General features: G+C 31.7%; 1 protein-coding gene, 1 long non-coding RNA gene, 2 other non-coding genes and 1 pseudogene across 4 annotated transcripts; 2 read left to right on the top strand and 3 right to left on the bottom strand.

Moving 5' to 3' along the window:
• Window positions 1–36814: 36814 nt before the first annotated feature.
• Window positions 36815–219854, bottom strand: LOC135193309 (uncharacterized). Its single transcript, XR_010309154.1, has 2 exons — window positions 219760–219854; window positions 36815–36959 (listed from the first exon to the last, which is right to left on the bottom strand). It is a non-coding gene; the product is annotated as an uncharacterized LOC135193309 (long non-coding RNA).
• LOC113399777 (larval cuticle protein LCP-22-like) lies at window positions 124499–127826 on the top strand. The gene is made up of 4 exons (XM_026639013.2): window positions 124499–124677; window positions 124907–124995; window positions 125690–125950; window positions 127176–127826. Exons 1-4 carry the CDS (start codon window positions 124663–124665, stop codon window positions 127396–127398), a joined length of 588 nt encoding a protein of 195 aa, XP_026494798.1. The 5' UTR covers window positions 124499–124662; the 3' UTR covers window positions 127399–127826.
• A 7664-nt stretch (window positions 219855–227518) lies between the features above and the next one.
• Window positions 227519–227591, bottom strand: Trnav-aac (transfer RNA valine (anticodon AAC)). The gene has a single exon. It is a non-coding gene; the product is annotated as a tRNA-Val (tRNA).
• A 2161-nt stretch (window positions 227592–229752) lies between these two features.
• On the bottom strand, window positions 229753–231549 carry LOC135193486 (uncharacterized; annotated as a pseudogene).
• A 3674-nt stretch (window positions 231550–235223) lies between these two features.
• Window positions 235224–235296, top strand: Trnav-aac (transfer RNA valine (anticodon AAC)). Its single transcript has one exon. It is a non-coding gene; the product is annotated as a tRNA-Val (tRNA).
• The last annotated feature ends 36892 nt before the right edge of the window (window positions 235297–272188 follow it).

A 272188-nucleotide genomic window follows, 5' to 3' on the forward strand; every position in this document is an offset into this window, starting at 1 on the left:
TTAACAAAAATCAATTTATAATAATGTTACTAATTACTCTTTTAAAAGTTATAGATTACTGTTTGAAAGTAAAGTATTGAAATTAATTTATAATATAATTAGTTATTAGGGTTTGTTGCTCAAGGGCCTTGACTCCTTTGCGGCCCCAGTGCCAGACCAGACCAGTCCAGACAGTTCAGACCTTTTAATCCGTATAAATAGTATAGATTAGACAAGTTAGGTAGCACTGTGATCGGGTTCTAAGATATTTTCTCAACATAAAATATAAAATAAATAAATTTTGACATAAAGTCGGGACGACCTAGTACTTTATATAAAGAAGTTATTTATTCAATTACTTTATTCATACAAAAATATTTCAGTTAGCTTTTAGTACTAAATGGATACGAAAAGTAATTTCCAAATAGATTTCATGTATAATTTGGGTTAAAGTTTGTCCTTAAAAGATAAGTAATGCTAGACATGTTTCTATTTATATCAAAAAGTCGTATATTAGAACTAGAGTAGAATATTATATGACCTTTTTAGTTGTTGCAGTTGTACATTTTTGCGAAACGATTCACGCAAACATACGTCATAGGCCTGTCTTTAGTATTTGCCTAATGCATATCGAACTTATTATTATAATTATGTTCACACGCCAGCTAAATATATGTGTTTAATTATAAGTAAACTCTCCGAGAGCATTTTACGGCTTTGTGAATTGACTGCGCACGAATCTACTTTCAATTATTCCACCGCTAAGAGGTCATGCTTTGTATTTCTGGTTTGAATTAATAAGTCAGTGTATGTAACACTAATGACAGAATATCTTTTATTAGTTTAGTAGCGCATTGATGTTGAAAGAATTGGCTTATATTTCTTATAGCATCACGGTCTATAAGTATAGGTTTATTTTCAAGGGACGCAGTGGCTTCCTGCTTTCCTAAAATACATTAATAATAAGATGATATAAAGTATTCTGTGTTCTCGATTTTTGCCTACACATAATTGCAACAATAAAAAATGTTGTTAAGATTTTAGACTAATTATAATTATAATAAATCAATGATCAGAAAATATTTCGTGCACAGTTATGGTATTGATATATTGGTTTTGAGTCATTGTGACTGTGTGTGGAATATAGTTGAAATGTGATAGATTTTAATGATTTAATATTCATGTTGTATTCAGAGGAAATCCATATAAAATTAGCTCGCGCGCTGTGCAGTGTACCGCGTACACGCGATTACCTCCCCGCGTTGCAACGTCCGCGAGGATCATCCACGCCCTGATACCGGATTACACGATTATTCACATCGGTGCCGATTTGTTTCATTCGTTCGTTATTCCAGTTTAATATTTACATTCATTCACAATACATTCACGATCAGAAGCGTTAAATGCTTCGAATCGAATTGAGGAACGAACGTTTGATTTACGATTGATAATATAATAAATTGATAATATTCGATAGGAATTATATTTGACTAATATTATGTACGGTCTGGAAATGTACTGTGTTTTTGGTGAATGGTGAATGAATGAATATTTGTGGGGATATCTTGAATAATGGCTACGTCATGACGTTCATATATTTCGAGAAAATAAACAAAATCACATATTGGGTAGAACGTCGCTCGCGGATTATTTTCGTCATTGATGAATTATTCATAGTTTCATATTACGATGCCATATTTTAACACCCCATATTATTGCCAGGGGATGGAAATATTTCTATTAGCCTGAAAGCCTATTCCGCTAAGATAATTTGACGGACGATCACGAGTGTGTAGTTTTTTATCCTTGATATGACTTCTATATAAAACTTGAATATAAAATAAGGATTAAAACAGACTGGACATAAGTTTAACTTAGGCTAGACTTAGCCGATTTTAATACCAATCCTCCGGCGGATTTGAACGGTGACGTACATTTAAGTCGTTTTATTAAAGCAGAATTATTATTTATTATCCACAACAGCGCGATTTTTAAGACATTTTCTGCCTCGCACAACCACTCTGTGGAACCAGCTTTCGCCGACGGTTTTTCCGAACCGATACGACTTGGGAACCTTCAAGAAAAGAGCGTACTCTTTCCTGAAAGGCCGGCAACGCACCTGCAAGCCCCCCGGTGTTGCAGATGTCCATGGGCGGTGGTAGTCACTTTCCATCAGGTGAGCCTCCTGCTCGTTTGCCAACTATGACATAAAAAAAAAAAAGCAGAATTTTAAGCATTTTCCTGCCAAATGTACTATGAAAAGCTAAGTTGATGTTATATCCGTCGTGTCTTTCATTTAGACATATACACATATATGGGAAGTGGAGTTCATTATGAAGTATTACTTATCGGATATTTGATGTAAAATATTAATTACCATATATATTTACATAAGAATTATTTAAATTGAGAATTCAAATGTTCTGTAAAAATCAAGACCGCATGGAATGCTGGCGAGGATACCACTATTTCCCAGTCGAATCTCGATTTCGTTTGTTGAAAATTAACCAGCCTGTCTGTAACCAGTGGCCGCAATAAGACGGCTGTATATTTTTAATGCTTTGCACAACTGCTCCAAGGTCGAAGTTCAGCAAACGGAACAATATTATAACATTTTGTATGAGCTAGTTTGAACAAATTAATGTATGCGATATACGTATGCATGCTTAGCGTAAACATAGAGTGGACGGTATACTAATAAAGAAAACAACTACAAACTCATATTAAGATTTCAAAAACATTTTAGCACGTCATGGTGATTATATATTTCTTTTACACATCGCTCGTGGGCAAACTTCTATGCATTTAATGAGAATTTAGCGTGCTCTGTAGCAGCGTATTAATTGCTCTGAACATTATTAAATAAAGGTGTTCATTGATCGTCGGAATACTTACATAACATAAAACATAATCAGCCTGTAAATTTCCCACTGCTGGGCTAAGGCCTCCTCTCCCGTTGAGGAGAAGGTATGGAGCATATTCCACCACGCTGCTCCAATGCGGGTTGGTGGAATACACGTGTGGCAGAATTTCGTTGAAATTAGACACATGTAGGTTTCCTCACGATGTTTTACTTCATCGCCGAGCACGAGATGAATTATAAACACAAATTAAGCACATGAAAACTCAGTGGTGCCTGCCTGGGTTTGAACCCGAAATCATCGATTAAGATGCACGCGTTCTAACCACTGGGCCATCTCGGCTTATTATACTTAGGTTTCCTTTAATTTACTTATCTAATAAACTAATATTATACTTGAGAAAGTAACTCTGTCTGCTGATATTTAACGGCCAAATCACTGGAACGAATTTGATGAAACTTTGTTTGAAATTAAGCAAGCTTGAACTCAAAGGAAAGACATAAGCTAGTTTTTTAAATGATGACCAACCCCTAAAACGAGAGCAAAACCGTGGGCGACAACCAGCCTGTTATCATTACAGGTTTATTATTTTAATGTCAACGGGTTACTTGTCTATGTTTAATGTTCCAGTACTTTGATTATTTGCACCTTCGATGATAACTGTTAATTTTATTTTAAAACAATATCATTCTCATTGCTCAACATTTTAATTTAAATCGTTCTGCTGATTGAGTTAGGAATGGGTCGAATTTATACAGCTAATTTTAACGCAATAGTCATAAAACGCATTTAGTTAAGTAAAATTAAGTTTTATTTTGAATAATTTAATATATTTATTTTGTAAAGTCGTGGTAAGTGGTCATCTCTGTTTATGTATATTTCTTGTTGCTGTTCCACCAGCCGCTACTAACTGCAAACAACAGACATTCTAATCATTATAATTTTGGTGGTAGAACAATAATTATATAAATATAAGGTATTGTATGTATAAATGTGTTGTATAAAGATGGCTGTTTATAATGAGTTCTATTCCAATTTCTCCGCAACATTACATACGACGTTCTGGAATGGCAGCAGATTGCTATTAAAAAACCTACTAGAATAATATTCTTATATTTATATATTTTTTTTTGTTTTACGAATGGAACGTATATTAAATGGAGAAACGAATTCAATTTACAGTAATACGATATTCTTTATAAATTATATCCATTAAAAAATTTCATTCGCACAAACAAAATGATTATTAGATTGTCAGAGATTCTCACTTTTGATTTGTCATTGAAATTGTATTACGAAAAAATCTAAACATTATGTTTCCAAACAGATGTAAGTCCTAGATAATAAAATAACACCGCAACAAAGGGAGTCTATTTGGAGACAATGACATTTGGACATCGTGTGGCTAAACTCACTTACCAACTGACAAATTGTTATTCTTTATCTCGACTCTTATAAAAGAAAAAAAAAACTTTTTATTTAATCTATGTAAGTATTTTTTCAATAAGACAATTCGAAATCAAAGAGCACCGATACGATTTGATAAGATTTTCTATTTAGATGAAAATATTTTCAGAACAAAGAATTCAGAACAGAACAAACACTTTATTGATATAATCTGAGGGTGTTGACCTCTTAGTCAAACTTCATTTAAAGTCAGTTCAAGCAAATATTATCACATGAGTTATTATAAAACTAAAATTATTATATAGCTAGTAACAGCCTGTAAATTTCCCACTGCTGGGCTAAGGCCTCCTCTCCCTTTTTGAGGAGAAGGTTAGGAGCATATTCCACCAGGCTGCTCCAATGCGAGTAGGTGGATTCACATGTGGCAGAATTTCGTTGAAATTACGAAATTAATTATCGCCGAGCACGAAATGAATTATAAACACAAATTAAGCACATGAAAATTCAGTGGTGCTTGCCTGGGTTTGCACCCGCAATCATCGGTTAAGATGTCCGTATTTTAACCACTGGGCCACCTCGGTTCTGAAATTAATATATACTTTATTCAAAGTAAAGTAAAGGTACGGTCTGTTAATGTCTCACTGATGGACAGAAGAAGGGCCTTCTTCGAAGAAAAATTTCAGAGCTTTTTCCGCCACGCTGTTAGGTTTCCTCGAGATATTTTATATTACTTCGCCGCCATATTTAAAACACTAATTAAGCACATGAAAATTTAGTGGTTCTTGCCCAAGTTCGAACTCGCAATGAACGCTTACTTAAGTAGGCTAAATTAATTCTGAATCAGTTAACTTACTCTTAATTAATTACAAGCAAATAAAAGTATCGATGAATTTTATTATGGATTCGAATTCATTTCTCCAGTAAAGGCATTTACACATATGTATAACATTAGTAAGGTTTAATTTATTTGAGAGCATTTGCTTTTAACAGTGCTCGAGTATTGCGTGACCCTTAATGAAAATCCATATAATTGGATAATATGTACCTACATCATTAAATTGAATTCCAACGAAGGAAGGCAATCGTTGTTACCATTTAAATAATATCAGATTATTCACGCATGTTTAATGATAAGTAATTGCCATAATCATAAACGTTGGGAATGAATTGGCGACGAAAAATACACGCGACGAGTCATTACTTTTACAAATCGTGTTGTCTTGAAGGTAAAATTGCATTGCAGTATTTTTAATTTCCTGCAATTTAATCGTCTTGTTTGTGTAAATAAACGTTAGTCGTTCTTTGGTATTTTCATTCTGGCTTTTATGTTCTTTGCTGATAATGTGATCTTGACCGATTTTGGTCACGGCCCTTCTCAAAGGGTAACAGAGAAACGCGATATATTATCAAGTGATCAAGAGTGCCTAAACACAGGAGTATTCTCCACTGGCATGTTTATTGATCAGTACCCATCGGCACGACTGAAGAGAGATCAGGCGCATAACCGATGGCTTGACATGCTTTCAGAAGCAGGAACTATTCCCAACATTCTAGCTCAAGAGTCATTATTGTCCTACTTTTATCCCAATTTTACTTGGGTTCGGCGCAGCATGTCTTCTTCTTCCATACTTCTCTGTCGGACGTCATCTCACAAGTAACATTCTTTCTAAGCATATCGTCTTTCACACAATCCATCCATCGTTTCTTTGGTCGTCCCCTACCTCTATATCCATCCACATCCATGCTCAAGACCTTCCTCATTCCTCCGCATAACATGCCCATACCATGACAGCCGGTTTCCACATAGCTTCTCGGTTACCGGTGCCATTTTAAAACTTCCTCTTATATACTCATTCCTTACTCTATCCACTCGCGTAACACCACTTGACCTTACCTTGACCGGTAAACTCAATGACATTTTAGAAGCTCGACCAACGTTATCGGGACCTCATAATTTGCACTTTACCAACGAGCCATTTAACATTTATTTATATAATTTCTTGTATAGCATAATCTGTTTTTGGATCGAAGTTCCTTTATGCGGCTTACAGTAGATTCAACTGGCAGATCGTTACGAACGAAAAAGCGTTACTGGGTAGTAACGCTTGTTTGGGAAAGGTGAGACCTGGAGACCCCTCCAGGCGACCTTTCCCTCTCTTTCTCTTTCTACTGTATACTGTTTAATATGAATTTGTTTTTGTAATAATTCCCATGTGCATTATTACAAAATTAACATTTAACAAAATTTTTATTTACAATTTTGTCATTTTCATTTAATCATTTTCAAACGTTGTTAGTTTTTTTTAATGTTTCTGTTATTGCATACATAATATATAAGAACAACTTCGTTTCAACCCATTCCCACGAAATCTATCGTTTTTATAAATTTATCTTACATTGTATAATATTTTTATTAACTTACTTGTATTTTGAAATGTTAAAGTGTGACGCTCATTAAATAATTTCCTTTTATTCACTTTCGTTTTGCTGGCAAAAAAGATTGTATCAATTTTCTAACAAATCAATAATCAGTTCAGTTCAACAAAGATACAATCGTCCGTTTTCAGTAATTACAACAGATTAAATATCACAATTAATAACGTACCACCGAAAATGTGCAGCACGCGAGACATGACTTATCAATTTTTTCATTAAACTTTTATAACATATTAAAACGCTATCCCTACTCGTGTGCATTCGGCTTTACCTGTTAAAGTTGTTAAGGGGGTTATTAATTAAGCAAATCAGCCAAACGATATCATTTAAATTACTTATATGAAGGCGGACAAACGCACACGAACACTTTTAAATACAAAAATCAGGTAATATAATGGGTTCCAAGTGCAAAGTAACATATTTTTAGTCATTTATCGTCTAGCCAGCGCGGTGTAACTCCATAAGAAGAGCTAAGCCGACTATTACGATATTGCCATTTTTTGGGAATGTTTTCGATAGTAGATGGATTCTTATCAACTATACAGGGTGATCGAAACGTTGACATAGTCAATTGATCCATACAGCTCTTCTCTACGGCTCTCTTTTACTATGCCGAAACTACACGACAATCTATGTATAAATTAGGGAAGATGCATCAGTAGTGGTATTCTGTAAGAAGAAAATCGAATCTTACTGCAGAGAACACAAGCGAGAAACGTCAGAATGTAATATACGAGTGAATATGGACATTGACTTTGGTAATTATAAATATTCGTATCAAAATGGCGTATCACCAGTAAGTAAATCGATAGTCAATAGCTCACGAGTGAGATACGAGATGAATTATTTAATTACCCTTTTCTTTGACATCAATTTTCTATTATTTGTTGTTAATGATAAATCTTCGTGATGCGACAGTCCGTAAAAAATTATTGAAGCATTAAAAAAAAAAATAAGTAACATGCAAACTCATATACTTTTTCATAATTATATTAAAATTAGAATATTAGAATAAAATGTTTAACAAAATCTTGATATAAATTTATAATCAAAAAATTAAAAAGTTTCGAATGCTTCTATTATCCTTAACTCTTAACACCATATTCTACGCTGAATATATCCTGGAGTCTATCAACCCTCAATTATATTCTGTGTATGCAAATGACTTCATTATTATAAGCCGAGTTTGGATAATGATGCCCATAAAACTTAACTTACTGGGAAACGTTATAGTCTAGGTTTTTATGTATTATTATGTTATGTATTAATTAGTTTTAAAATCAGAATATATTTTTATATTATAATATTAAATAAATTAATGCTCTCAAATCAAATATATTTGATTAATTATATTCGTTATATCAAATGATTGAAAAGAATAAAAACAGCGCGTTGAAAAGACGACCTCCGTGGTCGAGTAGTGTGTACACCAGTTTTCATGGGTACGCTACTCCGAGGTCCCGGGTTCGATTCCCGGCCGAGTCGATGTAGAAAAAGTTCATTAGTTTTCTATGTTGTCTTGGGTCTGGGTGTTTGTGGTACCGTCATTGCTTCTGATTTTCCATAACACAAGTGCTTTAGCTACTTACATTGGGATCAGAGTAATGTATGTGATGTTGTCGAATATTTATTTATATTTATATTTATTTATAATGTCATTCTTCTGAGTATGCACTCGTCTTCTTTTAAAAGAAGAGCGGAACGAAGAACGAAGGAACGGGTCTTGAGATTTTATCCACCATTCAGCTCTACTGCAAGTGGATTGAGTAATGTGTCTGAATTCATTTCTACGCATGCGTGAAAATTTAGTAGTGCTTAACTCTATTTGGTTTTAGTCAAGATGTGTTCGTATTGGGTAGTCCTTCATCTTTCCTATAATGTCCTTCCACTGATGTTATTATATAAAAATTAGTAAGGTTTAGTTGTTCTCACTGACTTTGTAATGCACGAATCTGAACTGTTACAATACAGATCAATGCTCCCGGCGAGGAACTACACCAATAGGTTGTTATCTTGAAGACGTTTAATTAATACCAATAATTTATCATTTATAGAACTTCAGACTATACAAGAATTTATATCAATATAATATGTATTAGAGGTACAAATTATATTTGACATTTCTCGTGTTTGAACTTGAACTTTAATGGAATTTTCTAGCCAGAGCTGATATCTCAAAATATTTGAATTGAAAATAGCTCGTCGTGCAGAACAGAAAATATTTTGTTTATTAAATATACTGTGGAAATTTTAAAGACAAATAAAATCTAAGTGTGTTCCGTATAAAATGTTAAATTTACGCAACATGAATGTTATAAAGAATTTTCACCATATTTAATGAATATCAAAAGTTTCGAAATCGCACTTACATAGTACACTCATAATTTTTTTATTTCTTTATAATTAAAGCGCCTGACAGAAAAAGCGGCGCAATCTATACATACAAATAAATTGCTATACAAGATAGTATAATTAATACGAAATCGTATCGAACTTTGAAATTGGTATCAAAACATTGAAACGATTCAATTTAATGATTTTCATTAACCACACAACTGCGGTTACTATGTGTTTCGTATAGCGTAGTCAGCTTGTATAATTACACAGTTTGTTATCGGGCTTTGTTGGCGTTTGTGTAAACAAAATATTGCGAAATTTGCATTACACTAGCTCAAGGAAAGGCGGGGCAAGGGCTTGTCATTAATAATAGAGAGTAAAGTTGGAGGGCGTTTCCCGCCCTATAGACGGGGTTAATGACCCTCGTTAAAACTGTTGCTACAAACTATTTTTACTTATAATTACTGTGATTATAATTTTAAATACATTATGGAATTTTTGAAGTTTTTTACCTTAAAATATCGCCGAATACGATACATTCGAAATTATTTTTAAACAATAGTTATGTTTGTAAGTATGTATGTCATAAAAAAAACATGGTGACTTAATGAAAGACCGTCTGGATAGATACTACCCACTCATGAGATATTCTAACGCCAATCTATAATAGGTACTTAGTATCATTGTAGTCCAGTTTGAAGGATGAGTGAGCAAGTTTAACTACAGACATAAGGGGTACAAGTTCCCAACATTGGTGGCGCGTTGACAATGTAAGGAATGAATTACTTACAGCATGTCTATGGGCAATGGTGACACCTTTCCATCAGGTGGCCCATTTTTCAGTCCACCTACGTATATAAAAAAATACACAATACGTATAGCGGGCGCGTAAAAAAATAATAGCGGTCTTAAGAAAATTCACTATACTGTATGTGAACAATGATTTTATAAATAATATATATATAAATATAAATAAATATTCGACAACATCACATACATTACTCTGATCCCAATGTAAGTAGCTAAAGCACTTGTGTTATGGAAAATCAGAAGCAATGACGGTAACACAAACACCCAGACCCAAGACAACATAGAAAACTAATGAACTTTTTCTACATCGACTCGGCCGAGAATCGAACCCGGGACCTCGGAGTAGCGTACCCATGAAAACCGGTGTACACACTACTCGACCACGGAGGTCGTCAAATAAACAATTATATAACTAACGACTATCAATTAAAACAGATAAACGACGCAAGAGCGGACGCCATTGCTGTATTCGCGTACCGTGTCGACCTCAATCGTCCCGTTCACGGTAACGGGTCGGCAGTCTGGCAGACGAGCGCGGCGCGGGCGACGTCCTGATTCGTTCAGAAATCCGTCCGCTATATACGTCTATGTATAAAAAACGTATACATTAAAAAATATGCACTATACAGGTAGGCCCTTACTTTTAAATCGTCAATAACAGTTAAACTACCACAAGTTCTGTTTTTACAGAGCAGAATCAGAAAGAAGTACAATATTTACTATTTACGATAAATTGACATAGGTATGTTACTTAATTACGAATAGATTATTATAAATGAATGTACGTGAAATTAACATAAATCAACAAAGTCTAAAGCTAGTCAATTTTAAAATATATATTAAAAGTATCTCAAACTAAATGATGCCACTTATCTCTTTAAATTTATAAAGCTATTTGTAACAAAGTCGTTAACCTAAAAGATGCGTAGATAATGCTTTCTTCTCGTATTTCAGATGAAAAATTGGTATCAGCGTTGGCAAGTTCGTAATAATTCAGTCCTGCTTCGGTCGGCGACTAAGCGCTAACCGGAGCACCCGCCGTGAAATTGAGTGCACATATTTTAAAATCATTTTACCATTTGTTCTCGCTTCAGTCGCTGTAAGAAAATTATATTTCGGAACTGTTTCGTGAATAATTTTTAAATATTGATATTCGTTATGAATACTTTGTTATTGTGTGTTTTTCAATCGTTTATTTAAATAATTGTTTCTTATATAAATTTCTCGGTAGAATCTACACTCAGCACTGGTTTACGTTTTTGTAAAAAGACGGTTAAAAAATGCTTGGGAAAGCCGGCTTTCATATTTCTACTCCTTTTGATTTATTTGGAGATGTCCTGAGAATACGTAGATACTAAAATACGTAAATCGTAATCGGAGATCACTTTCAATCCCAAACAAGTATCACTGAACAACAAGCTATTAAACATCATCGATCGGTTTTGTGATACCTAGGTATTTGTCTGTAATTTTTGTAGATTTACATCTATAACAAGTCTTTATATATGATTCCACTTCTTATAATATATATTTATTTGTTAAAGAATACCATTGGATTCCTAAAATAAACAAAAAAAGTTATGACAGTGGTATAATAAATGATGATTTGATTAAATGTAAACAATAGACTGAATCTTGAATTAATTGAATGAGGAATCTCAGAAAATGATACTATGTGACATTGATTATAGTAAATAATTAATTCTAAAATTTAATTTAATAAACGCATTAAAATCGCGCGTCGTCCTTCGTCGGCTTGAAAATTTCACTAGTGAGACGCGTTGTTAGTTTTACGGATTAGCATTGCTGATCTAAAATATAAGGAAACAATATTCTTTTTATACTACGATTTAATAAAACTTTGAGAACTCAGAGAGAGAGAGAAAAATTCAATAGATGCGATCATTGTGACCGGTTTCTGCCATAACAATCTTATTAACGATGTTTCGATTTTGTGCTTTTAGTAACGATTTAAATATGTCATAAGGGTGCTGTTGTAAATTTTTAATAAATGCACGATATTGTTATTAATATTTTAATTATAAACATTATTTATAACAACTAAAGGATGCGATTCATTTCACTAAGCCGATTACTTTCACCTAAACAAACCATAAAATTAATCTAAAACCTTTTCACTATGTTATGCCAGAATCGTTATTGTTTGGTTCCGTAAGTGGTTTTAACTTTAGATTATTTATTATCTAGTAGACTTTCAAATATGCCACTCAGCCGCATTGACAAAAAAGAAGACCCGTTGAGTTTCTTTCGTCGCTTCTTCTCAGGTCAGGGTGATTCCTTTTCCAAACCGGTGGTACTGTTTAATTTGACTATCAATAAGTAGGTATAATGCTTCTATATTGAATAAAGGAATTTGAGTTTGAGTTTGATTGGAGCAGCGTGGTGGAATATGCTCCAAACCTTCTCCTCGAAGGGAGAGGAGGTCTTAGCCCAGCAGTGGGAAATTTGCAGGATGTTAATGTAATGTAATGTATTGTAAAAAGACTGTAAAAGCTGAAAGTGTCGAAAAAAATTGTAGCCAATAGTTGGCCACTAAATAAAGTGATACTCTTAAAGTAGTATGACGTTCGGAGAGTGTCAAGCGTAACTGTCAGGCAAACCAAGATAATAAAGTTTCTCTCGTCTCGTTTGTTTTAGTTATTTTGGAGTGCGATATGCTTTCATCATATATAAAAGTTTTAGGTTTTAACAGCTTATTTTAAACAAGTAAGAACACAAAGTATGATATATTTTCATAACTTGTGAATAGTTTTTAATTAATTTAATTTTGGGATGATAATTTTATATATTTTTTATCGAAATCTAACGAAACGAAAACGCCGTCAATATTTGTAAGTTTATTTTGTAAGACATACAACATCGCTTCTTTTAAAATATTCTAAAACGTTACGTCCTATAAAAGGAGTAATATCGAACGTTTAAAAGGTATCAAATATAAGTACCGTCAAGTAGAATTAGAATTTCTATTAGGGTATGTTTCGGATCTTATGAGTGTAATCTTGTGTAAACTTATAATTATTTGTAACACTTTCTTATATGAAGCTGTTATGGAGTTATTTAATAAAAAATAAAATAAAGATTTTTTTAAGATTTCTCCCTTCGCGGTGTGTTGACTGGAATGAAATAAACTAACAGCCAGATAAAAACTGCATGTTCTATCCACTAAACCCAACGTATCATACTTTATTTATTTTAGTCAAAGCAATAATTAAACCCTCAAATTAATCCACAGTCCCCGAACCCCTCATGTCCAATCTCATAAAATAACAGGTGTGTCCATAAACACGCTGTATGTATTTATGTACTCGTAGGTGTTTTGTATGATCGTGTTAGTATTTCATCGTTTTCGAAGAGGACTCAATGGAAAGCAAATCGACGGTGATACTGATTGGATTTTAGTGATTGATTTTTATTTACGGCTACATGTGTATTGACCGGATGAGTTGATTTTTAGGTTTTTTTTTTTTTTCAAGTCGATACGAATGCGCGAATAGAACCCATTAGTTTTTGATTTATCTTGCTTAATGGCTTCTGTCTATCCGTACTTTATACTTTTTAACAGTTTTAGTTTTGTGTTTGATCCTGAAAATTAAATAAACTATGTCGTTTACATAGTTCAAATTGATATTTCGTAACTGGTAATCTTTTTAATTTTAATTTAGGCTGTAAAAGTTTCGGGTTTTTGTAAGATAATCATTAAAAAAAAAAACACCGTAGATGATACTAAAGCCACAATATTTTATTCGTTAAATTTTTACATCATTTACGTTTGTGCCGCCTTGAAGTGAACAAATATTTATAATGCGAAAGCCAATGTCAATAAAAGGAGAGACGTAAAACAAACAGTGTTCATTATTTCACAGTTTCCTTCCTCGAGTCTAGACAATGACTGTTTTATTAAACGAATTCCTTTTCTACACTAAGAAAAAGCGAATAAGTCATTAAAACAGCCGGCGGAGCGTAAGAGGGCGGAGTTGGGCAAAAGCGGTCGAATACTGCTGAGGCCGCTCCTTATCGAAAACTTGAAACTAGCATGATATCTACTCGAGCACTTATTAAAGTTTTCTTTACTTTAGTTCGAACGTCAAATTCGTTGAATAGTTACACCGTTTTCTTTATGTTATTAGATTCACTCTGTGAAATTTGGACTCATTGTTTTCAATTGTTTTCTTGTGACGAAGACGAAGTTACTATTAGGGTTGTTTTTTTTAGTAATAATTGGTGATCTTTGAAGTTTTCTAATCTTATTTAATAATTGTATTTGGTCTTCTCTTATTTAAAGATGCATTTTTATTATAACATAGCGAAGTTTGATTTTATTTTTGTCAGTATAAATGTATGTTTATGAGGTTTCCTCGCATTTTCCTTCACAGTGAAGCACGAGATACATTATAAAGCTGATTAAGTAATTTAAAATTCGTTGGTGCTTGCCTAGATTTGAACTCACAGATATCTGTTAAGATTCAAGTGCTGTAATATAGCTGTTTATTTTACTTTATATTGTATATAAAATATATTTGATAATAAATCCTAAAACATTTCAATACAATAAGTCCTAAATACATTGATTTTACGAAGAATTCGTTCTGAAACGTTTAGGTACCTAAAATGATTCCAATGGATGTTACGTACCATCTAGAAACTTCAATTCGGCGAGGGTAAAGTGTGGGCATGTAATGAGTCCTCTCCGTGCTTCGATTGACCGCCTCTTCCATTCTCGGGCCATTCAATTGCCTTCGTACCCTAAATTTTCTTTTTTCTCGTTTTTTAAACAGCTTAGGCGGCGTTATTGACGTGTTGAATATAAAGTTGGAGTTGGACGTATTTACACGGTCACTGAATTTTGGGTTCCGTCGCTTTTAGTTCGACGTTAGTTTCACACGATCGTGATTAAAACTTGTGTACACGTTTGTGTATTATTAACTTTCCATTCGAGAGTACGTTTAAACGGTCCTTTTTTGTATTTACGTAATCCAAATTTTTCTTTCGAAAGATTTTTTTTTTTTTCGTAGTTTGACGTATGTTTCTCTCGATTCTAAGATTCTCTGATTCTATATGAATTATATTGATTCCAATCTAATTTAATAACGAGGAGTTGGTTCAGTTTTTATTATAATATTTTAGCATTTTTCCGCTGCACAAAAATAACATAATATATATAGATTAGAGAATAGGGCGGTTTTTTTGTTACTTTTCAATGAATATCTCAATAAACCTATTTATGATCAATGCGATAGAATTATTTTTGTTAGTAAAAAAATTTTAACAGATTATAGGAGACAGAATATGACAACAACATATATTTTATACTCATGAGGTGGTTTATGGTCGAAGAAATCATATTTTTGAAAAAGTAAAAGTAGAAAACATTAAAAAATTTAAGATACCAAAACTCAGTGCTGTTTATTTCGGTTGATTTTCAATCCATTTGCCTATTTTATTCATTCTGTCAGATCTAAGTTTAAAGATATATATCTATATTTTTAAATTTCAGTATTTTATTTCACATCCATACAGATCTGAAACTACTTCAATGAAAATACCTACCTATATAATATAAAACCTCCGTATATAATTCAGTTCACCATGATTTTTTTCATTCATTAAAGTATATTCATATCTATTCAACTATTTAAATATATATTTCTTACTTAAGTATACTCAGTAATAGAAAAAAACATCAGAAAAAAATAGAGCTTCATCCTTAATTACTGAATATAAAATTATAAAATATTTCTGAAGAGTCAAATTTTACCTCACATCAAAAAGTAGTGAAAAAGTTAGTTAAAAAATTATATAAAAACATATCATCATGGCCTCCCGTCGAAATAAACACATGAAATGCTGCCGTGATATTTTCACAAAGTAAACGAGTTGCCAACCCATAAAAAAATTACGAGTGTTTGTAATTTAGGGTAAGTGGCACGAACGAAAGCTTAAAGCTTTATTAAATACGGAAGTGGAATTACCCGCAGTGCAATATGTAATTAATTTGAGCTACGGGCGATTGCGATGCTTATAGAATATAATTGCAGTATAAATTTATCGTATTTAATATGAGATGTGTATTTGTATGAAACGCGATGGCTCAGTCGGTAGTGTATATGGATCTTGATCGAGGACAACTCGTTCTAATTCGGACAAAAATCTGTTTTCACCTGTTAATTTGAGTTTATTAATCTCGTGCTAGAGATTCTATCGTATGAATAAAAAAGACTAAAGCGATAGAATGCTACTTGGAAAATGAACTTTACTAACTTAATATTAAATCTCATTCCCCAAAAGAACAATTTTGTCGTTTAAGCCTTTCTTATTTACCACGGACGAAATGATTCATGAGAAAATCTGCACATGTTAGATAAAATTCTGCTACACTTAGATCTATCTAACAGCGGACGAGTTTTAACCTTCGAACTTTCTCATTAACGGCTTTCGCTCATCAGTGAGACATTTATACTGTATTATTGTGACTATATATTTTTGACTAATTATATTTATTCAGACTCAGAAATTCTCAGTAACGAAATATGTTTCAAATAGTTTACGGTCTCCATTTCATTACCTAATCTAAAATACTTCGTTAAACGGACGTAGAAAATGGGGTCGTCATTACACAGGTCGGTTCTGAAACAATGATCATTTCCATTATTCTTAACAGTCCGGATAGGCGCTTTACAAAGCGTAGGCTATCGCTCTTAAGGTTCATGTACATAAAAATAAATAAGTCTTTACGATCGCTTTTACTGCAGACGATTTTATGCAAAGTTATAAAGCAAGAATCTCAGATTAAGTTAAATGTTAATTAATTATGTACAAAAATTATCTTAATACATGCATACGTAATACTTACTCATTTATGTATAGGAGTTTCAATTGAATATCGTTTCAGATATGTTTCATATGTAACGTCACACCTAAAACGTTGCAAGTTAAACTAATAACACTGTTATTAGTGATTATAAATACTCGATGAATTTGTTACTATATTTTTTATTATTGCTATAGTCGCCATAAAATTAATTATTTGATAATTATGTCTATCACGCATGCTTTAACACGATAAATGTTTTTTAATGGAACTCTACATAGATCGTTGATACGAGTACATGTTACATGCGAACTTTTACATCGGGAAATTAAAGTTTATATATTATAAACAAAACGCGTTTTTGATATAAAAATAATAATTATAATACCGAGACCAATGCTATACGGTAGAATGCAATATAAAATCATAAATAAAAATGTTAGATAGTTAATGACTTCTTAGTTTATGTCACACCTCGAGAATGAGACGATCGCTTCCAGGCTGTTTCAAATTACGAAAATATATTTATTGCTATCGTATGAAATCAATAGTTGTAAAGAATGACATTTAAAAAAATCCCGCTGAGTTTCATTCGCCGGTTCTTCTCAGGGCCGAGGTATTAATTTCCGAACCGAGGGTAGATTTTTGACTATAAATAAGCAAGTGTAAAACTTCTATATTGATTAAATATTTTATGATCTACCTCGGGATATTGTGATTGGTAATTCACCTTAGTTTATACCTGTATGTAATCTTTTGTTAAGATTAGGTTAGAGTTTTTTTATAATATATAAACATACATGTAAACATTTATAATAATTATTATATAGCCTTAAATGTATATTTTGTTTTTTGTATGTTGACGATGTAACGTGTAGGTTATATTTCTTACAATTTCAACCTCTATGGACGCCACTTACCATCATGTATGCAAATTTCACACTTGCCAGTTAAAAAAAAACATCCCTAATTTTGTAATACATAAAAACTCTAAACTACATTAAAAGGCAAAATTTGAAAATAGAAGGCTATTTAAAATAAATAAGTAAAATCATACTCTTGGTTAATTAGCATTAAGTAAAAGTTTTGAAATACCCAGTGTATGTTTATTAGAGCTTCGGGACCCTACCTCGTTAGGAAAGTTTAAAATGTTTTGTTTTAATATAAAGTGCAGTAAATTATTACGCATTAAAGGGCAAGGCTAATAACGCCAACTGCTTCGCTTATAACTGCTGACGAAATTAATAGCAGCTTTAGTGATGCGATCTCTATATTATCGATAAGTTCATTTTTTTAATAGAAAAATTAGTTATCTGTTATCATTTATCGATATCATATAGCTAAATTAAAAACGATAATCTTTGTTTTTTAATTCAATATCAAAAGTAATAAATTGGATTTAACAATTCAAACTACTAAGTTCAATTAAAACATTAAAGGAACGGACAACACGACAAGAAAAATAGTCATTAAAGCGTATTTTTTGTCAACTTTCTGATAAATGTTGTTTGTAATTACTGAAGTTCTTGAAGTATTTATTCGATAAAAAATGTAGATGAATAGTTGCAGTAGTTTTACTTATGACTTTCTTTTTCTCAAAAAAAAAAAAGATTAAAAATTCGAATTGCATTTAAATTTAAAACAAACATCGATATAATTTACAGGAACGTTACTGTGTTTGTTTTAGAGGCCAGAGAGGGTTCTGACTCTTCGCTCACGCTACTAATGCAGCCTCACTCGGGGCTATGTCGCCGCTAGCCTGGCGCAAAACTCATTAAAATTACCACACCGACAAAAGGATACGCAATATACACGTTCCATTCCTGCCATTGATGAAAATGAAAATCTACCCTCTGAAGTTGCAAATAACAAATTTCGTGTTATCTAGTACATGCTTTGTGAAATTCCCAGACTATTTTAATATTAGTTAAATTCCGTCTATGAGCATTGCAACTATTTCAGGGTCGCCGTGACATATTGTACTGCGTTATTATTAAATATTTCCTTGTGTTGTAAATATCGTCTATATATTGTTTGAAAATATGAAACCCTGTAGAAATTAATTTTCTGACTGTACCGTAATGTAGCTAATAGTACTGAGTTGTGTGACGTATGACGTTACTAATCGCTAAGAAAGTATTTTTTTGGAAATTACAAGTGGAGTAATTGAAACTTTGTTAGATTTTTTCTCGAACGAACTCGAGATCTGTAGCTAGTCCAGAAATACATTAAAAGTTGTTTTGAAATTTGTAGCTGTTAAATTAACAGCGTATCGTTTTTTATTTTAAAACTAGCGACCCGCTGCGACTTTACACGGGTGACCTGGATACCTTATAGTACTCGGGAATAACAAATCTTTCTAGCAGTGAATTTTCTTTAAGATTCGATCATTAGTTCCGGGAATTAACAACTACATACAAACAAACAAATGTTACCTCTTTATAGTATAGATAAAATATGTTAATCGAACAAGTGTATTTATAACTTTTATTCGAGCTCATTTATCATCATGCAGGTACGTGATAAATTTAATAGTTCAATGTTAAACAATTTCCACCAACTGGTTGAACTCAAATTTCGCAGATACTTTTGGAACTGGTACATTTTAATTTTAGTTGAACTTTTGTATAGTTTGTTATTATATTCTTCGCATATTATTTATCTCATTATTAGGCAGACGTGAAAATTGTCCACCTGGTGGAAAGTGGTCACCACTGCTCATAGACTTTGGTGCCACATGAAACTTTAAAGATCTCTTACGTAACGAATTCGTCACCAACCTTGGGGACTAAGATGTTATGTATATGTGCTTTTGTGCCTGTAGTTACGCTAACTTTTTTACTCTTCAATTCGGAAGACAGAACACAAATATGAAGCAATAATACTAAGTATTGCTGCTTGGCAGTAATCGTAAAACTACCAAAACCTCTTTACACGAACCAATTCGTACTTAACAGCTCATTATAAAAAAAAGGAATTTTAACTTAATAATGTTAGTTCATGTCAATATTGAATGGCTTTAAAAATAAACCGCGCTCACGCAGTGTAAATATCTAACTAATATATAAGATTTATTTGGTAGCACATTTGGGCTTAACGACCCTGCAATGCGAGTATAAATCTGCCTTTCGAAAGCGGGACAATTAACGGGGTTCGTGACACTAGCAAAGCATCACTCGGGACATAATTAACACGTTCTGTTCGGTAGGTCACAATACCGAGGACGCTTGACCAATAGCTACGTGTAACAATTGACAGATAAATTTATGTTCATTGCCCATTCACGTCATAAGCAGGACATTACGTTGAATGGAATCTTTAATAAGCGATATACACATTCTAATTAAGACTGGATGGTAAACCCCGGAGAAAACTTCTTCATTATTTACGTACAATGGTATTGGATTAATATTTTAGCATCTATTCATAAACTTTTATATTTAAAATTAAAGTCAAATAATTCTAGTGTGTGGATATTTGTGGCTCAATCACGGTAATATACCTTTAACACTGATTTCGTTGGTGAATTATGATATATAAAAAGAATACTTACTTTTGTATTTATAAATAATCTATACTAATATTATAAATAGGAGTCAGTTGCATTTTCAGGGCCAAACCACTAAACCGAATTTGACAAAATTTGGTATCAAGCGAGCTTGAACTCTAAGAAAAAACATAGGTCATTTTTTAAGCTGACGATAAACTCCTAAAACTAGTACTACAAGTAATTAAACAAAATACTTCTAATTAAATTGACTTCTGACGTCAGAAGAGGGCTTTTTACGTATTTATATACGTATGTATGTATTTATTTATCTGACAATATTAATGATTTAATTTCGCATATTATATTTGTTAATAATTAATTAAAATAAAAGTAAAATAACAAAATATTGTTTAATTCACACACGAACACGTTATAAATTAAACATAATGTGGAAATTCAGTGCTTACTCGGGATTGTACCCACAATCTTCAGTTAAGATGAAAGTTTCCTAGTTATTTTTGCCTCTATAAAAGTAAACTATTAGATTTTGATTAGAACCTTGCACTACGGCAGAGCACTAGCTATAAAACACGCGAATCTAGCGAATATAACATATTAAAAACTGCAAACCTGAGTTTTAAATTACATAATTTGAGCAAAAAGTAAAGTTGTACTCTATAAATGTTTTACTGCAGGCTTCCTCTTCCTTGGATGAGAAGGTTTGGAGCTGATCCCACTACGCTGCTTCATGTGGGTTAACGAATACACTTGATTTTTTTTTCATTCAAATTAGGCACATGCCGGTTTCCTCGCGATGTTTTGCATCAAGAGTTTGAGTTGAATTCAGCGTCTGGGTTTGAACACGCAATCATCGTTAAGATGCATTAAATATTTCTCTGACACATATTAATGGTAAAGTGAAACAGCGTAAGTTATGAACTTCTGAAACAATCAATATTAGAATACAGATCGACAGTTACAGAGCATAATATAGTTTTAAGCCGTATCGACTTCATTATTCTAGTAATCACAACCAAGTATAATCATATTTTATTTGAATCACATAGCCTTAAGTTCTGTAGCAGCAGTTGTGTGAATTTCTCGAATAGACAAATTATTTAGGAATCAATTTGGGGCGCACAGAGCGCCGGCAATCGAATCGCGCCTCGCTCTGCCGCGATATTGCGAACGTAATAAACTGCTTCTTCGCAAGATTATTTCCACTTCAGCCAATACTGGAAGAATTCTTGGCTACCATCGTTATGTGCTTAAGTAACTACATATTAAAATAACAGAAACGAGTAAAATTTCGTAGTTCCGTTTAATTTTATTTATTTCGTTAATAATTTCGTTAATATTGTTGCTTTTATAACAATTTCAAAAAGTTTTAAATTTGTAAAAAAACTTCACAATCTTACAATAAAATATAATCAATGATAAATCAATAATATGCTTTTTTCATCCTCCTACCCTTATCCCAATTCAATTTGGGGTGGGCGCAGCATGTCTTCTTCCATACTTCTCTGTCTGACGCCATCACACAAGTAGCATTCTTACTACCGATAATATCGTCTTCCAATCCGTCCATCGTTTCTTTGGCCGTTCTCTTCCTCATAATATGGTCCTCATTCCTCCATATGCTTATGGCGCTGTAAGAAATATTAATCATCTCTTATATCGGGAACTGTACTGAGCAAATGAAACATCGCCGCTTTCTTGCATGTTTAACTTATATTGTTGATTTTTTTTAATTCATACGGATTTTCCAACACTGTATAATGCAATAAAAAAAGATTCGTTAAAATTAATTTACATACGGCAAAGATATCCAGTAATATCACACATAGTAATTTTCTGACATTACGTCGCTGTTACTAGTATATAATATAAGTATTAATATTATATTATGCTCAAGATGTAACGATATAAGAATTAAAATAAAAATATCAATAAACGCCGAGTTGATAATTCACTTCTTTATGGAGTCGACTAAAAATTAGCTTCCGTTTTCTTTAGTTTAGTTAGTTCTAAATGATTGTCCTAATGAAAAATCATATGTGTTTGACTTGTTCAAGTGTCTTGCTTATAATTTTAATAGCTGTTACTCGACCGCGTCGCTAGGCATTAAATAAAAGCGAGAGGGATCAACGGAATAAAAGAAATGCTTATCGCGATCTACACATGACTTTCTCAAAACTGCCATCAATAACTTAAAATTAATCTTAATTAACAATTCGTGAACGCCTATAATAGGAACAGAAACAAGTATTATTTTTATAGTGTATAAGATGAATCAGTTAGTACAAAAATCGTGAAATGAAATGATTACTATTAATTTACTCATTACACGCGATTCAAAGGGACCATTGCAGTGACATTTTAATTTGAACCACCGCTGAGAGAGACGCCGGCTTCATTTTCATAATACAGAACTACATAACTCTATGTATAATATAAAAAAAAATGTGAAAACTATCAGAAAATATTCACTCAAATAACTTACAAAGGTTAGGAAAGTAATTAATATTATATATATCGAAGGAACGAATTTAAAACGTAAATAATAACGAAACGGAATTTAATATCATAATCACGTGGCTGCGCGATTCAACCTTCGCTAAAATGCATTCAGTGTTCACTCAAATCGGTATGAATATTTTAGTTTGAGGATAGACGGCTCAGACCCGTCTTTATTCAATGAGGCACTTGTGGTTCAAATTGAAATATTTCATATTGTGCAATCTCTTTTATTGGGCAGACAATGAGAGACGCGCGGGAACGCATCACTCAACGTCACCGCTAGACGTGTATTTTTGCATCCTCATAATACTTACAGGGAAATAATTTCTATTGTCGGCAAACATACGCCAACGCTTTGAGCGATGGCATGTAAGCTATAGCATTGTCTATTTCATATTTATATTTACAAAAAATAAAAATAACATAACAATACGAAAAACACAGTTTTTAAAATACCTGACTGAACAGAGAGCGATGTTCCGAGAGATTGCAATCGGAATTATGAATACATATTTTAACATTCCGTTGTCTGAATTAAGAGCTAAATAAGCCTTTTTCGTGTTCCTCGTTTTAGATTCTCATCAGAAATAACCTTTTATTTCAATTCAAATTCAATTAAAATAAAGAGGAAATTATCATTCCCTTAATAATTTATATATATAATATAATACTGACATTTACTGAATAAAATTTTACATAAGTATGCAGTTCACGTTTTACATTTTCAAGTTCGTTCTAAGATCTTGGGTTATTAAATGAAATCGTTTTATTCATCGTGTTACAAATACGATTAACAAGTACTATTGAAACATTTTAAATTATATAGACGTAATATATATACAAAAACACTTACTTAAATTGTTAGCTTCCTACTGATAGATATTCCAGTGATCGTAAGACTTTCTTAAAGCGCATTTATCAAATATCAAGGAATTGTAGCAGAAATAAAATATAGCATTTCATAGTTCGCAGAATCGTGCTGTCAAGAACGATGATGTATTTGAACGTTTTCATGGGAGCCGCTGAGCGCTTTGTCAACGTCCGACATTAGGGTCATCGCTCACAGAGCAGAACAACCGGCCGTATTACAGCCGTAACTTGAAATATTTTCATTTATTTATCCAGGAAATAAATTACTAGATAATGACGTATTCTGTTTCTGACATTGCGTGATATTTTATTTTACCGACCTACATTTACTAACCGAGGGCATGACACTTTTGTCCAACGGTGGGATTGTGGGCTAGTGAATTACTATCACGTCTCATCATTTTTCTAAATAAAAAAAAGTTGTTTGTTCCAAATTTATGTTATTTTGATGTCTTGTTTTTTTTTGGATGAACTCGTTTAGCTGAAATTTATTCTTGTATAATAAAATAATCAAGGATATCTAATTACAAAACCTTGTTAATATTTAATAGGTCATTTTACTCGTATTTTCTTAGAATACTGTCAGTGCTTTGTTATCTCGAACTCGCCGCGAAAGTCGAAGACCAACGCTAAGTCTTGTACGGAATAGATATCGGACCTGCTGTTCTTGATACTTTGAGCTTTCTTCCAACTGCTAGAATTACGTTGTTTCAAACTTCTTACGTTGTTGAAAATTTGATATTGTGGAGTGGGGCGCCTTCTATAATCTACTGTATTATTACAATTTATTAAGAAAATGTATTCTTGCATTTCTATTATTTTCATTGACATCCTACTCAAGAATATTTATTACAATATCTTAAAAGTATTATTTCTATTTACAATTTTAATATTATACAGTAAATTTTTCAAGTCTATTGTAATTATAAGCAAAAATTCTTATATGAACAGCGACTCAGGAATAAACTGATTAGGTACTAGCGACCCACCCCGGTTTCGTTCTGGTGCAATTTATTAGTAAAGAAAATGCTATTATAAAAATATAATATACAACATATAACACTCAGAAATAAGGAAGCTTTCTACTAGTAGAGAAAAAATTAGAATTGGATCACCAGTTCCGGAGATTACCTCTTACAAACAAACAGATTTTGTCTCCTTATGTTATTAGTATAAATAGCATATTTTGTATGAACGGTAATCATGAATATATTGTTTTATTTATTTAAATACTTTATTGACCACCATAAAGTAAATGGGACAAAAGGCGGACTTAATGCCTAAAACCATGAAGGCGGTAATTAATAAATAATTAACAATACATAACAATATATGTACATAATACCCATATAGAATCTACAAAATAAATAATGTTTTGTAAATTTTTTTATATCGGTATTAATTTTTTTTTTTTTATTTTCAAAATAAACTTTATTCATGTGGGGTTTTAGGATCAAGCTTCGATTGTACTACATTAAATTAATTTTAACGGTGACACCATTTCGGAATCAGAATCTACAGAAACCGTCGTAGTAGTTAATCTTGTTCACTAATTAAATTACCTAAATACAAACAAACACTATTTATTTGCTATATATTTACATAAAAATCAACGAATACTAATTCCATTTTATATTATTTTATTAGGCAATATCCCATATTTATTATTATTTTTAATGAGATTTAAATTTATTAATTAGCAAAGCTGAAAGTTTGAATTGACTTTGGGTAGGCGGAAACACGGTGTTACAACTTTATATTTCCTTCTCATGTTTTTACATGATGTTTGTAATTTTCTCTCTTTGCAAACTGTTTCTATTAAAATAATCAAACGTTTGCTGTCGAAACTCTGGGCCCTTGGATTAGTAGTGCAAAAAAGTTAATTAAAAACATAAATATAACATCTCGCCTTGTTGCCTCCACTGGTGACAGAGGGCTGGTTCGTTTTTTGCCCAAAGGATCGGAATCGCGATTCAACGGTGAAATGAATGCTTCATGCCATCATTCCACGCGGTCTAGATTTATATACTAACATTTTTTTTTTTAATTTTGGTAAGCAGCTTTTTTGATGAATGAAATAAGTTCAGCCCAAAATAATAATTGATATTAATATGTGTGAATATTCTTTAATTATAAGAATTAAGTTTTTATCAAGCAATATCAATGTCCGTTAAGCTGAGTCTACCTGCAGGGGACACTGATACATGAATACTCCACTAGTGATTTCTACCACTAAGATATCTATTATTCAACATCAACTGGTTTTTCATTACTATTCAAAACCAAATTATTAGTTGTAAGCAAACATTCTGTATGTGATAAAGCGTTGTTCACATTGTTTAAAAAGTAATGAAGAATCCTTAGCAGAAAATAAAATATCGCAATTGATTAATATTACTTGCAATGTACGCATAAGAAGTACGTTACTAATATAAATGAAAAATAAAAAAGGACATAAAATTAATCCCCATGGAATGCCCATTTGCAGCACACATTTAGAATACGTCAAAACATCAACAGTAACTTATTGAATTCTTTGGTTCATGTATGATGCATTAAGATTAATAGATTTCTGTGTAATACCGTAATGTTCAAACTTATGGAAAAGATTTTCATGTACCACACGTGCACACAAGCAGAAAACTCTGATATTTATTTAAAGCATTCACTCTATTCTGTTGTATACAAATAGCTTTTTGATAATATTTACAAAGATAGGGTATGGACGATCCACTAACCCAATTTCGCCTAGTTAGTAAACGGATACGGATTCAGGCAAATACCATTTATTTTTTTAAAGTTATTATTAACACAGTAACGGGTCAGCGATGATGGAAAATGTTATAAGAATATTGAAAAAAAAAACTACATCAAGCAAATGAAAATCTAACCGGATCTTTTGTAAACCCATTCTTTTGCTATGAGGATTTAAATAAATAAACATAAATAAACATTGGACAACATCACATACATTACTCTGATCCCAATGTAAGTAGCTAAAGCACTTGTGTTATGGAAATCAGAAGTAACGACGGTACCACAAACACCCAGACCCAAGACAACATAGAAAACTAATGAACTTTTTCTACATCGACTCGGCCGGGAATCGAACCCGGGACCTCGGAGCGTACCCATGAAAACCGGTGTACACACAACTCGACTACGGAGGTCGTCAAAGGATTTGGCTTTATAATGTCAGTTATATTTATATCGTCTGCCTTGTTGGTTAAGTGGCTACATATAAGGACACATATTCTTATGTCTTGAGTTCAAACCCCATATCGGGTCCATATACGAGTTTCTTGCCGGTTCTTTTCAGTAGAATCTACATTCCGAACCGGTGGTAGCTTTACTTTAAATAGTTTGTTAAATGACGATTCGAAAGTGCTTGTAAAAACTACTTGAAGAAAGTATATATTGATTTGATTTGATTTATAAAGTTATTAGATTTTCAGAAGTCTATAAAATCAAAATAAATGTAAAAAAACAAATATACTTTATTCAAGGAGGCTCATAAAAGGAGTTTTGAATCGTCATATTAGTGTTGAATTAAATGTAAAGCTACCACCGCCACTGGTTCGGAAAGTAGATTCTACTGATAAGAAGAACCGGTAAGAAATCTTTTCCACCATGTTAATTAGACAGTAGGTATGTATGTCAGTAAAGAACAATTAAATTTTGTATATCATGACTAGAAATCAATAAATACTAGATACTAATGATACTTATTTATCAATGTTTCTTTTACATGAGCTTTAAATTTTTTATTAATGTATGTTAAAAATAGCTGTGGAATCTTATTATAGAAATGAATACCGTGCCCCAGGAAGGATGTACTAACTTTCCGGAGTCGGAAACTAGATGTTATTCGTTTACCTTTCCTCGTGTCTATACAATGTTTGTCATCGTTTCTTTCGAAAAGATCTTTATTATTGGGAATATATGTACATTCCTGTGTCTCAAGAATTATACAAAGCTGTTGGTCCTGCGCCTGAACTCTTTTCTGTCGGACTTGCCATCCAATTATATTATGAGTAAGGAATTAGAAAGTGCACTTGTATTTGGGGACACACCTGTGCTCTAGACTATACTTGACTATTTGAGATTGCAAATAGATTTCCTAATCATCACATCAACAACATCAATCTTTTTATATTATATAAACAATGTATTTATTACTGATCATGTAACTTCTGACTGATTAAGGCCATATTCAAACAACATATTTGTTTTGTCAACAAGTTGGTTCATAGCTTTGCTAATTAAATTCTATAGTCTGTATTCTAACCAAAACAATACCAACCGCTCAAATGGACTGATTTCACATTGGTTTAGATAATATTTAATCTAAAATATAGAATCACATCTGTAACCAGTGGCGTTTATTAAATTAAATTTTCTATTGACAACTACCAATCACGTATACGACTGATTCTATTAAAATTCAACGAAGACAAAAAACGCAAGTCATTTCTACTTTAACAATAAAACAACTATAGCATTCAGAGGTCAAAAGTCAAACATAAAAATGCAAGTCATCTAATATCAACCAGCTCTATGTTCCTTTATCATTACGGATAACTCAGAAAACGAAATGTTACAGTAATTAATACCAATGAAAGCGTTAGACAACGTAACGATTACTCGGCTGAATGTATACAAACCACGGAGTACAATAGAAAAGTTTATTACTGTACCCTCGGGTAAAGTCAGGTTTCTCGTTAAGAGGTAAATATTTGCAGAACGAGACGCAACGTGTGAGCACGGGTAAATAATGATGCCTACGTTTTGTAACGAGATGAATGTTTGCGGACTACCAACGAAAGTAATTAAGAGTTGAACACGTGTTACAAAATAAGAAAATTTCACCAAAAACTTGGTTACTATGACGTCATAATTATGACTTGTTTCTCATTAATTGGACGACAAACCGTTAATACGACTAGAATGTTGGAATTTCTATATCAGTATGTTATACTAATTAATGAACGTTAGTTAATTCGTGATGTATATGATTTGTGATTAATTGTCTGTTAATTTGCTTATGTGAAGACGAATACTATAATATTGTTTAATTAAGTAAATTTATACTGTAATTGGGGTGTGGTTGCGGCAGAAAAGAAAACCACCGAATATAAAAACCCAATTTTTCACCAACCCGCATTGCTGCGACCAACCCGCATTGGAGCAACGTGGTGGAATATGCTCCAAAACCTTCTCCTCAATGAGAGAGGAGGCCTTAACCCAGCAGTGGGAAATTTACAGGCTGTTAATGAAAAAAAAAATACAAAGGAATTATTATATAACATTAAGGCCCTAATTTCATACAAATAAAAATTAAAAATAGTTATTGCACAAATCATGTTTGTGGCGTAAATTTCTATAGTGGCCACCAGTGTACCAATAAAAGATTGGTGAAAGGCAGACGATCTTAAGATTTTTTCTTAGTTTAGCAATTATGTATGTCATATATGTGAAGGCCTTTACCAAAATTCATCGAAAAGTCAAAATCATAATATTCAAGTATGTTCATAAAAACATTTTTCAATCCTCATGTTACCTTGTTGAATTAATGTAAAACTACCAGCACCGGAGCGGTAAGAAACTCAGCAGTTACACGTTTCCACCATTTTTAGTATTTTGAAATTTTATTAAGTTAAATTCTCTTACAGAGATTACTTAAGCATAAGTTCTACTGTTTCAAAAACATGATGAGTTCTTGCCTGATGACGTTATGGTTACTGCTCTGCGGTTAAAGATCGTAGCATGAAGTTTGAGAAACTCAAAAAAAAAAGATAAAAAATCAGATATAAATTATATTCATCAAAACCATGAACCAGTTTAACCTAGCATAGACTAATATAAACTATATATTGGTTTACCTGACAAACCTATGGCACGAAAGAATGAGAATATTAAGATTTTTTCGCCATAAAGCCTTGAATAACATTTTAAAGGCACGACCTAAAGATTGAAGCCAGAACCTTGTGACCTTATATTTATTGAGCAGCTAGACCAACGAGGCAGTCCAACTGTATATACCAGTTTTGTTAAATTCATAATAACAAGAGTACTTTTGCTTTTAATATGTCCTAGTAGATAGTTTGCGTGCGGCAAATAATAAAAGATTTTTTCCTGTGTTCTCTTTGAAGAGTCGACATGAAAAGATATGAGTTCCCCTTTATACGAAATCGATTGCAATGCGGATAGAGTGAGCAATTACACAGCTGTGGTTGCAATCGCAGTTTACACGACGCGTAGCATGAAATGTTTGACCGAAGTTATAAAGCGTTTTCAAAACATTTACGTGCAATAAATCATATTAAACGCTCGACAACTTATACTAACTTTAGAAGCGAGCTGTTTTTAATTTATAATATAATGTTATTTTTAATTCTATAACTGAAATAGAGGAATACAAATCAGCTTTTTGTACTAGATTCGTCTTTTTCTTGAAATTATTATCTTTAATAATTATTATTATTATTGAATTTAATTATTATTCAGTTTACAATCTTCTAATATATTTAATTAGTAGACTACACGTCGATAGAATGTATTAATAATAATTTATTCAAATATACTTTTATATTTAAGTACTACTCATAACATTTTTTTTTAATGAGAGTATAGTCATGCTTATAACAATTTGATTTATTAGTAGCCATGTACCAGATCGAATTTAATTGAAATTAAAAAAAAAATATTGGAAAATTTTGTTAGCGTAAATCGTATTGTATTAGAACTATCTAAAAAATCTAAATGAATTAAAAGTTTTCAACTAAAATAGTTTATATTTTCAATTACTCAATAGAAAGTAACTTGGATCGTTTACATGAACGTTTTAAGTAGTTTGGAATCCATGGGTTTAGTTGACCGTATTTTACAGAGCCTTAAATTCGAACATGTCCGTTAATCCCGGGTAGGTCGCGTCGAAGGGTTAGACAGTGACGAAGTGTTGGTCATAGGATTAGTATCGTACGGTCACTGGTCCGGATGTTGTTTTATTAAAAGCAATATATCCATGATTTTTTAAACCGAACACGATGTAATATAAATCGTCCTTATTTCTTGGTAGTGATTACAAATACATAACATCTCAGATCTCATGGTTCTCGATGCTGTAAGTGATTGCTGTATTTCATACTGTAGTTCTTAGAGCATTGAATGTGCAACGTATCCGTTTCTATAAAAAAAATCCGGAGATATTTTTAACTTTGCCGATTCATATATTCGAATCATTTGTAAAAGAATACATTGATAAAGAGGACATATTATTCAATACAAGATAATATAGATGATAAAAAAACGTGGAGCTAATACTTGTTGACTTACAGGCAGGATCTTTTATATACATAGTTACATATAATTATATACATATAATTGCATTTTACTAACATGACTTTGTATTTTTAAATGTTGAAAAAGTAACTACTGAGTTTCTCACCAGTTCGTCTCGGTAAAGCTGCATTCCGAACCGGTGGTAGCTTCACTTAATATAGTTTGTTACATGACGATTCAAAAGTACTTATAAAAGTCTACTTAAATAAAGTATATTTTGATTTTATGAAAATATAAACACAGAAATATTCTACTACATTATAATAAACTTTAAATGGATTTGATGATGGAATAAAATCAATGGGCATTTTTTTTCTTAAGTCAGTAAATCTCCATAGACTGGATATATAGGCACAGATAACAGTCTCATGTATTTTATTTATTTTTTAATTGACTGTATTTTTTCATTTGGATGTACATGTTATCTGATATGTACCTACAATTTAAATTGGACTATAATTCTTGTTACAATTTCTTGGCTGTAGGTCTAAGCCTTTAAAGTTATTTTTTATATATACGAGATGTTTATTGACCCAGTGTGCCAGTTACCTTTACTGAAGGGGTGTTATTGGCATTGTAGTATAATATTTGACGAGTCAATAAATATTAGTAAGATACATATGTGTTTATATGTTTTTGTATATAGTTATTTATTGTGTTATTCAAAAAAGTACTTAAAAAACGAATTTTGAATCGATTAAAGAAACAGATTCTTTTAATTATCGAATAATAATCGATTGTTACCATAATATCATTCGTATTGTGTGTTGAATGGTCGGACACTGAACGGCGTATTTAAGATTTAAACACGGGCAAGCACCTCTGAGCTTTCATATTTCATATTTATTATTTAATATGTAGTGGATTCCTTAAGTTATTTTTTTATAACAAATCAATAATTGGAATGTAATGCATATTTGGCCGAAGAACCGAGATGGCCCAGTGGTTAGAACGCGTGCATCTTAACCGATGATTGCGGTTTCAAACCCAGGCAATCACCACTGAATTTTCATGTGCTTAATTTGTGTTTATAATTCATCTTGTGCTCGGCGGTGAAGGAAGACATCGTGAGAATACCTGCATGTGTCTAATTTCAATGAAATTCTGCCACATGTGTATTCCACCAACCCGCATTGGAGCAGCATGGTGAAATATACTCAAAACCTTCTCCTCAAAGGGAAAGGAGTCCTTAGCCCAGCAGTGGGAAATTTACAGGCTGTTAATGTATGTATGTATGTAAGGTATGCATATTTGGTGCAATAAATTGAATCGGATTAAGAACATATTATTCTACAAACGTCTTTCAATGTTTTCGATCTATCAAAGTCGCGAATACAAATTACTAATAATATAACTTATTCTTGAAACTGTATCGTACTGTTTGATTTTAAAACTTTTCGTAATAAAAGACTGTATATAATTTTAAATTAGTTAGAAAATAATGAATACCGTAAAGCCGTACATACGTCGGCTAATCCTTGTTGGGATGGAAAGCGTGCGGTCGCGACGTTGACTGAGGATCCGATTCGGATTAGAGCATCGGACGACGATGCTTCAACGATTTTGTTCTATTAAGACAAATTGCCCGCTATACCGTACTGTAACACCCTTTCACATATTGTGTATGTGAACATATAATATATCCTGCTGTAGTTGCTTTAATATAATTGATAATTATAGTATATTTTGTACTTGTTTGTTTGTAATTGTAATGCGTAATTTCATTTTTTTTTTAGTCTGCCCGGTGCTTAAAATCAATCTCAAGAGCCTTATATGCTATAGCCATTTGACCAACGAGACAAGAATATAAATAGCTGTCAGTTATGGCTAGCATTTATATTATATAATACATAAAAGGAATTTCAATTAACTCAAATAATCTCAAATTGAATGTGTTTATATAATATTTATAGAAAGAAATATTTAGTTTTAATTTACCAATAAAGCAAAAATGTTCTCTGCGTTCTATATTCAAATTACATTTTAGAAATAGCTAGTTTGCCAGTAACATTTCTTTTTACGTCTGTTGTAGCGTAAACTTCAGAAGGTGGCGTCAGTGCGCGCGAATGCCTTGCCTATAGATTAGGTGACCGAAAGTAATAGAGAGGTTGAGCTTACCCCAAGCGAACCCTCGGTGAAATTTCTTGGCACGATATTTTCGGTGACAAGCATTTTTTAAGAAGCGTTTATGTAATCATTTCGGAAAGATTTTGTGTTCAAATGAGCGTTGGTTTTGAATTGGACACTTGAGAATTTACTTAGACTTAAATTTTATTTATGTGAATTTTATTTCTTATTTTAACAATATTATAGTATTTAATGTTGTTTGAACATTACAATTTCCAAACAAAGAATTTGTTACTTGTCTTCCTATTTGTTGAATAGTAATAAAATTAAAACAATCAAACTCGGAATACGACCAAATGAAATCAGCATCAGACATGATTAATTATAAAGTTACGATTTTCCACAATAAGGTAAATAAAACAACAAAAACAAAAAATGGGATCTGAAGCGAGACGAATACGACGATCCTCTTCCCACTTAAAAGTTCACTTCATGTCATGCACCTGGACACCACGAGTAGACGAATAGCGAAATTAGGGTAGCGAATGAAATAATTCGAGTCATAAATTCAAGTTTTATTACTGTGGAGCGAGTGCGGTCGTCGGTCGGTCTGCGACGCCGCATCGACATAATTTAACTTTTTCTTATTATCTTTAACGCTGATGTCGTTAAACGCCTTACCCACATATTGCTGAGTGAGCGTTTTTGCTGTACTCTGTAACGATTCTTAGAAACTCGGTATTATTTATTTCTTCATTTAAAACTTCGTTTATGTCTCGTAAAATTTTATGCCTTCCCGTAAGTTCCACGGTTAATTAGATATATAGTTTATTTTTGTTCAATGCGAATGAGTATTGTTTATAGGAATTCAATTTTCTTCACTTTGTAGTGATATTTCTTAGAGAATATACTAAGAACTAAAAAAATAAGTGGGGTTTGAAGCCGTTAAAGTTCGAGCTTAATACAGAAACGTCCGGTTAACGAAATTCAAGAAGCGATTTGTGTTTCTACGAATCATGGAATTGCTTACATGATTATAATTGTTAATTGAGAAGTAACCATTGAATTGCTGCTTATTATCAAAAATATATGATTGTTTTAAGAAAAATTGATATCACAATAACTACAAACATTAATTATATATTACTATCTGCAAGCAAAATCATAATATTGAGGATATTTTGAAAATTCGTAAAGTTGTGTCATCAAGTATCAATTATTGTGCCCCAAATATTCATGGTCTACTTTTAGGAATGACTTTCATCGTACCGTGAATTACAAAAAACGCCATTAAAACTTTTTAAATGTCTAAGAAGTTTTGAATCCTTACATATTTTTTTCATCTTAATATTTGAACTTTCTTAACAATACAGTCGCAAATGTTCTTAAAATCAAAAAATTTACGATCATAAAAAAAACTAGTTTCATATTTAACAAACCGATGAGCGATACAAACATATGAAGTACAAAAAACTTCGACGAATAAACTTAATAAAAAAATCGCAGAAAATTACAGCAGAGTTTGGAGTAAAATTGTTTGGGTCAATGTTTTTTTTTTTTTGTAGATAAATATATACATCTGGGTAGGTACCACAGATGCATCAGATACTCTACCGCCGAACAGCAATACTTAGTATCCTTGTGTTCTAGTTTGAAGGATGAGTGAGCCAGTGTCTTAGTTCCCAAGGTCGTGGCGTATTGGCGATGTAAGGAGTGGTTAATATTTCATATAACATCAATGTTTATTAGCGGTGTTGATCACTTACCATCAGGTGACCCGTTTGACCATCCGCCTACCTATATCTATTATTATTTAAAAACAATAATACTTTTATATGTGATAGTGTAATAAAATTATATTTTAATATATTTTGATTGAATGTTTGTCTACTCCACATTTTACAAATACAGGTAATTGTCATGTATACGCATTCTATGGAACTATTTAAGAGGCGGATAAACCTTGAGGACCGAAAACGTATTTGCAATTGTGACCTGGTTCTGAATACGTCCATGAGTATCATCTGATTAAAGTTTGCTGTTATAAAAATATATATTGTACGAAAAAAAGACATCGCAATAACCACATTTTAGCTCATAGTAGAAACATACAGATGAAGTTAAACAAAAGCTTCTAAAAATGAATATTATTGTCATATCCCTTATTTTTTTTATTACAGTAAGAAATTGTAAGACCGTGACAGAAGTTTATTGAGTGGAAAATATCGCGTTCCTCATTCGAAATTAGCTGAACAGCTCCCTAGACATTGTCACCGACCCGCCCCGTTATTTTGTACGCTCTGTGACTTTTAAAGGGTTATGAACTGATCGAATTGTAACATAACAACGAAATGAATTTCAATTTGTTTTCGAGTACATTAGAATAGTTTCGTTCGAAGCAAATTGGTGCTTTGAATTTTGCTCGGTATTTTGTTTATATCGAATATTTACTTTCGGATAACGAAATAATTTGCTAGGATAAGGGTCGAAAATAGCCTTGCGAAATTCAATTGCTAGAATTGTTATTTGATTGTACCGTTCCCTATTGAAAATATCTGAGATCCATATTGTTTTTATTCAACGTTCACCGAGCGTTTCGAAAGCATACAGAACGCATCGTTATTAGAAACAGTTTCCCGATGACTTGGAACTTCTGCATATAAGATACATAGATTGAATATCTTTATTGATATAGTTACTGTAGGAAAATAGGATGATATTTACACTATCAAAGAATATGTCAATCTCCTTCTTTGATGATGTCATTTTTAATTTAGCAGTATGTAAATTTTTAATGTATTTATGTTGGTGTATAAATTGTTTGTTTATGAATCGGTTTAGATGGTTTTTTTTTATAGCATAGAGAGGCGGTCTAGCAATTGGGACACGATGGTAAGTGGAATTTTTTTTTTGACATCGCTAATTCACGCAAAACTTTAGGAGCTGAGATGCTATGTCCCCTGTGCCTGTAATTACACTGGCTCAATCGTTCTTAAAACCGGAACACAACAATCCTAAGTATTGCTGCTTGGTGGTACAATATGTGATGAGTTGGTGGTACCCAGCCAGATGGGCTTGCACAAAGACCTTCCACCCAAACTTTACTCGTTGAATTCAGGATAGCTCCAATGTACTATCTCAATTTAATTGGTTTAGAAATTGTCAAGTTTTTTATTTAAAGCGAGCATTTAGTTTTTCATTAACTTATTATTTGTTATAAAAATACGGATTTTTTTTATAAGTTTACAACGTCAACTTTCATTCGAAATTGTATATTTTATTTAATGCTATACAATAATATTTAACACTAAAAAAGATTGTTGTAATGGAATTTAAAATACATTTTTATGAATGAGGATTGTATTTTTTGTGTTCCCCTTACTGAATAAACTAAACCAATATACCTAAAACATATAATGTAAAATGCAGCGCGTTTTGGAGAAGGTTTTAGTATATTATACGTGGCATACAACGTCTGCCGACAGTTTTGCTTATATATCACATATTATGAATTTATGTTCGACGTTGAAATTCTTTTATATAATACTCATAATTGATGCAGTGGTTAATTTAAAACGTAGGTCAATTATAATAAAAATATAAAGTAATAGTGTAAATGTCCCACTAGTGGGCAAGGTCTCTATTTTTGAGGAAACGTTTAAACTTACCTCACCACGCTATTACAATGCAACCTCACACGAATTAAGCTCATAAAAATTCAATAGATTTGAACCCGTAATCGCCGGCTAAGATACAAGTGTTCTAGCCACTAGACTATCTCGGTACACATATAAGAACGTAATGGAATTAAATTCAACTTTTAATCTTATAACTGTAATTGAACAACGTAATATGTCAATCATGATAAATAAATAAATATTGGACAACATCACATACATTACTCTGATCCCAATGTAAGTAGCTAAAGCACTCGTGTTATGGAAATCAGAAGTAACGACGGTACCACAAACACCCAGACCCAAGACAACATAGAAAACTAATGAACTTTTTTCTACATCGACTCGGTCGGGGATCGAGTGGCGTACCCATGAAAACCATAACAATTATATAAAATTATAACAATTTCATTAAAATAGTTCTGAATATTCGCAATAGAGCTCAAAGCCCAAAAACCTTTCGGCGATATCGCTTACATGCACATCTAAGCAACATTCAAACATCGTTTCGCTCTCAAACACACTGCATCGTATCGCGACTACCAACTGTTAGCTGGAATTCCCAAGTCAAAGTTCCCTCGGGCAAAATCCATAAGACTGTTTTGCCACATGATCGCTTTCACGATTTGCCAAGAAAATAGAGTTGAACAAGAAAACTACTTCCGACCGCAACTGGGTTGATAAAGAGGATATCGCGACTCCGCTCACTGTACTCTAACTTTTCCAGTGAATATGAAATAAACGTACAGTGCTTAGAGCGAACTTTTCCTGTCTACGTGATCTTCCATAACACTCCTGTAATCGAGAATTATCGACTATGTTTCGAGAAGTTTCTAAGATTCAAAGGACACTAAGAAATAATAATATTATAATGTCACTTTTCATTCCTATGATTTTTCTTCTTTAACTCGAAGTAATCTATAAAACTTAACATATTATATAAAATGTTAGAGATCATTCCACCGCGCACTTTAGCCGCTCCACTATAAATTAAAATTTACGCATTTGATATCGTTTCATCGGTATTGTACGAATATATGCAGTACGAGAATAACTGTTTATAAATGAAAAATAATTTTCTACTTGTCCGGTGACCTACTTCGGCTAAAATATACATCTGATTAATAATAATGATTCTAAATTCGAATAAAACAACTAAAAAAAAATTATATCAATTTGTTACATTTAAAAATAATCAAATCAGTTTAAACCAGTGATTGAAATTCGACCGCAATGATTATTGAAAATTCAAAAAAAAATATACAATATATATTTGCATGACTCGAACAATTTTTTTTTAACTCTATTACTTACTTTGTTTTACTGATCACACTGAAGCTCGTCAATACTTACGAAAAAAAAAAAATATACCATCGATACACAAATTTTAAGTGCTTAGTGACAAGTTGATGGTGTGACTTTATCAATAAATAAATAAATAAATAAATAAATAAATAACTTCTTACTGTATAGTACAAACTGTTCCTGATTTATTTTATGTACAAATCTATACTAATATTTTTTTTTATAGGGGTCAAACTAGCAGGAGGCTCATCTGATGGAAAGATTACTGATTACCACCGGCCATGGACATTTGCGACACCAGGGGGGTTACAGGTGCGTTGCCATTAGTTTGCTATAGGTAAATATTTATAAATTTCGCGCGGGTAAAACCGCAGGTTCAGCTAGTATATGATACGTGCTCAATAAATGTTATTTAAATTAGTTCAGGTGTTAAGACGTAAATAGGTTATAAATAATTAAACTTTCTCTTTATAATGTTAGCGAAGCGGCTCAAGTTACGAGTGTGTATACTTGTTTTAAATAAATTTCTAAGTTCGACTTATGTATAAGGGAGGCTTTGTTTTCGTGTTTATACTTGTTATTAATATAATATACAAATATAATTTTACCTACTAACAACGATCGTTATATTTTACGAGATCTTTATATGTGGCCACGTGATATTTATATGTAGACATGTCTGTCATGCTGACTGTCTCTGATGTTGCTGTTTTACGTCTAAAACATCGAACCGAATATGATGAAAATTAATATGAAGCAAGATTGCAAGATTTAAAGAAAGGATGGATATTTTATGCTTAAACCATGATGACCAACCCCTAAAAAGCCGAGCAAAGGCACAGGCAACAGCTAATTATTTATAATTAAGTTCGACAACATTAAAGGCTAAATTTATTATGATACTTTAATTATAGGTAAATAAATCTAAATAAATAAATAAGAAATAGTATCCCTATAAGATTAACATTTACAAAAAATGCGAGACGTTATTATATAAATTAAATTGTAATTTATTATCAAACTTGTTAATTTAAATGGTGGAAAAGAGTACCTAATTACATTTTTTTATGATGCCAGTGGGATATTTCCAGCTGGTCGTTTCTTTAAAGATGCAAAAGTTCTGCTACGAGCTCACTCGAAAAAGGAATTTATTATAAATAAATTATTAATTAATTTATTTATTTATTATTAATTAATTATTAATTTATTATTAATTAATTAATTATTAATAAATTATTTATTTATAAATTATTTTTTGAATTATTTTTTATTTATTAATTATTACCGTTAGCATCGTATATATTATCGTCATTATTAATTATTAACTTGCCTATATCCGATTTATTTATAATCGCGTTTTACTTTACAACATTGCAAGAAAATACGGCTGACTTACGGCCGCTGCCTGACACTGACCCTTCTTGGAAATGCTTAAGCTGGCGGATTGGTTTTCCGCCTATATACGAGTTCTTAAGGTGCTAAGTGCTTATGGTATTGGTATGCCTTGGGCGGCTCTTACGTTATCCAAGGATTAAGAGGGGTGACTCAATTATTCTCTGCTGAAAACCATAAGGATAATATGTTCTATTTTTGGTATTTACGTGTTTTTGCGTTAATGGTTTTGATTGCCTAAATGGTCTAGTGGCAGTTTATATGGCTGTAGGTTAGGCGGTCTTGCGTTTGAATCCGGACGAGTCCATAAAAGTAATTTAATAAAATTAGATGTTTTTTCGGTCGAATTCTTAGTAGCTGCTTGGAGTTTACTCCCGTGCTCGGATATTAAATTATATTAAATAATTTGCTTTATCGTTGTTAAAATTATTGTTTAGGTTATTTTAAAACTTTGAGAAATTTATTTGTTTTTTTATGTATGTTGATAATATAAGAGAGAATCAAAGTATAGATAAATAGAAATATAGTTTAATGAAAACTTTATCGGGGATCACTTAAGTTACAATATGCTTTGGACAAAATTAGCTAGAAGCTGATATCTCATTTTTTAGAAAAGATTACATTCTCACTTTAAAATAATTTTAAAGATCCAGAATCAAAGTGTATGTACGAAAAAACTAAAAGATTTATTAAAATGTTGCCAATCTAAAATTTTGTGGCGAGTTGGAAGAGACTTGATTGTTTATTGATTCAAAAAAAGTTTTTTTGCCTAATATTGGAAGTTAATTGGGAAAATAGTGGCATCCGATGACAAGTAGCTAACAATGTTCATAGATAATAATGTAAGCAAGTTTAACCAATGGTAGCTTAGGTTAACTTATTTAGACAGAGTATCATACATTAAAATCAGTATCTAGTTTCTAGTATATATAGTTATCAGTACGTTAAAAATTACTTTATTATCTTGGTGTACATGACAGCTACGCTTGACATTCGGAAACCACATTCTACTTTACAAGTGTGCGTGTACTTAGTGGCTAACTGTTAAACACAATCTTTTCTAAGCGTTGGCAGGTTTGACAGTGCATCACATTAACAGCCTGTAAAATTCTCACTGCTGGGCTAAGGCCTCCTCTCCCTTTGAGCAGAAGGTTTGAAGCATATTCCAACACGCTGCTTCAATGCTGGTTGGTGGAATACACGCTGCTTCAATGTGGCAGAATTTCTTTGAAATTAGACACATGCAGGTTTTATCACGATGTTTTCCTTCACCGCCGAGTTTTAATCTAGTATTTTAATATAATTGTAATGTATAAAGTGTCGTAAGTCGAACGCGATCACTCTAATGTGACATAACGCTAAAGTCCTAAGTCACGGACGACGACCGTCTGAATGATCGATGGAGTGAGTGCCGAGCGAATTTCCTTGCTTCCGTCATGGCTATTTTGCTTTTTAAATATTATAAAATATTACAAAGAGATTCTATTATGTACAGCTAAAGTATAAGTACTTAATACGAAGAGAACTAATTCAAATATACTCTCCATTAAAGTTTACCTTATTATAAATTAAAAATGCACAAAAATATTAAAAAAACTGTATAAATCACCTCTCAGTATGATTTGAAAAAAAATCTCAAATCCTTCTGTTGAGGAAACTTTTTTTTATGTGTAAGGTGGCAAACGAGCAGGAAGCTCACCCGATGGAATGTGACTACCACCGCCCATGGACATCGCACCTGCAAACCCCCTTGTTTTGCAGATGTCCATGGGCGGTGGTAGTCACTTTCCATCAGGTGAGCCTCCTGCTCCTTTGTCACCTACAACATAAAAAAAAAAAATCAGGCACGATAATGATCAAGCGTAAGACTATTGGCTATAAACAAAATGACGTACCATGTATGTGTCTCAAAAATTACTTGGTGGTAGGGCTTTGTGTAAGCTCGTCTGGGTAAATACCATCCACTCATCAGATATTCTACGGCCAAACAGCAGTACTCAGTATTGTTGTGTTCCGGTTCGAAGGGCGAATGATGATGAGTGTAATTACAGGCACAAGGGACATAACATCTTAGTTCCCAAAGTTAGTGGCGCAATGGTGATGTATGGAAGGGTTAATATTTCTTACAGCGCCAATGTCGATGGGCAGTGGTGACTACTATCAGGTGGCTTATTTGCTCGTCCGCCTCCCTATATAAAAAAAGTGTAAGAAATAGGAGTATCCAGCTACTTGTATATCATATTAGCTAATAACAAACTACGTTCCGTTTCTAGAATGGTAAAAGGAACTTCACCTCATCTCAACTCAGTGTCCAGTCTATATAAAAGTTGTCCAAGGTTGTACAAAGATACAAAATTGATGCTGGAAATGAAAATATATTATTTTTTTGAGTAATATTTTGTACTGTGTATTGTTTTTATGTGAAATGTTGAGCATGATCTTTCTAACACAAAAAGGGCATTCATTTTTATTTATTTTTTACATTTATAATTATTTATATATTATGAGGCTTGATGGTAGGGTTTTGTGCAAACCCGTCTAGGTAGGTACCGCCTAGGCACTTAGGGTTGTTTGGTCCAGTTAGAAGGATGAGTGAGCAAGTGTAACTACAGGTTCAGACAAAGGAATCGTTCAAATTTCTTCATGGTGACCTTTTACCATATTTTTTGCTTCATACTAAAAGTACTTGTATATTTATAGTGTGTGATAAAACAAATAACCGAGATGGCCCAGTGGTTAGAACGCGTGCATCTTAACCGATGATTGCGGGTTCAAACCCAGGTAAGCACCACTGAGTTTTCATGTGCTTAATTTGTGTTTATAATTCATCTCGTGCTCGGCGGTGAAGAAAAACATCGTGAGGAAACCTGCATGTGGCTTATTTCAACGAAATTCTGCCACATGTGTATTCTACCACCCGTATTGGAGCAGCGTGGTGGAATATGCTCCATACCTTCTCCTCAGAGGGAGATGAGGCCTTAGCCCAGCAGTGGGAAATTTACAGGCTGTTAACGTATGTATGTAAAATGATAAAACAATGAAAAATTCCAATAATCTATTTGACTTTTATCCTTGCTGTTAGGTAATAACTGTTAACTAACAGCAAGGATAAAACTAGAAATACGTAAACCCCATAACTTACTTACGATTTATAGCAGATACATTGTTGCTACGTTCGAGCGTCGTAAGATTCAAGCGTGTTCTAAGTCTTCCTATATAATTATGATAAAATGAATTGCAATAAATTATTAAAAGACGTCTTCCTATTACTATTGATTTTATTATCCCTTGATTTAATTTATCAAGGATTGTTATTGGTAATGTTATTTAAGTATAAAAAGAATATGGTAATAAGTCTAATGCAATAAAAACAGTTTACAAATATGTTTAAAACCAGTATCACATTAAGTGTGTAATCTACTTATAACATTATAACACGACGAGTTCTTTATATTTATAATTCTTTGCTTCCATAAAAGTAAAATAGTAACCGTACACATTGCTTGTAAATAACTTCTCCGAAGAAATCAAGATTAAAATATTCTTTGGTATATAAATACACCTTTGAATCGTTATTTTACAGAACTACATTAAAAGTAAAGCTAGAAACGTAGGCAAGAAATTCAATAGTTACTCATTTCAGACAAATACAATTTTATATACATAACATCCTGTCTGAAAGTCAACATTGAGTTGAGAAGAAGCTTAATCCACAGCTCTGCTGCAATATAACCTGCATTCCGGTCCGAAACAAAACGCAGGCTTCCTCACAACCAGAGCAATCATCGCAAAGTTCGGTCAGGAGATATTCATGTCATAAATTGATGATTAATTAGGATTTTAGCATTATTATTACCGAATAGTTGACAACTATACAATAATTTACAGCTTCAGAAGAATTAAAAAAGCAAATTCCTGTTCTATTTTAGTTAAACTCCAATATATTTTTAAATGATATCTAGAAAACATAATTTGATAACTTCGTAGTGTTAGAAATTACTAATAGTAACGTTTTTTAAATATATGAACGCAGATTTAGTTATTCATCATCCTTGTTACTAAGATGTTTGTAAAGTTTAAACTGCAACAGAGTATCGTGTTTTAGACACGCGCCCCATTCAATGGGCCTGAAGACACTTGCTTCTTAGTCCACCCGTGTTCTCTCGAAACTTTCTTACTTGACTAACTTGCAACAGTGGAATTGACAGTTTAAAACATTCGCTGCATCTAAATGAGTTTGTTTACTATAAATTTAATAGTTTGAGAACTAATTTAAGTTTAGTTTAGTTGTAAGTGAAATGAAAATATTGGGTTGGTTGCGGAAATGATATTTTGTCGGGTTACGCAAATTACTTTTAAATTATTTAATATAAGAACTGTTGAATGTAATAAAATCAATGAAACTATTTCTACTATCATGTTTACATGTGAAGTCTTGGTTGAGGTTCAAGATATCCACTGAGAAAAACCGTTAATAACACAAACATAAATGAAGATATCCTTTAATAAAGTCAAATAAATTTACTATCTACAACAGTAAAAAAAAATGCACATATAACACACACTGAACCGTGATATGTAGTTATGTACCAACACACTGAAGCACTAATAAAAGTTGTTAATATTTATAAGAGACAACCATTTTTATAGTAACAGTAACTATGTTAAATTATATATGTATATATAACCGTAATGTTATACACGATAGAAAAACGTGGAGCTAATACTCGATTACTTTAAAGGCAGAACATGGTATAGAACTTTACCTTTAATACAATTCTGTAAACTGACGATTCAAAAGTGCTCGTAAAAGCCTTCTTGAATAAATAATATTTTGATTTTGATTATATTTATTTCATAACTTCGATTTATTTATCTCTTTTAAATCTTAACAAAGTTTATTAGTACTTCTGGCGGTTGGCACAATTCTGGACAATACGGTCCAATTAATCAATAAAAATGTGGAATGAATTGCTTTTATATTTATAATGCTTATATAATTATTGAACGAGCCTTTATGGTCTGGTATGACTGACCTTAATAATCAGCTTATTGCCGTTGCGAATAAATCGCATTACGTAGATCCTCGTAAAAACAAAGGAAAACCGAAACGAGTTCTGAATTGCATTCTACTTATTATTCCCCCACAAAATTCCGCAATTCGAGAACAAATGTATGATTTACATTCGAATTTCGCTTTTGCTATCAGTTTAGGAGGGGTGGTTGATTTATACCTCGTCTGATAAGCTATCACGAGCTACCTATCTATCTAAAGAACACCCCAAAACAGCGAAAATCATCGTTCGTACTTATCTTTACGAGTTAAATAAAATACAACACAAATAATTTCGATAAACAATCTTCCAAATTATATTCAAAATATACATATACATATCAAGAGACTTTATCAAAAAGTATAAAAGCTGAAAAAAACTTCCAGTCAGTAATTATAAGTGTAGACGAAATTGTACCGAAGTGTCATTTCCCATAAATTTCCGAGGAATTGAAAATCAACGATGGCGCTTTAAAAAGAGACAAACGTCCCCAAGAAGGAATTAATTAACAACGCGCTTGGGATTCGTGAAATATATTTAACTTCTTCCAATACTCTGATATTCGTATCAAATATCGACTTACAAATGCTAAATCACCAACTAACTAAATTTATCTTCACATAAATAACGAACATAATTAAAACGAAATCAATTTGACAATAGAGTAACGTTTTAATAATTGCGAAGCTTTAATTTAAATAAAAATCATACAACCATTAATAATGCCATGCAATTCAGACATGAAAAATAGGTTTTTGCGAATCGCTTTGGGGCTGATAGCGAAATTAATGCGTAATGTTATCAATACGAGCCGGGACGAGCTCTAACATTCATCAATCAGAGAACCACTGAACTCGTTACTGAGTTTCAAACAAATGCCAATGAGCTCCGCCTGTTTAAGTTTATTACACACTCAGCTTCTCTTGTTTGTTGGACGATTAGTAAATAATATTTAGATTATATTGATGATAAAAAAACGTGGAGTTAATGCTTGTTGACTTCCAGGCAGGAGACATAACATACATATATAATTGTATTTAACTAACATGACTGTATTTTTAGATGTTGAAAAAGAGTAACTACTTAATTTCTTGCCGGTTATTCTCGGTAGAATCTACATTCCGAACCGGTGGTAGCTTTAATTTAACTAGTGTGTTAAATAACGATTCAAAAGTGCTTGTAAAAGCCTACTTAAGTAAAGTATATTTTGATTTGTTTTGATTTGATTTACTTTTAATTATTTTTGTATATTTTATTTTTGTCGTGTGAAATATAATCTTCGTCTGTCTTGTGTTATTAAATCTATTCAAGAGGATCCATTTGCAAGAGGACGTCTAATGTATGGTAGTCGATAAAACTTGTGATTAACGATCCTCGTCAAATATTCCCATCGAATTTAAAGGTAGGATGAAAGCAGTTGAAAATAAAATGGTATTGCGCTTTATGGAGTGGAGATGATTCAGTGGTTACGTAAATCCCTAAAATATAGGTCCAAACCCAGGCAAGCTCCACTCAATTTTAATGAACTGTATTTGTGTAATAAATCTAAATTTTTATGATGAAAGGAAATTTGAAAAAAGCTGTCTGTGTTGAAATTCTACCAAAGGCTTATCTACCAGCCCACTTTGGAGCTTGGAATAAGTTTCCTTCCTAATTAAAGGAGACCTTAGTCTAGCATTGGGACATTAACTGGCTGTTATTTTTAAAATCTTTCCATACTATTAAAAATAATCTTCAAAAATAATTTATACATTATAATACACTTACAGTGTACGAATAAAAATATTGGTAGAATAGGGTATAGTACCTTCATTCAATATGTTTTGCGAAGTTTTTAGATCATTCACTCTCGCTTCGAAGGTTTCATCGGCTTTTGTAAAACTATTACTTCAGTTAAGTGGCAGTTTTATTCATAAAACAATATGATACCTGTAATAAAAATTTTACAATTTATCGTATATCAGACCGATATTAAACGTTCGAATCGTTCGATGATATAGTGCTTATAAAAAAGTGTCTAGACTGAGTTTTACATAAGAACATTACAATAACTAGACAATGACTAGACTAGCTGTAAACTTATCGCTGATAAAAATAATAATAATAATGGAACGTCGATATAAAGCCGAGCAATGGAGGACCTTATGGCGGATATCCGAAGAAAACACGGGTCGTTCGCCGTTGAGACCAGGGGAACAGCCGCGATGGTTCCTGCTGACGCAGAACTTTTATTATGCACACCATAGAGGATGATTACGCCGGTGGAGCCGGCGTGACTCATAGCCCCACCGGTCAACGCTGGGGTGAATCTATTTTGAACTGCACCGTTCCAATGACTGGTTTCATCTCTACTGGTCTTCTTGGAAAGCCCTAAATCTCTGTGTTATTAATTTCTAGATAGATTACGTTATTGTATCATTACGTGGTACCCATGTGACTGTTATAATTTAAGGTAAATAAAATAAATAGAAATATGTATAACGAACGAGTTTCTACAAGGTAACCTTAATATTTTTGTTTTATATAACCCGACAAAAAAATTAAATAAAAAAAAAAATCCATTGAATATTAAAAATTATTATTTACAAAACTGTACTTCTAATTAGGATAGAAAATACAAATTATCATCATACATCTTTAGCATTTCCAACATTAAAGTTAAATTTGTCAAATCCAATATGAAATAAAGATAATTTAATTGACAAAGGCAAGTTAATAGAAATTTGAAACAGGAAGTTAATCAGAGGATGCAACAGACGGCGACGTCAAATTAAACGGGTCAGGCGCTCGTTTTGACTCACAATTGCTCTGAATTAGGTAAATAGACGCTTATTGTCTTCGCTTCGCTTGTTGACAGTTGATTTTATTTACTGCAAAGTTTTATTTAAGACTAGCCGTGACTCTCGATTTTATCCACTGTTAATTTGAATATTACATATCTTTTTAATACTGTTTAATTATTACGGACTATCAAACACTGAATGAATTATTGAAATCCGACAAGTTTTTCTGAGATTATTTTAATAATACACGTTATATATATTAAGGCTTACTGCAACAACTATTGTTTTTAATTTAATATTAATTTATCACAGGGTTACTAGGTGGAAGGGTTTTCGGCAAGCCCACCTGGGTAGGTACACAAAATCAGCGAATATTCTACCGCGAAATAGCAATACTAGAATGATTGTGTTCCGGTTTGTGAATAGTGAGTAAAATAGTTTAACTACATGCAAAACGATATAAAACTTATATTCCAAGGTTGGTGACGCATTGACGATGTAAGGAATGCTTAATATTTATTACAGAAATATGTCTATGGGCTAGCCCATAGACATATTACATTGTAAATCGACATGCTTTCGTTTGCTTTCGTTCGTTATCTTAAATATTAATAGCGTGAGCCGATTTTTGTCCCAGTGATTATGGGACGATAGTATCACATAAAAGAGTAGATGGGCAGAAAAATAAAGAAGATTCTTGATTGCAATTAACTAAATTGTTACACTTTAAAAAATAGTTAATTTTAGAGAGCAGAAAAATTACTGGCCGGCTACAGTAGAAGAAAAAAAATTTAAAAACGTCAACAAAATTAAAGTAAATTGTTATCGATAGACTCCAATTTTAACTTAACTAATGTATACTATTTAACATTAAAAATTTCAGTCAAATAAAGTTTCATAATTTTGGCGCCAAATGTTGAGTGACTTGCAGTTTACAATGAAATGAAATCAAAACAAAACCTGTCATAGGTTTCGAAATTACTAAACAATCTTTTGAATAAACGCGAAGTTTCGCGGGCGACCCACTACTGTCAGTATTAATAACAATCAAATTTACATTTACACACAAAATATTTCATAAAAAAAAGTATTAATTCGATTTTTAAAATATTTCATGTTTTTTTTTTACGAAATTGTGATCGGGACTTTGGAAGTTAAATTGAAGTGCGTATAAGTAGTCAGGGATGGTGTTGTGTTATAAATAAATATATATTAATTAAGAACTGTTAGTAGTGTTCATTATAGCTGACCTATTAGCAAATTGCATTGAATATATAAATCTAAGGTTTATGACTATATACAAGTAAACTGCATAAAATAAATTACTTTAAACCAACTATCAAATTCGTATAGAGATATAAAAGATCTTGTGCGTGTAATAAAATATATTAGATTATCGAACTATGAATGAGCTTCGTATATTCAAGTTCCTCGTCATCAAATGCAAGAGGTGTAAACATTCAAAATATTTCATCGACTCATTAATTATTCGCTACGAGGGGGCGCTGTGCGTGTCGGTATTCTCAACTTCTTACAAATTTATGATACTAATGTAAATACTTGCTAACTTCGGTATGATCGAGTGCTTAACACGTTCCGCTTCCGTTTTATAATAAAACAAAGTGTTTATAATATATTGTTAGTTGTTACTTTATGGATAATGTATAATTTATCAATAATACTTTTGAATTCCCTCGTCTATGTAGATGCTTTTTATAAAACTGTAGTTCGAGGTTTCATTCGATATAACTAGGGTATATCTCATACGAAGTTCTGAATCTGTTTTATGAAATACTAAATTTAAAATTCTTTTCATTATTATTTTTTTATGAACCGACTTAAAAAAAAGAAGGTTGTTCTCAATACGGTTGTGTTTTTGTAACTCGGTCATTTATTAACAGATTCGAATATTTTTCCTGTTCGGTTTCGGTCACCCGTAATGATAAAAAATACGGAAATATTTTTTTTTACTGGCTTGAAATTTATTTATAATTTATTTTCTCAGGGTGTAACTTGAATATTTTTTTGTTTTTGTTTTTTTAAATATAGTAGGTATTTACATACAAAATTTAGTATACATTAATTTTGGTACTTACTGTTAAAATGGAACGCATCTATAGGAAGTTCCTGCCATTATAAAATTGCCATTAGCTATACTGTTAACTTAATTGAATATATTTTATTACGAATAAAACATTCGTCTATAATTCAATACTAAAGGCAAAATAATTATATAATTTTACGTGATTAGTTATACAAATTATCTATGCAACCTAATCGCTGTGCCGTGCGTGCTTCTATATTTGAACGCAAATCCAAAACACACAAATTATGTAATCGTGTTGTAATTTTATAAGGTTATCAGCCTTTAGAATATTATTTGTATTTGGAATGTATTCTATTAGCAGATGATGTATTCGAAATTTAAATTCTAGTTCAAATTTAAATTTAGCAATGTATATTATGAATATGTCATACACCATTTTCTGGTTTTTATTATGACGTAGCTACAAACATATCAGAACGTTTTTAAGGACAACTTGTATACGGATATCTATAAATGTACTCAGAGAGAGAGAGAGAGAGAGAGAGAGACCAGCTAATAATGGTCTTGAAATTAGATCACAAGCAATTACCTCCCATATACCTTTAATTGGGGATGATCTGTGAGCTTCAATAACTAAGTATTAACTTAAAATATTTCGAGTTAATGGCATTCTTTTTTTTTTCAACTGGCAAAACTGTAAGAGGTCGTTTTTTTGTGAATATCACTAAAATTGTCAAATAAAGGGTTTCGTTAAAGTTAACCTCATGTATCAGCCTCGTTACAGTGGTCACTTTTATAACGCGTTACGAAAATGTTGAAACTTGTATTGCTATTGCAGTACTACATAACAGATATAAGCCACAACATAAATTCGGTGGCTGTTAAGTAAATTCACGGTGGACAGGCAGGCAGGCAGGCTCTAGTGAATTGAGCAGTGCATGTGCAAGTCTCACAATGCGGTCCATTTCAATGATTATTCAACCATCCAAAGCAGCTTATGCGTCGTACTAAATTTCCTTAGCCATCAGTGCCCAAGTTCCAGTCCGAGTTTGAATTGTCCATAATACATACAGGCATTAAAGTCAGTGTATTGCATAAGTGCATTGTCTAAACGTGAATTGCAAAATGGAATTTGCACTGTCCGGTTTTATATTTGCAAGTATACACGTGCAAATCGATTGACTGTTTTTGTTATGTGTTTTTAATTTTATCGTTTTTATTTTACGAAAAGTATCGGTTTTTAAGAATGATTTTCCAAGCTGATTGAATATTATATTTTTTTATTATTAAGATCTTGTATGCTCCAAATTTCTTTTTGTTTTGAATTTTAAATTTAGAATCATATAAATTTAGAATCCGTTATGCTGTTTTCAGGAAAAAAAGGTTTGATTTTGGGTCGCGACACTAAAATACGCATATGAAATGTATTTAGTTACAACAATGTGGACTATCTTGATAGAAATAGTATCAAACTTTGAACAGTCACGAGGAGTGAAGATAAACATATAACACCAAGTTTCCGACTCCGCAAAGTCAATACATCCTTGCAGGATTAAGATTTTCATTTCTATAATCAACCGCTGCACTTTCTATTTGCCGTAACAAACTGAAAACTTATTCATAACTATCTCCTTCATTATAAAATATTATAATATAGATGATAAAAAATTATGGACATAGTATACTTTGATTTCAAAGCAGGATTCATAATAAGGTTCGTGAAAAAGTAACTGTTATGCTATCGCTTCTTTTCGGTATGTAAACATTTCATGGTTTTATCTTATAAAGCGAAGATTTAGAATAGTAATAGTAATATGTTTATTGTCAAATATAGTTAATAGAGTAAAAACCCTACCAACAATTAAAAAAGTAAAAAATATATAAATTCCTAATAAAGATATATGCATATAAGAAATACCTCTTAGGTCAATATTCTTTTAAAATTTATAATAATTAGTTGAATAAAATTGGAAATAGAGACATAAATCAAATAATGGTAAACAGCCGTGAAACCCAAAGGGTATTCCATATTAATTAACGTCGGCTGCGAAGGCGACGAAGACAAATGCCAGTACCCCTCGTAATGTATTTTTCCGAGCCCTACCCGGGATAAAACAAATGATAATCGGGAAAGAATGAAGTCAACGTAATGAGTTTCAATTAATTATAGTGGTTCGCGTCAATTTAATGGTCTGTGTAATGTGATAAAGAAATTAATCATCTCTATTCCCTTTGGTGGTTGAATAATTCAAATATAATTAATTCCAAATATTACGCTTTATTTCAACATCGTTTTGTTTTGATGATTTAATTATATATAAAGGAATATTATTATCGCTATAAGAAATGACTTGAAATGTTATCTCAGATTTATTTCAAAGGTCACAGAATTGATTGTTAATTTGAAGTAAACTTGTTCTAATATTTGTGAAATAAAACGAATTGTTGTACAAATTATTTGTGTTTATACGGTTACTTGATGATGATTGCAAGAAATTATGTTTCCGATTACTTATTCGTTATTGACAATATTTGTATCTTCAATAAGACGCAAAGATGAAAGCAAAAAAAAAAAAAATGTTTAATATTTTTTTTCAATCTCTATTGTTAATCACGTAGAAGCTACACAAGCAAGCAATATCTGTTTTGTTTTTATTGAATTCTCATCAAACTAGAAAAAGAATAATATTAACAATTTTTTTTTATGGAATCTTGTTGAAAAAAAACTGAAAAATTAAATTAAACGTCTTTTTTTATTTCCTATAACATCATAGTAGGTAAAATATCAATTTGATTTCGTCATTTATAGCTTTAGAGTTTATTATATCATTAATAACAGAAACATTTGCAAATAATGATAAAACCTAATCAACAAAATAATATATCTGTGACAATACCGCCCGATTATAAATTAATTAATTTCTACTAATCACCTATATTCGTACCTGGTGCTTATTTAAATTTTACAATTATAATATTTTGTTCTACTTAATTGTGGCTCGTGGTATTTAAGAAACAATTTATTTAAAACATAATATTGATCGATCAGAAAATAAAAATAATATATTTGACATTCTAATATTTCATAATATATATATTAATCAAAAGATATTGAACGTATAAATAAAACTAATGCAATTATAATATTTCCATCAAACTTGATTTACGACTTTGCGGTAGCTAGTTGTTAAGTGCCTGATAAAAAAATAGAGCAAAAACCTTGTAGATGAATTTAGTGCTATCCTTTAATTAAGGTAAATCTTTCAATAAAGTTACAGGTGAATATTTGTTTTAACCGACTTCATAAAAGGATTAGTATTTATTTAATTCGAGAAATGGGTGACCTACATCAGAACCTGTAAGAAACTTATATCAGTAAGTAGCTAAGCCTAAGGAGATCCTTCTCGTTTCTTCTCGATAATTTAAACTCCAAACTCCGTAGAATCGGTATAAAAATATAAAATAGTTAATATATATCATTATTCAGTTGAATCCTACAATATTTAAAAGTGCTCTACTAATTATTACCTACGTAATACTTATTATACAAAACATAGCTTAGCGTTGAATAGCTACAAAACACATTTTATTCGAAACAAACAAGTTTCCTCGTCATTCCCCGTTTTCCTTCACCCCTAAACACGAAACACATAATTATAAACGTAAATTTTAAACATGAAACTGAGATTTGTGATTGTTTGGGCTATAACCGATTATCGCATAACATCGGACAATGTCAACAAATCTATGAATGTAATATTTTAACAAGTATATAAAACTTGATATTAAAACAAAAACGGATAATCGCATAAACGAAACATTTAAAACAGGAGTTGTAATAAAATATACGGTCACCGTAAAAGCCTATTCGTGTCGTCTCCCCGCTGTATTTTTTAACTAACCGCCGTCGAGGCCATAGCTTTACACGAATGGGACACCATTTGTTTTCCCGAGCCCGTACCGTTAATTTCCTAATTACATTTCAAAAAAAGGCGTTTTCTTTCTCTCCTATTGTTCTTTCACAGACCAGTTTTTATAGAAACGGGAGACTTCCGCTGATTTTGAATACGGACTTTCGATTTCTGAACTGTCGCTTAAGTACCATAAATACTCCTTAATGAAACGACTATAAAACATAGACACGTAATCTATATTCTGATTTATTTAAGAAAGATGTGCATGATCGCTAATGCAGCAATTGTTGCAGACAACTCAAAGGTAACCTTGTCTGTTTGTCTGTCTTTTACAGTTTCACGGCTAAACCAAATAACAGAATTTCATAAAATTTGTTATTAAGCAAGCTTGAACCCCAAGCATGGATATACGATACTTAACTATATCAAAAACTAGACACGTAGTAAATACATGAATTTGAAAATCTCATCTATACATATATATAAAAAATAAATTGTATACTCCTTCATTTATCTCGGGTATCATGTAAATTGATTTAAAGTTATACAATATAAAACAATAGAGAGTTAATATCTTATCTATATAAGATATATACATCGATTGAGTTTTTTTTATATATTCTGTCATGTTATACTTTCTGTCAAAAGTATAAATAACAATAAGGTTCTATTATATTTTAATTTTTCACACTCTTGAAAGATTTAGTTCGCACCAAAGGAGACAACGTTCTTATTTTTTTTAACGAATTTAAAATTTTTAAAATGTTTTTATACTTTATAAGTAAATAGTGGTCGGACGCGGTTTCGCTCGCGTTTTAAGGGTTAGTCGTCAGATGTCAAGCATAACAAAGTATCCCTATGTACCTTCCTTGGAGTTCAAGTTTGCTTCATACAGAATTTCATAAGATTCGGTTCAGCGGCTTGGCCGAGATAGAGCAAAACATTTTTATTCTTCTCTCTGTTCTATGGCCCATTTCTCGCCAATTCATACTATGAAAACGACTAATGGATGAAAAAACAGAGTGTACAAATTTGCATAACATTTTTCTGTCTTCGTCCGAAATTAAGCGTTCTGCGCCTGCAGCTTTGTTTAAATTATGAAAATTATAATGTCGTTAGTATTGTATTCTGTTCCTTAATTCAACATTATGTATTTTACGCTATTCTATTTAAAAAAAATCATTTGTATTTGTTAATTAAATTAAATGTAGAACGTAAATTCTTATGATTGGAATAAAGATATTTATAAACCAGCTGCCGCCGATGGCTTTGCTCCCGTGTTACGGTGGGGTCATGTGTAGCTAGCCTATGCATTAAGTCAGTGTATTCGGAATTTCGAGACTTACGACAGGTTTTTTTTTTATTAAATTTCATTTGAAACTGCAATTTACTCATTTACATTCGGCGCCAAAATGATGAAACCTTATTTAAATGAAATTTTTAATGTCAAATAGTTCAGTTAGAATTGGAGTTTGTCGATAAAAATTTACATTTTTTTTCCTTATACCACCATAGTACCAATCTCTAACCGGCCAGCAACCTTTTTCTGCTCTCTAAAATTAATTCTAATAAATTAAGTATATTGCAATTAAGAATCCTCTTTATTTTTCTACGATCACATCTACGGTTGGAGCTCTTCAAAATGAGACCATAATCGATTTTTATGTGCAGCTATCGACCCAAAATCACTGGGACAAAAATCGGCTTAAGCTATTAATATATAAGATTCCAAAATTTATCAAATCCTTCCAGTCATTTTTGCTTGTTTAACATACGAACTTTTATATTTTATGATATTGGTAGAGCAGCCAATCGCTGGCAAGATTTACAATGCCTTTTTTGTTAATAATTTTCTAATACAATTCATACGTTTCGTTCGAATGTACTCGCTAGTACCGTGTTACTTCACGCACACCAGTAATCATACATAGAATTTCAAGTAATAAGGATGTGTGCTATGTGCATATTCGTATTCGTATTCTATCATATGCGTATTCTATAATACGAGCAGAAACTAAGCACCAATTGTTATTTAATATTCGATATGACCTTTAAGGTATTTATTTATATTAAAAAAAAAAATCGAGTCCAATCTCTTATCGGATCAAATGTTTACGATAAAATAAAACGATTTGTAATTTATAATGCAAATGTTATTATAAAAATACCAAAAATTTAATATTAACGTAAAAAAGCGTTAATTATATAAATATATAATTTAATTAAAGTAATTCCTTAATTATAAAAGTAAAATCATTTATAGTAAATATATATATAATTTTCTACAAAACTCTTTTAAGTCAGCGCAATGTACAAAAAACTTCGCAGTATGAATAGCATTAATTAATAAATAATGGATTATAATTATATATAAGTCTTTGATTATATCTCCCAGACGCATTTCAGCCACATCTGCCAAGCTCAAGACTACTTAACCTATTATAAGTACACAAGACGTTGTGCACAAACACAGGTGCAAATGTCCTATGTACCATTAGCAACGACACGTCCGGAAAGAGCTGCAGCGCGGGTCCTAGTTTTATTAACCCTTTTTTACGAATATAACATATATACTACTACGAATATAGTATAGATTGTTAGATAAGAAAAGTGTTTAAGTATGTATAATCAAAGTGCTCTAAATTATAGCAATTTAATTTAGTTCGACTATTAGTCAACTTTATGTTTGGCAAGTGTATGCTACTCTTAGTGGAATGAAAACATTAAAAGGCAATGGAATTTGTAATTTAGCACCAAGTGAATTTCTAAGAAACCACTGCGATAATCTATCCGGTAAGGGCTAGTGAGTCCATAAATCCTACTACAAGACGCCATCTTTTCATGTCGTGTGCAAAACAGTAATGTGTATAAAAATCAATAAAAATACTTGTAAGAATATTATATAGTCATATAGATGGTGGTAGGGCTTTGTGCCAGAACGTCACTTATATTAGCAGATATTCCACCGCCAAACAGCAATACTTATAGCTCCCGAGGTTGGTGGTACATTGGCGACGGTTATAGTTGTTGACTTACCATCAGGTGTCGTTTAATTAATTTTATGTGTGTATCGCAAGCCGTCAATACCTAGTAACCTTCTTTTATACGAATTTCTATAAATCCAATCAAAGCCTAAATAAAGTGGCGCTATTAATAATTTCGATTATTAGAATTAAAAACAAATTAAATTAATATAGGAAGGAAGTCCGCCAAGTTGTGACGGTAAGGGGTCGATGCGACGCCAATCATGGGAACTAATAATTATTCCTTCTGCCTGTAATTACACTGGCTTACTGAACCTAAGGACTGCTAGAAAAGGTATTTATCGTATATCTGACGATAAAATAATTGGTAAGTGAGTGTTATCTTAAACACAATTATTAATACGTATATCAACGATATACTTTTGAATTTATTCACTAATAACCTTTAAGAAATTAACAAGTTTATTATTGTGTATATAAAATCTTAAAACCTTATTAAATATTAAACGGTAGCTTTAATTTAATCACGTAACATCACGATTCAAAAGTACCAAGAGTCTACTTGAATCGAGTTCATTGTGATTTGAATTGATTTCATATTGTTTTCATAACAATTAATGGTTCACTGGTAAATTTTGATAGGTCATAATAGCAAACCGCAGTGTAGCTTGTTGCTTATCTATTACGAATTATTAGATTTCGAACTTAAGTTTCAAACCGCAGCAGCCGCGTGATGAATGGATTGGTCGGAAGCTGTCCGGTCAGAGATACATTTGCGTCTATTATAGTTATACGGCTAATAATAATTTTGAGCCACTATTACTCATAATGTCCAATTAATTCATATAAATATGTATTGTAATGTATATGTACGGAGTTGGTAGGAGGGAGTTGTCTACGTATTACAATAATTATTTCACAGAATACTATACGTTTTTGTGTTTGATGCAGCTCGGTTTTTACCAGAGGCGTAACTAACGCCGTATCTGCCGTATCAATTATACTACTATTTTTAAATCGGATCCATTTAAGCCGCAAGTACCGTTTTCAAAAGATTTAGAGAGTAACCAATCTTTATCGGTCTACTCGTACTATAATTCATATATAAACAAGGCAACATAAAAAAGGCCATGACCATGGTTATGTTATTCTAATGTTTTAAACAAACCGTATTGCCACTTATGTTGGTTACTAGTAGATCGTCAAAGCAAATCGTAATCCTCTGCATGGGTTAAAAGGTGTTTCCGTTAGAAGTAATTTTACGCAAACTATACTTGATCATTAAAAATTTCTTTTGTGAAAAATCTTTACCCTTCCTAAGGGCCCCCAATTAATTTTTCTACGGGGCCCCGCTAAGGCACGCTACGCTTCTGGTTTTTACATACATATATAATGTACGTAAATGATCAGGCGATAGATTTGTTTCATTATAACGTATTAATTTCGTAGGCAAAGTAGGAGCCTTTAAATGTTCCAACACTGAGCTGAGCCTTCCTGTAATTTTGAGAGTGTTTTAAACACTATTTCTAGCAAGCTTTGTCCTTAAAACATACATACTATAAGAACACGACGCGTACCATATAACAAGCCATTGACCTCAATACCGACACTCAATCAAACTCTAAAAATTCAAATTTGGAAGTTCAGCGTCTGACTGATATAAAACAAATAAAAATTTTAATCTACGAAAAATGTCTAAAATTTAAGTTATGTATTCTTTTATTACTGGACTTTCGTTGCAACGGATCAATTCAACGATTTCATCGAAATTAATATATTTGGCCGTGACTAGATCGAGTCGATATGCATAGTGAAATTGTCTGTGCGTAGTATATTTTTATAATATATATTTTTTTTCGGAAAATTTAGTTAGATAAAATTATAAATTTTATAATGTATTTGTTTGTGCTACTATTACGTGGAAACGATTGAATTCATTTAAATACAAATATTATTAATGCGAAAGCGACTTTGTTTATTTGTTTGTTACGCTTTTACGTCTTAACTAATAAACCGAACATCAAATTTTCCATACACGTTGTCAAAGGCACAGAAAACGTAATAGTGTACCTAACATAACACCCATCCCCCTTTTCCACCCGGAAACTAGTTTAGATATGTTTTCAATTGATGTAAGAATACGGATATATTATACGGATAATCCACATAAGCGCAATAAAAAAAAATGTCCGCGCAAGAAATGCACTACCTAGCAGTGACATTTATTGGCCGTTAGTTAATTTTATCTTTATATTCGTGATATTCGAACCTAGCATTTAAATTAGCTTTGGTATTATTTTTCACACCAACGAACAGATGTATACAACACGTTTTACTTGTTTTATATATTTTTGTACTTGAATATATAACATTACTAAGTTGATTCAAGGCGTCCTTGCAAAATTCGACATAATCTGCATTCCTATGTTAACTACAACCATTATAATATCCGTAATATCGATATTTTATAACATTATAAAGTTTGATAAATAATTAAAATTCATAGACTTGGAGTTTATGTACGCGTTGCAACTTTGCTTAGCTAATAAAACTTATTTTATATTATTGTTTACATTAACTTGTGTACATAGTTCAGTCCACGGTAATGCGCCCCACACATTTTACCAATCGCTACAGTGCATGTGTGCAGTGTAAGCTGCTAGTGTGAGTTCTATTGCTACGCTCAGAGTATCTATGTGGGCACACGCACACTCAGATAAATGACAGAGGAGAAGATAGTCAAGTATTTGCATAGAAAATTGTATACTGTCTAATGTAATAAGTCAGAAAGCGTTGTTCTAATATATCTTAGTTAATTGAGTTATTTTAATTTCTTAATTTGAGCTCAAAATTTTATTTAAAGTTTTGTGTTGAAGAATATTATTCGGCAAGCCACGATCGCCAAGCAAAGCAACGCATATCAACTAAGTGCATAACCCGTCTGATAAAGATATATGACATTTGGCCAGTAGTAATTGAATTATCAATTGAAAGTACTTCATAATGGGTTGACCTGATTTTTGTATCACATTCCTTAGTTTTAATTAGCTGCCTAATATGTAAATAAGTATGGTAAGACCAAAGCCTGTTAGCTTTTGGGGTTGTTACCACTCAATCATTGTATATTCTAACACCAAAGAGCACTTAACTACTTATTATTATGTTTCAGTTTGAAGACTATATGCGGCAGTTTAACTATATATACAATGGCATAATATTACCCCAGGGTTGGTGGTGTTGGTGGTGCATTGGTGATATAAGGAATGATTAATATTTCTTACAGTACAAATGTCTAAGAGTATTAGTGACCACATATAATCAGGTGGCTCGTTTGCAAGGCAACCTACATAATTATAAAAAAAAATGTATTAGAACAAAAGATCTTATTTAAAGAATATTCATTCCAAACTGGTAGTAGCTGTGTGTGTGTGTTTGTGTGTGTGGTTGAATTAACTGAAAACAAAATGTTTAGAGTCGATTATAGAATCTATAGAATACTTGAACGTATACTTAATTTAATATTCCTTATATCGTTTTGACCTTTTAATATCCCTAAAACTTTTCCAATTTACTTAGTAAAGTATTTATTATTTGTAGGTGTTTCGAGACCTTTCGATATAAACAGTTTCAAGAGGAATAAATATTAGCATTTCTAAGCGGTGATAAATATCTAAGCGAGCGTCAGAGGAAGTTATCGATATAGTCCGCAAGTAGAAACTGGTTTAGGTCCGAAGGGAAATTTGCAACCTTGGCCTGCCGCTAACAAAGTTTTCAACTAAAATCCTATTGTGCTCCGTGTCATGGGAAACCAGAAACGCTTGATTAGACCAAAGTCTCGCTGAATGAAAGTTTCGTGAAGCTGATTACGATAATTAAAATTACATAATAACAATATTGTAAGAGAGAAATAATGTAATTATCATAATAAATCACTCAAATAAAAAGTTATTAATAAACGCTTACCGACTTGAGCGAATAATTCGCCGTTCATTAGTGTTCTTAGGATAACGCAGTCTTGCTGTAAAAATACTAGAAAAAACGAAATGAAATTTTTATAAAGTTGAACAAAGAAAATTGCTAGTTGAGAATTGTAATAAATGTAAATAAGTTTATTTTTATACAAGCGAGTCATACAGATGAGCTACTGTTCCTACAATGAAGACTAACATAATTATAATAAACTAGTCTAAGCCTGTAGGGGATGGGGGGCGGTCTATCGTTCGTTCGTAGGTTTTTGGTATAAAAAAGTAGTCCATTATTTACCTTAGGGTTCAAGTTTGCTTGGATTCCGTAGTTTAGCCGTGAAAGAAAGAAATCGATGTCTGTATAAGATATTAACTCTTTATTGTTTAGTGTAAAAAAAATCGGCTTGGTTGAAGCATAACTTTAATAAATTTATATGATACCTGAGATTTATAAAAGAGTATATACAGACACAGACCGAGCAAAATACTTAATGGTAAAAATGATTTTATGAAAAATTAATTTATTTTATTTGAATCGTGTATTATAATATAATTATGGAAAATGCAAAAAAATACATTAACTGATTTAATTGACAAAAATGATTTATTAAGAATACCAGATCATTCTGTAATATCAAAGTTCAAATTAATCATAACCCGTGATTAATATACAGTACTTCAATAGTTGTTGATCATAAAATATATCAGCTATAAAATTCAATAACTCTTTTGTCAATATTTAGGTAATTATTATAGCAATGAGCTGTCACGGCTTAATTGATAAACCAATTTAGCAATTGAAAATTATTAATTGATTCAAATAAATTATCACAAAATCATCAATAAAGTACAACCATTAATCTTTACGAATAGAAATGTTTTTACATTAAAATTTTAAATGGCTGAGTAAGTTGCACCTTAGCTTAAATATGTATTACGTTTCGTGTCAGTGGTGCGATATTCTTGTAATGACTCTTGGATTGAATTGCGATTTTAATATATTTATTACAAACCTTACAATAAATATAAGTGAACTACGATGCGCCATAGCGGTTGTCAGCCGGTAGCCTGTTACCTCTGAGCCTATGATTAATTACAAACACAAATTGAGCACTTGAAAACTCAGTGATGCTTTCTTGGGTTCCAACCCACAACCTTAGATTAACATCCACTGAATCATCTCATCTCTTTGCAATCCATAAAGAACATAGATTTCAAAGTAAAGAATAAATATGTTTTATTTTAATATGAGTAAGTTTATTTTTTTATTGCAGCTCTTCATAATCTCGTTAAACGCAATAATTATTATAATTCCTCATATATTTCTCTCTTAAATTTTAAAAATCCGAAACTGTCATGACGGTTAGCCAGTGTGGATGTGGATAAGCGATTGAAATAGTTTATCAATACGGTCTTACTTTCGCAGACAGGCTTTGCTTTAAAATATTAGTCTGGGCGCGATATGGTCTATTCACACTGTTTTCCATTTTAACACCCTTTGATTTAGTTAGAGTAGTTTTACGTGTAATATTTCATATACATATACACGAAGAGCTCTAAATTGATACGGAAATATATGATATATGACTCCCGTAATTTATCGGCTAATTAATCTTGTATATTAAATAGAGTAAGCCGGTTTTTGTCCCAGTGACGATAGCTGCACATAAAAAAAAATCGGTTATGGTCTTATTTTGAAGAGCTCCAGCCATCCATCCAGAGGATTCTTCATGGCATTCATTACTAAATTGTTACAATTTAACATTAATTTTAGAGAGCGGAAAGTTACTGGCCGGTACTACGGCTGTATAAGTAAAAATTAGGATAAACGTAAACAAAATTAAAGTAAATTTTCATCGACGAACTCCAATTCTAACTGAACTGATGTATACTATTTGACATTAAAAATTACATTTAAAAAGGGTTTCATCATCATTTTAACGCCAAATTTAGATGAGTGACTTGCAGTTTACAATGAAATGAAATCAAAACATACCTGCCATAGGTTTTGAAATTCCTAAAAAATCTTATGAATTAACGCGAAGTTTTACGGGGGACCCACTAGTTATTTGTTAATACTGTAATCTTTTTTTTTTGCATTCGAGTAGAAATTGAACTTTTATTTATACATCCGTCAATCAATTACACTAATTTAAAAAAGTAATGTGAAAACTATTTAGTACGTATACATTTTACTGTATTTTTAAATCAACGAAGTAATATTTAGAAATAACTTCGACTACGATTCCATCTCATACTGTTGATTTGGTTCCGCTAAACCAAACAGTCCCCTTGACGGCTCATAACCGAAGAACCGATTGAGGGCGTCGAATGAAAATATTGCATGGCACTCGAACACGTTTACAATTCGTTCGGGAATTTTTCACGTTCCGTGCCTCAGATAGAACTCGTATTTCGAGATCGTCTTAAACAAATTGAAACTTGCAAAACGATTCATTTTAGATTGCCTCATATTGAGTACGAATCAGATTTCATACGATATTTGAAATTTAGTTCCTCGTGAATCGTAATTCGAATCCATCAATCAGTTCGCAAATTTTATAGGAAATTGTTTTATGTAATCAAAAAAATGTTCGTTAATTATTTTTAGCGCAATGACCGCGCAGTTTTCGAAATTAGTCCATAATCATCATTTGCGGAATGATGAATTTCTATGTTTCTTTTTTAAATGTTACAAGCAACCAAATAAAAAATACACGTTTGATAAACAGAGGACAAAAAGGCACTGAACTTTTTGGTCTTTGCCAATTAATTATAGATTTTAATCGTAAAAACAAAAAATAAAACAAAACATTAAAAGAGTTCGTATATATTATTAAATTCTAATTGGTATGTGTTATGATGACGATGATCCCAATAAAACTGACTGAATACAACTGAAGTCAGAAGAAGGTTGCATTATTTATTCAGAAATCATTATTTAATAATGATTTAGGTAATATTTGAATTAAATATTAATTTTTATGAATATTTATTAAAAAAAAAAAATATTTTATTACGAAAAATTAAATTATTCCATTGAAAAACATCGATATCATAAAATTTTAAATATAAATTATGCATTTTAATCAGATTATAACGCCTAATTTTATATTAAAAAAAAATTATGATTTATAGTTGTATTTTTTTACGTTATTTACATTTTAAAACGGTGCTATGCTAAATCAATAAATCCTTTAAATATATAATCTATATATAATATTTGCCTTTTATGTAATATATATTTTATGTGGTGATCACCTCAGCTGGTATACATTTTATTTATAAGTAGCCTCGTTTTATTTGTAAGTAAGGGTAAATTAACCATTGCTAATATTTATCCTTTTAAAAAGAACATTTGGAAATCACTTTTCCACACACAGTACAAGTGACAGAATTGTATTCAATACATATTCAGGTTTTTTCGCGACGTTTTCAATCACTACCTAGTAAGAGTTTAATTATAAACACAAATTAAGTAGGGACGCTTTAAATCATTATTGCTTGTCCGGAGACCGGAACTTGGAACCAAAATATCTGGTTAAGATTCATGTCATTCCTCTGGGCCATATCAGATCATTGGATTTGTAGGAATTAAAACCCATTCGGATCATATAATCTCAGTTTCTATATCCATTGTGACTGTATTCATACTGGATCACCTCAGCAATACTAAATGTTTTGATAAAGATATTTGCCAGTAGAATAAGTGATAAGTAAGTCGATCTACCCACATGACTTTACATAAAGTCCTAATGTATCTGAAATGAGTTCCGAAAAACATATTGTTTCCATAAAAAGGTCTTATAACTTTACCTTAAGTAAAATCCTCTAAAGTGACTATCGAAATTTCTCAAATATTATGAGTCTGTTTAAATTAATATGTAACTGTGGGATGATTGATTTTCACTGCAATTGAAATAAAATATGACCGATTATTAGCTTTTTTTATTTATCTACTAACTCATTGGATATAGATTTAACATTAAGTTGGGCCTATGTCCAGCAGTGAGTGAGAGACCGAGGTCTGATATCATAATATCAGACCACTGATATAAATTTAAAAATTCTAATTTTATTTATTTAGGGTCTGCAATCTAGAATTGCCCTAATATTTCCTTTCTGTTACGTTTCTGTTACAAAAAAAAGATTGTCCTATCTGTTTCATATCCAAACTTACAATTTTTTTGAATATTACCCATAAAGTTTATTTAACTTTTGTTTAAAAAAATATAATGTATTCAATAATTCATTATCATTTGCTTTACGATTCCAGCATGCCTTGCACTAATGCTAAAGTAGAGAATTTATGAGTGTTCCATTAACTTCATATTTTCGGAGCCGATGTCCTACACCATGAATACCACTTTGAAATGCATACATTTTTTTAAGATGCTCGTAAGGGTCGTGTAAACAATAACGAACATAATATTTACTTAAAAAGATTAATTTAAAAAATTCTTATTTACAAGACAGCAGTCTTATATATAATAACATTTATGGCTAATAATTTAAAACTATATTAAAAAATACACTTATTTTGACGTTCACGTTTCGTTCACACAAAGGCGAAACGGCTATGTCTTGATCGCAATGTTTATACAGTCTTGACCTCTGTTGGTATAGTGTTCCGTCAGAACATTCATTAAACTGTCTACAAGAGAGACTGTACTTTGTACTGTCTCACAGAGAACAATTTAGTTTCGCATGTCCTTTACATACCATAGTATATGTATGTAATATACATTATCTTCTAACTGTCCGAACATTTACTACAAATTATCTGGATTTATTTAAAAACATTGAAACTTAAAAAAAAGGGTACTAATTTAAAAAATGTTTTTATAGTTTCAGAATATTCTAGAACTTTTTTAACACTACCTCAACATAAAGGGTGAAAAAATGGCAAAAGGGAATAGAATCATAATTTATTAGTAAAACACACAACAAGGTAAACTTATTTGAGAGCATATACATGTCTGTATTTGTCGCTGGTAAAACGTATTACCCATTTTCCCTACGTGGAGTGGGGGAAGGTGGGCGTAGTACTTTTTCCTCCTTCACGGTTTTCTTCAGCGGATCCAGTCAGCAGCAGCGTCCTCCTCCCGTTCCCGTTCCGCTGCCTCCTTGTGCGACATGACGTTTCCGCAGAAGGAGCACATTTCCGACCAGAACGCCTCGTTACCGAGTTGATCGCGCTCCGCCAGTGCCGATGTGGTTCCTTGGCGGTGACTATGGACGGAGACCTATCGGTATAGATCTCCGTCCATAGTCATCGCCAGGGAATAGCATATACATCCTACTCAAATAAGTTAGAACTTGACAATCCTTTTTTTGATATAACAATGCTAGACTTATAGGCAAGTCACCACTGCTCATAGACATTGACATAGTAGGAATTTTTAACCATTCCTTACACCGCCAATACGCCACCAACAATGAACTAACATGTTATATTCCTTGTGCCTGTAGTTACACTGGCACACTTACCTTTCAAATCATACTAAGTGTTGCTGTTTGTTTGTACAATATATATTATGTCCCACGGATACCATTGGTACTCACTGGAATCTGCGCTCCGATGATGGCCACTACATACGTCGAGTAGAAGAAATCTAAGTAGGGATTTGTGCAACCCCGTCTGGTAGTTATCACCCACTCATCAGATATTCTACTGCCAAACAGCAATACTCAGTATTCCGGCTTGAAGGGTGTGTGAGCTAGTGTAATTACAGGCTCAAGGGACATAATATCTTAGTTCCCAAGGTTGGTAGCGCATTGGTTTTGTAAGGAATGGTTAATATCTTACAGCGCCATTGTTTATGGGCGGTGGACCATCAGGTGGCCCATATGCTCGTCCGCCTACCCGTATAATAGAAAAAAGTCATTAACGCAATATATAGATTTTAGTATAACTCTTCGGCTGATAGGCCACGTTATTGGATGAGCAAGCATATAAAATATTTTTTTTTAGGAATACGAACAGAGAATCGATAATATATTGCTTGTTAGTGTCATATTTAATATATTCTTTTTCAATTTAGGTAGCGAATTTTCAATTTAAATGGTGTGCTGCTAGCATTCTTTTATTTTTAGTATGAAGTTATTTGTATATTTTTTTCTTTGTGTTGAGTTCGTAAAAGATTTTTTTTTGTATACAAAATGAAAACTTTTGTGGAAGACGCGTTGGTTACAAAAATGCTTGTAGTACGCTAAAGTTATCAACAAACCATTTTACAATGTCGTGTTGTTCACTTTTCAAATAATTATCATCACTATTTCAGTGGAAACGTGCCATGAGGCGTGGCTACATGATATAAAATATCAAAGAGGATGTGATACGGAACATTTGTCATCTAGTGAATATGATGCTTTAATTAATATGGTTGTTTCGCTGCTCCTAGATGACCAATGCATAAACTATTTCCCTGTTTTGAACACAACGTTGTGTCGTAACTGGCTTTATGGTAATGATTTTATTAATATTTGATGCTAAGTAGATATTCATAGCATATTGCACTTGACGGCTATTTCAAGTCCGAAGTCGATATGTTTGTATACCTGGGAGAAGACAAGTACGTATCAATTACATTGACTATAATTGTTATTATAGACGCAGAAGATTTAGATGTCATAAGAAGCATATGTTATGGCTATGTAGGTAGTTGGTTCAGCAAAATTATTTTTAATCCTGATAGATTCACAGAATAAACTATTCATTAAGAATAAAATAATAATAAACCTTTACAATTAGGTATCACCAAAAACGATATTATAATTACCACGTGATTTAAATTTAAAATAACTCTGTACTATAATCAGTGATTCTGTTTTTGTTCCCGAATCTATTAATGATATTTTAATAGCTGATCTTTTACAAAATATACATATAATTTATTATTTGGTGCCATTTTTCAATTATAATAAAAAAAAAGATTTTTTTATATGTATTAATATAAAAAGGACAAAGGTCACTGAATGCCTATCAACGCATAGTCAAGCTATATATTATAATACATGTATATTTGAAATTTGAGCCTTCCGTTTTGTATCGATTAATCTCTCAATTCAATAAATTAAATTTTTGACTAATCTAATTTGAAGACAGATGAATGTCTTCAATTGATCTATTTTAATTGACATTTTTTATAAAGTTCGTAGGTGGACAGGTCACCTGATGGTAAGTGGTCACCAATGCCCATAGACATTGGTGCTTTACCAACCATGTAAAATAAATAGTTATATCTCATGTGCCTCTTGTTACACTGGCACACTATAAATCCGAATAAAAAATAGTAAGAATTGCTATTTGATAAATGAGTATCTATCTTAACGGGCTTGCACAAAGTCCAGACCAAGTGATAAGATAGAATATAAATTAAATTAATGCGTCAGTAAATAGTAATAATCCATCTTTTATAATTTTATATTTCGAATCAATAATAATTATTATCCACTAAAATCGATTGTTCATTCTGTTACTCGACCTTTGACCGAATTTAAGATTTTGTTATCTGTGGAAATGATGTGGGATTTTTGGCGCGCTTTCACATAAAGTTACAATAATGACAATCAAAATGGCGTCCTTATTATTATTCTGAACATTTTATTTACAGTGGATAGTAATTATATGAAGCACAAAGGCAAATATAATTAACAAACGGACGGACTGATGACGTAAAATTACTCCAATTTTTAAAACTTTATAATATATATTAAAATAAATAATGGTAACTTCGACTTGGTCGCCCTGAAAATCAAGAAAACTTTTTGTTTTACGGGCGATTTGTTTATTGTGTCAACTTGACAGCTTTTGTGACCTTGTGACCACTCGAGGTACGCCTTCTTGGCGCTGCTCTAGAGAATGTAAGTAACAATAGTATTTACGAGACTCCAGCGAAGTCAAGGATAAAATACATTTGCACATACTAGATACAGTCTTTAGAGTTATTTACTTTTAATTATCTAATTAAATTAAAAGTGTGTGCCAGTATAAATATAAAATGCTGCTTGGTTGATGATTAAATTGTGTTATATCAATTTTATTCGTTTACATTTTTGTATTATAAATAGTAATAATTATATAATAAAGGAACTTTTTAAAGCTTTAATTTAATATATATAGAATCTCATTTATATGCTTTTTTTTCATAATCAATAGTGCAAAAATGTTAAATAAAGTAAATTAAAAATCATTTTAATCACCAACCATAATATTGTCATGCATAATTAATTACTAGAAAATAAAACATATTAAGGTTATTGTTTTACGATCTATCTTTGCTTTTAGTTTCATTCGTACCCCGGTTTTATAATCCAATGTAAATCATAACCAAACTTATATAACAACTATAAATTTTTATCAAATATTTGCTCAGTCGAAAATAACAAAATAAGTTACACATAATAAAACTACTAAAGAATATATATTTTGTCCTAAATTATGTTCTCATAACGAACATACGTGGAGAATCAATTAGGGCGTTGATTTCGCATTTTTACGCTTGAACCCTAAAATTATTAATGTCCCGCTAGAGGGCAAGGACCACTAAGTTTGTTGTTTTTTTATGCACCGGGGTGATTGGCCCTCACATTGGACCGTAAACCGTTTCTGAATTGGACCAGTAAAAGTTGGTCACCAACAGACTTTATTAAGTTGATTGGGGACAGAAACGAATATATTGATTACCTTTTTGTATTTTTTTTTCAGTTTTTAGGTTTACGCTGTGTTATAAAAATATAACGAATTGCTATGTTCTACTTAAACAATTTAAATTTCGAACTTATTTTTTAATTAATATATTATACTAACTGTCCCGACTTCATACGGTTAGAACAATAATTTTACTAATTAATTTTTCTTACTAAAATAAAGTACTAAAAACACATTTACAGAAGAAATATATATATAAAGTTTGTATTGTTGTAACCTTAACAAAATTAAATTAGACTTCAAAATATACAACTTATTATTAAAGATAATAAATGTATAATCGGTTTCTTAATTATACAATATAACGATTATTATGATAATACTGCTCTTGATAATGATGTTCCTCATATGTTGATTGTTTGTTTATGAGAACAGTATGCATTTATAATTTTTTAATGTATTTTAGTAATCAAATATATCATAAGGTCATTTGCTAAGCTCGGAAATATTTTTATTGGAAGTTTTTGTAAAATGAATAAAATATATTAAGCAATATAATTAGGTAGGTGGATCACATGTTCCTTATATCACCCTTTATAATATCTGTTCAAAATGTTCTTTATTCAAGTAGGCTCATAAAAACAATTTCGAATCTATACGAGTATGTTACAATATCGAATTAAATGTAATGCTACTATCTGGTCTGAATTTCAGTTCTAGATAATTGAGGAACCACCAAGAAACTCAGTAACTATTCTTTTAGTATTTTTCACGAATTTACATAGTTATAGTTATTAATTAATTTATAAATAGATTAAGCGGAATAAGTATTTTTTAAGTTAACAATTTCAATGTAAAATTGAAACTAACAAAAAAATAAATCACCTGTGTCTCGACTAAATAAATAAATATATGAAATTCGGATATCTATAAATATATTTAACAAGTATTTTTGTCTTAAGTTAAACATTAACCGCCTTCCTTATAATCTTTGTTAAAGGGGTTATTATTTGAACACTAATTTCTATGTATTCTTAAATAATATAACATTTTGTACTTGGTGGTAGGGCTTCGTGCAAGACCGTCTGGGAAGGTACCATTCACTTGCTAGATATTCCACCGCCAAACAGCAATAATACATACTGTTATGTTCCGGTTATGTTCTCAAGGTTGGTTGCATATTGGCGATGCAAAGATTTGTTAATATTTCTTACAGCAACAATGTTCTTAGGTGGTGCTGACCACTTACCATCAGGTAGCTCATTTGTCCTTTTACCTATCTTTATCATAAAACATATATACTAATGACTCAACATTGTTTAACGATCAACCTATTATTTGGAGTATTGACAGTCATATAAACACAAGTAACATAACGTCTAACGAATTTTGCTAGTATTTTATTGAGCGCTAAGACGTAATCGTGTTTTTTGTTACAATTTATAAATATATCAGGAGACAAAAGAATTAGACTTAATTTATTATTTAGTCTTAATTAATTACTGATTGTCCTACTCTTGTAGACATTATTAGGTCTTTGTTATACGTTTTTTTATACATTTTAAGGTATAAATCAAAATTAAAATTTGTCCTTGGATTGTGGCAATGAAGTAAAAAGGCTTTTATATTTTTTATTCTTTCCTAGAGGACGTTTTTCTGTATTATTTATTTTTATTAAAGATCAATGTTTTCGAATCATTAAATATGTTTCTCAGATATTAAATATATGGATATAAGATTTTATGTAAATTATTGATAAAAGTTTATTAAAAATAACAAATTAATCGAACGCTTATCATGAAAATTAAATCAGCTGCTGTTTCATTACAATATAATGAGTTGCATGTATTAGTTTTGGAGTCGAAATCATCATTTGACCTACGCAGACGGGCTTGCACAAAGCCCTTCCACCAACTCTGGGTATTATGATACCCAAGCGTAAACATTTGCCATTTTTATTTTAAATAACGGCTCATTACAAAAAATATTTGTATACATTCAACATTAAAAAAAAAACACTATTTACGATGAATTTGTAAATCTCGTAGACATTTGAGACCCTAAATGTTAACTTCACCACGATAATAACTCGAAATTGAACTGAATAATTAAAAAACGAGTTCTCTCCTCGAAGATGACTCGTTGCGGATACTGTAAAAGGAATCTACGGAATCTCGTTATAAACGACCTTGCTGTGCCCTGATTATAATAGATCACCGAATTTTAATCAAAACTTCGTAATAAAACAAACCCGACCGGACAGGACATAAGATCAGCTGGTTTTTTTTTCACACTGTCGCCACGCGGCGCGCCTTCGCGTCGCTGTGCTATTTTAAATATAATTAATGTTCTCTTTAAAAAAATCTGGTAATGTATTAATTAATAACTTTGTAGTTATAACACATTCTGTACAACGATATTATCATATTACATTTTTAAGGTTTTAATTGATTATTATATGCAAAATAGTGACAATATTATGGTAAAGTTTATTTTGTATTATGAAGTAAAAAATTAAAGTAAGGTCCCACCGCTGGGCGAAGGCATCTTGTCACTTTCTGATTTTTATGGATGGCGTTTTACGATGAGTTTCAAGATGTTGGTAACAGAATAGCTGTAGAGTATAAATAGTACTATAAAGATATAAACACATACTTTTCATCTCAAAGTATGATATAATATGTAAATAAACCATTCATTTTTTTTTTAATAAAATTTATGATACTATAAATAGTTGAACATATAATATGCGATAAACAAGAAAGACTAAATTCGACTTAAATTAAATCGATTACAAACGATCACTTTTCTTATAAAATGAGTTATTTTTAGTGTGTTTTGTACTTGAACGATATAAATTATTAATAAACTCACCTGGCTAGATATCATCCACTCAACTTAACTTCTATCGTCAAATAGTAATTGGAATTGTTCTGTCCCGGTTCGAAGAGTTTGCCAAATGATGGTCAATGAACGCTCCTTCCCATAAACATTAGCGCTTTAAGAAATATTCTTTACATTATCGACGTTGGGATCTAACATATTATATCCCCTGTGTCTGTACACTGGCTCAATTCACACTTCAAACCGGAACACAACAATACCAATTATTTTCTGTTTGGCGGTAGAATGTCGGATCAGTGTATCTTGTATCTATAGTGTATCTGTCCAGATGGTCATGATACGCTTCTAAACGTTTTAAAACTTGTATCTCAAACGAAACTTTAAAACGAATTTCTGCATTCGGTAAACGATCAACGAGATATATTCCTTGATAGAACGTTCCATCGCTCTTAATGCCAGTTTTATGTATGTGCTTTGTCAGCGTCCATGTTTGTCACCATAGATGAGGATAGCCAGTAAAAATCCTCGCTAATGATAATTCACTTTTGATAAATAAAACAAACTATTTTTTATATATTTACGAAATGTCATCATGTATAAATATCGTTGATATTTCAATATCAAATATTTTTCTCAACGATAAAACTTAATCCATAAAAAAACAACATAAAATTTTTCAACATAATTTGAATGGAAGTCCATTATAAATAAACCAGGTTAATTGTAAATATAATTTTAAGAACGCAATAAAATTTAAAGTTATGTAAAGAGGTAATTAAATCACAGGAAAGCGAAATATTGAATACACCGTGTAACACACTTTATTGTACGATGTTTCGATCTTTACAATGTCAATATATTTAACGATACCCTTAAATCCTGATGAGTATATTGTGTTGTAATTTTTTCATAACTACCATTATAATTAAATGAAATTCCAATTTTAAACAGTGTTTAACGGTACATCGTATGAACTGGCTGAAGAGACTACTGTTCCGTTCTATTCTTATTTATCTCTTATCAAATCTCTTTTTTTGATATTCTTTTTTGTTGCGTTTTGTTTGCTATGTTTATTTTTTTTTTGTCACAATTTTTGTTTTATACTTTTTTATAATTATGCCGTGTCCTAAATAAACTTTTTTTTCATTAACAAGTATTCCAATGTCAATAGAATTAATTTGTATCGCTGTATTTTGGTTGCAAGGACGAATGAGCCAGTTTAATTCTTTTTGTCTATACAAAAGTATACATCTACTATAAAGTTACTATTAATATTTGATCGAGCTTATACCGGTGAATAGAATTATTAATACATCTTACACTGTCAATATCTACGGTGAACTTCCTTTAATAAAAATATCGCGGGAAACATTAACCTTTGTCTTCGTCCTTTTCTCATGGGTAGATGAATGTCTCATGAGTCAGATAAGACACTATGATTATTTTCAGAGAAGTATAACATTGACATTATAATGATTTTATTAGAAAATAAATTTAACCACAATCATAATTCCTAGATATATTATCAGAGTATTATTTAGTCACGTTTGTTTGAACTTTCCGAAAACAATCTTATGCGTCTTCTAGGACCTAGTTCAATGACGACGTGAAATCGACTTTCGGTCACGTATCAATACACAAATACATTCATAATCGTGATGTTGTTGACATAAAATACCACCTATTCGTTTCTTTTTACGTCAACAAAAAAAACTGACTGTATATGCGTAACTTTAAAGCAGAATGAATTCTTGGTCAAGTTAATTCACGGCTAGTTTATTCGGCTGCAAATTCTAAGAACCTTGGTTCAATTCAACAAAAAGTTCTTTTGTTTTTCTTTAGGTAAATTCCAGGTCGAAGTTTGGAAGTTGTAGTATCAATATTCCGTGCCTCGGAAAGCGTTTAAAGCGTGCCATGCGCCTGAACTCTCTCCAGGCGAGTTCATCGGAAGAGAGAAGTGAGCGAGGGAACAGTTCGTGCAGCCTTTGAGATTGACTGTGAATTACATCGGCTAGAAAAACAGTATCCTTTAAAGCTTTCAAGCATAATCATAGTTTTGTAATGTAATCAATTAAAAATTAACAACAATAAAGAAGACAAAAGAATTATAATAACCCTGTTATTTTTTATGCTGCTTGGAAATAAACAATTCAAGCACATCACTTGATGAAAAATTAGAAAAATACTCCAATAAGACGGACTACACGTCTATGGTGATAAGAGACACTGAATAAAAAACATAGATCGATTTGTATTCAAATTAAATCTTTTAAATTTCAATAAGAATTTCGTAAGTTTGATCTTCATGGCAAATATATATGCGTTCCTTTTTGTATATGGAACTCTAAATATATTTTGTCTAAAGTATAAATCGTTGTTGAAGGAAAACAAAGCGAGAAACTGCATATGTTGGAATATATTTCGATACTAGTATATCAATTTCAGTGGAGATATGGTGAATTCCGGTGAGTTGAGATTCTTTTAACAAGATAAAAATATAAAAATAACATTAAAGTATTTTCGATATTACTTAAAAAGATTAGTGACAGTTTCGTTTATAGGTAATGCTTGCAATCAACAGTGATCGTTTTTTTTTATATTGTGAGCGATGGAACTGAAAATTCAGAAATTAAGTTATAAACACACAGGGGCGCTTATTCTATAGAGATTCAATAAAAATACACGTATTTAATAGGACATTTTTTCGTTATTATTTTATTTGTTTTCTTTGGCAAGATGTACGTACAAGATATGTTTTCCATTGTTTGAAATCCTGGAGTAATGTATAAGCTTAAGTTAACATAAAATAAGAAACGAACAGTAAAAGACATAACAGAAAATTAACAGAGTGTTTAGGTTATATAGACAGAATAGGATCAAAGCTAATACGAGGTATCAATAAAAAACATGGGATGAAAAGGCTAAGGGCCACGACCGCTATGTAATTATATTTGTCGTTTAAATTATAATGAATTTCCATTTATATTAAACATAGCGCTTCAGGCGTTGTCATATGTTGTCACCAGGATCCACTAAAACAACGGAATCCTTTGAAGAAATCAAAGCACTACAGGCTAGCTATATGATCCCAGAACCGGATGTGGTGTTAATTGGATATGTCAAATGCCACTGGCTTTCACGCCTCGAAATAGTTCCGTCTAGCGCTTACAAGACATTAATTATTAGGGTCTCGTCTGTCTTTCGTGCCACGAATGTGAGTACGGTGGTAAATTATATCAAAATTTCATAAAGCATTTCGTACATAACTGTGATGTTCCAGTTGATAGAACATGAGGGTTTTAACTGATGATATCAGGTTCAAACACTCTGAATTTTGTTTGGGTAATAAATATAGTTCTAGTATCTCGTGATTGATGGTGTAGTCAAATATCGTGATGATGGAATTATTGGAAGAAATTCAGCCACATATGTTGAATAGTGGAATACGCCTCAAATCTTCTTCTTCAGGAAAAAGAAGGTCTTTGCTCAACAGTATGATATTTATAAACTTTATGTATTTATTATATTGGTTTGCTCCTGACAAATGAATATATATTAAAAATCAAGAAAAGGAATCATTACAGATGCACCGATTGCCAACACTAGACACTTTGAATCTGGTATATAATTTGTATCACTTTTGTATGTAAACTATTAAACACACCGTTGCCAGTGTAATCCGATGTGATGACAAAAAAATACATTGAAGCTAATATTCACAGTGAAATTTATCTTTCTAGATAGTTTCTCAAATTATAGTTATGAGAAAATGTGATACTCATAACATTGTTACATACAGCGAACAAACTTATTATTCTGTTTCTCGACTGCATAGTCTGAGTAAATCTTTCGTAGAGCAATGTGTACGGTTTTACAATAGTATCCCAGGAAGCGATCAAAGATGAATTAATTAAAATTTCGCAAAAGTGGTACGAAAAAAGGATATAATTCGTGATTTCATAGAAAATTTTATATTGAATATGATAAAGAAAAAAAAAATCGTTCAATTTCTTACGCAGCTTTTTTGAACCGATAGTGGTTTTACTTTGACTATCAATAAGTAACTCTGATGCTTTTATAACAGTAGTATTAACATTTGAATATATTTTAAATTTTGAGCAATATAAACACATTATTCACTTCGCACACAGGATTTATATGAAAATAATTCAAGTGAACCTATTTCTTTATCGTTTTCTATATAATAAACTGTACCTTATTTCTGGTTCAGAATCAAATTTTCAAAAAATGACATCGTGTTACATAGTCCATTTATTAATATCGGGGGTTGAAGGAGTAACGTTTAACGCGAGTGGAGCCGCGCGGTATAGCTAGTAGGTACTATGTATAAAATTGCATTATATATCATCGAGGATCAAGGCTGTAATTTATCGACGCAAGAGACAATTCGTTATTAAAAATATTGCCTGCCTATAGTTTATACACTAATTTATGTAATACTAGTTTTCGCCCGCGATTTCGTTCGCCATTTACGGATTTGTCGTCAAGTATTAGGTAAAAAAATCCTTCCTTGGGATTCAAGCTTGCTCATATCGGACTTCATCAAATTTGGCATTCAGCAACAGACAGACAGACAGAGTTGAGTTACTTTCACGTTTGTATGACAATTAGATAACTTTTTTATTTTGAATCAATTATTCGAAAATATTATCTTTTGCGAAGTTTCAGACACGAAGACGTCCAAAGAAATAACTTAATTATTAACAATATCGATGAGAATTTTTCTACAGTAATCCGATTTGATCGAACAAACAATGTTGAATTGTTTAAACCGCACTGATTTAATCAATAGCACTTTTGTCGAACAATGTTTGGTCTAGAAGCTTAATTTAGGTGCTCCTAACTACCATAACTAAGTCGAAGTTTTAAAACAAAGTTTAACCTTCGTTCAACAAATGTTAGGAACTGTGGAAATAAAATGTTATCACTTTAAGACTTGTAGGGGATGACTCATTTGAAAAGCTCTTGGGTTAAACGATTGCTATGAAATTCATATAAAACTACAGTTTTGACCTCCAACGTGACATTACACTAAAATAACTTATGCATTTTATCTGATGGCCCATATCTTCCTTTTGTATATTAAAAAGCAATGTAAATTGATATTACCTTCATATCATATTTTAAGTGTAACTACTTGATGTCGTGCTGAAAATAATTTCCAGGTCGATTTTAACTGCAACGTTATTATACGTTACATTTGGGTGAAACGTGTCTGTCGCTATATAAATTTGTAATATCCTCGTCGTAATATTTTTGAAATGTATACTTAGTAGGTATCTTCATGTCCAATTTTAGGGTACACTAATTATTTCTGCAGAATATATTACTGCATAATTTTACTTGGTACTAGGGTTTTACGTAAGCCCGTCTAGGTACTAGCCACTTATCAGATATTCTGCCGTCAAAGATCAATGCTTGGTGTTATTATGTTCGGGTTTGAAGGGTGAGTGAGCTAAATGACATAACATTTTAGTTCCAAAAGGTTGGTGGCGCATTGGCGAGTAAGGAATAATTAGGTAATATTTCTTACAGTGCCAATGTCTTGGGGTAGTGGTGACCACTTAACATCAGGTGGCCAATTTGCCCGATTCGCCTACCTGTTACATAAAAAAAGTGACGGGATACGACGATAAACGAAATAAATACTAAAATGTAAAAAATATACTAATAATTATTCATATAAAACGAACGAATAGCAAAAAAGTCGAATGAGAAAACACATTGATATGCAGAACATTAGATAACGCTGTCGTTAAATAAAAATAAATTGAACTTTGAAACTTTTCTATATCGTTTTGAAAGAGCGAAAATGCTGAATATCGAACTGTAAGGTAATATTTCAAGCACATCTCAAAAGATCTGCTGATATAAAAGTAATTCCGTCGCTTAAGAGTTGCGACTGGCAGGATTGATGGATGGGTGTGCACCCGACAAATTCACTCCACGAAATACGAAGCTCGTGAAATTTTGACGTCGCTGTTATCAAAAACAGTAGCCGTTTTAAAAAATATATTACTGAGGTCAATTTCGAACAATCTTTTAACACTGTTAATATCTTTTAACAGGAATGTATCGTTTTTCTTATTGAACCGATGTGGCGCAGTGGCCCTGACTCTTAAACGAAAATGGCGAGTTCAAACCCGGACATGTATTACTGAGTTTTCATGTGCTTAAATTTTATTTATAAATTGGTTTTACTTTGAGCAAGCTACTCGTCTGTATATTCCACCGCCAAACAGCGATAATTTGTTTTGTTACGTTCCGGCTTAAAGTGCTTGCTGAGCCAGTGTAACTACAGCCACAAGAAATATAACATGTTAGTTATCAAATTCGGTGATGTAAGGAATGGTTAATATTTCTTACAGCGCCGATGTCTATGGGTGATTGTGTTCATGGCATATTTTTCCGTGCACCTGCTTACTTAATTACTGTTCGCCAGTGGAAGAAAAACACGTCAGGAAACCTTCACGTATAGGGTGTAATGCTGCCACATGTTTATCCAGCAACCTCCATTGGAGTGGCGTGGTGGAATATGCTTTAATTTGTTTGCTCAAATGTATAGGAGAAAGACATTCACGCTCTCTTACTTTACTTTTTAATTGTAATATTATAATTGAATTTATAATTTTCTTCGTCTTAATGAAATTTTCATACGAAACTTTTATTTAATTTAAAGCTGATTGTATAACTTAAAACTTCGATCAAGAACAGAAGAATGTCACAGATTTATATTTCATAATATTTTAAGTTATTCGTTTAAAGTGTATTTTTTCCTTTTAGTTTTAATTACAGCATCATAAACATATAAACCCGTGTCACATATCATATGAATTAAACGTTGTAGTTAAGATTATACTTAGATAAGTTTAAAAATAAACGTATTTTATTATAAATAATGATTTTATTCACGCATGATGTAAAGGATCGCCCTTCCTGCTTCTTTGTATGTAATTGGTTGCTTGGTTCAGTAATGAGCAATATTTATGCAAAAAAGTGAAACGTATATTCCGACATTCATAGAAAATGGTTTTCCAAGATTGTGTCATTATTTGAGTCACATGTGTTTGTTTTACTTTTGTCTTGAATGTAAATCAGTTTAATATATAAATCTTTGGCGACGTTACTTTATTAATCTATGAAAATAAAAATAAAAATTGTACTTATTGCCAAATCTCAAACTTAAATATATAAGGGGATATAAAATTCGATTTTTTATTAATTATAATTACTGAATTGGATCATACTCGGCTGTTAATAATCGTAATTTTACATACATTTTGGAAGAACATACGAGTAAACCAGTGAAAGGTACCTATCGCACTTGTACAATGAGAAAGAATAAAACTCACTCATAACACTGTAATTGCGATACAAACTACAGGATCTAAGAGTTTATATTCTTTGTGGCTTTAAATACACTGGAACAGTCACCCTTTAACACAGCAATACATTTAATGTTTGGGGATAGTTAAGCGAATGGTTCACACATAGTAACCATTGTTTTGATATTTATTAACAGTTATTCATATAGGCTCAAAAGCATTTTGGGTTCGACATGTTATATTATTGAATATAATGTACCTTACCTACAATTGGTATGGAATGTAGATTTCACCGGGACGAACCTATAAGAAACTCAGTAGAGACTTATTTCCACAAATTGAAACGAAAATCAACATATAATACGAATCGCACTTTTTATCAAGTATCAAGCCTTATGTATCAATGTTTTTTTGGAATAAGATTTAAAATTATTAATAGGCCAAGTTATTAAATCTGCGAAATCGTATAAGACATACTACGTTAATATAAGTCGCGGACTTAAATCAAACGGAACCTTTACCGAAAATTAAACAAGAAAGCATTTATTACGGGATTGAGATTTGCAATCGAATCGAGCGTGTGTAAGTTATGTTTATTGCACCATTATAGCCTTTATTGACCGAAATCTCAGGAACAGTTAATTTCGCGTCCATTGTCAGTAAAAGTTATAAAGGTCTCAAGTCAACCCGGATATGAATTCTTTTGCTTCACGGACGTAAATTGCATATACACATCTCACAATGAGTTAAATTCAACACATTAGATGTGCGATTTTAACACTTATCTGTTAGTGGTATGGTGTTTTATGGCTTGTACATTTCGACTAGTTAGCATTACTATTTGTAGCTCAGCGTCGGGTTTTATGCACTAAAATCATAAATCACGCATTTATTTCGTGAGGCACGGTTCACTGTGACCACGGTACGTGCTTATCTGTTATTTGCAGTGGAACGCTCTGCTCCGTCGGCGGTTTTGGTAACATGTTGATAAATATTGGGGGGAGATTCCCCACTCGCCATAATACTAGCGGTTTGAAGCATCCGCGAAGTCTTTATACGTGTTAGCGACTTACGGTTTACGATGATTAGTATGAAGTTCGATTAAAGTAATTGCAGGACCTTCCTTTGGTATGTTAACGTTTGACCAGTATTTATTTGATTGCTTTTTGTTAATCGGTTACTGGTAATAAATGTCGTTAACGGTTTAGAAGAACATTCTTTAAGCACATGCATTAACTGTTCGTGTCATATAAGTCATTATTGTTTATTTCGTTACTCTGTGCCTTTGTTTACAAATTATAAGAAACTGTTTATATTGAAACAATTGAAATTCTTTAAAAAAAATGTATATTATAAAACAAAATGATTTCAATATATTTTTACTCTATATTAAAAAAAATGTTTATCAATTATAGTAAAAAAAAAGTTTCTGTTTGGTCTTCTTTTGATTCAATAGTTCTATAACCGTTAGGGAGAGTCACGGAACATCAAGTGATTATTGTTTTTAAAGATTTTATCTCTCCTTATTTTGTATACGTTGATCATCTGTTTAATTTCAACAGCTTCGTAGGCTTAGGCGCTACTTTAAAAGAGACTCAGAATCTGTTTCGAGATTTAAGCCCAGGGGGTTAAATCATGGGTCAATTTACAAACATATCTGTCAAAAAAATTCTCAATATCAGCATATAATTCGGTAGTGTATATAGCCTTACATTTAAAATAATTTACACCTGCTGTTCCTGTGACTGACCAATCTCCATATCGCTTAAGGATTTTTAGTACTAGAAATCAAAAGTTTAATCAAAACCGTGACAGCATTATCCAATAGTATAGCTAAACTAATCCAGATGGAGAGGTACAGAATTCCCTGACCTATCAATTATATTTTATATTTAATTAATTCTTAATACATAATTATATAGCTAATGGACTTGAATATTCTACTATTAAATGTTAATGTTCTTGCACTAAACACATTATAAGATAAACACAGCATAACACGAACGGGGTGGCTAGTTCTATAAACACCGTCAAAGCATCCATCAAAGCGGCTTAATGGCTTATCAAAATCAATTAGAAACTCGGAGCGTTTGTTATTAATTACACATCTCCTGACGTACTTCAAATATAACGATAGTATAATTATAATTATGCTGTAATTATTATAGGACGGTAGCCTTATTAGTCGTATGTAAGTTTTTAGTAGAATATTACTTGAGAAAAAAATATAAAGTCACTCGCGACAAAAATTAACACTGAATGTAATGTTACATAGTTGTTTTTAATAGAAAAACTGAATATGTTATAAGAATAAGGTCAAAACTGTCGGTAGTGTTACGATAAAAAAAAAGTGTTAAAGACAAATATTGTCTAGTTAAGGTATTAAAAACGAATTATTTATAATAGAAAAGCAATTTTAAATGATGTACTAGAATATATAGCACTTAAATCTTAACTAAAAATATCGCGGATTCAAATCTAAATCGGTCGTGATATACAACATCATGAAGAATGATAATTTTCATATACACAAATAATCACATGTTTTCCACCATATTCCAGTGTGGATACACAAACATAGGCAAACTTAGATCATATTAAAAAATCCAATAAATAATTAAAACAAATCTATTAATAATTATTTTTTACGTTTAAAATACTATATAAAATCGGTATATATCAGTTCAATATACTCGTATAATTGAATTGTACATGATTGATTCGTAAGAGGATTTGCGTTATATTTTATATATATACATACATTTATATATATATTTTATTTTTTATTTTGTAAAACGTTAATTTTATTATTTATTATGCAATAATTTTTGTCGTAATCCCAACGAATAATTGCCCGATACAAAAAGAGGGATGTCATAAGGTAATCACCTGGATTAACTAATTCCTCGCAAAATTAAAGCAGAGGGGTCGTGCTTGAGAATATTGATAAGATCCTAGTTATGATTCGAAGACATATTCAAATTGTAGAGGTATTCTATAGTCAGGTTTTTTTGTCAAAGTCAGGAAATTTAAGTTATTGTTTTACTAAACAGGAACCAATAAAAATTTGCTTACAAAAATAATAAACAGTTTGTAAGATAAATATGTACACTTGAAGTTTTAAATAACGTTTAAATCATGTAAAAGTACACTTTACGTGTAATATTAAAACGTTAAGTGTTTTAATGTTTGATTTAAATACGAATTGAATGTGCCTTTTTGACACTTTAAAAATACATGAAAATAAATTGCATTACAACGATTGACCGGTCAAGAGTTGATACGGTGAAACGCTTGACGCTTTATTGAAATGTTACAAATATAAGTTGTGTTTTTTTAACTCTTATATCACACATAATGTTCGTTTTAAAGTTATTTAGGTCAAATCTTGCAAGCTGAATTAGAATAAAAATATAATTTATTCAAGTAGGCTTTTGCAAGTACTTTTGAATCACTTTACACTATATTAAAAGTAAAGCTACTGGTGGTAGCTTTGCTTCGGAGTGTAGGTTATACCGGAAAGAATCGGTAAGATATTTAGTAGTTACTCTTTTCGAACAAAATGTCACATTGAAAAACAAAGTTATGTCAGGTAAATATATAATAAATTCTACCTGAAAGGCAACAAGTATTAGCTCCACGCTTTTTTATCGTGTATATAATCTTGTATTGAATAATATGCTTTATTTTTTTTATATAAGTGATTTCTATTTATGAATCGACAAAGAAAAAAAAATATAATTTTCTTGTCATGTCTCTTTTCTGTTGGTTCGTGGTAAATGATCATTATTGCCCATATACTTTGCTGTTGTAAGAAATATTAGTCATTCCTCACATCGCCACCACTGGCTCATTCACTCTTCAAACGGGAACACAACAGTACTGAGTAATAATGTTTACGGGTAGAATATTTTATGGTTAAATACCCAGGCGGGCCTGTATATAATCCTTACACTGCGACTCAGTGCGTTGAAGATCGGTTCCAAATGGAGAAACTTCTTAATTGTCAACGACACAGATAAAAAATATGATATGCATTCAATAAATAAAGCCCGTTCAGTATATTTATCTTTTTTGCATATAAATAAAAACTTTTTATTAAAATAGTTTTGTTAAAATACTACAAATTTATTGTCATTGAAATAATTTCACATTGTATGTAGTCAGTACTAAATTTAAAAATATTTTATTGCGTTCCTTATACATAATGCTATAAAACAAACGGTCGACTTTATATTAAAAGGGAAGTTTTTAAATGAATAGCTGTATTTCACTTTAATAAAAGTTCTAATTAATTTCATTGCAATAAAAATACAGCGTTTAAAAAAAATATATATCTCATTAGCGAAACTAAATCTTTTGTTCTCTTTATGAATAGCTTGAGCGTTTTTAAATGATTACAGTTGTCTTCTAGGAACTATAAAGATCGACCGTATTTTGTTCTCTTAATTAGGTGCTACAATGTATATGGTTTTTTGGATTATATTCAAATAAATTACATTCTTATTTTAAACATGTTTTATTTTTAATTATAATTAAATAATCGTGTCTTAGTTATGCAAACGTCAACATTAACAAATAGTTTTTTTTTGTGTGATCCATTTCACTCAAATTCGATTTTCAAACTGAATTCGATATAATATTTACGTATTGTCTTTTGGAAGGAACGGGCATTTTGTGTTTGCGGTCAGTTTCGATATAAAAATGTAACAATTTATTTTATTGACAACAAATGAAGTGGTTTTCGTAGTCTTGGATTGTATTTTCGACTTTTGTGGTTTAAACGCATATTTTCGCGAACAATATATTTATTTCTTTGAATAATAATGATATCGTAAATTGTCACTTTATTGAATATTAAGATATATTAAAGGTCATATATGTTCACAAAAAAAATCCGTCGATAAAAATTATTGGGTGAATATCAACCAAACGACATTAGCACAGTCTTTTATCTTTTTGAAGACATTTAGAGCCTCTTCAGCGCGTCGCTGCACCGCGTGACATACATGAGTCAAAATTTTATCTGACTCATGCAGATCTTCTCATAATGTTTTTCTTAAGCCGTGAGCACAACATAAATTACAAAATCAAAGTAAGCAATTGAAGGATCGCTAGTGACAGTTCTTGTCAAAATTTGAATGAGTTACTTTCATCGCCACGTGTTCCATCCACTAAGCTATTATAGCTATGTGTCTCTAAAGATATATTATCTAAACATAGATTTGAGATAGTGTTGTTCATAAAAAATAATTAATGCATATTTTAGTTTTAGTTAACTAGCCATTCTAAATTTGTCCTCGTGTCGAATATTTTTATACACAATGGTTCCTACGAAATGGCAAAAATTACGAATAAGGTTAAAAAGTCTAAGGTCGGAATAAAATTAGCGAGACAAACTTAATTATCTTGAATGTATTAACAATTAATATTTCTGACAGATTTGTGGTCGAACTAATAATGTTTTATATTCATTCAATGAAGAATCAATTCGCACGGTAGTTACGTTTCAAGGAGGTGAATTATATTAATTATGTCATTTTTATTTTGAATGTGCAACTATTTTATCAACAATTAGAAAATCAACATCTGTAATATATATTTAAGAACTGTGATTAAAGATCTGCGAATTTTACTGTTCTATTTTGTTTAACCTACAATTTGCCTCACTTTTTGTATCCACTAATCATCATTGATGTGACTGGCGGTACAAGCTTCAAACCTTGACTTCAAAAGGTGATCTCTAGCCCAACAGTGGGACATTAACAGCTTATTACTTTGTACAAATTAATTTATTGTATGAAGAATTTTATGTGCTGGAATATGTAACGAATTAAATAGTGAAACTACCGCTAAAATAAAAGCTATCGTCAATAAATCTTGGCTCCATATATTGTTGCATGAATGTGTCATCCCTTACAACATTGTTGCTATCGGATAAAACATCTTTCTCATAAAAACCAGACTCAGTGACTTAGAACACAGATTATTTTAGAAATGATATCACTAGAAGCAGTAGAATCTTATTTATTTCGAAACTTTTCACTTTGTATAGTATATTAGAAGGTTTACTTGGTGATAGGGTTTTGTGCAGTCTGGGTAGGTTCACACCAAACAGCAAACAGCGATACTTAAAATTGTTGTGTTCCAGTTTGAAGGGCGAGTGATCCAGAGCAATAACACGCACAACGAACATGACATCTTAGCTCCCAAGATTGGTGGAGCATTGTGTGATGTGAGGAATGTTTTTAGTATTTCTGACAACGCTAATGTCTAAGGACGGTGGTGACCACCATCAGGTCACTTACCTCCTATATCCACCTATACTATAAAAAATAATATACGCTTCATTAATTTATGTAAAAGTAAGAAAAGGGTCGTTTTAATCAAGCATCGTATAAAATAAGAAATAATTATTAATGTATATTAAAAAATATTAACAATATCTACATCTACAAAATTAAGAATGAATATAATTTTGCAAGTTATCAGAATCCTTTTACCTTTTACGATCCTCAGATCAAGTGTAAGTTTGTCTAATTCATTTGCTAAATTTCTTTAGATTTCTTGATTTTGATCTGTTAATTAAACATCGGCTTAATTTTATTACATTAGCAAAAATTCTATCGCAATATTTCATTAGAAATAACCACTAACCAAACCACAGTACAGTATTTTTAAAAGCAACCTTACTAAAGACTATATTGTGGTCTGTCAAACTTTTTAAAGAGTGCTTCGGATCAGGGCCGGTTCATTGTTTATTTAGCTCTCCCATATGCTCAAACGTGCCTCGACTGTACACGTGCCTCGGATATGCTACGTAGCAATCCATCTGGGATTTTATACAATTTTCAAATTTTTGACTCGTATCAGAGTGTTATTTGTATCGAAGCTTGTTTCGAGTTCATTTTCAACAGTGTATTTGCGATCCAAAAATTAACATCGTAACAATTTAGTTTTATTAAAAAATATATCAAGTAATGAATAACACAGTTGTCAGCAAGTTAGTCGACGCGAGCGCTCCTCGCATCCGAACGACTAGATCTAGCTGTAGATCGATTTTGTAATATTATTAATATTGTAATGTCGATTTCGAGCAACCTCTAATCGTACGCATCCTTAGAGAACATTGTTCATATTGATGTATGCTATAAAAAATTACTGTAATAATCTCACGAATACTTTACCAGAATACTCGATCATAAATTATTGGCATTATGATTAGGCATACTGATGCCTACTTTTAATAGGAGCTAGATGAAACCATTGCCTAGTTGTAGTGACTAGTTTTTAAGGCTTCAGATGCAGAGGTCTTAGGTTCAATCCCCGGGTAGAATAAAAAAGGGGCTTTTCCGTCTAGGTATGCTTTCGTCTAGGTCGCAATTCATGAGTTTGGTATTTGGAAGTACTTATACTTCTTCACCCCATAAGGCTTACTGGACCTGCACTCTTCTTCTCTGATCTGACATCTTGTCAGATCGAATTTCCGTTCCATCTAGTAATCGGATTATAAGAGTGAAGAAATAGAGAGTGAGTGCGTACACTTGTGAACTTGTTCCCATACTGGTGCGTGTAGAGGTAGTGGCAGGTGCTGTACATCCAATGTCCTGCTTACTACCCCTGACAACGTGTATGCAAATTTTGTGTGAGCATTATAAATAAATAAACTTATTTTCGTATTAATGTAAAAAATTTGGTATAACATATTTAGCAATCGCTATTCAAAGAATTTGTGCAAGATATTGGTTTTATTGTAACCTCAAATTCAATGTCACGATTGCAGATGCATTCGAAATACTTTGAAACTCCAAGACTAGATCGTAACGTTCCAAGAAAAGTAATAATCGATTCTGACAACTTAAACCCTCCATTTATTTGTTTATCTTTTCATTGTACATCCTGGACGGATTTCAATTGGGAAAATAACTGATTCACTCTGACCTTACGTTAAAAACCTACGTATTTGTACGTCATATTCGAGTGTCGCTCTTTTTCATTGTCGTAATATTATAAAATATTTAATTTATGAGATGAATATTTTAATAATGATTTTGTTCCTCATACGTATAAATAATATAAGCTTACTGTATAATCTTTAAGGATAAGTGATTTTATCAGATATGTATCTTGAATATTTTCGCAATTATTTGTTCTGTCAAACCCAAATCAATAACTAAATTCAATAAATTGACATGTTGATATTCTTCCTTACATAATTTCTGATTGTTTTTAGGTAGGAACATACTAAAAGTTAATGTATTTTGGTAAATTATTTCTTTGTATTACATGATATTAAGAAAAATATACGAAATAGTTCATAAATACAGTTAGTGAAGAGCGACTCCAGAGCTAAGCATAAAACCGTTACGTAAGAATTTTCTTTTACGGATTTGGTTTGCAACTATGACAATTTATTGACTAGCTTTATTGCTGATCCTTGATAGGTCAAATTAAAATCTTTGTTTTTTTATCAAAGAGCTCAATGTCATATCTTGTATACAAGTTTCTAAAAATAACAATCACACACTATTCTTAAAATGGTCGATAAAAATATTTTTTGAAAGGAACATTAATATTAATCAACAGCTCAACTGTTAATGTGACGTAATATTCTTACCTTTCTTCACCAGGCTATTGTTGTCCTCACTCCATAAGAAAATAGTTATTCAAATCAATCCTTGAAAAAGGAAATGTATCCTTAGAAAACAAAAACTTTGTCAGACGGTTCGACGGTTCCATATCATGATGGCTGTATGAATAAAAAAAAATATGTAGTAGTCAACTTCAAGGTAAAAATGAAAATATTTTTAAAATAAATCCATGCGATTTGCGAAGTCATGCTATTTACCACATGTAATATTTAAATAGCCCAGCTTTAATTAACAATTAAAACAAATCGGTCGAATACATCAAATTTAACATCACTCTAAAGTTTCGACATCAACTTTCACCAATTTCAAGACGCATTCTTTATCAATTTGACAATTCTTGCGACACGACTAAGGACGTTCATAAAATGAATGGTAAACAAATTATCAATTTTGTCGACAATTAAGAACCGGATATTATGTTAGATATGACGTCTGTTGCTGATAATATATATTAGTAACGTTTCGGAAGATTTTCATAAAAACTAAGACAAAATAACTAAAATGGTCCAGTTGGTAGAATATTTAAATCAAATCAAATATCACAGATTAATTTCAAGCAACTGAAACTTAGATTCAATGTGCCTTATTTCTGTATGTGTATAATTGATTACGATAAGATAGATAACCTGCATAATAGATGCCCCTGAAATTCTGCCACTAACTCACTCTGAGGAAGCATGATGGATTAATTAACAGATCTCCCTGTGTTGTTAAGAAATTATTTTTTATAAGTTATTTAAGCCACTGGGAACATGGGGAAACTGGTGGTAAGTAGTACGGTCCGTGGTACTAGTATACCTACTAGCACCACGTACCGTACAGTAAACGTACAGGTACCACTGGTGGTAAGTGGCTGCACTGTAAGAAATATTAACAATTTCTTATATCACTATTGCTCCACCAACACTGGGAGCTAAGATGTACCTATATCTCTTATGCGTATGGTTACTCTAGCTCACTCACCTAACTATTACTGTTTAGCGATAGAATATCTGATGAGTGGGTGGATGGTATCTACTCTAACACTAAGATGCCATAATGAGAGATGGGTCCTTCATTCAGCAATGGCCAAGTTACGGTCTGTTCGTTGTTAAGAGAAAGAAGAAGAAAAAGGGAAGCTTTTTTATCTTTACTTTACGGGATATCATTGGTATTCCTTGCTTTAATTTAATTTTACTTATTGTAATATCTATCGATAATCAAATCGAAAAATAAATTAATGTACCATTAATTATACGGAGAAACATTTATTCTTATGCAACTCATTCATCGTTTCATCTGTTATTATATAATGACAGTATTATGTTAATTCAAGGCCAAAGATGTTTTTATATTTTACACCTTCAATTGAAACGCACTAATACGAATTAAGATTCTCGATAATACGTTGTGGGTATGAAATGTTTTCGCCACAACACTATTGCTTATGATTTTATAAGTAAAATATTCATCTTTATGGAAAGCTGTTGACAAGCTCTCTTGTAACGCGATCAACCCTAGTTATAATTAATACTGGTTTATCCTAAGAAATGGCCAATTACGTATCGTAACTTGTCTTATGTTATCGATAATGTAATCGAGGGATTTTTTTATGTGGTTAAAGACAGCAGTTTATATGTAATACCTTTTTCTCCTTTATCAGTCCACCGATTTTAATTTTTTTTTTTTTGCTTATTCATTTTCGAAGAGATGTAATCAATCATAAAATCAATAGGAACATAGAAATAGCACTACGAAACAAAATAGCGACATATGAAAATATGTTCAAGTTCCAAAAATTTTGAATACTAATTATGGTTTAATTTCGATCTAAGAGCAAAATAGTGTGTCCCATTTGACAAAGACATAAAAAATATCAAAATGATATTCAACATAAACACATCTTTTTATTTTCTCATTGATTTGACAAAAACCAATCAAAGCTTTGAGAATAAAATAATTCATTGTCAATGTCAAAATTTATTATTGTCTTTCGTCGGCGCAATGGCGACGTAAGGAAAGTTTCTGACCTATAATAAAAATGCATTTACAAAAAAAAAAATCACAATATTTCATAAGTCTGAAATTATTATCGGTTCCAGAAACATAGTTTTAGATAGATTTAGATTTAATCATCTTTGACGCAGTCTTGTGTTTAGAGATATCAAAATTAGTTTTCATTTTTTCACGTCTTTAGCCTCATCGGCAATCATCCCTGGGATGGTTATGCGAAATATCAGCTTGCAGAATTAGATTCGGTTGATCGTCGTGCCAAGAATGTCATCGGCGATGTATCGCTAACCCAGGCTAAGCTCCATAGCTTTCAGCTTATCGGTATTCTACAAATTTATCCGCCTTGTTAGTCCATTCACTAGCATAAAAGTCTACACAACCGTAAATCCTGGATTCCATCCCAGATCCGGTCCATAAAGACATTAGGTTTTCCGTCAGATCATTTTGCCTAGATTTTTGAAGAGTTAGTTCTGTTACCTTGAAAACATTTAAAGCAATTGATCCTGTGTTCCCAAAGTTTCTTATCTGATCAGTGCTAAGAAATGAAACATTCTTCTGTAACAAAGAAACAGATTTAAAATTAACATGGTTATTTTTATTACTATTTTTGTTATTATTACAATAGTAGGGGTGAACGAGAAGGGAGGTAGTCCGATATGGACACTTCTAATGCCGTCAACTTCACACGCAAACTTCAGTCTCGTGAACAAGACATTCGTAGATAATGTCGAAATATCGATCTCCACCAAATAAAAATAAAAAAACATGGTAACTATCCCGTTTTAAATACTTGTAGAAATAAACGGAATATGTCTTTAGAAATAATTGATAGGAGTTTACTGACTTTTTGCAGGAAGTTATATATTATAAATTAACAGTATCATTACAGGTAAATGGGATATGTCTTAGTAGTGGTGAAACAGTATCTCTTACAGTACCAGTGTGTATAAACGATTGTAACTACTAACAAACAGTTGGCACATTTACTCGTGTGCCTACTGACATAAAAAAAAAATGGATAAACCCATTTCATTCAAGATCGCATCAACACTAGTATCGAGTATGATTACGATCAAGTGCATGTCCATGTAATCCCGTTAAAAATATAGTCATCGTTGTTAATTAGAGCCTTCAATAAAAATGTGCATTTTATTGATATGTAAGAAATAAGCTAATATGTGTTTTTTTTTTTTATTTTAACTTCACGTGTAGATTTCAAAAGACCTATTGCAACAGTTTTGAATTATAAACAGATGAATATATTTTTTTTATCTTTGCATCCCTAATGAATTGTCACATAATTACGAACCTTTTAATGATTACGACATTATTCGACCTTGCTTTGACAGAAAAAAATACAATAACAATAAATCTTGTCACAGACGTCTCATATAATTTGATGAGATGGTTATGTTTAAACAAAAACACAATACGACACAAATTTAAACTAATGAACGGACTGACTTAATTCATAAACCAATAGACGCTTCGATCTGATTTATTTAATAAGAACAGGTATAATTTATTAGGAATTTATTATAATAATTCGCTGATATCGGAGCTTCCTTGACCAACTAATATATGAAACAAGATTTATTCGCTGATAACAAAAGCGCCGAATTTTAATTACCTTAATTGACATATTGCGCAATATTTGTAACTAGTTGCGGCCCGTGGTTCCTTATAGAGTCTGTATGACGTTACACATATAATCATCCACAATAAATAAAGGAATTGTCTAATGCAAAAAAGTCATAAGTCATTTTTCTTTAAATGTCTACTTCCTGAGATCATTAAGGTTGATACAAATTCTACAACTTTTTAGATATAAATGTAGACTATAAGTTATATACGTAAAATATACTAAATAATGATTGAGAAACATGATACATTATAAATTATTATTATAATCATTGCATCCACTGGAGGTGGTGGAGGCTGGTGACAGGAGGGCTGGTTCGTTTTTTGCCCAGAGGATCGGAATTGCGATTCAACGGGGAATATGTTAATAATTCCTATATAAATAAAAAAATATATATTACACTGGAGTTAATTTAATAATTTTAAAGATATTTTTACATAATATATTTCAAAGTGTAAGAATCCATCAAATATGGGGTTTAATTGATGTTTACAACTACATAATCATGTTTATGATATTTTTAATAAAATTTGAAAATTACCGTAAGTAAAGATTGAATCTATAATAAATCGAGTGAAAATGTTTATTTTTTTTAATTTAATGTTACTTGAAAAGAGGTTTAATTGTTTCCATAACGGAACTGGTGTTATATCTTTGATTTCACTCACACAGATGAAGGACACGGACCTACCTATTGATTAACTGAGTCTTTATTTGTTCAACAAGGCACTGTTCACTTATATAATAGGTATTGATTAGCTCTTCATGTAATGTGATGCATTCCAAATTTAATATGTTTATCGAACTTTGATCTAATTAAAATCGGCGCATGAGTTTAGGTGGACTGGCAAATGTGGCATCACCAAACACTTTGGCGTTGTAAGAAATATTAACCATTTCTTACATCGCCAATGAGGCACCAACTTTGGAAACCAATATGTTTTGTGACTTGTGCCCGTAGTTACACAGGCTCACGTCGCAATACAACAGAACTAAATATTGCTGTGTTGTGGTAGAATATCTGGTGACTGATACCTACCAAGACGGGCTCGCTCAGCTTGCTCAGCTTGCTCTACAGTAAAGAATGTCGAATATGAAAATACATTAAGTATTTTTCGTAATTATATTTAATATGTCATACTGATAATGTAAATGCGTCTTTATAAATTATACCTATATATAAATTCCAAACTAAATTTATTCTATTTGTATTGGTCAACGAGCGAACAAACAAACTGGTAGACAAACAAACAACCTCTTAAGTTCAAAATTAATGTATAATCAATATGGTAACACTAGCGTTATTGTCTAATGAACTCGTTCAGTTCAATCGTAAATTCAGAAAGAGCTATGCGGTATTGATTACAAAGATCATAATATTTAAAGGATACACGCATCAAATTAGCGTAACATAGAAGTCGGTTTACAACATTTTACGACTGAGTCGTCGATCTGGATTCTTTATAATCAACAAAATAGATGATAAATGATAAAATGTTAATAATATCTTCATCTTCAACAATGTAACAAAAATAGAAGTATATTTATAGGATTGCTTATTTCTTCAAAATAAAAAAAAAATGTTTAGTTCTTCAACAACCCGGATAATGATGTAACCTAGAGGAGGTTACATCTAAATCCGGGTCGTCTTTTTAACGTGTACTAGGAGTCTGCAAAGAATTCTTAATTTAAAATAAAAAAAAGAAGAAAGTGAAAAATAAATAATATTTTGAAATATATGATATTCAAATAAATTTAAATTTAGAATAGTGTTAATTTTATTATCTGCATAAAGATGGGCGTTGCATTATTCGACAAAGAAAGTTACTCCCAGCGATTTTTATATAATTATTTATTTTGATGTTGTTTTAAAACGGTACTAAATAGATGGCTATCGGAATAATTCAATGGATTTAATATTAACTAATTCTGTTAATTAAGTTTTGAAGATTAAAAGCGTTGATACTGTTTTCAGTAATTAACATATTAATTATGATGACGATTCGGGAATAGAAAATATATTTAAGCGATTCAATTGATTTCGTTGATGTTGATATTTAATTATTAGACAACAACGATTGTTATGTTTATATAAATTGGTTTATAAGGCTACGTATATTTGAGCAGTTTTTTTTTGTATAACCTAATTGAAAGAACTTCTAAACCATTGTACAAAAATCTTATACCAAGAGATATATTGACTGCCTCGTTGGTCTAGTGGCTACATGTATGGCTATAAGGCTTCAATCCCCAGGTCATCAATAAAAAGCTAGTGTATTCCTGTATTTTGGTGGTAGGGCTTTGTGCAAGCCCGTCTGGGCAGGTACCACCCATTCATCAGATATTCTAAGGCCAAATAACAGTACTCTGTATTGTTGTGTTCCGGTTAGAAGGGTGAGTGAGCCAGTGTAATCACAGGCACAAGGGACATAACATCTTATTTCCCAAGGATGGTGGCGCATAGATGATGTAAGGAATGGTTCATATTTCTTACAGCGCCTGATGGTAAGTGGTCACCACCGCCCATAGACAACTATGGGCGGTGGTGACCACTTACCATCAGGTGGCCCATATGCTCGTCCGCCAACCAATGCCATAAAAAAAAATCGGAATAATTCTCAGTAACAACCCGTAGTCTGGAAGTTGGAAGTGTATGAGTATGTCTGGAAAAGCACGTAAAAGTCGTTGGTACTGCACCTGAACTCTTTCTGTGCGTGTCAGATTTGTCATCCCATCGGATTGTGAGAGTGAGGGAATTAGTGCACCTGTATTCGTGCAGACGCTTATGCCTCACCTGTGTAGTTAGCTGGTCTCCCTTGAGATTGGCCGCCGTGGCCAAAATCGTCCAGGACAACATCATCATCGGAAGATTGAGGGCGTTTCGGAGTTTTAGCATAATACATGATATCACGGCCAGTTTTTCTTGTATTTGTATCGAATGGAACGCTATTTGCGCGATTCTAGATCCATAAGAAAAATGGTGTTTTTTCATTTAAAAAAATAGTTACTATACCTACTTATTAAAATAGTGGAATATATCATGAAGACTTTCAGGATTCCTTTAAGCGTCCAATTCAAAAATTCTACATAAATAATAATCAGCCAATTACGTCGAATCAATTTCTACAATTCTATATTTAAATTTATATACTGTTAGCTCCAAACCTTGTTCTTAAAGGGAGAGGAGGATTTAGTCCAGCAGACGTTTACAGGTTGTATAGTATAATATATGTGTCTATATGGAATATGTATATATTTTTATTATCATTTCGATAAACTAGTTTTCATGTAGATGTGCGGTTAGCTAGTAGAAAATGCAGTAAAGTTAAGCTCACCTTGTGTTTTCAGTTTGTTTCAGTTCATTTTTTTTTGTTCAGTTACTTTTGCGCTTATAATAATAGTGTTTAAATAAAGAAGCTTCTTGCTTATATACGTTCTAATGTTTTTGTTTCTTTTCGTATTTTGTAGTAGATAAATTAAAAACAGAAATAAAATAGGTGAAACCTTTGTGGTGCTCGATTTGAACCAGCCGTCGTCCACTTGGACTTACGTGTTTTTATATATTAATATATTAAGCTGAATTAATATATCAAATTTCTTCTAAAGAATAATATAATATAACACGAATATTTAAATAATTAGGGTTCCCCAGGGAGAACGGTACTATAAGTCAAGTATAATTCAAATAAAATCACTTTGTTTTGAAAAGAGAATTGATGATCGTGGTTACATCCTTTGGAAATTTGCTTGAGTAAACATATTAAAAAAAAAATACACCGGAATGTTGGCAATAAAGTTGCGCCCACACTTGCATACATTAACTTTGTTTTGAATCTGCTCCAGTTGTTTTTAAAACAGTTATTTTAGGTAAACACGAACAAACTTAATAGAATTAAATGAATTTAAAAACATCAACAATAAGTGGAAAATATTCGAAACTAAGATATTTGTTATGCTATTATAGATTTGATTATAATTATAATTCAATAAAATTAATTCGTTACGGCTCTATAAATTATCGTAAATACGTAAATAAATCGTAAAACTATTGAAATTGTTCACAAATATGCGGTAGTTAATGAATTTAGAAATAATTTTAATAGAATAATCCTCAACTTCACACCTAAGCTCGAGCTTACGCCATGAAACTAGAAAATAATATGTTCGTATCGCGTTCAATATTCTATAATATATTATGAAGTGATTGGGACGTCTTGTCGTCAATATTTCTTAATAAACTTTAAAAATAATAAAGAAACAGTATCTTTCATTATTATTATCTGAAAAACAGGAAATAAATAAAAAAATATTTTTATTACATTAATAATATAACATAAATGCACGCTCCATAAGTTAGGTAGTTTTACTTAGTAGCTCCACGTGGAGTTCTGAGGTCATCGGATCTGCGCGGCCTTGCGCGGTCGCCGACCAAAGATGACACCACGACCTGCGGTATTTCGAATTCTTCGCCTCGTAATCTAAATTATTAATAATACCACATCGAAATAATATATGACTTATTTACAACTAATAAAGTATAATTTTAAATGTGAACCGTTTTTGTTTTTAATAAGAATTTGCGATTGGAATTCGCACGTTTCGAAATGTTTTAAATTAGAGCAAAACATGGCGACTTACAAACTTAAAATTGGATTTATACAAAACTAAATCATTTCATTTCCATTTATTTGTGAATGGATACAACGTAGCGGTTTATTCATTGAATAGTTGCGTTACTATTATTTTATTACGAAGTATTTTTCCGGTCTGCTATTAAAATTTCCGTAGTAAATCATTTTCGCATATTGATTCGTAACGGTCGCTGTCAATAGAATAAGTAGTATAAAAGTATTGATGTCAGAAGTAATAGAGAAATGAACTCAAGACATATCAATACTAGTTAATTTTTTTCTCCACTTCGACCCACAATTCGTGATTGATATCTCTATTTATGAATACTCACTTAAACTTTCCTCAAAGATTGAAATGGTTGTGGTTTTTTAATAATATGTTTTTACCGTTACTGAGTGTGAGACTGTAATTATTGTTTAATAATTGCATGTAATAAATCTTTGGGCAGCATTTTATTTAATGAATATTATAGTGTTCCGAACAAAACAAACTTCTAATGTGTAATTTAGTATCTATAGTAACTTAGTTTAGCGAATGTTTTGGGTACTTTTGTCCTATTTGGATATCATATAGATGTATCATACTATCGTAGATTTTTTTGATCAACCTACGTAAAATATTTTAAAGTCACGTTTTACATCCTTCTTCTTAAGAGGAGAGGAGACTTTAGCCCAGCAGAGGGGCAATAAAGGAATAAATAATATTTTATTTGTATTTTACTTTTCTTGTCCGAGAACCTTCATAATAATTTGAGTATTTATAAAAATCTTAGACAAATACAGATGCATTTTTGTCTGACCATGTTGCCTACTCTGGTAATTCAATATGTTTCAACATATTTTTTTCCATTGCTCTCTGACAAATCTTGATCTCCCTATTATTCGTGAGAGACCTATTTCTCACAAAATAAATATATCTGTGACTAAACTAACAAAAAAAAATTATAAATTATTTATAATATTTATTGATGATGGTAGAAAAATAATTATAGGTCATTATTACTTAAAATTTAATGCCTGCTGGGAAGTAGATTTTATCAAATCATCGTGTATCCTTTGATGATATTATGAAATAATATATTAAAAATCTTAAGAATATGTTGAACGGTAAATTAACACAAAATAAATGTTTTGTTAATACACTGTACGATAAACGATGGATCGAACAATCGAGCAATTTGAATGACAAAGAGTATGCATTAAACTCTTGTCATCGAAAAAGGGGTACGGATAGCTGGTTATCAATACCGTTATTTAAGGTCAATTTAGAGACCTTTGATCCTGTCTGCCTACTTATGCAGTCATGAAAAAAGCACACCGTTATATTCGTTTAAAGCTGTTCAATTATTTTTAAATGCATGCATAATAGCAATTACATTTCTGTTGCAATTGTTATAAATAAATTGAAGTCTGATCGATGCTCGTATTTTTATTTTGATTTATTGGTTTAAGTAGTGCTTAAACTGCATCAAGCATTGGAATTTCATTTATAAATGTTTCGAAAGCGGTTTTATTCTTAGAATATTTTTTTTTGCAATAAATTTTCAAGGTTTTTTTATATCATTATTAACTAAAACATTTCATTTAATTTTAAGAGTTATTGTTCATTAGATTCTTAAATTGTATTTTTCTTCGATAAACATACGTTTATCTATATTATATATTTATATCTAAGTTTCTTAAATCAACTTCATGTGTAATTTCTAGATTAATCAGCTATATATTATTGCAGTACGCGTGGCCCACAAATATTATCATAACTTTTTTTCGAGTTTTGTACAAAACTAAGTAAAGATGTTACATATATATATATTTTAAGTTTAATTATCAAAATTGCTCATGAGTAAACAGCATTATGTTCATTGTCAAAGAATTTACGGAAACTGGCCTCGATTGTGCTTCCACGCAAATAAAGACGTCGCAATGTGTTTTCCTTAAAGTTGATACATATTTAACGATTATCGTATTCGGCGCCGTTCTCGATAACCGAATCGTTTAAACAGGAATCTGAAAGAACGCTCGGAATGTTCTGGCCATTAAATGTTTGGCGGATGTCGCAAGCGTCGCGGTGGCGTCTGCGCAGGCGCCAACGCGGGCGCGATACGAGCATAAATATCAGAGTATTGTTGCACCCTGTTCAAGGAGTAAATATCACACGATTTATGTAGATGAGGTATTTCGGTGACATACATTTATGTGTTCCGGTTTGAACCGAAACCTTAGATGAGATTATCATTTTTGTATATTTGATTTTATCAGGCTCGTAATTTTAATGATGAGCTAAAAACAGTATACGTCTTAAGATTAATCTATTAATTTAGAAGTATGAATAGATATCCATACTATAATTAAAAGTACATTATAAATACAAAGTTAAGTACAAAGTTTATCAATATATTACGTATGTAGTTGATTTGCAAAATAATACCTTAAAGAATAATTACTATTTAATGTAGAACTAACGAATTCAATAAAAAATTATAGGTTATTTGCAAAGCCATTTTCTCTAATGAAATAACTAAGTTTTATTGGCATAAAATAGAATAAAATTGGCGAATCAATACCTTAGAATAAAAACCTTAGAAGATGTCATAATTTCCAAATCAAGTGCACCGAAAAAAACGTTCGCTTCGAAGCGGCGGTCGTATAATTTTGGTTGTAACAATTAAATTGCGATCTCGCCGGTTAAAATTATCCAAATTTTAATCCGCAAGCCGCACACATATTTAATATATTTATGTTTTACAATAAATTTATCTTATTTCTCATTTATGACATACTTATATAACCGATTAAAAAAATAAATATACCTCTTAAGTCTTTTCTCGCTAAGCGCACTTCTCATTTTCATTCGTCCAAATCCAGGGCAGGTCGCTTGGATTTTAATATATAAAATAATTGAGTACAAAATTGATATAATATATTACAAAATAAATTTTTAGACGTATATTTAGTCAGTGAGATTTATTAGGTGTTTAAATACTACTAAGCAATGTTTAACATCAAATACTGTTTCAGTTTTACCTTTCTCTAAAAAAATAAATAAAAAAAAATTTGTTACAGTAAATAAGAATGTTATACATTTATTTCGTTATTTATACTTTAATTTTATAACAATATGTCAAGCTAACTAAGGTGGATCACATCGTGACCTTTGATTAATTTTTTTTTTTATAGCTTTTCCCTCTCTTAAGTACTAAAATACACAGATAAATTTGTTGCTGTTATTATATAAATTAATATATGAAAGAGCGCATTCTTCAGTACAACTAGAACACCTCTAACGTGGTTTTTGGTTACCTTAAAAATTTGTTTGTAACCAAACTTGAAATAATACGAATAGCTATTGTATAAGGTAAGCCTGTAAGTTTACATATAAGTAAATTAATTCTTATCAAAATAAAGTTTCTTGAATTCGAAATATGGAGGTTGAAGGGCGCTGCTGATTTATATTCATACTTAAATAAATGAAGGTATGATATAAAATAAGGTTAACTCAACACAAAGTAGCTTAGCTCTCTTTAAATGGTATTGCATAAAAAAATCGAATACACAAAATCACCGCTCAAACCTGTGCAAAGTAAACATCAAGAGGCTGATTAGTCGGCCTCGGTAGAATCGACTAATCGGTTAGTCGGTCAAAGTTATAATCGGTACATCTCTAGAAACACAGGAAATGTTACAGTGGGTAATTGTGTGCGCGAATACATAATAACTGCCTATACCTCACTCTCATAATCCGATGAGATGGTGAATCCTGACATGGAAATAGTTTAGGCAAAGAATCAACGGCTGCTGTTAAAAAAATTTCAACTGAAAAACCCAATCACTTTTTATCGGCCCGTCCTAGGGTTAGATCCTAGAACCTCGGAATGTGCGGCCTTATATCTAGCCACTACGCCAATGAGGCAGTCAATTTATATGTATTACAATAATATGTACATTTAATACAATTATAATTCAATATTATTGACAGCAAACATGAAGTATGACTAATGATTCCATAATGAATCAATTAATTTTATAATAGGCCGGATAGTTCGAGATTCCAAGCAGAGGTCGTTGATTGTATTTGTGGAAATTGCTTGAAGAATAACATTGACATCTCATGACGATGATACAGGAAGACCAGCAAACAATTCTTTTAAAAACGTTCACCTTGATTCTTAACGGGATGGATGAGATTTAAAGAAATATGTTTTAATTTGTTTAAAATTCTTAGATCTAACTTCAATGGAATTAACCAACAATGATTGAATCGTTTTGTTTTTTATGAAGATTAAAAGATTTTTTTTCTTAATTATATTTATAAAATTGAATACATATAACAATGGTGATAGAAAGTCTCTGAAAAGAACGTGAGAAGGGAGGCAATTAAAAAAAGATTGCACATCAAAAATCTTTACTGAAATACAGAAAAAAAAATCCAAGTAAAAACGTATGTTCATATAAAAAGCGACATTAACAAAATTCATTAAATAATTAACCAATAAATAAATATTTCATTCTGAATTTAACGATCGATAAATAACTCTGCCACTTCACTTGATAAAAGAAATACCAATAAAGTTGAACAAATATACGCGATCGTCAAAGTGCTTTCACATTAATTTTTAAGTACAATTAAATTAATACTGGTGAGATATAACCGTCTATCTTATCAGACGTGTTTTTGGATTTCCTTCACAATAAGATCGAGTGGAATTAAAGAGTCAACACAAAAAGGATGAACGTGTGCTAAATGTCACGGTTGGTGGGCGAGTCGGTACCAAAATATTATGTCGAGTGAGGACAAACGAAGGTCACATTCCAGGCCGATAGTTACTTTTACACACCCAAAATGTTAGACGGCCTTCTTGTCTTTCAATCTTGGGGTTGTCGTCCGTTTAAATATATATAATAATCAAATCTATACTTATAAAATCGTTTATTCTGTGTCTAAAACTCACAGCCCAAACAGTTGTTCATTGGTCTAGAAAACTGAAATTTGGTATTTAGTTTAATTTTACAACGTAAGAAGGATTTATGGAAATTTCAAATTTTAGGGGGGGTGGGATATGGGGGGTAACTTTGTATGAATGTATAATGTATGTATTGTATGAACGGATTAGTATATAAAACAATACATTACATATAAAGAAATTTTGATCAGTTTTCAATAACAAATTTTACCAAATAATTACTTTAAAACTCTAAGTATAATTAATGATAAAAGTAGATTGCACGTTCATAACTTTGTTTGGAACAAAAGATAACATATACTAATTTGGTTAGTTTGTTACAGGGCAGTTTAATGTGTTTGAGTTAATTATACGAAACAAGCGACTCGGCCAGACTTCGTACCGGTATTTATGGATTTTATTCCTAAAAATGTAATTTTCAGATTTAGTAGATCATTTTTTCCTCGATGCGAATATTACTCATAAAACTGACAATAAGTTTGATGTATTTTATTATATCTTTGAAACTAATGGTTCAAATTGAAAAGTTCCAATCATTTGGTGTCAAATTATTTTTGTTATGGCTTTTTTTATTGTGACTAATGATTAAATAGTGTATTTAAAACTTGGTTTAATCGGTAATCTTTTAGATAAGCCCAAGAATAACAGAAAACAATATCGCTTCATGATATTATTAAAGCGTATTATTCATCAAATTTTATTCGTCTTTGCAAAGTTAATCCTAATAGACTATATTTACATATTAGTATTTTCGTTTCTATATGTACTAATTAATAAGAGTAGTAAAACCGAATAACGACCAGTGACCAGTTATGACTTCAAAAATTGTTTGTCTTGTTTATTACCTCGTTGGTGTAGGGATTACATTGTTCGCGTTCAGGTCACCAGGATTTGTGTGTTTGCCTCCCCGAGTACGACCAATAAAATGAATGTTGTTTTACTGTTATTCTTCTTTACGTTGGAAATGACTTGAAAACGTGATGTGTTTCTTGGTCGTGTCAAATTTCTGTCCCATTAATGTTTTGAGGATGCATCTGAATTGACACACAAACTTGTATACTATAATGTCTCCTGGGGTTTAGCCTAGTCTCTTTGCAAAAGAAAAAAATAGAACATCTGTAATTTTTGTAGTAACTTACTACCGACACTATACCTAAGTAAGACCTGTTTATCGCATAAACTGACTCGCTTAATTTAAGAATGGAATGTCTGATGCTTTTATACGTCGATAAGATTGACATCCATTTTTTAGGAAATATACGAAAATACTTCGTTCTAATAATCGTGATTATAATATAATCATCTGCTATTCGCATTCCAACATCAACATAAATAAATTTGCATAAATTGTGACTGCGTTTCTGGTTTCCGAATCGGCATTTTTAGCAACGACCGTACTTTAACGTCGGAAGCTACTTAAAACATATCTTGTACAAGGAAACATACGAATGTTGATAAAATTAATTTTGTGCTGTGATATTGATAGTCATTTATCAAGTATACAATATGTGTCAGAGTGAAAGTTATATTATAACTAGCTTGTCTTGTATGCGATGTCATTTCATATCTAAAAGGTTCAATTAATAATAAATGCCAAGCCGTGTATCATTTGTCCAGTTCTTTGAGATTGACGTTGAATTATTTATTTATTTTTTTATGAAACGTGAACAGATACACGAAGTATTTAAGTAGGCTCTTTCAAGTAGTTTTGAATCGTATTTAACGAAGTGTGTCGTGTTGTTTAAAATAAACACCAATCACTGGTGGTTCGAAACTTAAATTATTTTATTTTTACTCTAATATTTTCATTTCCAGCATTTTTGAGCGCGTGCATTTTAACAGTTGCTTGAAGGTTCAAATCCAGACAAGCACAGTGCTTGGCGGTGAAGGAAAACATCGTGAGGAAACCTGCATATGTCTAATTTCAACGAAATTGTGCCACATGTGAATCCACCGATCCGCATCGGAGCAGCGTGGTGGAATATGCTGTTAACCTTCTCCTCAAATGGAGAGGAGGCCTTAGCCCAGCAGTGGGAAATTTACAGGCTGTACATGATTTTCATTGTTTCTATTATAATGGTTTGAGTTTTGTATACCACTGTTATCTCTTATTTGCTAGCCTCCCTACATCTCTGTGGAACATCGCCGACGTAAGGAATGGTTGATATTATTTACTAACCCAACCTCTATTGGTGGTGAGAGATTACCATCAAGTACCATTTGCCACACCGCCTAGGTACATATATCACAATTTAAAAAAATACACACATAACAATGTATTCCTTGATTGATTTATCATCTCCGAAACACAATTTTCTCATGCAAAACCTTCTCATATCGTATTTCATTAAAGCCTTTTTCAAGAAACCTAAACCTTATAATATGTATATAGATAATATACATTATATCATTTGTTCATCATACGATACAAACATGCGACATTACTTTTTAAGGTGCCAGTTTGTAGTATATGTTTTTTTTTTTAATTTATTTAAAAATAGAAAGGCAACGATTTTTAATTTAACGAGATGTACTTATTATATAGTGATGGGTCAAGATAGAAAGTTGTTTAACTTTTAATAATGAGCTCATTAATTCATTTTATCTTATTTTATGATAAAAAAAAATTAAAAATCGAACGTGGAATTTTATCAATTTTAATCAATTTTAACTTGTTTGTGATTGATTTGTTGTATTTTATCGACTTTCTTCTCGATAAAATCATTCAACTGTCAAAATGTTGTGATATCAAAATCCTTTGTATATTTTTTTTAATTTTTAAAGGACAGACAGCATTAAGATGTATTTAATAAATTTATAAATGTCTTATGATTATGATATGATAAATAAAAATGGATGATTTTTATCGATATATTTAACGTGACTATATATGTTTATCAATTCACATTCAAAGGGGACGGTGCAGATAGTCATAACATTTGACGTTGTTAGAATTAAGTCATAGTCTTTAAATAAAGAAGATGTTTTTTTTATATTCACCTTTTATTTGAAAACGGTTAGACCGGTTTCAATGATTTCAACTTTATTCTATTGTGGTAGGTCCCCCAGATGATCAAAACCAAAGTATGTTTAATTTATAATAAATTTTATTTATTGAAATATTTTTAATTTTTTTTTTACTTTAATTCACTCTCAGTGAGTTGATATTATAACGAAACAGTATTTTTTAGTAAATTCTTGAGTTTTTAATATATATATTTTTTTTAAATCGAGCATGAATCGATGCTTTACGACGTAGCTTCTTCGTTACGCGGACGCTTTATAGCTTTGGATGAAATTTGGCATTGTGGTCCTTTATATTCACGTATGTATAGAATAATTTATATCTTAATAAAATAAGTGTTTTGAAAACAAGTAACAGATTATAAAAAATGTATCCGCGTACAAATAACAACAAAATAAATCGAAACATATAAAGTTTTATTGAAAAGCAATCAAATAAAGTTAACTGTAAGATTCTATCAAATTTGAAAAAAGAACACGTTCTTTGTTCTTTGTTCAAAGTTTTTTTTTATTCCGAAACAGAACATTACGCATGTCAAAGTCTTATTGAATTTTACTCAAAAATATATATTTTTTATTTTAATTTATATTTAAAATGTCAATTAATAAAGAACTAAGTCCAACTTAAGCGTCACACCAGACCAAAGTCTGATATTAACTAGTGGATATTTTAACATAATTTTGCCTGCATAATTTTGGGTTAACAGCGCCACTGAATACTTTATAACACTATAAAGTGTTTACAACTTTATATGTATTTCATAAATAAATAACCGGCGTAGTTCATATGTTAATATGAAAATTTATTAGCTTATATAAAACTACTGACTATAGCGTCACATCTGTGATGAGCTGAATTTGATTTCGCTCGAGGAATTTGCACCCATAAAATAATCATATTTTTGGTACCGCTTTGGTTGATTGATTCAAGGGTTAAGAACTTTAACAGAATGGTCTAACCTTCTAAACTTTTCTAATTATTTTATTGTATGGAATATGTGTTAATCAAACTGGCAACTCACTTGATGTAAAAATACTACCACCACTCATGGAAATATGCAACACAGCGGGACTACAATCTTAATGATATGATAACTAACTTACTCTAAGTGAGCCTGAGATTTAAGAGGATATAACTTTTTAGTTCCCAAGTTTGGTAGCACATTGGCGATGCAAGAATAGTTAATATCTTCTGTAGTAACTATATAATTATCACCTATTTATCAGTCCGCCTTCCAAAAATAAATTTAAAATAATGACGAGAAATAACCTCATTACCACTTTAAGTTACTTTTTAACATCCAAAGGAAAAACAAGTAAAATATTCTCAATTTGTATCATATTACGTCATGAACTTTTTACTATTAGCACAAATGTGATAAGCAATATTCAAAATTCGTAATCGTTTTCTTCGATACTTTTACTTTATCGTATTATATATGCCTAATGTACTATACTATACTATAAAACAATTTACCAACGTTGCCTAGAGTAGTTGGGTAACAAGATTTTTCTTAGCGACATATTATAACACACGCATACTAAATCGAACATATTCAATACCATTGTCTCTTCTGCTAGTCAAACTTTTAGTATTATAACTTAAACTTAAGTATTTAAAACTTTACTATTATTATAAAACAATTCTTCTTGAATTACACTATACTGTACACCTGGAAGTGTGAAAGGAGTGTGAACCTCTGCCTGTATGCAGTCGGCCTACAGTTAAATTCGGTAAAATTACCTGCAACAAATTGAACAGGTAAAAAAAGCAATAAAACATGCATTTATCACTAAATGCTTTTATTACGTATAAATCTCCTTAAAGTCATAAAACGTAATCGATTTATTGGTCTAAATATTACTTAAACCAAAATATATAGCCGCGAACATTTTTAATTATCGAAATCATTATTTATCATTGTATGATTATTTGTTACTTGATTAATTGCATTATTGACTGTATAAATATATCTTTTAATTTTTACGAATCTTTGTTCAGTATTAAGCAGCAGCGGTTCAATCATTGGTTTTTTATTCGGCATTATTATGAAATTCATTGAAGGATTGAAAGGAATGATTATCATTGTTCTACATGTACGTTTTCGTTTAATTTATATTTTTATGGACGGCATTCAATTCTCATGTCATCGCGATTTATTTTTCTTGAATATAATGGTTCTTACTTACTGGGTTTTATATATGTTGTGAGTAAACGAGTTGGAATTATAATGCTTGTTTTATATGACATAAATACTCAGCATAATTACTTAGTTTTGATTAGATTACCGAATTGCATTAGGATTATTCTGTAAAAAAAAAATTAAAATTATCAAGCGTATCTTTTTTTCAGTTTAACGTAATATTATCAAACTGTATATGTTTATTAAGCCTTATAAAATGTATTAGTATCTTAGAATACTTCTATTAATTCTTATGCTAGTGTACCCCTCTTCCACAACACTTTATACATTTTTTTAAGTATAGTTAGGCGGACGGGATAATGGGCCACCTGATGGTAAGTGACAAGTGGTAAGTTAGCTCTTTAAGAAATATCATTGCACCACCAACCTTGGAAGCTAAGCTTTCCCTTGTGCTTGTAGTTACACTACTGCAATAGCATACTAAGTATTTGCCGTTTATTTATTTATTTGCAGGGGTAGAATAAGATCTGGGTGGTACCTACCCAGACGGGTTGGCTTGAAGATCACCAAGTAAACAAAATGCTATGAATAACCGACGAGAAACTACACAATTCCATTGTTCCATCGCTTAAAGAATTGTTCTATTAATTATATGAGCTCGTTTAATATGCTAATTTGATTGTGTGTTCCGATCAAAATGGAATACACAAATAATTAAGGATAAGGAAATAAAAAAAAATATTTTTAAAATAAACTCGGATGTCGGTGGAATATTAAAAAATAATTTTACAAGGCAACGGAATACTAAAATTACTGGGATCCGTTACCTTAAATGGACAAATCTATTAAGAATACTTTTATGGGTGTAGTTATTACCATACTAATAATCTATTGATCTAATCTATCAGGGACTTGAAAAATAAGACGATTAAATAATTAAATAGTATACTGAGTTTCTTGCCGGTTCTTTTCGGTAGAATCTACATTTCGAACCGGTAGCTCTACGTTTAACATCGTTCTGTAAAATTATGTAAAGTGATGATTCAAAAGTGCTTGTCAAGGCCTACTTGAATAAAGTATATTTTAATTTTGAATTTTGTGTAAGATCCTGCTTTAACGGGAAAATTAAGCTTATAGAATTTTAATATAAAAAAGTATGGAAATTGGAATTTAATTAAATTACTGTCGTATTATATATTTTGTACTATGTACTATTTAGTCCAGTACATAAAAAAGCCACTTAAAATTATAACACGGTAATTCCGACACGAGAAACTACTTAAATATAAATCTCTAAAATGAATTAATGAGATGGTTTCTAAGCTATGAATATTAAATATTTAAGGTTAAGTTGTTACTATAACACGATTCCGGCTCGTTTCCCGGAAGTTTACGTAAGAATTTTTATTGTCATCTTTATTTAATTTAAATTGGCCATACGTCAATGATATAAAAAAAAAAAGCGTAGGCGTTAAACATTGTTTCAGTTTTAACATAAATTAAGAATGCGGCGTCTAGACATTGCTCATTTTAGGGATTGCAATAAATGTCAGTACTAATGTACGAATATAGTTTATTGTACAAAAACACTTAAATATCACACATTAAATTTGTTAAATAATATTCATACGTACATAGAGTTCGAAGTGGATTTATAAGAGAGTATTTGCTGGAAGAAAAACTTGTACGTCAGTTTGGTTGTATGTATGTATGTATGCATTTGCTTAACATTGCTATAGGCATTTAAGATAAAAAAATATGATACACATTGGCGCAAATTACCAGAGTTCTTTAAGAAAGTTCCTTTACGCGACGATTTAAGCAATTTTATTGTGATTTTTAGTTGTTATACATATGCACACACGTATATATAAAAGTAGTATGTACATAAGAGGATAACTAAATTCATTTATTTAATTTTACACGTCTACAAATGTTCTCACCTGTATTTACTAAGGTTTGCTGGTAGAGAACGCTGTTAGCATTAAGTTTTATTAATAAAAAAAAAAAAAAATGTATTTGTTTTTACAATGAGAAAGATTGACGCCTTAGTAGCGGGAAATCACCAAGTCGTTACTAAGAATCTCGTATAGGTATAAATTACTTTATAACATTCACTAAAACCTTGTGAATCACAATATGCGGAATTTGTAAGATGTTATACAAAACATTGTTAGCTTTAATTTTCATATAATTTGGAATGAGTCAATGTAAACCTTGGACTTGATTATAATTAACTTTAGGATATGCTCACAAAAATATTATTAAGAGCTTACAAAGTATGTTTTTGTAAATAATTATTGAATGCGAACATAATATAAATTTGTACATATACTAATATTATAAATAAGAAAGTAGCTCTTAACTTAAATATTGGACAACATCACATACATTACTCCGATCCAATGTAAACACAATGTAAGTAGCTAAAGCACTTGTGTTATGGAAAATCAGAAGTAACGACGGTACCACAAACACCCAGACCCAAGACAACATAGAAAACTAATGAACTTTTTCTACATCGACTCGGCCGGGAATCGAACCCGGGACCTCACAATGGCGTACCCATGAAAACTCGACCATGGAGGTCGTCAAAAAACCCTGCCTGTTTGTTGCTCTTTCACGGCTAAATCACTGAACTGAATTTGATGAAATTTGGTTTGAAGCAAAATTGAACTTCAAGGAAGGATACTATGCTATTTTTTATGCCGTGGATGCAACTCACAGATGGGGTTTACACTTAACACCATCTATTTTATTACATTATCATTCTCTATTAAGCTCTTAGCTATTAAAATCGTAGCAATGTTCTTATCTGGCAATGACCAGAGAGTCAGAGATCGTTGAGATATAACGCAACTCATGCTATAATATCATCCCACCTAGCATTATCCTCTGGACTGAAATAGAAGATTTAAAGTGGAATAAAACAAATTCCATCTCATTGGAATGACTGCTGCTAATGCTGATGAATACTACTACTAAGCAATCCATCCAATATGAGTTGTTAAGGAACATTGCTTAAGAAGAACGCATCATCTACCCGTAATTAATAGCCAATTCTTTTGCTTATATACTAGGTATATATATGAAACAAGCAATATATATAATGTGTGTATATATATAATATTTATTCTATTATTACATGTCATATTAAAATATTAACTTAACGTATATTTTTTATTTATATTAAATAATCTATCTACATCTGACATAATATAATTCTGTATTTAATTTTATATCATTTTATTTTCTATAGATAGCTATAGAAAATAAATATAGATTTAAAGCGGATGGAATACGAGTTGAATAATAGTACCTAAATGTATGCTTAAACAATAACATATTTTAGTATTTGAAACTTGTTTTTGAAGTGGGTTACACTTTTAAAATGTATTAAATCTCTTTTTATGATTTGACTGGTTATTTGCAAGTTTGGAATCGAATTATTGAAAAAAAAAAAGTATTCAGACTATATATAGTTTATGAATTAGCTGTAATCAATAGTTTCATATTACACTAAGTGTTCATGGATTCTATATAATATTACGGATTCGATTGGTACAGTGACTAGATGAAATGCTGAAGAACCCGAGATTTCGGGTCGATAAATAGTTATTGGGTTTTTGTGTCGAGAAAAATCAACAACAGCCCGGAATCTGGAAGATGAAAGTGTGCCTCGGATAGCACGTAAAGCCGTTGGTGATACGCCTGATCTCTTTCCGATTGTGTCGGATTCCCGTGCCATCGCATTTTGATAGTGCAGTGTGTTTGAGTTAAACATATTTACATGTACGTAGTTAGCTGGTCCTCCTTGAGTTAGCAGCCGTTAATAAATAAATAATATATTTAAATAGGGTTATTTAAATATAAAGGATAATAAGTTTCACTCTATGTAAAGTGCCAAACCACATGTAAATAAAGTATAGCTAATAGTAATATTTATTTATAGTCATACTTATTTTGTACACTCATATATATAAACTTCTTTTTCTTATATCTCCTTTGTGCGCCAATAAAAACTATTATAATTAAAAAAAAAAAAAACGTACAGGACGAATCCTCATCATAATTCGAATAACATTTTAGCATATGTTATGTTATTTATTAAGAGCAAAGTTATGATTTATGAAAACCTGAATATCTATGAAAATAAAAGTGCATAACATAACATAAATAATATAGTTCATATAAGTAGTTTATACCAGAAAACACGGAAAGGGCGTTGTTATTGGTTAAAGTGATCACACGCAGACATTTGATGACAGAAACTTCGCAGGAAAAGGGCATTAAAATTAAACCCAATCATCTCATGTCGCTGAGTATTACTAGACAATAAAAAATATTATATAAAATATATATATTCGGTTTAATTTTTAACTCGTTGCAATACATAAAATTGACTTAACTATAACAAGGTATTTGTCACTTAATATTAATTGACAGAAATTTTCTCATATATTAAAAATTTAAATTAAATAAAAATTATAAGAATTTCTCTTTGGAAGTTATATGAAATAGTTAGTTTACAATATTATAGTTATGCATGTCAATAGATACCGTTAAGCTTCTACTATTGTGAGTTATTTATGAAGATGATAAGTGGTACTATTAAGTTATTAAGCACTTTCCAATATTGTTAGGCTTAAATCATGAATCATCGGAACGTTATGATTCAATTTGCTTCTGACGCTGTTGACGTGGACTTAACGGGATCGCTATCTTTTTTTAATAATATCACTGCAATAATTTTATTATTTATGGACATCGCTTTAAATGTTGAGAATCTATTATCCTTTATGGGAGTCATTAAAGTTTGATTTTTATCATCAGGATTAAAATTAATCCTCATCAGACTCGTGTTGACTGTCCGCCGGATTTTGATATTTCGGACTGATTTTTTTTATATGATAGGTACGGCACGGGCACATGGACCACCTAATGGTAAGTGGTCACCATCGCCATAGACTTTGCACTGTAAGAAATATTAACCATACCGTCCCTACATCGCGATCGACAAATTAAAAAAAATACCTTTAAAAAATATTTTAGCAATATTAAATGGAAGCCTCATTATCAGAAAAACATATATTATTACTATAAATACTGCATAATATGATATATATAAAAGAAAATATACAACCGCTACCATAGTCATCGAAAGTACTAAGCTTAAATAAAAAAAAATGGATCATAGTGCTTCACTCAAAGCTTAGAGGAGCATAGAAAAGCTAAACGAAAATTCAAAGTTTTTAAATATATACGGCATACGGAAAATATTATTAGAGTGAAATTACATTTAAAACATAGTCAATTTCAGCATGAACGATTATGATATTTATACGATAAAATAGAATACCTTTTTTTTTTAAGATTTGTAATACCGGAAGTTTTTATTTTTTTGGATTTTTAAATTTGCAATGATAATTTAAACTTCACTGAGCGTTTCTGGTTGATTTTAAATGTGTTTATTTAACCATCAATACAAAATTTCGGGTTGAATCGTGCTACTGAATTTCAAACCGGTTCTACCGAACAAAACTGGAAGTAATCTGAAAGAAGGAACTCGAAACTCATAGCATAATATGAAATGTCGGATTATGCGACGATGACTATAACAATTATAAAATGTATAAGATATATGTATATATATATGTATGTATCAAAATGGAGCACCATCGCAAGTCGCTTGTCAACATTTAACGAAATAAATTTTACATTTCCACGAACATTAAATTAGAACGTGGAACAAATGAACGCTTTCTTTAATAAAGAACATTATTGTTTTTTTTTTTAAACTTAGACATATTTCTTTCATGTTTTATTATTTTAGTGTTCTTATTTTATGTAATATTTTACATTATTTTTCACTTTTTTAAGTAACATTTCGGAGGCCGGACAACTATGTAACTTTTTGGTAAATGGTCATCGCCCTTAGACATTGGCGCTGTAAGAAATGTTCACCGTGTAACGAACATCACCAAAACGATTTTTATGAAGCATTGGACTTTCAGAATCTACTATATGATCAAGGTTTAATAGCTTCCACTTAATCGGTGAATGTATAGAGATGGGAAATTCATTTTTTCCTTAAGCTATAGGCTGGCCTTGCCATTCGATACCTTGGACAAAATATTTGCTTTAAAAAAAATTGAGAAGGCTAAGAAAAATAAAATTGAGTACCAGATTGGAATCAGAAAGTTAGTGATGTTAAATTCCCATGCCATGGAAAGATTTCCTCACGATATTTCCGCAGCGCACGAGATAAATTAGCACACAGAAAACACTTCAAAACTCACCGATGAATGCCGGTATTGAACTCATGGTGTTTAGTTAAGATGAGTGCTACGTGATTTACTGGTCCATATTGCCTACATAAAATATTGTTCTCGTTTCCATAAATTCAAACTAGATTATAATTACTACGACATACATAACATAATAATATTATATTTAGCTGCAGCAAACAATGAAAAACTGGTAGAAGTAAAAGGCCCTATTTCTCTATGAGGAAAAATATTTTCTCATTGTAAGAGGAATAAAAGTTACCCACTGCGTAATTTTCCATCTAGTTAGCACACTTGAATAAATCACTAGGCGGATTTGATTCCATACCATAATGTTTTTTTACAGTACAGAATGAGCCGGGATGGCCCAGTGGTTAGAACGCGTGCATCTTAGCCGATGATTTCGGGTTCAAACCCAGGCAGGCACCACTGATTTTCATTTGCTTAATTTGTGTTTCTAATTCATCTCGTGCTCCGCGGTGAAGGAAAACATTGTGAGGAAACCTGCATGTGTCTAATTTCAATGAAATTCTGCCACATGTGTATTCCACCAACCCGCATTGGAGCACCGTGGTGGAATATGCTCCAAACCTTCTCCTCAAAGGGAGAGGAGGCCTTAGCCCAGCAGTGAGAATGTATGTACAGCTGCTAATGTATGTACAGTCTTTATGAGGAAAAACAAAATATATGACTAATTCAACATTCTCGAATCAAAGAAAGCCATTCATGCCACGTCACTCGGATTATTAAAATATAACTTATTTATTACCATATCTATCCGTATTCTATATATATAAAGACAGCCATTCACACCACGCTATTTTGCCTTAAGATCTTATGAAAGATTTTAATGTTAACTTTTATAGTCATTTACCGATACATTGACATTAACCGACTTAAAAAGACCTCAGACAATGTTTACGACACTTATCCATATCGGTATTTAGGTGATCAGTGTTAAATTCTCCGTATCCTTTATCATACGTAGGTGTTGGAACGGATGGGTTCCGTATTATAATATTCGCACTATAATAAAAATGTCATGGGGAAATTTCATTGACCCTTTAAAATTCTCATAAGAATAGGTACTAACAAAAAAAAAATCTACTTAAATAACATCAGCGCGAAGAGATCTTATTGTGATAATTCTTAGTACACTTTAACTGATTTGTTTTTTTTATGCAGTTGTGCATAGAGCCTTTGCCCATACTGGCATCTAAAACAAACTTTTACGTGCAAGAGATGGACTGGTTTATTTACCTTTTCAGAACACACCAGTTTCAAATATTGGTGTTTGGAGGTAGAACAATAATTATTATTATACATTTTTTTATCTAGTGTACTAACCTAGTGTATAAGTGTACTAACCTAGACGCGGCTGTGTCAAATCTATTCATTAGTAAATAATATTTCCCTGTGTTATATTATTTACTTACACTAAAGAGATTAAAATACAGTGTTTTTGTTTAAATTATTGATTACGAAATTCGGTATATTTATATAATCCTGACTCAGCTAACAATAGTACAAGAAAAGGTACCAAAAGGAACCAAATATATAATATAAACTTTATATCGAAAATGTCATTTGACAATTGACATTGATTTGGAAGCGAATATTACAACTAGCGAATAACTGATGATTGGAGAGCTTGTGAGAAATAAGTGGATCTTAAATGATGATCACAGATTCCAATTCAAATAAATACCAGGTTTTCATGTGTCAGTATTTGACATCGTAATTGACTATAAAAAATATAAAGAGGATATGCACGTTTTAAAACCTTCCCCATAAGAGACAATGCACCTTTCCCTGGCAATGAGACTTGAAATAATGTACTCTTCAGCAGTCATTGACTGAGCGTTGATCGTGCCCATGCGTATCCGACGCTAGCGTAAAACATGCGGAAGATGACGTTTTACACTATTACCGAATAAAAAAAAATGGCGGAACCCAAGCAATAAAGATTTCACTGAAGTCCTCGAGTACATATTTTGTTCATAAAAACATGAAATAATATTTTGATTGGTTTAAGGCGATTTAACATCAATAAGTGGTCACTGAGAAGGCTTTAACGTGATCTTTGTTTAAAAATTGTTTATTCATTGCATTTTCGACCCTTTTTCGTAAACACTGATTAATATTAAATTGCTAAGTCGTATGAATAACGATATTTATGTGGATAGGCAAAGATTCTTTGAATTTATATAACTCACTTCACTTGGTGTTAGAACTTTATTCAAGCCTGTATGGTAAGGTTCCATTCATCACAAATTCTACCGCCAAACAGCAATACTTAGCATAGTTGTGTTCCAGCTTGAAGGGAAAGTAAGCTAACAGACACAAGATATAACATATTAGGTCCAAAGGTAGGCGTCGCACCATCGCACTTTTAACAGCACCAATATTTGCGGGCGGTGGTGACCACATACTACCGGGTGGCTCACTCGCAAGGTATTCGAATTGTATAAATACCTACATATTAATATGTCCAGTAAATAAGGATAGTATTTAGATTATAAAATATAGTAGCTATTTTATAAGTACTTATTAAACTTCAGTCATTACTTCGAATTCATTTATATTTGAAGATTTGAATATTTGTGTATTATTAAGAACAAACTCGTAACTCACATAGAAAACGATGAAGAATCTCAGAAAGATATATTCGATTTGGATTTTTAGTAGTCCAAATATCATATCACCGTAAGACGATCTTCAACATTTCACGAAAGGGATTCGAAGTTACTCTTACAGAATAACACTTCTGATAACATTGGTACAATTATTAAAATAAATCATTTCATTATTAAAATAAAATAATTATTTGTATCAAAATCATTGATAAATAAACGTAATAATTAAAACAGTCTGTGACGAGGTTTTAACATAAAACAAGGCATAACGAAAATATTAATAAGAGCAAAATTATGAAAATGTTTTAACCAATATTGACACGGATATACCCGATTTAATTATTTATAAATTGGCAAATTGTGATCACTCGAATTTATATCGGTTTTTTTATAGTAATAATTAGACTTAATTATTACTGCAATAAATACTTATCTCGTTTATTAAAGCCACAATGTCATTATTAAAACCATAATGTACGTCGGTTTTGTCCACATTAATTTATTTCATTTACTCTCAAATTATGAAATAAAAGATAGATGGAGAATACGAAATTAAAAGTGAATTCAAATTCTTAATAGTGAGGAACGACGCGTTTTATTAATACTTCAATAAAATTATTAATTAAAGTGACAGTATTTTTGACGCATGAAGAAGAAAAGCTCTAGACAAAGACAATTGGAGGAAGCTGGGGGAGGCTTACGCCAGATGCGACTTCCACAAAAGATTAGTTGCATGTTTTAGGAATAATAATATTTTAAAATAACTAAAAAAAACAGTAAATAAATATCAGTATTATATATGCAATTAAATTAATAAAATTATAAAATGAAATTGATGTTAAATAAAATGAAAATAATATATACTGGATATAAAATAATTGGAATATTGTTAGCATGTTTTGTGGTAGAATAAAGGCTATTTTTATTTTATTTTAATTTTATTATTTTTGACGCATAACAAAAAGGCCTCGTTTCATACTACCGGGAATCTGTATTTGCTTTTGTTGCTTTACTATAATACTCCTAACTTTCAATTTAACATTAAAGTTTCAGGTGGGGCCGTGGATTTACTTATAGTAACAAGGATATAAAAAAGGTCAGGTATTTTTGACGATGACTGATCGCAAACTAAGGCATCGCCTTAAGGGGCCATATAATTTTTCAACTCCAATGACAGACAGACCTACTATCCCATTTAAAATATTAGTATCGATTTTCATTTCAATCAACTTCAACGGACAGTTAATGAGTCTATTGATGAGATATTTATATTTAATACAATTGAACAATGACAATACATTACAACCTATGCCTTTGACCAATAATTTAAAAAGACTACGTCACTATAAGGAAAATACTTTTTCCTCTTGCTTAAAGGAAAAAATAAACTACCTAATAATTCCAATTCGAAAATTATTTTTTTATTTTTCAATTCGATACGATGTGTACCTTTTTTAGTCCAGATTGGCTAAAATAATGACGAATATGATAATAACATATACATATCCATTTCAAAACTCTATAAACTTATATACAATATCACCTTTAAACTAATATGTTATGTTATAACATTATGACATAACTTACACAAACATGTTGTTAAAGTTGGGTGATATGAAATAGATTCACTTTGTCGTTAAAATTTTATTCACAGGGAAGTAAATAGTTTTCAAAATGTTTTATGAAGACGGCACATGATACAAATTGATCTCTTATCTCTTATGAATAAATTAAGCTAATTTTAACATGATAAATTTTAACGTTAAGATTTGAATTGGTTTTATGATAATTATCATTAAATCTTGATAGCACGATTTTTAAATAAACGATTATTTCGTTTCGACTAACGATTACGATTGCATCAGTATAAAACTTGAATAGTTTTAGATATGTGACAAGCTTACATAGATATTTACTTTTAATCCTAGTTTTTATTTGATAATGTCTATTGCCCAGCGTGCATTTTTTTTTTGTTTTATTTTGTTAGGGGAACAGGGAAATGGGTCGCCTGTTCGTAAATGCTAGCCATCGCCTATAGACATTGGCGCCGTAAGAAATATTAAACATTCCTTGGATCGCCAATGCGCCACCAACCCTGGAAACTAAGATGTTATGTGTCTTGTGCCTGTAACATTGGCTCATTCATTCTTCAAAGGGAACATAACAATAATGAGTAATGCTGCTTACCCGTAGAACATTTTATGGTACCCAGTTGGGCCTGCATATAATCCTTACACTGAGTTGATTGAAGATTGTTTCAAACTGGCTTGAGTTACACTGGCTCAATCACCCTTCAAACCGGAACACAACAATACTGAGTACTGCTGTTAAGACAATGGTGTATGGGTAGTGGTGACCACTTACCATCAGGTGGCCCATCAGCTCGTCCGTCAACCATAAAATAATATAATAAAAACTAAAATTCAATACATCGCCAACGTGCCACCAACCTTGGGAATTAAGATGTGATGCCCTTTGTTCCTGTTATAACACTGGGTCATTCACCTTTCCAATTGCAACACAACAATACTAAGTAAGAATATATGATAAATAGGTGGTACCTACACAGACGAGCTCGCAGAAAGCCCTCTATCACAAAATAAGTTGCAATGTCTTTTTATGTTTATGTAATAAATTATCGTCCATAATATAATTTGATCTCCACTTTTTATTGCCATATTATTTTATGCCAAAACACTACTGAGAACAATTCCTATTCGATTGAGTTGAATCTTGATAAAATTCAACCGATTCAACGAACGAAACGAATTTATATTCATATTAAATTTTTTTATTACGCACACAATATTATAATGACTTTTTTTAATTATTTTACATAATCATTCGTAAAGTTATTAGAACATCGATATATGTATACACGTTTTTAATAGTTTACTAAGGAGTTTAACTTAACTTGTGCTTTATATTCATATCACGGTCGGCGGTGTATAAAAACGTTTTGACGAAAACTGCATTTGTCGAATAAAATTATGCTCATTTGTATACACAAACATGCATTGTGCAGCGGGATGGAATCCGTTCCAAATGTCTGAAGGAATGGAGGTTTCGGCCAGCAGTGGGGTATTAAGGGGCTGTTTTATGCGTTACGTACCGTATTATGTATACCGTTATGATTAAGATTTATTGAATATGTTATTTATTTTAAAAATCAATAAACTGACATTTGTAATTTTTCAACTCGGTAAGAACCTATACGCTTTTCCAAACGGTTGAACTATATGTTCCGTTCTAAAGATTCGTATTAGTAACAGCTTATAAATATCCCACTGTTGGGCAAAGGCCTCCACTCCCTTTGAGGAGAAGGCTAGGAGCAAATTCCCCCACGCTACTCCAATGCGGGTTGGATTCACATATGGCAGAACTTCGTTGATATTAGACAAACGCAGGTTTCCTTACGATGTATTTCTTCACCGCCGAGTACGAGATGAATTAAATACATGAAAATTCAGTGATACTTGCTTGGGTTTCGACGCGCAATCATCGGTTAAGATGTATGCGTTCTAACCACTGGGCCATCTCGGCTCTTATGATTCGTAGCTTACATTAAACATCCTGTAACCATGCACAATAAACAGCCAATTAACGCAAAATAATTAGAACAGACTAGTAAGCCTGACTTGAGTGTTATAGAATTTAAAATATTTTTATGGCCTTAAGTCGAGTCCTTAACATCCTTTATACATACCAATGTAAAAAGGACGTTAAGTTTTCTTTGGATTTCGATGTGACTCCGATAAACAGTTTATTTTTAATGAAATACAAAAATATCGCCTTAATTAAGAGCAACGATTATATCTTGGTAAGATCTTGTGTCCGGGTGTTTGTAACTGAACTGTTGAATGAATGAAAGAATGAATGGTCGAAAACATAATATTAGATAAATTATTATGTCTTTCTTTCTCTTCAGAATAACAATAATTTTAGCATTCCAATTTTAAATTGCACCGTTACTTTACATATAAATGTTATATAAAGTAACTGTGTTGAATGAAAAGCTAAAAAAATTAATGAGAGAAAATCACATAATATTACGAACTTACGTTTACTCATAAAATTATTCAATATTTTGACATTTGAGTTTCAATATGAATTTCAACGTAAATTTAATAAAATATATAATAAATACACGATAAGATACTTTTTTATTTTATTTTAAAATGTCAAATTATTTTATTCATAGCACTTATAAACTTTCTAAATATACACATTGTTAACAATAAAATAAAAAACCAATGTATTCTTAATTTGAATATTGAAATCAGTAATTATTTATTATTGTGAAATACTTTCTAGAATTTTTATTACTGTTTATTTTTTACTCGTGGTGAATATCGCTATAAAATAAAAATTGATATTTATTTGTAGTTTTTACTTCGTGGTGGAACTTTGTTCAACCCGTCTGCCTGTGCCTACCTTTATCATAAAAAAAACCTGGAATATTGAATAAGTATGAATATAACATTACTCTACTCCTAAGTCTAATTCTAAGTTTGATAATCACTAATCAGGCGTAACGCTCCTATAATTAATAATATCTTTGAATCCGCCTCTCTCAACGCTCGTCCCAACGGATGACGAGAGTTACACACAGATTTTGATTTTGAAAGGCAATGAATATATACGTAAGATCATTTAATTTTAATTGTTCATGTGTCACTATTATTTTGTCAATTCTCTTATAAATAAATATTAAATAGTGAATTAGGGCGAAATAACCGAGTAGAAAAATCTTAGATTGTTATCAATCGGTAGTATGATCATGATTTTATTTTGAAGATAAGTTTTAATTTGATTTTCTTGAAATATATTCAAAACGTAAATTAATGATATCACGATTAACAATAATTAGCAAACAAGACAGATATAATCAATAAACATTTGACAAGAATTAAATTTTACCTAAACAGGAAATATTAAATTATGACGTCAAATGAGATCGCCATAAAAATTAACTATTAATTTAAACTGAAACTAACTATAAAGTGGAATTTATAAGTTGTTTTGTTACATAAAAACGGTAAGAAAGATATATGTATTTATGCCAATAATTAAAAACGTACGTTAAGTAAAAGGTCGTAAGTTCAAACCTGGTAAGAGCCTCTAGTATTAAAGTCCAAATAATTTTACTCATGAAGTCTCATGATGTGAGGAAGCGTGTCGGTGTCAAAATCCTGAGACTTGTATTTTATGGTGCGTAGTGCATTCAGCCTTTTGATAGAAGAAGAACCACGCCCAACAGTGATGTATTTGTAGATGTCCAGTTACTATATGAAATAAAATGATTCGTTTTGCTTACGAATGGTTGAGTTATCTACGACGCATTATTCAAAAGGGTACATTAAACGTTTCGAAAGTTTCGAGGACAAGTATGTGACGTAGATATAGGTACGACTTCAACTGATCGTGACACGTAAATCAAATACGATCGATTACTGGTTTACAATAACGATCCGTTAAATATAGTATTTTTAATTAAGTCATCAACATCAAGAATTTATGAAAGATTTCAACTCAATTCATTGAGTTGAAATGGTTTAAAAATGTATAATAATATTCGACCCACACATAACCCGAGAGGTCAAGATCAAAGGGGTCAAGAGTGATCTTAGATCACTGTGAAGCGTGCTTACCGTTGAATTTACTCTGACTGACAACTAACTCAACTGCCTGTCTGAAGCTGCTCCATTGGTTTACTATATTGTAAGTTCGATCCCGAGGTCCTGGATTCGAGACAATATGTTGAGTTTTTCTGTTAATTGATTCCGTAGTCCGGAGTCTAGAAGTCGACAATTGGAAAAAACGTAAAAGTCCTAAACCAACCAATTACGAGGAATAGGGAGTACGCCTGTGTTCACAACTCTATAATATATCCTAAGAAGATGGTCAGTTACCCTTAGCTACCGTGGTTGAAATCGCTCAGAAGGTCATGATCATCATACCGTTGAACCACTGAGGAATCACCGCTATAACTGAACGCATCATGACAACTTAAACAACGTGCTACTTATCCGCAAATTAAGATCTATTCATCTCAACGCGTCCTAAATCAATCAATAACTTATGAGCTACTCGCAAGAAGAACAACGGTTATGTCGAGGGTACGGGCGAATTGTTCTAGGTCACATTTGATTGTGATATATGAAACGCACAGATATTTTTCGCACGAACTTTGAAGTAATACGTTAGACCTTTCATTAGGTTTTTGTGTGGCGTGCTATTTGAACTAGGAAATGATACTTTTGAAGAACAGGGTCAAGTTAGCATTGAGTTCATATGAGTTTAACAAACGAATTTAATATGGACCGAATAACCATTTACTGAACGAACCGTAGCTTAGACGTGATTGATAAAAAATCTTAATTTTATTTATTTACGAGACAGTCAAATGACGATCGATCGAAAACGAACAATCAATGAACATCCGATGCTCTAAACGTTCGAATATCGAATTTTATTTGTGCAATAAAACAATAAGACTATGTATATTGTATTAAATTTTAATAAAAGTTTAAAAAAAAATCGTTTCGATGAACAACTCAACATTAGTGAAATCAATTCTCACTGTTACAAAAATATGATAAATACAAGAAAGACTACCTAATAAATGTTTTACATCGAATAGATACATTCCAACATCTCTCTCTCTCTCTGTTATTGAGGATTTGATATAAGAAAGACGAAGACAGAAACTGCAATTTCATAAAAATAAAAGGACGTTTAAGTAATTAGATAAAGTAATTCACGTTATTTATTTTATGACTCAGATGAAAACCACGCTCATTATTATACTTTAAAATATATTGCAAACGACTTAGTTTAATTATATACATGTTTTTAGAAATGTCATCTATGGTTTGTCATAATGCCTTCACTGGGACTATATACCAGTAATATACAATGTTTATCACCGTGACCGTCGACCGGCGCCAAGGATCTGCGTCACAACGGTTAGCCAGCAATGTGGACGCTTCTGAGAAATTAAAAAAATATTTACCTTATTTTAGAATATTGTGACGAATGAAACAACTCAGAGAATCGTCATCGCATTTAATATGAAAAGAAAAACAAAACATATAAATACAAATATTGTGTTATTAGAATAAAATGTTTATGTTTTTATATTTAAATATTCAATACTACCTACATATTAATAATTTAAATCAATAATTTAATGCTTCACAACTTCCACTAGGAAACCCTGTGTCGGGGGTTTACGCTAAGACGCAAGCGATAACAAAAAAAGGTTCGCGTGGCCCACGAAATATTTGTCACGAATAGGATTCAAATCCGTGACCAACTGCCAACTGCCAACTGCCAACTACCAACCACCAACTGTCAACTAGTCATTAAAAAAACTATAGAAAATAAATCATGTATAAAAGTTTTTTTGAGGCTTATCAATAGAATTAATTTTAACAACAAATTCTAACTGTTATAAGTAAAAAGCATAATTTGTTACAAACATCAGTTGATTTTGACAAATATGCACTCTCTGTCATCTTACCGATAAAGAAGAAAATGTTGCCAGCAAAGAATTTTTTTATGAAATAATTAATAATAATTTACAACCCTATTTCTGAGTAAACGAGTAATGTCGTTTGTATCGACGACCACCCTTGTCAACGAAATTTTAAGATTACAAGGAACTGAGTCTTATTATCGAAATCTAAATAAACTTTACGCAAAGGGGCTCGAACAAGAACTTTTGAATTTTACAAGATTAAATTAAATTTAAATCTACTACCAATTCGCCATGTTTATTCTACATTGACGGTAAGAAATTCAGTAAATACTCTTTTTCAACAATCTATATTTTATGGAATGTATATAATAGAATACTAACTCAAAGTAATTTTATCGCTAATTATATATTTTTTTTCGGTATACCGCAATGTATTTTAAAAGTTTATTATTAATATTTATATGAGTTTTAAATTTATATATTGGCAAACGTAAAATGGTATGCGGATTATTATTATAAAATACCCTGCCCCATAAAGGTTGTATTGAATTTTTGAAGTTAATTTAAAAAAAATAATCTAAACATTTTAAAATAAAAAAACATAATAAATAATTTCAAGCTTTAACTTTTGAACAATATAATATTCGATGACGTAGGTATAAATAATATTATTTTACCGTTTAAGTGATTTACATTGATTTAAAAATATAGGGATTTTTCAATAATACTAAGTTCAACAGAGTTTTTATTGAACAAAATATCGTTTCTTCATCAAACTATTACACAACACTCACACATTTAATGTAACATGTAAATAAAATTTATACATAGATAACGTACGACTGTAATAATTAAATATTAGTAGAAGTAACAATATGGTCTAGTATTTAGAAGTGTAATAAAATTTATTTGAAACTTATCACACAAAATATATTTTACAGCGCAGTAAAGGTATTAATTTATTTTTCATGAAAAATAAATAATATTTAATTTAAAAATAACTGAGGTGCATTTAGAATTTTGACTGGTCTTTAAATATTATAAAATATAAATAAATATTCATGAAATATTAATCATATAATTTCATTAGAAATTTAATATCGTTTGTAAGAAATTCATAAACATAAGCGCCAAATAACTTAGCGGGCAAACCCGACCATTAGGAGATCTATCAAATATCCTATCTCTTTATGTTAAGTCCGGATAATCAATAATGTGAAATTCTACAAGGTCGCGCTAGATTCGATTCTCGTATGATCCTTCTCATAAAGCCATTGTAAAACTTGTGATTTCTCACACCTTTTGTCATTTATATTACTTTTGAAATGTCTCATAAAATAAAATTTCTCCCTGTCTTAGACTTTGTAACGGAAACTCGTGGTTGCGTTATAATCGAATGTTTTCGAAGTAATTTCAGCAAAACAACCGAATAAAACAATTTCAAATCATTACCGTGTAATAATTCTGAGTCGTAAATTATTACCTATAAAAAAAATGTTCTATTTTACCGCCATAAATAATACGTATAAAATTAGGAAAAAGACGAATAATATTGATTAATGATTTAAATAATACAATTAATGTGACCCGGAAATTCGATCACGGTTTATAAATATATATATATATATATATATATATATATATATATTTTATATATATTTTTTTTATGAATGAATGAAACATTAACAAAGACATATTTTTTAATTAATCGAACGATATTCGTATAACTGTCCTTCAATCTCATTCATAAATATATGCCATTAAATTGAATTTACTGGTTTTAAATTTAGTATTAAGTTAGATTTCTGTGAAAAATACAAAACCATAGTCAAATCAAACAACAAAAAAAAAAAAAGGTTATAATCATGACGCAATAAAGAAACGAGATCAGGTTCTTTTTCGAAGTTACACCTCCGCAATTAGAAAATCACAACAATACCTTCGAATGGAATCCATAGAGTATATGACACCAATACCCCAATAAAGTAAATTTGATCAACAATGATATGCAGAGGTAAAGAAATACGTAGGCCCGCCGATGTGTGCGTAAGTGTATGACACATGTAGAATGAGCGTGTGTTCTGGTTCCCGCGAAGAGATGAGCTGATGTAGCCAATGTATAAAAGCGAAGCGTCGATTTCGAAATCAACACAGTGTTTTGAAATTCTCTAAGGAGGTGTACACTAGATTGACCGTGAATAGACTTCCGCATAGTGATCGCAAAGGTTGCAGTGCAGTGATTGATCTGTAACGTTAAAGTGTTTATTTATTTTTTTTTGGAAACTCTTAGTGCATACAGGATGAACTCTTTCGCGGTATATATTTTTTATTTTTTTTGGCTGTATAAATATTTTAATTTTTAATTCCTATTTTGAAAATTTAATTGGTTTTTTTTTTTCTAAAATTACTATCTACATTTTCTATTATAATCCTCTACAGTAAATTTATTGACATATAACTATTATTTTCCATCACATAAGGTCATTTTTTGAAGTGTTTACTATATCTTTAATAACTAATAAATTGTATATGTTATGGTTACAGTTCGTTGTTGCATTCTGCGTGTGCGCAGCAACCGCTTCACCTATTGAAAACGGCAAATGGAATCCTTATAAATATGGTGACTCTGGCAAGTAAGTAAATGTCACTTGTTTACTAATACAAGCCCTTTAAATATTAATTAATATGTGCATTTAATTTTATAACTTCCACGTTTGCACATAACAAATGCCTATTTGTTATTATATATTATTATTTTATTTTATTATTAAAATGTATCAGAAATTTCATTCATCAAAAGTTAGATTAGATTACAAAAATAAATTAGATAGAATTAAAAATAAGAAGCATTACTTTAGTAGAAATACTGTATAAAACTTGAAAGCAATACGAATATAGGGTTCAAGTAAATAATTGCTTACAAATTAAATTATAAATAATAAAAAAAAAACACAAAATGTTCTTAAAACTAGATATAACTTCTTTTGTTACGTTTTTAGCCCCAATGTCATTCGGACAAATTATCATATAATTAATCTGGTAACATTATATATATATATATAATGCAAAACGTGCATTCTCGGATTTTTAAGCAACAATATAACTTTATACTGTAGTTTAAAAGTACTTACTAAAGCTAAAAATCGATAAAGTTTTTAATAGAAATTGCACTAGATTAAGATACTTAATACCTCCGATTGATTCATAATTCTTACCTATTTACATGAGCTATATATCATTATTGAAACTTCTGTTAAAAAAGTCGACAGTAAAAATATATAATCGAAGATAAAAATTTATAATATTAGTATTATATCATTGTTTCAGATATATGCCAACAGACGAAGGGAAATACATACACATTCCAAACCCCTACATACATTTAGACAACCCGTACGATGGAGGCTATGGACCGTATTCCCACGATTACGAGCCCTACGTGGAGGCTGCTTCTCAGGACGTCTACAAGTTAGTCTTAAAGGCACCAGAGGAATATAACCCGTTTTATAAAGACGGTTATTACAAAAACAATGGAATCAAGATCATTAAACAGAAACATAACTACGATGAGGACAAATACGATTTTGTGTAAGTATCTGCTTAAAATCACTGACACAGACGTTACTGGTCAAAAGAGTTGTTAGGGCGTGTTAGTTTAAAAAGCTTAGATTTGAAGTTCCTACTACAACGATCGAATTAGTACCTATAAATGCTAATCAATATAAGCGAGTTCTGATCACAAACAAATTTAAGGCAAATAAAACAGTAACAAAATTAGTGTTATATAAATAAACTTTTAATACTAAAGATAGGATATTAAAAAAAAAAATGGGTGATACGATGTATCTATTAGGTCTTTTCATTAAAAAAAAAAATGCTCAAGACAAGAATATTCCACATATAATCTTGGTCGTAAATTTATTTATAATATGACGAAAATCGATTTCCGTTGTAATATAACATTAACATAAAAAAGTATGTAAAACTTTTAAATTTATAGATATCACATCGCCTAAACAATATCGACCTTGTATAACTAGATGTCAGACATATCATTCAAATATGCATATAAGATATATACGATGAACAGCTATGCTAATTCAACAGCTTGGAATTTTAAGTCATAAGAATATATTATCTATGTTGTTGACCAGGAGCTGTTAAAAATATTAAGAGCTGTTCCCAAGGACGCGAATTAGCAAACTTCCTCCGAGAACTACGTCAAATTGTCTCCTATTAAATCGATATTTTTTATATTTAACACCTGTTTCGTTCAACAATGCTATAAACATATAAAAACTTTTTTCATCTATTAGTCACTCGTTTTGTTACGATGTGAATCAATTAAACAACCTTGACCACGATAAAATTTTAACGGTTACACAGTGATACGTTTCGGTCAGAGTTCAAGCTATTTATATTCAAATACGACACACATACTGTTATTAGCAAATAAAGTATCAAACGATATTGCATATCAGTTTTGCCCACCTGGGTGGGTACCAACTTACTAATTATTTTCGCTACGAGTGACCATAATTCGAATTGCTATTGTTTCATTACAATGTTCAGTGTAGTTATAGGCACACGAATGCTATGAATATAGTATAAGAAGTATTTTATGATTCTCATAGTGATTGCCAATGAGCGAAGGGAGTCACTTACTATCGGCTGTAGAAACAATTGTACGTCCGACTCCCTATAGTAAAATTTATAAAATTTAACGTTATATTTTTTTTAGTATTTAATTTTAAAAAATCATCAATTTGTGAATACTTTTAATATGAAATATAATATTGTTATTTTATTTTAGTTTCGAAACTGAAAACAAAATTCGTGCCAAAGAGAACGCCGTATTGAAGAACCCAAACACCGTCGACGAGGGAATTGCATCAAAGGGATTCTACGAATACATCGGTCCTGATGGATTCATGTACAGAGTAGACTACACTGCTGACGAAAACGGTTTCCGTCCAAAACTGAAGAGGCTAGAGACCCCTTACTCCGGAAAATGGGTGCTAGAAAAGGTCAACTAGAAATATAACCCGTAAAGGGGCCAAAGCGACATATTTCCTACCAATTTCCTCATACAAATCAGTATTTTCAAATAAGTAGACGATACATAATCGAATAAAATTATGCATTGAATTATTTAATGCATAAGTCACGAATAATATATTGTCACGAATATGACATTTCAATATGGATTCGCCCAAATAATTTTGAAAAATGCTTCCGGTAAATTAACCTTTTTACGAAACAATGCTACGGTGTATTTACGAACGTATTTGATTGCGAATACTTGTAAAAAAAAAATTTGAAATGAAGACAGTATATTCCCCATCAAGAGGAATAATTTGTCTGTTTAGAATAATATCTTAATTTATATTTTAGATGTAAGTGCTTAGACGAATCTTTAGATACTTATTTATGAATTGTGATAATAAATTGATATTTCTTCAAACGCTTTTTCTTTTTTATTTAATAAACATAATTATTCGGTTCGAGATTAAAAGAGACGATGGAAAGTAATCAAGAACTATATACTTCTACTCGGGAACGTATCTTAATATTTGAACTTATTTAAAGATTATTTTTATAAAATTAATTATTTACTAGTAAAAGATAAGTTAAAATAATATAATGATATATTTTATAGTTACATATATAAAATATATCAATTATTGTTAATATTAACATAAAACATATTTTTAATTTTCTTTTTATAAATAACAGTAGCATAATTGAGATAAAGATATTTGCATCAATTGAGTGTAATGACCTTTTGGTCTCAACTTTGATCTGATCAAATCCTTAAAATGTCGAGAATCCTTTGATTTCAAACAAAATATCACGAGATCTGTTGAAAATAAACAAGTGTCAAGCGGAGAGTAAAGGAAGTCGTAAAGTCATGCGTGTTAGGTCACTGGCAAGAAATTTGGTGAAATTGTTTTGGCGCAAGCTTGAGGAGGCTTTTATGGAGGCAGGGGACGTTGACCGAGAGCACTGCCAAGTAGCTGGCGCCGCTTTGCCCGACGCAATGCGATCCCACCCGTGTGCTGCACTGCGTAGTGACTTTTCTCTTATTCGTTTATATCTTCACCCAAATAACTTATGACCGTTACGATACATCCCGCTGCCAAATAGGTCTAACTCATTACTAATATTACGCTGTAGTTCCATTGTTTTTAACGACACTAACGGGAATCGTACGTAAATTAAGGAGTTTGATGACAAACGTAACTGCGAATTATTGGTACATCGACCCGACAATCATTTTCATGAAAGCCTGTACGTCAATATGCTAACAAGTTTTAATTGGAACAGAACATATATAAATAACTTATTTATCAAATATAATTTTCTTTAAAAAATAAAATTGTTTTTATTTTGTTATTAAACCAATAAAAAAAGCAACCAATTCATGCTATAAAATCAGTCACGCGAAAACTGGAAAAAAGTGCTCATGTTCAAGCGATTAAATTCTAATATCCGTGCAGTAAAAATTTACGTAAAATATTATTAATTTTAAAGGGCATTACAAGCTTATAACCTACATCGATAAATTGTTAGAAGATGAGGCGCGATAACTAGCTTAGCTGCACAAAGCTTGGCAGAAAACGATTTAGCGGTTGCGAACGGCAGGAAGAAGGGCGGACGTCGGCGCCTGTTGGCTTAATTGGCCCCAGACCAACTTTCCAAAAAGAACCTTCTGTGGAAACGTGATGCGGTTAAACGGAAAAGAATAAAGAGCGAAACTACATAATTTTCGATACTGTTTTTTTTTTTATTCGGCCAGTTCGATGCTAGAAACTTTTTGGATAATACTTTTTCCTCCATCACGTATGTATTTCTTTTGGTAGTTATATTGCTAACTTTTTCAACTTAATCGTTTCTTTTGTAGGGTTTTTCCAACGAGTGAAACCTTTTTATATATATAGCTATGACTACTATCACTATAAATAATCATTTATATTTGTAAATAGGTAACGATAAAACAGTGCCCTTCCATTTTCTCATCTGTTTGTCCTTTCTTTTGGGTAGGTAACAATAAAAAAAAATTGAAAGTAACAGTAGAAAAATATTTGTTCGAGTCATCCATATTCACGTATTTCATAGTCATATGTTTTTTCAAATTTTCAATAGTAACTATGACCGAATTTCGGCCACTGGGCGTAAAATAAAAACTCGAAATCCATGGGTGATATGGAACCTAAAATGAATTCATATTGTCTTTAAAACATTTTCCATTTTTCAATTTAATTTGAAGCGTTCAGTATATTGTAGTTTTTACAATATTTGATGATATACTGTTGAATTGGGTGCAAGTGGAATTTTATAAGGAAGAGAGTTATTTCAATTAAATAAATAATATATATTTAATGGTATAAATAAAATGATTTCAATTCATCAATCAATCGAAGGAAACTGTATTATTACGTTAGACATTAGCGACCTGCCCCAGCTTCGCACGGGTGCAAAGCATTGCACGTGGTGATACGCACTTGATGATATACATACTTCAGCTTTTTGATATCTTTCTTCAACACGAATGCGAGCCGCATCGAAAATACAAAGTAATTGAAAGTCATAGGGTCTCGCCCGGATCTACACTAGTGACCTTTAGTTAACATACTATTCCATAGCGTCGGTTCATATATAACATTATTTAAAGGTAAGTTATGCAAATACGTTTCAAACAAAATGTTCGATCACTATGTGTAAATTGTGATTTTATAGCGTTGATTTTGACTGATTGAGATTGAGACTGTAGATAAATAATATTTATTGTTGAAATCTGTATTATTATGAAATAATGTGTAGGTAGGTTAACATAGATTTTTACTTAAAGAACAATAAGTTTTCGTAACTCATTATAGTAGTTCACCTCGACCATACAAGTATGTATATACAACAGCTTAGTGGTTAAAACTTATTAATTTTAACAGAAGATTGTGGGATCAAGCATTCGTAAGCACCAAGAAGTAAGACCTGCATTTATCGGATAGAATTTGGCGCGTGAGTTCACCAACCTTTCCTCTCAAAAGGAGAGAGTTGGCCCAGCAGTGGGCTATTTATAGGTTGTTATATTTTGTATTGATTATTATATAATTATGTAAATATAAAAAAAATAATCATGCATTGACATTTTTCATTTGTTTATTTTTTTTCAGATTATTGCTTACATAGTCCGATTTTGTACTCCATTTGTATAGTATGTGTAAACATAATAACCGAAGTATAATATTAAAAATACGAAATTTTGTTGGATTTATTTCCTCTTTTTTATTGCAAACAGCACAGTTAGAATAAGGCCCGGTTTCGCGCCGATCTCACTCGGCGGAAACGACGAAGGCATCGTCCCACAGTCCCAACGCCCGGGGCTTAAAAGATATAGCCCTGGGGCCGTAGACGGGTGAGGTAACGCCCCCACATGTTTGTTCTTGTTTTAGACGGTCTTCAGGTGAACGGTAGCCAGAATAGCCTCGCGTTGCCGCACGCAATAGCGAAGAGTACGGGGAACCCATGAAGAGAGCTCCGCCAAGCCAAGATCGGAGCACAGCACAGGACGCGTTATATACACAATCTCACAGCCTCTCTGATTCGTATCGAACACGGACAACACAGTGGTTTTAGTAGCTAAGAGTCCGACATAATACAGCCCCCTCCCAGGGGCTCGGTTACCTTTAAAGGATCTACATAAAACGTTTATAATATACATATTTATTTTATCCAACATCTTCTACGACCAACCTTATATTTCAGCTAATTTCAGAAAAGCCAACAAATCACTTCATTGGTGAAAATCATGTGAATCCGATCGGTAGTTTAGGTGTTTATTACGTTCAGATATACAGATAGGGCACAAGTACTTATACAGTATAAATAGAAATAATAAGACAAGTCACGTGTTAACACTTCTCTGAAAATAAACAGCTTATAATAATAATTATTAATTATTTTTGATATTTCCGCGTTGTTACTGTTTAGATGTACCAAGGAGCTTAAAATCAATTCATACTTGTATTTCTACTTATATTTTTCCATTATATAATATTAAATCAACACCCTGCCCCGAAGAATTTATCTACCGTTGACAACTCGACCTATTTAAGTGGGAATAGTACGTTGTAAGCCATCAATACCTCAAAAAGCTTTCTAATAATCACTTACAAATTCAATCCATTACCTATAAAACTCAAGAGTAACCAGTGACTCCGGAAGCGAGCAGTTGGTCGCACCTAATATTTGACATCGTCTAACGAACCATTTTGAACCATACTGCGTTGATTTAAAAGCTATAATATATGCAAAGGTACACTTGTTTTGCGAATACTTGCCCCCAGCGGATGTCGGCGACAGTTACCTTATTTGGAATCGGTCCAGACTCGCAGGCAAACTTTTATGTTATTTCAATGTGGTTGAATTGGAAGAATTGTTTTTCAATGGTCAATTTGCAGTAGCGTAAATAAGTTCTTATTCTGTTTTTATAATACAAATACTGAAAGCTGTTGTATCTACTTTGATGTAAATTGTTTTATAATTATTTATTAGATTTCAATAGTATTAAATTTAAATGCATTGTACTTGAATATATATGAAATTCAGATGTCTACGCTTTTATCTATAAATGTATTTAACAAGTGTTTTTGCCTTAAGTTAAACATTAACCGCCTTACTTATAATATTTGTTTAATGGGTGATTATTTAAGCACTAATTTCTCTGTCTTTTTAAATAACTTGTTGTACACGGTGGCAGAGCTTTTTGTAAGTCTGTCTGGGTAGACTACCCACTTATCAACTATTCTACCCGCAAACAGTAATACTTAGTATTACTGTATTCAGGTTTGAAGGTTATCCATTGTAAATACAGACACAAGGGATGGAACATCTCATTTCCGCATTGATGGTGTAAGGAATGGCTCATGTTTTTTACAGCGCCTTTGTCTATGGGCAGTAATTACCACTTAACAACAGGTGGCCCATTCGTCCGTTAACCTATAAAATATAAAATAAAAATAGAATCCTAGTAGTTCATTGAGGTGTTAACTAGTAATTGTTAAATTTAATTGAAAAGAAAAAGTAAATTGTATACAAATGATACCTCATCGTCGTGGAATAAACTACATGTCTTTTTCTAACGGGGAATACTCTGTTGAGCCATCTGCTGAGGTCGAATGGATTGAAGAATTAGGGGTGCGCTAGTAATGAATATAGGTAGGCTATTCTGAAACAAGAAAATGTAATTTCACCGCAGAACACGAGCGTAAAATATCAGAATATGATATACGACATTAAATATAATACTTATAATATTTATAAGATACACGTATCAAAATGGCGTATCACTGTAAGTCGGTTGTCAATATTTCAAGAACGAGGATGTATTTCTATATATTTCTGGAATTTGGATTGATGAAAATCTAAGGATAATTAAGATAAATTATTTTGGAAATAATTAAAAATAAACTATACTTTATATAATGGTTATATGGTTTTACGAGGAGTTTTGATTCGTCATTTTATTGAATTATATTAAATGTAAAGTTACTGCCTGCTCGGAATGTAGATTCTACCGATAAGAATTAGAATAAAACTCAGTAGTTACTTTTTTTGCAACATTTCAAGGATAAAAATATATCATAAACAGTTTTTTTATTTATATAATATTTTGAAGGCCTTCCTGAAAGTTAAAAAGCAATAACGCTATGCTTTTTTTCGTCTATATTATACTGATTAATTACTGTATAGTAATGTACTGAGTAATAGAAACAAATTATTAAAAATGCATCGTTTTTGTAAAAAGAAAAAAATTAAAACGAAACAATTTTTTCGAAGCTTTAAACAATTTCTATCAAGACCATTCAATTCGCGCTATAGTTCTCAGTAACATTCGCTAGATCTTAAATTTTACTTTGACACTTTTATAGTGGGACTTTGACTTTTAAGACTTAAAATTTCTCGACTCATTGCTATTATCAGCTTTCAAAATGACCTTTTGCCAGTAAAAAAATATCCGTTTGAAACTTATTCGAGTCAGTGTGCCACATTGTTTGAAATCTAAGATAACAATTAAAATAAAAACAATGTTACCTATTCTTAAATACAATTACAAAATATAAATTATACTCATAGGGAAAATTAGAATAGGCTGAATAACACCTTCTGTTTTTATTTATTTAGTAGTCAAAATATTATAATTATTAGGTGTTTATAATATTTCTTCTAATTATATAATAGTAATAAGTCAATTATAAAATAATTATTAAATTAAAAATGTAAAATTTAATTTTAATTTGTGGAAAAACACCAATTTATGCTCAGAATTCTATTTATTTTATTATATATTATAGCTTTTAGCTAAGGAAGTTTAAAGACAATGCAAATTATGCTCAAATTTTGTAAATTTTATATTATATAATTTAAAAAGATATATATTTATTCCAGAAAATACAATCGTTTTTAAGTGCCCTTCAAAATTGAACCTATCAAATCAAATATTATAATTTTATAACGCTTTCTCTAATTCCATAAATAGGTTATATAATATTTAATTTTTACTTTTTTCTTCTAATAGACTCTGGGCAAATAATCTGCGACAGATACAGAAGTGATTCTCTAAGGGTTTCATAAGTGTTAGATGTACAAATTTGCACTTTGGTTATTGCTCAATTTTGAACCCGCAATCTTCGGTTAAGTTGCGTATTCCATTCAGTCATCGCAGAAAAAATTAATATATATATATATATATAAAATGAAATGAATAGCTTTAAGAAATTGCTTGCAAACAATCAAATATATCAAAAATTAACCTTCAAGTGTAAAGCAAGAATAATAAGTTATTAGGTACATGTTCCTCGACTTAAGCGTATATGGAAGTTCACGAGGATTCAGCCTACACGTTGTTTTACTTTAGTTCGAAAATAATATGTATATTTTTATATAATACGCACTCGCTATGAATCAGTGCTCGTGTTATGCATTAATTTTATCATTTTTGGTCACATGAGTGACACTCTCGGACGAAAATATTAAACAAAACGTTTTGTCCTTTTTTCCTGGTAACCAAATTGAGAAATAACATATTCTTGCGTATCGTATTGTTAAATCGAAATAATTTACAAGGTGTAATTTTATTAGTTACATCATGTTTGTTTTTTTTTAATTTATATCGTAGGTATTTACTCACTATAGATTACAATCAAACGGTATTTGCAATTCTGGGGATATATTATATACCAGTAAAATTAAAGCATCTATAAAATTCAAAATCACTAGGAGTTTTCAACATCCCTGTTATATCATGATTATTATATAATGCTACGTTTACACCTAAATAGCAGTGTTATAGAATAAACGAAGAGAATAAGGGCTAGTTCATTTTTCGCCTTGAATATCCGAATTGCGATTCAACGGAAAACACTAGAATTCTTGCCACCATTGCACACGGTCATGATTTGCAGAGTAGCTATTTTTTTTTTCTAAGTATATTAGTAACCCTGAATGTATTTAAATCTTATGTGAATATAGTTTAATAATTATAATAATAATCTAATGTTCTGATTTATATATCGTCTCCATAACGAGTGTGAAAAGTAAATGTTATGAGATGATTATCTTATATGGGTTAACTGTACTCACAACACTATACTTGACATAGTCTCTCTTCTAAACCTTTAAAGGTTGTCTGAAAGAGATGACTACTAGTGATAAGGCCGCTTTTGGGTACATTATAGTTTATCTGTTTCTCTTTTTTAGAAACAGTATGCAATCTATATTAATATTATAAAGAGGTATTTTTTTTTTTTGTAATCTCATTTCTAAAGATGTTCTCACTGAGAGAAAGCTATTATTCCCGAATTCTATAACCGAAAGTCGAGTCATATCACTAATAAATATAATAAAAAGTAAATTAAGTTTTTATTTAAGTAGTATTATTACACAATCAGGAGGTAAAGTGCAAAGTATCGCTGCGATTTTCACTTAAATACGCTATATTTAAACGAGGCAAATTCACATCACTCTGATTTGGATAAGTATCGTGGAGGAAACCGCTCCCCCAAAAACTACAATCGTAAAGCTGATCTAACTCCCGTCTTGAGGGTAACGTATGCTAAAAAATGCAAACAGGAAAATTTAATGGTACGTGAAGTATTACAGTTAGCAATAAAACGGAGCTCCTCGGAATTGCCCATATTTTTTAGCATAACCACTGTTTTCTGAATTAAATATATAAATAGATACGAAAGTTTGCAACACTGAAACACTGTTAGCTAACAGGTGAATTCGAGTTTTAAAATGAGTTCGAGTTTTCATTGATAGAAAGTTTAAACTTTAGCAATGATTTCAACTGGAACGTATCCAATTATCGGACCACCTGTCGATGTAGTTTCAGACATGAGGTTCGGGAAATATGTTAGTGAATCAAATCGAGATAAAAATGACAAAAGACGCAATGGTTGCTATAAATAAGAAAGGGGACTATTATGCACATTACTTGAATGTTACTTATCAGTTATTATTCTAAGCTATTGACTCGAACATGAAAATTGCGTTTAGTTTTGTTTATGTAGGGGAAAATTGAAAGACAGATGTCGGGTTTGCTCGGAAGGGTAATGTGTATTATTGTAAATAGCACTTATATATTGTATAAACTTTGATTTTTGAGAACCGAGGTGGCCCAGTGGTTAGAACGCGTGCATCTTAACCGATGATTGCGGGTTTAGGTCCAGGCAAGCACCACTAAATTCTCATATGCTTAATTTGTGTTTATAATTCATCTCTTACTCGGCGGTGAAGGAAAACATCGTGAGGAAATCTGTATGTGTCTAATTCCAACGAAATTCTGCCACCGAACCGCATCATAGCAGCGAGGTGGAATGTGCTCCAAACCTTCTCCTCAAAGGGAAAGGAGGCCTTAGCCCAGCAGTGGGAAATTCACAGGCAGTTAATATTGAAAACTTTTATTTTAAGATTTTATAAAATATAAGTAAATTTAAATGAAATATCCCGTAAATAAAAATGAATTGTTATACGTAATAGAAAAACTACTCCGAGTCCACTTGACCCGGCATTCACTAAGAATTCTCTAGGCCAGATATAAAATACTCTCATTTAAATATTTATTGCTGCACTGAAAGATAATTAATAGACACAAAACCCAGTCAAGAAAGCACTTCTCTCGGACACGCCTGTTAGGTAAGTGTCACTTCAGTATTTAATTAAACGAAAGCTAAAAAGAAACTGAGAAGGTAGGGTAATTTGTCAAAATTAATTAAAAAGAAAACGAAGAAACTGACGAATTACAGTTACTCTAACAAGATGACGGGAGCTGAAGTATTTGCTAAGTTGCCAACGTTTGTTTTCGAACTAATTAAATTGTTTGACGAGACACTGACGACTTTTATTTTACGGCTAGCTGAGCCCCGTGGATTTGGCTGTATTGAATATAAAATTTAAAAACATGATCAGTTATTAACAACAGTTGTTGAGGAAGAAGATTGTTTAACTCTTATTATTACCAGGGCCGGATCTACCGTATGGCTTTTTGGGCTTCAGCTCAGGGCCCCGTGGATTCAAGGGGCCCCCCAGTTAAGTCAAGTCAAAGTCAAAAATAGACGATAATGCGAAAGAATCCATCATTATATTAAATTAAACAAATCCACTTTATTTCCCATACGATTACTGCTCGACTACTTAGACCTATGGATTCGTGTAACTATTCTATAATCGATCCTCAAATATAAAATATTTTTTGCAACTTATGAACCGACCTATATACTTAAAAAAATAAACAATCATATTCCTATTGCTCGCAAAACATTTTTCAATTTATTTAAATATAAAACATTTCCATTCAGAATTGGAGTCGCGATTTGTAACATTAAAGATTTAATATAATATCCGTTTTATTAAATAACGTATAGAGTCAAATCAATTCGCTATTAATAAGAACTTAAATAATTTTGTAGTCTTTGATCATTTCAAGAGTTGGGTTCCAGTTTCCGGGAGCGGTTTGTACATACAAAAGAACGAATTGCCTCTGATTGAATCATGTCTCCCGTTTCCGCCCTAGATGGGCTTTGCTATCTTGATATATATTTTATGTTAAAATAGTCAAAATAAATCGTCCATATTATCTTTCTAGTTTCGCGGCTTCGGTTGCGTGTGAGAGTGAGAGTGTGAGTAGGTTTTAAGTACCTCTTGTCAAAATCGAAATCAAATTTGAAATATTCTTTATTCAAGTAAGCTCATAAAAGTACTTTCGAATGGTCATGTTAAAGTGTAAAGTTAAATGTGAAGCTATCAACGGTTAGGTTTTTTTTATGTGATAGGTGACAAACGAGCAGGAGGCTCACGTGATGGAAAGTGACTACCACCGCCCATGGACATCTGCAACACGAGGGGGCTTGCAGATGCCAGCCTTTAAGGAAGTACGCTCTTTTCTTGAAGGTTCCCAAGTCGTATTGTTTCGGAAAAGCCGCCGGCGAAAGCTGGTTTCACCGAGTGGTTGTGCGAGGCAGAAAATGTCTTAAAAAACGCGCAGTTGTGGATTTTCGGACATCCAAGTGGTGCGGGTGAAACTTAGAATTTTGACGAGATGTCCGAATGTGAAATTCAGCAGCCAGGATTAATCCAAACAATTCCTCGGAACATTACCCGTGTCCCTTTCTGATAACGCATATACAAAATCGATTTAGAAGTGAACCCTAGAAAGCGTAATAAACAAACAATGAAACAACCAAAGACACTTATTCATTAATAATATAAGTTACGATTATTAAAAATTCTGACTTCAGTCTGAATCTTACCCGTGCATCGTGTAGCTGCTAGTATTATAAATGGTATTAGAAATTTTAATAAACACAACATAACCAAATCAGTATATCAGATCAATATATTAAATCACATATCTACTTCTCACATATCTACTTCTCACATGTCTACTTATTATGAAACTAATTCACGTCGTGTCTTTTTGTCTATCTGAACGCGAGAAGCTCAAAAACTGTCAAACGAATTATTTAGTTTTTACCAGCGTACAGATTGATTCATGAGGAAGATTTAAGTCTACAACATATTAAGTTGTGTAAATTATCCAAAATAGGACGTGGATAGTTAAAGTTCTCCACGTATACCAGTAATGTTATGCATATATGATAAAATCATGTAAGATTTTATATAAGTTCATTCTACCCGTACGAAGCTGGGCCGAGTTACTAGTTGTGAATAGTAATCGTTAAATTAATTGAAATATTAAACAGACGTGTTTAAGTAAGTATAAAAAGTTCAAAGAATTAATAAATTAATTAATTAGCTTTCTAAGTTCTTTTATTTTTCAAATAATTAAATTAAACGTGAACGAACGATTCCTTTTGTCTGAATAATTTAATTTATTATTGTTGAAATCATTTTTTAATATTATTTTAATTAGTATAAATAAACTTTGTATGTCGATATCGAAGTAAGCGATCCGTCCGTTCGTATTTACTGACACAACTTGAAGCTTATGTTATTTAACGCTTATGTTTTTTCTCACATTCATTTACAGATATTCCTTAAAATTATTAATATCATATTTATTTTGATATTAATATCATGTGACGAATTTAATATCATTGTTATATTTTTTTAATCCTATTTATTACACATAAATGTCACGGACCGTTCTGTAGATATTCTAGTGATGGATCATTCATACAAAATTGGCTTGTATCTTAGAAGTTATTTGAATATGTAAGTTTTATACTATTGTATTCGTATTGATTATAACTAATTAGTAAATAACAGTAACATAACCAGTGGTATTGAATACACATATGGCATACTTCGATCAAACGAATGTTCACGATGTTTTCCTTTACAGCTGAATACGAAGTGAATTATAAACACAAATTAAACACATGAAAACTCTTCGGAACTTGTCAATTCTTCTATTAATTTTTTTCTATGTTTCTACCTAAGCAACAAATATATTAAATCTCTTGAGAATTCTTATAACTTATAATTGACGTAATATATTTTTTCTTCCATTTGTATTACAATACCGTGAATCCTGCAGTAAATCGTAGATCACGGATCGGACAGAATGTAGGCGCTTAACATTTTTGGTATCTTGACCAAAACCACCATGGCAAAAACAAGAGGCAAGACATTAAATAATTTTGGACATCAGAATTTATCATCGCTAGTCGTGATCAAAAGTAATATAATTACCATAAAACATTTCGATAGCCAATTATGTTTATATCGAACTATTTTTCGTTCATTTTTACAATGAGATCGTGCTAACTGATTTTACGCTAAATTCTTAATACGTAAAACAAATACATACTTTTATTAAATTAAAATTAACACGTAATCGAAACTATTTTTAGTTCCGGGTTATTTAATTTTAAATTCTGAATATTCGGTACACTATACACACACATACAAACGTATGCACACGCAAATATTTCCGCGCACACATGAATAAATTTAGGTTGTTGATAAAAATCTATAATTGTTATAAGTATAATCTGAGTATAATATAGCCGATTTGATATTGTTACAAAGAAAAATCTACTTGAGACACAATTATAAACACTTCAACGCTTCGCAACGCACAAATGCAATTATCGCTGTGGGAAAAGTGGATTTGGAAGGGTCGTCGTTGTAAATAGAAATCGGGGTTATTCAAAGGCTTTTTCATAGACAAAAACTGGAAAAATCTTAATAAAAAAAGTAGAAAGGAACTCGTCAGCAATGTGTCGACCCCGAACCAATTGAATTTCAAAGCTGACAAGCGTCTACCGCAAAATTTATTCAAAGAATAAATCTGAAAATTTGTAGATCTAAAGGCATAAAAGCAAAGTGGTGCTGACGCGTCGACACAAAGGAATTTCTAAATTTCACGGCTTCCGCCTCGACTGTTTGTATTTATATGAGAGGGCGGGGTAAGAAAATGACAAACGACTGTGGGGAAATAACGAAAACTGCAGGAGCAACATCGGAGACAAGCAGCCAATGTCACACGTCGACGCCGCAGGGGCCTTGCTATAAAACGGCATATGCTACTATATATACTATATTCCTACAGCATCTTAACACCTTAATATATTCAAATGTGTCTGTCACTGTACTTACACAATCTTTCATCAATACTCATATAATAGGTACAGCTAAGTTCAAAATTGATTGTATTTTTTTTTTATCTTTTTCAGACAGACGCATAAAATGGACTCTGTAAGAAATACGCTCCAGTCCTTAGACCGTCAATGTTCTGCCAACTATGGGTTCTAAGATACAATGTCACTTTAACTTGTAATAACTCAGATCCATTCACAATAATAAGTTTGATTACAATATGAGATTTTGCTGTTTCGTGGAGAAATAACTGGTGTGGAAATGGTAGACAAACAGCCGAAATCCTACCAACGGGTATATTTTTATAAAATATTAGCTGAACCCGCGGGTCAGAACGTATGCTTCTAAACAACTTGTTTCCAACCTTTAATCCCCAATGTAACCACACAAAAATCGAAAAAAGTAGCTGTACTTGGAGTTTAAGATTACCTCGTAACAATGAGAAGTGATAAGTTAGTAAGCGTAACAAAGAGACAGATAGACAGTTACTTTCACATTTATAATTTTTGTACAGTACAACTTTCATCCGCTTTAAACGCTCCACCCCCGTGGGTCACAGCGATTGATATTCTATATAAATTATTTTTGGGTATATTTTATATTCCAGATATATTTTTTGGTACAATCTTTACGAGAAAAAATCATTATTTAATTAAAGCTGTATTGTAATATTTTTCTTCCAAAAAATTCTATTTTTTTTATTTTTATTTATGTAGTAACTAAATAAATTGTAGCAAATATTATATGTATGACAGCCTAGTCATATGTTAAGGTGAAGTCCGTCGTTGACAAGGAGTCCCCGCCAATATGGAACCTCAGGAATTTCTCAATTTGATTGCATATTATAAGTTTTTATATTTGTTTTTTGTAAGCAAGTAAAGCTGATTTCTAAAACATTTGATTAAATAAACATTAAATATTATATTATATCTTATACTAAAACAATAAAAAGTAACTTAGTAATAGACTGAAAAACTAGTGATTTTTTATAAAAGTTTGCTATCTTTTTTACCGTGTAAAACTATCTTAATTTGATATGATTTCCTAAAAAACCTTATATAAAAACTCAAAATTCTCATTTAGTATTTTACTGTGCCACAAAATCATTTAAGGTATTCAAAATGCAATTAAAAGTGAGTTCTGGTGGACGCGATAGCGATCTTCTTAAACCACTTCACGTTAAATATAGATATATATATATTCTTAAGAATATTCTAAAATTAATTTTATTTGCATATTATTACATTTCGAACACTTCTTTAAAATTATTACGATATTTAATTACATAAGAACATATACACAATTTTTTGTAAATATATTTTTACTTTAGGTCGTTTTGGTCAATATTGTCAATCTATTAAAACGTTTTTATATATTTCTAAAAATAGAATAGTTATATTATATTTATGTTATATTCATGCACTAACGGACAAAGAAAATTCTATGTTACTATTAAAATCTCCAAATTGACTACGATTATTATCAATAGCAACGCCTTCGAGTATAATTACATTACAGTTGCAGAGGTCAAACTATTGCCTCAAAATAAAAAAGGGGCGCCAATACATATTATATAATAAAATAAAACATTCAATTAAATTTCTTTATAAAAATATATATAATATATTTTATACAATATAATTTACTTCGTGTAACGCTTTATACAAGCGCTTCAAATTACGGGGTGCCACCCACTCATCTGATATTCTAACGCAAAACAGCAATGTTTAGTATTATAGTGTTCTGGTTTTAAAGTTAAATGAGCCAGTGTAAGTACAGGCACAAAGGAAATACCATCGCAGTTAATATTTTATACAACGCCATTGTCTATGGGCGATGCTGATCACTTAAAATCAGGTGGCCTGATTCAGTGGCCAAAAACAGTAAAAATAATTATTCAGAAATAAACAAAGAATTGTATATTGACTTAAAAATATAATTAAGCTGTAACGTAGGATTGTAATATAATTATTATTTTGAAATACGTTTATCTTAAAATAACAAAAACTAATTATTTTGGTAAAAGTTTTCATATAAATTTCAGCCTTAAACCGTCTAGTTTACTGTTAGTATTTTCAGGTGCGAACGCCTAACACTTCACAAAGAGCAAAGTATTATTCCTTCAGATAAAGTTCACCGTTCTGCTAGGAACAAGTTTTACTTACACTTGCATTTAAAAATGTGTTCGTGCATTCACAGTTCTTGCGATATTTTTATTGTTATATGGTACATAATATTAGGTACAAAAATATCCCGTGTTACCTTTTTTATTTAATAAGAATAGATAATTATCATTATTTTTTTTTTACTTTTGTAGCTAATCACGTACTTACATATATATTTTACATTACATTTTACGTTTACAACAATATTGCATTATCATATATTTAAAAGTAACATAAATATTTATTTAAGCTAACAAAAAAATATATGAATAAATTTATTTTTATAATAATTTAATTTAAACAAAAAAAAATGTGAATATGTTTTTATGTTTTATAGAGATCTTTAACATCTTCATAAACATTTTAGTTTTAAGAAGTTTCACAATTGCTTGCAAAAAATAGCGTAGAAGTTATTTAACTGATTGTGTGTGTGACATTGTAATAAATTTATTGTAATTTTTGTATATAATCGTATTATTCATAAAAATAACGCGATAATGAAAATTATTTAAAAAGTCAATTTCAAATATATTAGTTCTACGAAGTTAAAAGGCTGTATTGTCTTTACAAAATACATTCGTTTCGTGTGATTTGCATATCAACAAAATACTAGTACTGACTATTACGAATTCAGTTTAATTTTGTTATAATTAATGACATATTCAGAGTAAAACTAACACTATGTCATTACTGTATACCTATATTTTGTTTGATTACCATATTTAATTAAAAAATCAGGAAAACGATGTTACACATAGGATTTGTATGTAAAAATAAGGTTAAATACTGTATGGCCGAGATGGCCCAGTGGTTAGAACGCGTGCATCTTAACCGATGAATTCGGGTTCAAACCCAGGCAGCCACCACTGAATTTTCATGTGCTTAATTTGTGTTTATAATTCATCTCGTGCTCGGCGGTGAAGGAAAACATCGTGAGGAAACCTGCATGTGTCTAATTTCAACGAAATTCTGCCACATGTGTATTCCACCAACCCGCATTGGAGCAGCGTGGTGGAATATGCTCCATACCTTCTCCTCAAAAGGGAGAGGAGGCCTTAGCCCAGCAGTGGGAAATTGACAGGCTGTTTATGTTATGTATGTTACTGTATGTATGTTATTTCAGAAAATTCACTTTATATGATAATAATAAACATTCATCCCTATTTGATCTTGATTAAGTAATTATATATGTTTTCAAGCATATACTTTTTGAAACTAACATTGATCCGGATTTGAAACTTCAGCTATGAAATATCCTTTCCACTCAATTATTTCGATTACTAATGTTCTGTGTTAGTTTTGGTTAAAATCGTCCTTTATACTTCTTATAAATACTTTTAACGGCAACCCATTTCAATTGGATATTGTCTGCAACATATTAAGCAAACTGTTGGCGCTTTTGCGGAACCAGTAAACGCTTAACACCTAAGTAAAAAGGATCCCTGGAAATGGCATCGAGTTATAGCAGCTTCTCTGTTGGTAACGACATGTGGTTAACTCTTGTACTATAATTTTATAAAACATTAACCTACTGAGACCACAAAATAACAGCACATAACAGTTACAAGCTAATTTTGAAAGGACGCGTTTAAATATGTAATAAATAATAATTATGATTTATAGAAAAAATGTTTCCTTACTTGTGCTACGAGTATAATAGGTATCATACCAGGTACCTATCGGTAAAAAAAAAATATATCAAAATAATTTTCTTCGAATACCTTCCTCTTGTGTTTTTTATTTTTATTTTTTATTTACAGATTAAATATAAAATTTGGTTAAAGAGCTTTGTTCAAGATTGTGAAATAAAAAATATCTAAGAGACGTCTGCAGCGCTCAAACTTTCAACATCCTCGTGTCGAGATTTGAAGATTCCTTCAAGTAACATTAAATATAAGATACTTTCATTTCTAGCAAAACTAACCCGAGCAGTGTGTGCACTTTTAGTTTTTCTTCGTAAGGTGTTTTCTTATTGGTCCGATGGAATAAAAAATCTAATCATCAGAAATAATATTGTTGCCAATCAAATCAAATATTAATCTTATAAGATTTTATATGTCTAATTATTTTTCCTTCAAGACCGCGGAAGATGTAATTTAAGGAACAGCCGCTATAAGTCCTGTTGCTGGACGTAGTTCGGAGCTTATTTTATCACACTCCAATACGGGTTAGAGGATTAAAGACAAAGACATATAAACAAAAATTAAGCACATGAAAACTTACTCGGGTTTGAACCCGCAATCCTAATAAGATAAATCTGTTCTAACCACTGGGCAATCAATGCCCAGGTGGAAGATAAATAGTATGAGTCATAAAATGCAATCTTACCCAGGACATACGGAATAGTAACTTTAAAGTATTTTACCTCAATAGCATTCCGAGGATTATTTTTATTCGTAATTGCTTTTGCCTCCTAACCTAGAAGACTCAGATTCTTCTTTTCAGAACAGCTGGACATTTCTACCTCTGCACAATCGCTTGTTATTACAAATAGCTAATACGACTGCCTCCGGCGGCTGTTATTTAGAAAGGGAATTCACCACCCAACGCGAATTTTCTAGTTTGCAGTTATAAAACATAAATAACATATCCGTGATCCGGCCGTGATCGTCTAGTGGTTAGGACCCTACGTTGTGTTTGCAGTTATAGCGATGATTAATCCTTAAAAAATATTAGAAGCATTTGTTGCCTACTAACCTCAGTTTCCAACGATATATCAACGACGCATATCTGTCGTCCACCGCAACATGATACGAGTATATAGTTAGTTTGCACGAAGACTATAGGATACACTGCAAAACTACAAAACAGTACATAAATATATAATACAAAAAGATAATAAATTAAACGTTCGCTACTCATAAAGTTTCATCACCAATTTTTGTTTCGTCTCGTCTCGTTTGTGTCTTGGAAATTGGTATGAGATTTTTGACAATCAATGAGAAAGTGTAATGACTAATGCCTTTATGTTTAATAAAGATTTGATTTTGAATTACTAATATTCCTATTAACCTCTCCTTTTATGTTTATCATTTGTGTTAGAAGTGGGGACGACAATAGCCAAATGGTCAGGATCGATCCTGCGACTTTTTACATCGCTAGGCGGCCCGTAAACCATTGCGCTATTGGCGCTTCCTTAAGTTGTACAATAATAATATCTCTATAATTACACCAAAATATCTGTGTAGGTACTAACTCAGAGCGACTATAAATTATATATTACACCCACAGACTTAAAGTTTTGATTTACAAAATACGTCGATTGATAACAAATAAATCAACAGCATTCAAATGTAAAATTATACTGTTATACAAAACAGTAATTTATAAAAAAAAACCATACAAATATAACTTAGCTACGGTGTTTATTATTTATGAACATATTAAAATCACTTTTTCTATTTGACGATTAACTCGCGTTTAAAGGTGACCGCCTTGGTATATCAGTCTCGTGAGAAATTATACCTTAGCCTAATTCTTAAATGAATCTAATGTCTCGTACAACTAAAGCTCAATAAATGTATAAATCATATGAACCATTTTTTTTTTCAGTCGGTCACTGACTTTCTAAATGGTTCCCAAGTTTTTGACACTGTAACAACTGTTTGTAATTCTCACCATACATTTTTTTAAATTGGTATATAGATGGGCAACTGAGCCAACTGATGAATAAACGGTCATACCAAATTGTCTCTTTAAGGGATGTTAACCATTGCTCACATAACCAATGCGCCGCCAACCTTGATGTAAAGTATTATTTATTGGTATTTATAGTATTTTAGTAACACTGGCTCACTCCCCCTTAAAACCTTAACACAAAAATATTAAGTACATATGATGAGTAGGTGGTATGTACCTACCCAGGCGGGTTTGCACAAAGCCCTACCACCAAGAAAAATAATAGGTAATTTTGTCGCCAACCTTTGCCAACAAATAGCAATTACGTATGCTATAATTGAGGCTGTAATTGTTTGATTATAAGTATCAGGAATAATTTGTATATTACTATCTATTTATATCTATAACTTGTATATTAATGTATGATGCTAAATGAATATGCTATATTTATTTTTGAATTAATTTGTAATATTTAAATTTCTTAGCTTATTGTTTATTCTGGCTGGCGGTGTAATCTTTGTTAGTTTGCCGTCGGCGCTTGCGTTACAATAAATCAAAAGGTATGACACCGAGAGCGTTAAGCAGTCGGCATCTCAATGGGTGGTCGGCGCGGCGCCCTACGCTCGTACAAAGTTACAAATAAAATCAAAGACGTAACAGAAATAGTTTCAACAAAATTGATTACGCTATTTGTACATGTAAATAAACTTTTTGGTACAAATCTATTCACTCGTGAACGCACACGCGTCCTTCCAAGTTAAATTAATTAATTTTGAATAAAATTAACTTAACATATGTATTAAAACATTTAACAAACATAACGACACTCACTCGTAACTAATACGTCGATAGTACTTTAACGTAGGGGGGCGCGCCTTCGTGATTGAATAGATCTGTAATATAAGCATTTTATATATTTTTTTTAAACAGTCGTATTCATTTATAAACTGTAACCTTTTCTTAATTAAGGGCCCAATTGTGACTACACTGAATATAATAGCTTAAAAAACATTATTTTTACACTTGCAGCGAATAAAAAGATAACCGTATTATTTGGATTAAAAATAATAACGTATTTCATAACGAGAATTGACAGTTTAAATATGAAGCATCTGTAATTATAGGTTTCATCGCGGGTGAGAACAATCCTATCAAAATAATATAATCAATGAAGTAGTTACTTATAACCAGGGGAATAATAGCTTAAATCACATAAGAAAATAAGCTGTGATCTGAGGAATGAACAATTCTAAATTAAGTGCAATATAATACGATAAAATTACTTACTTTACTAGTTTAGCGCGACCACACAATTTTTAAATAAATAGCGTGTGTTTGTTGTACACTTCCTTCCCTGTTCACGAAACACTCGCACAATTGGCATTAAAGCGACATTAAAGAATAAATAAAACGAAATAAGAAGAATTGCATTTATCTATACTAAATAATTGTTTATCGATTCTAAGAAATTAAGATTTTTTTTTTATAATGATCAAAAAAAGACAATTATGCCAATACACAAAGAATTTACTAAAAGTATATAATATCATTATATAAATAGATGTGACTCATAGTTTCATTTGTTCTTTACGAGCTTTAAATTTATAATATTCACTTAAAAAGTGTGTATTTCATGTTTTTGTTACTTATAAGTGAAGTGAAATGTCAATAATTACATTACCAGATTTATGACAGGTACGTAAAAGTTTTGCGCGAAAGTTTTACTCGGCTGCTCAGAGTAGCAAATTTCATTTTAAAACCGAAAAGGAATTCTAAATGAAGAAAATAAGAATGTTAATTTAAAGACGAGTAAGAAATATCACATAAAACCACAATAGTGGAAAATCCAGGAATAATGGAATCAACTTAGTTTGAACAAAATTTTCTGTCCAAAATTTCACGCTTTCCTCTGGTTGGTGCTCGTCTAGTGTAAGGGAGATTCTTATGCTTCATCCTGGCGCAGATTTTTAATTTATTTTTTCGAATTAAAATTCTGTGCTCAGTGAATACGTAATACGGAACACTCGAAACAAGATTCGTATTGTCATAGGATAGAAAAATTACCGAAAACCACAAAATTTTAGTATCTTTATTGTAATGTTCTAATATGACGAAATAATAAAAATATATTGAATTACTATTCTTTAAGAACTCATTTCGCATCTTCCTCGTGAAATATAAAAAACCGAATACGATAGGCTGATTTGATGCGTGTATGTTATAATTATTATGGTTAATATCGCATGTTATTTAGCTTTGAGTTACGACTTCGTTCCTGCAAAATAACTTCAGTTCTCATTACAGGTATTCATAAAAAGTTATATTTTCTAAAGTGACTTATTGAGCACGTAAGTTCATATTTAAAGTTTCAGTAGTTCTGTCCGACTTGTTAATAAAATGTAAACAATAGGTTGTCTAGTACATTAAAACTACAAATATCTTACCTATACTACTGTCTGTTGCTCTTTCACAACCAAATTGTACCGAATTTGACGAAATTTTGTTATGAGGCAAGCTTGAACTCCAAAGACAGACATAGGCTGCTTTTTATGTGTAGCACCTGACGACCAGCACCTAAAACGCGAGCGAACAACAGGCGACAACTAGTTTTATATATATATAATTAGTAGCAGTTAAGATATGAAAGCGTAACAAATAAACTGACTCACATTCGCATAATATTTGTTAGGAAGACCGTTCTTTTTGGTTCGTATTATCGTATTATATGCGTCCGTGTTCGTTCGTTCAGCTGATCGAATTGAATCTTTTTTTGTGGATGCACTTGAGTAAAGACTGATACCATCAAAGTATCAATTGGTATTAAAAGAAAAAAGTTTTAAAATGTCTGCAGTATTGGGAATCAGCTGTTTACTTTTTAATTATTAAAAAAAATAGGTTATTTGGAAAACTATAATAAATGAAAAATTTTGCTTGAATTTTAATAAGTTTTGAGAAAGATTCTACGATATAAGGTTTTTCTGATAAATTAAAAAATGCTGTGCAGGTGAACGCGCGGATAAAAGATTGTTTATTAAAGGAGTAAATTTTAACTATTTTGTGAACGGTACTAATTGAACATCTGCACGAAACTATAAATAATTACTGTTGATTAAAAAAACTAATTAAATCGATCGTCTGAGGAAAAAATTCGATTAACGAGAAGGAACGAAAGTTGGAAAACAATACGAAATGAATTTACCAAGCATTAGCTATCGAAGTAAACGAAGCTAAAATAAACAGAACGCGTCGGAAGCAGAGAGAGGTTTTTTTTAGGTGAGCAGCAAATAGGAGCATAGAAAATTAAAACAATATACGAGCACGCCACTCAAAAGCGTTAAGTGAATTTGAGAATGTAAGGTAAAACAGGGAGACAAGTGGAACATTCAAATTGAGTCAAACAAACGAAACACATTGACGAGATTGTATCTCAGAGAGTTTAAGAGCAATTTTTCTCTTAGAGCCATACAAATGAGATACCATTAGATGAAGTGAGAGAGCTTAATCTATTTCTGACGAGTTCAGTGACGCGGACAAAGACAAATCGACATTAGCCTACCCACACGGCGCGAAGGCGTTCCACTTCTGTTTCAATTCCACTTTTATTTGCGGATTAACTTCTTATTAGTCATTGTGCCGCGATGAGGCTCCGGTCTGATATCACAAGCCTTATGAATGGCTCAATTATTTCGCTGACGCAATAGGAATCCATCTAGGGAATTTTATGCCGTATGCCCGAGAATGAGATAATTATTTGCATTTCATTGAACATGCATTTAATCCTTTCCATTCTGTTTAACTTTCTGTATTACCTACGGTATTAAATTGCTGAAAAAAAGCATTTTTTATTTCGTAGCAACTGTGTTTTGGGTAAAGAAATTTATATGTGACATAAAAATGTCAGTAAATATTTATTCATTATATTATATTTAAGCGACAGCGTAAAATTTACAAAACTTACCGTCATCCTCAAGTTATCTACCCTAGGGGTAAATTATTAATATTAATAATCTCTCTTGCGTATTGAATTTCATCAAAATAGGTTTAGACGTTTAGCCGTGAAAGCGTAGCAGATAATATAGTTACTAATACTATACTAATGCGCTTAATTATTAAAATTTTTATTATTATTTAAATTTTTAATTACATTTGTATTTGGGTCCTGTAAAGTTTTACAATTACAGGGAAATATTTAGATAAGGAAGTAGGTATAAAATATAGATTTTATACAAAATACCTACGTAGCAATTTGAAGATACACTAATTTGCTGGTTAACCCGTAGCGGCCACATTAGCTCGTTCCAAAATAACACGCGGTGACTATGTCTGTTCTCATTAAATTCGATTGTGTTTTGTTAAGCATAAATAATGCGAAAGCTCAACAACATCGCAAATTGATCCTTAAAACTATGAACATAAAATTCAATTATGAACAATAACGAATATGATTCAAGCGGTTTCTAAATAGTAATGGGTGAGAATAAATAAAGGAATGCGGAGTGTATTTCAGAAAGGACAAGTTGAAAAATGTCGAATGTGTCATCTGTCAGTCGGTGTTTAGAGAGATATGTTGTTCGAAAAGTTGATAGAAGTAGCTACTCCTGTCTCGGGTCTATTCGGAACAGCTGCCTTTATGTGAAATATTAGGTACTCTGACGCCAATTAATTAAAATAATTTAAACGAACCGATTTTATAAGTTTCGACGAACAAATTCGAATAGCCTCATTCTTTTTAACTGATTCTATTGTAAGCTTACCACGAGATTCTTATCTGATTTATTGTTTTTTCAATTGCGAAATTTAGATTTGTGATACATTTCGTAAATATAATATAAGAGAGAGTCTTTATCGATATTGAAAAGGCAACGTTGGAAGCCGAGGATCTTGAACTATTATTTTCTTTAGGCCGTACTTGCTCATTCATTTTTCACAGAATACAACTGTAGGCATTGTTGTTTTATAATAGAATAGCAGGCAGACTTACATTTTTTTGCATGCGTATCTATAAAATGAGATGTCAAAACTTTAATCCAATGGTCTACCTTTACAGAAATCTATTTGAATAGGTACAATGAACTCACCAGATATTCTGTTCCTCGAGCACTTGGAAAATTCTTACTGTTAGTCATTTGGGTAGGAAATCATCACAAAAAAATTACGGGCTGTTTCGTATTGCTAATGACCATAAGCCGAAGCGTCTAAAGGATGGTCTATTTTTTCAACTGCCGTCTTGTTCCAAGCCTCTCAAACTTACCTCTGTTATATTTACTGACTGTTACTTTAGTATCTTATGTTATATAATTGCCCATAAACGACTTTATACAAAAAATCACATTAGCATTACATTTTTGCTGCGTGTGACGTACTAACTTCAAACTCAATTATGCATTTATAATATGCGTATCAATTACATTTCAAACGAATATTTAATACATATATGTTTTGTTTAATATTGTCTTATTAGTAAAAGCATTACATTGATACATCCAAAAATCCCGTTTATCTTTAGGACTAGGTTTGGAGATTATACACTGCTGTAAGGATGTGTCAGTCAGATTTGCATTGCTTTATTCTTAAATGTACATTAACAAACTTTCTTATATTAATTGTTCATAAAGAGAGACACCTGGGAGAATTTCATCTTACACAAGCTGGTCGCCTCGCGTTTTTTCGGCAAAGAACAAATTTAGAACCAGAAAGCGATTTCTGTATTTGACCAGCGACCTCCAGTTAAGATCCACTATAAGTCAAACCACATCGCTTTCCTGGATTATGTGAGTGTTGGCAATTAGTTTGTTATAAATTATATTATGCAAACAGAAAGAAATGTTAAGTTTCTTATCAGGCAGCACGATGTTTAAATTAATAAACCAAATCCATGCAAAGTGCATACCTTAAAGTAAATTACATTATACGGTTAGTCATATGAATTTCGCTTGCGTTGGGAATCATACGAGTATCTAAGTTTTCAAAATAGTTAATTAATATGTAAATGTAATACAATCAATAGAATATTAGTAGATACTATTATAATCTTATCGTAGATGGATGGACAAATAGACCACCTGATGTTAAATGGTCACCACCGCCCATAAACATTGGCGCTGTAAGAAATATTAACCAACCTTTAACACCGCCCGCCAATTCGTCACCAACCTTGGAAATTATGATGTTATGTCCATTTCAGTTGCACTGGTTCGTTCGCCCTCTAAGCCGGACCACAACAATACTCAGTATTTATCTTTGGCAGCAGAATACCTGTGGGTGGTACCTATCCAGACGGCCTTGCACACAGCCCTACCACAAAATAATTTGGTTTTAATTGAATTTTCGCATTGTTAGTTATCTAATGAACTAAGAAAAAGAACTAAACATAAATAGGAAATAACTAATGAATTCTTCAGTGTCACAGACCCTACCTTTTTCTCTTATTGAACATTTCAAGCTGGTGTTAGGCCTAATGAAGTCTTGACAAGGGTAAAACAGTGTCAGCATTCGCCTGGCAAAAGAATAAATTTCCGTTTAGATTTTTATTTTTTTATAAAATTTATAACATAATATGTTTCTTGTTGTAAATAAATTGTTTATCATTTTGTGAGTTATTTTAAATGAACACAGTCTGTTATTTTCCGATGTTTATTCTGTATTAATAATTCGAAAAGACGAATTGGCGATGAAATAGACTTAAATTATAAAATTTAATCATATGTACTACTTAAAACTTCAATAAATGCTTTATAAAAATTAAATACATTACATACATTTTACATTGGCAGCCTGTAAATTTCCCGCTGCTGGGCTAAGGCCTCCTCTCCCTTTGAGGAGAAGTTTTGGAGCATATTCCACCACGCTGCTCCAATGCGGGTTGGCGGAATACAGAATTTCGTTGAAATTAGACACATGCAGGTTTCCTCGCGTTGTTTTCCTTCACCGCCGAGCACGAGATGAATTATAGACACAAATCAAGCACATGAAAATTCAGTGGTGCCTGGGTTTGAACCCGAAATCATCGGTTAAGATACACGCGTTCTAACCACAGGGCCATCTCGGCTCTCTTATGCTAATGCTTAATGCTTATTGTTAACAAGTTTTCGTGTGTCGCTACCTTTTGTATCTTTTATCCAAAAAAGTATTCTATTTTCAAACAATAATAATATTTTTTAATTTATTAAGCTTTATAATTTTATATTCGTATATTCGTACTCTCGTATCGTAAAAATCATCAACGAAGTAGAACATTTCAGACATTCATCCGAACAACGAAATCCCGGATTTCGAATGCAAGTATGAACAATTGTAATAAAAGCAAAATTTACAACGAAAAAACTGAATACTGAGGGAATTCGTCCCTGTGTTCCGGTCGGTTCGACAACAAACGAAGTAATCTAATTGTTTTGAGTATGTCATTGAAATTAATTCTACTTAGCACCACTTTAATATACTTTTAATGTCTTTAATTTTAATTGCTTATATTATCGAATCACATAAGCGAAGCGATTGGATTATTTCACACAATGCGAATGGATGTCCTTAAACTCGAATCATATTACATACTCGTAGTCTAAAACAAAGTCGCTTCTCGCTCTCTGTCTGTCCCTATTTATGCTTAAATCTTTGAAACTACGCAACGGATTTTGATACGGTTTTTGCATTAGATAGAGTGATTCAAGAGAAAGTTAGTATGTATAATACACGCATAAAACAATAGAGAAACACTGGTGATTTTAGAGGTTTCTAATGTGATGTCATGTAATTGCGCTTTCATAGCAAACGCTGGCTACACTCTATGTGATAAACCAAAATAATGTAGTACAGTACAGTACAGTATTGTACAACTTAAAAAGGTTCAACAAAAATGTCCGCGACGGTATATGTCTTCTCTCTCTCTCTTACAACCCGCAATAACCATTTTTTATTCTATACTTAGTTAGTCTGTATGTGTCTAATGTCAAAAAACCTGTGAATGTTGTATATAAAGACATTATGTAGTATATTTAGTATAATAATAATAATAATAACTCTTTATTGTACATACACGAGAAAAAAAAAACTTACATTCAATAACACAATATTTAAAAAAAAAAAAATGTACAACAGACGGTCTTATCGCTTAAGAGCGATTTCTTCCAGACAACCAGCATGGAGGAGTTAATGTGAAAAAGCGGAAAGCGGCTGTACACCACATAATCTATATTGCACCCGTGTGAAGCCGGGGCGGGTCGCTAGTATTTTTTAAATCGTCAAAAATAATAATGGTGATATTATTGATAGTTATTTCATTAGAATAGCTCTAAACGTTATACCTTTGGGTCAAAATATTCTAAGAGATAAAAAAAGAGTTTAATCAATCACAATTTCGACACCCATACATTTGAATATACTGGTCGACTTCGGTTTCGACGATCGACAAAACGTGGTAATTATATGATATTAAATATTATGCAAGCGTATTCTCATTCATGTGTGGTTTGCACACGGCTGAATATCGTAATTATAATTGAATAGTTTCAGCAATAAACCAGAAATTGATTGAAGGCAATTATAATAGGCAAAAAGGTAATATGTTCACCCACACAGACCCATTGATGAATAATTAAAAGGTGTATCAAATAAAACAATAACTCGAATTAACATGGAATGATTATATTAGTTGCAAATTTAGTACGTGCCGAATATTAACAAAACAATATTACAGTTTTTTAATAATTATAATAATTCCTCGATAGTTCCTCTTTTAATCAATCCGCTTTGCTGTTCGAAAATCGAATAATCTTGAAATTTTCGACATTGTCGTATCTCAGCCCAGGCTTAGTGCTTAGCTTAAGGTAGAATCAGACGGTTCATTTTTTGTTCATTTTCGTGTTTCATTTTGCATCTTTCACTCAAAGTGACACGTCTAAACACAAAGTGAAACAAAAGTGCCGAATGAATTCATTAGTGAACTGATCCAACGACGTTGGATCGGTTAATTCGGCATCTTTCATTCCCACTCCGAATGAACGAAAAATGAACAGTCTGAACACAGAGTGAACGTTCACTCGAATTTGGCCATTTTGTCTCGAACGCTGTAGCAGACGGTCGTACGTCAAACGTCGCGGCAAAATGGTGTTCAAGTGGAACGATAAAAATACTTTGCTGTTTTTGGAGAATTTTAAAAATTACCAATGCCTTTGGAACCACAAACTATATTTCTTCTTCCAATCCATGGTCGCACCCACCACCGTCGACGTCGATTTTTTTCCTTCTTTTTTTTTAGCTCCTTGATCAAATGATCACAAATTAAACTTATTCCCAGAGACACGACTTCATTCGACGCTATATTGAAAGAAACTACGGATGAATGTTCTTTTTTACGTCATTCCAGCTAAGCCGTGAGAACATGGAATGAAAGAAAAATTAATCATTTAATCGAATGAACCGTCTGATCACCTTTAATCAAGAGGGAAAATCGAATAAATATTCATAGTGGTAGTATTTTTTTTTAATATTGTTTTAAAGTGGAAGTTATATAATATATAAAATCCTTAGTTTCGAAGTTAAACAAGATGTTATAAAGCAAAGAACGTGGTAAAGGAAAAGAGAAAGCCGAGACTAAGTCCTATCAAGCCTGTCTGTGTCAGTGGTCGAAGTTCAGGATTTCAGCTATTTATTGCGATCCCACAGGATCCGAGAATTTACGCGTCGAAAGATAAAAGATCCGCTCTCCTTAATAAGGCCAATTCTATACAGAGCCTGAAAACGTCACGATTTTTGAATTATATAAATAAAATACGATCGTAATTAAAATAACTTATTGTTATAATGTACTTTAAGCATATATTTAAAAAAAAAAAAAAACTTCCTGATATATGAATTCGTAGTAGAGAATTTTTCGATAAATATCGACATAAATAGAAGCATTTAATCGCAATAATAACTTATTGTCTATGTATTTTCATTATATTTAACTTTATTGTTTTCAATTGTCTAAGTTTGTTTATCATTGAAATTTTTAAACTGATTTAAACTAATAAGTAATATGCTAGCAAGCTTGTAATATAAAATAATATTTTACCATTTAAATGACACAATGAATTTAATATGACACATTCTCTGATCGAACCGCACTGGCGCGTCAGCTGCGCGGGAGGGTGTCGATCGACGAATATGTTATATTAATTTACTACAACTGCTGCAATCAAATGTAACCGTGTCACATGTGACCTCTTTGTTTCTAAATCTATTTGTGTATGCATTTGTGAATGATTTCTGACCTACCAACTAATATTGAGCTTTATATAGTTATAACAATTAAAATGTTATAAATTTTTAAATTTTATTATTAATGTTAATTGATTAATGATTCGTTTCTGAATTTTACGTTTGAAATATTTCGGTATTTCCTAATGTGGTAGTTTACAATTAAATGTGTTAACCTGGTATTAGTATAAAATTAAGCGATTAATTTTATACCTCTTGTAAAATTGTGTTATTTGAATAGTTGAACAAACGTACCGTGTGCAACTAACTTCATAGATACAACATTCTTCGCCCTATCGTGAAAACCGAATAGCCTATTGTAATAAACTAAATGGTAAGTATTTCACAGGGAATTCAAGAATTAGGAACAAACTGATTGGATTTTCTCTCGTTCGTGTTTTATGACAATATGTGTTAACTTAACAAAACGTTTCGTTGCAAAGTTGAATTAATTTTCTATACAAAATCAAGAAGGTTTATGAAAGCAAATATATAATTTATTTAGAGTATTGAACTAAAATTGAAGCTACTGTGAATTTTTCGACTAGAAAAAAAGCCTTTAAAGGGGCCTGGCATGGAGTTTGAATCCAAGATCCTGATATCTGCAGCCTTATATCTAGTCACTAGACCAATGAGACAGTCAAATATACGTTATACTAACATGAGCGGACTATGCGAAGGTTGTTCGAAGTATTTCCATTTTTTGACATTTATGTACCGGATTTAACGTTTGTCGTTGACAACTAAATCCATCCATAAAAACGGGCTTAATTCGTCAACAACTACATTTCCACGTTTTAAAAGTGAAAAAGTATGATCACGGTCAAATAGAATACGTTAAGTGAAAAATACATAGTGAAAATTTAAATAGAAGTAAAATCTATGGTTACACTCACTTTGCTGGACTAAGGTATTCTCTCCAGCCTTCTCCAGTGTGTGTTGGTGGATATACTTATATACTTATGGCAGATTTTCATCTGACATATGTAGGTTTCCTCACGATGTTTTCGTTGCTGATTGCGAGACGGTTCATAAAAATGAAAATTTTGTAGCGCTTGTGTAGCTATGAACATTTAACCTTAAGTTAATATATAAAAGCATAGTAAATATATGTACAAATAATGTATATAATAAAACCAGTACGATTTTTTTAGAAATTGCACTCCGATGTGATCTAAATAAAATATTAAATTGTGTTAAGTTTTCTCATAAAATACGCAAGTCAAAGTAAAATGCTAGAATATAAATTATTTTGTACACGACCCACATTTGTATCTTATAATCTATCGATAACACTGTCACTACGAACAGTTCTTAGACTATCAACTGTTTCATAATAATTAAATCAATAACACGTGCATGTTTCGTACTAACTGATCCAGCGATTCGGCTGAACAATAAGTCGTCTGTACGAACAAATGCTAATTTTCTCTACGTTTTCTGTTATTCAAATAACCGAATCAAAAACAAAGGCAAAGTATGCATGATGGTATATAAATAAAAAGCGAAAACCGTCGTTACGGGTAAGAATGTTATGATTTCATTATTATAGGGGTCGAAATAATTAAATGAAAATTTACAATGTTTGCATAGCGTACAAAGCGGCACGGAGCGGGCTAATAAATCGCCGTTGCGCCACGCACGCGTCTGTCTGTAGCCGCTCCGAACAATAGTGGAAACAAAACGCAACATCATTGATATATCACGAAGTTAAGCTACAGTCCGAACCCTCGGCCAACAATGTAATTGTAATATGTACAGTCCCTCCTGCATATAATCCCTCAAATTATATAATTTTTTTTATGAATAAACCAACTGTACACTTTCATTCTGCACTCATATTAAAGCTGGCTGACTGTATGTAAATTAAATACATGTCTGGTATATTATATAGAGCCGAAATGGCCCAGTAGTTAGAACGCGTGCATCTTAACCGATGATTTCGGGTTCAAACCCAGACAATCACCACTGAATTTCATGTGCTTAATTTGTGTTTATAATTCATCTCGTGCTCGGCGGTGAAGGAAAACATCGTAAGGAAATCTGCATGTGTCTAATTTCAAAGAAATTCTGCCACATGTGTATTCCAACCCGCATTGGAGCAGCGTGGTGGAATATGCTCCAAACCTTCTCCTCAAAGGGAGGCGTTAGCCCAGCAGTGGGAAATTTACAGGCTGCTAATTTAAAAATGTAATGTAATGTATATTATATAGTTTTATATATGTGTACGTTCATGTTATTAATACTAATTGCTCCGTTGTTAAGTATCGTAGCGTGAAATTTTAATAATATACTTACCGATTTTCTTATATGAAATGAAAACAAAAAGGTATTTTTCTTTTTATCGTTATATTCAATGACTAAACCTGACCGGTTTTATAATACTCGTAAAAAAAAAAGGTTATCGACCGAACTATGATATGTATATAATAAAACTACTACATAAACCTAGTGTTCATTTCCAATTGTTAATTTTAAAATGTTAATATTTATGATATAGTAACGTATAAAACAATAATTCATTTCAAATTTATTACATATAAAAGTTAAATAAAATCAACAACTATGCCTGTTTCTATTATTGCATTTCATACTTCAAAGGACGGACGTTTGTTTGTAATCACAAATTACTTGCTCGAGACAAAAGGATTACACAGCTTAGCGGGATGCACTGAACCAAAAAATACTATTAAACCAAAAAGCTATACAGTAGTATCAGTTGTGTGTGTGTGTGTGGAAACAAAAAAAGTATCAGAGAACAATGCTTGGCAACTGAGTGAATAATTTTAGCCCGGAATACCATCGCCCGTCTGATCCATGGAGCAAGAAAGTAAATTAATTGAGGAAACCATATGAACGCGATTTTATTTAGAATTCGAGTTTAGTAAAAGGGATTCGGAGTTTCGGCGTCGCTCTAGAGTTATATTGAAAAATGTCTGAAGACCTTTATAGTAACGTTTTAAAATATATGAATTTTAATGTTGTCTATTTTTATTTAACGTAAATATTTATATTAATATTAGAAAACCATCAAATTTAATTCATTTATTATTTATTCAATATATATTCGTTTTTGGAGTTTTTAATTTAATAAAAAACGACGTATATATAATATAATAATAAATTAATGAAATAAAGATATCAAGAAAAAACTTCAATCTCCTTAAAATTCTCTTCCAATTTTCACAAAAAAATATCATGTCTTTCAATAAAAGATGATTTTCAATATTTTCACCCTTACCATTTCCAGTGAGATATATATTTTTACTCCAGGATTGTGCAGTATCTTTACCGCCCCCGGGAGAAATAACACACTGTCACGCAGAATATACTGTTCCGCGCTACAATTAGAGATCGCCAGAAATTGCGTAATTAGAATCCACTGATCGATCTTACATGGGGTCATGAATATCTCTCTTTACGAATGGTTCGTAATTTTAGATGAATATCATATTGTTGTTTGATGTAAATATAGATATATTGTTAGGGCAGACGTGAGATATAATTACAATGTTACGAGTTTTTCGAGAGAGAATTTAACGATTTTTTTACTACTGATGATAAGTGCGCCGACTTTTAGCATTAGCGCTCTACATTAACAGCCTGTAAATTTCCCACTGCTGGGCTAAGGCCTCCTCTCCCTTTGAGGAGAAGGTTTTTGGAGCATGTTCTACCACGCTGCTTCAATGCGGGTTGGTGGAATACACATGTGGCAGAATTTCGTTGAAATTAGACACTTGCAGGTTTCCTCACGATGTTTTCCTTCACCGCCGAGCACGAGATGAATTATAAACACAAATTAAGCACATGAAAATTCTGTGGCGCTTGCCTGGGTTTGAACCCGAAATCATCGGTTAAGCTGCACGCGTTGTAACCACTGGGCCATCTTGGCTCTAGCGCTCTAAGAAATGATAAATAAAATTACTATACATCTGAAATATAGAACCGGCTACTATAAGCGTCGTATGAAAATTTCCTTACATCCCCAATGCCTTACCAATTTTGGGAACTAAGATGTTAATGTCCCTTGTGCCTGTAATTACACTCACTCTTGAAAACTTTTACACATTAATACGTAAGTATTTCTGTTTGACGGTAGTATATCTAATGAGCGTGTGGTACTCACCCAGACGGGCTTGCGCATACCCCTACCACCAAGTAAAACAAAAGAAAGGATTTTAACAATACACGAATAGAATAATTCAAATTAACTCATTATGTAACAGTAATAATTTTTAAGTTAACACCGATATATCACACTGACGGATAATAACTTTAGTAATCATAGCAACGGAAATAGTAGAAAAAAACAAAAGACGTCTGTGGTTGTTAATTATCGTCCTTCAACATCTTATCCATACTATACTTAATATTATAAATGCGAAAGTAACACTGTCTGTCTGTCTGTCTCGCTTTCACGCCAAAACTACTGGTATGGACCGATTTAAATGAAATTTGGTACACAAATAGTCTAGAGCCTGAGAAAGGACATAGGCTACTTTTTAATTGGAAAAAAGGGTTGAAAAGGGGGATGAAAGGTTGTATGAAAGTATTTATTAAAGTAGTATTTTTAGAACTAGAAGTATAAAACTTATATTATATTCTACCCTAAGGGCTGAAATACACACCAATATGGTATACGAAGTGGTCTTACATTAATATTTTAAGTTAATTTGTAAATATATTCATATTCTACGCGAACAAAGCCGCGGGCAACAGCTAGTAATATTATATTTATTGGTTTTTGTTAATCTTTTATATGAATGTAAATGATTATTTATACGTGTATCCTCTATAAATTCCTAAGCAATTGATGAGATTGTGATGAAAATTATTAAATTATCTCATATGAGCACGAGAATTTCTTGGCCGAAAAACAACATATATTTTTTTCTTCACTATAAAGGTTTTTTGTTTATGCCGCGAACATGTAGCCATTACATTATTTTTTTACATATTATTGGTACCAGAAAATTTAGAAATGAAAATAAATATATTTACATTGTTATTTTTATTGTAAACTTTTGATAAATTACAATTTTCCCCAAATGTTGACTGTTACAGAATGCCTGAAGGCATTTAGTCAGCATTTCGTTTCAACTATTAATTTTCATTCCTATTATTTTTTTTTTCTTAATAAACATTGAAAAAAGTTTTATAAGGAAAAGGATTTAGTAAACATGTTTTAGATTATTCAAAAATATAAACATTTGTGTAGAACATAAGAAATATATTGTGTCATACTTATATCTTGTTTTTCCTTTTTCCTTAACAATCATATAAAAACCTAAAGACCCTTCAGATTCATTCGAAGATATAAATTTACGAAAATTAAATATCAATAAATATATATAATAATAATATTTCTTACAGCGCCTTTGTATATGGGCGGTGATAATCACTTACTATCAGGTGGCCCATATGCTCGTCCACTAGCCATTGCCATAAAAAAAAATGCTTCTAATTTTGAATCAGAGCCGAGATGAACCAGTAAATAAAGCATGGATCTCAGCCAACCACTGACTGAGCCAGTGTAACTACGGATACAAGAGACATCTTAGTTCCCGAAGATGGGGGCGCATTTGCGATGTAAGGAAAAGCTAATATTTCTGACTAGGCTAATGTTTATGATAGTGACCTCTTCCCATCAATTGGCCCATTTGCCGGTGCGCCTACCTATCATATATTAAAAAGAATTGAGCTTATTTCTTATACGAGTATATGTTAGTTTGATGTCAGTTGTCTATTAATACACTAGTAAATCTTTATAAAATAGGATCCATTCATGTTTCATTGAATATGATGTAAATTTTTTAATAAAATCCAAATCATTATTAATCCTGTACAATATTTTCTTCTGCTATATTTTATTTAAAGTGATGCCTTAATTATAAATATTTTATTAATTTAAAATTATCTTTTTTAATATTTGCGAGATTTTATAAAAGAAGCAGATACCTTGTTCAGGAAAGTAAATACAGGCACAATATACATGACATCTTAGCTTCCAAGGTTGGTGGCGTATTTGAGAAACTTCATGCGGTACCGATGTCTATAGCCAGTGAATCCTTTGCCATAAAAAATCTGTGAATCTGGCAAAGTGTACCAATATTTAGGTTTTACTGGTATCTATCGCTAATAAAACAAATATATAAAATTCGAAATATGTTGTATTTACCCATCGGACACAGCTAGTATAAAATGGCATTATCAATAAACCTTTCCACAATCCAAATTTCACGACACTCACCCAATTTTATATTTCGCTAACGGAAACTGGGGAGTTCAATTCACATTGGCCGGTGTCCATTTTTTTGTCAACACGTTTACCCTGACCGCAGTTAGATGATCACGGCGAAGAGTAATGATCGTAAATGGCAGGAAATTACTGAGGCACCTTATCGTTCGATTCAATAAGACCGATGGTCGAATAGACGAGGGAGAGAATAATGAAAGTGCAACTAAGGCTACCATTCGCTTTATGTCCTTTTAGTGCGCCCGTCAATGGCCGTAATTGCCGCTTATTCGAATATTTCCACGTGGTTACCGATTCAGACACTATTCATCTTTATTGGTCGATAGAAAAATGAGAATATAATAGACATAATAATTACCACAACACAAATTAATTGAATTCAAACGTTGAATCAAGTGAAGACAAGTATGTTGGAACAATATAACCGTGCGACCAACCTCTAACTTTTTAACCAATGCTTTTACAAACTTAAAAACTACGTTACTTTGCTAAGTAAGTTGCCAACTCACTTAATAAAGACGTCCTATATAGTTAAAAACGCATTATGCGAAACTTTTTCAGGTGAAGCCTAGAAGAGGCCATTATATGTACAGTGCAATTTGTGAAACAAAGTTTCTGCAGTATAATTACATGTTTGTATTGAGCCTCCATAGTAATTGTCTACGCATCGTATATGTACTTTTAAATATGGTATCTATATTATTACTTTATTAAAAGTTTAACTTTCAATCATTACTAAGTTTTATAAAAAACCTGAATTCCTAATCGTGAATTGTCAACATTTCTTTATTTACTAAATCTAGAGTGCTACAATTAAAATGTTTCTAATTTGAAATAAGAGAAGAGAAACTAAGATATATTTTTTTAATTAATTACTTGATCCGAGGCAAACGCAATAATGTTAACGTGCTCCCAACAACGAACCATTAACGCGTTTCACCAGTAGGTCTCATATAAAAGTCGATATATGGATGTCGGGAAATTTAACCTTCAATAAAACGTGCGCGGCATAAGTTAAGCTGAGCCTTAGGAGAACATTTGTTCGTAAAAAGCGTGACGAAATTGTGGGCGCGGGGCTCACAATTTTCCGATCGCTCTCCCACTCGACACAACACTTAGCCTTTCTTTTTCGTCAATTTCACGAGCCTTTTACATCAATCTTGCACAATATTACAAATCGTGCGACGATGTATTTTAAAGTGGCTCGGCTCAAACTTCTTGTATATATTGGTAGGGTTTGGACACTTTATCATATTGGTATTTAAAATTAAAAAAAAAAAATCAATACTGTGCGAAATCCGCATCTGGACCTACCTTCCCAACATTTAAGTTGCATGAGATGATTTTTTAACACAAATTAAGCATAAGAAAATAATAATATAAACCCTAGCGTCGCGGCTATGCCTTAAAAGTTACAAAATATATAATGATTAATATTTTCGGTGTGACACAGAGATTCTAAAAGTATTATGTGACAATGTTTATTTGTTTTGGTTTAATTTGTTTTTCAATAAAATTTCAAATAAATTAATCGTATTGAAGTTTCGCTAAACATTTCGAAGTGTGACTCGATGTCACAACATGACGTAAAAGGAGTACCCAAATGTTTTTTTTTTATCCTTATTGCTTAAACTACGCTTTGACAGTCAGTAAGAATATTCTTTTTTGTTAATATACTAATTAATTGTACCGCTTGACAAGCGGTGTAATATCACTTCAATTTGCTTGTCTTTCAAGTTACTTATACGGTTCGTGCGCCACTTATTGAACCGTAGATATTGATTACAAAAAACCTTCATGCAAATAACAACAATTGCTGTACAAAGTTTGAACTCCATAAGATTAATAGTAAACGAATAAACAAAGAAACTGTGAAATACCTATTGGCGCGCTTTGGGCCCAAGACCGACAGCATAGACAAAAATTATAAAGGTTGTTTTTTTTATTAATTTATTTTTAATATAATACTTTCTTATAAGTTCGTCTTGAAACTCGTCTTCTTCTTGAAACTATATTGAAACACCATGTATAAAATATTATACAGACTAACATCTTATAAGAAACAATAATGTTATTAACAAAAATATATTCATGTAACCTACGTTAGGTTCCATGTATTTCTTTAATAAATATTGTTATCCAGCATGAACGTAATATTGCAACTAACAGGCGTGTGTAAGAACTAACAGCTACCAAAGGAGCGTCGGTTGATTAGGTCGGGGCTGGAATGGCTGTGTTCGCTATAAAGATTTTTGGGTAAACGTAATATCATGTCGTTACGGTAATAGAACGGTCCTAGCGCTCTGTCGCTATTCCGACGGTTTTTGTTTCACTCTCACCCATGAAAGTTGATGGCGTTGAATTTTCTGGTAATATTCGACTGACAATTTAGCTGACTTCATTGTGAAATACATTTGCAGATATAATCTACGTTCTTATTATTATTGTATTGAATTTTATATGTGTTTATACGTTCTTTAACTGAAAAGAAACACTGATTAAAATAAGATTTCTAATTCATGTATAAAATTTAAACAAAAACGTCGATATGTTTCCCCACTAAACGATGAGAGTTCATCACCTTTAGGGTGAAGAAAGCGCGTAAGCAAAGCAAGTCGAAAATATTCTACATGATATTTTAATTCTTGCTAAGTACGACTGCTTTATAAACATTTAAGCACAATAAACTTGGTGAACCTTGCCCAAGTTTGAACGCACGATCTTAATTTAGTGCTATTTATTCTATTCACTACGCAGGCCTTTCCGGTTTACATACTAATGTTTTTTATTCGTTTATTTCTTAAAGCGCCAACGTCAATAACTCATTTGCCATCAACAGACTTGAAAAAAGAATTCTTCCTCGTCGAGATCAAAATAAATGGCAAGCATTTGAAACAGTGATGCTTCTCCAAATTAGGCTGAGGTCGTTTGAGAACCGTAGAATATAACATTCAGTCATTATTATTCATTTTATATAACGTTATTTACATATTTTATTACATGGTTTATGTATACAGATGTCTTCTTGAAACTCAAATGAAGTTAGTATTTGAATATTATTATTTTCTGAGTTAAATTTCAACGAAATAAATACCTCCGTTGAGAAATTTCGTTCTGCAAGGAGTTTAAATACAACAGAGGTGGAATTTTGCGTTCCGAATAACAAAGATTTGTTAAGACGACAGTCTTATGAAGTTTGGCTTATTTATATTTAACTACTAAGTAAAAATAATCTATATTTAAAATAAAAAATAAAAAACATTTTTCTAAAAAATAAACTAACTGATGTACTTTTATTATGTTAGGAATGGGAACGCCATGTCAAAAACAAACCTATGAATTGGTTATTAATCATTGTCAAGTCACCGTTATATAATTGAGGCTTTTATTACATAAATTAATGGCTAACACTTTTGTTCTACTATATATAATTATAATTAAATTATGACGAAGATTCGACATTCGAAAAAGTTTTTTTTTTTTTAATATAGAAAATCTTTCGTATTTCGTCATTTTACCGTCTTTCTGCCAATCATATTAAAATCTACATTGATTTGGAAGTCGGTGAAGAATATTATTGTTAGACAATAAGTGACTGAGCATACTTCAAAGGTACTTCTTGTAAGAGCCTAGTTGAACAGAATATATTTTTTATAAGTAACCAGTCATCGCATACAAAAATATAATCAAAACGTCGATTCTTCTGTAATCTATCTGTTGTATACAAACATTAATCTAAATTCACTTGACAGGACTGAACATATTTGTGTCTCTTTCTAATAAGTGGAATTAAAAAGGATGGGTAGTACTCATCAAATTCTGACTCAAGGACACAATATATAGATTCGCAATTACTTATTGCTGTATAACCTGTTAGAGATATATTTAAAAAACTTATAAATACATATAAATCTATTTGTGTACCATTTCTATTTATATAAGAGTTATTAACGTTAAGGCCAAGTCATATACAAATAAAAATTAAAAATAGCTAATGAACAAATCATGACCGACTGCAATGTGCAATGAATGCTGGTAGCATTTCCCAGTCGAATCGCAATGATCTTCTAGGCAAAAAAAAAATCCTTACTATTAATAAATAAAATAATACAAATTATTTCTCATCTTTATAAATAGCATAGTATTAGTAATGCATTTGTATTGTAGCCATTTTAAAACTTATTTTCGCTTCCAAAATTGTCTCATATAAAGCTAAAATGTATTTGAAGTAGTTTCAGCTTTAACATACGCTACGAAAGCGACGAAAAAGAATATAAAAAATTAGCCAGTCACATGTCCTCTTCGACTATGTAAATATCATTACATATATCTTTTTGTTTTAATATAGCTTATGTTATCCAGGATATATCTTTGATTAAGTAGGTTATCTATATACATATAATAAAATTGGAGTGTCTGTTTGTAATATTAAAATAACCGCTTTTTACCACATGCATATATATGTATACACGGTACATATACCTAAATAACATTATTTTACAATTGTTGTCTGTCTGTGTGTTTGTTCTGGCTAATCTCTGGAACGGCTGGGCCAATTTTGACGGTATTTTCACTGGGAGATAGCTGATGTAATAAGGAGTAACATACTTTTATTTTAGAATTATATATAAAATTAAAATAAAGTCACGCTGCAATGTCCAAATAATTTAATTTCAAACGCGCACGAAATCGCGGACACAGCTAGTATTCTGTATAAGGTAACGCGTAAGTGATTGACATAGTTCTTCATATTTCTTTAACAAGGATATCTACAAAGGTTTTCGAAGTTACAATTGAAGGCACAATACCTTAACTTCGACCTAAAATTCACGGATATTTCCATTTTAAAAAATAAATAGCTTTATGGCTTACGGGCCGCCTAGCGATGTACAAAGTCACAGGTTTTGTCCTGACCTCTGGGACATTTAGGAATATAAGTAATTCCTTTAAAAAAGCACCGATCGAGATATCATAAGATATTCTTGTCTTACAATCTTATTAACTAAATATACATATAAATTTTAATTTAATAATAATAATTTTCACACAATAGCCGTACTTATAAGCCATATTAGATCAGAAGTTATACGGGAACAGATGAATACATAAATATTTAAATATAAAGTCCGCAGTCGGACACTATTGACATACAAATACAGAAAATATTTCTGTATATGTGGATTACTTAACTACATTTGTTCTTTAGTGTCTCCATTGGCTACCCGGATGCTACTTAAGATCTTATCTTATTGGTCGATCTAAATTGAATCCTTAGGGTGTTTACTCAATAAAATACCCCAATGCAAGTAAAGTATCGAAACTTTCTTTATCTTTGGGTGTAGAAAGTAATAAAAGATAAGGATTGAACTGTCTTATTGATTTATATTTTTTAAAAAAGGAACGTATATTTTATTGCTACAATTATTATATAAGTTCGTATTGGATTGGTAATCAGGTGATAGGCATTAATATTAACCTATGTCCTTCCAAGTTCAAGCTTGCTTCATACGAAATTTCATGAAATTCGATTCAGTGGTTTGGTTTTGAAACAGCAGACAGACTGAGTTACTTTGGCATGTATAATTTTAGTAAAGATTAGTATTGGTATTATTTGGTTTGCTAATACTGGTTGGTTAATGGTTTGCTAATAATGGAAGGAATTCTAAACACGAATCAAGCATGTGAAAGAATGCTTGCCTTGCTTTAAACCCGCAATGTTTGATTTAAAATCCACGTGGTTTAACTACTAAGCTATCTCGGCTCTAACAATCAAAACGTATATATTTATTAAATGAAGAAATATTACAGTAAAATCATTACCAGAAGCGAGTCCAATACAAAACTGAGCGCTGTCCGCCCCCGATCATTTGTTACAGTCAGCGCGCAAGATGAAAGCGAGGATACAAAACGTACCGCTTCACGATTCACTAGCCACTGCACTGATAGTTTGGATACACTGAGAGAATTATTTCTAAACCGTAATTATTTACACAGACATAAATAGTTCATTTTCTATATGACGTCATTCGTAAAAAAAATATTTGTAGTAATATTCAGCCCTATGCCCATATTACAACTAAAGTTTTTTGTGTATTTTATTTTATCTAAAAATGTTTACGAATGTTAGATATTAGTATCATACGTTAATACGTATGATACTAATATCTGGTATGCTCAGTTTCTAAACTACATTTGATTTAAATTTGTGTGTGACGTTACAGTAAATAGCTCAGCTCATATATAAAAAAAAATGTATACTCTATTCCAACCGCAGAACATATTATAGCAGAGCTATTAACATATCCCATGGAACATTAAATTTGTCCTATCGATATAATTTATCCTAATATATATCTTCAGAAATATCCCACTAATATGAAGAATAGATAAGTCCTATAATATTCTACGGATCCTCTTGTCTTTGCGGTTTTATAGCAATATCGTATCGATATCCGTTCTATTATTGTCCGGATAAAACTTTGATTTGATTTCAAACTTGTGTGGTTACAACAAAGGACTTTATTTGCTAGTTTATCGCGGAAACTTGTCAAGAAACTTTATGAAGTAACTTTTTAATAACTTTAACTCAGCTAGAGTTTCAGCAAGATTTTGACGGAGGTTTTTTTTTAAAGTGTTCAAGCAACCGATGCCAATGATTCATCTTAATTAAGTTTAATACCTACTTTTCCGTGAATGCTTAAAGTATTTAGTTAAATAACATTCTGAAGGATAAAAAAATGTTTCTATTCTATTGGAATAATGATTAAAGTTACATAAAACATAATCAAATCAACTTAAAAAATTACCGAAATAGGTTTTTTTTTTAAAGTATTTCTATGTTCTACTTCAACTACTACTCTGTTTTCGAATTAAAACTTCCTGTATCGATTTTAAATAGTGACGGTTTTTTATTAAGAAATATATATTGAACTAATTTTCTATAATCTCATAAAAAAATTCACATTTGTGGCGGAATATTTATTGAAATATACTAATAACTATAATTCGGTAATACGAAACATATTTTACAAACATTGTTAGGGACGAGAATCCTTTTGTGGGACGGATGAAATCTTTTTCTTTATTAAACTTCAGGTTTTGATAGGTGCGTTCGGAGCCATTACGTCGCTTCCCCTAGGAAATAAGTTGACATCACCCACAGGAAAATTGTTCCGTCGGTCGCTTTTCTTATTTTGTATTTATTTTTATTGTTTTTCTTAATCCTTCTTTAATATGAAATATTTGATTTTTTTTTTATTGAAGAAGGGTATCGGGTAAATGCCACAAATTACTGTCACCTTTTTAAAGACAACAGTCGGGTGAATGTTCCAATTCATGGTACGTGGAAATCTTTGCGAATAAGGGGCTTTTCATTTATTACATAAGACTATTTTCGCTTGTTTTTGACCCCCTCCTTAGTATAAGAATAAGAATAGGCCGACCCCCTCCCCCCTGTTTAATATTTATTACGTAAGAATATAAAGGAAAAAATTAATACACGTTTGGATTATTTTAATGTTTATGTTTCAAAGAATCAATTTTTTGAAATATTTATTCGTAATTTCAAAGGTACTATTAATATTTATTTTGTGGCTCGCCAGTTGCCATGTAAAGGGAAACATCGTTTTATACCTATACGCATCCGCGCGAACCTCGACAATCGAAACTTTTTCAAATAATTTTATTTTGCGCATATTTTGATCTTAGGTAAGAACTATCGAGACTCCTTTCCACTCCCTTGTAAGAAAACATAAGACATGATCGAGCACCCCCCCCACCCCTAAATCGTCTTACGTAATAAATGAATTTCCCCTAACCATTGGTATTATAAATATAGCACAAGAATTTGTAAGACAAGGATTATGTAAACCGCTCGTTAAAATAAAAAAAAATACATAACGTACATATAAACATTATTTATTAATAATTTAAAATTTATAATATAAAACGTATTTAATATTACAAGAGTTTATTAAATTGTCGGTGTAGATATAATTTAATTACAAGAGAAACGAACAATACTTTGAAAAAAATATTTTTTAAGAAAGAAAGACAGACACTAAAACCAAATATCCTTTGTCTGTAACAGCGTTAAATAAAAGTGAACTACATCATACGCCGATTTTAATATTGATGTTTTGCTTAATAAAATATAAGACTTCGATATATAAAACCTATTTACATAAAAATAGTAGAAGTAAAAAAACCCTTTTCTACATTTACATTTCAGGCTTTTCAACCAATTAAAAATAAATTAGTACTAAACTAATAACTAACCGCTAATAAAATTATACTATTACAGCACCCTGTTGGCTTGAACAATTTACATAAATTAAGCTATTTTACATAATTCGGGAGCTCTATTTTAATAAAAACAGTTGAGAAATAAAATTCATTCATTCATAACACGAAGCCACAAGTCACTCACAAAGAATTTGAGGTTATTTTTCTCATTTCAAATTCTCAGTAGACGACTAGAATCGTAAAAAGCGGATTATACTTGGTGCTCGCGTGGCGGATAGAATTCGTGAGAAAGAGCCGAGTTGGCAATATGCTTTATTTACTCGTAGCCGCTAAGCTGCATATAATGAAAACGCACTGTCGTGTAGGGACGTCAGGCGTCAAGTAAAAATTGTAACAGTATACAGTATACAATCTTGATACTTTTTAGAGGACACATTTAAATAATATTAAACTGAATTACTTGAAAATTTATTTATGTCGCGAATATTCTTTTAAAATAATAAGTATTATTATTGAATCAAAATAACTTCCTTTAACAGTACTACATTTAATCGTAATTTACTATTGAGAGGTATTCTGTTGGTATTTAATAATTATAATAAAAACTGTTATGCGAAAAGTATTTTTGCATTACCTAGTATTTCGTTTGTTGCTTCGATGATCTAGTGACTGAATTATTACACAACGACCTAGGTTCAAACTCTGGTCAATTTCAAAAAGTTATTGTGCGTTTTTGTCAAATAATTCTCATAAATAGTATAGAATTAGCAAGCAATGAAACACACCCAGGACCACATGTAAAGCCATTGTTCCTTTGTTCATCTCTTTCTGGTTGTACGGGAGAGCCGTCCCATCGACTTACATGAGTGAAAGAATAGGTAGTTAAATTTCACAGCTAATCAATTTGTCAGAAACAGGCCATACATATTCACTTGATAATTTATTGTAACCACAGGCGCAAGGAACATAACATATTAGTTTCCAAAGTTGGCGGGGAATTGGCGCTGTCAGGCAGAGAGTATATTTCTTAAAGTGCCAATTTCTATCGGTGGTTGTGATCACTTACCAACGAGTGGCTCATATGCTAATCCTACCTATTTAAAATAAAAATAAAAGCAAACATGTTCATGTTCAGTTTAAAATATGGCAACACACTATTATTATTATTTTATTGCAACACTGATAGCAATGTAAATAAATTATGAGTCATAGTCTCCTATTGCGTTGGTGTATTGTTTTGATTACAAATTTTATTGCACGAGTAATTTCTTGTTAACTTGTGAACTTACCCATGCCTTTTGATGAATGATTCAATAATAAAGTCAAATATTTGCTCGAATTGTTTGTAGTAATGAAGAAAGCAAACATCAAGTACGGTATTTGATGTAAATTCTATTAAATGCACAAATAGTACAACAAAACAAATATTGAGGTGAAAGTTTGACTTTGTATTTATGGATATTATATAGTTCAAAATATTGTAAGATTATTATAATATTATGCACAATATTCCAAATAGAAAATATTATTAATAAATTATATAAAAGAAATGTTAATTTCGACCAAATAGATATAACATGGAGCCAATTTATATTTTTATATTTTATATAGGTTAGTTTGATTTATATTTTTTAAGTTTCAGTTGTTCATTTTAATAGTTATATATAGTGATAAGTTGATAGTGTATTTATTCCAATAAATAAATAAATAAATAAATAAATAAATAAATAAATAAATAAATAAATAAATAAATAAATAAATAAATAAGGTAGCGCGATGGCTATACCACGTCAATCTTTACAGGAGATTGCGATTTCAGACCGGAGCAAGCAAGATTACTGAGTTTTAACGTATTTAAATAGAAGTTATTTAATCAAACAACTCACGTATGTTATATTAATTAGTTTCAAAAGTGCATAAAATTGGAGAAGGTATCATTTAATTTTAATTATTATTTAAAAAATATTTAGGCACAAATAATATAATGCAAGTATTAAACAAGGTTTGTTGCGCTATACGATAGCCTAACGCGGTTGCTTACCCATACACGTCTTGTCACCCGTCACGCGATCTCTCCCTAGTTCGGGGATCCTGAAGGTTTTCCTGTTCCTATTCAAAATACTCCCCTTGCATATTTCCTAATTGAATTAAAAGATATTGCAATTCAATTTTGGAGTTATTATAAAATTGTGATTTCAGATGAAATCACAATTTTATACCCGAAGATTTATATCATGCAATTTGCCTTAAGGTGGTATTAAGAACCTATCATAACGACACTATACGAACGAATTTAACGATATTATACGAACGAAACAAGTTTAAATTTAAGCCTTTCTATTTAGTAAATTCTCTGATGTGGTAAACATCAGAGAATTACACTCAGAGAAGCAATTCTTAGTTTAGATTTGAAGTGTAAAATGTATGTTAAGGATAAGGAATATATTTAGAATGGTACTTTATAGGTAAAAAATAGTATGAATAGTCCGTAAATGTGTGGGGCTGTTGGGTAGAAGTCTCCTCTCCTTTTTGAGAATCGTTTTTGGTTTGGAATCTTTTAATCATGTCGCTTCAACAGTTTGGAGGATGGAATGGAACTTTAGTTATCATATAAGGAGCAATAATTAAATTAGTTTTTCTTAAATAATTTTAATATTAACCCGGTAATTTAAGGTGATAGGGATTTGTACCGGCTTACCTTGGTTGGTTACCTTGTTGTTGTGCCGATAAACATCAATATACATTTTGTGGCTTTAAGTTTACTATTTAAACTTTTTACAATGTCAGTTTATATAAAGGTGTCCTTAGCTAACGCTAACGTCCATTATAACTGCCAAGCTACCAATAAGTATATCTTACTCAAAAGTATACCTCAATATATGTTTCTAAAATATACTACTTCCCATGGTAATCACATTTCCTAGACGAACGCCGACAAACACAATATATAAGCAGCACTTAGAGTGACTTGCAATACAATTTTATATGAGACAATAAATTTGCTGTTCTTATTTCCCAGACCGCTCGGAGGCAACTATTCCAAAACATCGACTCATATCAGTTGCTATAAAAATGTTTTATGTTAGTGGCTAATAAATGACATCAGCAAATTCAGTAAGACAATATGAGAGGCGCTCTATGCATCCGTTTCCTTTATTTCCTCCCCTTACAATCATTGTTTCGGCTGAGAACGGGGGCGCCAAGCCGTCGCTTTTGGCAGACGCTCCCGATAATTTTCTCTTGTTTTCGTTAAGATTCGCCACTGCTTATATTGTTAATGTATTCTTAATTAGATTCGGTCAACTAAACAATAATAAAAGCTTCAGAATAGCTACTGTAATGGCATAACGCAATCGGTTCTGAACAAACTTTTCATCCATCTCTGCGTCTAGCCCATTTGTTTCTCTTTGCGATGTTTCAAATCTCTCCATTGTTTGATTTTCCCTTTGTGAGCTCACGCGAGATTGGTTTTACTCTTTTACGCCACCTAAAGTTATTGTTCTAAGGCCACACGTCATTACTCAAAGTCATATATCTCGCAAATGCCAGCACTCACTGCGATGGGGTGGACGTAAGCGTTTTCCATTCAATTCATTCTCGTTTCGATCAAAATATACGTCAGCTTCTAAATATGTTACATATTGGATAGCTTTTTAATTGATCGAAATTATCATTCAATAATACTTCGGAAATACGAATCTACATTTAATATGTATACAGATGAAGATATGACGAGTTTTTAATTAAACGTTCCGACTTTTTATAAGTTTTCTAATAAGTGTGACTTATATTATCAAAATTCATCGCGTATGCCGAAAAAAACTTAGAAAGAAATATCCCCGATTTCGTCCCCGATGTTTGCTCATGGTGGTTAAGCTGCATCTAATGAAATCCCCTGTCAGGATATTCTTGCACCGAAATATACTGCAAATGAATGATCTTGAGACATTGGAATGTTTTAAATCTATTAATTTTTTTTAACCTAAAAAGTTCTTAGAATAAGTTTTTGGTTTGTTTCGAAACTCTTTATGTATAAAATGGATATTGATGTATATGTTTCATATTAAAAAAATTAAAACCGTTTTATTACGATCACGTCAATATTACAATGAAAGTCGGAAGATATGCATTTTTTACGGAGAAATAGTCTGAAATTTGGAAGTGTGTACACTCCCGTGTCTCGGAAAACACCAAAAGCATCGGCCTGAACTCTCTCCGGTCGTGTTGAATATGCCGTCCCATCGGATTATGAGATTAAGAGATGAGATTTCATGTTCATTTTGGCAAGAAAATTAATAAAAACGGTGATTGTCACTTCATGCATTTATTTTCAGTTACAAATTACAAAATTGAAATTATAACGAATCCGTGCGAACAGATATTTGTTTAATTTGCTTAATATAAATATAAACATTATTTCGAGTAATTTACTTTATTCTAACTCCCTTAACTGCGCTTTGGTAAAATTTGTCTATACATACAATTGTCTGATTTGAGTCTTAATACTTTAACGATCAACATATTAAATTAACTCATTCGTTAATGTATAATAAATGATATAAAATCAAGTATCAAGAGATCATAGTCCTAAATCTGTTGACAGGAACATGCGGACTTTGAGTAGGTATTTATGTCGTATAGTCGTTTGGTCTCAGCTTGTTGTAAGGCGTTATTCCGATCACGTATGAGTAAATCTCGTTTATTAAAAACAAATGTGTTAAATTATTTATATGCTATTATTAGACGTTGCCTATAACCTGATCTGTCTGTATCATACACAAATAATAATATTACAATTTTTAGACAGTTTTCAGTAAAACTATCAATATCTGAATATGTTTAAAGACGTTAGAATTATCAATTACAGCCATCATAGTATCAGAATGTAGATTAACCATAAAAACGAACAAAAAGCTCAATAATATATGTACCTATAATAAGAGCTGAGACTGCTCATTGGTTACAAGGCGTTAATCTTAACCACTGAATGCATGTTCTTGATATATGTTAAGAAGTCTTCTCGCTTTTGAAGAGGGTTGGTGGATACACAGGTTGCAGAATTTCGTTGAGATTAGACACATGAAGACACATTTCCTCGCGATGTTTTCCTTCACTGTCAAGCACGAGATAATTATAAACACAAATTAAGCAAATGAAAATTCAGTGGTGCTCGCCAGGATTTGAACCTGCAATCATCGGTTAAGATGCACGCGTTCTAACCACTGGGCCATCTCGGCTGTCTAAAAGGCTATTACTTAAATATATTATCAAATATTATCTAGAAGTTTTTATCATTTATATAATATAACATAAAATATTCTTAATATGAGTTTTAAGTATACTCGACAAATTATGTATCTGCGGAATTTTATTACGGAACGGAATACCTTGCCCGGGATGGCTTTCATCGACGTGTAGATGTTATAAATGCATCTTTATTTCATATGTTTTTACGATCATCATCACTAATATTTCTGATTAATTATATACAGATATACATTTCTATTTTTATTAGATCCAAAAATTCGTAGTGGTCTTGTATATTAAATTTTTCACAATGCTGATTTAGGAAAGTATATACGTATATCCCATTTTGTGGTATGTTTTCATTTTATTAGCTATTCTAAGGAAAAATATAAGAAATTACGAAACTATTTTCATATTTATAGAGATCTTTATCCCCTAAACTGAACAATGGGACGTTTCAAGCTAGTGGACATCTAACGCTTGACCAATTTTCTTTTGTGACTGCCTCCGATTGTCGAATCTCCGAGAAAGGTTTTGATTGAGCTACTTTTTGGGAAATGCATTGATTTTACTCGATTCACTGAGCATTAGAGGGGAGAAATACGAAGATTTGTATCATCGTGTGACGCATTTTATTGATTTTAGCCTTTATTGTAACCGAGAAATTAGCAGTTTAGTTATTTGTAGGTAATCGACATAATTAATTCAAAACTTTACTTTCGACGCATAAAATGACTAGATTTTCGCTTTTCGCGATTCTGTATAAATTATATCTATACTAACATTATAAATACGAAAGCAACTATGTTTGTCTGTTGCTCTTTCACGGCCAAAAGGTACAGTTCAAGGTACAGTGGGTACCGTATTTGATGAAACTTGGTATGAAGCAAGTTTGAACTCCAAAGGAAGACATAGGCTATTTTTGTAGGTCATCACGTGACGACCAATCCTAAAACGCGAGTGAACGTATTTTATAAATTATATCTATACTAATATCATAAATGCGAAAGTAACTCTGTCTGTTGTTCTTTCAAGGCCAAACCACTTATTTGATGAAACTTGTACTACCGTATTTGATGAAACTTGGTATGAAGCAAGTTTGAACTGCAAGGAAGTTTGAAAGTACTATTAAAACACGATCGACATCTAGTTTATAATAAATACACTATGACATAGCTCGTAATATATCATGTGAATTATTTATTAAAAATGCGTTATTGTAACATCATTAAATAAGACTATGAATAAATACACATTAATGTAAATAAAATACAAACCGCGAAGGAAGTCTAATTTTCCAGTATTATAAGCATGTATATTTATTTTCCCGGCTTTGTTCTTCTATCCACGAATTAAGCCGAACTCGCGATACGCCAAATGATTTATATCACGCTCATCCCCGTTTATTTACGACCTGTTCCGTAGAATAATTACAGGGAAGTACAAACATTTGTAAATGTAAAAAGGATTATTCTATAATGATTGTGGTCGCTAATTGTACTGAGAATGTGAACGCCTTCGTACTAAGTCTGTTATTGCGGTATAATTCATGTTAAGGAAATTTCGTCCTTATTCATTTAACTTTAAGGTTTGAGACTGATGGACTCGATATTAATTTAGAGGTGTATACATTGTGTTGGAATAAACCTTTGAAATAGTAAGATAATGTAATTAATTGTTCTTCGTTCAATGGGATAAAGGAAAATGTTAATAAAGTTATCTGTCTTAGTTACTTTTAATCAAGAGTTATATTTTCACACTTCACTTCATAATATAACAATATAACCACTTCATTTATAGCTAGATTGTATATATAAATATATAAATTATTTAATATCTCAGTAGAGAGTTCCAAATTTGAATATACCCAAACATACACATAATTAATATTCGTTTATACATTGGCCATATAATATTACTAATATATTATAATTAAGTAATAGTAGCTACGGTTTTCATAAAAAATATAAAAAATAATACTATAATGCTGTCAAAAGTATGTCCAGTTTTTTTTTTTTTGTAATGTAGTTTAAATAAAAATATACATTCATAATACCAGTATAAGGCTATGACACATTTTCTTTTAATAAATAAAATTGTTTCATCTGAATTATTACATAATACATAATAGCCTAGGGCCTTCAAAATTAAAGATGAATAAATAATAAAAAAAAAACAAGTAACGCATACAAACCGCCCAACTTTGTTTTATACAAACAATTTCTCGAACAAAAACGTTACCTAAATATTTCAGCTTACGTTTTCGTGTAAAAAAAAAATCTTTTGGTCGTATTCAGCCGAGTGACGGCGAACATTGTTGCCACGATCAGAACCTATTCATGGCTCGCTGAACAAACGGGTCTCGAAAACATTGAAATTAGACCATTGTGAGTCATTCTCATCCATCGAGTTTGCATGATAGCGATTTTATAATGGATCAACAGATACTCAAAATATTTCATATATCGAATAAAGAATATTAAATGGCAACAAACTTATTATTAACAATTTTGTTTATTAACGAGTTGCACTACGTCATTTCACTAGCCTCAATTGTTACTGTTTGACGTCTATGACTTGAAACGTACTTTTATGATCTATAACATAAAACTCTTACCCCTTTGCTTACCTATAATATAAACAAAGAGTTGTATCTCTTTTTGCCACAATAACTGATAGTAATAATGATGATATAGTACCAATATTTATTTATGATAGTGTTATAAAATTAAAAAAAAAAAAACTGAAAAGAAAAATTTAACTTATAAGTAAAGATCGTGTTAAAGGTTTTCATCAGTGCTAATAATTCAATTGTAGAAAAGAATAGACCTACCCCAAATTGATCTGTGGGCGTCATAAGAGCTGACTAAAGCAATTTTTGTTAAGCCCATCTATCAATACCGTGGTGTATTTAAGCACAATTATTACTATTGTAGAGGGAACCCGCCAGCAAAAGTATTCTCTGGAGGATTTGGATCAGGCAAGCGGCCTGTCGTAAAATTCTGTCATATGCTCTTTCCAGCATTGTCATAAAACACGTTACGCCAACCCCATATATTATAAGGGTGGATATTATCATTGTAATAAATTGTAGTTAATGTAGCTATTTAAATAAATCCATATTATTATTGGATGTAAGGCCAAGATATCTTGTATCTCTATTTTTATTGCAGATGCAAATTTAAAATAAATAGACATATTTTATTGGACCGATTATTAGAATTTTTGAATCGTTATATTTCAAGATTCAACTAAATAGTCATATTCCATCGATTCAAAATGTAGATTATACCTAGATGATCCAGTAAGAAACTCAGTAATATTTCTCATTAATTAAATTTCTTAGGTACTACATAAAACATTAACCTCCAATTAAATTAAAGATCAGATAAAAATATCAAATTCAATTATGTTAGCAAAGCAACACTATGGGTGGTATTTCAAGGCAAGTCAATATAGCTTTCAAATTCTATCTAAGCCATAAATATTATAAGAACCTACAACTATGCTGCAGCTCGGTAAATGCAACATACTATGGACTGGGCTTAGAGTTTATTTCGCCACCCTTGTATGGTATATGATGATATAGGTATGTATATGTAGGAGAATTCAGACATGCAGTTATCCTCGATGTTTTCTCCACCGCACAGCATGAGATGAATAAATTATTAGCACAAATTAAGCACGTGGGAATTCACTGGTTCGTGTGGAATTGAACCTTCGGTATTTCGAGATGGGTTGACGTGTTATATTCATTATGAGGTAGCGATTTTTCTATATTATATACTAGTACAATAAAAAATATACCGCTGATTTTCTTTCAACGATCCTTCTCAGGTGGTAATTTTTTTTTCTTTTTGTATTGAAAACATAATTTGTAACTTAATTTTAATGTAACATTAAATAATATGATCGTTGCCCTATAGTTTATACGTGCTCGGCTAGTATGATGGCGTGGCATTAATTAAATTAGACTTGACCAAAATGTGAGATACATTTTATACACCAGGACAACGAAAACGTATCCCGACATAAATGTATGTAGTTTGTAAACTATACAGCATTCATTCGGAAATGGGTTGACAGGTTTTACTTTAACAGTTACGAGTATATGTCCTTAAAGAAGGACAAACTGAGATGGTTGTGATTTCCAGAGTAACTATATCAATGTCATATATATAGAAATGTCTATTGTTTTTTAACTCATGGGAAATCTTTAGAATATTGGGTTCAGGTGAGGAACAGGGTTGTGGGCTGCTTATACAATAAAACTCTTGTGACGACGTCCTCAAATTGAGACTGTGGGCCAATTTAAAAAAAAAACCAGATACCCTCCCTTGCCTCCGACATTTTTTTACACAAAAGTTACCTTGTAAATCTTCTTTTATACCCTTAGATAAAATATAGATCATAGATTAGACTAATATATTTTGAGAAGTTTCTTTAACAATTATTAAGATCGATCGATTAATTTCTCTTGATAACATAAAATTTTCATATAAATCAGATTAGCTTCGATTTTCAAATCAATTCAATTTTTTGTGAATTCGAAAATATGAAAGAGAACTCACCTATTTATAGCAATATTATGATTACCAAATGCATGTTATATCGCAAGTCGATCACAAGCGACAGACGCACGTTCGCTGACTTCTATATGATCATATTTTTATTATGATTGAACTGCATTTTACGATTCAGTAAACGTAAATAACATTTGAAACAATACATGTCTTATTTATCTATTGAAAGGAATTCTTGCAGTTTGCAATTCATAGCGGGCGTGGAGTGAATAAGCTCTCAGGCGGGCTTGTAATCCTATTTGCATTATAAATTTGTTCCTACACCTAATGGGCTTCTAAAACCAACGGTAAATACGTAAAAACCTTCGACATGTTGGAGAGGAATGTTGACCAAAATGTAAGGCTAAGTTTAGGTTGGCCGTTGAGGGTTATTAGTTATTATTGATAATAATAATGTCCTGTGAAAATATAGACTAATTATCGATCGCCTGAATTTCGTAATTTGATGAGACAATCTGTCACGATCGTTTAAAGTATACGCGCTGGAGAAAAAGCTTAACGCATTTTCTTATTAATTGTTTAATAATATCATTTCGGAATTAATTTTAAAGAAAAAACAGTTCTGTACTTTTTTTCCTCTGTTAGTCAAACGATATTTTTGTACGGTATCTTTAAACGGATTTTAGTGTTAAAAATAACAATATGCGTAAAATGTTATATAATCATATAGGTATATTTATATCATTCTGTTTTGCTCAAATTTTCAATAATGATCATGTTCGCACCGTCAACTAGCACTCGTATATATAAAACTCGTATATATCTCATACACGTGTTCACTTCTAACATTGGTCTATACTTATTTAAAATGTATTCATATGTACCGTAGAGGAACGCTATATGATACTGGTATAACCGAGTACCGTGCCATTCGCATAACTGAGGATGTTGTCCCAAGACAGACTGCGGTCGTGGGCAGACCCACAACCGTTTTACAGAACATTATTACTTGAATACACTACAGACCGTACGATAATTCAAATATTTCAGTTATAATATTAAGCAATAAAAATTGACATAGATATTAATAATGTTGAATATATCAATCCAATTGTATTTGATTAACAAACCATGCTATGTGCAAGTAGAACGATTCAGACCTACAACGATTTTTCGTCAAGGATCAAAGAGTTACACGTCTTGAACAGTAGACTTAAAAATATATGTAGTTTTATTAGTAAAGTTTCACTTTTGATATTTTTAAATATAATTTAATAATGATTATATTAAGTCAAATGTCAATGCTGTCATTACCTTAAATAAAAAAGAGTTATCAAAAAATTCTAATTTGATAGTATGACTTTTTGTTAGTAGTTCAAAAAAAAAAAATTGTCGGAATCTGCTGATTTTTCTGATATTCGTACATTGATCAATGGTGCTTTATATTTGATTGAACCCTGAATAATTATAACTCAAAATTACTTAATCTTAGTGCCCATTCAGAAGTATATCTTGATTTTCAGGAAACACTGCTCACAACCAACAACACTCATATTTGAGCAGTTTATTAAACACCCTAAAATATAAAATATTAACAGCACAGAACTCCTAGCTGTGCATAAATACATAAACGACAAAGGTAGTAAGACATTTACTAAACATATACTATTAAAAGATATAATAATAAAATACGCCTAAATTAAAAAGTCGTGTCACCGAATGTCGCACAATATAAAATGTACGATAAATCGTATCAAGCGAAGTGTTGTGAATCTGATATCGTAGTGTTATCCTTAGAATGCAGGATTGCGCATCTCGTAATTAATATTGTTACGCTTAAAGACGGTCTTTGTAATCTCTAGATATTACTAAGGTCAAAGGAGGAGGCATTAATAAAGGGAGTAGTTTTAGAGTTTAAGGAAATATTAATTACAAATTGTTGTACAAATTAATGAAACAATTAATACAAGATGATAGAAATTTATTTCATACACTTAAATATTACATTAAATATATTTAGAAATGAATCTGTGTGTTATTAATGATATAACAAACGTACGTATTGGTACATAAAATATAATTAAAATGTATGTAGTAAATAGTGATGTGACGTACAAAGGTTCTCGTAAAAATCATTTCATAGTTATAGAAAAACTTCCAAATGCTTGTAACAAGCAAGGAGTATATCATTAATGCACCCCTCGCACGACCCTCAACATTCAGATAAGTAAGTAAAACAACTTTATTTGATGTCATGGCAGTAAAAACATCTCACCGGGGCCTGAGATGCACAAAAAATATATACATTATTAAAGTAAAAGATACAAGCTAATGGATTAAACAAAATGGTTAGTAAACTAAAGTTTTTAAAACGTAATCTAAAGTTAAAAAAGGTTTTAATTGAACGTTTTTATCGAGGATTTATTGCGTACTACCTGTGAATCCTTTATGAAGAAGTAATAAAAAAACATTCTTAACTTATAGTTAGAGGGTAAATAATTAATATTATAATATAAATATAATATTGTTTTAAGTGATTCTCTGTTTTTTTATTGTTGTTTTGATACCTTGTCAATTATTTAACTTTAATATATTTTTGTATTATATATATGATGTGTTTACTTATAATTTTTCTCTTATGTTGGGTTTGGTTGTTATCATTGTGGTATATACTTGGTGGTAGCGCTTTGTGCAATCAGATATTCTACCGCCAAACAGCAATACTTAGTAGTGCTGTGTTCCGGTCTGTATTGTGAGTGAGCCTGTGTAACTACAGGCACAAGGGACATTACATCTTAGTTCTCAAGGTTGTTGGTGCATTGACGATGTAAGGAATGGTTAATATTTCTGATAACACCAATATCTGTGGACGGTGGTGACCATTTAATATCAGGTGGCCCATTTACAGGTCTAGTACATATACATATAGTCTCACCTAGTACATAAAAAAAGATCTCCAAACTATAGTGCCTTGAAATTAAGCAAAGTAACTCCTTTCACGACAATTACTCTCAGTTAGAAAGGATTTTTGGAAATGAGAGAGGTATAACTTTGTACAAGGTAAGGTAAGGTTGGCAAGGTAGTAAAAATATATTCGGTTCTTTTTTATATAATACTAACCTAGTAATCTACATTTTATAAAAGAATAGTCTCTAAATGTTAAATATTTACTTTCAAACAATAAAACTAAATAGTAAAGGAGTTGCTTGTCATTTACGATAGTTTTAAAAATTTTAAATTGTTCACTATGTTGCTTTTAATTTTTACATCAGCGATATTTTTTCAAAGTCTTTGACCGTGCTCTGCATGTAACTCTTAGCGTAATGGAAGTCCTTTAGTCTGCCGCAAATGCATACCTTGATAGCCTATTTTCATCTGAAACTAGGAACGTCGCACACAGACAATTGTTCTTAAACGTCAGTCATTTAAAACGTTCCACTTTACATACAAAGGAAGTTTTATGAATGCAGCCCATCAAGCTGCAATGTCATTTGTGTTAATAGAAGTAAATTTGTTTTATAAAAATGAATTCGGGAAAACGGCAAAGGTTTGAAGTTTAGTGAAAGTAATTGTTACTGTATTATACGAAATAATAATATGTACATATATTTTTAATAGAACCTGGGATCTCTTTTTGTTATTACGTCGATCGTATTGTTGCAAGTTTTTGTACTTTAGTATATTTTTGGTATTATATATTTTTTATACAAATTTTTATTTGATCATTGACTATAATAAAATAGTCATAATAGCTCCATTTGTATATACTAATATTATAAACGCGAAAGTAACTGTATCTGTTACGCTTACACGGCCAATCCAATGAACCGTATTTGATTAAATTTAGTATGAATCAAAATTGAACCCTAAGGAACATATGCTACTTCTTTATACCTAAAACGTTTTTATACCTAAAATAGTTTTTATATAAAAGAACATAATTTATCTATAAAAAAATATCATAAAAGCGTTCAGTATTAATACAAATTCTAATTAAAAGTCATAAAATAAACTTACATAATTTAATCGAAAACTTTGAGGAAATCGATGTTTAAAAATTCCTTTCGTTAAAATCAAATGAATCGACTCAAAAGACTATCAAAAGGTGATAACGGTTACAATCGCGGAATGACTTTGCTTAATCCATAGAAATCCCCTTTCAACCAATTACTGCAATCCTCGAACCCCGACGAAATGAATGCGCAAATTCACACTCATCCAATAGGTGAGAGAACTGCGAATAGTGCCCGCGAGGAACATTATGAATAGATATAAATGAGCAATCTGGATTAACAGACTTGGAACTGCTTTCGTTTTATTATCCTGTGGTAGTGAAATGTTTATTTTTTTAAGTGAAAACTTTAGACCTGAAATTGTAAAGGTAATTATTTATTGACTTAGATTATTAATATATGTATATAGTTAGAGTGTCGCAATACAAAAGAACGAAAACAAACGAGCCAACTTTATTATATCTGTACTAGTTTACTACTAAGCGAACATATAGTTGGCCACGCTTTGGAACAAAGAGTGGCCAATAATTGGCCAAACTTTGTTCCAAAGTGTTTTCAGTCTGTCTAAATATATGAATAACTAGCTGAGCCCGCGACTTTGTGCGCGTTTGAAATCAACAAAAAGTTATATTTGTAGCTTAAGTTACTCCTTATTGACCCTTGACGCAAAAAGAGAGGGTATATAAGTTTAACGTATCTGTGTATGGTATCGCAGCTCCCAAATGGATGAACCGATTTTCGATTAGTGTTTTTGTGTCATAGATAATTTTATCCCGAGTGTTCTTAGCCATGTTTCATGAAAATCTGTTCAGCCGTTTGAAAATCATCAGCTCTTTAATAGTTGATGAGGGGATATGACTACCTTCCATATGTCCTATCGAAATTTGGTACCGTATTACTTCATTGATATTGAAAGAACATGGTAAGGTAACCATGACTTCAAATATGACATGTTAGGCTAAGGTTTAGATTTCGAAGGTGGGTAATTAATTGGGATCAATAAGGCTCAATTACCATTATATTTATACCTATGATACCTAGTACCTAACTAAGTTACTATCTTAACTAACTAATCACTATAAATACCGTCCTAATATTTATACCTACTTTAAAAAGGACCAGGGTCCTACATAAAAAAAAACTCTAAAAATTAACAAATAATGTCTTAAGCCTATTATTATTATTATTGTCACATGTATTATGTAAGTTCAAATAATTTTTATTTTCCAAGCGTCGTCATCGCGTTGGGTAAATTTCAGCCCCTATTTCAACCCTTAGGGGTAGAATATCCAGAAACACTTAAATGCACATCTACTTATTTCTAAAAAGTAGCCCAAAAATAATTATTAATGCTTATCAACCCCTATTACACCTCTTAGGGGTAGAATATGCAGAAACGCTTAAATACATATCTACTCATTTTAATCAGTATCCAAAAAATAGTTTCGTAATTCTAACAAAAAAAAATGACGGAAAACCACACAAATTTTCAACCCATATTTCACATCCTTAAGGTTACAATACCCAGAAACGCTTAAATACTTATGTACTCATTTTAATCGGTAACCATAAAATAAAGTTTCATGCTTCTAACTTCAAAAATGACGACCTTCCAGACTAACCTATATACGAAATAGCAACCCCTATTTCGCCCATCAGAGCTAAAATATCCAGAAACGCTTAAATACATATCTTCTTATTTTTAATCAGTATCCCAAAAATAAAGCTTCATGTTTCTGTCTCTTCTACTCAGAAAAAAGGATCCCACTCACTCAAAAAAAAGATGATGAATCAGTCAGTCAAGACATGTTATTTTATATTTATATGTATATATGTAGATAGGCTTTCGATTAATCGACCATATCTCAAGCATATTAATTAATTAATAATAAGCTAATTCATACAATGCCATATATTTTTAAAATTTCGTACTAAAGGTGCTTTTATAATTAACGTATTAAAGAAATACTCTTTTGGATTTTTCGTATTTCATTTTCGAATACGGGTCAGTATGGAGGGATAATCTTCGCTTGAATTCCCAAAAGTAAATATTTTTCCTGTAATTACAGCCGGTGCCAGTATGTCAAGTGGTATTTTAATGAGCCGCCGGCCAGGGGCAGGAGCTGCGCAGATGTGCCGGCAAATCCGCGGTAAGCCAGACTTAGTTTGTGTCGCTCGCTCTGTAATCACCACGGTTTGCACTTGAATTATTGACCATCCCTATAATATTATTTGGATCGAACTCAACCGCTTTATTATGAAAATAATTAATAAAACGCAAAATAATTTTCAAAGAGTACGTACGAGTGTTACGCCTGAAAAGTCATCATTTTTATTAAGGCTGTTTTTTTATTCGCCTTAAACGTTTAAATGGCTATTTTGATGTTTGTATAAAGTTAAATAAGAAGTAAAAATGCGGAATATATTTTCTACGTAAAAAAAGATAAGGCATTTAATTATTTACTAACAAATTAATATAATATCTATTATACAATCCAATCGGAGAAATAAATGTGGTCATTTAAACTCAAAACTTTGTTTATTTGTATAATTGAACGGATTAAACATTCTCTTCCAACGTATAAACTTCTCAAGCGCTCATACCTTCTGTTTCTATCGGTATTATACCCAAGTGATCAGTATTCGTTACAACCAATAACCCAGGGAATTTCAATATTGTAATCCAACACCTGATACTTCGCAACTGTACAGTTTGTCGTAAGAAACTTAGGATCAATAATATCCTCAGAGATATAGTAGAGATGATAAACTGGTGGAATAACAGCAGCTTGTGATTACCAATGTTGGGGCCGATACAACAAAACATAAAATCCAGCCAATGTATGCCTCATACATTTGTACAGACTTTGTTTCATTAGTATTAATTTATTTGAGATTGTTAATTATGTACCTACTTAATGAAGTAAATGACTCTTAAAAATATTACAAGTATATTCTGCAGTTTTTACAAATAAGTATTTATATGTTAAACCATTCATTTGAAAATACTTGGAGCAAAATTGGGGTTCATTTGAAATGTACAATATTCACGGCACTTCATAATACAAAAATTGAAAAATAAATTCCATTGCGTTACAATATAAAGAGCCCTTGACATTTGTTTGTGGAAATGGAAAAAGTGGATGCATTAGTTATCCAATCCTAAGGTATCCCTCATATAGAAAGAATCGCCCCTTTTCATGAATATTTGAACAGCTCTTACGGTGCTCCGAGTGGTATACTATAAAACTAAATATATTCTTGTATCAGATACAACCTCTTCACCTCTCTTTATTCTTATGGCGTATTGATAACATCTCAAATCAATCATCGTCCGTCGTAAAAAAGCTAAAAGATGCCATAAAACCTGCCTCGTTTAAGCTTTATTTAGTTTCTGTCAATAAAATATTTGAATGGTATAGTTGTGCCGGTCAAATAGTCAAAATATACTTTTTTAAGAGGTGAGCACTTCTTAAACGTCATTTTTTGGTATTAAACTCTTGTCTAAATTCACTTTTATGGATTATTATTAATATAATAAAAAAAAAATAATACAAATATACTCTACATACGCTTATAAAATGTTGTTTTTTCTTTGTGTCTCCATCACGTGAAAACTACTTAACGTATCTGTGTGAGATGGTTATAGGCTATTATTTTTTTTAATTCCGCTGACCGTTCCACGATTGTTATTTAATGCCCAACGAAGCGAGCAACAGCTACTTTTCATATACAAGATTAATATACAAGAAACAAAAAAAACCTATATGACCTATGATAACGAAATGTATTGAAAAAGAAACATCAGTTCAGAAATTAGATTCCATCAAGAAGAACCGGCAACAAACTTAATAATTGAAAATTACTTTCCTTTAGATAAATCACACTCCACTTCATATTTTCGTTTATTAATGAATGGATATTAAATAAATAAATATTGGACAACATCACATACATTACTCTGATCCCAGTGTAAGTAGCCAAAGCACTTGTGTCATGGAAAAACAGAAGTAACGACGGTACCCAAGACAACATAGAAAACTAATGAACTTTTTCTACATCGACTCGGCCGGGAATCGAACCCGGGACCTCGGAGCGGCGTACCCATGAAAACCGGTGTACACACAACTCGACCACGGAGGTCATCTTATATTCTTATATACATCTGATATTCGAATTAATTAATCGGAAAATTTGAAAATATGTATGGCATTCTATGAAAGTAAAAAACACCTCTTTCAAGGAATTCTCCCACGCATCTTAAATGCCTAAGCAGGGCCATTCCCACGTCAGTCGTGAAGCGAACTTCAGCGAAACCGTATTGTTTACCATGTGGTCATTATGAAAAATAACATTTATAACATAATAAACGAAGCAGTTGTATAAATTCTACCCAAATAATGTCGATAAGTAGTATTTAGTATATGAGTAAAATATTTAAAAAATATATTTTATACAACTCCTCGTTAACTAAGCTGTAAATGTTATTTTTCGTATTGGTTAATTGGTTAACAATATGCTAAAAGACTTATAAATTACTCGAATGCGAACAGGCAAATTAGCCGTCTGATGGTAAGTGGTCACTACCGCCCATACACTTTAACGCCGTAAGAAATTTAAATCATTCCTTACATCTCCAATGCATCACTAACCTTGAAAAGTATGTTATTATGTCCCTTGTGCCTTTAGTTATACTGGCTTACTCAGCCGGAATACAACAATACAAAGTATTGCTACTTGGCAGTAGGATATATGACTGGCAGGTTGGCCAGACGGGCTTGCACACGAACCAAGTAAAGAGTGTGTGTGTGTTGTCAACAAAATGAAGACGTATTTGAAATTACTATTGTAATTGCAATTAAGAAACGTAACAAGATCCGACTTAACTAATTATTTACCTGACTTATTTTTTGAACCGACTATATCTTCTAGTTTTGATATCACCTGTAATTGCGCTGATTAACTAACCTTTCCAATTGAAATGTTATAATATTGATTAGCTATGTCATGTGTGGGGTTCGTTCATCGATTAGGGCAACCTATTCAAGGGTCTATTACCTAGTAAAAATTTACACTACAACTGTAGAGTAAAAACGCGAAGTACTCAAATTAATTAAAGCCGCAGCGGTGGGTATCATTCAGTTTTCCAATTGATCTGGTTTCGTGCCCCTGTTAAGTTCACAGGCAAATTATAGGTGTGAGAACTAAAGCTAATATCGTAATTGCTTTGAACAGATGAATAACATTTTCATAATATTGCTGTATTGTTATTATATTGTACATAGAACCACGTAATTAATATAATCATTTATAAATAATTATCTTAAGCTTCTATACATATAATAAAATTGGAGTGTCTGTTTGTAATATTAAACGCACACATACACGGTACATATACCAAAATAACATGTTTTTTAAATTTTTTGTCCGTCTGTCTGTTTGTTTGTTCCAGCTTATCTCTGGAACGGCTGGACTGATTTTGACGGGACTTTCACTGGCAGAAAGCTGGTGTAATAAGAAGTAATTTAGTGTACAATAATAACTTTTTTGTTAAATTCAAATGCACACGATGTCGCGGGCACAGCTTGTCTATACTAATATTATAAATGGGAAAGTAACTCTGTCTGTTACGCTTTCAACGTCAAATCAGTGAAATTAATTTGATAAAATTTGGTAAGAAGCAATCTTGAACATCAATTAAGGACATGGGATACTTTTTAATACCAACTACCGCATTCCCCCTATATTCGGGCGAAGCCGCCAGCTATCACTTGTAATATTATATACGCGTTTGTATCTTTGGACAGTTATAAAGCACGAACAGCTAGACGGACTCTAATAAAATAGAGTATTATATTTTAATTTACATAATGAAGGAGTTAACAAATAATAAATTAAGTAACTACTATGATATAATCGTAAAATAAATAATAATGAAACAAATAAAATGTTGAATAATACATAAGCAGTTTTGATTTATTTCATCGTATCCGTCGTGAATTATATTTGTATAAAATATTTATTTATATTGATGGCAAAGTATACATACATAAATATTAAATGTTAAATAACCATAAATGATTCTTTTGTTGTCGGTCGAATAAGATATCAAATGGTTATTTGTAAACTTTTTTTATATGTTAAGTGTAAACTAAACTTGAAGTAATATGAGCTAAACAACACTTTACGATCGACCGAACGAAATATTGGGGTCGTGTTGACATTATTTATGCGCGCCCATAAAATTTATTAGACGCAAATTTTATATATTAGTTTTATGTTAACTGCTACATTGATATATGACTTATTAGATATACGTCCCAACTTTGTATGTAAATATGTTAAACGACAAATTTATTAAATATAATATTAAAAAATGTTTATATTATTATTTAAACTATATTTATATTTAACTTATAACGAAATAGTTAAAGCTAATATATGCATCATATGGCATTTACGTCTTTTAAGCTATTGGTACATATAAAAAATATAAATGTTTTTTTTTATTAAGAAACGGAAATTTTTAACTACAGATACAAGGGACGTAACATCTTAGATCTCAAAGTTGGCGATCTAAGAAATGTTTAATATTTCTTGCAGTGCTATTGTCTATGGTGACCACTTAGTATCAGGTGGCCTTTTTTTCTCACTGTAAAAACGATTTACGCGTCGAACATAAAGTGGGGGCTTATGTGGAACTCGCTGGCGCCCAGGGCGCTTAGCGCACGCCCTAGTACACTGGAATACCCACTAAAAAACCAGCGGGACCCTCTCCGTCTCTTCGGCGGTCATTCGGTCGTCACGGGATCGCCTTATCATATCAATACAGGTGATAAATAAAATGAACTAGTAGTTTCATGATTATCAAATAAATTTTATATTTGGAATAACTAGTTTTGCGAGTATCTGGAATAAATAAACTAACAAACAAAACAATGTTCTTTATAATATTTAATTCTAGTTGATTATAGTTATCACAATATCTACAAGATTCTAGTCGTAATATTAAAAAGAAAGTTTTATAGAAATATAAAGATTTTATATTACAAGTAATGTTTGACATTAAAAAAAAAAAACAGTTTTAATCATTTTTAAATGAAAATGAATGTCTAAGGCATACAATGAAGTGGTACATAAAAATGTTGTTTATTTAAAAAGTTCCAAAGAGTAATTTAAGCCGCAGGTTAATCTTTTGGCAAATTTAAAATCAGAAATTGATAACAGTCTCAATGGTAATAATTACCACGGACAATCCGAAAGTGAAGATAAACAAATTATTGGAATAATTTATTTTTGTATGTTACCATAAATTATTCCTAACTTTTTTTTCCAGTTATTTCTTATTCCTTTTAAGATTTTTCTCTGTATTTATCATTATTTCTTCTTTTTTGAATTTTCCCCCACGGCCAATCTCAAAGATTACGTAAGAGATAAATAAAACATAATTTCGATAAAACTGGGGAGGGATCACAAAAAATATCTTGATAAATAAATTCGACACATTTCAAGATTCGAACCCAGCCACGTATTCCTTAGCCTTATAAAGCCGCCACCAGACAAACGAGGCAATTAACCCAACAACAAACAAAGCAAGAAAAACGTAAAGCAAATTTCACGTCAGAAAAGTATAGATACGGTACAATACAAAACAGTAGCATTATGTTCGGTGAGATAAATACGGCAGCGCTAGAGGGCACCGGTGACAAACGATATGCGGGCGCGACGCCTTTCGGAATGTCAAGTTCCTTATCTGTGGAATGAAGCAAAGACGCGAATTACACCGCCGGCGTTTTAAGCATAATTCATATATACTCGTTATGAAAATATTCACACTTATATAAGGAGTAAATAACTAACATTGCTCACTTGCCGCGCTCAAAATTAAGAATTTTAAAAAACTTTGAGAACTCAGATGTTATGGAACTTGTTCCTGTAATTACACTAACTCAGTAACCCTTCCACTTGGAAGACAACAATACTGACTACTGTTGTTTGTCGTTAAAATAAGTCTTAGGTTTTAAAAACCATTTAATAATTATGATTAATTCATAATAGTACGTGATCACTTTCTGCATTAATACTGAATTATGAGGATCTTTAACTATATCAAAGTTGTTATAACCTTTTTTTTTTTTGCTTTTATTTGTGCCGTGAGGGTACAGATTATTTTGCCAATGTCACGTGCGATGGATAAGACACGATGGAGATTGAACGGTATGGTCGAGATTAGTTATAACTTTAACGAATATAATTACCAAAAAATAATCATTTTTCAAATTAAAATCCTGTGTATCATAATAAATTAAAATAAATGCCACATATTCTACCTTCAAATAATTAATTAATCCATATTGATTAAGAACTGACTGAAATGAAGACTGAACTTTACGTAAAAAAAAAAATTAGTTCATCTTTTACAAGTATTTGAATGTATTAATATATATTTATTCGACTTTGATTAGATTCGATTTGCGACTAACTTAAATAATAATATTAAGTATTTATTCCTCGAAAAGCGTATCATAAGTCGACTCGAAACATTTCACGTCTGAGATAGGATGTGATTTTATAAAATCGCTTTAGTGACACGGAATGAAAAATTATAATTTGACTTCCGTAATAATAACTCCTATAGCGTTTTGTAGAAATGTATTTTTAATCACAACCTCCTGCTGATGTAGAGACAATCTGATCACCTATAAATTTTAGTACTGGACTGATGTAAATAGTCATGCAATCTTAACACGCCAGTAGATCTAAAATGCTTTGACTCTTGTTCTTGTATTGCATTACCTTACTCTCCACGGTAGCACAGTAATATATAGTATTACTGTTTATCAAAGAAACCTCTTTAAAGTAGATGAAACTATCAGAAAGGAATACAGTCCTGAGGAACTGGGTTGACAAACACAAATCATCCGATACTTAGAGGAATGCTTGTTATTAATAAATTAAATGCCGAGATGGCCGAGTGGTTAGAACGCGTGCATCTTAACCGATGATTTCGGGTTCAAACCCAGGCAGGCACCACTGAAATTTCATGTGCTTAATATGTGTTTATAATTCATCTCGTGCTCGGCGGTGAAGGAAAACATCGTGAGGAAACCTGCATGTGTCTAATTTCAACGAAATTCTGCCACATGTGTATTCCACCAACCAGCATTGGAGCAGCGTGGTGGAATATGCTCCATACCTTCTCCTCAACGAGAGAGGAGGCCTTAGCCCAGCAGTGGGAAATTTACAGGCTGATTATTATAATAAATTAAATTATTGATAATATTTTAGTTTGAAGATATAAACCACATTATAAATTAATATCATTAAAGTTTTAGTGAAAGGAGTTGCAAACCTTCGTAGCTGTGATTGCAGTATTTAACAAGATCAGAGTAAACTTGTTAGTACTAATATGCAAGACTTATTTACAAAAGGATACGTTAACATATTACGTATGTGTATTTTTGGTTTCAGTGTGTGGGTGAATCGGAGAGAACTTTAGCGCAAATACAAATGTATATATGTGCATACGTCTCTAGTATAATTAATGTAGGTAAGGGTTTATATTAACTTTATGATCATTCACTAGCTATAATAATTTCTAATAAAATTATATATATTTTGTAACATCTAGGCGTAGACAAAGACAATACGAACCAGTACTTTTTTTCTATTCTTTGGTTAACCGTGTCATTCGAGTAGGCTTTTACAAACACTTTTGAATCGTCATTTTACAAAACTATATTTAGTGAAGCTACCATCGGTTCGAAATGTATATTCTACCGAGAAGAACCGACATGACCTATATTTCAACATTTAAAAAACAAAGTTATGTTAGTTACATACATTTACCTATATATGTAAAAAATGCTATCAATAATAAATAAAATAAATATTCGACATATTGGAATTCATACGTAATATGTTTTCCTTAATGATAACACTCGAATTTCGACCACTGGCCGAATAATAATTTCTTAAAATATATTATTTTAAGTACACAACATTCTTACAAAATATTAATTTGAACAACGTATTCATTATTATTTTATAATTGACAAAACTTTCTCACTCCATTTGTTATGTCACATTAGCAAGAATTATTTTATTTCATCAGTTCCACCGAGTCCTAGCTCCTTTGCTCAATCCTGATAAACTGCTAGCTTCGTTGTTAATCTCCAACTAGCATTTATTGCATCAAGCGCTTTCAGTATTTCTCCAAGAATAATGTACTCAATTACAGCAAAACTTAGATAAGAATCTTTAATTTTAAGCACGTTAAGATACAGTTGATTTATTCGATAAAATAAATTTAATTGACCATTAGCAGTCTCACACTAGAACTGTCATTATTTACACAAACAGCCCAAATTAATAACGCCGTTAAGTTGTCGTACACTTCATCAGATATTTCATTGTAATTGAATAATAATTTCTAATGTTTTATAAGGAGTTATATTTATAAAATTTATAACAAGTGTAAGAATACTCCTTTCGGTAGTTTTAAGGACTTTAATTATTTATTAAAAAGTCACACTTACCGTTATTTCATCAATTTATGATTTATATTTATTTTTGTGATCAGCTGTACAACAAACGTCATCTATATTTTATAGTCAGTCATAGATATTAAATATTAATTACAAAATGATTTTTTACTTTCCGTATATTAAATACACGAGTATCTGTTATGTTGTATATCAATCATTATAATATTATCTTTTTAATCTGGCAACATTAAAATTGACAGATACTCGTCATGGCGGGAAAATTGATTAGGAATAAAACATTATTTATAATAATGATAAAATTAAATAAGAAAACTTAATAAACATCGTTTTATTTCTGAGTTAAACAAGTTCATTCACAATCTAATATCTTTTTAAAAGCCCGTCAAAACTACTTATCCTTTTTCCACAGATAATAAAATCTTAGCTGAGGTCATAATTCAATTAACAAAATGAACGTTCGATTCCAGTTGTCATAAATTATTATTGGTTCGAAACATAAACCAATAAATAATGAATATCCTAAATTATAATATAACGAATTATTATCATTTGCTTACACAAGTCATTTTTAATTAAGATTTATTATGCTATTGCATAGTAATAATATCGTAATTTATAAGATAGTCTTAGCCATTTTATAGAAAACTGACTGTTGCCCGAGTATATGCTTAGTTTACTAAGCGTACGTATTGAAAACACAACTTCAGGACAACGGGCACGTTAAATAATTTTCAGCAACACCAGTTTACAATGTTTATATATTTAACTTTTTCCAAGAGAATAGAAAAAAATCTCACCTTTCATGTAATGTCAAATTTAAAAATAACCTTTTTCACGTCTATTTATAAAGTCTTTCGAAGTATCTTTTCCATCATTATATGATTGAATACAACTCAATAGCTGAGAGTTACCTATACAACCTTCAAAGATTACTTATAAATACATTAAGTAATATAATTTATAAACTGACAGTATACAAAGTCAACTGCTATAAATAAGCATCAAGATTGTCATGTGGAAAGATCAAGTAAAACAAGGGAAGATTGTCGGTTCAATACTAATAAACTAATATATGTTTAATTTCTGTTTATAATTTATAACGTGCTCAGCATTCCAATGTAATTCTGCTATATGTATTATGTACACCAACCCGTAACAGTGCCCGTGGAACAGAAATAAGCTCCAATAATCTTCTCAAAATTAGAGGCTTGATTCAGTAGTAAGACGAGCACGTATTTACTTTATTTTTTATTACAAACATGTAATTTCACTTATTAAATATTTTCTTAATTAAAATTGTTATGTAGTAATGATAGTTTGACATTTATATTTATAATTTCTCCTAAATTATAAAAATATTATGTGATATAATAACATAATTATATTTTATTTCAATTGCTTAATTATAGTTTTAGACTAGGACTTTAAAAACCCTTTGAAAGTGCTTCGGTCATAATTTACTGGCTTTATTAAGCTAAAAGAAATCTGGCATGGACCAAATTATGGTTTTGTTTATAAAACATTTTTGTTCGTTTTATTCAGATTTTAAAAGCTTTCAAAGCTCGTAATTCACGTTCTTATAACAATTAGGTCGGCTTATTCTGATTTCAGTATTCATATATTCCGGCATACTTGCAAGATATAAAATGATCTGGCTTTTATTTATAAAATAAATGATTTTATTTTATTCTTTAATAAATTGCTACCTTTTTAAATATTTGATGTTGTATTCCATCTAATCCATCATCATCATCCTCCTGCCCTTATCCCAATTTTACTTGGGGTCGGCGCAGCATGTCTTCTTCTTCCATAGTTCTCTGTCGGACGTCATCTCACAAGTAACATTCTTTCTAACCATATCGTATTCCATCTAATCCATTCGGCTTAAATGGTTCGCAATGAAGGTGATTATATATTGTGCTGAAGATATTATAGTACGCAAAGTGCTGCATACAGGTGCGCTCCATTTTCTCACTCTCGTAATAAAGGACGCCAGTCTTACACAACCGGAGAGAGTTAAGTTTTATAATCAATAAAAACCTTTTGTTTCTGAGGCACGGAAGTTTTAAATATTGTCATGGTCCAAACAACAATCCAATACGGATTATTGGATACACACACATGTGGAAGAATTTCATTGATGTATCCTTCACATGCAGGTTTCCCCAAAATTTTCCTTAACCGTCAGGAGATGAATTATAAACAGAAATTAAACACATGGGAGTTAAGTGGCGCTTTTCTGATTCTGAACCCGTGATCATCGATTAAAATGCACGTGTACAAACCACTGGGCCATCTCAGCTCTTTGGCATATTGTGTATACCATACATTTAATAACACATAAGTTTACTTATATTCGTTTATTGTATTTCAAAAGTCTTGTCAAGGCTCAGAGGAGCATTACACGTCATGCGTCAAGACCAGGAATGGAAGAGATATTGAGGAAGGATACGTCAAGAACAGTTAGATCCACAAACGAATTACATATGTAGCAACAATTTTATATGTATATATTATTATATGTAGTTTAATATCCGTATGTTCCAGTGAATTAATAATCCAATGAAAGACCAACAAGTTAGTAACAATTACACTTACAAAATAAAATAACCGATATAGCCCAGTGGTTTGAACACGTGAATCATAAATTATGATAGCACACTCAAATCCGGCAAACCAAAACATCCTTAATACATAGCAAAGGAAAACATCGCGAAGAAACGTGCATATATCTGACGAATATCAACTAAATGAACGCCAACCAATCCGCATTGGAACAACTTGGTAAGATAAGGTCCAAAATGTATTTATACTGTATATTTACATGTATATATATACAGACCGCTACTTTTCACTTTTTATTTCATTAACAAGCTATAAAAGATACCGTATTCATAAATAGTTTTACAATAAACAGCCGCAATACACGTAATCCTTTTTAAACACCCATTGAGACTTGAATGAGAATTTTCCACTCCATTCTCTTTACAGCAAGCCATCAATCTAAACGAATTGTGCGCCCGCATATTGAACACTGTAAACCGGCAATCTAAATCGCTAACCAATTTGGCGTGAAAGCGGGGGGAAGACGGGTCGGTAGGAGATACGACAAACAACTCCGGTGAAAGAACAACTGACAGCGTAACAAATGATATGCAGGTATACGCATATAACGTATTATCAGCGTGACACAGCTTGACCTTATAGTGTAAATTTGGTGATTTAAATTTTTTCACCCTCAAATGATGAAATCTCCACAGAATCATTGTTTTGGCGTGGCCTATGTATTATTTTGCTTTTATGGAATATATTCACGTGCCTGTTTTTTTTTTACTAGGCACCAATAATATAAATTTTAGGAGTATAGACACTCTAACCTTTATGTTCCATGAAAAATTTATGGTTTTGTGATAGTTTTTTTATGTGATTTGACTGGTGATAATGATATGTGTAAATATAAAACAATATAATCAGAATAAATTATATTTTACATTTATTTACAAGAATACATATCGGTACTTTTCAGTGATTGTCCGAAATAAGTGAATGGTCTACGAGCTGATTAAATATGTGAAAGGTAAATATTAGAGCGCATCCCATCCCTTGAATTCTATCAATACTTATAAAATAATTTGACTGATTATAACAACATTGAAAAAAAAATTGATTCTAGAAAGTTCAAATTTGGAACATTGGTTTATTTTATGAAGAAAATGCTGCAAAAAGGATTTATAGAAATTTTAAATTTTAAATTTAGCCCCTTGTGGAGGCATGTAGTAGTCACATAAAGTATAAATATCAGGCGTAAATAATTTCATTATAATATTATAAATCAATAATTATTTAGTTATTTGATATCGTCTCTTAGTTGGACTAAGGTAAGGTTATTCTTAAAATCGATTTCACTCTTTGCGCCTCCATCCAATCTCGGTCGAAGGTATCGAGATACAATCAACTTACGTCTTATTTTATTTATCGATAAAGCTGAAGTCTTTGTTGTATATTTTAAATTTAAAATAATATAACTATTCTCGGTCTCATGTAGGTGTAATTTCCCTTTTTTTGCATTCAATAAAATAAGACGACATTAATTAACAGTTAACCGTAAACCACAGTTATAGGAAAAGTTGATTAGAATTGAAATAGGGTTGAAAACCCTTAATAGGAATAATAATACAAAGTTGTAGGACCTTGTGCAAGGCTGTCTAAGTACGTACAACCTACTTATCAGATATTCTTAGGACTTTTCCCAAATAACAACACTTTGTGTTCTCGTGTTTCCGTTTTAAGGGGAGTGAGCCAGTGTAACTACAGGAATAAGGGACTTAACATCTTGGCTCCCGTTGGTGGAACGACGTGCAATTTTCTTAATGTACTGGTATGATGACTTGTTGAATCAGAATGAAGAACTGCTACATTTCAACGGGATTCTGAAAGACTGGTCAAATTCAGAATAATTTCACTTAAATCTGAATTTATATTGGTAAATGCTAATCGATGACGTAATCAGTAACCAATGAGCGTTCAGTATTCCGGTAGATAAATTAAGCTGAATACCAGTTGGTACAATACCTATTTATATTTGTATTATAGTTTATATTTCATAGCAAGGTACTTATATATTCACCATGCAACATGTTTGAACTATATTTTATCCATTCTCATCTCATAAAATTAATTTATATTAGCCTAGAGTCTGAATTTAAAATAATTTTAAAATTTGAAGCAATCAAAATTGAAAAACGGTTCTTAGCGTTACAAATATAAACTATAGCTATAACAAAACATAACTTATAAAACATCAGGAGAACAAAAAAAACAAAATGAACACGGTCAAACGACTTATTCATATCAATGAATGTAATGATTCCGATTTCGGTAACGGCGGCCTATCTTGACCAAGCAACTTCGCAGGGCATATCATAGCACAAAACATTCATTCTTTTAGCAACAGCGCACACACTTGTGCACTCTCTAGTCCGTAACTCTCATAATCAGATGGGACGGCAAATCCAATACGACCGGAAAGAGTTCAGGCGCAGGACCAACGGCTTGACGTGTTTTCCGATACCCGGGAATAACTTCCAACTTCCAGACTTCGGGCTGTCACTAAGTATTTTTCGACGGAAAAACGCAATAGCTTTTTATAGACCCAACTTGGGTTTGAACCCAGATTTTCGGGATCTGTGGACCATCAAGCCACTATGCCTATGAGCAAATCTAATTGGATGGCTGATTTTATGTGTAATATTAAACAAAAGTGAAGTTCAAAGCGCCTTTGTAAGGCATAAAAATATGCACGAAAGGAAATATCAAATTCCTTATAGTATTAAAAACATAAAATATTTAATTAATTGGTAAACAAGATCGATTTGTATAATAAGACTTCAAATCTCCGCTTCCGTCTTGTCTTGGAATTCTATTTATAGAAATACATTTTCTCCAGCTGAAAGGAAATTACTTCAAAACAAATAAGATGTTCTTAGCATAATATAAACATTTTATAGAAAGTATGAAAATGATATTTTTATTTATTTCGATTTAACACTTTTTACTTGTAAAAATTTACACTCATTAAATTTAAAAAGCGCTGCAGACTAAAAAAAATTTTTTTAGAGCAATGTGGTCTGCTTACACTTTCAGCTCTCCACTTGACACCCTTAGTCGGAGGAACCACAGCTTTAAGCACTTTCCGCGGCACGAGATTGAATCGTCGCCTTATTTCTTTCCCTGTTACTGAGATTTTTTTACAGACAAACCCAATAAATATTATTGAGGAAACGAACATTCGATTCGGACAATTTGATCAGTAGTAAGATACAAAGTAACAAGAAAATTATTATATTCGTATAATATACATAGTGTAATATATATAGACATTTTATTGGCAATATCAGGATTATTCGAGATAAGTGAGCGTATATTCAAACGATTTTATATGAACGATCCACAAATTCAGTTAGTTTTTAATTAAACAAATAAATTACACAGATATATTCACAATAGTCATCAATATCGATTCGTTAATAAATAATTTACAAAAACACACATCAATCACTGAATCTATTACAAAAGAATAAAGATAATGTTGGAAATTAGCGATTCGTCGCAAACGTCGTGCGCGGGAAATATTGAATGTAACTGTCAATTCAAGATGGCTGCCACGCTACCATCGACGCGACGGTTCACTAGAGCGCCGTTCAACTCCCATTGATACTCTTTTCCAACCAGTATGAATAAACAAGATGGCGGACCATACGCCGTCATATATATATAATAGGTTTGTATTCTTCATCAATTATTATTTATAATTACTTGGTGTTAGGGCTTTGTGCAAGCCCTGGGCCCTAGGTCTGCGTAGGTAGGTAGGTACCACACACTCATCATATATTTTACCGCCAAATAACAGTACTCAGTATTGTTGTATTCTGGTTTGAAGTGTGAGTGAGTCAGTGTATCTACAGGCGCCCAAGGGACATACCATCTTAGTTCCTAAGGTTGGTGGCGCATTGGCGATGTGAGTAATGGTTAATATTTCTTACAGCGCCATTGTCTATGGACGGTGGTTACTACTTACCATCAGGTGGTCCATATGATCGCCTGCCAACCTATACCATAAAAAAAAAACTATCATCAGTTAAACCATTTGAAGTCTTTACGTCACAATGGATAACGTCTTGTATATTGTTGTCAGTGGAGCCTTGACGATGTCTACTCTAACATAACCAACGGGCTTACATTCTATACTGACTGAGACTCTTTAGACAGGAAAAACTTAATATATAAAGTGGGTTTGCATCTGACCCAGGTTTGCACCTAGGACCTCGGGAACTGCAGACTTACAAGTTTGTCAAGGCAGTCATAAATATTGCAAGTGTACAATTAAATCTGCACGAGTATTGGTTTTCAACTAATAACGTTGACATAATTATACATTATACATATAATTATATCAAAGCAATACGTCTATTGGTTCAAACTGCTTAATTATTCATCTCATTATTGAAGTTCTGAGGCGTTCCTTTGTGAACGTATAGTCGGAGTGCACAGCCGATAGCCTAGTTTAGTGCAACTTCGGTGCTCCGGAAGTTTTAGAGTATATGTCGCTGCAAGTTAATACTTTACAATTGTTAGTCGTAGATAATGTTAGTTTAAATTGTTGAGGTCTTCGCGGTCGGTTCTGAATTCGACTAGATATTTCTTGTGAAATCCACGAATTGAGGTATTGTATTGTGTTAAGCTTATGTAATAATTTAAGTTACAATTTTATTAAAAAAAATATTAATGGTCATCATTTTTTTTTAATAATTATGTCTACGTTTTTTGAATATAAATAAATAAAAGTGAACAAAGGACTTATTTGACTTTTAGTGCTGATAAATATATTATCATTACTAAGGGCCTAAAAGGTTTTATGGAAGCGAAAAAGCAACCCACCTTACAGACAAACTTAAAAAATATTTATATTTTCCTTGGCATTGACAGAAAAAATTATTGTACATACAATATCATAAAACACACTGTACTCTGATCTCAAATAAATAGGATAATTACAAATAACTTTAGTGAGGCACGTGATACAATATTGTTAATAAAAAGGATTAACAAAAAAAAATCCGATATAAAAGCAAATTTTGGCATCGTGTACACTTTTCTTCAATCATACAAATTAGTCTCCAAACTATTCAATACTTTAAATGTCAGCTAACTCACTTGTCAATATACGGTGAATATTACGGAAAATTGATCAAAGGCACTAACAGGTAGTCCATTGAAATGTTACATTGACTGAACATTTTCTAGAGGACGCAATTTTTCCTCACTTTTTTGCTTATAACTTTTTAAATTTTAGGTTTATGGTAAAAAGCCACATAAACATAATTGTAGCCACAACAATTTGCTACAAATTATGTTTTTACAAATTTTCCGTACAATTAATAGTTTAGGAGATATAGTTAAAAATACGTTTCCACCCCTTTTTTCAAGATGGTGGGGGAACAAGGGCGGCAACCCCACAAACTTGGGGTTAAGGTTTTATTGACCCTACCTGGATGTCCCACAAATAAAATCGCGTCCTCTAGCAAATGTTCAGATTGGCCCTAAAATTGTAACATTTCAATGGACTAAGTAGCAAGTTTCTTCAAACAAAAAGCGTGACGTAATATGCTTGTCACGTCGACTAGGGTCGTTTGTCATCGTTTGATTATACGACACATACCTACATATTATACAACTTAATATAATTTATATTTAGCTATATATGGATGTTCTCCTACATTATTTTATTCATTGTTACTCTTAGTTTATCATATAGTTGATCACATGATTTTCAGTGCGAATCGTTTAATGAAATATTGTGAGTTCAAATATGGACGAGCAATTTTTGTGTGTTTAATTATTTTAGAATTCATCTCGTGTACAGTTGCGAAGTAAAGCATATCATTACATAGTATAAAACAGAGTCGTTTACCGCTGTCTGTCCCTGTGTATGCTTAGATCCTTAAAATTTTACAACGGATTTTGATGCGATTTTTTTCCTATAGGTAGATTAATTCAAGAGGAAGGTTTATATGTTTGTGTAATACATGTACAATATTTTTGAGAAACACTGATAATTATAGAGGTTTCTAAAGTGATTTCGTATATAAACACATTTTTTGCGCTTACATTGCAAACGCTGGCTAAAACCTAAGAGATAGATCAAAATAATGTACTACAGTATTGTACACCTTGAAAAGGTCTACAAAAAAGTCCACAATGGTATATGTTCGTCTCTTAGGGTAACCCACAATAAACATTTCCTATCCTTTACTTTTTACGAGAAATAATGGCTTATTTTCGAAGCGATTTTAATCAATACAGCATTAAAGCTTATCCAATAAAGTATCTTAAATACATTGTATATTCAATACAGATCAATATGGTCCCTTACAGCATTTAATTTAAATGAATATTTTCGAAGATATTACGAAGCCGGGGCGGGTAGCTAGTGTCAAATAAAGTACATATTATGGCACTACTTTTCACATATCACATAAGCTACCTCCAGAGAGCAATGCTTAGTATTATTGTGAACCAGATTAATCGCTGATTGAGGCAGTGTACCTACAGGCACTTTAGACCCATCATCTTAGATACCAAGATTACTTGGTCGCATTGAAAGTGTAAATTACAGTTTTCCACAAATACCAGTGTCTGAGGACAGTGATAACCATTAACAATCAGGAGATCCATTTGCTAATCCCATACATTTAAAAAAAAAAAACAGATATTACTCTAAAAGCACACTGAGCCGTTGAATTTGCGCTTAAATGCTCTCCGATTGGTCAGCTTTCCATCCAATCGGTAAGAATAATTGCGTACTATTATGTCTCACGCGCAGTTGTCTTGACCGAAATTTAGCTTTCAAATACCTTCATACATTTATTATGTATGAAAGTATTGAGTTTAATTTTTATTAATAATGGAGGTGGTCATAAGGCTCAAGGAAATCCGAAACAATATAAATGAAACGTTTGAGATATGACATGTACAAGATGGGGATGACAAAGGATTTGTTCGGAGATAGACATTGTAGAAGGGGAACACACACAGCGTAGCCAAATGAAAGGGGTAAGCCAAGCGTAAATCATGACAAAGTATTTATTTATTCACATTTTGTATTGTTTTTGGTATGCAAATTAACAAGAAAAAAAAAACACTTCAAATAAAATTGTATGTAAAATATGCGCTATGTAAATGATAAAATAAATAATCAATATTAAAAATACTTAATCAACATAACTTCCTAACGAATAATATACATGCGAAAGCTAATTTATTTGTTTGTCTGTTACGCTTTGATGTCTAAACTACTTAACAGAACGTCATTAAATTGTACGTACACGTTGTCAGATGTACTGAGAAGGACATGGGGTACTGAACACCTGGCGTGTACCCTTGTTCTAACAATTTGTCAGAAATGTAATCGTTAATTCGATTCTGTGATTTTGTAAGAATACACTTCATATCTCACTCATGAAATATTAATAACCGACTTAAAATGATATATCATTCTGATGCGTGTATCATATCAATTTTATAATGATTATAGTCAATGTCCCATATCAGATTTTGACATTTCACAATCGTGTTCTCCGGTGAGATTCGAGTTTCTTATTACATAATAGCCTTCATTTCGGTAAAGGTTGGATCGGAATACAATCGGGATCTTATTGTAACCGATGTAAATAAGTAGAACTGGTGGCTCAGTTACATATTGAGCTAAAATTATTTTTTGTGAGGAATAGTCGAAGTTGGGGACGTGTCTACCGTTATAAGAAATTCCTTAATAGAATTGGCCTCTGTACTGGCATGCGGGCGAAGCCGTAATCGGAAGCTAGTTTCATATAAAGACAATTTGAGTGCAAAATAACATTGCTATATTTTCATGTTCGTAAAACCGTTGAATTTTATTAAAATGAATATTATTATTAAATATGAATCGCATGTACCTGCATTTGGATTTCATTATCAGTCACGCGAAAATGATTTCAGGATTGAAGTTTGTTAAAGTTCGTTGTTATTTCACGTAGAGCTGAAACAACATTTTAACTGATATCAAGCGCCTACTCTTGTCCAGTGTCTCTTTGTTACGAATATATCCTGCATAATATACTAAAAGCTTCGGATTAAACAATTATACGTTTTTGTATTATATTTATATGTTGAGAAGCCGTTTTATATTTCTATTAAAAATTACATAGTTGACAGTTTGACTACGATGCAGTTTTTATTTAATATAAGTACCTATGTAGTTTAATTGTTAGATAAGAGTATCTTCTGAAATTTTTGGTGGTTATTTTCAGTCGAATTAACATTCAGCGGTATGTCTAGTTTTATTTTAACATCTGAAATAACGGCTTGTGATGTCATGATGTGTGATGTCGTATTTCCGATTTCGGTCATGACAACGGCGTCCAATCTTCAGTGAGACTAGCCAGTTACAAAGGACATATCATAGTACATAGCTGTGTGCGACCCAGATATACCCTCTAGTCTCACACTCTCATAAGACGATGTGAGGGCAAATCTGACACGACTGAAAAAAGTTCTGGCGCAGGAATAATAGTATTACGTGCTTTCCGAGGCACGAGGCACACACTTCCAACTTCCACACTCCGTTTTATCACTGATGATTCTGCAACAGAAAAAATCAGTAACTTTTTGATTTGGAATTTAAACCCAGAATCACGGGATCTGTAGCCTTATATATAGTCACTAGACTAACAAGGCATTCAAGTGCTCGTATAAACGTACACACACATTGAATAAAGTAAATTTTGATTGGATTTATATCATTGGTATTGGGGTTTTAACCGCAATCATATCTTTTTATTTGACAGAATTTTAGTGGTCACAGGCATATTATTATGACTGTATTTAATCAAATATTAAAATAAGCACATTTTACGCGGTTAAAACCGAAATATAATGTTTATAAATTAGATTATATACATTACGAATGTTTACAAATAATTATACGTAAAGGGTTCATATGTTTCGCTTGTAATTTGTTATAGAATTTTTGCATTTGTTGTAACGTAATATGGGTTATTTTTGCATTAACAATTTATCATAATGTCAGCATAACCTTCTGTTTCTAAAGTAGTTAGCCACGTGTATTGTAGGGAATAATTCTTATTTAAGACCTTTTTCCATTAGCGTAATGAGTACAACGTTCAAATGAAATAGTGCCAGTTGTTTTCTTTGTCGAATGAATCGAGAAAGTTTTGTTGTATTTTAAAGCGGATTGGAATTCTTCAACTATATTGAAAAGTTGATAAAATTCAACTTGCCTTTGTAAGTAATATAAACTCTATAAAGGTCTGTAACGAATTCAACTAAACCACGATTGAAACAATTTTATTTAGCAACCCTTTTTAGAACCATTACCATTTTTGATAAGTTAAACTACTGAAGTTATTCTCACTCACCACAGAAAACATTTTTGAATTGTCAGAAAGCGATACGTGATATCAAGTATATTATAACTAATTAACCCTACTAACATTATAAATGCGAAAGTAACCCTCTCTGTTACATTTTCACCCTTAAACCGATAAAATATGCTACATAGATAGTTTGAGTCCCATGAAAAAACATAGACTATTCTCTTAATTTACCCCGGATGGGGTAAAACAGAGGTGAAGGTTTGTTTGTTATAAAGTACTGTAACCTTCACACGGGTAAAGTCGCGTTCAGCTGGTAACATATAAATGATTTTATAATATTGTTCTTTGATACGCCTTGATAGTTACGTAACAAAAAAAAATCATATATACGATACACACTTTAAAATAGCGTATCGATGTAAGTTAAATGAAATCAAAATATACTTTATTCAAGTAGGATCTTGCGGATATATTTGAATTTAAATTTAAAGCGAACACCAGCCCGGAGTGTAAATTCTAACGAGATGTACTGGATTCTTGTTGGTAGTTACGATGTCTTGACAATCAGTTACATATATTATTAAATACAATCGAATTATTACATAATCACGCATGGAAATCAACGAATACGAAGTGATATCTTCAAAGGCGGCACTGCAGCACCAAGTATATGCCAAATTTAATTTTAATTCGTATCGTATCGTATTAACGGTGAAAGGAAATATTATTATAAAATGTTTTGTAATTGAAACTCTTTTTATTTTAAGTCATAAAATGGAAAAAAATCTCTGTAAAACATACTATTTGAAATTGGAAATAGTTCTACTGTACATTTTTACGGTTACTCTTTAAGACATACCCCACCATATAGTTAAATAAAAATAATCTTTATTCAAGGAGTATTAAACAAGCACTTCACGTGCAATAAATCGTCAATTAACAAGAATAAATTAAATGGAAAACTACCACGTTCGGAATGTAGATTCTACGAGGAACCGTCAAGGAACTCAGTAGTTATTCTTTTTAAGCTAATTTAATTTATTTATACACAAAAATCTACGAATATAAAACGTTTTTACAAATGTTTTTCTATGTAATTGGTTGGCCGCCTGTAAATTTCCTACTGCTGGGCCAAGGCCTCCTCTCCCTTTGAGGAGAAGGTTTAGAGCATATTCCACCACGCTGCTCCAATGCGAGTTACTGAATACGTGGATGGTACTAATTCCAACCCCTAAATTAATTGATATCATTGTAAAACTTTTAATAACATCTCCACTAATTTTCATTTTAAATTAATAAATTAAAAGATGTTCAATAAAATACGTACCATGAAAGTAATACAATTTTTTTTTATAGGATATCTACTATTGTAAAACAAAACATTAATTACCGTACAACACACATTTGTACTCGCAATTAAGGAATAAAACTCATGAACATTTAATTGTATGTGGAACGCTCAAAGGTAAAGCCCTTTAACTCCAACCGGTGTTGCACGAAAGATGTTTGACAATAGTTTCCTTATATTTTATACCAGCCTTAATATTTTTAGTCCTAAAAACTTAAATTGTGATACCGTCCGGTATTAAAACTTACACGCACACTAAAATATAAATATACACTAACGGCACGGATATGTCTGTGTAGATAAAAATGTAGAAATAAAAAAAGAAATAAGTGTAATAAATCCTTCTTCCTATATTTTATATCTGTATAAGGCAGATAATACAATCGTAATTCTAAAATATAAGTGTAAACCTAATAAAACAGAGTAATTTTAAAAATATGGAAACTAAATGTACTTTATGGGCATAGATGACCCATTGCTGGACAAATGGCTTCTAATTTTTTCACTCCATATTTCTACATTAGTTTTCTTTACTTATAAATTCATTCAATAATCATCAATCAATGTTTCACATCTGCGGGGCATCCTGTGACGGCCACATCGTCCCCAGAATTTTGCTTCTCTTGTTATATTAATCAAAGTTAATATCATTACTATAATACAGAATTACATGACAATGATAGTTACAGGACAATAACGATCCAAATATTCGTGTCTTATGTCAAATTATTTTTTGACTCATTGGCTGTTGAATCACATGGCCTATGGAATAGTAGTGTAAAAAGCTTCATTAACTGTATAACACCTCGCCTTATGGCCTCCACTGGTGACAGGGATGGTTCGTTTTTTGCTCTGAGTATCGGAATTGCGATTCAACGGGGCAATGCTGCTAGCGTTCTTTCCATCATTCCACGCGGTCAAGATGGATGCAGTAACTATTTTTAATTCATATTTGTTATTTAAGGACTTAATGTTAATACAAGTTAATAATTCTTATCTAAAAGAAATATAATTGCAAGCATTACACCCGAAAAGTCACGTTATTGTTCCACAATGAATATTAACATCCGAATAAGGCGACGCAATAGTCGCGAAGATAAATTTATCCGCTTGTCGAGAAATGGTCCATTTTTCACGGCACCTAACGCTAGGTGTCACATGCGCGGAGCGAAGATGCCGTTACTTACCGTCTACGTGAGGAGAATACACGCGGAGTACTGAATTAGCTTCACTCGGTATTCTTTCAGGGTATATTGCTATTTACTGTTTCATTATGTTTCGGTCATATCCAATCTGATGTTCTTTCACAGGTTGACAATTTTACAGGTTGACAATTCTACACAAAGACATTGGTATTGTGAGCAATATTAATCATTCCACATATTTATTGGTAATTACCCTACCAATCTTGGGAGCTTTTATATCCCTTGTGTTTGTAGTTATACTGGCTCATTCACTATAATACTACGTACGGTTCATGTGCTCTGTGGTACCCACCTAGACGGGATTGTACAAAGCCCTACCAAGTATTATATGAAGAACAGAACGGATGACAGTGTTTTTTTTAAATTTGAAATTAAGATTGATGTTAAATGAAGGTTCGGTTAAAATACACGTATTTTAACCACAATGCCTTTTCGCTCAATTTGACAAAAAATATACCTATCAGGCGTATTCCAAAGCTACTGTTACCGTTCAAAAGACTATGAGTAATGAACACAAGATTATGAAGACGATTGGTAAACATTTCAATATTAAATTGCAAATGTCAATAACATAATTCTACTGCCCGTAAGCAAAACTAAGGCATACATTTTGTTGATTTTAAGGAAATATAATGATAATTATGTGTGCTATTTTTTATCTATATTGTAATATAATTCATGCACTTTGTATTCGCAACAAAGACGGTTTGTGCTGGTTATTAAAGCCATCGATGTTTATTTAAATTTTAAACTTTTTTTGAAAAAAAAATTTTTAATTGGTGATTTATATTCCTGATATTGCTCAATAATCAATCGCCGAGGGCGAGGTGAAATTTTTCATATCAAATATATTTTGTGTCATCGTTTTTCGAATACTTTATCATTATTTAATTCGTAAAAATGGGCTCGTGGAAAATTTTAAAGCGATGACAAAAGCAATGTACTGAAAATGTCAGGCGACCGCAACGCCAAACCAATTAAGCGTATCTCTGGCTATAATTCTCTGTACTAGGGTTGGAAACAATGGTGGAAAATACTACAAAAATCGCATAGGAACCAGACGACAGTAATTCGATTGTCGCCGGTCAGAATTGATCTATGTTACGTAGATTAACGTGAAATCTGATATTTGGTGGGGTGGCCAATTTCCTTACTATGATAATGGATAGGACCCTTGCTATGAAGTTGGAGGGTGACCAGTACTAATTAAATATCAAAATAATTAAGGGAGCACAAATGTGCGATAACTTGAGTATTCAGTAAATGACAATATATATAATATACAAAAAATAATTAACAGATATTTCAAAATAACTTTATCATAAATTTCGTTTTATTGAAATAAAAAAAAAAAATTAAAACAAACGTATTGTTCGCGAATGAAAGTTTTTTTATCGTTCAGATATCTGTCAGAACAAATCAAATTATCTCATGAAATTTAATTATATCAATACGATTTTATGCGTGTTGTGCAACTGACAGCCATGTTTTCGATATTTACTGCTATTATATCCCGTGCATCATTGTCGTAACCGTTCGAAGCGAACATGTAAGTGGTCATGACAACCCAACATGATGTCGGGAAGTCCCCTGACGCGTGCAAATTGAGTTCTCGGCTTCTGCACCACACCGATTCCTATCGAAAACCGAATAGATATCGTTATGGAATTGGCTTTAATAAAATTAAGTATTCCAATCATTTTAAATAACAATAACTCACATAAGAAGATAAATTATTATAGGTATTGGGTACCTACTGATGATTATTAATTAATATTATCATAATGTATGGATCAAATATTGCAAATGCATTTTGAACCAGTTCCAAAAAACGATTCCGCTAAAATGCTAATACGCTTTTGGACAATACTAGCCATTATACTAAAATATATTCGTTTTAGTACTAAAATAAATAAAAGGTTGTTTTATATTGTTTCCGTTTCAATATAAATTTATCTAGTTTGCTTTTAAGATGAACGTCATATAGTATGACAATATGTGTTTATATTATGATAATTAAGTCAAGGAAATAGGGTAGAAAATTGCCTGTAATAATCTTTAAGCCTCAAAAAGTACTTATACAAATGTGCTGTTATTTGACGTCACGTTTTTACTACACATTGCCTTACATTCTATTCTGTAGAGGTATTCTGTAAGAAGATATTCAAAACTCACCGCAGAACATGAGCGTGTAATGTCAGAAATTGGTATGCTACATGGACTTTAATAATTATCAGATTTAAGTATCAAAACGGCGTGACAACGTTAGTCGGTTGTCAACATTTCACGAGTGTCTTGCGAAGTGAATACTTAAAGAATCGCACTGCAACTGGTAATAATAAATTTAACAAATTCTGTGGATTTATTGAACGTTAAATTAAATTGTTTATCATAACATGAGTTATTCGTATATACTCCGTTCGCAATCGCAATCACTCGATTCAGAACGGAGTTATCTTCATCGTCACACAAATTGACATCACTAGCTTGCTTCCAGATGCGCTAGTAATTAGTATTGAAGACAGGGACAGTTAAATTCCGAAATTTCAACGGTAATAACATAGTTTCTCTTTCCAATCATGATTCTCATCTTATTCTTTCAGTTTTAGATAGATTTTCAAATTTTATATAATTTATTATATAGGAGAGTTGTGTTATGACATCCAATACAATTAAACGTTTATTGAAATATTTTTAAATATCAAGCGAATTATGATTGGTTGAGAATATTTCCAATCAGTTCCGAATTCATGAAGAACCCGTAATCAGTGTTGCCATGATTTGTATTCCCAATAGCAGGTATTCGCTTATGTACGTTATCTGTTTCTATCTCATTTTATACAATTGCTTAATTTCTTACGAATATACTGAATTATCGTTAATACCTGTCAAGTCTTTTCATTTTTTTTATATGCGTGTTTCAAAAAAAATAATTTAAAGGAATCCGTTGCTTGTACAATAAGACCAAACCAAATAGTATTTATGCAAATGCGAATTACATTCGCTTTTCAAATTGAGTGATTGAAATATTTTTACTGAAGCATGATATAATACAATATTGGTTATTATTCAAATTAATATATCTACATTTTTAAACACAGAACGATACTGCAATCAGATAAATAAAAAAAAATATATATGTAATGATATATTATATAATATAATATAGTAATAAGTGAACAAATATTGATGTACCAACGTTATTGTTATTATTAGCATAGATATCTTCACTGATTCTATTTTTGGATCGACTTATCCTAGCATGATAAACTGTGCAGTGCAGTGTTTTAACATTGAATAAAATTGCAATGAAGATATTAAAAACGAGCAGTTAAGACCTAATTGAACTGTTCAATTGTCAACATTTTCCATTTATTATACAAATTCTCCTTGTATAGTAACAAAGGATGATTGCAGTTTATAACAATCCAGCTCTCTTTCTTTGTTCGTTTGTAAAGGCTCAACGGCTAGACCGATTTTGACAAATGAGATGTCAAGAGTTTCTTATTCTGCCGTGCGCCTCCAGCGAGATAATCTCGCGGCCGTTCTAGGCTTAGCATTTTGAAAAATCAGCTGGTGGCAACAATACAGTGAAGTTGTTCGAAACTAATGGAGGCGAGAGGAGGTTGTATTGGTACCAAAAGCCTGTAGCATTTCGATAAACGAAATACAACTAAATTAAATGCTATTGTTTCGGTTTTCTTTTATAAAATAAAAATAATACACGCTATGTTTAAATCTTGTAGTTCTTCAATATAAAATGCGCATAGATGGTAATTTTTGCCAGTCCTGGTTTGGTACCACCCAGAAGAAGAAGTTTTATTGTGTTCCGGTTTGAACAGTGAGTGAGCCAGTGTAACTACAGGCACAAGACTATTTGCTACTTGCTTACCTTCAGGTGATCCATTTGCCTGCCTGCCTATTTATAAAAAAAGCAAGCACTTCCATTGGTGGTTTCGTTACACCTGAAGGTATTTACACTTCGGTTTGATTTTGTTGAATTGCCCAAAAAGGGAGTGAAATATTTTCAGTGTTCATGTATATATATATGTGAGATTCTTTAGTTCGCCATAATTTATAAATGCCTGAACAGATTCGATTGTATGGGGTATTGTTAGAATTCGTAAATCATCCAAATGGCTCTGTGAAGCTTGCTGTAAATTAATTAATTCATTAATTCGGGGCAGTCGTGTTTTTATTATGTTAGGATATGTAGTATTTGACGCATAAGTGGGAAATGGTTCGTAACTATTTTGAGAAACGGGAAAGCATGATGAAATTAAACTTCAAGTGACGTTTCCTTAATGAGTGTCTAGTTAAAATGTGTCTGCTAACGCGATAGGCAAGCGACGTAGGTCAACAGTTCGACCGAGTTTGTAAGTCGAACTTCGAAGGCATTCCTCCGATCTAATTAATACTTTGACTGCTAGAATTCTGAATGTAATCTACGTTTTAGTTAAGTGAGTAAAAAGCGGGTCCTTGCTTGACATATCTTCGCTCGTTTCTTTTACTTTTAATATATTTGTCATTCGTTAGTGATCAACGCACAACTTGAAACACACAAATATATAGATAACTCAAGATAAACCACTTCGTTTCCCAACTCCAATCAAAAATCAAAATATTCGTTATATGAAAAGGCTCAAAAAAGGACTTTTGAATTTACATTTACATAAGTTACATTTATATAAAATAATGTATGAAAATTATGACTGTTGCTAGTAGTTTATTTTATAATACGTCGTGTCGTATGTATGTGTTGCATTAGGTCGTGCACAACAGCGGAAAGTTTTTATCGTGAATTCTCCTCAAATCTTAAATTCATCTTCAAACGGCTATTAAAAATTGTTTGTAGCGCTCCTGTATCGATTTTTTGTTAAATTTATAAAATATGTGCATATATATTTACTATATGTATAAATTAAAATACAGCCTACACGATATAACAAAAGCTCTTCACTTTGTCATAAAAAACATTATTCATTTCTGTTGCGTAGGTGTTCGTGGACATGTAGTAATTGTGGAGTATTTATAACGTCGACGTTTACATTGAGGAGCTGACAGTTCTAGATCTGTATTCATCTCCCTATACACTGTGTGCACTAAAAATACTAGCTTAAAATAAATTAAAATGTAAAAATAAATAAATTGTCACTTTATTTATTCTTTATGTGATATTAAAAGTAATTAATTTAAATAGATAATAATATAAAATAGATATTATTTATTAAAAACAGTTTGCAAAAATGACCTATACAATGGCATATAAGGCCTATACTATACCTACTGGGTCAATCGGAGACAATCAGTCAGGGTCAATGGTAAATTAAAAGCCTTCTCGTAAGAATTTGAATTAGTTTATGTATTATGTTTATACGTTAAATATGTCTAAAAAAATGATATACTTAATTGTAGGACTTTTTGTAATGTGTCTGTGTTCCGGTCGGCGGAGTGAAACAGGCACAAGGGACTTAACATGTGACAAGTTACATGTTATTATATAAAGAATGTATATCTCTTGTAATGCATCAGTCAATTAAAAAACAAAATACCTGTCTAATATTACAAAACAAGTAATTCTTAGGGCGAAATATAATCGCAGATCGGAGTGAGGAAATTTATGCAAGAGAATAATTTTAAAAAATAAACACAGACAAACGCCCTAAGGAACAGTGGTACGCAGGCTTTGAATTTTAGAGCTGTTAATAGTTTAAACAGGAGTTTCGAGAAATAATCTTGTTAGGTAACAACCTGCGGGAGAAGGGCTCTTGACGAAGTTAGGGCACTTCCCTTGACTTGGAGCAAGTTTAGCGCCCAACACCTCACTATATTGAAGGCATGATGGTATTATTATGTGGCGTAGACTGTTAACAATTCGGGATTGCTTGTGTAATAAAGCTAGACTCTGATACAGCAATGCAGCATCGAGAGCATTGTGTACGTGCAGGTAACCAGTGTTTAAATATAGATATGAAAGCAGCGACACGAATAATAAATCAACATGTTATATTTGAAAATGTGAATAAACCAAATATTTCCTGTATTTGAAAATTTGATGAAGATATTCTTAATAATCGGATTCTTGAAATTAGTGATCAAAATTTTCTATGAGATTATATTCATCATGGTTAATTATTATTGAAAAACATAATTTATGTTAACCACGAGCCAATATGGCCCGATGGTTAGAACGCATCTTAATCTTTATTTCGGGTTCAAACCGAAACGACCGTGAATTTTATATATTAAATTTGTGTTTATAATAGTTATGATTTTGTGTTAATGTTATCAAAATCACAGTAATAGTCACAAATAGAGTATATGACGTTTTGTATGTTTAAAGCAAAAAAAGCGAACCTCAATTAAAACTTATCGAAAAAGAGCGAGGGGTAAACGTCACTCAAACCGGTTGTTATAACATATTTTAGTGCAGTAAAACTTTTCAATTGGCATAAAGTTGGGCGTGCCGAGCGTCTGATCAAATTATTACCGTGTTGCGGCTCCCGACTACTCTGTCAGAGTTATACATGAAGTTCATTCGTATAAAGTCGTATGTTGGTATACCACATTTCGTAATTGCAACCTTACCGCAATGACTTAGAAGACCGCTTAAATCCCGAATCGCGTAACCTATCTTCTTCAGGCCTTTTGATTTTCCGCACGTTGAAGCTTGCGTGACTTCGCTGAGTTGACAAGAATGATTACCAACTGACTATGTGTGGGAACTTCTTAATAAGACTTCACAACATTTGCATCGCCGTCGTCGTATTAGTCTTTCAGTTTTGAAATATACACTGACTCTAAGATACATTGAGATTTCTTGATTCTTATTTAGAAGCATTATGCCTTATTTTTTTTTCATAGTAAAAAAATACGACTGCTTAAGGAAATTAAACACTCAAACCTGAGAAAAACTAGCGCAACAAACTCAACCTGGTCTTTTTTTAACTTTAGTATTGTGTACAGTCTATACTAGTGTTATAACTGCGAAAGTAACTCTGTCTGTCTGTTGCTCTTTCACGGCCAAAACATAGAATATGATGTATGATGTATGAAGCCAGCTTGAATTCCAAAATGGTGACATAGGGTTACTTTTTTATGCACCAGACGCCCAAACCCTAAAGCGCGAGTATAGCAGCGGGTGCCAATTAGTTTTCCTTTTTACCTTATTGCATTTATTTCGACTAACTTAATTATTTTAAGTGTGGCTTTTATCTAGTAAGAATAAACTAAACTGGTATCTTTGTAAATCATTTAAAAATTATTATTAAGCAATTTTTTGATATCAATAAAATAACAAACTTTGTTTAACTACAGATAAAATATAAAATAAACTAAAATTAATATGTCAATAAAATTTTTACGTAGTCAACAATTCGCTTACTGTACATTTTCTAAGAATATTATTGGTTCTATAAAGGCTACATTTACAGATTTCTAAGCTGTTTCCAATACTACAATTTCGATATGAAAGAATCCTAACAATACTTTGTACTAAACAATAATTTTCACTAGTCGTGCAACAATAAAATTCAAGTGTTAGAAATAAACAAAAAGCGGTTTTCATTTTCCCGTGTGGAGCACAATCATGGCATTTTCTCGGGCAAGCAACGGGTCATCAGTCAAGCGGAGTGGATGCCACTCGACTGCGCAGACACAAGGGGATTGTGGCCCTCAATGCACTTTTACTTTATGAATTTATAGTTCGCCACGTTTCGTTTTCTGTCCTCATTTGTCATCCCACTGTCACAATGCTAAGAGATTTGAATTTCGAATCGCCATCGAATTACTTTTATGTTATGGTCACAAAGCATCTATTACAAGTAAGTGTACACTAGTGCGGGTTCGTGTATAAATAATGATTATTTTGAATTTCGAAATATTCTATTATTCTTTTAAGATTAACACACTTTTTTCGATTATATATATTTTTTATCAATAGACATAATAGATTGTGGTGTATTATTAGGATTATAAAGGAGATTACGACACGCTTATTATACAAATTTATCTTATCAAATGATCGCTTAAGACATACAACACTATTACGTGATCAATAAAAAAGTTAGGACGGTCAAACATTTATTTCCATAAAAAATATAATAAATATTATTCTTAGGTTAATTTAATAAATATTATTTCTGAAGTATTCTGCTCCCTCAAGACAGAACGTAACCACTATAAGATACTCGAGATGAAGGCGAAATTTTACCCCGGGGCGGGTCATCATTCAGGTGGAGTGGACTCAGACAAAGAGACAGTGAAATTCATTTCATAGCTGGCGTGTGTTGATAAACTTAGTGCTTTATGTGGAGCTAGTTCACTTTTAAAACGAAGCCATTCTTTTAACGTCTTAGACTGTAATCAGTACTTAAAGAGTGAAGTAAATTATGAAGGTATTTAAGATCTTGCGATATTGCACCATTTTATATTAATAAGGAAAAGCGAATATAAGCACTAGAGATGTATAGTAGCAAAACTAGTGAAGAAAATAATTAATTAAATCTCAGTATCTTAACGACATTTTCGTCCCCTAGTGATGTGAAAATGACAAGTTCAAACTTGAGAGATCGATCCTGACCCCTTGGGCTATTTTCGTACCGAGGCATAAGCTTACGGTTTACTTACAGGGAAAAAAAAGTCTATTATTAAATCTATTTTTTTTAAACATCAAAGCGTTTCAAAAAGTCTTAATCAGATCTGTAAACATCGAAATATACCTTTTGAGATTAGACAAACGTGTCGTGCAGTGAGTGTAGTGATTAAAACGAAAAAATAACTTTCTGCTGCTGTAGCCGTGGCGAAAGTCCAAGTATAGAGAAGTGTGACTCCAGAGGTACATTTTACAAAGTCTAATGCTTGTATATTGAATAAAGGAAGTTGAGTTGAGTTAAACTTTACAGTAACTGCCAAACAATAGGAAAATTGAATACGCCGGAGAAATATGCGTTTTATAATGATTTATTAGACGATTACGGCGAAGGAGCCTTTTAGTAACATTTATATACAATGCTGCAACACTTTCGTCCTCCGTATATTATAACAATTCTATATGTTACATAAATGACGCAATATTTTTGGTATTTTGTTTTTATGTAGCACAAATAGCTGATCCATAAAATTTTATAGACATTTAATCAAGTGATAGTTACATATTTATATGATAGAAAGCCATTTCTAGGCGAAAAAAAATGGGCAAACACACAGCCATCCTTGTAAAATCATAGCATTAAACTTTACAATATCTTCCTAGAGGGTTTTTATTACAAAATGACACAATTGTATCATTGTATGTTTGAAGTAAAATATATATTTTTCGCTTCAGTTATTCCTAAATAATGGATGAGCAAACTCTTATAATTGTTATAACAGCGACAATCCCGATGGCATTCCATTCCAAAGTAAATGTTCCAATTATCATAGCTAACGTGGCGAGAGGATGAAACCGCGCTGTTCTCGCAAAACATTCAAGAACCTCCTTCGTAACCTCTGAATCAGAAATAATGGAGTAATTTGAATTACTATAGCCAAGTATTATATTAAAATTAACCCTAAAACAAACGCTAAATTTATACAAATAATTTTACTTTAAGAAATTTTGTTATACTTTTATCATTCTTATCTATTTTGTTTCTCGAGGTAAAGGACAAATCCCTTAAGATTGATAGTATTTTTCAACGCTTAAGGTAAAACGGAACCTCTTAATTTTTAAGATAAAATCTAACCGCTTGAATTTTGGCAAAGAAATTTCGTTATCCAATCGTAAAATTTGTCTAAAACATAAACAAACCCTAAAAATACATGTATATTTAATAAATAAATAAATAAATAAATAAATATTGGACAACATCACATATATTACTCTGATCCCAATGAAGGAGCTAAAGCACTTGTGTAATGGAAAATCAGAAGTAACGACGGTACCACATACACCCAGACCCAAGACAATATAGAAAACTAATGAACTTTTTCTACATCGACTCGGCTGGGAATCGAACCCGGGACCTCGGAGTGGCGTACCAATGAAAACCGGTGTACACACCACTCGACCACGGAGGTCGTCAAATTTGCTATTATATATACCATTTATCGTTAATTTTTTTTTTACTTAGCTCATGCGATAAATTCAACTATTTGGATGTAACGTTGTATCGAAAAAGGCACGAATGATATCGGATTTTGTAAATTCTTACCTATTAATACTCCTGTGATAAATATCTTTTGCATAGAACGGACATGGCCTGCTGCATATGTTACGAATAGGTGTATGAAATTTAATCCACCTAGTAGTTTTTTGCATTTCTTTGCACAATGCAAGTAATTATGATTGATTTTTACACGTGGGCGTTTTGTTATAGCTTGCCTAGGCAAGTAGGCGGCCAAGTGGCCTGATAGTAAGTAGTATCCACCGCCTATAGACATTGAACTGTAAGAAATATTGTTTTAAACATTTCTTATATCGCAAATGCGCCGCCTACCTCGAAGAGCTGAAATGTAATGTCCCTTGTGCCTCGAGTTACACTTACCATTTAGGTCGAAACTCAACAACACTAAGTAATACTGCTTGGCGCTAGAATATATAATGAGTGCTACCTAACAATGCAGACTTGCACAAAGCCCACAAATAAATGTTATTACTTAACTCTTGTGGATAATTGTGTCACGTTAAGCATAAAATTCACTATAAAACCAAAAAGTGTTTACAAACTGAGTAATGTTTGTTCGGAATGAAGTCACTTCACTTAAGATATACGTTTTCCATTATTCATCTTATTCGCTCTTGTTTATTTATTAAAATAGTAAAATCAAATATAAACTTCTCTACTATTATGTGCCGCTTATTATTTTAAAATATTAATACTATTATTATACTCTTTAGCAGAAGTCTGCCGTTCGAATATATCATAATTCATTGATTTTTAAACATAGAGAATGATTCCTTCGGTGACCAACACCACGTGAGCCTGAATTTGTTAAGAATAAATAGAGGCCGACCAGTCGGTATATTGTTATCAAATCCTCGAGAATATAGGTGATACAGAACTATTTATAGCTACCCAAAACGTCTAGCTGCCAATATATTTCTTAAGGTATCTCAAAGAATAAATCCTACAAATGTCAGCTTTGTAAAAGTACATTACTCGATACTAAAGGTTATTTATTTTATTTTATTTCAGGGACCAAACAATGAGATGACATTCATACCATAGTTATATACAACAATACATACAAGTTTCCACTGTTAATAATTATATAATCATTAAAATTTATACATGGCATAAAATCAAATAGTTAACTATACAATCAAATGTGATCAATAAACGGAAAGCTTGTAAAATTAAGAATATATATATTTATAAGACAATTAAGGCATTAGGGTTCCAACTAAAACTGACGAGTGTTATCTATTGACTTTTTTGTAACAACATAATTATAAGAGTATTATATTTATCAAATCGACTTCAAATATTAATGCAAGTTAATAATCGACTCTATACTGTACTTACGAGATGAACGTAATATAACTAACTGCTAACAGGAACTGCGAATATGATAATCCTCTCGTTATTATAAAAAACATGGTCGAAGTGTACATCATCCTGGTCTAGCTGTAATGACATGAGCCGAGTGGACTTTAACGAAAACTGGGATATCAGTTCGGATTACTGAAATCTCATTGAAAAATCGTCGAGACGAAAAACAGAATATGTTAACTTCAAATTACTGCCACGTACACATAATTTGTCAGTGAAAGAACTTTAAGCATTCGAATTTTATTCGAGTCTATCTAAGTTAGATTAGATTTGAAATATATACGTAAATTGTCTAAAATATTGGCACCATCTAAGACTGAGAACACATAAATCTACTTTGGTTATTATATTAAAAAAAAAAAAAATCATTATATAATATAGGCAAGTAACTAAAATACCACACATATGTCTGTTTTTACTAACAAGCTTTTACGTATTGTTACAGAAATTATTGTCTTGTCATAATGACAACAATCCTAAAAAAAAAAATAGTAAGTTATTATGATTTAAAAATAATATTACGCTTAACAAACAAACTTCACAGAGTAAACAAAACTGATCGTAATGAAAATTTGCGGTAGCATTCACCATAGCATTAATGCACGTGTCGAAAAATGAAATTGATTTTGCCCTCGCATCCGACTGCGTGCCGTATCAGCCAGCCTGAAGTGGTTAGGGAGGCAGCGCTAATAACTAGCGGGGAAGAGGCAGAGATGTTTATTTAATGGCGTACCCATAGACACTCTAATGGGGATTCGCACCACAGCGCCTATCTTCCATCGACAACGTTGAAATTATTTCACAACGCACCCTAAAAAAGTCGGCGCACACAAATCAAAGGATTTACAGGAGATAATTTATTTCAAGCATACTGTATAATATTGTGTATATTTTGTTCATACAGTTGACACTTCATAAACCCGCCCTTTAATATTAAGTACCTGCATGTCTTCCATTCGAAAAAAACGACTCTCGCCAGTATTGTTCTAGATTCTTTATTAAATAATATATTTATATGAAATCGGCGTTAAATGGTAGCTAAGCTGCTGTGGCAAGTACGGTTTGTGAGAGTCCCGGAGTCTCAGTCTTCCATCAACCCCTAAAACACGATAAAGATCAGTAATGCTCCTGTAAGAGCCCCCTAATGTTGCAGATGGTAGAAAAATAAAAATAAAACCTTAACCATGCCCGCTCTTCATAATTTATAATAGAATATAATGTTTATCTGTATGTATGTGGTCAATAATTTAATATTTGACTTTCTTTATTATATTTATAAAGGCTTAATATATTTTAATATTATTTTCAAATAAATATAAGTTTATTAATCAATTTCAGCATAAAAGAAACTAAGTGACTATTATATTGCGTGCTCTGGTTTAAATGTATATTGTTTAGATTATGAAATATAAGACAGGTGGAGCACACGGAACATTATAGTGAAGCAACAAAAGCGAATACAAATTACCGGCAGTTCTAAACGACGCGTCTTTTTGTTAGTACATCAAACTGTCACTTTAATTATTAATTATACCTCGTCCCGGCGTCATTGCCTCCACTGAAGACTGAAGGGTTGGTTCATTTCTTGCTCAAAGGATCGAAATTGTGGTTCAACGGGAAAATGCTGCTAGTTTTCTTGTCAACATTCCACGCGAAATTGTACAGTGACTATTTTTAAAATATATTATTATACTAGTTTGTCGTTCCGACTTTACACGGGTATAGATAATAAGGGTCAATATAAAACTTCTAAATTATAGTACAAACCTGAAAAGAAAAATTATTGTTTCATTCCGGTTAGAAAAGTTACATTTTTCGGCTTTTCTCTGCTTTAATATCCATGTATCATACATATAAACCTTCCTCTTGAATAACTCTGTTCATTAATGAAAACCGTATTAAAATCCCTTGCGTAGTTTTAAAGGTCTAAGTATACAAGCGACGGAAAGCGATTTCTTTTAATCCTACTATTCTATCTAGAGATAATTTAGTAATAAGTTTTAGTAAATAATTCTTATGAAAAAAACTATATTATTAAACTTTTGTTTCGTAATTTGACGTCTTTTGTATGTACAAGCCTTAAGTCAAGGGCAAAGGATCGTTGACGTGCAGTGCTCTGAAAATAATTGGCTATAGTAACCGAAAGTTAGATAGGTTTAACTACATGTTTTTGTTCGTTACGATCAAGAATTGTTTAAGCCATTCAGTCGAAAAATTTCGTTTTGTTCTCGTAATGTTTTATATAATTGGGATTGTATTTAAAAAGTTCTTGACTAGTCTCGAGATGAAAACAAATTGTTAGAAATTTATATTATTTTTTGTTACTTATTAGTTTTTGTTATTTAAGTGTCTCAGATAGAATCACTTTTTGAAGCAATTGTAATAACATTGATTTCGAATTTACTTCGTAAAATATTTATGAACGTTATACGAATATAATGTAATTAGAAGATGCATTGTTTTTTTTTTTTTTAATTAAACTATTACAATTTTAAGGAGGTTGTGTTCGTTCATCTGATTTAAATAAACCTTTCACGTCATTATAGGTTAAAGTTTCAAGACAAACATAGGCTGTATAGTAAATTGATATATTATTATTAGTATAGCTTATTATGTCAACATAGTCGGTAGAAAGATTTTCATTTCTATTAATTTAATATAACGCTTTCAAGAAATCTTTATAGATTATATTATATTCTGTCTTCATACAAAAGTCATCAAACATATATTCAAAAGTGCTTGTAAAAGCCGACTTGAATAGAGAATATTTTGATTTGATTGATACCGCCAAACAGCAACACTTAGTATTATTCTAAATGCAAACACAAGGGACATAAAATCTTAGCTCCAAAAAGACGTATATCATATAAACATGAAATGTTTAAAATGTAAATTTCTACTTCACAACGAACAGACAGATAATTATAAAACATCGCCTCACCATTCACATAAGGACATTCCGTGACGTGATCCTTAATAGACTTTAACTTTTATCTATATTCTAAAAGGATATGTGTGCTTAAATCAAGACAGGACTTTGCATATGGGGGTTGTCAGGTAATACCCCTAAATCAAGTTAATGTGACATTTCAGCGTCGACCCGCCTATTACTACGCGAATAATCGCAGAGCGTATGGCTGGATTATCATTTGAATGTTCCCTGAGACGATTGTTGGATTTCATGACAGTTGTACAATGAAATCGTTTTACCCAGAAAACCAAATATTTATACAAAGCACTGACGTATTATGAATATATTTTGTCTTGGCTTGAAGTTGCTAAAAATAAATAGAATTTTTCTTCTTTCAAACGAAGGTTTTATGCTTACAAACAAAACTAATTGTTCATGTGTTTAATTTGTTTTAATAATTGATGTAGTACTCCGTGATAAAATAAATATAGTTAGAAATCTCACGCATACCAGATAAATATCACATGCCCATCAACCCACAATGGAGCAGCGAGGTAGAATAAGCTCCAAACCATCTCCTCGAAAGGAGAGAAGATCTTAGATTAGCAGTGAGATATTTACAGGCTCTTATATACTGATCGTGGTTCTATCCGGTCGATGAAATATATAATGTAAATACAATACACGCTTTTCTAGACGCTCGCACACGTAATAAAATAAAATATAATGATAATCTTCTTTTTATGTAATTGTAACCTCGCAATATTTGTATTTGCATTTTAGCATATATACCCGACTGGAGAATGTGGTCTTATGTTACTAAAAATTTTATCTTTGCAACGACTAAAAACTCTGCAAATTATATTACGTAGGATCTTAGGAAAAGATTTCAAAAATCGTTTGATAAAACGCAGACTTATTGGATTGGTCGAAATTCTACCATTATCATTATTATCATGGGATTTGCTTTCCCATTGGATTATGAGGACGAGAGAATAGGAAGTTCACGCACACACCTGCACAACTATAACATCTGTCTCTCTGAGAGAGAATGACTGCCTTAGCCAAACTCTGTCAGAAGATATCATCGGATGAATAAAATATTAGTTATCGCACGCGGCTTTGGTAGATTTAGGGCTCGATCGTCAGGTGTCAGGCATAAAAACGATTATGTCCTTCCTTAGGGTTCAGGGTACTTGCGTCATACTAAATTTCATCAGATTCGGTTCAATGATTTGACCTTGAAAGAGTAACAGGCAATCAGGCATATAGACAGAGTTACTTGTGCATTTATAATATTAGTAAGGATATAATTGAAAAAATATATATGTATATAATTATATAGATCATAACATTAAAATGAGCCAAACCTTCTCCTCAAAAGGAGAGGGGGCCTTAGCCCAGCAGTGGGAAATTTACAGGCTGCAAATGTAACTATATGTATGTATGTAAATGTATGTATGAGTTTGTTTGGTATGAAACCAAACAACTAAATATATACAACATTAGCAGCCTGTAAATTTCCCACTGCTGGGCTAAGGCCTCCTCTCCTTTTGAGGAGAAGGTTTGGAGCATATACACATATGGCAGAATTTCGTTGAAATTAGACACATGCAGGTTTCCTCACAATGTTTTCCTTCATTGGATCATAAACAAAAATTTTTCGAAATCGAATTTACGTTTGTTGTAATAGATAAAACCAATAAATAAATAGATAAACACTGATCACTGAGTTAAAAACCACCCATTAATAAAAAAATGCTTAAGATAAGAATACTATTAATATTCAAAGAGATTAAAAATCTCATACTTCAAATATTTGAGTAAAAGTCGATTACATTAGCGATTATGACGAACAAATTTCATAAATTACAATATAACGTACAAATATTTTCACAAGTCACCGGTAAGTAATCATTTGAGGGAACGAAAAAAACCAAAATGGAAGCACTCTGTTAATTCCCATAAAAAAGCTGAGGAATGATAAAGCACGAACTTTGTAGATAATAGCAACAATATGTTTTAAAAGTAATTTTAGGATATCGTTTATATCATTCTTAAGATTAATTTTATAGCATTAAATAATTAATCGGAGATTGGTTTTCAGGGTTCCGTAGCCAAATTGGCAAAAAACGGAACCCTTATAGATTGGTCATGTCTGTCTGGCCGTCCGTATGTCACAGCCACTTTTTACCAAAACTATACTATTGAAATTTGGTAAGTAGATTTATTCTGTGAACCGCATTAAGATTTTCATACGAAAATAGAAGAAAAAACAATAAATTTTGGGGGTTCCCCAAACTGTACCTATAATCATCAAATATCAACTCAATCGAATAAAATATCATTTTTTTTCTAAGCTGAAGAGTTTGCGCGAGAGACACTTCCAAAGTGGAATATATCCCCCCCCCCCCTGTAACTTATAAAATAAGAGAATGATAAAACTAAAAAAAATATGAGTTACATTATCATGCAAACTTCCACCGAAAATCGGTTTGAACAAGATCTAGTTTTTTTTTATACGTCATAAATCGTAAAACGCAATTTACGTTTCATTCAATCAACTCAAATAAAAAAAAAATCATAAACATAAGCCTTGTCACTTGCTGCTACGGAACTCGCACTTGGCTGCTCTTTTTTTATTGAAATTTATTTATGCGCTGCTACTCCTATTGATGCCTAACACTTCTTCAAGTCTTTCAATTCAAGTCTTGGTCAATTCTATATTGATATATGAAATGTTATTTTTAAAAATTTAAGTAGATACAATTTTCTTATATTCTTTCAAAAAGAGCATAGCCTTAATAACCAAAACTGCTTGCTCCTCAAATTCGCCTCAACAAAGTACGTGTATGAAGTTGCAAATAGAATTCGTTGTACACTGCAGAGCAAAAGCTCAGTGAATTTTATCTTCCGGATTGCAGAGAAATGAAAGTATCGAGAAAATGAGAATTGTGCTGAAATTGATTTTACCAGTTGCCCAAGGCGACCACCATTACCTATTTCATTTCAACTATTATTTATCATCTAAATTTTAGTTCAAACTGAATTGTATAAATCTACTTCGATTCTAACAAGTTGTTTTTAGTACAGTATTATTCAAAATAATGTACTAGTTTAAATATTATGATATGACTCTGTGATTCGTCAATGATAAATACATATGTATATAGCCTATATAAAAACACTGTTTCTTCACATATAACGCCCACTTAAACAAAGGCGCAGAAATTTAATATTATGTAATAGTTATGTAATATTATGAAATATTCAAAAATATAAAAACATTTGTTTCCGCCCGGGATCGAACCGGGGGCCTTCTGCGTGTTAGGCAGATGTGATAACCGCTACACCACGGAAACGGTGACTATCTTTCTCAATTTAATAAACAGATATTTGGCGATAGCTATTTATTAAAATCTGTAATAACAAACATAAAATACAATTGACGTCTTATTTTAATACACCTAAAGCTGTGTCAACATATAAAAATACCAAAATAGTATAATTATTGAACGCAATTATTACATATAATGTTCAACGATCATTCAAAAACGCTGTTACTCTTTAAATATACAAGACATTAGTTGAGTATTTTTTATAAAACAAATTGGAATAATAAGATTGCGGCCACACTTGTGAGGAATTTGAACCTCTTTCGATCAGCCTCAAGTTGAAATACCCACTATCATTTCTATGCCTACAACTATTTTAATTAAGAGTAAATCTATTGATTGAAGCGTTCGGAAATAAAAGCAGACGAACAAACTGTACCTATTACTTTATATATTAAAACTATTCAACAATAAGTAAATAGATATTAAGTATATTAATGGCAATTAGAAAACTTGTATAAAATATACGTCACAAAAAATATAACAACCTTAATATGAAATCCGCAACTCGATATAATAATAAAGCATTAATTATGCAACATAAAGCGATGTTACATTTCTTACGCAGCGGTTATTGCAGCGCTACAAACTAGTTACACAGAAGGGGCTGCAAGACAATTGCGAGTCAACACGGGGCATGATTCCATAACAAACATAAGTAAGCTGACGTGATCCGCTTATTTACAAAGATTAGATACATAGAACGAACAGCGAAAATGTTTTTATGCTACACGTAGTAGATAAATTTATGGCTTTCTCTTATCAAAATGAAGAATGAAAGCAGGACGATGAACAAGAGTATAGCATTTGCACATGGAAGGCACGCGTAATAGATAACAAAGCGATCACAGAACGCGTTCAAAAATATGCAATTATACAAATATGTCAAAGAACTATTGTGTGCGAAGTGTTATTATACAATTTGTGAGTTTAAGGTTGATAGCACATCTTGCGAATTAAACGATCGCCTCCTGGCTACTTCGCAATTTAATAATAAAATTGACAAGAAAAAGAACCGCTGAGGTTCTTTTGCCGGTTCTTTCAGGTCAGGGTATGTATAAACATATATTTAAATAATGTAAAATAAAAAAATAATTTAAGCTGTAAATGTCCAAGCTGAGCTCAGACCTCTTTAAAAACTAAAAAGGAGGTTAGAAGCTTATGTCACCGCACTGTTCCGATGCAAGTTTTCTCATGATGTTTTCCTTCGTCGCCGGGCACGAAATGAATTATAAAGGCGAATTAAGCACGTGAAAATTCAGTGGCTCTTGTCCGAGGTTGAACACGCAATCTTTAATAAAGATTGCCACTAGACTATATCAGCTTATTCAAATGGAATGAGTTACAATCCAACTTCAATAGAAAGTTCCGTATTAATTTGCTTATAATTATATTTACTATAAATAAAAAAATATCTTTATAAATAGTCAATTTGTAATTTTAGGTTCTGTAATTTGCTAGAATATATTAAAACATTCATTAGCAGCCTGTACATTTTCCATTGCTGGGCTAAGGCCCCTCTCCATATATCGCATATTCCACCACGCTGCTCCAATGCGGGTTGGTGGAACACACATGTGGCAGAATTTCGTTGAAATTAGACATATGCAGGTTTCCTCACGATGTTTTCCTTCACCGCCGAGCACGAGATGAATTATAAACACAAATTAAGCACTTGAAAATTCAGTGGTTCCTGCCTGGGTTTGAACCCGAAATCTTCTGTTAAGAAGCACGCGTTCTAACCACTGGGCCATCTCGGCTTAAAACATTCATAATGATATAAATTACCTAATAAATTAAAATAGATTTGACCTTTAGAGCTTCAAGTATTTCTTTTGATTTTATTTGACAAATAAAGCATTTTGTTACGTAAGTTGAAACATAAATAATATGTTTGCTTGGGATTTGTATAAAATTGGTAGCAATAAAATTGATAATTAAAATTTATTAGAATTTAAAATTGAATAAATTAAATCCTGCGCCCGCAGAGTTGTGCGGTCAAGTGATTGCTATTTCATCCAGAATTAATTAAAAGTACTTTTATTTGATTGTTTTCATCATCATATCTAATCAATTTAACTAACATATTAAAAGTTATGATTTCAAATATTTTTCCAATTAAATTTGCTCAAAACTTCATCATCATCATCATCAGCCCGCATTCGTCCACTGCTGAACATAGGCCTCTCCAAATGCACGCCACTGTGGTCTTTCTTCGGCAACTCGCATCCAGCTCCTGCCACCGTCTTGCGCAAATTGTCATGACAAGACTTCTCCCTTCGAAGAGGACAGAGCTATAAAGCATCTGGAGCTCCCTCAGTACGGGTTTACCTCCTGCTTTCAATAGCTCTGTTGTAACACCGTCCTCTCCCCTGGAGAGGTTTTTAAGCAAGAGAGGTTTTTAAGCTGTTTAAGAGCAATCTCGATTTCGCCAATACTACCTTCTGGCAGGTCTTCGGTGAAATGGCGTGTTAATGTAGCTCTAGTATCCTCATTTTCGGGATCAAGTCGAGATGCATGCGATGCGTATAACCGGCCGTAGAAGTCCTCTACTTCCGAAAGAACTAACGGCTTGGAAGAAACGACTTCTCCACTTGCTGTGGTCAACTTCGTCAGGTGGCTCCTTCCAAGAGATTGTACGAACACCTTAGACCCCCGATTCTGCTCGATGGCTCTTTCAATCGTAAGAGTATTGGAGCACCGGAGGACGTGTCGTACGCGCTTGCTGATCTCTTGGTTTAGCTGCCGTTTCTCTGACGAAGTGACAGGAGGGTTTTCACGTCGTTTCTTCATTAGCCTTAAAGTCTCTTCCGAAAGTTTAGACTTTCTGCCCTTACGCTGCATACTACAAAATCTCGTGCCTTCTTCCTTGAGAATTCTAACTACATTTTCGAGGTTCTGGTTTACGTCTGTTGTGGTTTTCACGACAGCGAATCTGTTCTCCAGGTTTGACTGACATGTTTCAGATCCCGCAATGGTTTGGAGCAGGGTTGGTCGGTGTGTAGACTTCATCAGACGGACGCTCTCGGCCTTAAAATTGATATACAGAGAGTCTCGGACAAGTCGGTGATCACTACCGGTATTGAACCTGTTGAGCACTGAGACGTCTCTGAATATGTGCCTTTTGTCCGTCATGATGAAATCGATCTCATTTTTGGTCATAGTGTCGGGGCTTTGCCACGTCCACTTCCGTTGGGGCTGCTTGTTCATCAAGAAGAGCCCCTCCCGTTTCAGGAAATTAACAAGCATTTGCCCCCTATGATTTCTGCTTCCAAATCCATGGGGTCCTACTACAGATTCGCTACAATTCTGTACTCCCACTTTAGCGTTGAAGACCCCCATGACAACGTTGTAGTGGGTTTTCGTAGTGGAGTGGAGGGCCCTCGATATATCATCGAACATATCCTCCACTTCATCGTCCGAGAGTGTCGAGGTCGGTGCGTACGCTTGCACCACCTTGAGGCTGTACCTCTCGGTAAGCTTTACAATGAGGTACGCTACCCTGTTCGACACACTGGAGATTTCCACAACGTTGTCAGCTAGGGACTTATTAACCAGAAACCCAACGCCACCTTGGGATTGTTGGTCTCCCTCTCGGAAGTACATTACGTGACCCGATTCGAGGGTTACGGTGGCCTCTCCCTCTCTACGGACTTAACATAACCCTAATATATGCCACCTAATTTTCCCCAGTTCAACCTCGAGTTGCGCTAGATGCGAGTCAAGCCGTAGCGTACGTCGCCAGGGTTAGTCGGTTGTGGTGGCCTCCCGTAGCCCGGTGATTCTTAGCACCCCCCGTCCCGCCGTTACCATCGTCGCCACCATGACGAGGAATAGCGGGACCGCCGGGAACTGGGGGCCGTGGCTTACGTGTTTTCACCATTTGGAGATATTGCCCATAATCGCCACGCTGGGCAGGCGGGTTGGCGATTTGGGGTACATGTCAGTCACCTCCTCGTGGTGTACCCTGGGCAACGGGGCCGGCTTGAGCTTGCTCGTCGGCCACGGCTAAGACTGGCGGGAGGGATGCCGCGGGGCCGCTCCTGGTACGTCCCTGATCGGCGTCAGGGCGGACCACGTGAGTGACCTCGTTGGCTAGGAGGGAGTGGGAGGGCTCGCTACTCGAGCCTCCCAGGTGTTTTACACCGGCGGTCAGCGGCGGAGCCTACCATCTTATCCGCCGCAGGGCGTCAGCTTCGTTGACGCCCAGCCTCCAGTGGCGGACTCGGGGGAGTTCGCCACATTCCCACGTGGAGGATGAGGGGGAAGGCGCGCATTAGGCGCGCTTTCCATGAATATTCAGCCGCCTTACGGCGGCTGCCGCTGGTGGGGTCGCGGTTGCATGCCCTTGGCGATCCCGTGGCCTCACCACTCGGCGGCATGGTGGAAACCCGAGGATGGTTTTAGTGGGTAGGACAGGGCATTAGCATCAGCGTGCCCTGGCACGGGGTATTAGGCCCCGGTTGAGTCCCACATACCCGTCCCGGTCCCCCGACCGGGCGGCATGCGTAAATGCATTTCCTCCTCGTTAAACAAAAAAAAAAAAAAGGCGGCTTGGCGATCGCAGGATGCAACTTCTCGCACCGGTGACGCTGTTGCCCGTCACCGGCCTGTGGTATTTAGCTACGCCTATTTTTTTTTATGGTTATACCGACATCAGTCGGTTTCCAGAGCCTCGTTTGCTGGTCGGCAGGATGCACCACGGGCAGGTGAGGTTGGCTTGGAGCACTAAGGAGTAGTTTGCGCCCCCTTACATCAAATTATGTATAATCGAAGTGTAAACTTTATTTTTCTTATTAAATATAAACTTTTTGTTCAGAGCACAAACATTTTACTTCGACAAAACTATTCAATTAAAATTTTCATATTTCCATAATTAAGGTATTTTACGAAAAATATAGTATCTTCAATTATTGACATTTTTATCAGCGTTCAATAATCAAAAGGCACAACCTAGGAAAACGGAATTGAACAAATTCACCCTAGCTGACTCATCTAAATTCTTATCACGACCAGATAAGGTAAAATTTTGAGTTGAATAGCCGACAATTGTACCCAAGACGCTAACCTGAACAAACTGTAGACACGCAAACGGCATACGGTAAAAAGTTTAGTATGTACGGACAAATAAACTCGTAAGACTCGGGTTAAGACACGAGGTCTTAATACTCGGATTGATCTTCATGTCGCAACAAGAATCAGTTTGAACAGCAAATTTTAAAGTAAATATATATATTTTTGAAATGTTTTTACGTGAAAAATTAATAAAGGTCAAGGCTAAAGTACCTTGGCATGTAATAATATTCAACATATAAGATTTACAGAAAAAATAATATAAAAGTTTTGACTAGTAAAGTTCGACTACACCAACCAGAGAATGACCTATAAAACTTCTTATCAAGATTAGAGAAAATCAGCTTAGCCCAGCAGTGGGATGTTAACAGAACGACGTTTAAATTACGACTATTTACATAAAATCTAAGGCATCATTGCATATTGAGATACAGCATTACAAAGTTGATTTGTAGCGGAAGAATAATTGATATAATTATTGCGTTATTGTTGAGTAAACGTAAACGTTTGCGTTCTGAATAAAATCTTCCGTATTACACCAACAACTAAACTCAATACAGAAAGGAGCATTATAATACCTATGTCTTTTTAAAAATATTTCTTTTTTTTAGATTAATTTAATGAGCAATTTTGCATATTAATAATAACGTTAATAAAACATATTTAGTAATGTTGACTTAATCATATAAAATCTGTTATTTTTAATAATTTATTTATTATTAAAAAACATTCTCGCTAAAATTGTATATTTATAATTGAAACCCAAACAACAAGTTTTTTTTATATTAATTGCAGTGCTTTATCAGTATTGGATATCGCGAACTAAAGATAAAAGGTATTGAAGAGCAGTAAATTGCAAAAAAATATTTAAGCTCGTTGATAACAATTGTATAAACCAGTTTATTTGATTTTATCGCTTAATATTTTTTTATTGAACGTATTGTAATTAATTGAGATACCATACTAAAGTAACATTAGTAAATTTTATTCAGAACTCTCTAAGGACTTTTTCTGTCTTCGTTTGATCATTTTCAGAGAAAAAAAAAATTGCACAATTCCAAGGTAGTATGGAATTTTTAAATATATAGTACGAGAACATAAAATTCGTCGTTGATCAGATTACGTAAGCAGTCTCTAATACAAATCTTATTTAATTTAAATTTGTAATCCAGGTGTTTCCGGCCAGGATCAGAATTTTTTTTTAAATAATAATTTTGTACTTGATAGGGATTTCTGGGTACCACACTCTCATTAGACATGCTACCGCTAAAAAGGAATACTAAATACTATTGTGTCCGGTTTGAAACGTCTTAGTTCCCAAGGTGGCGTATTGGCGATAAGGAATGGTTAATATTTATTCCAGTCCCAAGTCTATGGGCGGCGATGACCACTTGTTGTCATTATCGGTCCATTTACCCGAATAATAAAAAAATAAATAATATGAAAGTACGTGTGAGAATATTCATATTCATCAGAGGTCTCGAAAATGGCGGAAATTACTTTGAAATATTCCGTTACATAATTAAATGATAAGTCAAGCTAATACAAGCGTCTTAAAAATGATATTCCAACCAAGAGCTCTGGACCTCGGGATCTAAAGTCTCGTAAACTATAGAAGTTAGTTATATATACTTGCTGAAAACATAATAGATAGTTTAAAATAAACAGAACTGGGAAGTGGCCAACTCGCCAAAGGCTCTACAGAAGGATCTCATCCAGGTCGCACGTGCGGTGATAAATTTATTCTGCAACAGTCTTGTAGTCGATCGTTCGCTTTTGAGTTCAGCTGCAGCCCCCAGTCCCCGGACTCCGTGTACCAACTACAAAAACAACTGTCCGGCATTTGAATCAACTTTTCTAAAACGATCAATTGAAACTATTTTAACTGAAAAATTAAATAAAGAGTAAGATTATATATATTAATATTTTTAAAAATAGAAACATTTTTGAGTAGCTGGATGTTTTCATGTATATTATTATATACTATGCACATATATAATTTTTGAGAAGGTAACATAAGCAAACTAAACAAACATTGTGAAGTGACAACGCTTAATAACTTCGCCAGCATGTAAAGGGGGCTGTTAGGTGTTACATACACATATAGCCTTTTAAAAGTAGCCTGTGTCCTTCCTTGGAGTTGAAGCTTGCGTCATACCAAATTGCATTAAATTTGATTCAATGATTTGGCCGTGAAATGGTGACAGACAGACTGACAGAGTTACTTTGGCTTTTATAATATAAGTATCAATGTTAATAGTTCTAGTTACAAAATAATGGAAGTAGTTCTATTGGGATAAGTTTTGGAGGTCTGACTATTTATTCTAGTTTTAAATAAGTTTATATTTATTATATAATAAGTACTAATACAAAAAAAGCCGACTAAATCTACTTCCTTAGATCAATTTTCGTTAGGTACAGTCTTGTCAGTCAAGGTGAGATTACTTTCGAATAAATCTTGATACATAATTTTTATAATTAGACTTGTCTTCGTAACAGAATGTTATATTAGTTTCTACTCGCATCGTTTCCGTGGTGTAGCGGTTATCACATCTGCCTAACACGCAGAAGGCCCCCGGTTCGATCCCGGGCGGAAACATTTTTTAATTTATTTTTATAGTTTAGTATGTACATTTATATAAGTTTTAGTATCATCCAAATATATAAAATTATTGAAGTTAAATAATTTGTAAAATTTACAGTTTATGATCTACGCCGAAGCATTGCCACATAATATTTTATTTACGGAGTCATTTGTTCAAACACATTGAACAATTTACGTACACGAAAGTATGTTTATTGCTCGTAGATTTATAGAAAAATGTATAAAATGCGGATAGTATAAGCGATACTGTAAAATAACTGTGCAAATAATCAAAGCGAAATCGTACCTTTCACGTTTAATTGTGCATACGGGTTTGATCAAGTACGCGCAAAATAATATTTGTGCGAGAAATTTATTACTACAATACGTGACGTATCTTAAGACTTACTTACGAAAATGGCACATAAGGTTAGACTTAAGCAAGCATGCATGTTTTTACATGGTGTGTTTTTGTTTTTAAATATGACGAGTCAAATCTTGACCACTGCCTTACCGTGATATTGAGGTATTTTGGTACGTATATATATCGCTTAAATGTTATAATTATTAGATGTTATACTTCTTTGGCGCGCTGTGATAAAATTATGAGTGTGATTAACAAAATGAAGTTGGTCGCTAAAACGCTAATTAATTCTCTCGAAATAGACAACTTCACACCATATAATATATTACAAAATACATTTTATTAAAAAAAAAAATTGAATGTTTAATTTGTGTTTAAGTGTTAATAGTGTTGAAGAAATAAGAAATTACATATATAATTTGTTAATAAAAAGTATTCATTAATCCTCTTTTTAAAACCGGGACTAAACACGTGTACGATATATTCGGTAGACTTAATCGAAGTATTGACACAAATATTAAAACTAAAAAAATCTATTCGTAGCTGATATGCGTTCAATTAACTTCGTTACAATTTAATTTTTGTTCACTCGTTTCCATTGTATTACATGAATAACGAGATTACTACAAGCGTATGAATTTATATTCGCTACGAAATCACTGAAAGCCATTCAAAACAAACTTCAATTACTTTTGAATTGTGACAGTGTTGTAACGTTCGTGCGTTAATTAAACAAGATAATATATAGAACGCGAGCTATAAATAAACGTGATTTATTAATGAATGAATCGTTACGCCAAGTTTTAGAAAACAGCTGACGATCATTACTTTAAAATTTACTAAAATAATTGAATATGCTTCGAAACGAGTACGCAGTTCAGTGTATTTAAATAGAGAATATATATTTTTTTTCTCTCCAATTGACTAGTTTTGCTAGAAATTAATAGCAATAACCAAAAGTAAAGGATTAAACCAGCGATGCTAAGCATGCCATTTATTATTGAGTAGGTCTCACAAATATTTTGATTGCTAACTGTTAAAACATTAGAATATAAACTGCTACGTAGGTACTAATATTTAACTTCATATTATACTTTTAAAGTAACGTAACGAGTACTTGTATGACTTATGGGAGAACATCATAACGAAAACTGCACGTGCTGGAGAAAATTCTGTCATAGATGTGTCCACCACCATATACAAAAATAATGGCTGAGAAATACATTTGAACCGAGAAGGCTGACTTTTGGCAATAACCATCAACGGTAGGTAGATTAAAAATGTATAGGACCTAAAGTGTAGAGCTTAAATGAAGCAACAAAAAAGAATCATATAGTAATTCTCGTATCACGACGCACAGCCGTGTTATCGCAAAAAATCGAAATTCAACCCTTTTTCAAGATGGCGGCGAACGCACATAGGAAATCGAGGCCGACAATTTGAAGTTTAGCTTTTCTAAGCCATCTCTACAATATATCATAAAATCAGTGTTCGCGGTTCATAATATGCATTTACAAATGTACTTTAATTTGAAGAATCCTTATATGAATTTAGTTTATTTATTCGAATAAATAAACATATATGTATAATTTTAGTATATATTTTTTGCATTTAATAAAATGTTACAAGAAAGATCACTTATATAACAACGGACGTTCTTAGGGTTGCTACACATTAATTTAAAAATATTATTATTAGAAATATTTTTATGAAGAAATCTATAACAAGTTGGTGGACCTCGGAATTTCGAAATAGTACCATTAAAGGCTTTATCGATTTAATCATTAAAATAACAATACTGTATAACACTGAGTCCAATACAAATATGCAAATTGCAAAATTTTGCAATTATTTAAATTTCCGATAAAAGAAAGATCATTATTATACCACAATGTTACACAGTTAGGGTTGCAGCACACCAAACGGCTTTAAAGTTTTTATATTGAAAAAAAAACATCATAATCCACATAATCTCAATTATTTATAGCACAGCACTCAAGCGGAATAGCTTTTTCTTAATACGTCTAGTTTTAAAAGCCTAGCTTCTTTTAAAATTTCTTATAAAGGATAAAAGGGTTCTTAGAAAGAACGAGTGGAGACTAGTGGTAATAAAAAAGGGAATAAATACGTTAAACTAACACGAACAATATTATATAAGACGTCGATATCCACATTAGGAGGTGTTTTATGTATTTATTTTTTTAAAAATCGATTAAGACACCACGTAAAAAACAAAATAAAAAAAAAGTAAAACAATTTTGAGTCAGAAGTATTTTAATGAGACGTTATACGTAGAAACGTTATAGTATTTATTAATAAAGAAAATATTAATGTAAAGTATCCTACGATACATTCTCATATTAGGTTAAGCATGGCTTGTATTTGTTAAACACTTTTAGAGTTGGAATTACGGGGTCGAGATTTTTTTTTTTAATCATTAATTTCGTGCTTGAATATATAGGACCTGCTTGTGCCGACTGGAATCAATTTATTGAATGCGCTCCAAGAAGATGTTCTCAAAAAGAGTAGGACACCTCCTGCCTTTGCCTTGATTCCTAGTATATTAATCGTTAACTTTATTAAAGTAAACATAATTGGATGATGTATTATATCAATGCTCTATTAACAAAATTATTACGCATTGCTATACGTTATAATGAATATATCGTACAGCTTAATGAGTACAATTTACTGAAACGTTTACAATAAACGGAATCTTGATTTGAATATGAGAATGTGACTAATCCAGTATAATGAGAATGTATCAAGGTAAACAGATGGGTTACAAATTTAAACTGAATTTGCTTTATTGGAGCCGAGATGGCCCAGTGGTTAGAACGCGTGCATCTTAACCGATGATTTCGGGTTCAAATCCAGGCAGGCACCACTGAATTTTCGTGTGCTAATTTGTGTTTATAATTCATCTCGTGCTCGGCGGTGAAGGAAAACATCGTGAGGAAACCTGCATGTGTATAATTTCAACGAAATTCTGCCACACGTGTATTCCGCCAACCCGCATTGGAGCAGCGTGGTGGAATATGCTCCAAACCTTCTCCTCAAAGGGAGAGGAGGCCTTTAGCCCAGCAGTGGGAAATTTACAGGCTGCTAATGCTTGCTTTATTGAAGACTATGACAACTTCAAAGGAGCTCCGCAAGCAGAGCAACTTCAAACGGTCATTGTCCTTATCACACTTAAACTAATATATTTTTTATTGAAGCGGTACCTTTTTGGATAGTCTGACTATGGTAAGACTAGGAAACCCACACTAGGGAGTACATATAAATTTGTCGTTTTAAAAAAATCAATTCAAACGCGTGCAGCTATATAGTCACTGCAGAAGTGAACAGTTTTTTTTTCAGAAGCGTTATTCTAAGTAGAATTTCAACGTAAGAATTTCACTCTTGATGAATGAAAGAAATGTCAATTCGAAAAGAAAAATGTGACAAACGAATACAAACCAGCTTATAATAGGTTTAAATTAAAATTATTGTTAAAGCAGTGGTGTTAAATGTTGGCAGCACTAAATTTAAACACGAAAAAAAAAAATTAAATGAAGAATCATTTAAAAGGAGTGCAATCTGATTTAAGCTAATACTGCCAAATCGGATGAGCTGAAAGTAAATCCTGATCAATTAGCGGTTGACAACCCTAGTTGTTGGTAACGCGTAAACACAAGTCGCTAACGAACCGGAGCCGCCCCTGCACAAATTTGCAATTTCGATTGGTGCTGTTTGCGTGTATGTACCTGCATTGTGACTCCCTTATATGAGTTTTGAAAAAGCAAATATCCCATATATTCTAGAGTTATTTATCTCGGTTTCAATACTAATGCAACGGTCCACAAGTTTTGGTTATAGTCTTAATAATGCTTGTAAGCCACAATGCCTATAATAATCAGAAATATTAATTAAGTACTAAATTATCAAAATAAGTAAATACATTTTATAACAAAAAAAAAACTGAGTTTCTATGGCCGGTTTTTTAAATGTCTGAGATGTTTCTTTCCGAACCGGTGGTAGAATTTTGTCAATCAATAAGAAAGTGCAATACTTCTATGTTGAATAGAGATATTCGAATTTCAATTTAAGGTTAGGAGCTCACTTTGACGAAAGTGAGCTCCAAAATTTTATAAATATCAGATTAGTTATACGAATCGGAACAGCTTGTCATATTATTACGAATACTTTTTATTAACTGTTGGTAAGAAGAAATAAACAGTTTCTGATTAAAACCAAATTAACTAATTTAGATTTAGTCTAATTGTCATTGGTCATCGCCCTTATTGCGTCATCGTCTGCCACCAGCCAATGACATTTCAGATTAGAGCCAAATAACATAATCTGACTTGGATCGCTTCAGAAACTGAAGATAAGATTTTTATCTAAACAAGCATACATTCAATGTAACTCTATATAATTTAAAAACGAATAAATTATACTTAATCCTTTTGACATAACGTGTATTATACAAAACGAAGTTTATCTATATTTTATCCATAAACAACTCTTCGATCCAACGTACTCTGATAGAATAGTAAAATCATTTTTATGTGATCTTTTGAATCTCTCTGTTCCCATAGGGTTTTTGTCACAATGTTGTTTTTTACGACTTGAACGTAAAATTGAGTGGAGGTGCGCTCAGTATCTTCTGGAAATATATAGACCATTCAGATAATATGATTAAGTGTATAACGAGTTATGGAGAAAATACTATACTTTATTCCGACCACAAGACGAGAAAAGCCAAATAAACAACATTTGACAGCAAATTGAAGCGATACCATTGGCCTTTTGAACATCGACGAATCTTTTATCGGAAATTTGGAAGTAAAATTAAAGTGGAAATAAGTAGGCATGTGTAATAGTGTTATATTATAAATAAATATATATTAATCATAAACTCTTAGTAGTGCCCAACATAGCTGAGTTATTAGCAAATCGCATGAAGTACGTAAATCTAAGCTTTGTTCATCTTTTTTCCTACTTCCATCGGAATAGGCTATATATGTATATATGATTTTAACTCTGTTCATTAAATCTAAGTGTAAAAAATCTTTGAAAAAGGTAGCTGAGTTTGCAATAGACGTCTAATTACTTTAAGTAGATTAATTCTTTGATACATTGATTATTATAAAATAAAGTATTTTATTATAGTATTGAATAGAAAATATATATAAGTTATTTTGATACAGTTTCTTTTCAATATTTAAAAATATATCGATTACATTATTGCGTGCAAAAGTAACTATATCCGTTTTTTTGGGCACCGTAGTCGAAGTTGAAATCTAATTATATTCTGTATCAACAAGTTTGTTTTTTTTTTAAAAGATTAACAATTTGTCGATACAAGTGCAAACCTTAAATGTGATCTTTAAATATATAAAAACTTCAAAAAAGATATGTTGAAATAAAAAACAATCAGTGTCGTTCACGTGAAGGAAATCCCAGTTAAAATCGTGTATTGTTATAACTTTCGCTCAGTTTCAAGAAGTCCTTCAAAAATGTTATTGATTTCGATAGCAAAAGAAGTAATTGAATAAAGTGCTTTTATAAAATTGGCAGGCTCGCTTTGAAACGTTAACCACTCAGTCGCTTTGCAAGTTTAACAATATTTCAGTTTCAACGTCATACGAACACATCGTTTCGTTTTATTTGCCGGTACTCAATGGTCGACCGCCGTTTTATTTCCCATAGCGTGCATATGTTCGAACGGCTTAATATAAAAGATTTTTTTTTTTAAATCAAAATACTGTTTTGATCGCGACTTCAAATAGGCTTACTGACGTTGTTGATTGATTTTATTAAAAAACTCAAATGTGTTTTGAAATTCATTTCAAATATACTGATGAAATGGAGCCGGTATTGCAATGCTCTGTCATTGCAAACAACTCAAATCTTAAATCTTATGGGATCGCTATTTTGGTTATATTTTACTTTCAATTTTAATATAATATCCTATCTAATAGGGGATATATCGAAATAATTTTGTTAGTTACACACAAATGTTTTTGAAATGGACATGTCAAATAAAAAATATTACAGGATTGCCATGGTTATGTCAGTTTATAGATACATGTATTTTGATGATTTATAGCCAAAAAATATCCAAAAAAAATACAAAAACTGACTTTGAAAATTTATAAGAAAATTCACTACAAATAAAAAATTAGTAATGTCCGAAATCGAAAAAAAAACAAAACAAACAAAAATCAATGAACTAAGCCTCCTTCTTTTTTAAAGACAGTTAAAAAGGATCAATTACCTCCGAATCTATATTCTAAATGCGAAAGTAGCCTTTGACGCTTTCACGGCTTAGCCCCTGAGCCGCGAATTTGATGAATTTTTTTATGACGCATGCTTGAACTTCAAGGAAGGACCCAATTTTAAGATTTTTATTGCCTTCTACTCTTATACACCTGACACCTGACGATCCCTAAAACGCTACCGAAGCCGAGGGTGATTACTAGTTTTATATACATTATACAAACAATTGAGTAACTTTTTATTTAATTAAAAAAATATATATTGGTAGTTTTAGGGACTGCCGATAGAAGTGAAAACTTAGAACTTTTAGTATTAAAATTTTAAATTTCCTGTTTTAATTAAAACCATTAACATCATTCTGGTTTTCAAATCTGTTGCATCATTAATTGGCTAATGGTAACTAAAGTAAGAAATGAAAATATTTGTTTCAAAACTATCTAAGTATTGCGTAAAAAAAGCATTGATTGTTGTTTTATAATTTTAGTACGATCATTGGACATATTTAAATTGTTTCATTTAGAAATTCAATTATTTCTTTTACCGCCGTCTGACGACATCTTTAGGATCAAAGATCTAAACAAATACGCAAAATGACGATTCAAAAGTACTTATAAAAGCCTACATGAGTAAAGTATATTTTAATTTTAAAATAACCCTAATTCCGTGACAATATTTTTTCGAAAAAATCCACTATTAATATCGAATGATATAAAATTATAATTATAATCACTTTCCAAAAAATAGCAAAGTACATATATTATTTTTCACAATTTAAATTAATAACTAAAGATTTCGATTTTTTTTTTTTTTTTTCAATAAAATATTTTTTTAATGGAAGGGAAGGATCGTTCCATTATTTTAATCTAAAGATTTTAATAATATAAGGTAATGAAATATAATTTTGCACTAATAAACATATTTTAAGCTTCAACACATTAATCTTAAATTATTGTTAGATGTTGTAAGTTTTTAATTTCAAAATCCACGATATAAATACAACTAGAAATCTGTTTTACCACGTTAGTAAGAAAAAGTCCCAGCGACTGTGAAATACTAATTACGTGGTGCATTTCATATTTTAAAATATTAGAAAATAAAAAAGATAAAATGTTCAAACGTCAAACTAAATTTTACAAAGGCTTAAAATAATTTCTGTTATTTATTTTTCATCTTAAACATATTGATATATTAATTGTGTACTCACTATTGTACTACACAGTCATACTACAATTAAACAATTCAAATAATAATCAAACGAAAACTACATAACTACCAAAAATACCTAATGTTTCACTATACGTCAGATGTATCTGTAGCTACAGATACTGTTATTAAGCATATCGGTGACGCGAACCTATGAGATTTTCCTCTACCAAAAAGTGCCCAACGCGGCTATAGAAGTTTACACTTCAATAAAATATTTGAGTGAATATGCTTAAACGTACGAGTACGTACCGACTGACGAATTTGTTTAATCGAAAGACTAAAATGATTTGGCTGTAATTCCTTAAAACTGCAAGGACCGACTTAATATTATTTCTATGTCATATACAATTGATTATTATTAAAACGAATCTGTTCGAAATTGCGTTCAAATCGCCATTTTACAGGTTTCAATACGAAAATACAAACAAAATTGATCAACATTTTCGATGTTGATTGACGAATGTCAACGCTATGTAGCAATCGTAAAAAAAAGCTGAGATATAAATTAGGACAAATATCGCTATAATTATTATAATAAAACATGTATTAAAGCCTTTGCATACTAGATTGTATTATCAGCAGAACAAGAATTGGGTTAAAATTCACGTCCAACATTGGACCCAACATAATGGCAGATGAAATTAAAACAATATAGATATACGAATAATCGTAGAGAAGATTAAATATATTAAAAATAATGTATAGTCTTAATTTTAACAATCAAACGTTTCAAATAAGATTTATGTTCCGTAACATTATCAAATTTAAAATTCGATTGGTTAAAATATCTATGATGACGTAAATACTCATTCCATAATTCTATTGACCACAACTGAGGACAACGTTGCCCTGCCATGAGTTGGTAGCAATACAGTTAATTAGAATCCAATATTGTCTAACCAAAATTGATTAGTAGCAACCACGCTCGCTCGAGTTTAATCTGCCTTCACGGAGAACAAAGCTTAGGGCACTTGTTAAACGAAGTGTTATTTGTAACAATATATAACCGCGTCCTGTAATGCGATAGGTAATTTATAGCAGGGTATTTTAAGAGGACGTTGAAAGGGTTCGATGTCGCATTTGAGTTCTTAAAGGTGTGTCTAGTAAGTAACAATAGTTGTATGGAGTAAACACATGAAAAAATTAAGTTAATTATATTTCTAATTATAAGATATAACGACAAGATAAAAATAATTTTAATAACGATATCAATGTCGGTTGTTCGGGTAAAACAGTTTTGGTATCACGTGCTATGCCTTAATTTTTTCAGATACAATCGACATGTTCATAAATTTAAATACATTAAAAAAAAAATTAATCGTGCTACCTTGGGGCTGGACATAATTTTTTTTTATTGTATTTTCACGCTCGAAATTTAAACATACATAAAAAGTATATTTCTGTCTATGTAAATGATCGTACTTGTAATCTGTAAGCTCTATAATACAGACTACGTGTTGACCTTTGTAACCTTTGAAACATTCAGAAGAACATTTTTAGATTAGCTTTTGTTTCAGTAATCTTGTTCAAACAAATTGAATAATGCTTGCGAAATTCAAAATAAGAATAAATAAATATATCTAAATAAAGAACATAGCACGAAACGGCTTTGTAATTACTTTTTCTGTTTTATTTAAATATATGTAAGTAGAAAATCAAGCGCTATTGTAACAAATCATAATTAATTTAAATTGTTATCTTTGAATGTACTAAACAAGAATGGTAATAAATACACAAATTGGAACCAGATCGAACGAACTGTTACGAATTTATATTATCAATTGACAACATACAGCAATATCTGTAAGTTAGTGTTATTTCAAGCTATATTTTATCATGACAGTGACTGTATAATGCAATGGATGTTTTGTAACGGTCCGTGATAAGTTGTTTATAGCGTGTCGGGATATTAAGAAAATATTGACTAATACAATTATTAATCGATTATATTATAGTTAGTATTTATATATAGTATAATTCCAGTGTAACATTATATTTTTTTTTATTGTTTATTTGTGTCTAACTTCGTGGTAGGGCTTCGTGCAGGCCTGTCTGGGTAGGTAAGGTATCATCCACTCATATAATCTACCGCCAAGCAGCAATACTTTGTATTGTTGTTTTCCGGGTTGAAGGTTGAGTGAACCAGTTTAACTAAAGGCGCAAGGGACGGAACAACGTCGTATAGAGATGTAATAAATCATTAAAATGTCTTACGCCACCAGTGTCTATGGGCGATGCACCTAAAATTTCGTTAAAAAAAGAACTCCACAGACATGTTCACCGTCCACCGTGTTTTGATTACAGAGTATATCAATAAAGTACAATTAAATGAATTCATATCCGAACCGATAATCAACAAATACTAAGTCCACCTTTATTTGTCATTAATAATATTAACTTATATTGAATAATATGCTTTAATAGGGCAAGATAAAAATAATTGCACTGACTTGCATTTAAATGTGAACCATGGGACTTAGTAGTCGTTGATACTAGACGACATCTACATTGATTCGGAATGTGTTATTTGTCTTCGTGGCAATATTTGATTTGTCGTTTCTTCTCGGTATAATCTACATTAAAAGGCGGTAGTTTCAGTTTTAACTAAATCATATTTAAAATGACTTAAGTGTACCTAGACAAAGATGCTTTTTATATCTGTCACTATGATTAATAAATTTAAAATTTATATTCATAACCAAATTTTTAACATCATTTTATTAATTAATGAAACATTTTGTTTTATAATAATGCGCGATCTATCTATTTTATTACATTTTAATCTAACACTACAATACTAGTTCAAATTATAAAAGTTTATATAAATTATGAAAAACATAAATAGCTAATAACAAAAAATAAAAAGTGAAAACAAATGAAAATCTATAAACTTAAGCACATTGCGTTCAATATCAAATTCGACAGAATCACAACAGAGCCATTTCGCACGTTATTTAAATATTCAAAAAGCGATCGACATTACGAAATCCGGGTGGAAATAATAACGAAATTCAATTTTCGATTCGTATTAATCTTTTGCCAACAGGAGGCCCGGAATTGGTTCTTTGATTTCTCTGCTATTGAATCCGAGTTGCGTGCTGAACGCAAATTAATCCGACAGACAATGCTGACCATGACACAGCTATGTTTGTCGAGACAACAACAAATTATTCATACTCGGTGATGGAATGTAAACAGAATATGATTGGCTATTAGCATGCAGGTTGGAAGCACCGTTACCCGAGGGACGCACCCGGTCTAGGGATCATCTCCCCACACTATTAACAAGTCGCTACTAACCTCTAACTTTGTTCCTAACGTATTCCGAACTTAATTTAATTAATTATGGTCCCCTCTTGCGAGTCCATTTCGCTAAATATTATTTCAAGAAGGGACAGAGAGATCAAAAGATCCATGAGTGTAACTCATACCACAAAATATTTATCAAAGAAAGTAAAATGGGATTATATTTGTACTCGTACGTTCGTTTGGGTTTTAAGAGACGAGGAGCGGTCGCATTTGACTGAATTTTATTGATCATTAATTATAAACGCTGACGTAAACTGGCCAACGCTGTGCGTATTAGGTTATTAAAGAGTTTATTACCGAAAATAGTTTACTCTCTGAACAGATATCAAAGATATAAAATCAAATGTCGATATAATGATTTTAAAAAGTAACCGGTTACGGGCCCCGGTCGACCATGAAAACAAATTAAGCAAAATGAAAATTGTGTGATGTTCGAATGGGTTTGAACTCGAAGCTTTCCGTTTAAATATATATGTTCTAACCGCTGAACCGTCACTGTTATATAAGGTTGTATTGTTTTAAGGATCGTTTGAGAGAAATAATTCCACTCTGATTTACGAAGTGTATGTAATGACAAATGTTTGGAACACAATTATGTCCGACTCAACATATAATAAGCATACCAAGTTCGCTAATTTGGCCCAAGATATTTTTAAATAGTTATATACCTAAGACTTCGTTGGGATTCATTCTCTCTTAGGTGAAAATGTTTCCAAAAGTTTCTGAGGTAACCGCGAATTAATATACATATGGAACGCTTTATGTATAATAATATTATATATAGATACTTAATATATATTATAAAATAATATTTATATAGCTACAGAGACTTCAAATATTTAAGTAATATTGAATGGAATAAGTTTTGTCAACTTGGGAATTCATTATTATTCTGTATTACAAATTATTCAAGCCAGTTACGTATTCAATTGAAAAACTTACACAATTCAAAATGAATTTTAATTATTTAATTAATAATGAAATCAATTTCGTAACAAGGACCTTAGTCATTTTTACCATTCGACGTAATTCGTTTAATGCGAGTCTGGCAGTTAACGAAGCAATACTGCACACATTTGCAATTTTGATTGGCGCTCTACAACCATCAACATCGACTGCAACCGTTAGGGGTCTGTTGAATTAACATTTAATCAGATCATACCTTTTGTGGAAATGTTTCATTATTGGAGTGAAACACGTTTTAATACAATTGGAATTATACATTTAATTGTTATAGATACGTTATATTAACTGAGCATTTTAGATTGTAGGTGACCATCGATTCATATTCAGAAAGTACCACTCATATTATTTGTGTACACACACTGTATATGACAAATTTATTTTATGCTAGGTGGTTAAGGTAAACGTCGTGGTATATAAATATATCGGACAAAAATCTGGCATATGTATCACTAATGTAAATTAGAGCAGCCTTTTAAAAGAAGGAGTCTTAGTCTAGACTCAGAACATTTAATGGCAGTTACTCTACATTTTTTGTTATGAATAATACACAATAATCAAAATATTATTTATTAATGTTGGTATATATATATATATATACGTTAGTCAATAAATATTAAGTCCACGCTTTTTTATTATTAATATAATCTTGTATTGAGCAATATGCCATATTTATCAAAGTTTTTTTGATATGAGCTTTAAATCTTTCAATAGGCCAAGTTAAAAATAGCTGTGGAATCTTATCATAAAAACGATTACCGCCCCAGGAAGAATGTATTAACTTTGCGAAGTCGGAAACTAGGTGTTATTAATTTACCTTAACTTTTCGTGTCCACATGTTTCTGTCGAAAAGATAATATAGCATGAATATAGCATGTATATTAAATAACGCAAAAATAAATTGATGTAAATTAAAATGCATCGTTATATTTTAATTAAAGGTAAACGAGAACCAATTTTCTACCGAGTTATCGAATCTCTCAAAATAATCCATATTATTGCACCAACTAGTTTTATCGCTAACAAGGAGTTACAGTGAGAAGTTATCTTGAGCGACACCGTTCGAAAAGTTTGAAGGCGAGTTGTCATCGTATATTAATAAAACGTCGGTCCATTTCAAGGAAAACAAGTCAACCATGCAGAATATATAAAAGTGCACGATTGTGTGCGCAAACTCATATGCAGTCTATTCCCTCACTCACATAATCTAACGGGACGAAAAATCCCACACGATTGGAAAGAGTCCAGGCAGCGTCAACGACCTTACGTGCTTTACGAGGCATGGGATTGTAAACAATTCTAACATCCAGACAGCGTGTATGGGTTTTGAAACCATGATCTCACGATTTGCGGATCCCTATGTTTAGCTCTTAGAGCAACGCGTAAAACTATAATAGTTATAAAAATTAAATTAAAACTTGTATATTCCAAAATTACAGATATTACTACAGTCATACATACAAAATGTATTAATATATTTCGTTAAGTATTGCGTAAGAGCCAATATGGCCCAGTGGTTAGAACGCGTGCATCTTAACCGATGATTTCGGGTTCAAACCCAGGCAGGCACCACTGAATTTTCATGTGCTTAATTTGTGTTTATAATTCACCTCGTGCTCGGCGGTAAAGGAAAACATCGTGAGGAAACCTGCATGTGTCTAATTTCAACGAAATTCTGCCACATGTGTATTCCACCAACCCGCATTGGAGCAGCGTGGTGGAATATGCTCCATACCTTCTCCTCAAACGGGAGAGGAGGCCTTAACCCAGCAGTGGGAAATTTACAGGCTGATTATGTTTTATTTTTATTATTTATTGCGATAAGTTATGGGTAAAATTATTGACCAAACACTATTCAAAACAGTTCAAGAATTCGTTTTATTCACTCTCGTAATAAAACTCGGTATTAAAAAAAAAGTATAAAAAATTTACATGAACCAAATGTTTAAGAACCGTTTAATTATAATCAAATATTTATTTCAAAAACATCAACAAGTTTACACCTAAGAATAAAATGACCATTTCATGCAAACATCGTTTGATTATTGCGTTAGTACATTAAAGTAATCTCCGAAATATCTCGCGGTCACTGTATTTAGATTATTCGATTTATTTTATCGATCGTAAACAAAGCTTGTAACTTCTGCCACTCGTTCAACGTTTTATGGTAAATAAGATTTTACGGTAATGGTACAGTAACGTGGGGCTTCAGAAAATCACCTGATATTATCACTTTAAATGCAAATAAAGATCATCTCCTATTTCATCTACTGTTATGATAATTTTATTAAAACTATTTTTTATAAATGTATTTGTTACGGTGGGTGTCTCGTGACATAATAATGACGTCTCTCAAGATCAATTTAATATTCCATGTCTAAATAAACAATTTCGATAACAGACACTTTAACTTCTTGTGAAGAAGAAAAGCGTTAAATTTATTTGAATCCTGTTATCGTTTTAATTTATTTGTTTAAACGTTGGATATAATAACGATATATACATAAATACATGGTAAAAACAATGATTAAAGTAGCTCACGACATCGGAACTGATTATAAAGTGAGGACAATGACATCATTCCGCGAAATTCCGAAAAAGGCCCGAATAATCCAAAAAGCCGACAAATAGGTTGACGAGACACTTATGAACCGTTAGGAACCTTTGTGATGGCAATTTAAAACCCGGATATAAGAAGTAGCTTTGCTAATGCAGGACCAAGTGAAGGACTGAAATAAAAAAAGATCTATCTATGACGTATTGGTGTTTGTGCGATCTGCAGTTTTGACGACGCGGACAATGTTTATAACGGTCATCAAAAGAGCTAATTCAGCTATGAAAAGTTTTACACATCAAAACAGCCATATTTGCTTGCTGGAGCTGAGAAATCAAAATTTCATACCTAATAAATAAATAAATATAAATAAATATTGGACAACATCACATACATTACTCTGACCCCAATGTAAGTAGCTAAAGCACTTGTGTTATGGAAAATCAGAAGTAACGACGGTACCACAAACACCCAGACCCAAGACTTTTTCTACATCGACTCGGCCGGGAATCGAACCCGAGACCTCGGAGTGGCGTACCCATGAAAACCGGTGTACACACTACTCGACCACGGAGGTCGTCATATACCTAATGGATAGTGCATATTGAAAATATATTGCGCAAATGACAAATAAACAATACTGTGTTCATCCATTGGTACAAATCTAGACGAGCTATTATTCTTTATATGAATGTATACGTTTTACATGAAACATATAATTTTGCATTAAAAACATGTAAAAATCTAGCAAATTGGTAGCACCGCAGGGGCATGTTTGTAAAGAGGGATTAATAAAGGTATCAAATATATAGATTAGCTTATAGCTTGTTTTTAAAGTAAAAATGCTAAGCAAAGAAACGGTATTTCAATTTAATCGAAAATCATTATCGTACGTTAACATTGTGCTGTCAAAAACATAGTACATGTATATCACAGCCATGCGGAATGCTCGTAATAAAGCTCGCAACAATTCTCCATTGAAACAATTCCTATTTTTGAGAGAAAAAAATGAGTTAGGATTGCTGTCACTAGAAACGTTCAGACGAAATTCGAGGCATTGAAAAATATTGCTTTAATCGGATCTCAACTGGCCGAGTATTTCGAACAGCAAACTGCGTAAAATAAAAAGAACATCTGTTCCCTTCGCAATTATGAGCACCTAGCTGTATTATGTTGAACTTAGAAACGTAAAGAATTTATTCGAGTTATTTTAATAACCACATCTTCGTAATTCGAATTCTAATCGAGTTTTAAATTGCAGCCATTCTTGTCTACTGCGCTCGGATCGGACTCGAGCTGAACGCCTGAACTTTCGTCTCTCATCTACGGTCCCTTTCCTCGTTAGCTTCTCCTTAAAACTTCGTCGACAACTTCGACAGCAAGTTTTTTAACTCGCCTCCAACTCGATTCTCGTGATTAATTAATTCGATTGTATGTAAAGTTATTTGCGGCTGATCGCTAGCAGTGATGTCCATTATTTCATGATTTAGGTCGAGGGTTAGGGTCGTTTCTGCTCGGTCATTGCTTAACAGACTTGTTACATTTCATTATAATTTTCGCCTTTTATTTCTTGAAGGTTTCTGTTTCTGAAAGGTTGCTGGTAAAATACGGTATAAAAATCTAAATTACTAAGATTTTTTAATAAAAATTACTGCGTTTTAATAAAATAATTTCTGTCACTTCTTGTTTTATTTCTATTTAGTTTTTATTAATTAAAATATTTTACACAAAGATTATAATCAATTCGAGTTAAGGCTTGTATCGACTAAGCACGCTTAATCTAGTGATGTTCTACCGGTCGTAAAATATAAGTATGGCGTTTTATTTCCACGAGTCGACTTGTGGCTTTCTTGGCACGCAATGTAATTTAATTAAGACACGATAAAACACCTTGGCTGAGCGCGGTGGCACTTAAAACGGCTTTAATTCACAGCTCTTGATGAACTTCCCACGTGTGGATCGCTAATGGGTGAATTATTCACCAAATGACGTTGTTATTGCGTCTGGAGATTTGCGGTTGTTCCTTCATTACAGTCTATAGCTGAATACCATCGTATTAAAATAAACCTCAATATTTATGCCAAAAATTAAATATGTCAACCTAAAAACATTAATAAAAAAGGTATTAGTCTTTTCAAGATTATATAGGCGATAAAAAGCGGAGCTAATACTTGTTGACTTTCAAGTAGGATGTTATTACATAAATTCAATTGTAGTTAACTAACATAATTATACTAAGTATTTAAAATCTTAAAACTACTGATTTATTTTATTGGTGGTTTTACATTCCGAATCGATGGTTGTTCTAAGGTTAATAAGGTTCTGTAAAATGACGATGTCAAAATACTTGTAAAAGTTACTCGGTAAAAGCTAAAAGTACTCGACAGATTTATTTAATACATCACGTATGGGGGAGGCTAACATAGCAAAAAGTAATAAATTGTTTTCTTTACACCGACAATGTTCTACGAACAATTGCATCTAAGATATTGTGATGACGCCCAAACAATATAGTGTTAATGTCGTAGAATTAAAAAGTCAGTGGTGCAAAAATGTTTTAACACTCTCTTAATATTTTAAAATAATAAGACCTTTTCAACTTAAGTACAAATTTGTGAACATTGTTTTCAGTTGCATTTCAAAACCCATATGCACAAAGGAAATTCTTTCAAGGTTTAACACGTACAAAAATATTTATATTGAATAAAAATATACCACTCGGAATATTTCTTTATAGAAATAATATTAAGATTTCTGTGTGGATATTTTTATTCTTAAATTGAACCGCACGCTCGATTTGTTTGTGTATTTTTAAAAGACCTTTTCATCGACCCCTTTGGTTCCTACAAATAAGTACCAATGAAGGGTAATATACTTCAATTTTAAGTTGATGATATTTTTAGAATTAATTTCAGTTTTGATGTATCGTATTTTTATTGATATGATTTTCTGCGTGTAATCGTTTATGGTAAGGTATTTACAAACATGTAGGATATTTTTAAAAACAGGAAAATGTGAGGTAATTTATAATATGACTCGTAATACTTTTTTCATATAATAATACCTCAAAAGCAAAAGCTTAATAAAATACAAAATAGTAGCGACAGAATTTTAAAAAGAATAATAAATACGCATTTTATCATTATATTAACAAGAGTCGAATCACTCAATATATTATTTGTTCGTGAAAATTATAAAAGTCATCACGCAGCCTTAACCTATATTTTCATTATAAGTTTTTAAATAATGTTATATAATTCCAAATAGACAAATATTTACACACACTCACATATAAGCACGTCATATACGCCAACCATTAATAGTACGTATAATCTTTTTCTTTAATAACTTCTTAGTTTCATTTTGTAATAAAAATGATCAATTCGAGGTAAGCTTTAAATATTCCAACATAATTTTCATTACAAAATATTTTTTTCGCAGAAATTCAAGTTCAAATTATGCGTCACAATGAGTTATTTATATTTTAATATAATATTTTTAATATAAATGTTTTTAATCAAAATTTTGAAATAAGGTTTATTAAAAATAGTTAAGTGGTTATTAAAGAAATTTTACAAATTAAATGTTTAAATTTGTACAATATTCTATAATTTTTTTATTGAAACACTTTAAATTTAATATTCACCTAATTCTGATTACACATGTACTGCCAGTAAATTTCCTACTGATGTGCTAAGGGCTCCTTTCCCTTTGAGAAGAAGGTTAGGTTAGGTAGAGCTTATTGATTACACATGTACTGCCAGTAAATTTCCTATTGTTGGGCTAAGGGCTCCTTTCCCTTTGAGAAGAAGGTTAGGTTAGGTAGAGCATATTCCACCACGTTGCTCCAATGCGGGAAATTCGTTGAAATTAGGCTTATGCCGGTTTTCTCACGATGTTTATCTTCGCTGCCAAGCACTAGATGAATTATAAACACAAATAATCACAAAAAAATTGTGGTGCTGGCCGGAGTTTGAGCCCGTAATCATCAGTTAAGATGTACGCGTTCTAACCACTGGATCATCTCGGCTCTCACTCTCTAAGTAATTGACATTTTTTAAAGCTGCTTCTGACTTGGAATATAGGTTGTAGTAAAAAGGACCACCATAAACCCCCTAATGTTTGTTTTTAAATTTTAGTTTCTTTTATAAATTTTAATAGTATTGTTAATAATCGTATAAAATATATTATTATAAGCGTTTTATGTACATTTTTCACAAATGAAAAACTCTTGATTATTTCTATAGAAAACTTATAACGGCAGCGGAAACTAAATAAAGGATGCAACTTTTGCAATAAAAGGAAAGTGTCTGCCTTGTATCCTATTTTATATTGTCAGAGCGATTGCGGAATGGGCTGTCATTAGATTTCACACCGTGTTTAAGTGCTTATAATCTCTTGTACAACTTAATATTTCAAAACTAAGAAACCTCGAAAAGGCAACGGCTTTAATTGAAAAAATATCTTTTTAATTTTAGGGGGTGATGGGGAGGGGAGTGTTATGTAGGATTTTTACCTATTCAAAGCCATGCGTTGACACTCCTCAACGCAGATCAGCGCGACTGGATCGTTTACATATTAGCATCCATTACTCCACCCATGCCTTGTTCCGCTCGTGGCTTAGTGAAGCTCTTCTCAAGAAGCGAGCGAGATCCGTCCCCCCTATACCTTGCTAGTGAATACAGTAGTTCAATGCCTTTATTAAATCGTAGTAAGCATTTTGGAAAAGATATAAAAAATAAATCTGCATATGGAAAGAAATGTGGACACCTCAAAATTGCAGCAATACATTTCCTAATACTTTCCCTAAAAAGTCTTTGCCCAATAGTGGGATATTAAAAACGTACTATTAAAATAGAAACACGAAAGATATGAATCACAAATAACCAATTTGTAAGCTCGACATAATAGTACACGTATAAAATATTGCGAATTGTGCTAATTTATAAATGTAAGAGATTTTGTCAAACACACTTTAGGACATTTGCATGTATGAATGAAGCATGAGCAAGGGTCGTTTGGCCGACCGCCAATATAACTGCCAAATACGAGTATATTATAATATCTTTTATTCAGTAAATTCAAACTTTTCGCAGCATAAATCTACAGCTACACGAAACCCTCATGAAAATGTAATGAGGAAGAACTATTTATGGCTAATCCTTTCGAAATAAACTTCTGGTGCGATGTCCGTCTGAATTTCTACGCATGGCCGTTGTAAGAAAGTGTCTGTAAAATGTTTGTAGCGAAAAGCGATGAATGAGCAGGACAGATTGCTTGATACTATTAGTGATAGAAAGAGAGAGTTGAAAGACAGACGAATGAGGTACGATAGAGTAGATTTTTGAATTGCAAATGGGGGAAATGAATCTGCCGCCGACTTGGTCGACTCCACCACCCTGGGCCCGGACTTCTTCCGTTTATAATCATCCTTAATAACGCGGGAGTGCTTTAATGAATTTATTTTGTGATCAAAGCGAGAAGCTAACTCGAGAAGCGAATGTATTAATTTTAACTTAAGAATGTAGAAGTACTGATTTTTGTAATTATTAACTCCCTATTTGTAATTACTGCAGAAGGTTTGGAAACCCGAACAAAAAGGCCGACTTTATTGATTTTAGATGGATATTCTGGATCCTTCTAGAAAACATATATTACGTATGTGTCTGAAGATCGTACATTCATAAGTTTATTTTATGAATGCAGACAGCCAATTAACCACGTGTCAATACAAAAAATATATTTATTGGAAATACTTATATCATCTTTACGCCAATTACCGTGAGATAGTATGTCATTTGTGAACATAGTTTCAACTCGTTTCCTGTTAATATCTGTTGAATAATATAATAATACAAATAAATATGTTTCATCTGAAATGTCAAATGTAAATTCAACGAAGAAGACTTTTAAAGATAAAAGAACTTCATGCAGATTATATGAATATTTAACGTAGGTAATGTATTATTCCGTTTTCAACGCAACACTTTAGTACAAACTCAAAAACGTATACAACCACATCCAACAGGTCAAGGTATAGTGGTTTTACCGGTAAAGTGAAATATATAAATATAAATAAACCCTTATAACACTAACGAAAAGTTTATGTGGACAAAATCCATCAAGTCAATTATGACGCATTTAATTATAAATTAATAAAAATATCGACTTTTATCTGAATATATGTTTCGAATAAAAACTTTAAAATGTTCAATGCCAGCAGAATTGAGAGGACATACAATAAAACTAGGCCATAAACAGTATTCATAAGTAAAATAGAACTCGACCGAACACACATGAAAATTATATTTACAGAAAAATTTGGAAGTTCTTTTTTTGAAGTCGCTTATTAATAACGATAAAATATTTTACAAACAACAATTGTCATTTCAAAATGAAACAAATTCTTGTGTACACAAATTTAATTCAATATACACTTCAATAAAAATGTATATGGATTTAATAAAATTCAGACAACGACTGAAAATTCTTATCTCAATAACTTTATTGCTACAGGACCGTTAATTGAATAGAAACATTTTATCGTATTGATTTTTATTATTTTATTTACAGAATTCATTTAATAATATTAACAATTATTGCATCGAGTTGTTTAAATTTATAATTTTAAATAGTAGATTGATGAAAAAATTCAGAAATAAGTATAGAAAAAAAATGTTTAAAAATTCATATTGTTTTGAGTTACAGAGTAATATTGATGGCGCATTGGCACATGTAAGGAATTGTTAATATTTCGCCCAGTGCCAATGTCCATGGGTGGTAACCACATACCATCAGGTGGCTCATTTGCCGGTCCCAATACATCATATAAAAGGTGTGTATACTTATGAACGCGCGTTAAAATTTCTATTTCTTCGGCGTAATGAAAGATAGTTCTTAATTGCATGCAAATAATTTTTTACAGTAAAAAAATTGATCATCATTTTTTTCATAATGGGCCAAAAGAAGTATAACTTCAGAAAATATTTTATTTTTATGTTTACATATTTATATGGTCACTCTACGAACATTAATGTTATTAAACAAAAGGAAAATATTTCTAATTTATATAGAAAATTCTCAAAATGAGCACCTGTTGGTGCAGATCTCATCACGGTACGATGCACACGGATGGTTAAAATTTAATCCAACCCGAAACATTCCACCACAGATTGCATTCCTTGCAGGGGACCGACGCTGATGAATACGAGTTACAAGGTATAGAAATTTCTCGAATTCTATGTTCTAGTTTAAAATGATGTAACTTTTATATTATTCTGGATCCTATTTATGACACAATATATTTATTTAAAGAGAGTATTATTATAAATTTGTAATTGTATATATAATTATAAGAGAATTTTTTAAATATTTCTCGAGAAATTTCCAGAAATCAAAGTAATTATAATATGTTTTTAAACTTAAGTCATGAGCGTTTGTATATCTAATAACTAGCTAACATATAATATCATATATGTTATCCTACTATTCTGTTATTATATTCTCGAATTAATCGTATTGAAATTAAATTATTAACATTGTAGAACTTTATATAGTTAATTAAAGTAATAAAACGATTAATCAATTTGTATTAAATTTAAGATTAATAATATATTTGAATATATATGCTTATAAATTTATGAATATAATTTATTCATAAAATATTATGGGCTCATTAGATTCAACCTCGTCGTAATACTCATTGCTAGAGTTTATTTTATAACGGTTTTTATTTTCTAATTGCTTTATTACGAATTATTTTATATTCAATAATAAAATCGTGTTACGACTTTCAACCCTTGTGTGATAAACTGTGATATGTATATAACTTATAATTATTTTTTGTTACTATTATAAAATGTTCTTTTAAATTTTTCCTTTTTTTTTTTACTTAAATTATGATTTTGGTGAAAATTTCTGACATAAATCAGCGTTCAATAGGTAGAAATCAGTATTATGAATTAAAGTAACAAAAATAAATAAACGCGACATTGTGAGGAGTTCCAGATGTGAGGTAGAATTAAATAAATATTATTTTCCATTTATTAATAACCAATTTTTTACAAACATTTTCTCTTTTAAATACTTTTTTAATTTTGCGTGGCTAAGATCAAGTTGAGTAGATATACATAAAAAAAAAAATTATCGACCAAAGCGACAGCAATTTTTTTAAATTATATGTTATGACGCTTCAAACAAGAACATGTTATAAAAATTAATAAGTAATTAAACCATCAAGATTATGATCAAATAGAAAACCTCGTAAATTCAAATCGTGTTTATTAAAAGAAAAATACAAATATACCGGAGTGAAACTAACCCAAACACCTGACTATTGATATATATTTAATAAATATAATAATATACTTACTAAATATAATTTTAAAATGACTGACATACAATGTCTAAGTCGGAGTCGAGGTGAAATTTTGCACAGGAATTCCTTATGGTGAGCACTGAAAGAGAATTACTCAAAACTTAAAAGGCTTTACACGGAGAAATAAAGTTTGTATGGAAATTGTCATTATGAAATATATATAAATTGTTATTTAAGCTTAAATTAATGAGTTAAAATTAGACGATAGATTTTTTGCAAAATTAGCACCCTATAGGGTGAAAATTAGAATTAAAGTTTGTATGGAAATCATTTTTGAAAGTTCTATATATGCAAATTAAGATTTCGGCTTCTGTTTATGAGTAAAATATATCTGATAATGCGTTTCTGCAAATGCATCAAATTTGTATTAAAAATCGTCTTTTTTATGTTTAAAGTATGGTATGAAGTAGTATCGTATTAGTACCTGCGTTTATGAATAAGGGTCAAAAGTCGTTACTTTACTGATGTGTTATGTTATTTACGAAAATAAATTCCTTAAAAATTGGTAATATTGATCTAAATACGTATCTTTTTAAAGTGAAACATTAACATCTGTGTTTTCGTGTAATATATTCAACATTATTTGAAAAGTATATAATATTGAATACTTGAAATGAATGTTTATTGCAATTACCTAATCTTACATGTAAAATTTTAGTTGGGTTTTGGTTTTTATATCACATCACGCGTCTATCGACTAATAAATTCTTAATACGGACTAATAACACTTAATACAGTACGTACTAAGTGTACTAAAAATATACTCGACGAATTAATTTAACTGAATTAGTTAAAGTAAAAGAAATGCAATTATATCGAGCCACGAATATCACGCGGTACTTCGCCGAACGGCATGTTTTGACGCGAGACACTCCGATTAACTCGGCAGCGTGTGCGAATTTGTTACATACTTCGCACACAAACTGACACTTTACATAACAATTCAGTATACAAAAATATTTAAACTGATTTTAAACTAAGGTTGCATGAAATTTAATTAAATGTCTTGTAAGAGTATTAATTCATTTAAAATACATTAATAAATTCTTGATATGTTATGTTATTGAATTCATTCCATTCCATTTTTTCAGTTTTGCCATTATTCCAAACAATATAAAATAGCATAATTAAAAAAAAAGTGATTCTAATAAAATATTATAATATGACATAATTATTTAAATTATTTAATTTATTTGGAGTTGGCGCAATAGCGCAAAGGATTTGGCAAACATTTACGTCGGGCTGGCTGCCGCCAAACTTTCACGACAATTCTTTTGCTGGTGGATTGGTCTCAATAGATGGTTGAAGCGCTTACATACGCTTACTTATGATAATGATAGTGCTTAAAAGATATCCCGCACGATAAAAAAATGTCTATAATTTAGGCTCTTATGGACCCGATTTGGTTCTTTCTGCTCTACAGAAAATACAACAGCCGACGATGTAATATTAAAAAACATATCAATGTCGACTAAAATTTAAAAATTTTGAAATTAATTGGAATATTATTTTATAAATAAAACTACTAAATACTAAACTACTACTAAAACTACTAAATAGATGATAAAAAGAGTGGAGTTAGTACTCCTAGTGATTGAAAAGAGGGCGGGACATATAAATTTTACAAGATCGGTATTAATAACCTATGTCATATAATTGATGGAAGAGTAACTGTTGAGACGGCTCATCTCGATATAATCAATTCAAATCAAATCGGTACATAAAAGTTTAACGTTTAATTTAATTAGTGAATGGGTTATATTTTGTTTTATGCTATTCAAAATACCAAAGGTTTAATTTACGAAATGTACTTACGATAAAAAACAGATCTGATTTACATTCTGTGATAAAATTTAACAAAAATAATACCGTATAAAAGTAGCAGGAACAAACTGGATTGAGACAGCGAAAGATGGAGATAAACGTAGACAGCTGGAGGACTTCCTGCTGTATCCGGAATGAGGCCGTGACTTAAAGAAATAACAATTTCTCAAAGTGTTCATACACTGCATCGTATAAGCTCGAAACCATGGAATAAATGTATTTTCGCGCATCTCCTTCATGTATTTTCAAGAATAAAAGAAGCCAATGAAAATGTAATGTCTTACCTATCTAGAGGGAAAAAAACTATTGATTCTTTGCTCCATTGTTACTTAAGGTTAAGATATACCAACATGCAAAATAATTTTACAAATTATACATCATTACATAGTATAAAACAAAGTCGCTTATCGCTGTCTGTCCTTGTGTATGCTTAGATCTTTAAAATTACATTATGGATTTTGATGCGGTTTGTTTTAATAGATAGATTGATTCAAGAGGAAGGTTTATATGTATAATACATGCACAATATAGTAGAGAAACACTGATAATTTTAGAGGTTTCTGAAGTTATGTCATAAATAAACACATTTTTTGCGCTTACATTGCAAACGCTGGCTGAACCTTACGAAATAGATCAAAATAAAGTACTACTATTGTACACCTTAAAAAAGTCTGCGAAGTTATATATCAATCTCCTGGGGATAGTCCAAAATAACCATTTTTTATCCTTTCCTTTTTACGGGAAATAATGGATTATTTTCGAAGCGATTTTAAACAATACAGCACAATGTATTTAAGATACTTAATTGGATAAGGATATCCAATTAAGTACCTTAAATACATTTACGGTTTACGATACTAGCTTTGATTTTTATAAACAGTACAAGTGAAGGTTTTTATGAATATACAAGAAAGGCAGACTGTAAAATTTATCACATCGTCTCCATGGAGGACGGCTATCGAGTCATTGACCTGTGATCTGTAATGGTATACATACACCAGAGCAGAGTAATATAAGTTGTGTTGAATAAGTTAATAAGTTTGCACGAACAACGGTTAACAGCAAAACATTAGCAGTTGAAATGGCCAAATATAAGGCCAGAGGTATACGAATCTATTCTAATTAAGCCTCGACGGGTAATTGGAAAGTGCAATAATAGCATACCACGAATGTCACAAACGGTATTTCAATGAAGTGCATGTTCGATGCAGTGCTGATTCCAAGCGCAAATTCTCGTCTGATGTGAATTCATACATTTTCTAGGCATATAGTTTTCTATTATAAAAAATGTTATTATTTAAAAGTTTATATATTTTATAAAAGAAGTCTTAAGTTTACGAGATGGTCCAGTGAATATAACGTTTATAACACAAAACAGCCTTCATTCCGTTGAGTTTCTGAAGCGGTTTAATTATTTATTAGCTTTCGATTAAGCAAGAAAAATTCAATGCTCTTTTATACATGTGTGAGTTACACACATATAAAGTTACAGTGTGAATATTAATTCAATATTCGATAAAAGGCTTTCACATTGGCTTATATATTCATGATCCAATAATACAACGAAATGAGGCAAGGGGCAAAAACGGTAACAAAGGGACAACACTCGAACGCACTCGAGATAAGTGCATGCAAATTGATATCACTCCAGGATTGCGACAAAGTCGAGAGTTGTGGAGTGGATGCAGGGCATGTTCCATTGGATTTGACTACGGTCAAACAATCGTTGAACGTATTGATATAAGCCATTATATTATGAAAAAAAGCCAGATCATCAATTTACATAGATATTACGTTTGCGTGATGATATGACTTTTTAGTTGAGTATTTGTTATATATATATATTTTTTTTAAGTTGGCCAGTGTAACTACAAAGGACATAACATCTTAGTTCCAAAGGTCGGTGGCGCTTTGGTTTTGTAAGGAATGGTTGATATTTCTAACGGCGCTAATATTTATTTCATATGGTAACCAAGTACCACAATGTGATACCATTTGCTTGTCTATCGACACAATTAAAATAAATGCAGGGAAGTTTGTAGTTTATTACAATACGCTCCACTGAAGGCTGGTAGGTAAACATGCGACAAAATTTGATTCGACACGTGCAGGAAATTTAAGATATTTTCCTTTTTCAAAGCTTTGATAAGTATAATTTTACATTAGTGATTGATATAGAACTTTTAAATAATCATTAATTTTAGTTTCCAGATAGAATTATGCTGTAGGGTATATATACAATTATATATAGAAACCTACGACCATGACGGATTTCTATACAAACTTTCATCCTCAGTTATACTCCTTTAAAGGGTGATGATGATTGAAAAAATTAAGATACGATTCAGAAACGGCGTAACAGCTAGCTTTAACCGATTAACGAAAACATTTCCAATTTCCATATTATGTTTAGTTCCAAAACTGACGAACATCTATAGAAACGTTTACCTCAAGTTTCACCCTCATAGGTGATGAATATAAAAATATCCTCTCTTAGTGCTCCCTTACATCTCTTTCGGAATACCTAAGTAAAATTCATCCTATTATACGCACCGACATAGACGTGCTTTGTATCTTAGTCACTAATATTAATTTTTTATTAAGTGGATATGTCAAAGTAGTCGGTTAGAAAAAAGTTTAAAGATCTCATAGATGTTCAAAGAATATGGAAACTTGACGTTAACTTATTAAAATAAATGACTAATGTTTTATATGTAATTTCATAGTGATTGCCATTTGAACTCGAACAAGTATATCCCGAGATATTACAATATTTTTTCAAAGGGTGAATTAAAACAGACGTACGCGGGCAGGAAAGGGTAAAATGTTCATTAACACTGAATACGAGTTCTCTCGTGGCAAAATTTACAATATAGGAATATATATATAATATACTATGTGTCTGTATAATATGTTTAGAAAAATTAAAAACAAGTGATTTTTTTTTTTAAAACAACTTTCAAATTATAGATGAAAGTACTTAGAAATGTTGGGAGAGCAGTAAACTATTAACAGATATTAAAGCATACGAGTTGAATATTATTTATATATTTATAGGAAAGCAATAAAATAATCAACTTAATATCGAATTGAAAATTAAATCGAAATACTAAAGAAAGAACATTAATATATCGCCGACGGTTTTTCTTGGACTTGGGAACCTTCAAGAAAAGAGCGTACTCTTTCCTGAAAGGCCGGCAACGCTCCTGCAAGCCCCCCGGTGTTGCAGATGTCCATGGGCGGTGGTAGTCACTTTCCATCAGGTGAGCCTCCTGCTCGTTTGCCACCGATGACATAAAAAAAAAAACATTATGTTATTAATCAATTTTCACGATAGCCTTTTTTTAGTTCAACCATTATACAAAAACAAAACGTACAGTTACACAGATCGATAGTTAGACGTTGTACTACATATATATAAGTATGTATTGATTATAAGACTTATTACTAATTATAAGTTTTGCTAACTGAAAGTTCTAGGCGTTTTGGCGTATGGCGGTATTTATATATAATACAATATCACGAGTAATAAATTATAAAGACGATCATTTGCAACAAATCTAACCAGATTATAAGCTGTCAAAATAAATAAATAAATGGCGTATATATCTTTTAGTATAACGAGCTGATTTGAATGAAGCTATAAATACACTAAGTTGTATGAGTTTCATTGCAAAATGAAAGCTCGCTTCACAAATTCTCGACAGAGTATATTGCGGCTATATTTATTATAAACACACGTCTTTTAGAATTTTCTGATGACGTAAGCAAGTAATGATCGCTAAGCGTACATCCCATCCATACATATATTTAAGTCCTCAAACTATACACTTTGCCGTTAGCTCAAACAACGTCACGTGGAGGTTTATTCTACCGGCAATTCGCACTTAATGAAAACCGGCTCGAGGCACCGCAAATTTTCACGTTGACTTATTATAACATAATGCTGATGGAATTTCGTTGTCATGCGCTTGTTGCCGCTCTCAGCGACAGCTAACGGTCACCACGTGTGAACTTTCAAATTTCCACATTGTTATATTATTGAGGTTTATAATTTGTAAGTCATTACGTATTGAGCTAAACATTTACTATCGGTGATAAGGTTAGGTTAGTTAACCCTTCTGGGTTATTCGGACTTAAACGATTCGTAGTTAACCAACCCACAAACAGGTACTTTGTAACACTGTTTGTTGATTGAATTATATTTTGTACTGCTGTCATTTTACTTAAATTTTTTATTGTCAATTGTCGTCCAAATATATGAATAGTTTCTAGATATATAATGATAAATATAAATATTGGACAACATCACATACATTATTCTGATTCCAATGTGAGTAGCTAAAGCCGACAACAACTAATGAACTTTTTCTACATCGACTCGGCCGGGAATCGAACCCGGGACCTCGGAGTGGCGTACACATGAAAACCGTACACACTACTCGACCACGGAGGTCGTCAATAAAAATAGTTAGTGAACCAGTGAGATTTTAGGTATCAGAAGATAACATCTTACAAAACGTAACTTCTTTAAAAAAAAATTATACATACGAAAGTGCAAGTCGATATGCGTGAAGTTGATAGCAAAACTTAAGTTAGAGTTCCGTATATTTGATAATCAACTAAACGCTAATATCTGTCTATTCATCATAATAAAATAGAAACGAAATAAATGGGTTTAGCGGAAATATACGTTTTAATCAAAATCGATTTAACAATATCAGAGTCGGTACATCGTTAGAATTTAAAGGCTAACATCTCATTAAAGGCATTCGAGAGGCACATTCTGCAAACGGCTTCAAACGATGTCACGTAGGGCTTTAGACTGTTGCCAATTACGTGAGATGAGAAAGTAAAATCAAGGTCGTTCCTTGACAGTTTAACCCTGTCTTTTTCGTAGGCTTACGTGCGACGCATTGAAAGGTGAAAAATGTGTTAAAGTTAGTATTCTAATTGCTTTATTTATTGCTAATAATTACATGCAATGTAACCGACACGATCGAAAGATCTTTAATGTATTATGTAGGCGAACGGGCAAATGGACCACCTGATGGTAAGTGGTCACCACCGCCCATAGACATTGACGCTGTAAGAAATAATAACCATTCCTTACATTACACCAATGCGCCACCAACCTTGGGAGCTAGGATGTTATATCCCATGTGCCTGATGATGATCAGCTCACTCATCCTTCAAATCCTTCAAAACCGGAACACAATAATACTAAATATTGCTGTTTTGCGGTAGAATATCGTAATTGATAAATTAGGGTTAAATTTATTTGTATGTTTTTGAAACGAAGTTCGTTTACGCGGCTTACAATAGAGTGAACTGGTAAAAATCGTGACGTAAGGAAAAGCATTACAGCAAAGCCCCCTTCTGGTGACCTTTCCCTCATTATTTTTCTCTCTGTATCTTTTTCATTTGAATTCACACGGGATTTTAATAATTTTTTTGTCGTCGTCATTTAACTATACTCAAACATTGTTAATTTATTTCATAGCGACTGTTTTTTAAATAAATAATATAGCGAAAAAAAAACTTCGTCCCAACCGGATGTTCCCAATTTTTTAAATTTATGATTAGTGGTAGAAAACATCGTGAGGAAATCCAAATATGTCAGATAATGCCAACTATATGTTAATCCACACTGATCACGGTGGAATAAGCTATTAATTATATATATTTATAAATATAGGATAAATGGTGTAATTGTCAGGTAAGACATTTGATATTATAGCTTTTATAAACATATATCCTAAATAAATTAATTTAAAAAAAAAATGTTGTACTATTTGACTCACTTATACTTGGTGGTAGGGCTTTGTGCAAGCCCGTCTGGGTAGGTACTGCCCACTCATCAGATATTCTACCGCCAAACAGCAGTACTCAGTATTGTTGTGTTCCGGTTTCAAGGGTGAGTGAGCCAGTGTAACTACAGGCGCAAGGGACGTAACATCTTAGTTCCCAAGGTTGGTGGCGCATTGGTGATGTAAGGAATGGTTAATATTTTTTACAACGCCATTGTCTATGGGCGGTGGTGACCATTTACCCTCAGGTGGCCCAGATGCTCGTCCGCCAACCAATGCCATAAAAAAAACCCTTTTATTCATGGACAAAATACAAATTCATTGTATATAACTAGAAAAACCAAAACTTGAATTTAATATAATTAAAATTACATAAAAGTTATAGTTATCGTGCGCAGCTTCGCTCGCGTTATGCTGTTCGGTCGTCAGGTGTTAGGTTAGATAAAAATGTAGCATGTGTCAAGGGGATCAAGCTTGCTTCATAGCAAACTTCATCAAATTCGGTTCAGTGGTGTGGTCATGAAAGAGTAACACACAGAGTTACTTTCGCATTTATAATATCAGTAAATGAGACAGATGATTTAGAATTCACATTGATGTCATTATTTATCCTTTAGGTTAAATAATTCATACGAAAGATTCATGTAGGTGATTTTAAAAATAGTACAATCTAGAATAACATTCGAACAGAATGTTAATATACGTTTTTAAAAATACGTAAGGATCACTAAAACGGTTAAAAAGTGCCGCCTGTCGGCTCCATTTTTTTACAGTACGGCTCTTGACATGAGAGCTTATCTATGCTGTCATTTTAAAACGGCAGTTTTTATGCATTCCGAGTCCGGAGCGATATTTTTAAATTTTAAACGATTGTTCGAAAATAAACACAAAAATTATTTAAAGCTCTTTATATTTTCACAAAAAAAAATATCTTGCGATTTTTTCCCTTGAGATTTAAAGGGTTCGCTGACGTCGATTCAATTATATTTTCATGACTTCTTTTCCTTGGCTTAGACAAAATTAAAAGTCATTACATTTATTTTCCATCGTAAGTCCTCATGAATCTTTCAAGAGCTTTAAGGAAATTTGCAAAAATCGTCGCTGAGTCGATTCCCTTACGGTATTTTCTTTTCAAATTAAATTATATGCCTAATTTTTGCAGCGATAAATTAATCTTAATTCTATTTACGATAATCAGTTTTTAAACCGACTTGAATGCTTCCCTAACATTTGTACAGTGTCAATTTCCACTAGCATTTTATTTTCCCTTACTGCGTCTAATAGTAAAGAATACAAAAAAATTGCCAGGAACAGTAACTCCATTTACAAATTAGAAACATGAACTGCATGCAATACAGGCAATAAAGTTATTAAATTTAGTTACTAACAGAAAAACTTGCTAACGGCGAAAAAGTTTGCAAAGGCTCGCCAAAAAAGCATTAGCGAAATAATCCGTGTATCGGCTTGCAGTTTTATTAACTTCAATATTATGACATTTAAAACTTAGTTAAAAATTACTGTTTTTTAAAATACTCACATATATGTACGTTTTAATATTCGTAACTCTGTTTCGAACGTAAAATACTACAATAATATGTTTAATGTGTAGGTATATGAAAATTAATAAAATGATATTTTTTTCAATTTAATATTTCTTCACAAGCTGCAACTCCCATTTTTCTTCTGTCATAAATACTAAAATAAAGTATGTCAACTTTCGGTATTCGTCTAATTATAAACATAATGTATAAAGTTTATATACTACTATTTAATAATATCATTTACGTACATATGTATACTAATACTTTAAATGCGAAAATAAATCTGACTGTTAGCTCTTCACGCTTAAACCGCTGAAGTGATTTAGATGAAACTTTGGTATGGAGACTGTTGGAGTCCCGGGGAACGCATAGGCTTCTCTTTTAATTCTCCCCTCGAAGTAACATGCTGGGTAACGGTTTGTATGCTACAGGTAAAGTCTTACAAATTGACCGCGGGTAAAGCCGCAAGTCCAGCTAGTTTACAATATTTTTCAAGCATAACAAAGGGAATAATTTTAGCCGTCAAAATATTCATTAAAATATTTGATAATACGCTTCGCAAAATTGAACTTTGTTGAATATTCGTGTATAATGAAAAACGTAATAAGAAAACGTAATTTATTTCTTATTGAAATGAGAATAATAGACGTACCCGAAATTGTTCCCCGCAGTGATACCAGACCCCCTCGGAATCATGATATTAACATTATAATCCAATTTGTGGCTTCGACTGAGGTGAAACTCATTAAAGAACTTTATGAAATGTTGCACTTGACATTAGATCAATGAACTACCTAATTTTTGTCTGGGTAATTTAAAAAAAAAAACGGGCCTAGTGCGATCAGGACTCGCGCACGAAAAGTTCCGTACATTATCTGTAAAAACGGCAAAAAAATCATATGTATCGTTTAGGAGCCATCTTAAATGTCTATTGTATTTTGATTTTTAGTATTTCTTGTCATAGCAACAGAAATGCATCATTTGTGATCATTTCAGTGGCTAACTATTACGGACGGACAGACAGCGGAGTCTTAATAATAGGGTCTGTTTTACCCTTTGGGTACGGAACCCTAAAAAAAGGTGACATAAACTTGGTGTAAGACTTTGTGCAAGCCCGTGCGTTCCATATACTCATCACATATTCTATCGCTGAACAGTACCTTCCTAATATGGTTGCGTTTTTTTAAGGGTGATTGAGTGTCATTAGATCTACAAGGGAGTACATTTTAGTGTCCAAGGTTGGCGGCATATTGGCGATATAAACAATGGTTAATATTCCTTGAAGCGCCAATGTCTTGGGCCTTGGTGACCATGTACCATCAGGTGGGTTCAAAATTGAATAAGCACTATGAAATTTCAGGTGCATACTTGGTTTTTATTATGCAAATCTATTGATATTCGTATCCATGTAATAATAAATAATATAGATAGTGTTCTGTTAAAAATAGTTTAATATTTTGATGTATTTATATTACATTATAAAAAAATATATATATATTCAAGTGCTAAAGGTATTCAAGAATATTTTAACATTAGTTTGGATATACAGAACAGAACAGATGTAAAAGGTGGAAAACTCTTTCACACCCCGAACACGAATGTGAACAGTTTTGTTTCCTTTACGCGTCCACGTCCATTCTGAGACAGTATTTTGAACCACGTAAACAACTACCGTGAACATAGTATTAATTTATGTACCTCTAGATAACCTTAGGTCAAGGTTTGCTATACCGTTGGATCATAATAGTGAAATTGTCTTTGCGCATATAATTGTACGATATATTATATTCTGCATAGTTGGCGAGTCTCCCTCGAAAATAAACACTGTGGCGGAAACCAATCAGGACAATAAAATATATAATTTTCTAATTTTATTGTACTTGGTAAAAATACACAGTACCACAGTCAAAGCCGATTTCAGATATACAAGCGTAAATATTGATCGATCTAACTAAACCAAACTTATTTAGAAAACGATTGCAAGTATGAAGTGGCATGTTTTACTTCAATTTGCTGAAAAATTGCCGCGTGAATTCATATTGATTCACGCGATCGGATCTGAAGTCCGCTTTGTGTGTACCCAAAGACATCAAATCAACGAAATAATTTGAAAAGTTAAGAATAAATCAACAATTATTGATCGGCAGTCTAATAAATTCCTGATATATAAAATTAATGTATACGAAAGCTGGAGCAATATAAGTGTTTGACATTTTTATTTTTCTCGTAAAAACAAAAACGAGAAAAATTCTGTAAAGGTTTTTTTATTGAAAAATTGCTTAGTATGCCTATAACCGGATACAGTATATCGTACGTACTAATACTTGTCAATTTGTCGACTAATTTGTCAATAAAGGACTCAAAAATTTACTGTAACAAGTGCGAATTTTATATTATTTAATTTAATGTGAAATAAGAAAAAAACGATTACTTTTTATACGTATTAAATTTTTAGGACCTTTAAAAATACAAAATATCACAAAAAATTAAGATTATTTTTTTGCATATTATTTTTGTCAACTAGCAATACTAGACCGGATGGTAAGTATTCATCACGACTCAAGGCACTTGCGTTGTAAGAATTTACATCCCTTACAGTGGTCAATGCACCACCGTCCTCAGAACTAAGATGTTATGTCCCTTGTGACTGCAGTTGCACTGACTTATTCACATTTCAAAATGCAACACTACAACACTGAGTATTCCGGTGGAATATCTGATGAGAGGGATGTACCTACCTTAGCCCGTACCACCGACTAAAATATCATTATATACTATGCATATGTATGTTCTATGGAGCATCCTTTTATATGGATGATTTAAAAAACTATTTATAATGTAAATATTAATAAGGAATAACTAAAAGATTTATGATTACAGTAATATTTTTTCTAATTCCGTGAATTCGTTAACTAAAAAATGGTGTCATAAGTATTTAAGGACACAAAACAAACCTTAACAAATATTATAAGCGTCAGACTTGTTTATATTCATAACAACGCACAACCCATTGTAGTGTAGACAACAAATTTTGGACGGAAACGGACATATTTGCTATAGCGGTTCAAAAATATTAGGATTGTCATGTGTAAAGATCCTTTGATTTTATTTATAAATCCAGATGAGACTGTCAAAGCTCAGAACGCGTTGAAAAAAATAGTAGCCAAACGTTGGCCACTAAGTACACGCACATAAAATATTAAAGTAGTCTGTCAAGCGAGCTGTCACGCACACCAAGGTAAATCAATACGGCTCGTTTGTTTTACTCCTAAAGCTATAGTTCAACAAAGTACAAATCTAATTTTCAATCAAATTCAGACTCAAATCTAATTCTATACATTTAATAAAAAATACTCTTGTTGAAATAAAATAATAATTTTAAATTTAATAAAGGTTCTCAAAAGTAATTGAATACACGTTACAAACTTAACGAAATGATACACAACTCGTTTATATTTTATCCTGTAAGCGTACAAATATATTATTTACGCTTAGCGCTGATGAAAAAAAAAGTCGCTGCGAATCTGTGAAAAGTAAAAAAAAAACACGTCTTACTTGTAATTTTTTGGTAACTTAAAGTGGATTACAATGTTAATTTTATTGATGCGGAGGCCCTGGAGGGAAGAGGGGCTGCTACCATTAGTATGCTGATGGTAAAAAAAGATAAATTCGTTTCTGGGGCGTTTAATTTATGCTATTTTCGTAAGAACAATGTTGTATTTATAATAGCTATGTTTTAGTAGCTGTGATTGTTTTATCATTATTTTATACGAATAATAAAATACAGAGTTCTATATATAACATTTATTATGAAATACACATGAAGTTTTTTATTACGTCATAGGTAGTCGGACCGGAAAATAGGCCATCTGATGTTAAGTGGTCACCACCACAGACATCACCGCTGGCAGAAATTTTAACCATTCCTTATATAGCCAACGCGCCATCAGCCTTGGTAATTAGGATGTTATGTTAGTTACACTGGCTCACTCACCCTTAAAACTGGAACACAATAATATTATTTATTGCTGTTTGCCGGCAGAATACATGATGAGTGGGTGATACCTATCTAGAAGGGCTCGCACCACGCTCTACCACCAAGTAAAAAAAATTATGCTTGTTAGGCGTAAATATTTTTTTGTATATTATATTTTTATAGACCCATACATGTAATGAAAAACTAAAAGTACGTGGTTACATATTTTTTAATATAATATACTAGCTGTAATCCGACCGCTTCGCTTGGCTTTAAATAAAAAAGGGGGAAGGATCAACGGCATTCCAAAAATTAAATTAAGCATCTACGGATGATTCATCCGATACGTTCAGTTGTTGTCACGTGATTGAAGCACAAAGAAAAAACATATAAACATTACGTATATGCATATTTATATAAGAAATATAAACAACCAGGTAAACCTGCGGCTTTACCTGCGTGAATTTTATAAAACACAAACTTCCAAACTCAACTCAAACTCAAAATTCCTTAATTCAACATAGAAGCATTACACTTACTAATTGATGGTCAAATTGAACACTACCACCGGTTCGGAAAAAGGAACACCCTGAACTGAGAAGAACCGGCGAAAGAAACTGAACGGGTCTTTTCTTTTTGTCAAATTAATTGGATACATAATTGTATATGAATTGAAACAGCCAGGAGGCGATCGTTTCATTCCCAAGGTACTTTTCTGA

The sequence above is a fragment of the Vanessa tameamea genome, chromosome 2 (assembly GCF_037043105.1).
Source record: "Vanessa tameamea isolate UH-Manoa-2023 chromosome 2, ilVanTame1 primary haplotype, whole genome shotgun sequence".
NCBI classification, from domain to species: domain Eukaryota; kingdom Metazoa; phylum Arthropoda; class Insecta; order Lepidoptera; family Nymphalidae; genus Vanessa; species Vanessa tameamea.

What these genes read in the sequence shown, in the direction of transcription:
- LOC113399777 (XM_026639013.2), top strand. An exon ending in AAATATGGTGACTCTGGCAA is followed by an intron (nt 124,996 to 125,689) that starts GTAAGTAAATGT and finishes TCATTGTTTCAG; the next exon opens with ATATATGCCAACAGACGAAG. An exon ending in GAGGACAAATACGATTTTGT is followed by an intron (nt 125,951 to 127,175) that starts GTAAGTATCTGC and finishes ATTTTATTTTAG; the next exon opens with TTTCGAAACTGAAAACAAAA.